Here is a 234,288-nt window from a genome sequence, read left to right on the forward strand (position 1 = left end):
TTTACCATCGACGGCGACCGATGTTGCTTTAGCGATGGCAACTTGTCCTTGTCTTGTGTTCCTCCAGGACGCATCTCAGCCCCTGTTTTGTCCTCGTTGACGCTCTGTCGCCGCCATCCTTGGGACTGTCGTCGGCTCCAGGACAACGGCACATCCTGATGGTGTTATTGAATGAGACGGTTTCTATGATTTTTATTGCCATTCGGTCGTCGCCAACGCTGAGCGGAGATGAAGGAAGTGGGATGTTTAAAATAAACAAAATTATGCCGTAACGTTGTGCGTGTTTGTTTCTGTAAGGGGTACAGGAAGCAGTCATTTAAAAGCTAATACTGCAGCTAAAAGCAGACAACAGTTTTGTTTTTCAGTAAGTGTGTTTGAGGTTTTTGCGTTATTGCAGACACCTCTTTGATTTGGTATGTTAAGAAAGTCCTAGTTCGCAGGTAGGTCTCTGGATGTGGTAATGTTTGTGTTTTGGTTTTTTTCTTCCCAATACCAGCGTATTTATGGCATCTAGCGCAGGGCAGAACCAGACTAGACCTAAATGGATATGCCAATTATGGTGATGATGATGATGGCAGAGTGCTTGGGACTTTTACGATACCGGGAGGGCAAAGAACTTCCAGACGATCATCGAGACGACCCCATGGCCGAGGGATGGAATGACGAAGGATGATAGGAAAATGAAAATATGACCTGAGGGCTTTCGCTTTTGATGCGTGAGTCTATTGCTTAGGAGTGATTAGGACCGCAGATGGGGTGAGGCAGGAAAGTGATATTTAAGTGGTAGATAATTCATATTGTTTTTTAGGGGTTGAGAAGCAATAAATCCATCGTAATTTTCTAGCAAATAACAAACGATGTGGTTAGATTTTCGATGTGATAAAAATTGGGTGCTGGAACCATTTGTTATCGTGATTTCCATTGAATGGTGCTGAGCTTTGAACGGTGTGTAATGATTGGTCAAGTTACGATTGCGTAGAATGGTAACACGTTCTACAAATGTTGATGTAGTTTTGCTTTTGCTTAAAAGAAAAATAAAGATTTTCGAAAGATTTGTTCAATTCTATTCAAATTCTATTTTATTTTTTATGTCTTATTTGTTGCCATGAATATGTCGTCGCGAATCATGTTGGAAATTGTTGTTTGTAATTTGCATAAAAAAAGAAATTGATTTTGAAAATAATTTGAACAGTTTTTATAAAGATCGCTATGAAAAAACACTCATCGGCTTGTCGTGTTGGTTCAGTCATCCAGCTATGTATGTTTGCAGAAAAAAGAAAAACAAGTCAGTTATGGCTTGAAACCCACGATCTGTTGTCTAATTAAGCGACGATTTAAATTCCACATCAATTTTGTGCTGTCAAAACGCGCACTCCAATGGCGGAACTGTGAGACGCGTTGGCTGGTGCGGATTTCTATAGACATTCCGGTGAAGAACCTCATCGAGCGCGACATGTCGTCTACAGTTGAGGAATTTTGAGTGCCGATTCAGCCTGCTTGAAATCACGGGCCTGGAATGGAATGGAAACGTAACATAGAAGAAGACCAGTTTAGCGATGAGAAACGAGTTCTTTAATTTGAAGGCATGAGCAAAAGAAACCTCTGCCTTGATGTCCCTTTTCATCCGACAACTGTGTGATAAAACAAAGAGTTTATTGTATAACATGGTCAGAGGGTTTAAGTTTTGCTTCGTGTAGGATAAGTCAGCAATTTGGTCTTAATGGCTTGAGGAATTAAGAAGGAACTAGACCACCTACGGAGATTAAGACCTGTAGCAGTTCTGAAATGATTTAAAGGGAATTTATTAGATCTAGGTCGCATTTGGTATACTGAAGAAATGAGAATGTATGTGTAACACTTTATGGTCAATATATCCACTCCAGTTCTTTTAAATTATGAAGTCATTAAAATATGTTTTAAATTATATGATAAGTATCTTAGGCGTTGAGTTTATGAGATTTTCAATCACACATTTTACAGCCAAAAATCTCTTTACACTTTCATATCTGTCGATGTCCAGCACCTTGAGGTTACTCAACATCCGATTCTGATTGTGCAGTACGTGAAGCATAATGACAGATTGATCCGGAACTTGTCCATAGGATCACTGGTAGCTGCAGTTTCCGGTAGCAATTTGTTCCATCCGGGTGTTCGTTGAAGTAAGTGCAGGATGTTTGAAGTATTACACACTATCCCGCAAAAGGCTGCTCAAATGATCAATGGGACAAGCGCTTCCGTCGTGACGCTTTTGGATGCGAGCGAGAAAACCTAGACATACGAAATGATAAATGAGTTGCAATGAATCTGCAGCATCACAGGTACTGCACCCGGCAAAAGGAACATTTCAGCTCCTTTTGCATCGTTGGAGAGACTGGCATTCCGTAGTACTCTGTCATTGCCCTGCTGGAAGCATGATTTATGTCCAACGGGGTCTATCGTCTCGTCCATCCTGTGCGAGTGTTCACATTTGAGGACAAGAACGGTTGCACTTGGGTGCTATTGGTGGCTGGCGATTCATTCATTAAACGAGTGATGACCTTCGGTTGGCGGTGTAAAACAATAGGATCAGCAACATTCCGTAAATCGAAGCACGATGGACGCATGTCATCGGGTCGTCAAGAGTTGAGTGCAGATGATTCTGGAGGAATTCGTTGTGGGATGGAATGCTTCGAAACTTTTGCCCCGCGGACTGTGTCCAGAAGAATGTATTCTAAATCGAGTTTGGTTTAAGCGTCGATTGAGGTTTTGAAGGGAAGGGTTGATGTGATGTTGTGTATCGACGATTTAATATTATCTGTTGTACAGAACATTTGCTTAGGGTCCCCTACCGATTATTGTAGATTTCTGATGGAATTGGTTAGATACATGATACAGCTACAACATGAATCCACATGGTTGAAATACCACGAAAAACAAAAATCTGTCCCTATTTCTAGACTTCGTTGAAAATTTCTGGGTGCATTAACGGATCGTTGTCATACTGAAAATATAAACATAAATTTACAGATCATTATGAAAATGGATGGTGTCCTGCGGAGTTCAAGAGACGACAAAAGGGCTGTGGACAGTCATCGAAAACAAGGAATCAGAAACAGACTTAGCGATAGACGTGGTGTAAGGAGTAAGACAAAAGCTAGCAAGTATAGAGGCTTCCGATGGTTGGTGACGGTGACGTAGCTGATTGCGATCGAAAGGGCTTCGATGAGGCACTAGAGGCCATAAAAAATGTTTTACAGGGAAATATGACATGTAAGGGAGGTCTGTGGGTGTTTTTCCGACCCGTTTGCTTCCTTCCAGGCGAGAATAATCGATAAAAGCGTACAAAAAAGAAGGCTTACACCTGCTGTGCTGCATCACACAACCCGCTGTGTTAAGGACAAAAAGAATCGTCCTCATGCATGCTCTGGAACACATGTTGGAGATGGTGGATAGGAAACAAGCGTAGGAGCGCGTGCAGTTTTCGTGTACAAAAGCGTTTAGCCTTAGCGCCTTGTATCTTTTTCAGGCGAAGAATCTTCCCTCGCCATCACGCGCTTTGATCCTTTTGGTTGTGTCCTTTTCTAACCATCGAAGTCCAATACTCACAAGAATACAACAAGGGATTCTACAGCGCCCAACGAGGGTCTCGTTTTCTTGGCTTCGAGCAACAGCAACAGATCCTTTATCAGGCATTCGCCCTGTATTATACCATATCCTGAAATGGAGGTCCTTTGTCCTGGATTTCTTTGAGTGCTTTGTTACCAATTGTTACTGCCGTTCAATGCGGTGTATTCTGTGTAACTGGGTGAGTGGTGGCGTTTGATGGTTGATCGTGATGTAAGATGTCTTGTTATTTGTGGAGTTGTTCTCGTTCGTTCTGTCTTTCTGGATGGTGAAGTAGCCTGCGGGATGCTTTTGTTGTCGAAATTGCTTTCGAACGATTGCGGTTTGGTTTTTCAAATTGGTGTCCAATTGATTCATGCTCTAGCACTTGTCGAAGGACTGGTATTCTTGTGGTATTCGTTCTTACCTGCCTAGAAGTTCAGCAAATATAAAAATAAAGCATATCGGTAAGGTTTCGGGTAAATGTGAACTAAACGCAGCCAAGTTGAACTGCACCCAGGAAGATCATGAATTTGTGGGTCGTAGTTTTCACTCTTAAGATCTGCACACGAGGTTGAATGAACGGAACTGACCGGTCTGGGCAGCTTGATCGAGAGCAACTTTTAACACCCACGTAAGCCAGCGTAGTTGTAGGGACGGCTGCAGTGAACAGCATGCGAGCACCGTCCAACTGAACATCAACACTCCGGACAGAATGGCGACAGAGGAGCAAAAAAGTTGCATGAGCGCCTTTTCTGTGACAAAAACAGTCACCAAAGGCTGCCCAGACGTTTGTGGAGAATGTATCAACGGTGTAGCTCGTAAAGTACTGCCTTTGGATGTGTGTTTTCATTCGAATCACTTCTTAAATCGCTTGAGTCCGCCGGAGCAAGATGAGTTGAAACCAAGAGATCCAAGTTGAAACGGGCACATAAACGTACTAAGTTCACTCACGACTCATCGTAGGCAGTTTGGCGTGTGCAACGGGAACTTCGAAAGGGCTCGCGAAGTTGTTGAAGGTTGAAAATATATTTCTCGATTTATCGTGACGGGAAATCAGTTCCTTCTTATTCCGTCCACTCCAACTCCCATTTGTTCGCAGGTATGTCTGAGTCTAACGGTTGTGTTTTCGTATAGACGTGTGGTTTCGGCATCGGCTAATGGTTGGCGTTGACCGGATACATTGGCATCCGTTTACAAGACACGCGAAAAAGTGTGTCATTTTGTTGGCACAATCAAGAGATATTTTTACCGACTGTTTCCGTACGCAAAACGTTGGAGCAGAATGGATTGGAATAGTGGTACACTGTTTGGGAGGCAATACATGATACACATGCGTCGGAAGGAGAGCGGTGGAATATTTGAGATAATCTGACAGCAGGCCAGAATGAAATCAAGGCGAACTGGTGGAAGCTATCAGAGGGGGTTAGTGGTATGAAAATCGATCTAAGCGTAACCACAACGCATTGACACCGTCAGAACATTCTAGAGTAGAATGAATGTGGTATGAAGGTAACCGTGGTTTGGTTACAATTTTAGTGTCGAATGTATTACAGAAAACCACACTTCGTGCCGAATGTTGGTCAAGGGATACTTCCGATGAAGCGCTTCTCTTTCAAAAAATCTCTGTATCTTCTGCATCTGGTTGTATCAAAACAAAACCCATGGATCTCTTACAAAAGATGGTCCTCTAACGGGTTAAGTTCATACTTCTGAGACGTAACCAATTGTGTATAGTTTCCCACTAGTCTTACAGGAGAATGCCATGATAATTCATGCTGTTTGTTGATTGCGTGGTAATAATGAAGGTTAATAGTAAAAGCAAATTTTGTGACAGTGCACACTTGTTGAGCGTAGGTATGCACCGCACTGGCTTGTGGGCCACGCCTCGGAATGTACCATTGAAACACACGAGTGGGTTCGCCTATGCGTTTTATTTCAATTGATGCAGCAAACATTTACTCATCGGTTTTCATGAGTAAGAGAGAGAGAGTGATGCTGGGCGTAGTACAATAAGCGAACAAAGACGTGAGGAGGGTGCTAAGTGATTCCAGCGTCAAATGACCCGAAATAACTAGCAATGAGACGAAGTATTTCACAAAACTAACTCGTGGATAAACAAAAACGCTAGGGAAGGGTATTCGAAGAGAGTGATTTGTTTTCCAAACTACCTCGAGCGCTTCTTGACGCCAAGCTTTACAAACAAGCGGCCAAATGTGGAGTGGCACTTCGGGAAGGTAATTAGCTTGACCGGTGTTACGAAATCGCGTCAAACCGGGAGACTGTTCGACGTTTGAGGATCGCATGAGATAGGTGATTACAAATAAAAGTTGACCGAATCGAAGAACTGTAAGGAAAGACACGAAATGGAGTTGCACAGATGTCCTCAAAGTCTGGTTGTCGTCATCGCTAATCCAATTGGTACCTTCAAGCGCAACTCGTAGTGCCACCGACCAGTACCGTCACTATCCAACCGTTATCAACGCAATTTATCTATTCATCAGATTAATACATTTTGTGTGTCAACTATCTGTCATCGCTCGTGACGAGAACATGGGCCCGTCAGCCTCTATTTTTGACGGAAGACCTACACGGAACCAGGGCGACAATGGCGGTTGAGTATGGGCTGGAATTATTAAATCAATCAAGTGATCGCGTTCTTCTTGGTCGCTTCGTTTGCTGCCTGGTAGGGATAGTACGATGATCCAGGTTGCCAGTGAATGCCAGGGACCTTCGGAGTAGAGAAAGGGACGGTATGGATGTTGTTTGTCCGCCACTGAAGGAAGGGGCCATTAAGGTGGCCATCAATTTTGAACGTTGCATGAAAGAACTGAGATAACAATCATGATCATCGTTCCGTACCCTCCACGGCGTGATATGCGTGGATGCGTGTGGGGTTTATGTGTCCTCTTGGAACGCTGTATCGCAAGGTGGAAGCTCAGGTTTTATCAACGTTTTTACGCTCGTCGACTCGCTGCCACATCGCAGATTGGTCTTCTTCCGTGTCACATTACCTTAGGCTGCTAACCCGATTTATAACATTCCCCTCCTCGTGATAAACCATAATAAGAGCAAGTGTAAGCCAGAACATGATGGTTGCGGTAAAATAATACCCGAAATGATACATCGTCACTCGTCTATATAACGTCGTTGACATCATAAAAATGGTTTCCCATCAAACTTCATCCAATACGAGCATGTGTGTGTGTGTGGTGTTAGCTCCCGAAGTCGTCGGGGGGACGCGTTTACCTCCAAACGCCAAAACCGTCTGACTGTTGACAACGAGAAGCTGAGGGAAATGGCCCCGATGACAGTTCGTATCGGGTTCCGGCTAACACTGACGGCTGCCTCAGAGCTGGAATGGTCATCTACGGATATTTCATGCGATGATCTGTTTGATAGCATAAATCTCAACCAGTGAAACATAATCTCGATCCCGCAAAAGGGGGCAGAGATGAGATAGCAGAGCGTCGACTGGTGACTCGGAAGAAGCAGTAGCGTGAAAAGATGTATGTCGTTTGATTTGGTAACCAGCCCCTTGTCTTTTGATTTTCAGTTTCGGTCTGGGCAGGGATGTTGTAGCTCCTGTTGGTAAAGCTTCGAATAAGACAATCTTGTATGGGAGGTAATGGTCAATGTGAAAGGTTTTTGAGGTTTGGGAGCTAGGTTCCGAAAGAAGTATCAACATCTCGTGGGATGGATAGAAGAGTACACAAGTGATATAAATCATAAGTTAGCAAACAAAGGTTACGGCACAGTACTGCCTTTCGGGAATGCTTCAGCTCGCTCAGTGTTGGATGTGAAATATGGGAAAGGATGCGAAAAAGTTGCAGTGGTTGGTGTATTATGGAGGCTATTCCAGACAGGAAGGTGTCGAAAGGTTGTGTATTGCGTCGAAGCGTCGACAAAGTTTCGCACCAGGCGATCTCATACCCGTATGAAGGCCAAATGTGTATGGGTGGTTATTGGTGCATTGTTGTTTTCGTTTTCATGGTCAGAAAATCGATCTCGCTCGCACCAATGAAGTATAATATCGAGCATAATCCAAAAATGCTTGGCCAAATGATCTTGGCTCTGTTTGGCTGTATGGATATGTTTCTGTTTTGGCACCACCGCAAACACTGTTCGTAACACTCTCGATATGACTCGCACTCTGCACTGAGAAAATCCCATTCCGCACAAACCGAGCAAGAACAAAGTGGAATAAAAAACCGCGACCGATGATGTTTATGCTCGTAAAAAATGTTGATTCATGTTCGTGTACGGTTGTGGTGGAATTGAAGAAGAGAGCGAAATAGCCAGTCGCAAACGAGTGAAATCGGTAACATTTGGTGTGAACTGCGGATAAAAACGCGACTTGTATCGACGCAATTATCGCAACCGACGGTCGGTTGGTCCATGTTGGTCGTATTGCTTTTTGTGGGAGTTTGCTGAAGGTTAATTTGAGTGATAATATCGGTAGTCGATTGTACGTCACTCAATTGAAGTTAATCAACCCTTGTTGGGTGTATCGATGTTTTTGCTAAAGGTGAATCGTTTTTAAGTCTTGTTGATTCTTTTTAATAATAAAATAGCAGTACATTAAAATTTGTTTTTTTTTCGACAGAATTTTTATGTTTTCATTTTAAATTATAACTTTTAATAGGATTTTGTATGAAATGGTTTTTATTTCCACCTGAACAATTTAGTTTCTGAATTCCTATCATAAAAAAATAACTTCATTGTTTTGGTTCCTGTTGCTTTGGTATACCTTAGTATTATTATTAGTTTTTCTCACATCGATGAACATATAAAAGATTTGTAAAGCTGTTTAAAGCTTTCACAAAATAATCACACGAAAGGTGATGTTAGAAACGGCGATAACTCTATTCAGCTTTATTCGACCATACTTGCATGAATTATGCTTGGTCGAGTTGTTTTTGTAGCAGCACGAATTGTTGGAACTCCGTCTAACATTCTGTTTGTAGAACATCCAGTGCGTCCCTTCAATTGCGGGTATTGGGCGTGATGCTACATCCTGTTCAGCTTAGAGGAACCTTAAAAAGACAGAAAAACAGTTCGTTGAGAATCATTATATTTTTTGCCACGCAGATTAGACCGTTGGTGTAAGTCGGGAATAGCTTTCATCATCGTGAACTATGGTTGTAAGGCCGTCACGGAACAATACGCTGGTGTCGCAATGGCATAACGCTTCGATTCACTTAAAAGCATTTAGTCATCCTGCACAAATTATCTTCTTTTGATGAGATTTAGAAAAAAATGGTGTGGACACGACTTAGACGTGTCCTTTGACAAACAAGTATTGTGTTCGGGCAAATAAAAGTAATGTGCGATAATAAACCGTCTCTTTCATGTTGGATGGAATCTTTCGCACAATTTGGGAATAGAACAAATTGATTTACTTTCAGTATTGTGCATTGTGGTTTTTGTGTTCATGCTGAATTGACTAGTGTTATTGCTTTTTACAAAATAGTAAAGTATCTTATCAATAAAAAATTATTTCGCTTAAAGTTCAAAGCTTTGATAAATGCTCTTTGTGCATTCCTTGATACCTACAATTATATCAAAACTTAATTTTAAAACATTATTTTATTTACAGGTTTGTGCTCTATCCCTATCAAACTCTCTCTAGATGCTTAATTATTCTAACAGTATGCTTTTTTTTTCTTTTATTTCCAGATTCTTCTGTGGGCCATTCCATTAGGTCAATATTTTGACTCAACAGCAAGTCACTTACTACCACTGAAAACATATTCAAAAAAAGCAAAGGATATGTCTCACAAAACGAAAAGAAAGATCCTCGTTTTCTAGATGTTAAATAATTGAAAAAAATAAAAGGAATGTTTCTATTCAAACAAAGTCATAAAAATGTCAGTACAGTTTCCACCGAAAAGGGTATTTCATTGAGAAATTAACGGATATTGTTAAATCACAGATATATTTAAATAAATCTTAGGTATTAAGGTAAGGTAAGTATGTTTTTTTTAGTTCCACAGTTTAAGCTAGACATGATTTGCGTATTGAGGGAATTTTAGCATAATATTATTCTAACTTCCTACCATGCGGTCTTAATGTTAGCTCAAATTCTTCATCATATATTTATGAGATGATAAAATAAGATGATAAAATCTATTTATTTATTAGCTTAATCCTTTGTGTTTTGCGGTTCGTTTTAGTCCATTGCAGTCCAATTACGATTTGTTTTTGATTACTTTTTTGTTCGAAATATGTTTCCATTGCTTTGTAAAGCTTACGAAACGACGATGCTGTGTTCGCATGAATCAACGATGCAGTCATTTTATTTTTAGCTTCTGCTAATGATTGATCTTAGCTATTCACATTTTTTGAATTATATAAATTAAGCCTAAAAGCTTTTACCCTGTTGCTTTGGCTGCTATTCAGTACATTTACTTTCGAACGATTTTATCTTGATGGCCCATTACTCAGCATTACCCGCAAAGTGCACAACGCCTGAAGAAGATTCGAGTGTCAACTTTTTAAATATTTATTAATTTGTTTTTTGCATGTCTGCATTAAGCAGGCTTAGAACAAAGATTTAAGATACAACACTCACACGCGTAATGAATCACGTTCACGAATGATACGCTAATGAGGTTGCGAAATAAATAGTTTCACTTTAACAAAGCGAATAAAAATCAATACACTGCATTTCAAATAACCATACCCACAAATCTACCGCGTTTTAAGCGTAAATGTCCAGACGACAATTTTCGCAAACCCACTTCATCAGCTTACCGTTTGTTTGATTTCGCCGCCCAATGCCAGAAATGTTTCTTCCTTGCTCAATTTTTTTTATCGGTCCATGTTTCGTAATTTCGGCCTTTCGAAAGCATGTTCCATGGTGCGATGGATATGTGACTGGACTTCACAAACATCTCCAGAAAGGGTTAGTTGCGACCGCAAATGATTTTGTAAATGTCAAGAGAAAAATGGCTACAAATGAAGCGTCCACAACAATCAACAATACAATCAACGGGATTTGTGTTCAGAAGCCGGCAAATTTCGTAATCAGCACATGATTCCCCAACATCACATGTCTCCAGGGAAAAAAGAAAGTATGAAACACGAGTAAATGGGTAATGTGGTCGATCGAACGGTAGGGTATTTTGAAACAGGAGTTTTGAAATGATTTGTGTAAGCTAAACAACATTTTAACTTTTGCCAATAGGATATTTTAATGCTATATTTTGGTTTGAATTTTCATTCAGAACTTTTTCTTTCATAATTTAACATACAATCTTGATTCTACGACCGATATGGAGTTTAAATGATAAGGGCTCAAGTTGACATTTTAGCCGGGTTCGACTAAAAGTGATGCAGATGTTAACAATCCCTGGGCAAACGCTTCTTTCGAGTGAAGCAGCACTCAATTTAGAATCTCTTGAACTCGTTGCCACACACCACAACGCAGAACAAATACGAATTAGATTTTCATTCGAGTTCGATACGAAATTGCTTCCACTTGGTAAACCAAATTATTCATTAAATGTACAGCATGCACACGTACAGACAGCATTCCCATTTGAAGGACCGCATCATCGCCATCCAATCGGTTCGATCCGGTTCGTTTCGCTCCATTTGTTCTTCACAATGTACAATGGTTGTTTGAGATCAGAGGTCTGCCCTCGTCCGACGATGTTGCTTCATTCCGTGATATGTGTTTGTGATAACAAATAACCGCTTTCGGAGTGGACAAACACGTTTTCAGGGGCAGGATTTCCAATCAGTTTCGGAACAAAGATTGATGCCGGCAGGTGGGTCCGAAATCTTTCAACCATTTACCAAAACCACTAACGCAAACAATTTGCTCTCTGCCGTTGTAGGAACGATAGGTCATCTTTCAAAATACGCTTGAGCTGCAATCGACAGACAAGTGGACAGACATTTGAAATTGAAGTTATCGTATTAGTTGCGGATGTACAATCCTTTTTTCTGTTTCTAAGATTTTTGCCGTCTGATGAATTTTGATTCATGTAAAGATTAGTTTTCAGATGAGACGATTTATTTTACAGCTATTTTGAGAATTATTTTAAAAGAATGGTAAAGGTAAAAATACTGCTTGCCAAAGTGATTTAGTTGTTTTTTAATTGTATATCGTTGGCCAGAAGGATGAGCTCCGAAAACTTTTGATAGACACCTCGAATCAATGCATTCTATTTCAAATATCTGTTTTGGGTGCTGTGTATCGTCAATCCTCCAATGTTTTTTTTTTTTTTTTTTTTTTTTTTTTTTTTTTTTTTTTTTTTTTTTTTTTTGTTCATAAAGAACGGCCTGGCCGTATTGCTCAATGCTCCTATGTTGACAATTATAAAATTAAAAGTCGTCAATGGATTACCCATTGCACAATTGCTGCATCAGGGATACGTGTGGCGTAAAGCAACCAACGCTGAACATCACTTTTTTTAAAATAATGACCCTTCTCCACGTTGGTCCTACAATCTATCGTCCTATGCATCTCCTTTCTTCAGATCAATGCGTTTGGCAAAAGGGAAAGCTACAGACAATGACCTATGTTGCTGGGTCAACAAAAAGCGGCAGGTCAGCAGTAACAATTAAAGCATTCCGCAAACGTTTGCTGCACCAATTAGCGCCTGGCATGCAGCACCCAATGTGTGCATGATGCGAAATAGCGACGGCTTTTGTGTGTGAAATAACATAATTTATGTTTCGGGTGACAGGCCCGGACAGGTCAAAATATACACACAACTGCAAGAAGCGTTAAATGTGTGCTGCACATGGTCATTGCTACGGGTATGGATGATGCATTTTCTCCTTGTGAAGCTTTTTTCCGTTGCTTTCCACGACCTTTCCGGGCACTTTGTCCTCTCGCAGCCACCCGTGTTTGTTGGTGGTAGCAGCTTCGAAAACGATGGGTGATAAACGGAACCAAGCTGTGACTTTAAAATAACGAAACAATCGTGCCCAACGTGCTGTGAAAATGGACATTTTCCGACTATCTGTATGTGGAACAGAGGCTTTAGTCAACCCTAATGTGAACGAAGAAGAATACCGGCGAATTCAGGGATGATCCTTGTACTACCGTTTTGTCGGATGATCATGGCCTTTTGCTAGAATCCTACTGTATATATTTCCCGAGAATGCATCGAATGAGTCGTCGTTGTTTCCAACATGCAGGTCGTGTAGCACAATGGAGGAAGACGGTAGTGCATCTTCCATAAAAACTAGCAGCAAAAGCTTTCCACTGATGATATAAAAGTTTCCACAACACCAAGGAACATAACGTTCCGTGAGGTTTTCCATTTCCGTACTGGGGCAAGAAGGTTTGATCTTGCGCCATGTCGTGGGCAAGAATAACGAACGACAAGAATGGCTGAACAATAAAATCCAAACCGTGTCCTGTGCCAAAACGATGCTGTGAAGCTGTAGCTGTTGTTTCTCATTTCCACCGCACACATAGAATCCGTTTCGCTTGTTAGTGTGCGGTGTTTTTCTCATAAAGTCAAGCCCTTTCATTTTTGCGCTAGCCACTGATGCCACGCAGTGTCAATTTATAGCCAGCATTATTGTGCTATTATATTAAAACATTGTTGCTTCCCTTCGGGATTCGCTTGCTCGGTAGCAGCGTTTGCTGCTTTATGCTCATATCTGGCAGCCGAATATGGAAGACTCACTGCTGTGCATTACTGTTACGGTTTTTTTCTCGTTGTATTTTGGATGCACAAAAAGAACTGTTGTTATTAAATAAACTGTAGGCATTATTATTTGCCTTTTCCATCGAACGGTAAAAAGCGCTCGGGTCGGTTGTGGTGGATAAAAAACACTGCACCACGTGTTGCAGTAGTGGCATGGGGGCCACCCTGTGGTGAAACTGTTAAACCATTTGCCCACACTGTGGTCCGGAAACCTATGACACCCCGCCGACCAACGGTGTGATGTTGATGTGGCCGCCGTTAAAGCTTTACTCCAGAGCCAACAAATGATGGGTAAACGAGAGCGAAACTGCGGCGAATTCATTGAAGCATTCCCTGCTGTTTGCGCGCCATTGTATGCTGTTCTACGTGCAATGGGAGAAGTTTCCAAGAAGAAGTTGGCGTCATTTTTGTCACACACATTGCCGTGGATGCTGGTGCGTCGTCTCATGGGTGAGACATATTCCTCAGTGAATTGTGTCCTGTGGAGTAATATTTTCAATTCCGGAAGGTGTCGGTGGGATCAACGCCGAATAAACATTTGAAAGTAAATGCGGGAGAACGTCATTTCAGTATTGATAGAAACAGAGCAAGTATGCATCTTTCTTGAAGACGATTTATCAGATTTTGAAAATAATTGAAATCTTGAAGCTTGTGCACAATTAATGCAAATTGAATTATTGGCGATACTGTGATGCCGCCAGGTAATGAATTCAGTTCTGATACAAGCTTATCATGGAGGCAATCAATCATAACTGTTGGACATGATCTGCGAATTTCGTAGCATATGATATTCCAAAAAGTTATTTTCACGCAAGGCTGGCTTCATTCGCAGGAATGAAAGTGACAGTCGCGAGATTGTCATAGCACCACAAACGGTTGCGCAACAGTTAGCACCTGTAGCGATGCTTCTCGCCTGCTTAAAGATAGCTCATTCACGCAACGGTAGGTTGGCTTACGTATGGTTTGCGCAGTGACAGGTTAGAATTATTTATTTACCATTGCAAAGAAGACGAGCTTTTCCGTAAGAGCGCGTGTTGCTTAATGGATAGGTTGGTTTCAGATAGAAGTTACCTCTGCGTACACTCGAAGCAAGCCCGTGGAAGGCACATGACATCAAAAAATGATGTCAGTAATAAGACAAATGGGTATGTGAGGATGAAAACTGCCTCGCATCAGCAAGGAAAAGAAAAGCCGAGACGAAAGTCTTCCTGCATGCCGGCTCAATGTGAAGCTTATTGCTTCATAACGTGGACGAACATGTCGTCTTTAAGGCTTCTTGTGCGCTTGTTCTGTTAATGAATCCTGGGTGAAACACACGCATGATGGAATAATAAGCTCACGGAAAAGACTAATCTAACGCCTCGCCCAATCATTGGCGGAGTTGGGTCACGTTCCAGGACCCAAGCAGCGTGTTTTCCTTTGAGGCACACCTCAACATTGGGACGGCATCAAATGTCGGTGTTGAGCGTGCGTCGTACTTCCAGGTGGAAATCTTATCCAAAGCCCCACGTGTGAAATTGTTTGATCTTGCCCTTGTGCGTCACTTTTTATGCTTTATGTACGCGAAGGTGTCGTGGAAAGGTCTCTGCGGCTTGACAATCTCATCAAAAACGCGTCCGAAGGAAGACGTTTAGCGGCGCTGATTCCCCAATGGTGGCATAAAAGTATGGTACTAAACCTGTCGGATATCAAGGGAGCTGGGAGAAGATGGATCTGGTGACAAGCGGCATGTATCATGTGTCAAATTACTTCCCTAAGTAGATATTCCCTTACGAACGTGCGCGTTCGGTGTAGCAGCAGCTCGGTCGGATGCATGTGTAAACAAAAGTTTTCATTAAAATATGAAGCAAACATCCAACGTCGGCAACAAATTCCCAGATTCTCGCCTTGGTTTCTGGTACTGCCCATCGACCGCATCTTTCGAATGAACGGAACTTCGATACAGCCTGTGAAGCTGTGTGGGGTGACAATTTCTCGTCTTCGTGGAGCGGCGCTCAAACAGGCATCGATGGGAAAGTGAAGAGAAGTTGTTCGTTCTGTCCCAGGAGACTTCCATCGACACGGGCAGGGATTGCAGTAGACTAGCGTTAATGAGCATTGCAAACCGGTCTCAAATTACCGGTCGTTATGGTAAAACTGAAACTCTCCAGGCCTCCAGGTCGAATGATCGGTGGATTCTGTGCTATTGCTGACAAAGCGTAAAGAAAAGGCGACCAAGTTCAACTGCTGCCAATGGTGACGGTGACGGAGATGATGATGATGATGGCGAAAGTGAATGCGTTAAGTTGAACATTTGACGCCCGGGATAGGAACGAAAAGCAGCCAGCTGCCGTCGTGAGAAGTTTTGGAAGGAATGAGCAGTTCTCCCAGCGATTTTACATTATGTTTGTTTACTGGCGAGAAGTGGTGATGGTTCATTGAAGTCAGGGTCGGACGTCTGTTAGCAGTAAATTAGACAACGATTTGATTAGGTGTTTCTGGTTGTACACTTAGTGATAAGCAAAGCAAGAAATCGAATATTGACCGTGCGTTCTGAAATTGCTTGATTGGCTTATACATTTTTTGGATTTGTGTTTCAATCATTTGATTCTTGTTTCATGTTCAAACGTATTCTTATTATATTATCAGATCATTATCTTTTGCATACATTTTCGGTTGTGATACAGCCATTCGGCTCCACCTAAATATAAAACGTCTGACACTTTTTAATGAACCTCTGATGGCAGTTTGGAGAAGAACCGTAGCACACAAGCCATGGGAAGAGAAGCTAACTAGAGGTAAAAGTGAACATAATGGAGTAAAATTATATGAAAAGTATCCCTTCTTCTGCTTGCTTCATGTAAGCATGCAAGAAACGTTGCATCCGTTGCATTCTTTCCGTTTTTGAAGTCAGTGGGGTCTGTCAAACAACCAAAGGGAAAACTTGGGTGAAAAAATAGAAGAAAAGCAAACAAAAAATTCACCCTCCTGCTCCTTCTTTGGCTGATGTAATGTGGAATATGTAAAAGGCATGGGAGTGAAAATTGTGCGCACCAGGCGAAAGTTATTCACAAACTTCTCACAAGGGGAAGCTCAAAGAAGTAGGATGTAAATTTTAACCAAAAGGCTATACGGATTACGGTTTTGGGAGGCACCGAAAACGCGACCATGGTGAAAGAAGTAAATATAAGTAGAAGGTTTTTTTATGTTCGAAAAGCTAGTAAAGTAAGAGCAAAATAAAACCCACTTGAAAATCACCCCTCCGAAGAATTCAAACTTCTTCAAACTGCTTGCCCAGCGAAAGCAAACGAATCGATGACAAGTAGGGGACAGCTATTGCTGACTGAAAGACGACTGCTCTACACATCATCCTTGTGAGTTGGCTTAGAAAGCTGCTTCCGCAAAAACCGATCCAAGAAAATGAAAAGTGAAACTGAAAGATGATAATGGATCTACATCCAAACACAGTGGCCCCATGGGAGCAAGTAAGCTTCGATCGATGGAATTGGGTTTGTCGCATTTTTGCCTTCGTCGATTTCCGTCGAATTTCCAATATGTGTTGCAGCAAGTTGTAAGACCGGCAATATCCCCGTGCAATGAAGCGTCTCGAAGCGGGAAGTATCTGACAATTTCTTTTCGTTTTACAGAGCGTATTTCACTGCACTTCCTTCCGCTAGGTAGTCACTCGGTTTTCAGCCGGATTCTGGTGGATGAATTGTTTTTTTTTTTGTCTGTTAGTCTCGGATAATAACGATTTGTCCATTTTCTTCGGGGATGAATACAGGACAGGTGGATTTATTTGTCAAGACACAATTCGCCAAATAGGGGGACTCATCCGGTTTTTTGCAGTGCTGTTTGCTCGTGCCCTCGGGACCATTCATGCTGAGGACTGAAGCGAGCTTACGACCAAGAAAAGAAATAAGGTTTATTTGCGTATGTGCCTTCCGGTGTAGGCACTTGAGTCAACAAAGGGGCAAGATTATAAATTTGGTAGGCTTTTGTGTGATTTCCCTAGGTACCTGGTAGTTTCACTCGCATGAGTTGGAACATTTTAAAATGTGGTACAGGATAGAATTTCTCAGAGGATGCTTTGGAAGTTACATATTTTCAGCCGCTCAAAGTGCCGAAAACAATGTATCAATGAGAATGTATTTTTGCACGAGAGTTGAAAGCAATTGTTTTCGTCCTGCTGCTGGTCAATTAGGTAAAATGGTGCAAAAAGTAATGGCACGCCTTCTTGCATCGATTGCTCGAACGAATAGTAACATGATATTCGCTCGTTAGTCACGCTTACAGTTGCTCGACCGAGGGCACCCAATCGAACCGGTAGGAATAGCGAGATGCTTCCGTATTGCTCAAGGGAAAAGGGTCAGTTATGCACCTAGGAAAAGCGGAAGTATGAAGCATATCATAATTGAATTAGCATTTTTCTCATGTACCCAAAAATGGATACGGCACGATTTGCTGAAATGCGGAGGGATAGCAAAACATCGATACCAGCGAACTGCATGTGAACTTAAGCTATATCGGAAGATGTCCGATGAAGTGTATCATAATGTGTGTTGTTTCATTGACTCACTCTGCAGTGTAAGAAGAATGTGAGCGAGGCATCAACGTTCTTGCATTCCGTGGATGCAAAATAGATGGATAATGCATGAAAAATATCAGCATCGCTCCACACTAGTAGATAAGCTGAAGATACACTACACGATGAGCATCATTTCTGCCGAGATATGCTGTCTGATGGTCATAGGGGTCGTAAGGTTGGAGCCTGAAGAGCATTTCGCGAGTATGGTTTTTTTTCAGACTGACTGAACTGTACGAATCTCTCTTGTAACTTTCATGTACTCGAAAACTGATGTAGACACGAGCACTGGGTGTGAAAATCTTATTCTGAATCGATGTTGAATGAACCGAATCATTTCACTTTTCCGTAAATGAAAACATGAAGAAGAAGAACTTGTTTCGTGTGAAGATAGAATATGACACGATTAATCAATGAAATGGTTCATGTAAATGGTGGCATCGCAAGACATAGAGACCGACATGACGGTGTAAAAGCGATGCGGAAGAGTTACATACCCTTCAGGCTTGTGATTGATGATGCGTTGCGTAGAGTTTGACGATCATTTATGAAAGTTGCTATATTCATGAGAGGATTCACTGAAACAGACTGCTCTTCGAGTAGAGCTTCTGCACACAACTACATGCAGATACTCAACTAACCAACTCACGTACGGCGTAATGGCATCAGCTCCGGAAATGTTTCACCGCGAAACATTACGAATTGTGAATTTATTAGGTGGTTTGGAACATGTTCTCTTTAACGTGTACATGTTTGAATGTCAAATGTTTTAAGAAGAATCTAAGAAATTGTAGATATCCTGCAAGACATACTCGGTTGTAGAGGGATGGAACTAAAGCAACGATTATTTAGTATGTACTAAAGCGATGTTGTGTACAGGAATGGTCGTTTGATGGTGTTTTTGGTACCTGTAATAAATGCGTTTCAGAGAGTCGTCGAACCATTCTTAATGTAGGCCAGAAAAGTAACATCGAATCGCTATCGTCTGTTCAAAGAAAATGTTGAATACCCCGGGTAAAACCTTCTTGTGGGTTGAACATCCCCGTTGCTGAATTCCTTGAATATTTTGGAGAGACCTAAGCAACTCTTACAACAGGATGTCTTGCTCGGAGTGTCGCCAGACACTTGTGATTCGCATGTTGTGTTTCCGTAGCGATAGAAATGAAAAAATCCCTCGCGCGGCTCGAACACTTTGCCGTAATATCCCTCGCCTCGAAAACGTAGTTCCTGTGTCACGTGTCCTTACATCGCTTCGGTAATGCTCGGTGGAGTGTCGGTCTTATTTTCTGGCGTGTTTCATTGCCCTTTATTTGCAGGGAAAACCCATTTGTCTACCGTGTCTCGAGACACGCGTGTTTCTTATTTGTCGTGGGTTTGTTGGTGGAATACAATCACATGGTGACGTGCACGCGTTCGTTGGTGCGCAATTGGTATGTAGCGTTTTATTGATGATTTCGTTACGCGAGATGAAAATCAATTTAAAAGTTTTCTGTGGTGGAATGTGGATATGGCACCAGGATACGGAAGAATTTTACTCGAAAGAAATGACGCGTTCCTGTTAATGTACTGTCTCATGGACTGATGAGAATTGAGCAAGGAAGACAGAATTCAAAATAGGATACAGTAAATGCTTGGTGATTCCTCGGATGTGAATGATCTAGCTGTTTTTTCAAATGGGATATGGTTATACACCCCTCAGATTGAAGGTCGAATTGATATCGAAAAACGCATAAGTTTGTGGAAAAGTAAATAATATGATTGATTTCATGTGTTTGGGTCGAAAGCAGTTTTGAAAGGGTTGATCGAGTTTCAAAGTTCGTTTTTGAATCGAAAGGCCGAATCGCTAACAATGGCGAATTTTGAAAGCGATATGGTAGTTGTCTGCCAAGTGTTAAAGAGAAAAAGTTGGACGAAACACACCTTCAGCGAATGATTTGTGCGGAACAAACTCTATGCAAATAAATAATAAACCTTGAAATGCATTGTTTTTGATTGATTAACTGTTAGTTTTAAAGGATATTTAATCGAATATGAAGAACGATTTTTTTGTTGAATTAAAATGAAACCCATTGAATCAGCTAGGTCTACCTTAAACAGTCACCTATCGTAAATCTGTGTTTCTTTCGTGCTGGAGTGAACCCATCATGAAAACCATTTTGACTTTTCCATGTGAAGCTCGTCCGAGTGATGATACGCAATTTCTTAGGGCTTCTGAAGGGGAAAAAACAGCATCGACCTTTTGCCGGAAAGGCCTTCGTGTTGAAGAAAAATTCCTCACAATATCCGAACCGATTTACGGCCGCACTAGCATACCTTTCCTAATGGGACTACCTGTGACTACCGTACGTGGCATTGTTTATAGGAGGATATTCCACCAGACATAAATGATCACTTCCTTGGGAAGGAGAGCAAAATAAACTTCAAATGAACTTTGCAAACATTCCATTCTTTTATGGCCTAGCCCATTGCACGGTTGACAGATTGCAGTGATTGCCAGCCATTGTGCCATGCTGATGCTTTTTTGCAACTGGATACGGCGTGGAGATTTCGAGCAAGGACTGTGGAATGAGAGAGACTGGAAAATGAGTAAGGACATTCCGCAGAGTTGAAATCATGTCAGCATTGTGAGAATGGGAAACAAACTTTGTTCTGTCACTTCGCTGATGTTTTCAGTCTGATGTGCTGCTGGCCAGCATGAATTTTAATATTGAATATTGTAGATGAAAGTTTTTCAATAAAACGGACCAACTTTTCGTGTCGTTTGCATAATTGACAGGTGCAAATTTTTATAGCAGCTTGTTGTTTATTTGTCGAGTTCAGATGATTAAGTGCAGATTATGAAATTCTTAAAATTCCCTGTTGATTGTGCATGTGAATGATCAACAAGCCCCTTTCCCTTTAAGTTATGAAAAACGAGTTGAAGATTTGAAATAAAATCAAACAAGTCTTTAAAATGATAAAATGAATGAAGAAGAAATCGGAATATAAATCCATACGATAACTTCTGTTCTTTGCTTTCCTGCGGACAACGACGAGATAACGATTAATTCTTCATGAGCATTCAAATGAGGCCGATTGTACGAAGAGGAAATGCAACCGAATCTTCTCGCCATTGAGCGTACACTTATGCAAATGCTTGCTTGCTGCTAAAAATTACATCAAAGTACAACAATTTACCAACAGTAGTCTTGGTTACAACGTGCCCTTTCGGCGTTAGTATTTTCCACAAAATGAGACTGGTTTCCGTTGCGTAGAATTTTTATGGTGTCATAAAATTGTTGGTGATGTTATCAGCACAGCCTTGGCGCGAATACTTTGCAATTCAGATGAATTTCGGCGGCCATTTGCAGCGTTTGCACGTTCCCTAGGCTCGAAAGAGAATTTACGGCTCTCGGCCCACGACTTTTACCGAAATGCGTGTATCCTTCCAGTACAAGGTGCTGCAAGATTTCCGCAATTAACCTGATTTGTCAGAGATCTGAATAAATCTCCCGAAATGCCGTAGAAACAGAGACACAGATAAACAAACACGTGCTTTAGGTAGGCATTCTTATCTCTGACTCATCTTGTTTCACTCGCCTGGCTCTTTACGGAACAGAAAGCTTATCGGATGCTCTTTTTCTTCTTCTCGTTACAGGTAACTTTACCACAAGCTTGAAGGGAAGGAAACGTTTGTGAACCATCCGTGATACATCTAGCATTGATGAGGGTATATGCATTGGTAGTGAGTGAGGGTTCGCCACATTGGTCTCACTCGGAAGTAAACACTTAAGTCTCAGTTTCCAGCTTAGAGTCTTTAGAGGTGGCCGTGTGCTAGGATTCATGCGTTCCATTGATTGCTGCTTATTCAAATCGTGTGGAAATTTTTATAGCCAAGCTCTTGAAGTACAACACCCGTTGAAGTCGAATAAGTTTTGTCACTAGTAAGTCAAAGGACGTCAGATCATAGGATTGTGAAAGTCATACAACAAAGAATGTGGGGTTGGCTGATTGCAAGATGACTGAATTTATAATTTTGATTCTACTACACGAGCCTCGTCGTAAATTCTTCTGTCTTTTTGTATGAAACCAGAAGGTAAAAATATTGTTGCTGTGGAGGTTTCGTCACATGTTCTTACAGGCAGAGAAAGAAGGCATTTTTGGAGTGTCTGTACTGGTACGCCCATGGGGCTTTTCGCTCATGCTGACTTGATTTGAGGTTGAAGAAGGATGACAGACATTTCGCCGTTTTAACTTTATTAAGATATTCAAATCAGTCCTGCTGAGCACTTGTGTCTCGGGCCGGGACGACTGGTCTGTCGTCGTTTTCTAATCTGAAGGAATGGCCACTTACTGCCGCTCTTACTGTAAGCTCTGATTTAGTCGAGCTGGGTCAAGACAGACAAGCAAAGGCAAGATCAAAAGTATGCTGGGTGCTGGGGCATGGTTCGAGAAGATATCATTTTGGGCATTTCGTGTTGGTTCTGGGTAGAGCAAACTTAGGAGGGTGATTAGATTATGAATTGGTTTGGAGCAAGGAGTTGGCGGTGCTTCAAGGGAGTTATGAGTTACGATTATGCTGAATATGCAATGAAAGCAGTTTGTAATAAACGTTGACAGTGTTGATGCACCACAATAGAGCTAACTAAGTTTACGACTTTGAGTAAAAGTGGCCAAAACGAAAAGATGTCAACTATGTAATATTTTGCAGGAACGTAAATGCAGCGCGTAAACTTTGTTGAAAGAACATGTAATTTGTAGGCATCATTAGAATAAGCAATAAGTACTAAATCTAAATTGCTCAACGCGGGTAAAATGTACATACTTTTACTTGCTGGCTAGAAGTACTAAAACATGTCAACAATGTTTTAGTAAGGAACAGATTCATAAGGAATAGAAACAATGAAAGCGTGAAGATAGTATAAGCTTCCAGAGAAATTTCATGGTAGTATATTTGTGATGAAGATTTCAATGAAGGTCGCCAATTAGGATAGTCTCAATGAACGTTAAATGAACCAAGCTACAGATACGCAGAACGTCAGATTTGGTCGAGGAACGGCTGAGTTTAGAAATACCCCGGAGGATGAGCGGATTAGAAAACAGACTGAAGAGGATTTAGTGACAAGCGTGGTAGTCTTTTCCGTTTCTCCACTCAAGAAGTCTGTTGTAGAAGATGACTATGTACTTTCCGTTGCTGTAGGCTTCGTATTCTCGTCACAAGTGCGCCTGAGGTGCCACAGTGTTGGAGCCTTGAAGCGATGATTTGATTGGGCTTGTTTGAAGTCGGAATGCTGCATGAAAATGAGATTAGCTTCCGAGCCCTTGTGGCAATCGATGGAATACAGTCCATGTGCACGAATCTGTCTTTTCAAAGGAATACGCAGGTTCGATACTTTCTAATTATGTTACAGTCAATTACGTCGGCCAGTACAGGGCGGAGTAATGTGCCTATCTCAGAGAGTTTGTGAAACGTCTGACTACGTTGTATTTTTCGTTCCTTTTCAGTCTGTTTGTGAATATCAGATTAATCGATATTCGTTGTTCTCATAACCTTGATCCATTTGTCAAACTGCTTCTAAGAAAGAAGTTCAATTTTCCGGGCTAGACTGTTGTTTTTCATTCATGAACTTCCAGAGAAGCCATTGAAATCATAACATGTCTTTGCATCAAAAGAAGCAATAATGAATTAGAGCACGGAATGATGTATAAACTTATCAGCAGATGCATTTCAAAAATACGTCATTGAAAGATGTAAGTACTTTATTAAATCATATAACTATTTATTTTTTTCTTAAAATGCTCCATAGCAATACGGCCAGGCCGTTCTTTATGAATAAAAAAAAAAAAAAAAAAAAAAAAAAAAATGCTCCATACATCGCAGTCTGGTGGTTGATAGAAGATAATCTTTGTTTTATTAGTCCTTTGATGAGTTGATTCTCGATTCCTCGTTCTCTGATCCAAACTGGTTGGAAAGATATGGGCTCCCACTTCCACTTGTTCGGTGAGCAATATTAAAAAAAGGAACTCCAGCGCTTTTTGTCATACTATGAGCACGCGTAAGGCCTCCAGCGTCCAAGATCAAACTGTCAGGTTAATTGAATACATGATTAATCGCTTCCCATTATAGAATGCGGCTGTCAATCACGGAGCACATGCAGGATAAGGTCACATAGCTGAGCTGTGCGGTTCGGTCCATATGTGGGTTTGACGTGGGAAAATAAAGATAACTTAGCCAATGTTGATCTGCGGGGAGAAATGCATTGTGATTTTTCTTTGAAAGTAGAAGCAACTCTTGCAAGTTTAAAGGCAAGTGTGCTGCATTTGTGTGAATTATGTTATGATAATTGTTGCTGCTACTCGATACGTGGTGTATCCTTACAAAACGGTATTATTGAACAAATCAGCAATTATGTGGAGCGGTTCCGAAGCTGTCCATCACTTGTGTACTTTTATGTTTGCTTATAAAACCGATGTAACAGTACGCTCCTTAACGGGGATTTTCACAAACAAAATAATTCTCATGAAAGAAGACTGAGATGTATATGAATGAAATACACTGCTTAGCATGTTATGGCTACGTAGTATGAAATCTGAGTTGATTGAAAGGGCCATACAAGGCTACTTTACTTAGCCACTATTTAGAATTCTGGTTAAAAACACAAATATAAGGGATTGGTTTAGTTCTTTGAATTGTGATTGTTGCTTGGTTGAGAGACGTATATATGAATAAAATGTAGTGTAAATGAAACATGATGCAGGCTGTTTTAAAACCGTGAGTTGAATTCTGTTTTCAATTTCTGTTCTTTAGTACTTTTAGATTTTGGCTACGTGATAAACAAATTTATTGATTAAACTGTTCCCTAATCTCATAAAAATTATAACTTTCTAAACAAGGTTGCTGCAGAACCCTTGCTCTGTGATGCCTTTGTGCAGGGTGGAATTGGTACAACTAAATTAATATCGAACTTTTCATGACCCATTTGAACTCGATTATCTGTGTCGTTGCTCAGTTTTGGATCCTTAATCAAATTCAATCAAACTTGTACCATTGACTATTCATGGGATCTGGCTGACCTGAGAATGGTCATAGTAATTTGGTTTTGTCTTCTATTTATCATAACAAGAGTGGATCATTTCATTCATGTGAGTGTTTGTGTAGCAAAATGACTTGATATCTTGCTAGTAGGGAGAAGTCGCGGTAAATTAGATGAAATGTGCAATAAATACACATTTTGTATTAAATTTCGTTAAATAATTATAATTGTGATAAAATGACTTTGTTCTTTAAATCACTTTAATCATGTACAAGTTTCGTTTCCAAATCGCCAACATTTCCAGCCTCCGTCTTAAATTCAGATATAAACGTATACATTAGTTTGTGTGTTGACGGTCCTTTCAAGGATAAAATCAACACGCTGATCTAGCGCCATACGGCCAAAAAGGCGGAGGACTTTGCAACAGCGTCCGGACGGAGATGTTTTACATATTGAATTAGATTAGAATTAATTCAATCAATTCTTGTCCTCGAGGTACGTGTCGGATAGTGACGCAGCTTACCAACGCAGACCACCGTCGGTTGCTGGTAGAATGCGACAGGGTTTTGCAATCATCTCGGGCAATAGCCTCAAGACATTACAATACAGTAGCACCCAGCACTACCTTGCATGTTCGATGGTGGTTTGCATTGGTTTTCTACTCTAGCGTAGCTGTTCTCCTCTTTCATTGGTTGAGCTCTGTTCATCCAGCTTGCCAATGAACTTGTGCGTTGAAGATGATGTTATGAATGAAAACCGTGGTTTCAGACGATCTCAAACACACACACGACATGATCGGCCAAGAACCAAACCACATCTGTCAGTCAGCAGACTACGCATGGAGAAAATACGCATGGAATGAATTGTGTCAGGCCTTAAAGTGTCTCGTTTTCTGCACTGGACAGTTTTCTTCCTTTGGCTCTTGTCGAATCGTTACAGGCCGATGGTAACAAATGGTTCAAGATTAAATTGGATTTGATGCGGATCAATTTGTGCTTATAAATTAGCAACGACCTCCGGCAGGATTATTTCGGACGAGGCATAAGTGCTCTCAGACATCCATTGAACCCAAGTATGTGGATGCTGAAGTGCTTGGTCATTAGTATCGGTAGTAGCTAGCTGCGTGATAGTTTGCTGAGCAGACAAAGCGTTCAGATATTTATCATCGAGCTTAGAACTTTCCAAAATATCTGCTAGGAGTGAATGAGGTGAACTTGTTTGAGAATAACTGTACACGAATTGCGTTTTCTCGTACCGAACGATAAGAGAAATTTCGGACGAGATAAATTGTCCTTAAACACAATCTGTGCTTTGATTCTATTAAATGGAGATAAGATGCAGAACAGCTCGCCACATACGCTGGAGGTTTTATGGATGAAGCAGCTCTCCTTGCAGAAACAAAATAATTTAAAACATTCCAGAAAATTTAAAAAAAAACAATAGAACCGCAATAGAGAGGAATAGATCCGCTCTGTTAAAGAAAGTACGCAAAAAAGCTGTGAAACAAGCTTCAAATCTCTCGATCGAATAAATGATGATTCGTTTGTACTTTGTAGATCTGTGGCCCATATCATCTCGTCGATTTCATTTGTCCCTTTTGTGAGAAGCTTATGAGATGTGTTCCAGTTAGCCATTGTTCGATAACGAAAAATTCATTTTCTTATTTCGACAAGGGTGTGCCGGTGTGTCCCAAAATCGGCTTAAGGATTAGCCGTTGCTCATTTCTGCTTTGACATGATCAATGTTTGACCAATTTCTAAGCCTGCATTTCTTTTGTTTGGTTATCCATGACAGAATGCTAATGAGTATTGTGGGTCTTTTCATTCACATGTTGCATTTTTGCATGCTTGTTTAAAGATCGCCACACAAATGATACCATAAGGATACAAAAGTCTGAATCTAATTGCCTTTTAATTCTGAATTCAAAAGCATATTGATCTTAATCGATGTTTAATGCCCAGTGCCCTTTACAGTTGCAAGCATATCAGCTACAAGTGTCAGGATTTGAATTCTTCTTCTTCTTCTGTGGCACTACAACCTCGAGAGGGTCTCGGCCTGCCATTTCTGGCTTTCTGTGACTTAATTTTACCCGTAGAAAAGTAGTCAGCCTTTCGTACGGGGAGGCGGTCCGGATGGGATTTGAACCCCGGCCCTGCCGTGTGGAGACCGGCGCCGCTGTCGCCCCAATTTGAATTTTGGATTTGAATAATATCTACAAATCCACAGGATTGTCAGGATTTGAATAATATCTACAAATCCACAAATCCAAAGTCTACGGTAAAAAAAAAATCCAACGGAAGAAGCGATTATCGGATTCATCTTCCACAAAACGAGAATGGGATTGAAGTCATGGATTAAAAATGAATCTGTTTAGCAACTCCGTTTGTGTGCTGACAAATCTATTTTTTGCTGGTGACGTTGGGTCGTTGCATGACTGTATGGTCTTTTGTAAATGAACGCACAGTCTTCCAATACATCATGATTGTCAAATTTAACAGATGCAGTTTAAATTAGTTTTTACTTGAAGCCATCTTTTAGCGAGGCTTTAATAAAGGACTATGAAAATTGTTGAACCACTACGGTGCATGATACAAATTCCTATTTATGGAGTTTGTTCAAGACATTGTGATGGTCAGTGGTCGCGGAATATCCATTAGAATAATTGCAACTGGGATGGTAGTGCTGCTCAGTTGTTGCAAAATCCAGAAGCCATTTGCGAAATGAAGCATCTGCCGCTATGACTGTTGACCAGAAGCTTCGTTGACCATTGTGCAACCATCTGGATTGTCAACCGAAACAAACAAGAAGAGAAATTTGCTTCAAAATTCGACCAACCAATCCATGTTTCATGGTCGTACAGCGTCAAGGAATCTTGTGTCACGGTTTGTTTGCAGTTCATTTAGAAATGGAGTTCGGTTGAAACACTTTGCGGAAAGCTTAGTGTAGGGTGGAATGTTTCTTTATTTTAGCATTTTTCAAGACATGAAGTCTTATGGAAAACAAATTTTGATTAGCATAGACGCTTGAAATCGTTTTTTCGTAATTAGGCATATCTCGAGATGGTAAAAATGCTCATTGTTTACGAAATATCGTTTTGTGTGGCCTTTGTTTTGTGGAGCCTTCGTTTCGTGTTCATCGTTAAGCGTCATAATGGAGTTTACCTGTATCTGCTGCAATTAAGTTATTCGTCTGTTTGAAAATGTTCAGTATTCAGAGCAATAAATTTGTAAATTTTTCAATAAGAAGACTTCTGCCTTACGCTGAAGACAAATCAAATCTATCTCCTACAAAATTATAAGAAATGGATGTCATCTTAGCAATTTCAATTATAGCCGACATCAATTGATGTCATTTTCCTTTCCTCTTAATTCTCCATTAATTTTCATCTTCTACCCCGTGAAAGTGTCTTCTCTTATTATTTTGTCAGATATTCAGAAAAATGCTCTTGGATATGAATGGATGCGATAGAAACGGAAATTTGTTTGTGGTTTTATTCTGCGAAGGTGTCCCGACAAATCTCATTGTAAAACGTACACTGTAGAAGACGATGGAAAATGCGGAAGTGAACCACACGAACGAAAACTTACACCTAGAAGATACGCCAATTTTCCTTGGGTAACGGTTTTTTTTTTATATCTTTCCACGACTGGTGAGTGCCGTGAGGCAAAGGCCAGAAGCATTTCCTGCGTTCCGATGATGGCTGAAAGACAGCCAGCCTGCGCTACATTCGTACAGAGTAAGCGATTGTAGCAGAGATTCCCAACCCAACATTCATGCACTAGACACAGTTTCCAGAGCTTTTCCACATGCCTCGGTATGCTTCTTTGTTCTGGTGGAGGAAGAAACCATCAAATCACGACAGGCGAGGTCTCCCACCCTGAAAGGTGTTCAAAAAGGGAAATGTGTTTTGGTGAAAGAGGAAATTAAAATTCGTTTCTAGACGACGCCCCTACGGCGTCGACGGTGACAACAGCATCGCTGATAACGCTGATGACGACAAGGACGATAGTTGGATGGTGATAAGTGGTACCGGGCGTGTGTGGGGTTGCTCTCCCTCGAACTTGTTCGTTCTTTGTGTTTGGTAAGAATGATTCCAATCGATTGTATACGTAAGAAAGCAGTTCTTTCGTTGTGGTTTTCTTGGTAAAACAACTGGGTGAAACCCAAACGAAGAGAGTTGCTCGATGAAGGTAAACACGGTAGCATTCTGCACCATTGTATTATTTTGTGTTTGCAGTCCTGTCGGATGGAAAGAGGAGTCGAGTTACGGGAAAATTTTCATTATCCCGGAGAATAAGGGCCACGAATATCTGGAGGCAATGTTTGAAACTTCATGTAGAAGGAGTTTAACAAGGGTTTAGAGAGTTGGGTGCAGGTGAAAGGGCGAAGACAGTGTTACAGCATAATCATCATAAAATTGATACTCATACCAGCAATTTTTCGGATCTTATTTGCTATCGACTGTGCTACAATTTTGTGGTAAATCTGTGTTCGAAAGCAGAGGTACTGCAGAAAAGAGACTGTGATAATGTGGAAAAAAAACTCACGGGTTATTATTTTCCTGCGCCAGAAACAAACGCAAACAATTTCTGCTTTCACCGAAGAAGAATGAACGGATTGTAGCACTTGAAAGAGTTAGGTTTGGTAGAAGTTGTCTCAGGTCTGTTTTGGATCGGTAGTGCTATTGACTGGTAACAAAATAAGAAAGTCGTATAATCGAACATACAGTATTAGATGTGCTTCCGTGTGTTCTCAGTCACAAAATAATCGAACTGGGAAAAGCGTTTCATGAAGGAGAATTTTGAATGGAAGAAACTTTTTGCCTCTCTAACAAGTAGCGCAAAGATAATTTATATTTAAGTTTTTGCTCATCCTCCTTGTTGTTTTTTTCAAAGTTCTGTGTTGTGGTTTGCATATTGGAAGAACTTTATTCAAACGACATTTGTTGTGTTATACTGTATAACGTGCAACATATTTGTTGTTGATCCAAATTAATAGTTTAGTTTGGTTTTAGAATGAGATAACTTTTTGTTAAAATACAATTTTCCCTTTTTTTATGGGGAAAGCAAAAGATTTCGTTGATGACGTTGTATTCGAGCAACTCAATCATTCTTGCATTCTGCCATAGTTTTGCAATCGTAACTTTGAATTCAAAAAGTTTTGCGGGGCACGAACTGATTGCCAAAAACTTTATCGAATCCGGCACTAGAAGTTTCTTACGGCATGTTTGATGAACTTTGGGAGGTTTCCATTTCCCAATTGGATGATAACTCGCCTATCTTACTTTTCGCTTTCTACGGGCTTAACTCGATCAAATCTCGAACTGCGGAAACTGTTCCGTCACGTGACCACAGTATCTCGATTTATTCTTCTCGGAACGTATTACAATTTAAAAGCCCGCAAGGGATGCTCTAAAGTTACACATTGATGGAATAAACGTACATATCAAGAAAAAGAATCGTTGGCTGAGAAGACGAAATTAATGACCACAAAGGACGTGCGATTCCGACGTGCTTTGATGGTCCGAATGCTCAAAAGGACATATTCTATTTTTAACATGCCATTGCCACAGTGCGTGAAAAGGGTTTCTAAGTCTGCCTCAGTGATGCTACAAAAGTGATCCAAAACAAAATATTGAACCAGATCATTCAATTCTGTACCACTTTAAATTGGTATAATTATCACGCGATCACGGTAGAAATTAAAACTCCCCACCAAGTTCATAGAGAGCGAAAAAATGTCGAAACAGTAGAAGAATGGCGAGAACTCGTGCGGAAAATCTGTGGAAAAGCTACCAAAGGAAATGGCCAATTTAAACCACCGCCAAATGTTATCTATAAATAAGCACTCCCTCTTCCACCGAGCAGAAGAACCACGGGAAATACGTGGTTGTGGTCGAGTTTGTTTTATGAGCTGTGTTGTCTGCAATAAAGATAAAACCGAAATAAATAATAACGTTCACTGCATAAATCACACAAATAACAGCATCAACGCAGTACCGACCTGCGTTCAGGGGGGGAATAATACTATGAAATAGGCCGTAGGAGCGTTTAAAATTTGCGCACTATCAACGAAGCTGAGTCAGGTTGGTTGTTTTGTTGCAGTCCGTGCGAGAGCAATATGTTGCACCAACATGCATACCGATGAGTGTCTGTGGATTGTGACCAGAAGCCAATGGAACAGCTGTGTTTTGGCTCGTTTCGAGACCGACTGCAGTGTCGTTAGGCAAATGTCTGAGAATATTTAACAGTTTGGCTTGGCGAGATGAAACAAACTTGTGAAGGGATTTATACGTACATTCAGACCGAAATGGTAGATAGAGAAGAACGGGCGAGTAATTTTTCACCCCAAATTTATGACCTCTCGTGTTGCTGAATTTCTTCGTGCTTTTGTTTGGGCATTTGTAGAGCAAGGGAAATATTTTTGAGGTCGTAGAACCATCACGGTAGCGGGCAGAGAATTGAGCGAGAAGTGTGATGATGACCATTAGCATTCCAAGTGGAATTTTATTCGTATCTACTTTCACGTGGTGCACAAAAGAAAAAATAGTCGATCACTAAGGGTTTAAAGGGGTATGTGTATGTTTACAATCGTCATTCATTTGAATTTGAGGGAAAGTAGGAGCCGTTCTGTCAAAATGAAATGAAAATTTTCTCATTTGACAAAACCATTACGAGAAGTAGGGTTCTTTGTTATTAAATATCTTATGGTGAATTTTCATTTTAAATAATCAACCATTTCTTTGTTTATCGAAAGTAAACAGTAAATGAAGTAAGACTTTCAGCAAAACTAGTTAAAAGCTGCTTCTTTTCGTGCTCTTTTCTAACGGAAACCTTTCAACGAACATGTCAAATGTCAAGCCAAAATATAAATGATCTCTCAGACATGAGACCGTCAATCCTCAGAAAGCAAAACGGAACTAAAGATGTGTGGATGAATTAATGAATTTTTTAACATTCCTAGATGACGTATCACTTAGGCCGAATAGTTGAAATCTATTTCCTTGGCGAACAAAATCCTTAATGAGAGGGTAAACCACTGTTTCATCACAAAGGGTGAATTTCGGTGGGACCTTCGCAAAAAAGCATCCATTAAGTAGGGGTTAAAATTTAATTGAGTTACCACCGTTGTTCGGGGGTTGTGCATTCTAGGATAAGGGCTCTACCTGGGACACCTCACTAGAAAAGTCATGAAAGGGCGATATGCTCTCAGGAGAAAAAGGGGTTTGGGTTTCGAAATGTGTTGGAAAGAAGAACGACTGAGTATCGCTCTTTAATTCTATGATCAACAAACGGACTGTATGCATCACATTCAGCCGAGTGATGGAAAAAGGATTGGGCACAGCAGTACAGGAAAGTGTGCCTGATGTTTACCTTCTGAAGGGTTCCACGCTCAACCGTGAGATTTTTACAGCTTGAATATGCGTTCAACGTTAAACAGGTCACACATTTTGGTTGAAGTTGCAGACTACTTTACCATTCATTTTAAATGGAAAAAGTATAGAATGTTGTATTCGATGCATTCACCACACATTTTGAACACATATTAAAAACCACTTCCATGTTGAAGCAAGACTTTGCTTTACTGCCCGTTGCGTCCTCGTTTGTCATTTCCAGCGCATGTTAAATTTTAATATATCTGCTTCTCGCTGCTATAAGTTCAGAAGTACTTTTATGCAATGTAGACCATTTCCAATATCCCCTTTAATAAACGAATCGCATTCTTCATGTTGTTGTTTGCTTTTTGAAAATGTGGTAGGTTCGATAACCGCTTTACCACGCATTGAACGCACCATCATGAGCAAGTCCTATAAAAGGCAGAACAAATAAAAAGCCGGTGGCATCATAGCTACTATGCAACACAGCGCTCTTGCAATGTGAAATGAATATGAATATTCTATTCTTCGATCGTAGTTTTAATCTTCAAAATTAATTCAAAACAAATGCGTTTACATTAATAATTCAAGATTTCCGTTAGTCGCTGTTGTTTCCGTAGGGTTGTCATATTGCTACAGAGATGGTCTGAAACACAACTGCTAGAAGGAATGGATAACTACGGAAGGAAAGAAGTTCGTCAAAATGCTCAGAAAATCCAAAGCGGAAACAGACCTCGAAGCGTTTGTACAGTGTTGCGGCAAAAGGCTTATCAAAACGGAAACTGAACTCATCCACAGCTGACTCAACTGATTTGAGCTGGTTTTTATTTTGCTTTCAATTCGAGACCCAAAGGCGAGATGCGTGCTTTTTTGCGACAGAAGAAACTACATTTTTGGTCGTTCGTTTGTGTTGATTTTCCGAGACGGTTTGTTTTCCGCCCACCGGGGGATTGTGTGAGAATCGTAATTTGCTGTTGTTTTGCCGAGTGGGCTTTGCTTTTGAAATGCGTTTTTGTACGATTAGGTCTCATCGTTCCAGTTTCAGTTCAGCTGAGTGATCCATTTGAAGCGTCAGGATGTGGAGCTTGTTGTTGTACGAATAGTCTCTGTGAATTTGGTTCGAAATAATCTAAGATAAGCAAAAGAACGAGTGTTGAGTTTGAATGGTCTGCGCCTAGAAGGATCTTGGAACCTTAGCAAACAGCAATTTTGTGTTAAAAAAGAGATAACTTCCATGCTGCATCTTATTTGGCGAATGTATTCAGTATGTAAAAAAATGTGTACTCCTTGCTTTATTTTTCTTTTTTCAAAGGTTTTTTTCAATAAATTCCTTCTTTTTTTATAATAAACGTTCTCAAGCAATTCCACAAACGCGAAGGCGTAACCATTAAATGCCGTAACATCAAACAACACTCTTAGTTCCCAACTATACCTATGTTCGCGAGTGCATGAAAATCTGTCATATTTCCTGTTATCTTACGATGTTTACACTTCGCATGTGAGCTACACCGTAATATCGAACAGGCTGCCTTAGAAACGTTGCCTCAGCCGTTTAAACACGCAATAGTTCTCCGATTACGTCTTTATCCCCATAATCCACGTATCCTGTGACCAGTGGCAGGTCTTAAGCCTACGCTTGCGGAACCAAAACACGAAACCTTCATAGGGGAAGAAACAAAATCCCGAGTGCTGTAAACAAAGACAAGTGGGGCACGTCAGTTTTGATGTACTTGCCTGACAGGTCGTCAAAGTGGACGGGTTTTTTTTGCATAATGCTTTGGCAAACACATGTTTTTATGCTTTCATCGACATGTAACAAGGAAAATGACGATGCAATACATATACTCGGTACTCTTTACCGGCGGAAGGATTGGATGGAAAACTCCTGTTCGAGGCCCAAGAATGTTGTCCAAAGTTTTGCGAAAGGTTAATGTAAATTTACTCTGCAAAACAATGGCAAATAGACCCAACTTCGGTGAAATTTAGAGGAATTAGCGCGAGGCTGAGCATTGTACGTGGTGTTTATGTACACAGACCCTCATAGTACGGTTTCTGCACACAGAGAGAATTCAGAACAGCGTTGCTGTTTTGGTTGGTTGGACTTCATGCCCGAAAATTAGTGTCTCTCGAGGGACGAGTTTCAGAGAAAGGTTTTAGCGGTTACATGTTGTTTGTCAAATTTACATCTTTAATCAAATGCTTCAGTGAAAAACATGGGTGCTTGTTAGCTACGCCATTACTGAATTACGCGTTATGTTGTTAAACTGTGTGAGGAATATACTTCCATAAAAAATTCAAGAATGAAATCCACCATGAGGAAATCACGCGTCTTCTGTTTGCAGATGCCACGTTGAGCCGCGTGTGCATTCGGTTTGAAATAATATTTTAATAATTAATCCATTACGTTTCCCAAGAACTGCTCCCGAAAACACTTCAACGAACCCTTCCATACTGCCTTGTGGCGTAAAAGAGCGAGCGGCATGGTCTTGTTACTACACAGCTCCCTGCACTACAGCTTGCCTTGCCTGAGGTGAATCCAATTATCTGGTTTATGTTGCATGGGTTCTCTATTTTTACTGGCGTCCAAAGTGATCGAACTGGCCTGCTGGTGTGCCTCTCAAGTTTATCTGGCCGAAATCTGGCCAGAATACCTACCGGGCGGTTCCGCACGATACGTGGAATAGGGTTTCCATGGGTCGGCACTCCCCTGTGTACAAACGGAGCCTGAGCAATCGAGAGTGGCTTTTGAGTGAAGATTCATCCCAATTCAATCATTAGGCAAACACACGACCCTACGGTAGCACGTCACATGTACACGGTGTGGTGAGAAAGAACATGCTTCTGTTCGCTTCGAGCGATGCCAACTGATCTACCGAGGTTGGAGTGGTTCCAAATTTGTGTGCATCCGATTTAATGTCCGTTCGTGATTGTCGGTTCCGTTTGTAAAAGTGGGAAACCGTACAGCGGCGTTCCAAGAGCGCTGCAGTGGGGATTTATTAGAGGGATCTCCGCAAATCATAGGTATCGAAGAATTAATCTGCAACAGTAGCCAGAACAACGGTTCAAATTGCTAGAAACCAAGTGCAACCTTCCGGCAGCGACTCAGGTCAAACCTCCAGAAGGCAGAACTCTTCGCTAGAGAAAGAGAGTTGGCTGCAGTCAGTAGCCATTCCAGTCATCTGTCGGCCGTTCATACCCTTGAAGCTCGTCGGTACGCATCTTCCCTCCGGTAGCATTATGCTGTGCACCTATCGTTCTGAACCGGCATTCTATTGATAGAAGCACGGTGGGAGTAATGCTTTCATAAACATTGAAGGAAATTGTTGTTTAAGCGCTTCGGTACTGGTGTTGGTCACGTTCGCTGTTTAATCTCGTCTCGCAATGCTTATTTAGCCGCGGCTGTGATTTGTGACGGAAAGGTAGAGGCTCACTCGAGGGTATCCCAGGGTGCAGACTTCCAACCGGAATGGTCTTCGACACGTTTAGCCTAGAGCCCAGGACAGTGAATGCCTATCGCGGTGAACTTGCACTTTGATTGTCGATTGCGTCGTATATCGCTTTCGGGAGCTTGAAAGAGGAGAGTAGCATCAGTGTTGTACTGTGCGGTAGCAATACGGTTATGAGGCGGTGTAGTGTATTCTGGTTTGTTTTAATTGTTTGCCTCAGTTTGTAGTTATTAAGGCGAGTTTTAACAACTTAAACAAAAGGATTTTATAGATTTCAAGTTATTGTACTGTACAAGATAAACATGCATAAAATGCGATGATGGCGCTATTGATCTTGGCTACAGTCACACAAGATATCCATTATGAGAAGTGGGATATAGGACGTGGTTTGAATCAGATTATATTGCGAGTCGGCTTCTCAAATTGCATGTCACCCTTGTCACTTGTTCCCTAAGGGCTTGTTGAAATAGTTGTCATGTTGCGAATGAATCAGATGGGATACATTTCTCCCAGAGGGACTTATACCGGATTGCACTTCTCATAATATGTCATTGATGAAGTGTGATAATTTTGATCCATAGTTTGCACGGGAATTGATGGTGCTTCGAATTTTCCAAATTATGTTGAGTTGATGACATAATTGAATAATTTCTGAAATTTCTGCATTAAACAAGGGATCCACACAATAGAAGGAGGTAGAATATCTACTGCATTCAGATGTTGGAAGACTTTTTAAAACATTCCCAAGTCTAATTACATGTACGAAGCCTTGCAGCAGGGTACAAAGAAACAATCTCGACTCAAATCAGTGTCGCAGGCTACGTGGTATCAGCGGCACCTACTTTCTTGTTCTCTTTGATTACCTACCGACATGCGGAAGCATAGCAGCGGGATGCGGCACACATAAGCAAACGCGAGATACGGAGAGATGGTGTTGTATGATAAGAAAATGGTACGCAGGGTCATGATGAAGCAATGCTTTTTCTCAAGATGTTATTCGCAGGGAGGACAGGCTGCATGGCGTCTGATAGGATATGAAGAGCGTAACCACTGAGTGGTACGAAATGGGAAGATTGTATGAGCGGAATCTTTCACGAATGCCGCTGAATGTTGCTTAAAGATCCTTCTTGACACGTACGCATACAGAGGGGAATCTTTCGACACACAACGTTTCGTTTGGGAAAACAACCCTCTGAAGTTCTACCGTCTGTCGATGAAGTGCTTAGAAGAAATTTGTTATGATGGTGTTTTAGATAGAGCTCTGTCCTATCTTTCGATCGTCATTTTGCCTTACAAACATAGAAAATGCAGAAAGAAAGAAACGATTCCTTTCCTATTTTATGAAATCAGCGGGTCGTGGAACTGGATGGGAAATATTCTAACAGTATTGTTTTATGCATCCTGTATCTTTTGAGGATAGAAAAAGATATCATAGTCGACAACACCGAATATCGAATACAAACCAAATCGTCACCCCGCAGGAAGCCAGTCACAGAAGTAAAACAAGCCCTAAATCAAGGAAGTTAAAGTTGGCAGCCCTGTCCAACAAATTCCCAAGGTCAACAAATTAATATATAAGGAACAATAAAATAAGTGTAACTACCCTGGTCAATGATTTACTTGGTCTAAACTGCACAGCGTTGTTACATTAAAAAGCAATTATCATGCGCTTCAATTGAATTTATTTCACATTGAAATTCCTTATATGTATAACAAAAAATACAAAGTGTCGCTACATGGCTAAACTTCAAAACGCTCTCTAAAATCAACGGGCTCAGGTAGGTGCAGCTGACAAATTTTCGTAATTTAATTAGTGCATACAATTTTGTTTCCTACACCCCTGTGCGTCATTACCAATAAAGGTTCACAGATATGCATCGCAAACAGAGCTAAATGCTCGTGTGTGAACAACATTCTGTAAGCGAACAGATGTGTGGCACGGCACCTCACACCTTGACTTTTCTTCCCCAAATGGTCACTGCTTTATGGTAGCATGTGTAGGTAAGAGCAAAAGCGGACTAAGGGCTAGGCACATGTTCAAAAACAAAAAGAACTTTTACAGCAGGCAAATTGGGCTCAGAAAGGATTAGACCATATGTGCTAATGTTTGCCTCGCAGCTAACAGAGTGTGAGTCGAGTATGACCGCGTGGTTGCTGAGCACGGTAAAAGCCTTTTATTGTACACTGCGTGAAGTGCCTTTGTTCGGAGCGCGAAAATGTGCGAATTAAAATTATAATCATCACCATTAATTAATTATCCCTCACAGGTTGGGCATAGTGGTTCAGTAAGCTAAAGCGAGTGAAGAAGAAGAGTGTGAGTGGGTGGTTGCGATTTTAGAATCGGTGTGGAGTGTTCGTTTCCGCTCAGTGTTGAAATCGCAATCTCGAGTGAATGTGATCCCTGGAATTGGTGCAACGGCATGCAAAGCAGTGGTGCTGCATGAAGGAGACCCATACAGTGACGACAATTGCAGCAGCAGCAGCAGCAGCAGCATCAGAAGTGTCTAGGGCAGCATGATGACCATACGTGGGATTTGGTCAGGACCTCAGTTTAAAATGTTAGTGCTGCTGACCGTGACGATGGTGTTGGCGTTGGTTGTGCCATCCAACGAGGAACCGTACGGTGGTGGCGGTGGATATTTTGGAGCAGAAACACAATGTCCGCGACTATGTGCCTGCACGGGCACGACAGTAGATTGTTCGCATCGAGGATTGACCCAGGTGCCGCGGAAGATTCTATCGGAGACCGATAGACTGTAAGTATTGAGCACATTTCATGTACCACGTTTGATCCATTCTACTCAAATCTTCAAACCAGTTTCACTCAGTGTACAGAGTGAAAGTATTTTCATTTGATAACTCAATCTTCAATAATGCTTACAAAATGTGCCAACAAAAAAGAATGTGAGTTGGCAATGGGATACTTGAATTCAGAATTCATCTGATCCGTAAATAAGACATAAAATTGAAGCTTTTACGCCACACACAGTCGTGCTTTCACTGGGTCATGAATATTGTTGTTCGATGTTATTGGCATTATTCAAAGACATGACTCCTTCTCTTCGCATCAGCGCACCATTACGACAACTCGAACGCAAGTATTCGCCGGTTTAACCTCGTTCACCCACGCCAACAATTTCTTATTCCAGGTTTACTTTTTATTTATGGTGTAGATGTTGTTGAAGAAGAATTGAGGAACAAGTTAATAACTCAATTATTGAACACGAGGGACCACCGCTGGATGGCATCGTTTGTATTAAAAAGTATATTGATCGGATTGCTTTTTTGCGGATTGTACAAGTGTCGTGTTATAATCCTCCCTTACGGTTGAAAGAACGTCACACACGTCGTGTTTGTAAGAGATATGTGACGCGACTGGCGGCGGGAGGAGAAGATTTAAATCAAACCGCAAAACCCTGAACCAAATAGTTACACGGTGGATTGGAGATAAATAAAAAACGAATTAAAATGTAAAACATACCACCGTGTCACGTCCACCCACATGTGTTCCAACGGTTGTATATTGACGCTGGGTGGTTGCTGACAGATAGATTCGTTTGAATCTGTAGCAGCTTGTGGTCCTTGGGTGGTTCCTAGAATCGGGGCGGTTGACAGGGATTGTTCGAGTACTGTTTTTCATCGCATCAGTTTTTCGATCAGCCGCCATGAAGCTGTTGAAAGGCGCAATGCATCGGTTGGGATTTATCGCGCTGAGATGTGAAGCGGCATTTGGCTTTACTCGTGCGCTGGTGGTAAATATTTATTCTGGTAAACTAGATCGATTGTTTTGTTTAACGTTGAGCGAGGTAAAATGAAGTGGATGTTGTTTGTCGATTGCAGATTTAACAGTGCTTGAGGTGCTTGTACATTATTGAAGGTCAACCAGCATGGATGAAATGGACGTTTAATTGAATTTGTTAAGTAATGAATTCCTCATTCTGCTGGATACAACATAGTTTCATGTGATTTTTCTTAAAAATGATTGATTAAGGTTTGCATGCTTTTCTTACTTATTACACCAAATTAAATATTTTGAAGCTCTTCGTTTATGTTGAAGCAAATGAAATGGCCTAAGACTTAAAAAAGCTAAAACATGTGTTTAATAGGAAAAAGAATTCATATTTAAAGTGTTATTCTGCATAGCTGTGATCAAAGTTCCGTTAAACCGTGAAAATCTTTCTCCATGCGATGACAAAAACAAACTGTATTATGACAAACGGTAAACTCCGAAGACGTGAGTCGATAAAGTATCGTTTTTGTTGCGCGACGTTTGATTATGTCCCATTACGGTCGATTACCATTTTATGGAAACGGCGTTTTATTGATTTTTTATTCGTTCGCCCCGTGCATCCCACGACGATCAGATACATGGTTTGATTGGAAGACCATGGATGTTGATACCAAATGATCAGGAATGGCTAATCAGCAGGAACACTTAGGGCTAGTTAATTGTGGTGGAAGATTTACCCTAGACGAACAGAGGATATCTCACGGGTCGTCCAAAACGGTTCTTGTAGTAAAAAGAAACAACCCTATCGATAATATTTGCATGTTCATAACTGTACATTCGTCGTTTTGTCTTTTCTTCATTTGCCTCGAAGGTGAAAGGACTTTCGAATTTGTAAATGGTTGATCGTAAATTCGAATTCTCCGGTGGTAACGCAACGAGCATTATGAGGAGGGAATATTAAATGTGTCCGCTTGTTGTTTTGTTTATAGAATTTGATGTTTTTGTAATTTCATGTTTTTAGAAAGGTAAGTCTTCCATAATTGTGTACAAAATAATACTTAATCGTGTTGATTCCTTCGGCAGTTGGACAAGACCCCACACAATGTTTGACTTGTGTGATCAATATCTGTAGTATGGCTTAAATGCATACTAAACCCATACCCCAATGTTCATACTTTACGATACGGTTACGATGAAAAGAACATTTCCTCTTTAACCAGAGGCTTAACAATATACCTCATAAGAAAGGTTGATGCTCATCATTTTTCCCAAGTTATGCTGACAAAGGATGACTTCAGCAATAACAATCAATCGGTTAGCGAAACTGTTTGTGTAAAAGTGTGTTAATAAAATCCTCAATTTGGCTTCTGACAGCTCTAAACAGATGATCTTTGATCATGACGGTGAATGAAAGTAAAAAGGAAGGTTCAATATTCGTTTCGTGCAGGGGCTTTAACTCGTTGTGCATTCTCACGCCAATCGTTATGACCCATCCAATTTGCTGTCTGCACCTTGCTATTAACCAGTAGTCGTGGCGAATCACCGAAAATCAACCCAAACACGAAGCATGACTTAAAACCTCAAAATGATAATTTGGTCGAATAAAAGGTTGTGATGGTTTCTGTTCGCCTGTTTATTGTGCCGATAGGAACTAAATACCTACCGTCAGTCACAATCGACATGAGCCCCTCCTTCGCTGAAGACAATGTCAAAAGTAAAAAGCGATGATGAAGCACCGACATGACACGCAACAAAATGCCTATTCACAAACGGTAGATGAGTTATGGAGAATTTTATTGGTCCCATCGATTAGGGGTGATGTCTCGCGCGCTTACTGATCGCCGATGTTTTATTTTCGCCTGGAACCACCGAACCCATCACAGAATGGATGTCTTTTTTACCGCAGCTCTTTTATGTACGCTTTGGCTGGCTAATGTCTGGGTGGTCTGTGAGACACGAAACATGAACACACGTTAAACACGTTGGTGATGTGAGCCCCAATGAGCATAACATAACACGAAACATTCCTCCGAAGCAACTTGCCATGGGTGTTGAGTCGCAATGGAAATGTCAAGAGAGACATCGAGACGGCTAACAGATTTGCCGCAACAGTTGACATGTTCATCCATGGGGAGTATGTTAAAATAGAAAACAGTAAGAAAAACTCTCGGTTAAACTTTCGGTTTGTCTCGACGATGTTTCATGGGCTATTTTTATATTCGTTTTGTGGGTCTCTTCTATTTCCGAGGGTGTTGGAGTAAAGCTGGGAAATTAATAAACCGCATGAGCATGTTCATTCATTTGATTACACCTCAAGTGGTTTTTCCTCGAGTGGTAGAAAATGTTCTCTCTTGCATCTGGAAGGCCATTGATAAACATTACATACGCTTCAGTCAAAAAGATATGACGACCACGGCGACGATGTTGTCGTATCTCTGCATCGTTCTTCGCCCCACTGTTACTTTCATCGAGTGGCCACCCGGGAGAAGCAAACATCATAATAATATGTTAATATCATAATTACGCTCATGTGTGGAACGTTTCGCTTGCACCGATTTCCACTCATGATGGTGTATGTGCCGGAATCGAGAAGGTTTTGTTTCACGCTGTTTGTTGTACGAGCCGCCAAAAGGAGTCTGCAGTATGTAATTAGGTAAACGAACGATCGTTCTTCATTGCAAGCAAACCGCTACTTGTGCTACTTTTTAGCTCACCTTTGGAATAACCCAAGCTGCCTGCAAGGCTCGATGCTTTTCCTTCATTTTGGCAACGATTTGATCTTTGTGCTGGTGTAATAATTGATATAAATTGATCAATCATTGTGGTGTTCATAGTATATATCTTCGCGATGATGGTGCCTAAGGTGAAAGACTAAAAAGAGGCATGACCTTGACTTGTTTAGCAGGAAGGTTGATGGGAGGACCAATACTTTGTTTGTAAGGTTGCTTCATGGTGTTTTATGTAAAAAAATTAAAGCCATTTTGGGTTAGAATGTTGTTGTCGATGAAACAGACCCCTGACCGGAATTTTCAGACACATAGGAGAACAAACTATAAGAAACAAACTGATACGTATCATACGTATTTCTATCTTAACGGTATAGCTTTGCTTCTGCAAAATCCCTAAACACACACGTACGGTATCTATCATCACCATTATAGTCGTTGTCATCGTTGTCATGATCATCATAATCAACTGGTTTGTTCACATTTTCCAGTGCAGCTATTTGAACTGTAGGGCACAGACTACAAGCCTTGCAATTTGTTTGTTGTGTTGGAAGGTGCATCGGTCGAATGCAGAACCTGTGGTATCTCGTGATGCTATGCACTACGAAAGCTGTAGGAATGGGAAAGGTAAATATGCGACAGTTACTATCAGATCTGTGTGCAAAACAATTCCAACCCAACCAATGAAACAAAACCGAAACAGGATGCTAGAATCTCTCATCTCTGTGGGAGAAGTTTGTTGCGGTTTCGAGTGCTACGGATTGAAAGCGCACGTGGGTTGAAGAATTCAATACAGCCACCGGAACTGAATGCCGAAACAGAAGTGGAAGAAAAAAAAGAAAACTGTAGCTCAGAGCGTAGATTCTTATCCCTTTGGACGATAAGTCTTTCGAAATTCAATTTATACTGTAGCCACCCAGTTAGAGCAGCAGTTTCTGTAACCGGTGCTACATATTTTTTCGAAGTAGGAATCGTTTGTGTAAAGTTTCCCAACGTTCGACTTCACTAACAAGCTGTTCCATGAATGGAGACTTTATGGAGGATGAATGCCCTGGGAATTGAGGCAGGATTTTGCTGAGCTCCAGACACTGCACACGCTGCATTTCAACTGTTGGGCTTGCCGGCCAGCATGTTCGTTCCTATCGCTCTGACTGGCAGACGGATGTCACTGCAGATGTAGCCTCGGACGAGAGCTGTAAGTGTCAGACCGAGCTCTGCGGTATTATGTTTGCTAATTCATGGCGTCAGATCTCTTTTACCTTTTTCCCATTTTCCTCGATGTTCGCATCTGTTATGGGGCGATGCAGCTCGGTTGCGTAGGAAACGATGCATCGTCAGGAGAATCCCTTAAATGGCTCATCCCCAGTGATGCACCAGATACTGCGTAGACTCACCGCTATACTATCTCCGTGAATGTCCGCATTAGAGCACTTTAAAAGTGCACAAACAAGTGCAGCTCTTGAGACCTCGATAGTGTTACCGCACTCGGTGTAAAGTAACACTCATTATGTATCCCATTGGTGAGAGGCTTACTCTTTCTCGTGTTTGCAATGGGACAGTAAATAAGAGGTTAACCACAGTTCAGGACGATAGGACCGGAATAGAGGCGGCTGGAACGAAAACTTGGTCGGCCGACGAATGTTGATACTTAAACTAAGCTGCAGACCTAACCCAACCTGTGGTAATGACGGTCAATTCAACATCCCTCCTTGTTTGTGTCTAAACAGATCCAACCCGTTTGACAAGCAACTCAAAGAGAACGGATTAAGCTTTGGCGAAGTTTAAGTTAACTAGAAAAATAAATACTTGTGAAAAGGGCAAGTAAAAGAAAATTTTCTTCACTCGTTGTTTGAACTGTTCTGCATAATGTAATCAACTTTGCTTTGAATGTTAAAAGTAGATTAAACATTTCCGTGGTAGTTGGCATTGGACAGTAAACGGTAGATTTAATTGAATCAAAAAACGCCGAAGCACGTTTTTAACGAACTATAAACTTTCCGTCACAGCTTCAGCTTACCTGATACGGAGCTCGATAGTTTTTGCATTTCGTGACCAAACCGATGTATCAGAGTCGTCATTTGTGCCTCAAGTCGTTTGGCGAAGTAAATGTAAAGAGCTTTTCTGAGGTTTATAGTTTTTTATTTACTCCATTAATTAGGAGAGGTTAGTTTACAAGGATTTGAATACTGTACTTGCAATCGATTGCAATTAGTGCATAATATTTGCAAGGTGTTCCATTACAATGTGTTTCGTTTTTGTTCAATATTGTTTCCATTATCTGAATTATTAAAGTCATTTTCCTTACTTAGGTGTGTTTGTAGCTTGCCTTCGAAGTTTCCGCCAACGATTTTGTAACAAAATGGATGAAAAACATGGGCAATTCTATCATGGTGTCTGTTGACATTGTTTCTGTCACGTCACGAACGGTCAAGCAGATGGTGTGCCAGACTAGCAGACGTTGAAAAGGGTTGACTGGGCGATTGATGTGTCCAGCAGAAAACCAGCAGTGCATTGTGGCCATTGATTGTAGCTGATGCACTATGTTTTGCGCCGTTTTTTTAACGCAACGGTGCAACCAGCTAGATGATTAACTTGCTTTCCTGTGCAGAACTCGTCAAGTCAGCAACTACGCCCATGCTGCGTGGAGAACGTCAGACACTCGTGGTACGCAAAAAGAGCCAGCAGTCATCAGCGCTGTTTTTGCTCGTCTACGACAACTTGACGGTTCGTATCACGGTAACTGTTAAATTTTCCGGACCACAAAATCACGCTTTTGAACCTGCTATGCACTTGACCTCTGTTCTGATGGTAGGTAAGGGTAGAAAATTCCAACGAACGGTTAGTTCCGATGCTTGGGGCCTTAGATGCCTCAGACTTGTCCTGTGAGACGTGATGATGGCTGGTTTCAGCATAGTCGTGTGCTTATGAGGCAAGCATTTCGATCGATATGATTTTAATTAACAATCTGATACATCCAATTACCATCGCAATGAGCCTACAGTGCTCTAGCGTTTGGTAGTTGTTCTGCAGTAGTTTTCAAATGTATTGTTTCCTTACATTGATGGAGTATTGTATAATGGGTTTAGCGAAAATAAGGGAAATATTTTTAATATCGCTTTTTTTGTATCACCCTTCTTGACGTTTTTAAGAGGATTTTATAACGTTTTTATGCCATTTAATTTTGCATACATTCGGACTTGGTAAGTGAGCTTATGTCACTTGTTTGTTCTAGATGAAAATCGTATCCATCTAAATTACCATCAAACATTCATCAGCAAAGTTTGCATGAGTTTCATGAGTGAATGAGCATGGTTTGTTGTACCTATAGAATCATTCTTGGTTCGTAAATAGTTTGTGAACATCGAGTTCAATCACATGAAAAGCGTTTTTCGCGAAATACTCACTCCTACTGCTGTGTTTGCCAGGTATTTCCAACGCGCCACTTTGATTATTCGTGTGAAGTTCACCTTCAAAATTGGTCACATGTCACTGGCAGACAAAATGAAACGGTAGAAAGGCTAGCTATGATGCAAATGGAAAATGCAACATGGTATTGAAATGATCAAAAGTCAGGATGCAAAAAAGGAATCTCGGCAAAGAGCCACGCTTGCAACGAGTTGTTTGAGCGATGGTGAAATTGGCCTGTTTGAATAGTGAGACTGTGTACCAATGAATGAAATAACAAAACGGAAGCATTCAGGTGATCAAATTGTGTTTCTACTGAAACAGTCACCAAATTCTTTGGACAACCGCGAACTGGTGAAAACGTTCAGTTGAACTCATTTTCTTTTTTTTTTCATTTATGTTTGTCACTGTTCATGGTTCCATTGAAAAATGTGACACATGATTGTTATAATTGTGAAGGCTTGTATTTTTCATTAGATAAGAATCTGCAGTAGGAAATTGTGTTTAACATTAAAATATAAGTTTACTTGACGCACTTCACGTGCAAAACTGTAATTTCGGTAAGGAGTTAATTTTAGTGCCTCGGGTCTTCCAACACGAATATCGCGCGCCCCATAAATCAGAGCATAGTTTTTCCTTACAGCAATTACTGCGGCCAGACGGACATCTTTTCGTGATCACTATCGTGCGTTGCATCGTAAATTTTATCGTGTTCGTTCGTGAAGTCAACTATGCCCTGCGCCCAGAAGTGTTGGTTGAGAACGAAAGGTTGTCGCGTAGTACGAGAAACTTACTGCATTTATTGGCGTCAGTGTACAACTGCATTTCGATAGTATGGAGAGCACGTGGTATGGTTCATATGAAATGCACTGCCGGTGGACATACGCTGCCGTGAAAAGAGTTATTTCAATTTAATTGAGATTATCAAATAGATTTACGATGACATTGGGCAAGGAAATGTGCCACTACGAGAGTGTACTACGAAAACCGGTAAGTGAGTGCACTGGGATGACAAATACTCGTTTTTAAAAAAACCCAAGTAAACTGTGCCCAGGTTTAGTACCAGGAGATTGCAGAAGCATTCAGTCTTGGATATAAAGAAACTTGTAAGTGGGTGAGGTGAACGTGAGAGATCTCGAGCGTGTAATGCAACTGGTTTGTGATGTTTGTATCGGGTTTATTCTCCAATATACTTTGACGGGACAGCTTGCATTTGGACCAGTTTGTAGAGCCACATTTGCATAATCTTAATTAATAGTAATTTGTTGTTTATACAGCTGATCGTTTTCCTTTCAATGCGATGGAATGCACTTAATGTCTGCGATGGGAAAGGTACACAAGATAAATTCGCTGAAAGACACGAAGTTAGATGGATTCTATCGATTCTAGCCTGAACTGAACTGTTCGTCCAGTTCGTACTAACTGAACGTTCGCAGTAATGTTAGGGTGTCACGTCAATGTCTGTTCCGTAAGGCTTAATTAGTTTAGAGAAATGTTCAAGTATAGCATTTTGATATTTAGGCTACAGGACACAAAATAATTCAATGCAAGAACAAACTTGTGTTTAATAAGTGGTCCGTTAAACACCGTAATCCAGCCGGTAAGCCTATGATGCAACAAGAAGATTTCGACAGCTTCAGAAAGGTCGTGTCGTATGTGCCCTTTACCTTGTCCCGAACGAATGACTGTACTTGCACCCATTGCACGGATTATACTCATCACCAAACTCGCATTCACACATATGCCTGCAATTGATTTTAAGCTCTTCATTTGCATTATGGCCCGCCATAAAACTGGGGCTGCCGACTATAATCTTAATCGCTAATTACCATGCGTTCTGCTTAATAATATTCGCCGCATTTTCGCCATCGGTATCTGTTTCTCTTTCCTTTTTCGACGTCCATCTGCCTATTGCCTTTGATTCCTACATTCGTAGCTCACGGGCAGGACGGCAGGTACTGCATATGCTAATAAAGTAATTAAGCAATTGAAACTCCAAGCGCACCCATCGGCGACGTATATTGCTCGTGCTAAGCTGGTTTGTACAGGCACACCGGTTCCATTTTCCACTATCACTCGTATGTCCTGTTCTGTATGTATGTTTCAGCAAGGGAAGGTGTGTGGAAGTGAGTCATGTAATATCGTCATCACTTCATAAACTGAAAGCTCTTCAGGAGTGTACTTGAGGCGTGCTTAGAGGACTTTCGGATGGAAATGTTTTCCGGAGCTGGTTCAACTAAATCCCCTTGCGAGCCTTATGGGTACAGGATGGTTGGGGCAGTCACTCATTAATGCACGGTCACGGGACGATGGACCCATCCGTCCTTTTAAGCAAGCCGGATGGAGTTCTATGAACGAGAATCTCAAACTTACACAAACAAGCCTCACTTAACCACTTGACCATTCGCGATGGGTTGTGGCTTCTGGTGGAAGCGTATGGCTCAATCTGAAGGGTTGTTTTATTTTCCGAGGATGGACAACATCGGACAAAACGTAGTAGTCTAGAGGAATTAAACGCTTGTGATACATGCGACAATATTTTGTTTGAATACATCACAAGTTCTGTTTGACTTTTATGCTTAGCAGCTTAAGGTTGTATGCAACAGGATAAAACGTATCTTTTTACATGAATATGATGTTGAACCATCGATGAAACTTAATTGGTGTAGCAGAACTGAATTCATGCAGGTAGTGCAAGTTGAATGCTGTCGTCATACATTTTGCAATATTTTCCACGAAACGGGAGTTTATCTTTCTTGCAGTTTGTGAAAAAACTATTCTGAAACACGATGTGCCAGTTTCGTTTTACGTGTGTTACATTATTTTCACACGATTAATGATACGATCCGGCTGACCGTCGTTCGCCAAACAGCTGGAAGAAATCATCGTTTATTAAATTAAAGACAAATGAGCAATGCAGCTTGGTTCGCCTACATCGTCAAAACGTGTTAGCGCCAGCAGCTGAAGCCAAATGGAAAAGAGTTGAGGGTTCGCCTGGTTACGGAGCAGAGAAGAGAAGGTTTGTTGTTAATCATCAACGCATTAAGTATGTTCGGTGAAGGTTAATGGGTAGAACGAGACGAAAGGTCGGGATGGAAGTGCAAACACGAGCTGATGGCGTTGTTTGCGAAATTCTTTCCTTTGGGTTGGTGTGTGCTGCGTATGAGCTGGTTGATTTGTGCGTTATTTCTACTTCCTCACTCCGATCTTCTCCGTCTACTCTGCTGGATTCGTTCTTTCCTCTTACAATAATTTGCAACGCGAATATCAGTCGTTCCTCGAAACCGCTTTGATGTGGACGTAGGAATTATGTGGCTCATAAAATGCTCATTTTATGGACAATTAAATTTAGCAGCTAATTTCAGCACCTTTCTTGGCTAGCCTGTTCTGTCGGTTGGGTTGTTAATTTTTGTTTGCTGCTACGCGAGTTTTTCATGACGTAAGAAGTTCCACAGAAAAGAACATTAATCTAGGCGTTAACGATTACAACCTCGTCATTGTTCATCAACTGTATAAATCCTGAAGACTTGTGAAATGATTTGATTGACGAACTTTTTTGATCGATTTGTCAGTGATTAGTCGCGTTTTGTTGAAAGTGTAGTTGAAATTTGTATTATATTTGCAGTTAGAACTTAAATGACTAAACAACCTACTTAAACACAATTTTGTAGCTCAAGATAATTGTTTAATCCTTCAGTTGGTCGTTTTTAAATTCATCAAACGCATCGGGTACTTTTAAAACTCACCTTATGCTACCCGCAGTGACACGGACAAATGTGCTAGTAAACGAACAACAGAGATAAACTGGAGCCCGTTGACAAACGGCACATCGTTGTTTGGGTGTTCTCACCCGAGGCGCATTTGTTTCGTACTCTAAAGAATCGCAATCTGCAGAAAACAGACAACAGCATCACCTCAATCAGCATTCTACCGCTGTTGTTCAGCTGTTCTCTTGGTTGGTAGCATTGGGATGCACGAGAGGACGTACGACTCCGTAAACGAACCCACGGACGAGCTTTTGGGCCCATATCTGCAAACAAGCGTATAAAAGACCGCACTGGTAAATACTGGCGAATTGCATTGGCGTTGTCTTCCAGGTGGTGGGGAGTCTACCGTTTTTTTAACGTTCTATTTACTTGCATTGACAAGGAGAGATGGTGCATGTATCCTGGAGGTGGTGCTCTAGGAAAACCTCCTAACAGACTACCGAGCATGAAGCTGTCGTGTTCTTTTCATGTTGTGAAAATCGTGCAACAACAGGGGTTAAAGAGAGAGCGACTCCACCAAAGCTTCTGACGCGTAAAATGGTCAACATCCAACAGAGCTCCATACGAAGGGGGATGAATGTGTAAGTGAATGGTTAAATTAGCGAATAGTGAGTTCATGCATGTTTTTGTCGAGAGTTCGTGCATACTAAGGGCATGCTTGACGAGTCATTCATTTACAATTGAGATAGTCTTGTGTGAACAGAAGAGAGCTTAGATTTATTCCAGTGAATGAAAGTTTGTTCTGAAGAATAATTGAATGGAAGTTGAACGATCGAAAGGCTTGTTGTATGTTGTGATGCTGTTTATGTGTGTTTTTATGTATTTTTTGTAAGATGTAATGCTACTTAAAGATTTCCAGAACGGTTTCAGTCCGGTATAAGCTATATGGATTTTATATTGTTAGTGCTGTATAATTCATTGCAGATATTATATTAAAAATGAATTCAAAAAGCTATGCGTACTATTTCATTCCAATGACTTGATTTCCATCGAGCCACTTGATTTTCTTTAGTTTTTCTTTAATATTATAAACGAACAAACTAACGCAGTTAGTTGTGCTTCGCGGAAGCAGCATCCAGGCGGTATAATAATGGCTCAGCGTCATCATCATCATCAAGCAGTTCATATAGCTGCAGAAGAAGCAGTCACCAAAGAGGAATCTTGATCGAGTCGTAAAAGTTGACTGAAAGCTTTCGTCAGAACAGTTTTATGGCTACTGCTGTGTTTTTTAATAATGTTGAATAATTTATGCTTAACCTTTGCAGATCTATACAACAAAATGTTTCAAAAGCTATTGTGAAAATCGAATATGTTACTGATTACATAGCTTCTAAACTACTCTTGTTAGTACGACAACTAATGTTCCTTTTCACAATGCTCTGTTGCCGAGGACTGTAGCATTTTACCAGGGCCTTCATATTCTGTGATTAAACTGGTTTTTCTACTTCCAACCGCGCGTCGTTGGCTAGTTCGACGCCTTGCAGAGTTTAGATTGCTTCCACTTCTTAAACGCACATGAATCACGTCATAGGGAATCCGCTCTCAGACGCATTGCGCATTGGCATAATATTCACAGCTGCATCACGTGGAAAGATGTACGCCAATTGCAAACAGCTGAATGCTCTTGAGAAGTGCGCAAAGAGCTTAATCCGATACCACTCGCTGTGATGAGCTCTTCATGTTCTTGTGCAAATGATCTTGGCTCCCAAGTCCTAGTGGTGTTGCTGGAGCACTGCTGGAGTACTCATTGGACCATTTTCAATCAGCTACATGGACCACGGGTAAACCACACTTCTCCGTAAGCCTGAGCATGCTTCGTAAGGCAATGAAATGAAATGATTACCGATAATGATTATTATTTTCTTTCGTGCTCAGCGATCCAATCAACGCACGCGTGTCTGAGTCTGTACCGTTTGGACCATTCGGATGGAATGGTGCATGGCTTTGCCTATGAAGCAGCAGCAGTGAAGGTTCACATATTGCTTAAGATTAATAGGGCTATTAACCATAAATTACTGTTCAGAGATGATTTTGAGCTCCAAGGTGCCTTAGCACAGTTTTGTTTGTGTCTGGGTGACCAGTGTTTTGAACATTCTTAGTCTTTTCCTATATTCTGCTCTAGCTTCTGAACCTAGGGCTGCTTCTGTGTAAGTTGTTTGTGGAATAGTTTTGATTTTTGAATGCATAATTAAATCTTTACGAAAACTGTTATAAGTAATCAAATACGCAATTTTTACATTCATCAAATCTTATTTAAAAATTTAAAAATTGTAAATATTTTCTTTCAGCAGGTTGGATTGTTGCAATATTGATGAAGAATTAATATCAGCATATTAGTACGATTGATGCCTCTGGGCTCAGGGGAAAACATGTGCATAGAAAACTGTATTGCTCTTTAATCATATTATATTGCTTCAAACCCAAAAGTTTTGAACGTTAAAGCATTATTTGGTTTGGAGATATTAGCTTGAAGAGAATGTTTACAAAGATTACATCTCCCTTTTCAGTAAATTCTCTTCATCCAGATGAATTTGTGTCGTACTCAGCCTCTTAAATATTTTTCCATATTTAGGTAAATTTAATTTAAACTTAATTTTTATAAACAAAACAAGCTACATTTAATAAAAGCATTTTACGTATATTGTTTGTAATCATTGACTGTTTTCTTTAATGTGCATTGAAACAAGCACCAAAGGAGAGGTAGCAGAAATATAATTTGTTAGTCGTTGAAAATTATCTTCTGTCTCCCAACGTCGTTTTAACACAACAGTGTGATTTCCAAGGTACGGAGTGAAAAATAAAACACGTATAACGTGTTTTATTTGGACACTGCACTTGTTTGGTCTCGAAGCATATTTTGAGATAGTTCGCCTAGCGACTTCACTGCAGTTTTTCATTTTGCAGTGAAGCAATGCACCGTTTGCGAATGAAACAAAGTGCCTCCTGAGCACTGCAGAGTGCTCCCTCTTAACAACTCACGTAATTCACGGCTTATTTAATTTGCTAAGTTTTAAGAGCTAATTCATGGATACTGGAGAGCCGAATGAGTGTTTTTTTCTGTGTGTTTTGCTTCCGTTTTTAGTGAAAAGAACCGTGAGTGTAAGACGATGTTTTTTTTAGCTGTGCAGATCGTTGTCGTTATGCTTCCACCTTGTACGTGAAGTTTATGCAGTTCCTACTAGTGTTTTGCACCGACTGGTAACTCATACATTTCCACCTTTAATGAATTCTAGTCCTGGAACTTTTTTGTAGATAATATATGTTTTCAAACTTTAAGTGTGATTCATTTCTAATAATTACTTTAAATCAGTACCTGGCTTTTTTTACTTCTATAGGCAGCCGTTACTCTGAACTTTTGAACCGTAACCGGAACTAAACCATAACGAAGTCTGAAGTATTTTCACAAATTTTTCGTTTTAAATTTGAGAGCCTTTATTTGAAATGTTGGAAGCCAAAGAGGCAAAACTTATGATTCAACTTTCTTGTGGTATTCCGTTTATTATTTCTTCAAAGCTGTTTACTGCCTAGCAAATGTGTTTAAGCGCTGAAATAATTATGACGACAACCTAGAAAAAAGCAGTTCCTAATGTTCGCTCTGCCATTCTATCATTGCATAATCATAGTCTCAATGCTTCCAACACTTTTGTGAGGTTCATGATACAGTGTGTTCAAGCATTCTACTAGTCGATGAAGGATTCACTTTTAGCGAGATTTATGTCATTTGTATTTGCTTTTGGAAGACTTTATAATACATTAAACTTCACAAGTAATTATTTCTTTGTTATCTGCTTATTTAAAGAGAAATTCATACTCTGCAACATAACTTTGATTTAATTTTAATATTAATTGCAGTGTCAGCAAACAAAATCCAATCAACTCAATGCAATTTTTTCAAAAAAATTGCATAAATATATTTAACAAAAAGAAAAATTGAAACTTTCGATTGTTATTCAGCATAATCATATTCAGAAATCCTTCATGTGATAACGATTTGTTATTCCTTACAGTAAATGCAACTAAGCAGTGTTTACCGATCGCGACCGCAACGGTTTCAAGTAAACTTTGCCTGGATGTTTTCAAGGAAACCCAGACAAGGGTGTGAGTCAGAAGGCAATGGTTTACACTATAAACGGTAACCACAATGTTTCCTTGTGCGTGCGTGTTATGTCGTGCAGCTCTTGTTGCTACATATTATGTGGAAACCGTTAGAAAGTTCCTTAAATATGTATTTGCCTGTAGCGTCATGGCGCCGTCTCCTTTAACTTAGTCCAATGTGACGCTGGTTAGTCGAGCAAATGGGGTAAAAGTGTTTCGCTTTCGTGCTTGTGGATACAATCAATAACTTCAGTAGCGGAGCTAACATTTTGATCATTTCTTTCTGGACTTGTTGGTACTGATATATCCATTTACGAGGGTTGAATAATCCATACGTCGAATATCCTTCGACCAGCTATTTGGCGATTATTTGATTGATGTTGGTTATAAAAAAAAATCCTTTTGGATCGTTTCTATAAAAGTCCAAACACTTCATGATAAAATATTGCAAACTTCAGCAAGGCTTACAAAACAATGAATGTTTAAGTGGCTTTGAGCAACGATTTACAGCGCATGTTTTATCACACTCGATATTCATTAAACGCAACTTACTATTATGTATTTACCACGCACTTTCCATCTTCCGGTCGATCGTGGAAAGCTAAATTTATCCTTCACTGATCGTTCCACCTTCCAGAACACCGAAAGGCGTTAAATGTGTCACACTGCGGCATAACTTTGCACAACCACACGGCTTCTCACCGACTTTTCCTTTCGACTGACAAACGTCGGCATCGACCACCATCGGCATAAGCCAAGCGAAAATCACGACCTTTTGCGCTTCTCTTCCACGTGGCGTTCAAGCGTAGCACGTCTCTTGCCAGCAGCTACCATGCAGTGTAACTATTCGCATGGTGCCGGCTTCAGACTGTGTAGCCAGACTCATCCGACACTGTGGCAACATAAATTTGCGTTTTATCATGTTGTCAATTATTTCGAGATTAATTAGATCGGTGGCATGGAAGTGGAAATTTATAATCACGAAAAACAAGCGTGCACGTCTTCCCTTGCCGTCTTGCCTCCTTGGTGGTAAACAAAATCAACGCAACGGAAATGTTGTCATCGGTGGACGAGCTCTAGGATATGAGATTCTAAACCTTCCGTTTGGGTTGGTAATGTGGGATCAGAGATGAATTTACTGGTGTGAGATGTTGTTATGAGTAGCTGTGCATTGTAATCGCCAACCCGAGGACTGGGAGGGCTTTAAATTATATCGATGAGATATGTGGTGTCGCTACACTTGTTAGTGAGATTGTTGCGAACATAATTGTTTATTCATGGCGTCGATTCTGTGCAAGCAGTATGGTCTCTCTACTCATGGAATCCGTACAAGGTAGAGACACCATCGGGAAGACGGTTGTTTAGAAATGCAATTGTTCAAATGCTTTCACCCCAGGGTCATTAATATAATAATGAAATGGTGCCATTAAGCGCCTCTCACGGAAAAACGCCATATGAATAAGAAATTGATATGGCGTTGGTTAGAGATTTTGTATTGGTTTGATGACAGGATTGACTATAAACGGAAGCTTTGTCAATTATAAAGGATTAATGCCATTATTCCTTGTACGATGGCAAATAAATCTTTGCCAAACCATCCATAAGAATTAAAAATACCAAAGAGACTTTTCATTGCAAGCATATCGAAGAAACATATCGAAGAAGTGGGCATAATGGGCGAAGGAAATGATCCATGCAATGCAATTATTTTGAACATCCCTTTCAGATGCACCATTTCCACAAATCGTTTACAAAGTGTCTGTAATGAATCTTGCTCACTTTTTGCAGCTTTCGCTCCTTAGACGGTTTGGTTTTCGGTAACCTTACCATGACGTGTAAACCAAGACAGGCTGCATGCTCTAGCATCTAATCGAGGCTAACATCAACAGATTATTCACTTCCGCTTGCGCAACCGTGTCGAACAAAACTCCCAGAGCCTCATGAAAACAATAGTTACTCATCCGTATCCTGAGCAGGGCACTCCAAGTAATCAAACTAGTTCTCGCTTTTCTCGGAGCAAAAGAAACCCATGCTTGATTGATGAACAGACAGGGGAGGCCAAAGATTGATTAGGAAAATGACACTTCTCATGCAATTCCAAGATGTTTATAAAATTATGCCACTGTAGCCGGGACTGATTGTCGGTTGGTGGTCAATGAAGCAATCATGCTCTGCCTCATTCTTCATCTAGTCTGACAGCTTTGGTGGCAGGAAAAGTGTATACCAATTTCAATAATGAGTTGTACTCAACCAAGCACTTTCAAGCTGTTCAAATATAGATGAAACTATCCTACTCCAGGTGTGCAATAGACTTGAGGGTGAATGAAAGCCGGAAGAATGATTGGCTAGCCGCTCTGGAACGAAAGGATTCGTGTAATTACGGGATAAACAAAGCAATTACTGAAGTATTTTTCAACAATCTGTTTCCTTCCTTGCTATTGCATTGCACAAGTGTGCCTGTTGTGGGAAGGAGAAAATTAATTCCTTGAATTACTTCTCACATGAGTATAAAAGTGGTTTGTGGGGGTTTACTGAGTTATAGCTAGATTACGAGTAAACGGAGCGATTAGGCCAAAAGTTTATTTGATGTGATTTGCTTTGCTCGTACATTTAGGTCATTGTTACACTGACTGCAGTTTATATGAGTAAAGGTTATAGCATCATGCAAAACTGAAACCATATTAATAGTGATAAAAATATCGGAATATACAGAAATAGGTTTGATAAAATGTTCGGTTTTGTCTCACTTTTGATACCAATGATGCTATTAAACGATGCTTGTTTCTGTAGAACATCATTAAGTTTTTTATCAAACCTTATGCCCTTACTTCTTTGAACTGAGCCTTTTCAATGACGGGAATTCAAATACAGTTGATTCTTTTTATGAACTGTGCATGTAACATGTTTCATACTTCACTTTTCTTTGAATACCACACCTCACGTTCGACGCAAAAGAAGGTGCTCGTTAGCAGTTTTCTATAATTGAAAGCAATTGAAAGCAAACATATCGCTCGGTGTAAACGTCAAGCGAGCTGCTGCATTTTTTATTATTCAGCTATAATCATAAATCATCGTTCCAGTCGCTCCGCCTTCTGTTCGTTTCAGCTTTGAAGTCTAACAACTGGGTCTGTACGTTCTTTCTCCAGAACATTATGCCATGAAAGAGAGTTTATAGGAGTAAGAAAAAACATACTTTACATGGAAGGAACAACTTTTTCTTCATCACTCATGTATCGTAAGAAGGGACCGCCGGGTTGAATGTCGGCATCTTGCAACCAATCCTTATGGCATAAAGAATACTACAAAGCTTTCGTGAACATTGGTCATTGCATGAGATACTATGTTTACAGGATATTTTTGATACTCTTGTTTGCAGTAACAGTTTATTTGTTCCTGATTGTCTTTTATTTAAAACTCTTGAACTTTAAGAAATAAACTTATGTTTTCGTGCTTGCTGAGTATTTTTATTTCATTTATTATTAAGCAAGATGGCCGAGAAGTTGCATAAAAGTAATGAAAATACCATGAAAAAATCAATGAAATGGAGGCGCCTAGTATTTCATGATAATTTTTTTTTCACATTTAACACAAAACGCTGATTCAAAAGTGAAAATACGTACAATGAAACATTTTGTCTGTGATAGATCAAACCAGAAAAAATAGATTATTGATCATGATTTTATTCGCTGTTCCATCAAATAGAGTAATAAAACGGAGAAATGATTCCTGCAAACCATCAACAACGAGCTCTAGCTTTCACACTTAACACTTAGAACAAAAGCAAAATAAACTTCGAAAAGAGTCGTATCAGTCTACGTGCGGCAAGCACAAGACTTTGCGGAAGGGAAAGTTTACGCAACGGCATTCCATAAGTCCATTAGGCTGGTCGTAAATATTTGGTCTGTGTTTCGTGCTGTCACGCTAGAGTATCCTTTCGATACGAAACCATTCGAGAGGGCCGATACGGCTTTATCACCTTTTACGATGTCACGTTCCTCATTTTCGGTCCTTCGTTGTTCCTTCGCATTTCGTTCCAGAAAGCCGAAGAAGGTAAAATCAAACTTTCACTACCTCTAACTACATCCTATCGATTTTTGTTTGTGTCTCGTCTGAACATTGATGCTTGTGTTTCATCAGGGATATGCAATGGCCTATTGCTCACTTTGTATAGGCGATACAAGCCTTAGTCATGATGATATTGGAATGTTTCATGTCGATTGGACTGAAAAACTATGGCGACTCTTTAATTATAACGCACCAAGATATTATATGGTTGGTGTTTTCGGAAGGTTTCATACCAGTTGCGCCTTTTGTGGCAAAAATGTCTGGCAAAAAAACCCACTTTGCACTTTATCAGCTCACTCAACAATCGTTGCATTAAGTGGAATACGCCTAGATAAACTTTCTCCTGAAAATATTCTTGATGTCTGTAGTGTCGCTGTATTTTTCTAGAAAATACAGGTTTTATACCCTCTTGGTAAAAGGTCCAATATTTTAGCTCTTAATAACTGTGGTAGTGTCAGTTGCAGTGGAAGCGAGTTTTTTTCGGCAATTTCCCGGAAGTTCTTTGTGATAAATGGTGGAACATATTGGGATCTCAATGTCAATGCGTTCGATATCCGCCTAATTGAAAATGTATGCTGAACCACGATTTTCAATTTGACCAACCATTTTTCCCAGAAGATGATGTTTGGTGCTATGTATTGCCAACTTATTTATTTCAAAAGAGGTTTCCGATGTTCAAAAGAGTTGTAACAGTATCATTTCTTCGAATGTCTTCACCTGAAATCTACATTTACTTTTCTGTAAAGCATTCAATTCCGAGCAATTAATGAAATAGTTCGTAGAAAGATTTGTGAAATTTCCCTTTAAGCGACGACTGTTAGGACACATAAGAGCTCACGAGAATTCTGATTTGCTGCCAACACACGTGCACATGCTGTTGGTGGTTGGGTCTTGAATGCAAGTAGAAGAGGGTGACGAGACTGTAAAAAGTTCAGTACAAAAAGCACTTTTTCTAAGGCTTGGATTTTTCTGTGCTGTATGATATTTGCCCCCTTTGCTTTCATGAACTCTTCCCAAGAGGTTCTAGAGTGTCAGTTTGATAGTGGAGCAGAGAATTTGTAGTGGCATTTCATAGTTTTTACTGCTTCCGTTTTCTTATTTTGGAGCTGGTCTGAAACGAGCCAGAGTAAGAAAAGCAGGTGCCAGATTGAACGTGTCGCCGTCGAGGGACGCAATGTCTGGTGAAAACTCTGCAAAGAATCTGCAATCTCATTATTGCCATCCGCCTTGGTCTAGTTCCGGCTGCTGTTGCTGCTGCTTCCTTTTCTATTAAGAAGCTCCCACGAGAGGATGCAACTTTCAGCAATCTTCGGATGCTGCTGCAATCTGTGAATAGATCAACACTTTTCCCCTTTTTATCGTCACTGTAGCTAGCTGTCCCTAGGTGTTTTTTTTTTGTTGCGAGCAATCCTTTTCACTTTTCAACACCGGTGACACGTTTGTATCAGTTTTGAGGAGTAAATTATGAAATATTTTTTGTGTTAAGACGTTCTTAAAAAGCCACCAAATATCACATATGCACGATATGTTTATTATAATACGAAAAATAAAACTATCAACATTCAAATTAAACTTGGGATGAGATTTAACACTGTCAATTTGCTGAATAAATACGATCTTTGAAAGTGGTTCAGTTGACCCCGGCAACTGGATGTTTTGGGGGTCTTATGTTCGGATTTCAAATTGTTTTCCCCTATCACTTTTCCCTTTAACATTACCTGGTGAAAGCAGAGAAGATTATTGATTACGAAGGAAGATAGGTAGACAATGACCCGAACACTTCACCAGTTGAATTCATTCACGCTGACTAAAACAGTTCGTCCGAGAAAAGTTTATGGAATATCGATCAAGAAGAAATCGCAGCACCCGTTTAGACCGTCCAAAAATGGACATCAAACATGGCTGTCGGCACTTGAGACGGTTCTTGGAACTCGACCTCAAAGGCGTTGCGTAGCAGATGTCAATGTAGCACTTTCGTTGACCGACATTCGCTTGCTGTTCGTCCATGGCTTCGAAGACGGAGAAATTGTCTACGACGTGCGAATGACGAAAATGCTTTGCGGACACTTTTAGCCTGCATTTCTTTTTCTGCGTGTGTGGTATACTTGACGCGGTATGTTTCTCGGATCGTTGTCGTTCAGCAACTGACTGAAGCTGCAAGTTAGATTGAGTTTTCTCACGTTTTCCATAAAATATAGAGGTATTGCAAAATGAAATATGCAGTGACTGCATTTCCTGTAACATGCAATCGATGCTTTTATGCGATGCGAACTACTATCGATAATTCGATGCACACATCGACTGAAAATGTTATATCTTTCCTACAATATCCTTTAATATAAAATGTATAATTTGATATTTTGCGAAATCATGATAATATCGTAATCTGCAACTCCTTTGACCTTTCCGTTTGTTAAAAGCAGATCCCTTGATATCGGTTTTTCAAACTTCGAAGTAAGCCTAATTGTCAAGAATTTAATAAAACGAAATAAGTTTTTGAATTCTATTGCCACACACAATCTGGCCGAATATTTTATAGAAATAACCTTTTTCCTTATTTAATATTGTTTTGGGTCAAATGAACAAATAATGCTAGAAGTATCTGTATCCGTATAAAATCTTTTTGAGACGGTCAAAGGCCAAGATAGAGCAATACAGTAGAAATGCAATGCAATGCTTCTTCTGATCGTAGGAATGCGCGGTAAGTACCATTATTGTTGCATTACAGCCAAAAGATTCGTATCTACCCAGCTGATGTTGTCTGATGATGTATCATACGAACGCTTCCATGGGCTGTGGCTATAATTGGGCACCAAAATCGTGCCTCGAATAAAGTAATTGTTCGGTCACAGGCTAGTGTGGCGGAATATATTTCCGGGTGGATAGAATTTCCGGAACGATTTTAAGTTGCACAACTGCTCTTTGTGGTATCGCGATCCTCAATTTTTACCAGACAAAGGCCGCAAATGTCAAATAATAGGAACGACGAAGAGATAGCTTTCGCATACAACACCACCGGAACAACTCATGGTCAAACGTAATATCCCCCCGAATGTTCTCATGTATCCTTGTGATTGTCGAAGAAGGTGCGGTACAGTAGCACGTTGTTCGATACTGAAAGCAAGCGAAATGAAATGTGGAATGCTATTGATTCCTGGTTCTATCTGCAGTATAGTTCTGGAAGGCGCAGTTGTGACTCCAGAGAATCGTGCGGCTAACACTGCAGTAACGAGAAATTTAAACAAATAACAATCCAAAAAGAAGGATTCAATCAACGTTTGTTGGACGACAGTAAACCAAACCGGACTTAACTTTGGCAATTTATTTCATTTGTTATTTCGGACGTGTTTTGTAGAGGTTGTTCCATGAACAAAATTTGCTTTCAGCTGCTCAGTATGTTTCTAGCCAGGAATATATTGAAAGAGTAAAATGGATTGGTTTGTAGAAGTACAACGACACTAATAAACAACAATCGAATTGTAAACGGAACACAATTATTTCGCTGACTACTCGTTCATATTGTCGGCAGCCAGACGTTCTACCATAAACATTGACCGGTTTATGTTTCGGAAGTTGTAAGATCGCAAAAAAATTCTCTGATCAAAGCCATCAAACAAACTTATTACCGAACATCAAACGGAGTCTTGCAGTCTGCTGAAACGAATTGCAAGCCAAAGCGCCAGTTCTGCCTTACACAGACCATTTGATGCACTTTCCGCTACATACGTTGCCATTTCGTGCAATATTAATTTCATTAACAAGACAGCGGCACGAGAAAACCGACAAGCCGTCGTAGTAAACGATTCGTGGCGTTTCCGCAGGTCGAATCTCAAACAACATGCCGCTAGACGTCGGACGTGCTAAGCGCTCGTCAGCAAATGACACGATGAAGCACGATCCATACTGTAACAGTTGAATGGAGCATTGAAAAAGAAGAGAAAAGTCATAATACACGTCCATACATCTTGCATCTTACTCTTGTTACTTTTGCTGCAACGCAGAAGAAGTGAGAAGTAGTTTGAGTGAAAAACATTTATGAGCTAGCGATCCTCTACAAACCGGTCCGTTCATTCTTCCACTTGGAAACGAGGTTTGAGGTCGACTGTTGAAGGAGCTTTGAGGAAAGACACAACAGTCTAGCCGGTGTCTCAGTCGGCATTACGACAAACGAAGCATTCGTCGTCAACAGTACGGGTTTCGGTTAACGCAAAGTAAATAATCAACTTTGGCACCTTTGGCACATTTTCGGCAGCTAAAGACATTTTGGATACACTAATCAACGGACTGCCTGAGGCTAACATTAACTGCGACATCTCTGCGGTACAACAAACCTGAGTAGGATGGAGTGCAAATGATTTACAATTATGGAACCGCTGGGATTCAACCACCTGCAAATGACTAACGACTGTGTGAAGTGTTTCACCATTCAAGTGGAGGAGATTTATCATCTTAACAGTAAAAAGAATTATTCCTACGGTTTCGATGCAAATCATTTTTGTTTTGTTTTAAAAGGATCATGCAATTAGGCTTGAGTTTTAACACCTACTACAGAATCTAAGAAAATGCTTATTGTACGATGTTTAAAAGTTCCTCATTCCATCCACAATAGGAGATAGTTAGTTCAGTCAATATGTTCAGTGGCGGCATTTCGAAAAAGCTTCAGTAAAAAAGCTAAACGATCGCTCAACCACAAGTCTGAAAAAATACCGTTGGTGAACCATAGAAAGCAGCTACTTCAAGCTGCACAAGGAATTTTGATTACATGCAGCGCACGAACTACGTCTACCAGCTTAACAAACCCCTTCAAGAGTAGCTTTAACGAAATAAACACCACCTACCTGTATCGTGGCATTAGCTATCTATCTCGAACAGGAGCATCTCGCATTCCGTGTACCGTGGTTCAAGAGATGGTATCCTTACTTACTATGCTCGTCCATCAGCACGTGCGAATCCATCGAAACCTTTGGGAAGGCTAGCTGAACTCCGGAAGCATGTTGGACGCTTCAACCTGAAGGAAACGTGCGGAATATTTGGTGATTTTTCTAGCCGGGATCGTAGTTCTTCGTGTAACCCAAAATACTACAAAAGGCACGAGGTACATTATTAAAACATCTTTTGACCTGGTTTCTTGTGCCGTTATCGCTACGTACCATTCTACCCTCAGACTGAGGGTAAGTTTGTGTGCATTGTCCAAATTGTTCATTTACGAGGATTTTGTAGCCGGAGACCAGGAGCGCCGAAAGCCAACGGTTTCGTCCAGCAAAGGTTGTTTCGGTACATCGCCCGTAACGTTGGGAATAACCAAACGACCCATATCCCAGTCAAACGTTAAGGTCTCTCTGTTTGTGTTTGTCGTGATGCCAACAACCTTTGCCCGCACTTTGCGTAAAACTAGATCTTTTCGCTACTTGCGTGCATTCTTCAAGCGATGGTGGACGCAAACTGAAATCTCTCTCTACGAAATCTCGTCCAAAACTTTTCGGACGTCAACAATTACGTTACCGGGAGGAGTAGAGAATGGTATCCCCCCAAGGGTTACCACGAAGACGATCCCTTATCAACACCAAACTGAGAAGATTTCTACAACGCCGCAAGGAAGCTTCATCGTTGTGTTTTAACGCATTAAAATCCAGTTTTTTTCGTATGCTTATCCGATTGCTCACTTAAACTTGAAGCAGCTTTAAAAAGACGATGACATAAAAAAAAAAGATCTGAAAATTTAATCGATTGTAAAAGTTTTCAAAAATCTCCACCAAAGAAAATGGAAGAGAAGCACGTAAAGAAAAATAAATTGAGAAAAAGTTGTGGCATGAATGGAGCAAATCGATACCCATGCTCGATGCTTTCGAACTTCCACGTTCTATGAAGTGTTAGTTGAAGGGGCGAACACTCGTTACACTCTCTGGATTACATTTTCTGTTGCAGAGGCTTCATCGTGAATGCTTAAGGCTATTTGGAGTTTTCTTCAACATTCTGTCATGTTTTTCGAATGTAGGGCAATAGACGAAGAAAGCAATATTGATTAATTTTCTTGAGCAAAAAAACGTAATAAAAAGTATTTCATTCGTGTTATTTTACCACTTTGAATGCGATACAGAATACCGTAGTCAGTGGAAGAGTTGAAATTATATTATTAAAATATGCTCAAATAAATTTTGCGATGAATGTTTTTATATTAAAAACCTTAGCTGAAAGAGCCTTAGCCAAGCCATATACAAACTCCTGACAGACGCTTTTTATATGCTTTTAAAGTGCTTAAAGTTTCAACGCCTCGAATATGTATACACGTCTGTTAGTCGTCATTGTAGCGTAATCCTGTTGATACTCTATGCGTCGGAATATCCATCCGGCAATTAGATGCATCGTAAAACTAATATCGAACCACTGTTTCCATTGCTTCCTACGACCTGTGTTGCATACCAGCATCATCAACGCTAAACAAATCTTCCATCCAGGAGGTCACTTCCATTCACAGACAACTCCCAAAGAAAAGCCCTCGGACGATGTGGCCTCCGACATGCTGTTATTGTAGGCCTATTAGTCGGCAAACAGCCAGCTTCCACCGAAGGGCAATTTAAATGAGATCGAATAAAAGCTGCCATCTCATCTCGTAGCCAGAGAATCAGACTTTCCTCCGGCCCACTTCTACTACCCGTACCAAGAGCTGGAGCCGTAAATAACTTGGGTGTGGTGGTAACCAGCGGCTGGAAATCCATTTATCATCGCCAACCATCAAATGCCGGCCGCTTGTGATGCTATTGCTAGACTTCAGCTCCGCAGATCGTTCGATTAGTCTCGAAAGGGGTTCTGGCAGTTGCTTTTGTGGAACGCTAGGCTGGGAACTACAACTCCCGGCCACTTTCAACGGTAGGCCGTACTGCATCATGGTGGAATCACTTCTCTGTCTCTCGCACCTTCAGTTAGCACTAGCATTCAATTCAGTGACAGAGAAATGTGTAGCAAGCAGCATCAGTCGCACACCTCTGCTAGCCCTTAGTACGTCAGACCTACAAACGGGTGGACTTGAATGACCCTGTCCGGGTCAGGCAATCATTGAACACAACCTCCAAGTGGACCGAGCGTAATGGGAAGTTAAGCCAGTACTGTTCCTACTGTGGCACGTCTGACGGCAGTGGATTTTATGTTGCATGTTTCGTTCTTTAGCGATGTCTGATGCGAAGGCTTAGTGAGACTGTTAGGTCAGAATTTTTACTTAAAGTGTTTCTGTGCTTAAGCTACTGTGAATGAAGATTTTGTGGGAGAAAGTAAGATTATCACTCGCAAAACAAACTTCTCAATTAAACGGAAAGAGAAATCGATTCTGAAAGTCATGTTCACGAACAAAAACATCCAAGACCTCACTTCTCCTTAAGCTCTGATCGCCTCTAACAGTTCCGCTGCCAGTCAACATTTGGACCTTTGGGAAAAGATAATCAGCATCATTATCTAGCTTTCACACAGAGTCTATTAAATGGATTCCGTACGTGCCATTGTAGACGACAGCGAGGAAGACCGTCCAATGTTTTTGTTTATGATTGTTTGGCTTCTGTTTGTTGTTTTAGAGCTTGTTCCAACGAAAGTACTGTCTTTTTTGGTTTTGTGTGTTTGGTGGATTGATTCGGATCGAATGTTAAAAAGTTGGCCAACTTCCTTTCATTACAACTTTTCCTTTCAATCATTGCCGTTGGATTAGGGATTCATGTGAAAAATCATTATATCTGATGATGCAGAAGGTTTTCTTTCGTTGTTTGATCGGTACCTGCCCTTGATTGTGGACAAAAAGAAGGGGAATTCGGGAGAAAAGAAGTTTAGTCCTTTCTTTGACGATCTGCATCTGACCTAGATATTTTTGCAGTCTGTGTCCCGTTCGGTCTCAATAATTGTTTAAATTATACGGTTTCATTTTGTCTTAGTTTATTTTTGATTATACTGGAAGGGTGATGATCAGTCCTGCGGACGAATGATAAGACGATACTATGTGAAAATCAGCACCGTCAACGTTTCGTTCACCGGCTTGCTCCCTGTTCCACAATGGTTCGAGCATGAGGTTTAGAATTCACACTTTGCAACCAAAAAAGCGATCCTTTACTAATATGCTAAGCACACCTCATTTGCAGAGTTTAGAGTAAAGTATTGAACAACCACCGTAATCAACTCTTAATTAAATTATCGACCTACTTCTGGTTACGCGCGATTGAACGTAACGGCCAGGCAAGCGATTGACTATATAATTGCTTATAACTGCATTTTCACATCGGAACACAGCAATTCAGCATTCTTTAACTGTACACTGCAGTCCGTGTCGAAGATTGAAGTGGCTCTTTCCCTGGCGAATATGTTTTAGACCGACCGACCGAGACGATGGGTGCAGACCTATCCAACCCTCATGAACCATGCGTTCGTTAGCGTATTCGCATCGTTGAAAATTTACCTTTCAAGGATGTTCGTTAAGTTTCGTTTTATTTGATTCAACAGAAGACGAAAAGACCACATAGCATAGTCTACCCGAACCGGTCCGAATCTGAAAGTACGTCACCTCGCCATGAACCAATGACAGTCACCATTTGTCATTGATCGAAATATGCTACGAGCCGTGACTGCCGAAGTCGCATTCCTCCGTGTGAAAGATGGACACTTCAACGCGTTTGTCAATGAACTTCAGTCCTCTCGATCATCTGTGGGGAATATGGCATCCAACTCTCATGGTACTGCCCGCTGGACACTTTAAACAGTTTGGACCGTGCATGACATCACTTCTAAACGCGAGGTGATAAATAGTCCTGCCGTCCACCTAATTGAGTCCCTAACGATGTGCTGCTGTCGGGCAACACGATTTGTTCACGATCGATGGTGTGCACTATCGCTTGCGTTGTGCAATGAGTCGTGAATGCTTTTTTCTAGATTCTATCATTGGCATCTGCAAACATGCAGTCTCGGTAGCGCAAAGCTCAATCATTTATCTATTCATGACTGCATATTGCACTGTGCTCAGTGGCAGAAGATGTCAGCATGTTTTAAGTGCTATCGATACATTTTGCCTATTTGTTTGTCAGCAGAATTCAATCTAACGAACGCTTAACAGCATTTGAACGGAAGCTCATTTAACATGCGGTACCGTGATAATAAATTATCTGCACTGATGGTTAGCTTTGAGCAATTTCGCGCTGATCAATAGGCATACAACAGTTAAATTATCTTGTTTAGAGCTCTTAGGGCTTGTAGAGCATGGAGTAGACAGTATTTGCGATTGAACATTCTTTTTACAGAAAATGTACCATAAATTATTTGTTAGTTGAGTAATTGAGTATTTTCTTTGCATGAATATTTACTAATGACATTTTCCTTCTTTATTTGCAGGTAAGTGAAGTTTTCGTATTGAACACCGATGAAACAGACCTATGAAAACGCGTAAGAAAAACAATATCTCACTTTGTACAAACATCAAAACATCTGCACGCTGGTATCGTAATACACAGCGCAATCGTGTGATCCGGTTGAGCAAGGTGACTTTGCATAAATTAATCTTCAAAGTAGAATTATCGCAAATTTCAGCTGCGTTTTGAGGATAAAAAGTGATGAAGCTGTTTGTTTATCTTAATCCTCCCCTTCAACTTTATTTCCCTCCATGAGCTTATCCATTCTGGTCAATATGTTTTACTGGTAACGTTCTCCTTGGGCTAACGTGTCCATTTCCCATGTGAAGCTGAGCTCATGATTTACTTGTTTCTGTCGTTTATTTTACGAAACACACGTGAATCGATGGCAAAGGTTCCGCAACAGTGAATTATAATGAGGTCAATCCTATTCATGTCATTGCGTTCGGGTTGTGGGATCCTTTTGGCGAGAAAGAAACATTCGGCTTTTGGGCGTAACTTCGGTATTGGCACATCATCATCAACATCATCAGCTTGGGAATGTTGAACCTTCTCTCCATAGTAATGACTTTTCAGGAAAACGTAAAAAAAACAATTTTCCGCTTTTATAGGACGGCAGCTGTTTGCTTTGGCCGTTAGAACATGTAAATGCAGCCATTGCGATTAGGACTGCTTCTATCAGGTCCAACCCTCAACCTGATCGGAACCGTAGGAAAAGTTTTTAATTCAAAACCATCGACAAAGTTTATCAATTTTGCTGTCATTTCCGTTAGCCTGTGGGCTCCTGCCGCACTACGACTACCGTAGTGAAGTCAGAAGAGTTGGCTCGAACCATGCATAACAATACCTCCCATCGGTGTTCCGGTAAACAATCTGGCGCTTCAAACACGGAGAATACTCGTCCCGATCGGCATCAGTAGGCGGTGGATATTTGCTTTGCGAGTTTTCCATCAAATGCAAATTATTCGCCAAAGTTGTCGAAAATATTAAAAGTCTAATTAGTTCTGCTTCCTGCCATCGCTTGCAGACCGGTTGCTCGGTCCTCGGTCTCGTTTCACGCTCTGCAAGGGGGCAACTGGGGCTAACGACATTCTTTCTTGAAAATCAAAGCAATTCTTATGGCTCGGCGGCACATCATCATCATCTACCACTTCAAACGAAAGAGTTCCTCCCCCGGGAAGAACCTACTCCCTGGGATACAGCAGTGGGAGGCAAATGATATAATAATTTGCAAGCCACAACTTCAATCACACCTTCCTCGTTCTGTACCTTTTTCGTCCAATGATCTTGGATAACTCATCTCCTCCTTTCATGTCGATGCTTTGGAAACCACACAACATGCCTGCTGGTGACGCCAATGCCAGAAAGGGTAGTGATTATAAAGCAATTTGATTCAAAACTTTTCCCGGAAGCTTTCTGATGTGTGTGTGTGCTTGTTGCCCATCTCTTGGGCTTAGGTCAGTAATTTAAAAGCAGTCGCCTTGATGGTTCAATCCAACACGGGCACTCTTGTCATGTGACATCAACTTTCACCAGTAGTCCGGGAGAGAAGTTTGATCCAAAACGTTTCGTGCCATTCCATTTACGGTTGCACATCATATTCCAGGCCTCCAATGATAGTGAGAGTTACGACTGATGGACAGGATACGCGCAGTAATCGTTTTAAAGTCCATAATTTGGTCGCCACGTGGTCAAAGTTTGTCGTGTACTAAGGGCGAAGTGTTTATATCCTCGCACAGCGGTCATGGCCAATTGCAATCTGAAATCAGACCATCAATAAAACACTCGGCGTCACGAAAGTTTTGTCAGTTGATGCACATGTTTTGTCATATCCGAGCCTATATCTAGCACTATATCTAGTGCTACTGGAGCAGTCGTCTTCGATGCTTGGGTACCCCACGTCAACGATAATGTTAGCATACTCCGCCACTCGGACGCCACATTGTTGGTGGGAATGATTGTGCAGGGTTCAAAGTTCGAATTCCAAGTTTTCCCTTGGGTGTTCTCGCTCGTCTTTTATTGGTGCACGTAGCTTGGTAGAGGAGGAAGTCTGTATTTTCTGAATGTTGGTGTTGAGGTGATAGTCTTTAATATCTCCACTCTCACGCTTTCTGGGAAAGTTAGTCCTTCCGCATCCACTCTCACGCTTTCTGGGAAAGTTAGTCCTACAACAACAAGTTGTCGTGGTCTGGCAGAGTTTATTAAATTGGCCCTGTAGATGAATATTTTGTGCGAAACTGTAAATCAAAAGTTAAACAATGACCACAATAGTACTGCCATAAAATGAAACTTTGTATCATTAAGTTGTATTTGCTGAGCGATGCGTAATAAACTCAATTCGAGGAGGTTTTTCATTGCAAAGAAGGAAGATTTTTCAGTAAATGTATTGCTACCAAGACAGTGCTTATCTTCATCCAAGAAACGATAGTAATCTGGATTATGTTGTGTGAAGTATCTTGTTTGGAGTTTTAGTATCCACTGTGATCATAATTTTCATTTTACGATTGTCGAAAGCTGTATTTCATCATGAAATGGTTTCCTAGTAGAAACAGGCTCTTGCACGAGTGGACAATAAACCCCCTACCAACTGTTGGGCAATGCGATCACAGACAATTGTCATTTGTCTCACGGTTGTAAAATTAAACTTTATTTAGCTTAACCACAGGTCAACCTCATCTTTGTCAGGCCGAAACCTGTCGTGCATTTCATTAGAACTTTTCCAATCTGTTCGCTAAATGTCCTGACGGCGAAGCGTACAAAGCAATAAACACGAAAGCGCACAACATAACCTCAAATCACGACAACTGTCAAACTAGGACTATAATTTTTCCTTGTTTTTCTATTATTTCTGTTGCCCAACCCTTGTAGAGTATCGGGGTGTTGAGAGACCTCATGTTTGACCCTGTTGTACTACTTCTGGACCTGAATAGTCTGATGAAACGGGAGTTGCTGAAGTTTACTATCGTTAGTCATTTTCAACTCCACTTTCCATGTTGAGTATTTTTCCTGTTTTCCCACAGACTGATCCATCGAGCATTTGATTTTCGTAGTGTTGGTTCTTGCCCATTTGACACTTCCCGACAAAACACTCTAAAAACTGAACTATGCCAGAGTGCCAGGTCCAGCGACGAGTTTATTGAATGAATTCGTTGAACGGAAAATCGAAATAATCGAAATTTCATTTCCCTGAGTCTGTTTTATGGTATTGGCTGGAAACGTATTTGGCTTAGGATATAGTTGGGTTTTTACTTACTTGTTTAATAGTTTTGAATCGATTCCTGGGTTTGCCTGTCACGTCCAAAACCCGAAGGGCTTTTATATTTCCTCGTGCCAATGGAGTTGTGTTCTGCCTGTCAAGCTCTTGACCCAATGTGCAGCAGCATGAGAGGAAAAAAAGCTTTTCAATTTCTTGCTTTTGTTGCCATATCTGTTTCCGCTGGGCACCAAATTGACCATCGTGAATAGACCGACGTGATGGAATTCGCTAGCTGAATGAATTTGAATACTCTGTGTGGAATGATGTCGCGCATTGAAGTGCACTTTTCAGACAAGCGTCGGAGTGCACTTTTAAGATAAGCGTCTAAAACTAGGGCATTCTGGGATCAATATTTTGCGAATCAGTAGGTTGAGTGTTTAAAATACTACTCACAAATATATTTACATTAAGTAAACAGTTTTCTTCGTCGATTGAAAGTATTTAAATTTAATTTATTTATTAACATGTCACAGCTGGCAGGGTTGAACCGTATCGTCGATCGTTTGATATAAACCGTATTTTGTTACTGGTAGTACAGCAAAATCTTGCAAAAATGGATTTATTCGCTCCGTTTTCAATGGTGGAAGATGACAGTTAAAATATCTTCAATGCATTGAAAGTACGTAAATACTTATTCAATTGCATCAAACGGACCTCCATAGGTCGAATGTAACTTATCTGTAAGATTCCCACGAATATATCGCCCCCTGTTCGGTACAGAATGCCGGAGAATGGTCCTTTGGTAAGATATGAATTGATGACATTTGATACGGAATTGCTTTCTCACGACACTCATCCTCGACACATTCTTCTGCAGCAGAGCGATTTGATTGGAAAAATGTATGCATACACTTGATGATGATCGGTTGAACGGTAGTGTCCATGTTCCACCATTTGTTGAAGACTGTAAAAGGACAAAAAATTTAAGGAAGCTGCATTTTGACACCGATATCTACTATTCGTGCTTCTACCTGTCCCGCAGAACGGAATATACCTGGACCCAAGATGTGTTTGAAAAACGAAAACCCGAACCCAACATATCCCGTCAACATATGTTCAAATATCCGGACACCCCGGAGCGATTCTTGTCCTTTTACCTGCGCTGTTGCACTGCGAATGCGGAAGTAATTTGCCATCGTACGATGTGTTCTCCTGTGGAGGTTTGGTAGAAATGGAACATTTGCTGCTACACATTTCATTTATCATAAATATTTATAAAGGCGAACACGCGTTGGAGAGCACTGATGACTTCTGCCAGCGACAGGTAGCAGCGAACGGTAGTAACGTCACACATCCAAGAACACTCTGATTTCGATTACAAGCAGAGTGACGCATATGGCTACGCTTACCATTCCGTGGTTCACCCTATCATAGTGAGTTTTTTGTGGTAATTTTCTTTTATCGTAAATCACTTCTTTAATTTTCTGTTTCCAACGGCATGGATCTCTCTTTTTTGTTGATTAAGAACCGTCTGGCCATATTGATGTACACCTGACTTTAATTCAAGTAAAAATAGGCATACACAAGAGGAATGAACAAAAAAATTAAGTTTCTGTCTATAATACTGTTGAGATTTACGAAACATAACAGTATTATAGATTTTATTCTAAATCAAGTTGTTGTGAAATTTGTATCGATAAAGCAAATAATAGTTTTGTCAACAACAACTTGTGGAATAATAATCTGTTGACTTTCATAACGCTGACATAATTTTGTTGATGCTTCTACTCCTCTTTCGACTCATATTAAATCATGACTCTACTGAATCTCGTTTCTCTCGAATAGGAAGCGAGAAACATTATTTGTATAATCGGCTCCTTCATTTTTGAAACCTGTGATGGTTCGATACTTCGTTAATTTTGAAGGATGAAGTGAATCCCAAGAAACGAGAGATTAAAGAAGAAGCTTATAAAAAACGAAGCACATAGCTAGAACAGAAAGCCATTTTATTCCACACAATGCATCTAACAGTAGTCGCATAAGTCCAACGCAAACAGAGAGATCCCTTCATCACCTCGGTCGCATCGGCAGCGCTTCAAAACATATTAAGCTCACTCTTTGTAATCATTTGATTCATGATTCGATGCGTATGTGTTCCGCTGCTGTGTGTGTGATGTGTCTCCATTTGATAGCAGTAGATAAGAAGAACAAGAAACCGGTGACAATGTCGATGATGATGATGATGACGAAGCGATTTTCCAAAACCAAGCCACGAACACAAATACCGAAAGCGCGACCACAATGTCAATCGTTCACTGACGAGCTTATTTTCCGTGGCAAGTGCTGGTTTTAGGAGCCACGGTTGTTGGATGAAAAGCCAACAGTGGCTCGTACTCCAGGCAACCTTCCATCCAATGTTTACACGCCAACGGATCGATGACTCGCAGAAAGGGTTGCCTATCTCGTTCTATCTCGCTTGCGGGAAGTTTGTACCCCTCTGTTGGTGAAAGGTGATTTTCTTTCCCCATCGCATTGTTTTCCGACAAGCGTTCGATTTGTCGTCAATTTTGCCACAAAATCCCATGCCATGAATGCCAACAGGGAACTCTCGAAAACGGTTTTTTGATGTTTGCGGTTTTACTTTTTCATCCTCTCCTTCTACCCAGGACCAGAAGCCGAGGAAGATCTCGATATGGGAAATTTATTTCATTACTCCCACACTTCCTGCTTTTGTGCTGCCATTAGTTTCACGTTTCTGCTCCGGTAGATCACCCGTCAATAGATGGTGGAGATGGTTTCACATACCGTGCTTTGTGTTTGTTTGTTGTATAATGATGGATTTATCCTATCGCATTGTTAGGTTTTATTTTCATAACAGCTTTTGTTACCCATTCCTGTCATCGGATGTCGCATGATGATTATCTGTTACTTGTGTGTGATACCCAGGATCATTTAACTAAATACATGATAATTTTAAAGTTGTGTTTTAAGGCCTATAATGTTCCATTTAAATAGAGCATAGGGCTATTCGATCCTCATTATTTTATGTCACTTATAATCAATCAATTTGCATGTCCAAACACGTCCTGTAGGAACAAGAGAGAATTTTTTTTACTATTACTATAATACTAGAAAAAAATCAATCAAAAACTTCAATTTCTTACCACTTTTACGACTCACGATTGTACCATGGTTTATTATAAAAATATCCTCATTTCGCATTTCGCTATTTAAAGTAAAGAGACACACAAAAAACTACCAAATTCTGAAGCATACTAACAGGTGAGCTACGAAAACAAAACAAAAATATACAGAGCTTTCAACTGAGGTGTGCTTCTTTCGTCGCACAAAACAACGTAAGGTGTAAAGTGGAAAAGGTGAGAAACTTTTCCGCTACTACCGCTCATAGACAAATGATGCGGTTCAGCTAGGAAGTGAGAAAGTTTCTCGGGCAAGCGTACGCAACACAGATAACAAGTGGAAAAAGAACACACCACCTTCACTTTAACACTTTATTCCTTTAACACTTTTTCCCTGCGCACTGTAGAACGAACGGAGTAATGGATGACGAAGATTTATTGGACGTTTACACACCCAGTTTCACCTTGTATTACGGTTTTCACTCAAATATTTAACAACAGTAAAGTGTTGTGATAGTACAGTGTTAGCAAGAGATTTTATTTAAAGGGTTTAGAGTATATTTTAGCACTCCGTACAACCGGGCAGTATGAATAATTGTTACTCTTATTTAACACGTCTTAGAATGTGTTCAATTTTTATTGTTTAAGTTTTCTGAGATTGTTTTTACTGCGCACCTAGTCCTGACCGTGTATTGGCATCGCTAAATACGCAACACTTCTTAGTCATCTAAGATTTGCAAAATTAAATTTGGGAAATGGTTAATGCTGCACTAAACTGGAACCAGGATGATAATTTATGAACTTTCCTTGCAGCATCTGTTCTTCATGCGCAATGGTAGGGTTTAACGAGTGGTTGGCACCAGCTAAGATTCAATTGGAAAACTTATTCCTCAACCAATAAGAGGAAAGGGGGAGAGAATACACAAACAAGCTCTCGGCTGCTTCCATTTGCATGTTTTTACTAACGTCTTAGCTGTCACTTAAAGGTTGTTGCCATTTATTGAACAACGTTAACAGGTGGCCTAATAGAAGAGCGAGAGTAATTTAAGTCATCTGCTGTATTTACGGAATCGGTAAAAGAGAAATGACAAAATAATAAATAACGGCCTGCAATCGTCAATAGTAATTTTAATATGAATTGAATTTTTCCTTATAAAATTTATAAATTATAATAAACCGTAGATTGCATAGTTGATCCATTTCCAATCAATGGCGGTTATTCGTTCAGCTCAACATTTGGATAAAAGTCAAGTGATCGCTTTATGATTTCAACCATAATCGTTAATCGATAAAGGTTTTGTTACTTACCGTGCAATTCAGCATCATTGATTTGACCAGTACCCTTTCCTGCCTTCAACCTGTGTTTTGAAATTGAATTGAAACAACCATTCAGGCATACCACGATAACGATACGGATCACTTCAACTACCGGGTTTTATGCAGTGGTAACTCTCTTGAGTGCTATAATAATTCCTTCACGCGTACGATGGGTTCGTTTTCAACACGAAATTATCTGACCAGGCTTTGCAGCATCCACGCCAACATCCGTTTGCAAAATCCCCTTAGCTAGCTAGGGCCGCGGAACAGAGGAGAAGAATTTTAGCTAAATTTTTGATGAACCAAAAACGTCAATAAAATATGCTAGCCTTTTGCCGAAGGTTAAACGGTGCCTCCACGGTGTAGCACTGCGTCCAATCGTCCTCACGTAGCATGCGTGTGATGTTCTTTCGAGCTTGCGAGGTAGCTCCCATTGCATGTTTATTGCAATCTAAGAGGGGATACTGAATTTTTCAAACCATCCGTCCCCCATTGGGCAGTTTAGCTGTGGAGTCTGTACTCAACCGACTGAATGTTACAGCATCCCATGCCTTACGGGTAGTCTGCTGTCCTGTACACGCTTCATCCATCCGACTAGGAAATAGAAGTTCCGTAACAGCATGTTTTGGATCCTTCTCGGGCAGGAGGGAATGTCTCGATGGATGGATCGACATGCGGCAAAGGAAATGCACAAATTATTGTTTGAAAAAGAATGCTACGTGACCGGAATGAGCATCACAGGGAGTAAAGAACACCATGCAAAGTGAAGCTGGTTTTTTTTTCGGGTCGCTTGAAATGAGCATGAGGTTTTTCATCACCTTCTCGTATCCATTTTGTTTACCACTCAGACGGTCTTGGGTGTAAAGGATGGTTTTCCCCCTTTTCTAGCTGGTACCGGTAGCATTTGGGTCCAGGTCTTCCATCCTGGACGAATGGATGCACGCTAAATGAAACGTAACATTCCACGAAAACCAACTCAACTCCACCCCAATCGGCACCCGGAAGCGGACGCTTTGGATCGGTAGGCACCCACCCAAGCTACAAAGATTTTCCACCAGAACACGCAAGTTTACTGGCAAGACGATGGTAAAAACAAATAGAATGATACGAAGCATAACGAATGAACTTTTCCTACTTTTCCTACGGTTTCTCGCTAATAAGGCGTTAATGGGAGTGGAAATTTTCGTGGGTTGTGCTATTCTATTTCGTAGCACCTTTCTCTACAATTTGGGCTTTAATTGTACTTCACTTTGCGCTGGCTGTGAACCGTACCGACGACCCGTCGATGGGTCATGCTTGGTGTGACATCGATGCGGAAGTAACAGCTCGATCCTGATTAATTATTCATTGGGCGTTTTTCACTCTTGCTGTGACCAAGGGAATGGCACTAATGTCGCAGAAGATATTCAGCTTTTTTTTCAACTGTAACTAGAATTTTCAATTTCAAGAGCTGTTCTAAAGCTTCCTAGTTCCTTTGGATTAAAGTTTTTCTCTGGAAGCAGCTCTCGTGAGAAACCTCCCTAGCTGTTTTAATGCGATGTTTATCTAGTCTTATCATAAGCAGCTTAATACTCTCTCCGTTGCTACAGTTTTCTCCGTGTCTCGGTGTACACCGATCCTGGATTGCTTAAGGTAACGCGCACTGCAATATTAATTACGGCCTTTTCGCACTCTGCTACGTTCTACTCGATGCGCAAGTGAAGTAATTTATTCCAATTAATGCTAATTACTCTCCACTTGGCGATACACTAGCTGGACGATCTAATTTTACTTTATCGCAGACACTCCCGTCGCACAGTCACAAGGACGAAGGAAAAGGATCAAGTCAAACGTATTCGTGCTTTTCTCGCTTTCGAACGTACCAGGGTAGCGGAAAGACGCGACATGAAACAGGCACCAAACGCCAAGGTGTTTATTACATACGGCTTCCCGTTTTGGTGTGACATTTAAATTTAAATATTCAAATTATTAACCAAAATATCTCCTTTCCCCTACAAAGAGTTGTCTGTAGACTGTAGATTGGTAGCGTAATGAAGACTTTTAACCATCACACCATTTTAAGAGCTACTTTGAATTTCATAATTAACTCTCCAGTCGCTTTGTGAGTTCAATCAGAATAGTAAATTTTTAGTTTATAAATTACAACATAGATTATACAGCTTTTAAATTTATTCCATTCATTTACATCAATAAATAAATAAATAAATAAATAAAATAAAATAGAATTACGTGTATGATGTTTGTCATCATGTTTAATAAACAAATATTTATAAAACTCACATCCTTTAACCGTGTTTTTGATAATTTTCGTTAGCTTTTGTTTCATTTTTCTGTCTAGCCAGACACAAAGTTTTATTCGTATAAACTAAAGCTTTGTCAAAAAAATTTGCAGGTCGTGTTAAACATCGAATGCAATAGTTACACCATTGCGTTATTTTCAATTTTTTTATCAATAAAATCAGCTTCCTACAAGGTCGAATGTTATGCTTTCGCGCTTATCTTCAACACACTTTAGTGACAAAGTTGGTCGTGCAATAAACGCTCTTGCTGGAGGTAGAGGGCCAGACAAAATATTCATAAACGTAAATTAGATTTTCAATTCTTTACATGCCTTTTCTAGACGCCTCAGGATACTGCTCAAGTCCTTAGAAAAAAGTAAGCGCAAAAGTTTTTTTTCCTTTACAATCCTGCCTTGGTTCCAAGAGTTCACGGGCTGAAGTCTGCCAGCTGGGTCATAAATGGTTGATGAAGTTATCGTTCCATTTTTTTTCGGATGATGTGGTTTTGCAGACAGGGACGTTTTTTAGCCGGAATTTAATTTTGATATTTAATGGACAGCATCTCCTATAACTATTGGTTGTAACTTTGAATTGATTTGAAGCACACTTTTGTAAAGTTGGAAAGTTCACACACCGGAAAAATATAATTATTTGATAGAATTACAAATAAACATAATAAAGAGAAAGAACCAATTTCCATTATTAACATTACCTTGGATCTTTAAGGTGTATGATCCAGCTATTGTTGCTTCTACCAGTTTCTGATTTTAAATGTACCAACAGAACAGGGTAAATTGCGTGCAAACTTTGGAAAACAGTCCTTCAGAGAGTAATGGAACAAATTGTTAAACATTGAAAACCGTCCCTTGATAGCTCTTGTGAGGCTCAACATGTTTAACCAAATTGAAAATGGATTTTCAAACACTGGCAAACTGAATACGAACAAAAAGAAAAGAAAGTCTTCAATGTTTGTTGCACAATAAAACGGTTTCGTTAACGAGCCGAATATGCAAAATAAACATTATACTCTCACCATCGCTTGGAAGAGTGTCTGATATGCAAAGCAAAATAAAACGTTTCGTTTTGGGGTTTACGTATTTCGACGTACCACAACCTATGACCAACTGAATATTGGCGTTTGAAGCCATAAATATTTAAAAGTTGATTTGTATGCCTACTGCCGGATCTAAACAAGAGTATCATGTATTTAAATCATGTATTATTTAAGACAAGTATATGAGATTCTTTATTATACGAATTCAGTGAGCAAATATTTTTACAATTTGATACAAAGAAAGAATACAATGAATCGATGCAAAGAAAACTGTGCAACAATCGCTATGATCCACGTTAAGTATTTTTGTTTCAAGATTTTTTTCCCCTTCGCTTTTTTACCAGTTCTTTACAATGCCAAAATGTGTACATCTCTTGAAGGAAAATTGGGCATTTCCATTTAGTCTATTTTAAATTCTCATTCTTGGCCGTTAGAGTTGAATGGAATGGAAAATATTTCCATTTCACATCCCAGCCCTTGGTAAGGAGTTCGTTTCTCTACTTTCCTTTTATTCCAGGACAATGGACCCTGTGATTAGGAATTTTGCTCTTGGCAACAATTTTCTTAGGTTTTGTTTTGAAAACATCAAGAGACATAAATACTGCAAAGGAAAAGCAATTTAAACGGTCTTAGTGTTGGTCATTCTGACCACTCCTTTCGTAGTTAGTTTAAATTTATTTTGCTACACTAAGAGTAAAATAGACTTTTTCTTGTGCTTCATTACACACTGGTTTGCTAATTAGGGAGTTGTGTTAAATGTTGCAATGCAGGTCTTTTATTAAACTAGATACATTAAAAATGTTTTTTTTACACCGTGTCTATCATTTGATTCTTGCAAGGTATTATTTTAATTTAAAGTACTTGAAATTCATCACAGATGAACTTTTTTATAAATTTGTTCTGCTCCAGATGGTAGAGGATTGTTGTTCTTAGCTTAACTTGGAACAATACAATAAAACTAGTTTGTTATCAGATTCGAATTGGGCTAGGACGTACGGATGCAATCCGATCTACCTTGTTGTTTGGAAGATTTTTCAAGAAAAGATTTATTCAAATATATGCGAGCCTCAATAACTTTCAAGGTGGAATTGATTACTGCAGGTATATGGATCTGCAATAACTAACCCAACGCTAACGCCCCAATCAGACAAAGGCCTCACATTTTCCCCAATGGTGTAGAATATGGCACCTCGGCAAAGTTGTTTTGTTCTCGCTTGCTTTTTTTATTTCACATGCCAGTAAACAGCTTTGCATCTTCCGCATACCAACGGCTAGCCCCCGAGGGACAGGAAAGATTTAGGAAATATTTTAAGCCAACCCGATCCTTTTTCTTTCCGTCGAAAGAAGCAAGTCGAAGCGTCTGTTCGCTATTCAGAACGAAGCGGCATTTTCTAACCTTTCCATTCACAGTCTTCCTGCACGTGAGCATCTATCGTGTCAGGATGAAGTTGTTTTTACTAGCTTCCTCTAACCCACGGCGTTTTTTTTATTCTTCTGTCCTGAAGAGCCTATTGAGGCCACTTCTGTGAAAAGGATGAGAACAGTCTTAAAGATTTTCTTTCAACGTGACAATCCGTAAGTTGCGTCATGGTTCTATGTTTTTTTTGCGAGTTCTACAGTCTTACTCAAAACGGTTTTGTTGTTGACTCCAGCTTGTATAGCTTTAAACACTGTCTTGTTTGGTGTTTTTGTCTACGGAATGTCACGTCTCGTCTAACCTTTTCACTGTTTCGAAAATATCTCAAACAAACACAGAATACTTTAAGATTTCCATTCATGTTTTCGAATGTATACTTCACGACCGCCTTTAATCTGATGCATCCGTTTGAAATAAATTGAGACTTTTGGGACTTGGATAATTCAGATAGGACTCACTTTTAATGATTGCAATATTTTACAAAGTTTGTTTTCCCTTTTTTGGTAGCAGAAAACAATTTGGTTAATGTACGACGTTATTCTATTAATGTACGACGTTCTTGTTTGCTTTTCGATGAACAGTACTTAAAGCACACTGTTCACCATTTCACGTATATATTCGCGAAATCGAACATTGTAAATGGCAGCGGAACCTTCTCGTTTGTTTGTTTTCACGTTCCAGAAGGACAGAGTGTCGAGCATCTCACGCGAACAACAGTCGGCATTTGAAGAATACAACTTGAGAAAATATACGTTCTCCTGCAATAAATAAATTTAAGAACAAATTCTTGAAATCAAAGCTTACGTTCTATCACATTTTTCCACCCACCGTTCTTTGTCTCTGGATCTCGAGTGGAGTGTCTTCACCGCACCAAGTTACGTTTTTGCCTCGTCCACTTTGTTCCTTCATTTATGTAATACATCGGACCAATCTGAACACCAAGGATTTTCTTGATCCCCAACATAAATGGATCTCCTAATTCGCCAATCAAGTCTCTCGATTGCTCCTCTGACACCTTTGCAGCCAATCTTTCCTTCTCACTTCGGAAGATTGGATACATCGAGCATGTTTTATCTGTTGCGAAATTTTTTTTTTCTCGGTTTCATTTCCGATCGATGGAAGAACCTCAAGCTTTTTCTTCGATGTCGACCGGAAATAGGGATTTTGATTTTATCTTGACTTTGGTACGGACATCAATTGCTTGTGTTGGAGTTGGAGTGTTTGCCAAGGATGTCCAGCAGTGCACTGAAGTGCAGGAATTACAAGCGAATAATGTTGGATGTTTCCACAAGACAGTTTATCAATTCCACCACGGTGAATCTAACATACTTTTGAAGCAGCATAGGATAGGAATGTAGTGCTGTTCTTTTATCGATCCCATCACGAAATCGCTTTGATTCAACTTCCAACACCATGACCGTGTCGGAATGGATGATATTTCGTGTATATACCATTAAGGATCGAAAGCAATTTAGTCCTTAATGCCGTCTTTCGAACAGTTTGTAATAACATGTTCAAAGAGCGAATGTGATTTAAATTTTTAAATGAACGGTAGTGAAATTTACTTCAAGACTTTGTCTGAATAAACAGTCATCTTCATATGCGTCATACAACTCAAAGTTCGTCGTTCGATAGTGGTAAATATGCATCATATAATGAAATTTCCAGCCTTCTACACTGTTTATCCTTTTGGGAAGCTCCCTATCCCATTGCCACCCTTTTCCGTCTCATATTTGCTGTTTTCCGCATCGGTAGATAATTATGAACCGATTAGAGTACACCATTATGCATCGACCAAGTGCTGCATCCACAATGATCGCTCATTTCGACTGCTTATCGGGATACAGTCTAACCGCAAATATGATGGCGGTTTTGTGCTCCGTTTAATAGATGCATTCAACCGCACTGGTTTCAAAAACCGATACTGACCCAAAATGTTTGTCCCGTGCCTTTTCCGCTTCCACTGAACATTCCGTAAGGGCGCGAATGTCGACCGATGGTAGCCCAGCATCGTTTAAATTATGGCTACCAATATTTGCTAATCGATGCGCCGGTTGATGGAAAACCACGTGATTCAGTTTGTGTTGAATGCGAAATGCATAATAAACACTGTGCGACAATTTATCATCCATGAGGGTTGGACTTGACTGCGTAAACTGCAAGATAACTGACAGACTGTTAACAGTAATACAATGCAAGTCAACTGAAAGTAACGTTACAGTAATACAAAATATCAACGGTTTTTGGTTGATCCTGTTAAATCCTGTTAATTAAAATATTAATTGTTATAACTACCAAATATAATCAAAGGAAATTATTCTTACAACTTGTTTTTTTCTCTTTTCTCCTTAGGTAAGTGTCACTGAAACTGCTATTTCGATTGCCTTTTGTGAGTATTGAAAGGAAGCAAACAAAAAAATTGCCTTAACCTATTCGCTACTCAAAGCTCAAACGACTTTTCAACAAACACTTCCGGTATTTTAATGTTACATTACTATTGAGTTAATGGCGTAGAGATTTCCATTTTCAACGCAATGGGTTAATCAGCCATCGAATTACAAATAAATTTACATAGTTCGCAAAACAGTTGTGCTCATTGTTTGCTGAAGAGGATAACCATTAATTTGCTTAAAGTATTTTCTTCCTTATCGTCCTACGCTCTGCTCTCACCATAACGACGCACCCAAGGAGGACATCAACCTTAAATTGAACCGATAAGTCACTCTACTGCTTAATCAAGTCAAGTATCATTATCACAGACTGAAGGACTAAAACCATGCCAGCTTATGCTGCCATTGCTGCTGCGTGATTTCACACTGCATAATGTCCGCAGTGTACTCACTCTACCACTCGCATGCAAATTGGAACACGCTAAATGGATGAAACCCTTTAAATGGTACTTTCCACGGGACAATCAACTCGCCCGATCGGCAAAGAAATATACACAGGAGGTATCAGATTTACGATAACATAAACCCATTCTAAAGTTTTATCATGAGGCGATGCTATTGGCTGCAGGAAAGCGTTCACCTTCCATACAGGGTGAACGCAGAGACATACTTATCGTTTTTGCTCCTGGTTTTGTCTTCTAGTGCTGAGTAAATCCTTTAACGCGAGACGTCTGCTGATAGAAGCGAACAATCGATAAAGATTCAACACGGTGATTGGAACGACGACACACCACAGTTAAGCTTCTGCCATAGAGTCATTGAGCCTGGAACAGCATCTTGGAAACATTTTCCTTTTTTTTTCTATCCTGCATCAGAAAACGGCTGAAGAGAGTTTAAACAAAGTGGATCAATTTCATATTCTGCTTGGAATCATTCCCAGCGGGGGTTATAGTGCTGATGGCAATTGCATGATTGAACGATACCCCGCTGTTAGGAAGCTCGCCTTGAAGCTCGATTGGATTAAGACTAGATCCTGGGAAATTGTAACATTTTTAAAACGTTATAGACGCCACCCCACAGAGCAAAGCCATTTCCATACGTTCCAATTTCCGTCTGCTACGCTTTCGCAGTGCGTGGTGCTGGATGACATTATGCTGTTAAATATTCCATGCACGCAAGTATCGGTCGTTCAAGTCGTACACTCCAAAAGACGAGACTCAGTGTCCTGTTGTGTACGTTGTGGTACGATCGATGTAGGAAAGATGCTTTGAAATGATAGATGAACTAATATTTTACCTTCCTGCCAGGAGCCCATCGACTTCAGGAGGTAGTTTTCAAATTCGAATATTCTTGGTTAAGTGTACAGACACAGGAATGAAAATCGTTGTTCTTGAATACATTTCCAGATGCATTACCTCGGCTTTTTGATGCAAAGAAATACAGCAGAAGAACTTCAAGCATTTTTATGCGTAGTTTATGAGTGACGGTATCAAATGACAAGTAAACATCTGTGTAGTAGATTAAGCGTTTTTCCTATCTTTTTGCTTTCAAAATCAGCTGATTGCTCAAGAGAGTGTTGTAAAAATTTGCATTGCGTAAATCACCCATGACAGATGAAATATTGCTGGTATTCAGAAAGGCTCGAGTAAGAAAATAAAAATCAAATATCAGAAGTGTTACCGATGATGTCGCCACCGGAACAATTGTCAACCACTACTGCCAAAAGGTTTGCATCATATTATTCATTGAAGTAATTGGACGATTTCCACCTGCAAACAAAGGATAAGATGCCACGTTCCACTGATTCGATTGATAGCGTTCTGTTTGTTTGGCAAATAGTTGACATCCTCTCGAAAGGTACCTTCGTGTCATCATGTGCCACATGTGAAAAACGTTCCACGAATCCTGGGTTTAGCGAAAATTGAGGAGAAAACATACGACACTAGTCCCACGACATTACGACAAGTGGTTTGCCATTCTAAAGTACCGCATCCGACTATTCATGTCACTTATAGTGATGCTTTGCCAAATCGACGATGATTTGTCATGGTTCTTGAGCTTCGTTCAAGTACGCACATCTCCAACTCGAGCTGAATGTAAGGACTTATAAGACCAAGTGGCATCCGATTTCCTATCACGCAATGAGTTTACGATCATGTTTAATCAGCTTACACCCTTCACCATGCACAGCTGTTCTAGCATCTGCCGCAACCACAGTCATGCAACCTCGATGCGCTTGTTTGTCCCTCGAGGGGTGGTTTTACAGCTTCGGTCCTGAGTGGCCAGTCAACAGAATGGTTGCACAGAAAAGCGGATGAATTGACACTATACCTGTTTAAAGCTTTTTTTCAGCTGGAGCATAAATAGATTCGTTATTGCAGCGAATTTGTATTTTGTGTGAAGTTATGTTGATTATAATTATCAAACTTGGGAATTGATTGTTAACATCAGATACTGAATCTTTTGCATATGCTCTCATTGATGGCTGATTCTGAGCAAAAAGTTGTGTTCGTTGTTTTGTTGCCATATGATCACCGATTTCGTTTTGTTAACCTTGCAACGCAGCGAGTGTTGAACACGAAAGCCTAATTACCTTCTACATCGATCTGATGAATGATCTTCATCCGGTCCACATCTTGTCGTAGACACGCTCACTTCGGCCGAAGCACAAGCGTGATAGTATCATCCGGTACGGTTGTCTATTTCTCGATTAACATCCTACTGAAGCGAAGAGACGCGGCCGTATCCAACGCAAGAGACCTCGTTGCACCACATTGCCACAATGAAACAGGCGGCGGTTTCAAGACTTTTACGACGACGACCCGAGCAGCCTCAAATCAACCACATGGAGCAGAGAACACGTTTCCTTCAACACGTAACGCAATGTGTTGTGAATAAAAACCAACGAAACACGGACGATGAGGCTCGGTGGGAGGTCATCTTTGGCGGTTGGTGGAGATATTTCTTTTCAACTTTCTTGTTTCATTTTTGTTTTCGATCTGTACAATATACTGTTGTTCAAATGTGAAACAATATTGGTAGCTATTTGATTGTCGTCCATAATGCAATTCTCATATTGAATTCCTCTGTTCTACTCACATCCCGCTTTCGTTTGGTTTTAGTTCGTTTGTTGCGTGTCCAATGAAGAAGGTTTAGTAATTAAAAGCCAACTCCCCCGGAATGAAAACAATCGGATGGTATACTCACCAACAAACTACATTTAATGGATGAGTGTGCTCATACCGTTTTTATTGATATTTAATGGGAGCTCCATTTTATCAGCTAATAAAACCCATGCTAGACCACATGTTTGCTGCACACCGAGGAATGGGTTTAATGGTCGCTATTAATTGAAACGATCATAAATTTATGTTTTCGTCTGCTGGAACAGATTATTGAAAATACGCTCTTGCTTCGATATTCTGTTTTATAGTAAAAATTCTTTTTTTTTTCAAATTTGTTTGAATTATTTCATTCGATTGCTTACCATACCCGGAATTTCACAGAATGTAAGAAATCATCTCAGTGAAGCATCGTTTCCACATGCTTTATACTACCTTCATCCATGATTTATGCTGATGGTGAACCGGGATTTAGGTCAACCTTAAGGCGGAACATGACAGTCCCGGATCAATCTTTCAAAGTATCGCCCATCATGCCAAGCATCGATCGTCCATCGTGTCTATGTGAGCATAAAATGTAGCCAATCCGACAGTTATGTGTCGTAGAGCTACCACAACGGCACCAGTGCACACTTGCACCGCTTGAGAACCCTTTCGCTTGGAACGATCGAACCACCCATGAGACACGATCGCCGTAGCCCAGCAAAGAAAATACCTATACCCTTCGAAGCCCAAGCAACGGTCGGTGATGCAGCGAAACCATCCACTGTTTTGGTTTTCTACGCACTGCACACACACGCAGGATGCGAAGAGATCACACGAGTCAGTTAATTATCGGGGAAATATATTTCATTCATAAAATTTAATTAACACAATAAATTAGGGACGAGACGGAACCTGGCGTGGAATATCGCATACCGCAACGAAGCCTCCCATCGTCACGTGTTTGGAAGTGCGCAATGAAAATTATGTTTATTTCACATAAATCTACCGCGCACCGCTTTTGCTTGTCCCGTTGCTTTCTTTTTTACCCCAATTGGACCGATCGTGTCTCCGGGGTTGGGGGAAGTTTCGGTTGGTAGGCGGATGGCTTCTGGTCTTTTTTATTTCTCACAACATTCATGCTCTTCCGCCACATTTATTTTGGATGCAGGCCAAACAAAAGAATGCTTCTCTAAAGCACTCCAATCGGCGACTGCAATTGGATGGATTGTCTCTATTAACTGCATTTTCAAATTTAGGCAGTCGCTGTTGCAACGGTGAGGTGAATTGGTGCTATAAATAAAGGAAGTGTGTTTTAAAGAAAATAAATGCAACAGAGTAATTTAAATGTTTCTTATATGTAATAAATTGTTGAAAAAAATACATCGTCTTATTTCCAAAGCTATTACAATGAAGCTCAAGAGTAATTTTTTTTATCTGTTTCAATTTTTTATCTGTTTGTAAAAGTAAAAGAAACCATTCAAAAAATGTATGGGAAACATGAAATCGGATGTTTTACGGTTCGAGCCGAGTAAAAGCGTTCATGAAGTTGTCATCTTCCTCAACAGTAAGAGTTACACAAAACTGAGACCCAATAGTAAACCCTGCTACCCGGGCATGGTTACATAAAACATCCATCAAAGGCGTTGTAAAATGTAAAGCCTATGTCAAGTTTGCCTCACCTGTCCATTAAAACGACCCCACCAACCTCACCAGGCCGAAAAGCAATAATCGAAACACAACCATCCTGTACTGCCAGTGTCCACAACCACCACATGTGGCCAAAGCAACTCAATTAATCATACATCGCAGCGCGGTTTCTTACATTCGTCGCAATCTATCCATCCATTTGCCTTTGGCTACGTTTAACCGGGATAACGACTCGCCCTTTTCGCCATCGCTCATGCCCTCCCTGGCACAAGTGCTCTCTAGCAAGCGGAGGAAAATAAAACAACACAACACATTCGGAAAGCCATAAACATTATCGAAGATCCCACCGGGATACCAATCGGTCGTTCAATTGCTAGCGACACGATTGCCAGAAGGCGTAAAATGTCGACCATTCGCGCTATTCTGCGACGCAGACACTCCATGACGGCCAGGAAGGATGATGATACATACTCATACTCATGTACGGTGCAGTGTGAGTGTATGGCGCACTATCTCAATCGATCACTTTGACTGCCACGCGATGGCGCAGTCATGACGCCTTAACTTGACACTAAAGCCTGGACGCTCGGGACGCATCTCCATCGATTGTGATGGCGGTTAGTGAGTTCGCGTCCCTTCGGGGTCTTTTCCATTCCGTAGCGAGTGGTAGTGATTTGATAGGCTTCCCTCGAACAGAACCGTGCTTCATCAACGGCTACCGAACTTGTCGCGACACAGACTCAGTGGTTGGCTGTAAATCGGTGCCGCAGGTGATTGTAAATCGATTAGAGTGTGAGCCACTTAATGGCTTCTGTGTTGCACAATAATACTGTGGAAGCCGTACAATGATGAGTTCAGAATGCGGCTTTTGATGCCAACATAACGGTCTTACTACGCGCTTCTTTGTGCTCGTTTTTACCAACGGATGTCAATGTTGTTCAAATAAAAGAAAACAATGTTAACAAAATCAATTAACTTAAAATTATATGCGTTAAATAGATTCCGTATACTTTTTACACAGCAATCGGCTTTTGCATAGTAATGCCAAATTATGGATTAAAGTATTTACCTTATTTCAAATAATACGTACCTTTTACAAAGCAACTCGTCGTTCGTGTTGAGGCCAGACTTGCATAATCCCTGTATATTTGACTAATGTAAATGATATCCAATAATGGAGTGCCATATATGGAGTAATGGTGTAATTTATATTGATGCGATCGATCTACCCAAAACCAGTGTCAAAAAATGACCAAATATTGACTTCTGTAGTAACAAATCGTCAAAAGAGAGTTTTATCCCTTGATCCAAATATGGTCATTATTTTTGTAGTGAACATTGCCATGCTTCTCTACAAAAGACGCATCCTTTTGTGGAGGCATCATCTATCATCCTCATCACTCTAATTCTCCTGTAACAGGCAGAAACCCGCACTGACCTAAAACGCACACCACCCACGGATGTATCTGCGCCCATTATGTAAATTATGCCTCAAACAAATTGCTTCTTCGATGTGTGCATGCTTACTAGGCCTGTCGCCTGTTTGGACATTTATGCGATAAGATTAATGATCTCGATTGATAATTTATGCACAAGGGATGCATCTCGCGGGCCCTCGGTCGCTGAGAGACGATTGCATGGAGTATATCCAAACACTGAGGTTATTTTGAGCGTTGTCAAACATCGGAAATGTTGGTAATTGTCTCTCTAATATATTCAAATCAACGAATGTCCGTCTAGCGTGAGGTAAAAGAGGACATTTTGGGTTGGTTTAGAATGTACCGCCTTGACCCGTCATGCAATGCTCGCTTTCCGTTGGGTCTCTGTGATTGGGGACGCCTGGATTGAATATAAATGTCGAAATTCAACAAATTTATGCTATACGGGTTGTTCACCGTACTCACACAATCAATGGCCACTCATTTCGCTGCGTTCACCGGCGCACCGGAAGATATTAATTAGTCACAGTACGATTACTTTTCTGACCCACACTCGGCGGGAGATTCGGTCCCAGACGCCCTACCTTTAAATTGCACGGAGGATATTTTCCGCTGCGTTGCACACTGATTTTAAGGAATCTGTAGGGAACCATGTTATGGACGCAGACGTAAGTGTGTCAAGTTCTAATGAGACAAAACCTCACGATGAACGAGGGTTTTGGAGAAACTGGGGTTGATGATATGGGATTCTATGTGTGAGTTTCTTCTGGGCTTTGAAAATCATTGAACCGTGTCTTTCGTTACTATTTTCAGCTCCATTAAAGCATTTAATTTATCTTCGAGAGGACGAAATTACTCACTGACGACCAGTTGAAAACGTTGGCACCGAATATAATAGTATTCTGACAATAATTCGTCTTCAGACATCTTTCTGGTCGCATGCTTTCGATTTAGTTTTCTTAAGGTTTAAGTTAAATTATAAAGAATCTCATTTCATACATCACAAAAACTGTAAACCCTCATTTATAAAAGATGACGTCCATGGTTAAGTTTATGAAAATCAACCAAATCTGATCTGTAAGGAAAAATCACAGCGGATGGAATAATGGTTAACCACTTACCACTTATTACAAATTAGTCTGCGAATGCCTCGTCTTGGAACATTTCCTGACAAGACTTCTTTTGCAAGAAAAGAAAACATATTATGCCAGATGTTACCCCAAAATTAAGTATAAACAGCCGCGCTAGGGAAGGAAAACTAGGAGTGTAAGTGCCAAGACAATGGTGTCAAATCTGCCCGTTAAAGATGAATGAAAATGAAAGAGGAATGAGAAGAAAGTAGGACATCACCATGTGACATTTCCTAACCAAGGTGTCAGAGTGTCACGAGCTGGATAATACAGTTACACTTCTACTCGTTTTTACTTATCTCCCTTGCCCCGTATGATTAGGAGCGCATATTCCATGAAAGATGGTTTTTATTGTCACTCTTGCTAGGGTCCCACCTAAACAGTCCCTTTTCTCTCTTGCCCCACGTGTGAGGTGTAAAAAGGGCAAACTGTTTTGTTACATCATTCGCAGATGGTGTTTCATTTAATTTGGGAAGCATTACACACCGCATTATTCGTGTCGTTTTTGCACCGAATATAGGGGTACGCTCCCACATTCTTTCAGAACTCATTTTGATTATAGCATCATCACCTTCACCGAAGCGACCTACAGATTTTCTTGAAGAATGTGCAAAAAAAAATCTTGGCTTTCCCAATAAAAATCCTAAGGGAGAACGAGAAACAAAAGCAATCCCGGTGGAAGAATTTATCCTTCTTGCTTGCTCCCTATGGTACTTTGAATCTCTCAGGAGGCGCACAACAACACACGCGCATTAACTGCGTCCATTCGTTCCCCTAAATTGGAGGTGACACGTTCCGTTACGCCATGTTTGCTGGGTACAGGAAAATCTTTGTTATTTTTCCAACTTTTCCATCGTTAACACTGCTTTTATTGGCAGTATCTTGTCCGGTTAGAACCGAATGTCAGGTTTATATAGTTGAGTTGATCATTTTTGCTGTTAAGTATCCATTTTATTGTATGTTCTTTAAGAACAATGTTGATTTTATTCGACATACTCAATATACATTGATTGGAACCTTTGAATCAGTTTTAATTATCTCAAATGTAACAGTGAGTCATTTCCTAGCTTCACATTACCGTATCATTTATATCGTATTTCTATCAAACGATTCGTTAGCAATTAGCTATTTACCTTCAATATAAAAGGCATAAATTCAGTCACGATTTCATGGTTAAGAATTTGAGCTTCACTGCCAAGAATATCAAAAGAGACGACTTGAAAAAGTAACGCAAGCTCACCATCGTCGATTGCATAGTTTTATAACATAGTGCTGTGCTACAAAGAATTTAGCTGGCTTAAAACTGGTTTCACCGAGTGTAGACATTCTTTTCCGTTCGGCAATTACGGATGAGAACGAAAGATACACGAAAATTGAACCAATGTTTTGACTGGCTTAACCAGAGATGGCGCAGGAACACCGTAAATTGCCTTGTCGATCGTGGTGCATGAGACCTCGCGTTTTATGCTTGACCTGATCAATTGAGCCGAACCGAGACACCGTTGACCTTCCAATAATAATACAGACGATGTTGGTGTTGTTGAAGGTCTGGACACTTACTCATTCGTTCCCGCTAAATCAATCTCTTCTCCTTGAACTGGGAAAAGGTTGATTTCTTTCACCGTCTACAGTCAAACTATTCCCTGACATTCTTGCATAACGAATATGCCGTTATATGCAATGATCCCAGACCTAAACCCGCCCCTAAAATGGGGTATTAATATTTTGTTGTCTTTCGTATGTGCTCTGGGTGAAACCTAGGTGAAACCGACTTATTATACATTTAAATGATTCTGAATAGCAACTCTACCGACCTGGAGTTATCTCCCCTGTCCCATCACAATACCGATCGTGTATCAGATCATTAAAGATCACACACACTCTGCCGATGCGAGGCTTCCAAGGCACTTTTTTAACATCGATTCGACCCATCAACCGCACATTACCGCCCGTGGTTGATACCGGGATATGTGGTCAGATTTTTACGAGCTCCAAATGATGCGTAACGAGATCTTAGGATCGAAAAGATTACAAGGGTCGATTGGACCTTCTTAGTAGGTAGCATGAATTCCATCGGATCTGATTACCATCCAGATTTTGATTAGACCTTACAGACGACTTAGACAAAAGTCAAATAACCCAGTCGATTTTTCAGACCTTGAAACACCTCGGTCTGGGTTCATATCTCGACATAGTTTTGGCTTCCATGCATCAGCCTACCTGTTGTGACAAACTTCTTAAATTTCATAATATCTATTTTTTAATACATTTTTCCGGAAGTGATGGACATATTTTGCTTTATTTTATTAACATTCACGATGAAATAAAATCAGTCTTCTCAAGCTGTTGAACAATTCGTGTCAACCAATTTGTTTAAACTTTCACCCTAATCACATACCTGGCATCACATCGAGCGGTCATACTTTTTCCTATTTCTTTCTCCACGCCGTATACTAACGCTGTGATCACAACGATTCTGATTTGCTTTCGCGATGCCATTTTCAAGCTGTTCGATTGTTTATTGTTCGCTTATGCAGCGATGGCATCGAGTGGGAAAACATGGCCAACTTCAGCCAAACAAACGCGGACCACAAGCATCGTTCATCGACCACCGGGTGTTGGAGAGTTTGGGATACGGTTACCTTACGGTGGACAACTAACCTCAACCTAGCCTAGCTCCTCTAGCCGAAAAGTCCCTCCCGAGTCCAGTAATAGTTCACAATAACGAAACACTCCACTAAGGCGTAAAGATACCATCTTTCACCCAGGGACTCTGTTCACCCTTTTCCCTGGTCCTTTAATAAGGGCTTGCCAGCAAGAAGAGTTCGTACCCAAGTGGTCGTCTGCGTCGTGCCCTTCTTATGGTCAAGCGGGTTCAATTCAGACCCCCAAGACGAATCGAATTGGAACAAAGACACAATCCCACTGTCCAACGAGCTGCAACAAACGCGTCCAGCTAGGTCGTGACTCGTGATTCAGCCCGTTCCCCAACAAAAACAAGTGATAGCGATATCCGATTCCCCAACGGCAACTCCCGCCATTGGAAGCGACCGAGGCGACGGCTGATGGTGGTGGTGATGTTGTTAGCCATTTCTCAAATTTATTGACCAACCTACCCTGGTGCCACCAATAAGCGATAGAGTCGACTCTAGCTTTGCCATTGAGTAAGTACTTCCCTGCTGGACCTCCGATAAGCGTCCATGTTTGGTACCGTGTGGTGTCTGAGAAACGCCAATGCCACTTCATCCTCGCGATCTGCGCGTCATGCAAATAATCGGCGACCGTTGATCGGGTGGAGTGGAAAGTTAAGTTATTTTATTTGAACAGCCTTCTAGGGCACCGTTCGAATGGCTTCGATGCATAGGAGAGGGCGTGAAAGACTCCTCGAAAATGAACAAGGAAGTGGCCATTGTTCGATGCGCGCTATTAGAACGGTTATTATTACCATCATTGCCTTTATTATTATTTTTTTAGCATTGTGCAAGCGATGGTGATTGTTATTACTATTATTACCGCTCACAACCCATTGTGATTGGAGTGCAGGGAAGGAAGAATTATTTATACAAAATTGAGCAGTTTTCCGTCTGCAGAGCTATGGGCTTCCCAGATAGCCCATTGCATTACACTACATTGTGTGTGCTGGACGTACGCTTTGGGATGCACCGTGTGGAACGTATCTTGTGCGTTTTGATGTAAATGCATTGGGCTTTTCATAATTCTCCTTCCAGGTATGAAGAATGGAAGAGATACTTCAATGGAAGAGGTCAAACGCGTATCGATTGCTCTTCTGAAGCTGATAGAAAAAAGATTAAACTATACATCTTCATAGAGGATTTCTGTTTATTCTAAACTAATCTAAGGTTATTTTACTATTTGTTTGGTATTATCATATTTACGACTAGACCGTCTTTTACAAGATACTCACGCCAGCACATAGCATATGATTATTCTTCGCATTATGATATGATTTATGATACATCGATTAATACCTTTCACCTACAACTTGTGCACACCTCTGCCTTGAAAATAACGCTTGGATCCCAGCACGGAAGGCGTGTATTGAAATCAATTTCAGCACAACGTGTGGCAACTGCAGATGAACAACTTGATGCATTACATCCGATGCAATAATTTACAATTACGCGAAACAATTAAAAGCGTGAAATGGGTGGAACGTTCCTGTCTTTCTAGCAGTGTCCTGTCCTGCGTGAATGGTTATGAAACAAAACAAGTTAAATTTGATAAGCTGCGATTAAATTTTCTTCATTCAATGTTCGAGGGTGTGGACCGGAGGTGTTGAAAATCACACGCCTACTGTCCCGACAGTTCACTGAAGATAGTTAATTAATTTTCCGCATTTCGAACCGGCAGCTGCACCATGGGTGAAACGAACCTGACCTTCATCACTGTGGACGGCTGCTACATTCGCGCAAGTAGGCGTGCATTCTGGCGTCTAGCTGGTGGTGTGGAGCATTTAATGTGTTTCCAACGCTATGCACTTAGCATTTTCTGCTCTGCTGCACACCAGCAGAATCCATAGCATCATCATCATCGTCGTCATCGTCGGCGTCACAAGCGTTGATCGTGATGAAATCTGGTTTTCACTCGACCACGCTTTAGTTGTTGGCAGCGCTTACCACGAATCGCATCGCGATCATCTCCACGACTCAAAACAACATAGCAGTGATTGCCGTCGAAAACAGTTGCTCACAGGGTGGACGAGAATCACAGCACTTTGCACTGGCATACGTACAAATACTTAAGACACTGCAAAAACCCCTAGCCGCCGGGGTACGCCAGAGTCAACAGGTTAATTTAAATGTCGTGTATGAATATTTTATAGCATTCAATTAATCTTGCTCTCGTTGGGTCTTTCGCCGTCCGCGAAATGGATGCCATTCTGAGGTCTTATTGCAGAAGAAGATTTTACCCGCAGAGACCGAACGCTTATTCAAGAAACGATTTTGCGGTGTTTATTGCCAGCAGCTCATCGCGCGTTGTGTTGTGGTTTCGTTTGCATAAATCACCATAATAATTTTCCACCAGTCCCAGCCGGCTTCCAGCGGAGCATGAAACCTGCCGGTAGCTTTGTGACTAGAATTTCTATCCCATCGGGTTAGATAGCTTGTTTTCAGTTCGATTTCGTAAATCCAGCGTGCCATCCATAGCCCGACCAACAACCCATCCGACTTCTTCACGGTTATCTACGGGTTGCCTCTGTGCGAGGAATCACTAGCCATCAATCATTTTTCTTCAAAATGTACCTATACGGACTGTGTCGGATTGCCGAAATGAGGGAGTCACGAAAACAGCAGCTTAAACTCGAAGAATCTGCCTAAAGAAATCCACGCTCATACGAGCCTCCATTCAACCTACTTTTACTGTCCGATAGTGTGATTTTCATCGATTTACAGCCAACAGGGTCAGAGGGTTAAAAAAACCGGATAAACGAAACAACCGGAGCTAATCACGAAATTGAAATACTCCTTCACCCCGTCATCCGACTCTCCTGGCCGACCAATGACCATCAATTCGGTGCGAGTAGCCGTCATTTATCCACCAGATCAACGGATAAGCTTTAAAGCGTTAAAACTAATCATCATTATGTTGCCCCACAGTGAAACATTTCGTCTCCAGCCTCCGGTTGGGTTCATTCGGGCGCTGCTGATTTGATCGAGAGCCGGTCACGGTGGATAAATGGCTGACCATTAGCTGTCAAAATTGGTGTTTAATATTTGCTCATTTTTCAGGTCACCATGGTCCTGTTCAAAATACAGTTCCATAATTCGACAGGATAGGTTCAGCTCTGTGTTATGTGTGGTAACTAGACAAGTAGTGTATTAAACGGTGCATCATCCACAACGTACCTCACGAACCGGATTTATTTCGAAAGTACTTTTAAACCCTTTTTTAACCCTTTGTTGTGGTTTTACGTAAGGATATGAAATATTCTGTTACGTAGGAACCACGTAACAAGTATGCTTAGAGTGGAATTTTATCTCACTTGAAGTTAATTTCATATTTCCTACCTGCGCTACTTTTATCTGTGAAATATTATCATCATCCATAGACGAGCGTATATACTTCACGAATTATTGGGGAGCGCCCTCTTAAGCTCAAGTGGTAAAACGTGCGTATATTTAGCATAAGTGGTCATAATACAGTCATCACTGCCATAGGGGCACAGAATGAATCTGTACGCAAAATAAAAATTCTCACGTATGTTTTACAGCGCAAGCTGTTCTCGTTTAATCTGATAAAAAATGGAGTAAGAAATCCTTAGGCTGGCAACACAACATCCGAATGCTCAGTACAAGATTTGCATTTCCGATGAACATTGGTCGGAAGTGATGGTAATGCGATGATGATGATTCTCTCAAAAAGAACGGAGCATAATTGAGTCGTTAAAGTAATGAGGGCACTTAACCTACAATCGAAACCGACCAAAAAACACCGTTGGCTCGAATTCCGGACAAGAATCGATGCAAACTTTCGGTGCGAATGCTCGCCGTTTGGTTATGTACGCTTATCTGAATGTCCGTTATTGCCTGTTTGCTTTGGATAGGAATTTTGTTTTACCAAGAGGCACATCGCAGGCACATTTTCTTCAACGATGTAATGAAGAAAAAGAAGTGATGATGAAATCCACGAAAATCAGAGCAAATGTAATTTTATTTTCTAAAGTTAGCTCCAAACCGCTTGAAAACTGGATGTGAATTAGGGCAACATTTGTTAGAGTTCTAGCTTACTTTAATTTCTTACTGTGATTTCCAAAATCTACAATAATCATCTTTTGTTATAACTCATTGGTATAAAATCCAAACATGGACATACTCCCATGCTGTAAACATCTAAAACGACCAGTAAGGTAGACTCCAAATGCTACTGGAATTCATTGCAAACGTCAACTGTCATGTCCCGCGAGCTTTATAACCAGTTTGAATTAAACACGAAACCAGCAACACCATATAAGGCTCACATTGTAAAAGTTTCTCGATCTTCGCTGTTGCATCTTTCGCGAAAGAACTTGATTCCAAGAGGATGTGGTTAATTAATGCTGTAGCAATTTTTATGTCTCGGCTTCAGCATCAGACGCGCCGTTATCACGCAGACGGGCGCTTGAGGACAGTCGTTTGTTAGAAATGAGTTTAACAAATTTGCTGCCATGAATCTCTTCCACGAGCGGAATTGCAGAAGTACCGAACCGAGGGTAAAGCTGATGTTTATGTGATTTGTGTTAAAAGCAAAATGATAAACTAGATTGATTGAATAGCTTGCCTTTGGGGGTTGTTGCATTTCATGGAGAAAGTAAATTAAGTGGAATTAGTTCATCCTGGCTGACGTTAATGAATGTCTTCCAGACGATTGAGCTTGCATGTTGACTATTTTATGGAAATATTTGACTAATCACACCGTTCAGTTGATGAGCTGCTGACGCCATCTATGCATTGTTAATATCTAATACCTTTTTGCTTTGTGATATTTTTGTGTTCTCACATTTCATCTCAAAGGTTTGTACATCCCTGATTTATATCGATTTATTAGTACAGCACAATTTTTAACCGTTTGAAACTACCCTAGACATAATTATTCGTGACGACAATGTACAGTGAGAAATCTTATATAAAATCAAATGAAAACGCTTAGAAAAAGAAACTTCTCGGAAAGTAAAGAATGGGCTGCACGGAGAAAAAAGTCGAAAGTAAAAACAGAAAGAACTATCTAACAATCAAGTCAAAGATAACAACAACTTCTTATTATCGAGAAACAACGACAACATGCACTTCTGATGTACGAATTCCAGATGCTTATATTGTTCATGATACGCGTACCTAAGGGCAGAGGGATGTCTAAAGATCGCTAAACAAAGATCGTAGAGAGAGGGAACAAACATTAACATCGTTGAATCCATTCATTCCATTCTACCAACGTGTTCAAATGGCACGATCAAATCACATGGGAACATGTTCAGCACAAAAAGAGGAAGCAAAAAACAAAACTAAAATCCAACCTACATGTAGCAACGAATCAAAGGAAATCGTTTCTCTCTTGTGTCTTCCCGCGTTTGGAAACTTATACACCAACCCTCCAACTCCAGCCCAATATTGCATGCAGAATGAAATCGAATTAAAAAAATAACACACACAAAATTATTGCGACCCACGGGAGATCGCTAACGTTGCGACCGCCGGGGTAGATGAAGTAGAACACCCCTGATTCGACTAATGGTACAATGTTCGCGCGTTTGGCTATGCTTCAGAGCATCGGATAACTGTCTACTTCCTCGTAGCACAAAAGCGTCAGCAGCGTAAAAGGGCCCTACTAGCGTTACGACCCAAGAACATCGTCAATTTTGAGACCCCACAGTTTGACTGGATCTACCAATCGGCTGTCGAACAGCAACACCACTCTCCGCTAGTCATTCCGTCAACTGGTGATTCGAACGCCATCGGGAGGAGTATAATTTTCTTTACCTTTGTATGCCAATTGAATAGCTCGATTTGGCGTTTATTTGTAACGGGAAGCAAGCAGGATTGGATACATCATACTGCAGCGGTGTAGACGCTCCTAAGACTTTAAACGATATGACTTCAACAAATCACTGGACTGATGTGCTGTTTTATTATACATATTAGCTTAAGAGGCAGTGTGTAAAACCCCTTAACATTGACATAAGTATAATGTGCTTCGTCTGATTTCCGTTTAAAATATGGGTGACCTTATCAAAGCACTCAATCTACCAAATGTTATGTGCAGGTGACGTGTAATTTAATCCGTCAACAACATCACACAAACACTTATATCCCCACAATGGTAAAATCGCAAATACCTCCAATCCTTCGGTTCAGCATCGGAAACTAACGTATCGATTCAATACAAATTTAACTGATGCACCACAATTCGCGGTTATGGTTTGCATAAATTAACACCAATCGCTCACCGCCAACGTTGGCTGTGGAAATCAAAAAACCAAACCAATAACCATACAAACCAAATTCCCTGAAATGTTTGCATCCATTCTACGCCGTGTGCATCGTTATTGTGCCGAATCATTTCCTTTTTTTGTGCTGACCATTTAAGTTTGTTCTCGCCCACTCACTCGCTTGACCAGCGGACATCAATATGCTCCGGGTAGTAAGTGCAATATTTTTCCTGTTGATGTTTCTTTGGAGTTTTTTTACGATATTGCTTTTTTGCTGAAATTCATTTTCTTTTGCTCTTTGTTGTGTTGTTGCTGCATCCGTTCCTCGATGTTCTTTCCATTTATGATCAATTTCTTTTCTTATTGAATTTGTCTTCAAGGCATAATCTTCAAACGAATCGTCTCTTGAGTTCACTAAATCGAATCCCCTTGAGCCAAAAAAAAAAGAACTGCAGAGGAAGATTAAATCCGCAAAAAAAAACGCATTCTGGGTAATGGAAGATTCGAATAGAACTTCCAATTGCAGTGTTAATTTAATTTATGGTTTGAAGTTCACAGTTCAGTGCAAACCATTTTTAATGATTTCTCTACCATTACTCAACAATTTGCTGCAGAACTACTGTCCAGTAAAGGGGTTTAATAATTTGACAAACTTCTCCAAGCGGAGCGACGATTGACTTTTGGTTTCTCGAGTGGTTTGGATGAAAAATTATCTACTCTTGCTATCCTTAATCCACTGCACTACGCTGAGATGGGTTTTTGGTTGAATTATGAAATCTCTGTTTCAGTTGAGCAAGGGGGGAAAACAACAACAAGGGAGGGGGCGAAGAAGCCTCTTGTGATCCCCGAAAAAAGCCGTTGAAATATCCCTCGGGAAACAACTCAAACCCTATGCGTGCCTTATAAAACAGAACCTGAAACCGGGATGAAGCTCCTGTTGCACTGGAGCTTGTGCAGAAGTAGTAAATTGGCAACGAAATGGACTGTACGCTCCGAAATGCTCCCGGTGGACAACCTTGCGAACCTTTCTCTAATGGATGAACTCAATGCACGGTACGGTGCCACAAAATTGACGCATAACAACGGATTCATAAATCATGTAATGATGTCAAAATTTCATAAAAGTGTAATTAATCATGGTCTGGCGGCGGTGTTTACGTTGTGTTTCCTTTTTTTGTTGTTTTTTCGGGGCTTTGGCTGATGGTTTTTTACGCGTTATTATGGCAAATTTTGATCAACATTTCATTCGGTTTTCCTTTTTGGTCGATGGTGAGGAACTGGTTTGACCTTACAATATCAAACCTGTTTTTGTTCACTGTTGTTTCTGCAAATTGAGTCGTATAATGAGGAAATGGATAGCTTGGTAGATACTGGATAATACTCATAAGATGTGATTGACCGTTTGTAGAATAATACTGCATAATATTGAATCATCAATAAAAGCTTAAATTCGTTCGTAATTTTTTTTACAAATACAGCTTATTAGCTGTATTTTTCATTCAAATAATCACACAAAATTCACATTTTAAAGTTAAAGTAAGAACATCACTCTAATAATAAAAACGTATTGTTCTCAAAACGACTGTTGCTCATATTTGAAGCTTTCAGAACGAAAAGATCAAGGTTCTTACTCACCGCATTAGCCTTCTTTAAGATGTGTCGTTATTTATTAGACCTAAACTCGATGAGACTATCGACGACCGTCGGGACCATTTCGGGTACAGAAAGGTAATAAACAAGGTACATATTATCTTCACTCCATTTTGTCACTGAACCTACAAGAATGGCTTGTTTATTAGCAGTCAACTTTGGTGGTTGGCCAGTGGGAACAGCAAAGGGGATGAAGCAAATTGAAATTTATTACTACACTGAGACAGCGCAAAAGGTTCAATTAGCGGCAGGCTCAAAGAATTCGAGCTACCCGAAAACAAACTATCTCAAATTGGGTACACCATCCGCCGTAACATAAGAAGAGTCCAGAGTCATTTCGGATAACAATGTTTACGGTTGTACCCATATCGGAACACTCTGCCAGCACAGACGATGATGTGGATCCGCATTAATTTAAAGACTGCTCATTTGTTCGGTGGATCATGCACGACGGCACATGTCCTCCGCACCGGAAGGTTGGAATATCCTTAACACATCCACTACCAACAAGAGTAACAAACAGAAGCCTAATAAAAAGTTACGACTCCCCTGGTGGTAGTAGCAGGCTCTGGCAGCTTTAGCTTTCCGGCACAGGTCAACCATCCATAACTCTCCCACTGCTATGTAGCACCTACCGACGGTACATCATAAAAGATCCGGTTGTCTTCTGATTACTCGTGTGTCTGCAACCTCTTACATGACACCGTATAGCCTGTTCGAATAAAAATGTGATACTTCAACCCGAAAACGAGAGCCTCTGGTCGTCATTCTAACGACTAACCCATGCTAAGTATCTCCTTTTTCGTACTTCACTCTCGCAATGGTAAAATTCACCGGAAGCAACAGGACACAATTTGGGAAGGGTTCTGTCATGGTCAATATGTATCAGTGTAGCTACGCATGTGAAGGCGACACATACGTGTTACGATTATTTTTTCCATTATTCTTCGCAACAAATTCATTCTCTACAAATGGTCTCGTTAGATTGAACGGTTGTCCTGATTCAATAAACCTGCCGCGCCGGTTTACATAGCTTTTCACCTTCGTCCCGCAGTACAGTGGCTCGTCTGAAGTTATAAAAGCAGCTAAGTGCTGTCGACGACGAAACGAAACCGGTGAGCTCATAAAGATGATCCTTACAGTCTACGGATGACTCATGTGTTTAATGGTAGAGAAGTAATGGTCGACGCCACGAAACCTTCTCCGAATGGGTATTATACCAGCGAATACTAAAAGGTATGGCACAGAAACAGGAAATGAACATGTGTACCCTAACACATGTACATGTGTACGCTGATGGGGAAGTGTATTAAGACCTGCAAATACATTGTGGCTAGCAAGGGCAAGTAGAAATACTTAATCCTGCTCTGCATGTTGAAAGTTCTTCATTCACAAAAGGTGCTGTAAATCCATGACCACTCGAACGCCATCAACGGTGTGAGAGTTGGTGCAGGGATTAGCCCTGTGTGTGCAACTTTGTACCGTTCTACTGAAGTCTCCCGGGGGACGTATACAATCGGTGCAAAAATGTCAAAGTGGTTTGGCAATAAGGAGGTGTTGAACAGTTTTCGCTATGCTGAATACTGTAAAACAATACGACGTATTATGCATCTCAATCTTTAATGCACAATTGCATTTGAAGTTTTTTTTTATTCGTGTAGTAAGTACGTTTATTACTTACATGAAAAGGTCGAGGTAATAGCAATTCTTTCTATTCGTCGAAGGTTTATTCGATAGAATATTCACTTACAATAAAACGATTTTTTTTTTATTTCACATAACGATGCCTTTTCTGAATCCTTTTTTTTTCTGATTAATCTCACACTGTTAATCGAATTCGAAATCCAGGACTACATAATTCTTCGAAGGCACGACTACTTTCCATCGATATAATGAAATCAATCGGTCGTGCAACATTCAATCAGTGTCAAATCCACTCGGACCATCTATCGAAAGTGCTTGACAATACACCGATTGTCGACCAACATTGTTGCATGAAAAAGAAGAAAAACAAAGGGCGTCCACCGATGCGACGGTGATGACAATTTGGAGTTTAACTTCTCTCATCACACTCGTCACAATGAATAATCGATTGGGACAGAAAACAGATTAATGATCTCGCAGAGCACTCAATGCATCCGTTTTCCACAATACTATTACGAACACCTCAGTACAAAGGCATTATCAAAAGCCATCAATACTTCCACCAGAACAATAATACACGCAATTTGTTTACCGTACGTGAAAACGCATGGCGTGGACGTTAATTAAGTTAAATTATTGGATTTTACTTTTATCTCTTGTCAATAAATTTCCCTTCGATTGGCATCCGCGGACAAAAAAACCCTTTCCAAGGGTTGGAGAAACTCTCCCCGAATGGTTTTTTGCATTTGATTACTGGATCCTGGATTTTTATTTTCGTGTTTCGCATCGCATGAAAGGCGGATTGTGCATAAAAGCTTTTTTGTTGCATGCCAATTTATTCAAGAGGTGTTTGAGAAATTTGTCAAATTAAATAAAACAATCACATATCCCCATTGGCATTGTGACCGTAATGGAGCAAAGAAATGCTTTAAAAGCGTTCAATTAAATTTAAAGCAATTGTACCACTCAATTGGGCTCCCGCTTTGTATCGCATTAAAATAAATAATAATCAAAAGTAATGATAAGGCATACACAATGGCGTGCCGTTAATGCGTTTGTAGGATATAAAATCCATTACTGGCTGGCAAATTCGATTTTTTGTATGCCAAATATTCAGGGGATTGGGTAAATGTGTTGTCCCTGCACACGTTACCTACAGGTACCCCATAAGGACATCTTTACACCATTTTTTACGTATCGTGAGTCGACTGTTGAATTTTTCCGATCCAAAAAAAGGACTAAATAGACACTTCAAAACCAGAAACATGACAATGAATTAAAACAAAAAACAACCACTTAGGCTACATCATGAAGATCACCAAAGAAAACAGTGTCACAGTTATGTGAGTGATTTTCTGTTTATGCAGCAATTAACATTCGGTAACACAAACATAAACATCACAACACATAGCCAGTGAAGCTCTATATTTGATCCATTAAAAGAAGGAGATCGGTCAGAAGAGTTTGATTTCATTTGGAGAACATGCAGTACCGCCCAGCAGTACACAGTCTCACACATCATCCTGGCCCAGCAGGAGCTTGTTCGCAATCAAAATAGCTCCAAACGCCAGAGCTGGTGAATGGATATATGATCTGGCAAATGGGTACCGACTGCACAATGGTAAATGATTCAATTTAGAACATCCAGTCATACCTATCTGAATCATTCAACAAGAAATAGTTTATGCTATCGATTCTGAGGCATGGCTTTGGCTGCGAGACGTTAGCCAGTGAAATCACTCATGATCGAATCATCCTACGCTCGTGTAAATGATAAATTCGAGTGCACTCTACCGTTTCTTTAATAGCAGAACATAAATAATATATCTCACTCCAGCGACGCACATTCGCTGGAGAGTGAACGCCATGAGCTACGGAAGGTGATCGGCCGTAACCAGCGGTAGGAAAAATATTTATTTATACTTGACAAATATATTTTCGATCGGAAATGGATTGGAAAAAGCAAAACTTCTCATCCTAAAGAGAACACCCTTAAGGCAAGAGTACGATAACGAATGTGATTGTCGCAGTGTTGGGCAGATCAACATAAAAAATCCACATTGAAAATAAATAAATTTACAAAAGAAATAAAAACAGACGAAGGATGACAATGACATTCGAAAGCATTGCTTCATCATCCTTCCGTGTGGCAGTAAACGAAACGGAATTGTCCCGCAGGATGTCCACACGGAAGCAGAGCGAAAATATTGACAATAACGACCAAAACAGCAATGCAAAAAACGAGCTTTGCTGTTTCTTCAAGCGTGTGCAGCAGTTGCACATCCGAAGATTTGTATTTCTTTTTACGATTCTAGGCTTCGACTGTCGAAAGGAATTGTTTTCTTAAAAAATCGTCCCAGTGCCGCCCCCGAAACGATGATCCAATTTTGATAGCAGCCCGGAATCAAAATAAAGCAAAGGAAAATCAAGTTTAACAAAATATCAGGATCATGCAACTGAAGACACAAAAAAAGTCTGCCACTAATGCTTCTTGGAAAAGTATGCATCCCGCCTCCTAGGAGGGCGCCTTCATGAGACGGAGAGAATTCTTAGCATTCGAAATTCTTAGCATCCGAAAGCCGCTGTTGGAAGCAAGCGATAGTTTTACAAAGTCGGTTGAATTTTTCAAGCACATAAATTATAAATATTTTTATTTTCATAAAGCCATCCTCCACTAGACGCCAGGAACTATGATCGCCCTTTTTACGTTGCATACCCTAGCGAGGGTTTTGGTTTTGGGTGTTTGGTTCTGAACATGAGCACCGCTCTAAATTATTCATCAACTTACGTTAAGGGCAGAGCAATGATAATCTTTTGTTGCGGTCTTGGGACGTTTCTCCTTATGCTCTCCCTTGAGACTGATTTTTTACGTTTTTTCCAATTCTGACCAATTTTACCACCATGCTCAAAGAAGACGATGCACACTCCAACTCTGTCCTTCGGCCGTGAGGGTGATGCTGCGCTATCGAAGCGGAAAGTCCTTAACGTCTTTATCATAAATCGGACATGGCAGATGCACTGGTCGTCTGTTATCCCTTTCGTTGTTCACGCGAGCTGAACTTGTGGGCTGGTTTTCGTTCCCTTTCTCACAAAGGTAAAGAGATCTGGCAAGAGGCCAAACCTGTTCGATGGAATGTACTCGTCTGTTGGAAAAGCAAACCGTTGGAAACAAACGTTCTGACTCGTTCTGTGTCTGAGATATTCACCCGGCAGAGATTTATTGAAATATCAAATTATGAAAAATGAACCCAAAATCTTCCTCCCAGCAGTAGACCTGAATCATTTGTCCGGCACAATCCGGTCATCAAGAACGTGTTTTCGTTGTTCAAAGAAGAATCAAGATGATCAAGAAAAATTACATACTCCTCCCATTTAGGATCGTGATAAGTTCCGGGACACTAATGAGTAATATATGCGATGTATTATTTGTTTTGCTTCACATTCTTGCCAGTTTTTTCGCCAGTGCTTTCACAAAGAATGTTTGCCTTCGTCTACAGACATGTAATCCGAGGCATTACGTGTTGAGCAAGCTGAAGGATGCACAAATTGAAGATTTATCGCTCATAGCACCAACAAGTCTTGCTGAAAATCACTTTTTTTAAGGCCGAAAGGAGAACCATTGATTCCAGGACTCTGATTCTATACAATATGAATCGCTGGTAATCTCATCTGAGTAAATCTCAAAGTTGAGAAAAAAAGCATAAATGGAAGCTAAATGCACAACCACTTCTTGTTCAAGGCTTTTACCTAAAAGGTACATATGCCTACTTCTGCTGCTGTAGGTTGATCAGAACTTAATAAGCAGATCTCATCCAACTCTTCAATCTGCCCGGGATGCTAATTTTCGGACAAATTAAATTGTTCTTCGCACGTCAATTTATCTCCGTTAGCGTTAGTGTGAAAGAGTTCTTCCACCATTTATAACCGATCGCGTCCATTTTGGAAGCCATGCTTTACAACGTCGTTTGTTTTTACGAATGTCAAACACGGGTTCCCCTACGCTTCCCGTCTCAGTTGCTGTTGGCAGTTAGATAAATGAATGTTTCTGCCGTCGGTGTTTTCTTCCGAACACAGCGTAAGTTAATTTATTGTGAAGAATGGTTCCAATTATGAAGCACCGGCGGTTTGTGCCATCGCTTCGTTCGACTAGGCACTTCGCGTTGCTGCTATTTTGCATAATCAAATCATCTTGTCAGGAACCATTAATTTGACGTATTGTTTCGACCCCGATACATGATTCCCTTTTTATAAGATCCGCTCACTGTGCGGAGGTGGTGTATATGTTTGGCGACTGTCTACATACGGTCAGATTGAAGCGGGAGTAAAAAATTTATGATACCTCTGCGAAGACGTATCGCTGTATAAACAAAGGTATTCGTATTTCTTACAATCACGCTTCACTGCACAAAGCTTATGGCGCGGAAAAGCATCCAAAACGCCAACGCCCACACACGATGCACGCACGCAAACACGAATCTTTTGAACGTCACTAGGAGATTTATGAGTGTCGCAACAATTAACGTCGGATGATATTTGGACCATTCTTCGGTCGCGATCTCTCGTGAACGTCGATAGCCATTCCATGCCAAGTGTGTTAGAATCGATAGGCTTTGGTAAGCTCACGCTATCCCAATCGAGAAAAGATGTCTTCTGGTCGCTTCGATTGATATTCGATGCATCATCTGGGGCTGTGGTGAACAGTCGAACAGTCTGACCTGAATGACGATGACGTAGGTCCCATAAATCACCGAGTTTCGATGGAAAGTCCCAACCACAGGCAAGCACACGCAAACCCATGTCTTCGTTGGCTGGACAAACTAACAAACCGTACGAGTGAAACTGAATTCGTTTCTAAACAATTTATGGCCATAGATTTGACCTTTTTCACCAGACAGTCTCTTTCGCATGCACACGCCTATCGAGTAGGCTCTTTTGGATTAGCGATGTTGACTTTTTTTTTCAAATCCTTATCCCCTTAAACTTTCATTGTCACTAGACATAGGCTTATTCCTGGATTGGTTTACGATTAACGAAGAGTGGTGATATTGAACAACAAAATTGCTACGGAATTCAAAAATCGAAGCAAGGTATTGATTTCTGTTTAAAAATGGAAAAAAAAATCTAAATCAAGTTGGACAGGTAACCTGACGAAATTTTTGAATAACAAACCTGATTTAGAGGGCGAATCTCACGAACAATTATTGAATGCAACAAACTGGAACTGTTTCTTTGGTGGGTAAAATTTGAAGAGTTATTTTTTTCATGAATTGCTTTTTGATTGTCTTCAAATCAAAGAACTTTATCGACTTTTAAACACACTACATTAAACCCAACTTCTTTCTGCTTTTCACGCTAACAAATTCCTTGACAATTGATAGATCAAACGTATTTGAAACAATAACAGAATTAGAAAGAAAGTGCTAGTAGGTTATTTTGTTATCGTATCCGTTACAATGGTCTAAACTCATCTTACATAGAATCTGACTTAACTCATCGCATCGATACAAATCTTTTCATATTACTTTTACTCTGTCCTTCTTCACACCCTTATCTACCCTGCAATAATTTTTCAGTCAATTAGTCCTATTTTTTTCCCTTCTTTCAGGTAAACATCATCATCCTCCACCTTTTTTTTCACATTGTTCGCATAGTGCTACGATGCTGAAGAACTTATTCATTCTGTAACCACTAAAGTGCAATTGCTTACCACGAACATTTTCACTAGTTTGAGCGTGGTGAAGGAACAAAACAGACAGAACAGAATGGTCAACAAAGGTAGCATCCAAAAGTCTCGCTACTGGAAATGCAGCGTTTCACCATCGCACTCGACGATGCTACCCACGGTCACGGTAACGCGACGTGCCTCACCATTCGAGCACGGAAAAACGGAAGATTTTATCGGAAAGCATAAATCAGATTAAGTATTTAACCTCTTTGCCTGAAGTTGAAAATCAATTTGGCTTGAAATTTACTCGTTCAACGCATTTTACGAGCATGCCCAGCCCTCACAAACACACTCCTTGTTCTGCTTGATGGTCTGCCTTTGACGGTAGAACTGCTATCGATCCACTTCCTCTACTATAAGATGTAACTTTTGCATGAACGGGGTGTGAGCATTCCACTCGGATGGTCAATACCCTCCTGAATGGGGCAAATGCATCATTTTTACTTCAGGCCACCGACCAGGAAAAGGGATGAAGTCATAAACTGTGTGTATTTGTGAGTGCTTATCAAAAGTTTGTTGTTTTGGTCCCAGCAAAGCGGAGCTAGCAGTGAAGGTCGATTAGCTACAGCGCGTTAATGTGTCACAGATCCTCCGATAGCTTCCGGTGTGGCTTTGTGGCCTATTAAGCGCCAGTTAAACTCAGGGTGCTGCGCAAATATTTCATATCATTGCCTCATTTTAATAACCGGGCACGCAGCACAACGATGGTCGAATATCTTTACTGCTGTTTATCTGCATCGGTGGCTGTAACTGCCTCTCACCTCATTCTCAGTCTCCTACGGATTGAGAACGTGGTGGAGACCAAATTTACGACGCAACGCTCCATTATCCATTACGATAATCCTGTAGCCCCGGTGACCGCTTTCCTTAAGTGCTCACAGAAACTGTCTCCTTTGCCAGAAGTATTTTGAAATGTGGTCTTAAAATTTCACGATTACTCAATCGGACAGTATAAGCTTTTTACTGTCACAGCATAATCACGAATAAAAAACCATCAATCTGGATGGTTGAGATTTTCAGAAATAGCAGCATAAAGTATTCCTTGTTTATGTTGGCTTTCAAATTTACTGAATTCGATAAAACAAACTGTTTTGATTACTTAATAGGCTTCCAAAAGCTGTAGGTAGTCTGTTTCCGATCATTCATCAAGATATTCAAGATAATCAAGAAGTACTTTCACATCTACGTTTGGCAACACGAAGGTTTTCAATCAAAATGCGATACTCAATATCAAAAACCTACAATCTTTTCATCGATCAGTGGTATGATAATCCAAAATCCACCAGTCATGCTTCAGCCTCGGGTTCGATTCGACATTGACTGGCTTAATGCAATCCCCCAGTCTAGTGAACCGAACAATGCGCTCTAGTCACGTCGTTCACTGTCAGCTTGAGGCTACGTCGTGCCTATATTTGTCAAATCTGTCAAATTTGTTAAGCTTCCGTAAATCCATGGATCGAGTTTTTCCAGTTTCATTCCGTTCTTTTATTTGACTACAAACCGAACATTCTTCCTTGAGTGAGATGTGTTATATTTTTGTCTTGCCTTTGGCAGGCGAACGCCCACAGGAGAAAAAGTTGGAAGACCGCTTTAACACATCTGTCGACATAGCTTTACTACCGCGAAGCTTGTTGAATGAAATAATTAGCCTTCCACAGAACCTTTAGCCGGTTGTACAGGTACAAACAGGCGGCGTCAGATGTTATGAAGCGATTAGTTACAATGTTGGTTAAGATTTTGTTTAGCATTGGTGACTTGTATCTTTTTCTCGGTTGAAAGATAGATGCATCACTAGCTCAAGTTTATCTATATCTGTCATGCCTCTGGTTCTCGAGGGAGAATTCCCCATTTAACTAGACGATTATATTTCGTGCCGTGTACATATCACGATGGAATGGTGTATTTGGTCGTGCTTACTTTTAATGAACCCTTTTGCACAAACAAAAACGGTTGAAGTTTTTTGTCTTTTGCATGTCCACATTGTTACTGGATTCAAACGATCTTAATTAACTGGTAAAATAGGTCTAATTATCACGTTTCTCAGAAAATGAGAGGGCAGATAATCAGTTCTTGTTTGCTGTCAATTGAGAAGGAGTCTTTGGTAAAAAGGTCGACAGTTAAAATTGTGTCCAATACATTATTTTTATGCCTGTCGGTGTACTGAGCGGAGTGCTGATATAAACCTTTAGTTAATTAATTTGAAACTAACGAGAAATCCTTTCCATACTGCGATACGCAAACCTCTTGATACTGTTTTTTTTTTTTCATTTTTCTGTGCGTTCAATCAATTCATAGGTGAATGATAAAATTTTTAAATTAAGTCTTGAAGCTCCTTTTCTGTCTATTGTTTTAGTATTTATCATAAGAAAATGCATGTTGTTGAAACTAAATCATTGAACAAAATCACACGAGTCATCAAAACCCTCAATAAGGAATTATCACGTAGCAATGTTCGGATGGAATGAAACCACAGCGCTGCGGTTTAATTAAATGCTTCAAATATTCTCCAACGTCGACTAAATTACTAATTTGGTCACATACCATAATGTTGCTGAGAAAGGCATGCCGTACCACCGGCTCGTCGGTAGGGTTTCTATAACGTCGGTTTCCTGCTTTTTTGACCTATGCCCTTCATTATCGTATTTCCTCTGCAATCAAACATGTCTGCATTACAAGATTGCTGGCACCGCAAATTGGCAGTTCCACGGGGATATACACACCTACCATTTGGATTTGTGCACATGTCTTATGATATCTGTAAACATACATAATTACATGCTCATCCACACCCATCACGTTCGTATTTCAGCCGTTCAACTGCGAGAAACCAAACCCACAAAGATACTGTATAAATTGCGATGGCTGTAGTATCCTTCGCTTTGAGATTGGCTTTCATGTACACTCACTTCCACTTGAGAATGGAAATGAATGTGCTCCTCATTTCTATCCGGCACGGTGTTCTAACTCTTGTCTGGAAAACAGGAAAGCAGAATGTTCGTTTCTGGAGCACAAATCTGTCTTGGCGTGTTCGGGACGGACCGTAGAAAATGCGGTTGGAATGTTCCTTGGAAGGCGGTGTCGTCCTGAAGACCAGAAGCCCTATAAAGACGGTTTCCCATCGAAGAGAAGAAGTGGAGAATTATATCGAGAGCCCTTCAAGAGGTTGACCAACACTTGTTCGTGGTATGCGGCGAATAAATTTTCCATATTTTTCTCCTGCTGATCCTTCTCATGTTTCACATTTATCGCTCTTGAAGCAACTTCGTAGTTAGTGAAATGATTGTCTGTCTTCTATTACATTGTTATGATCTAACCTTGCTGATGACAACCAAATACAGCAGGTGCATTATTTTTGTAGATCCAATTAAATTTGTTTAGCAAACCAGACACAGTGCAGCTGACAGTTTTTGGAAAAACATTGCAAAACTAAAAGTTTGTATTTTACTCCTTGCCATTCAATTTTCAAAAAAATATTTTGAAAGTTATGCTGTAGTGAATCCTTACATACATCCGCATGTCTTGACCCAAATCTACACTTCAATTTTCAATTTCAGTTAAATACAAATATTCAAAAGGGATACTCAACAGCAGGATCTCTAAAATTTTGATGATGGAAGCGTGTTAATAAGGGCCAAAACGCTACGAGATCAAGGTGTGGTGATTATAAATTCTAATCAGGACGATGCTCTGTGTGCTCGCACTTCGTCAGGATCGATAGCTCAGAAAATGTCATCCGCACTGTATCAATGGCGACGATGACGAAGCGACGATAGACGAACCACAAGAGACCTCTCACGTGCACTCTCCTGCATCCTGTCTTGCTGCTACATGCATACATATTGGCACATAGGGATGGGACATCCAAGCTCATCGCCTACACTGGGTGGCCCCATTTCACCGAGTCCCATTTATTACTCGACATTAGCATCGAAAACCGTGCCAGCGGTGTCACTGAGCACGCTTCACCACAGGCAGTCAACTCCCAGCCGACACCATCGTATGACACACAGGAACACATAAATGCATACAACGAGCGCATACTAACCACGAAGTGTCGGTGAAGCGCGTTATCGGCACATCAAATTCCATTCTCAGTTAATTTATGAACCAATTCAAAACTAACTTCATTGTTGTTTGTAGCATCGCTACGTTTTCGTCGAGCTGGAAGACAAAGCGGTGTGGAGATAGATGATTAGATGTTCATTGTCCCGCTTTTGCTATCTAATATGAATCAAACATGCAAACCCACAACACCTGTCGCAATCGATTTCAAACGCAACGACGTGCTTGACGCATCCATGCAAAAAATGCATTCCATCGATATTGGACGAGTATTTGTGTGTGCCGGGGATGGGAAAAATATGCTAATGTATGTTCAATCCTGTGACAGCATGGAAAAATATCAACACGATAACCGATTCACGACATCCCGCAGCGTACTTCTTGGGTGGGATGTGAAGAAAAATAGATATATAATATAGAAATCAATATTCGAAATGGAAAATCAAAATTCTAACTGTAGACGAAAATATCTCTTTTTTGGCAAAAAAAGAACGCTCAAACAATCTATGCCAGATTAAAGTAATTATCAAACAGCAAACAGATTATAGCAATACTTCAACAAAAAAAGCAAAAGTATAATAAATACAATGAATTCAAGAAACAAATGTTCTTTAAAGAAAGTTTATGTAAGTTAGAAAGTAAAGTAAAGTTTTGTGAAGTTAGAAAGTAAAGTAAGTTTATTATTATGAGCAATGATGTTGAATGTATTCCTCAGATAATTAAATAAAATAAAACACTCGACGTAACCTTTGATATCCTCGAAAGGGCTTTTTCAATGTGCCCAAACGTTTTTCTGGATTAACATTACATATCAATGACTTGAACGAGCTGTTGCTCGACGTCATAGTACTGAAATTCTCATAATCCAACAAAAAGTCTTAAACTCCGCTTAAAAAAACTAAAATATTAAGTGCAAACGAAGCAATTTGCGACAAGCTCAGAAAAGCACACAAAGGAAAAAAATAAAACCATTAATCGGTCACAAAAAGAATCACACTTTCGTTTAAAACAGTTTGCAACTCGGTGCGTCATCATTAACGCCATCAGAAAAAATATGCCGAATGTGCAGGTTAACGGTGACCCAAGCACTTCAATCGGTTTTATAATGTTTGAACCAACACGAAAATCTGCTTACGCTCCCTTAATGTGCGTCAACCATTACTCCATACATGACATTCGCATTATCCTTTTTCCAGTGCCCGATGCTACAGCCGCTCAGTACTTTTGCCAAAAGGAAAACATTGACGGGGTCACTATTGAATTCCTACCCAACCCCTCAGGACACTTGTAACGTTTCTCCGGCAAAACTGTAGAGAATTCAATCACTCTTGGTTTCTGTGTGCCGGGTGCTATTTTTCTCACTTACAATGGGTCCGCTTCTACCCATGGCGAGTGAATTGAATTCAAATGTCTGTAGAAAGGGAAGCTGTGACACTGTGACTGATGTGTAAAGTGTGGGTGAATCAAATCAAACGTTCATATCATTCCTCCCAAAGGGCAGTCAAAATGGTACCATCAACATCATTTCGAGTCAGGAAACCTGCAACTGATTCTCCGTTAGACTTGGTTCCATTTTGTTGCAATATTGTGATGCTGCTTCATCTGCAACCGTTCATCCATCCGTTTCAGTGTGGTACGTAGGTGTTGATGTGACTTGCTTTTGCATCTGGTGTACGTGCACCACATGCCACCAGCAGCTACAAACCGTTCTAATGCAGTTTGCACTATATTTTTTGTTGTTCAAAAATATTTCCCTGGGCATCGCCCGGAACGACCTCCGCATAGAGTGATTGTGGGGCGAGTGAAACATTTTATTTATTTTATGCACCCACTCGTCATCCATTCATACCACACAAAACGTGTGCAGTCACCGAATGCTACTGTGGACTGCTGCACACAATGCAGTAGCGGCAGCATCAGCAGCTGAACAATTTCGGGTTCTAAACGAAGATTCATCGCCGTGGGTCACATCTCACCTTGCAGACTGGGAGATATGCATCGAGCGAATCCATCCGTCCATTTGGATCTTCCACGCATGAATTTCCCTTTCATCTGCTTGCTTTCACTCTTCGCCCAGCGCAAACACTCGTAAATCCGTTGTGTAAACATCGTCGCCCAGATGCAAACGGACGTACGTCTTCATACGAGGGAAGCAAACAGAGTACATGTTTTCGAAAAATGTGAGGAAGCGTAAATTCGTAGCAAAATGTGTCATGAATATTAACAGCTGGCGAAAGATGTGCGACAATGCGAGCTAGAATTTCCGTTACAATTTTTTGCCAAAAGTGCGCATTTAGCTATTTTTGTTCAATCTGACATGCGACATGTGTCTAGAGGTGCTGTGCCTGTGTTGAACAGTATTTGATCTGTAATGCTATCTAAATGGCCATTTTTGCGCTTCATCTCGGCCAAGTTTGGTCGTGTGGAAGAACATCGCAGCACGTGTTCGTTTATCAACACAGAAACTTAAAGATTTGAAATGTGTTAAAGAAGCAAAGATCATTCATAGGTCAATTAATGCATGAAAATATGAAGTGCCGAACCATACAGAAGCTCATGTCTGCTTGCTCATTTAAAGGCTTCCTTTTAAGTGATCATAGGACAACTTCTCTCAAAGAAAACTATTAGCTTCGAATAGTGTTATTAAATCATTTCACCTAATTCAATAACGATACACTCCCATCACCAGTAGATCAAAGTACAACCATCTCTGATTGCCTCTCCTTACACTTAATTGACTTCGTTCGTTGTTTCGTTCCTCTTTCAGGGATCTACAAGGCAATAACATCAGTGTCATCTACGAGTCCGACTTGCAAGGATTGGTGGAGCTGCGAATACTGTAAGTAAAGTTTTCTTTGCCCATCTTCTATGCCTCTGCTTCTCTCCACACACCCTTGTCACGCAAAATCGTTCACGTAGTACCAATACGCCATGAACGTAGTGAACCGAACTGAAAGTATTGAAGTAAAAAGCTAAGATGTTTAAACGATAAAACAAGAGCAGTCGGTCGCCATCTTCCTCCTATGTGCTGGGCGTCTTGCAGTAATTAAATGAAATCCGAAAATTCCCCTTCTGTGAAACTGTGTGAACTATTCGCAGCACGGTAAGTGGTGGTATGTGCCCTTTAGACCACATCATTGACTCGAACCGGTAAAGCATGGCCTCGTAGTTCCGGACGTCGTATGGAAAGTGAGCGAACGACTCTTTTTAAACTAATTACACCACAACCGTGAACAGCCACGGCGACAAGTGAAAACCACCGATAGAATGTCCTGCGGAACCGTTGCTCCCTTGGCTGCAACATCCGCTAGATGGTGGATGGTTTTAATAGTGTTACGCGAAGTGCTTTCCAAATTACCCCTGGCCCCGGTGGCGCCTGGAACCGTCTAGCGTTTACGATCAACACAGACTTCCGGTGGAAACGTGGCGGAAATGAAGTTAGCCTACATGAAGTAAAACTTGTCCATTGGACAACTGTGTTATACTAGAGACGTATGCTTTTTTCAAGCTTGGCGATGCTCCCAGCTTTTTTAAGCTGTAATGATAGATGGGAAGGAAGGTCTAAATTCAACGAAATAAAAAGCATAAGAGACTCCGAAAATGGTATCTTCAATATTTTACGTGAAACACATTTTGTATTTCGATTTGTTCCAAAATTCCGATACATCCGGGATTGATATATGCGTTCGTTGCGAGCACACCGATAGTGTTGACATCATTAGCAGCGTTTGTTAATCAATGCAAACCGTGCAGGACAAGATGACGCTCCGGAGACCAATGAATAGAAACATGAACCAGGCGCCGTAGTCCAGACGTGCCGAAATGACACTGTTTAGTGTCACCATAAAAATGTATTCCACCACTCGCGCCCCAAAGTTCCCCAAGATTTACGCTTATGAACTCACACATGCAGTTCATGGAAGACATCGAAGCTTGGGTCCCGCCACAGCAGCAGCAGTATCAGCAACTCATTATTCAAATGTGGGGTACCCTTGCGAGAGAGGACGAAGATTTACCGATTCAAATCCCATTTCCTTCCCATCGCCCTTCTCTGGGCTAAGCTCCATTTATTTATCATTTTAATCGATTCCCAATCACATTTCCCTAACTTTCATCGATTTAATCAGACTGACACGGTGGTGGTGATGTATTTTACTGGTTGTCTGACCAGTGTCCCTGCTGGAAGGTTTATAACCCCGGAGAGAACCAGTTGGACATCAGCCAAAGCATTGCAACTTTGGAACAATGTCCCACTTTCACTGGTCGTAGGGAATCGGATCTGAGCTTGGGCATTGTGTTTGTGCGGTTCATTAATTTACATAAGTGGAATATGAGATATTTCTCATCGTGCTTGTAGGATTCCTTCACAACCAAACACCTCTTGCCAATGAAATGTATATTTTTCTGTTTTAATGTCCCACTGCGAGGCTCATAAGTTTTAAGTAATTACTCTGGTCTCTAAAAAATGCGACCCATGGACATAGGGCTTCCCGACTGGTCGACCGACCCATAGACATGGTTTGGAGTTGTTCCCATAGCATCATTACTGGATTTACCTTTTGTGAAGTAAATGACAAAAAAATCATTCATTTCGAGCCATGCAAGCCCAAGCACGTGACTCTCGTGAACACACTCGTTTGGAATGGAATCATGGCTTTGTGTCTTCTTTTGCCGAGTTTGGAATAATTTTATGTGCCGACCATCGATTAGGTATAGTGTTACATCGATGTGAGGCTTTTATTCAGTCACCGGAAATGGCCTGATACCTTTCACGCCGTCTAAAGGCCACAAAACGAAATGGAATTGAAATTGACACAGTCACTTAAATGATAACTTCTTCCTGTTGCGGTGCTCTCTCCTGCCGGTTTTTTTTTCGTACGCTAACATGCATTGAACGACGCTGGGAATGAATTCAGTTGCAATTAATTAAACATTTAAATACGAAATGGTCTGCCAATCGCTTCCTGAAAGCGGTGGAATATGCGGCAGCTTTATTTGAGAACTGAGCGCTGTTTTAATTAGTCAACACATTCGCTATTTTGAATTTTACTGATGGATTTTTGCATGAAAGTGAAGCTTCTATCAAATAAGCTATTCAATTGAAATCTGAGAAACAGTATGAATCATTTAATGAGTAGCAGAGTGTTTCAACACTAAACGTAATAATATTCCCAATCCATAGCTGCTTCCAAAAAAATCGATATTTCGTACTGCCGAAAGCGTATGCTAATTCTGCAGCCAAATAAATATTTATAAGTACGAGAATTCTTTTGAAATTTCCGCACCAGATAACTCTTGCTCAATCGTAGGGCTGTCAGATTAGCGTATTCATAACAGCTTAATTTGCTTGAGGCAAATACGAAGGATTTTTTATAGTTATCGGTAGCATTAATCAATATTTATGGCATAATTTGGGACATAAATAACATCTTCCTACGATATTTCTATCGACTATCGATTATCGACTATAATTTAATGTTTTTTTTTTTATTAGCTTTACCTCGCATAATATTCTGTTTCATACAGTGTTTGCAGGCAACTGACGGACAACCATATCCACAACATTGAAAAGGGCGCCTTCCAATATCTGATATCGCTGGAAAGATTGTAACTTACGATTGTAACGATTTTGTGGCTATCTGTGGCTTCTGAACTGAAGTCACTCTGACTGCCACAATACTTTTGCAATAACTTATCACCACTAGTCACCAGACACAGCCGGTTGAACAATTTGCGTCACCTGACGGCTACGTGAATACTTCCTGTCGTCGTCAATCAGTCAACTTTATGCAATGGTTTGCACACTCTTGTGGTTTTGGTGAATTCGACATGTGCGTGATCCACCCTCTAGTGATGGAAATACTGTGTCATTCGATGTTGTTATTCGTATTCAATACTTTGTTTCGTTTATTGGATGTTAAACTCTTTATTTAAGAAAAATAAATTCTGAAATTAATAGAAAAAATCTGCAAATATTCAGCAAATAGTTAAAAACATTTTTCGTTTAAATAACAGAGGAACAGAACTGGAACCATCACTTTTTAGCGACGATCACTTCTGACTGTTTCTTTTTTGTCTGTTTTTGTTGTCTACGTGTGTTCACAGAGCCAGACAAATTTATTAGTAATTTATGCTCCATTCGCTGTGGCTGAATTGACATTATTTACCTCTATTTTATGTCAAAAGAAGGCACAAGACATATAAAACTCAATAAGTTATTAGAGCCGCCCTGCTTGGCATGGAATCTTTTAGCAATATTTTTATAGGATTGAGGATGACTTCTACGCTTGCTTTAAACATGGTGATCGCTGTCGATCGCATCGAAGGCTCATTGAACTCGGAAATTCATAGCACATGTTCTATTGGCAATGTTAAAAATTTTGTTAAAGAAGTTGAAGGGCTAAAACATGGAAAATTGTTTATTGAGCTGAAAATTGTTTATTGAGAATTGTTAATTGAGTTGATTTTTTGCGATCGAAAATCGATTTCCGTTAATAATCGGAAGCTGTTAATATTCATGTCACACACATTTGACTACAGCAGCTACACACTCACACACACACATTTTCTTTTTTTCTTTTATTGTAGAAAACTTCGTAGTGATCGCATAAAAGCAATGCCAAATTAATTCCTATCCAGTGTAATCTATTTCGATGTGTTTGCTTTTGTATGACCCAATTATCATAAATCACTCCAGCAATGTGGTAAAATCATTAAAACGACGACTGTTTGTGTTTTTCCAAAATAGATCGATTCTAATTTGTTGTGGTCATCTCGTGTGCTAAAGCAGATGGTTTTTAATTTAGTTGCGCCTTGGAATTTGAATGGTTTTTTTTGCTTTTGGTGATTTTTCATTTGCATGGAACACCATTATTCACATTTTTGTGTGCTTAAGTTAACATCTTCCAAGGTACGCATCATCAAGATAGTCGTAAATTTCGATGAAACCAAAATGTTCAATATGTTGTTTTTAAAATTACTTACTTACTTACTGCTGTACCAGAGCGTGTATTCAAGGGAGTGCCAGCCCTACGAACTCACTAAAATTTCTCCCATTTTCTAATTTTCAGTACTCTACCAGGTTTTCCGGAATGCCACACCTTTCAGAAAGTACATTTGCATCCGATTGTCAACTTTCCTGGTTGGCCTATGCCACACCGTACACTCGATGTCGTTTGCTCGGACAGCACGTGGCGGATCTGCTTGAATGTTAGTTAGGATGAGCACCGTTCTCACCAAACGGCCGGGTTCTGCCGACGACGTGTGTCCGGTCCACTGGATTTCAGCCACATAATTGTTGTATGCTCCAAACGAGTGAATAGAGGACCTAGTTACACAACCACATTGATCACACGCAACGGCTTTGTTCTGTCTGTCCATCGTCCTTTGAGAATAAAACATTGTATGGGTTTGGCATAGGATACTCCTATCGATGACAGAGCCCTCAATGTTTGTCCTGGAGTTTGGCACGAAGATCCACTGAATTACGTACATCCAATCAACCTCACAAAGGAAATGCGGTTACTCATACACCAGAGAAAGTAACTCGAAGGCCGACTGCTTGCCTTCATGAATAATTCCCATCGATTGTGTTGGGCAACACTTCTTGGAGTCACATCAATTTGCTACACTTAATGCTGTACAGTATGTGCATGCTTTGTGCAATTCTACGGTCATTAAAGTATACACGACACGAACCATAAGCTGCACGGGCAAATGTACAGTAGTCGCCGTGGAACCCGCATTGACTCACGTTCTTATAAAAATTTGCCACCATAAACTAATTTCCCTCTTCATTATGCGACACACGCAAACGTGTTATGAACTTTTTTTTTATTTTGCTACCTTCTCCCATGTTCATCATAATTATGGAAGCGCAGTGCAACGGGCCGGTAGCACCCAAACACGTCCAACACTTGGCGCGAAACCATATCAAACGTGATAGGACACTAATTTATTTTCCCCAGCATTCTAATGAAGTTTCCAGCAGCAGCGGCCACGGTACGGTGGTTTCCATTTTGCCTTGTTTTCCGTTCACAATAAAATGCAAATTGCATTCAAACATAATCTCATCCGTGGTGGCTCACGTGGCGGATAAAAACGGCAGCTTCCGGCAGATGAAGCTTACCGAGCAGAAACGAAAATAAAAATCCTGCTAGTAGATTTAAACCAATCAAATCCACCACAAAATGGCTCTGATCCAATGGTACTCCGGCCCGGCGTACTCTATCAGCCCGAACGCACGCTTTGTAATTGCACGCATTTGAAAGGAGGTCAAACGGTGGATTTGGTTGAACGCTACTCAACTGTGCCACACGATTGGAGCGACGAATTTTTGCTGCAAATGGGACCATCCATTTTTCCACGTTCGTGCTCCGTGTCCCGTGCACTTCTCGTGCATTTCCTGCCGCAGGGTAACAAACTCATAAACCTCACGCTCACTTGCCGTGTCGTCTATCATCATCATCAACACCGTCACCCGAATGGTTGGTGACGTTGTAAGAACCGCGAAAACCAGAAGCAATCTCGGCACCACACACCTGTACACAGCAACATACCCCGAGGACCCTGCACCAGGATCGCTCGCCCTCCGCACGCTCAGGATTCATTTTCCGAGCCACAACTGCATACGTGACACTCATGAATATGTAAATGTTAATTTATGCCACCTCCGTGTGTGTTCATCATGGACAATTTGTGTGTTTGTGAGCGTCCTGCATGGATTTTCGATAAAGCAGTCCAGTGTGACGAGGATTGGGTTTGCGAATTTCACACTTCGTGCAGTGTGTGTAACAGATGAACGACTGACTACCGGTTAGAAAAAGTGGAAAATGGACACCAGGCCCATGCAGCACTCTTGTGTTTGGATCAATGCAATCAAATTACTAAACGGACCGGTCCAAAATGTTCCAACGCAGTTCGGCAACGTGTCTAGACCAGTGGCAATGGTTTGTGTGTGTCGTGTATTATTTTGTGTTCTTTTTACACCGTTTTCAATATCAACTATGTGATGGGTAGTCCTTTTGAGTTCGATGCATTTCCGTTAACAATATCTTAACAAAGATAGACTTGTCAAATAAGAATATTTTGCGAGTCTTCTACGATATCATCAATAGACTAGCGCCCTTAACATTTCTATGCGAATAAAAGCAATGGAGCCCAGAAGGGGTCCGCTCAGCAGCGTGGGTACCAAAGCCAGGGAGGAATAAAATATTTAACACAACCCGTAATCTTAGTTGCAGCTAAACAGGACGTAAAATTCTTATCATAAGTGAACAGAGCAACGGTTTCCATCCTTGATCCATACAACCTAAAAAAACTCTACGTTGAATCCCCTTTTTACGCCAAGGATAACTCCTTTGCATAATTTTAACAAACTGGAACCTAGAGTGTTTTTTTTGGCAAAATTATCGTAATAAAATTAAGAGTTTACCGACTGGCGTTTTCAAAGGATTGATCTAACCCTGCTGCTGCTGCAATGAACGCTAACGAAATAAGTTGAGTGTGTAAAAACGTATGAAGGATCGGCGCAGTCAATCTAACCTGTTGTCAATATGCAGATAATTTTATCCTCGACTTTGAGTAATCAATCCACTTCTATCGTACATGATGCGTCATGACTATAATTTAATTAATCATTTTTGGTTTGACAGACTCGCTCAAGACCATAACTTAAATAATAAGTAATCGTAGTTTTGAGAGATGAAAATGTATTTATCTATTTGGGCTTTTCTTAAATTGATACATACCTGATTATATCATAATTGCGAATGAATCCTCGAATGAACAATATCTACTGTTCCTTGCGTACCAACCCATTCATTCCCATACTTACAGAAGCACTCCTGTTATTTGTGGTAACATCTCAATTCCATCCGATCCTAGTTTTGAAGCACCGCACTTGAAACTCTCCAATCGAAATCCCCTTGACGCAAGAATATTTCGGAAACCTCAAAGCAGTATGGTGAGCTATGGGACTCGGAAGGGAACCGAAGACTCATAACCATTTTCTCATTTATTTCAGACATTTGTGTTTGTGACCTTTGCTCACTAATTAATGCTCATTTATTTGCGCTTGTTCACTTAAACGTCTTAGTTTGGCAGCTTGGAGCATGAATGCAGAGCCAAGTCAAACCATTTGACAATGATTCTCAAAATTAATTTGGAGCGAAAGTATGGTTCGCGTGCTAAAATTCTCTTGTTAGCTCGTGTTTTACTGCGAGCGGACAATAATTTAATTAGATTAAAGATCTAAGATTGCACGTTGTCTACTGGTAATTTTTTTAGCTTGAGTGCTTTGGTATGCACCCATCATTGGGTGCTCTCTTCGTTTAAAGTCATTGTCTAATACCTACAAAGTCTAATGATCTCATCAATAATATTTCGTTGAATTTGAACTTTAATTAATAAAGTAAAGATATTACACACATTAAACACATTGACCTCAAGCATTTAACATAGGGTGGAGATAGTTAAAACATTTTATATTTTATGACCCACAGTTATACCTGGCTTTGCCGTAGTAATATAAATAAAAAATTTCATCTGGAAACCTTTAATAATGAGTTAATACTGGATTTGTTATTAATAGGAACTAAAATGCGTTTGGAGGAAAAGTAAAACGTGTACATTAAAAAAATTTACCAACCGCAATTATCCCCCTACATTTCAAATTTGAAATGGTTCTAAAACCGATTTAAATCAATTCCGACAAATTGTACTAAAACTTGCGACACAGTACGAAAACGCTTTAACTGTTTTAGAACTTTTTTCCTGCTTTGTGTACAAATTATAGAGTTTCTGCTTGATAGGCGTTATTTATCACTGTTCAACAGCATAAAATTTGGTCAATTTCTTCAAAATGTTAAAAAGTCAACAGTTTTTGTTAGAAGAAAAAATATTGATGTCGGATATATTTGAGAGACCACGTTCTCTTCAGTTTGACGTATGTGGTGTCTCTTTCTATCAAAGCATTCGCTCTTTTTCGCTGCCATTTGACAGCTCAAGAGAAACGTAAACAAATTGTATTGATATTTTTGCAAAACCGCGTGCTGACCGGAATCCGAAAGTGTGTTTACTGCGGCATCATTTTACAATCAAACAATGAAAGAAAAAACCAACATTAGGGAATTGTTTAGCTCAGCGGCTGAACGAAACACATATCTTAAGATTTGTGCACCGATGGTAAGATACAGCAAGTACGAATCTTCACCTTAAATTCATAATTCCTTTCTATTTTGTTGTGCAGGCAGTAATGTTGAGTTGAATCGTTCTCTTCCATCACAGATTAGAGTTTCGCAGTTTGGTTCGCACGTACGGAACAGATTTAGCATTTACCAGCATGATCATGGCTGATTCGTTCTGTAAAAGCGAAAAAGCCCGTCTAAATGAGTTCACAACTCACAAAGGTAAGGACGTTTATGAGTGTTGCCAATAATTGTTACTCAATGCCTTGTTTTTATTCAGACGACACGCCGCTGGTTGCCCAGTTTGCCGCTAATAATACGATTGATTTTCTGTCCGCCAGCGAAATGGTTTTCCCGTAAGTTGCATTTAACGTATTTGTAATGAGCTATTCTTACAATTTTTTTGTGTGTGTTTCAGCTATGTCGATGGTGTCGACCTGAACTGCGGATGCCCACAGCGCTGGGCAATGGCTGAAGGGTACGGAAGTGCATTGTTAAACACGCCCGAACTTATAGCCGATATGCTGGGCACGGTGCGCCGCAACATGCCAAGCTCGTTCAGCGTTTCGGTAAAGGTACGGTTGCTTTCAAGCACTAATCAAAAACGCACAATCGACATGTGCCGCCAGCTGGAGGCCACCGGTATTACATTCCTGACCGTGCACGGCCGTACGGCGCCCGAGATGACGAAGGTACCGGTGCACAGGGAAGCACTGCAGGAAATAAAACAATCCATTGCAATCCCCATGGTTGCCAATGGTGATATCTTCACGCTGGACGATGCCGAACAAATGTATTCACAAACAAAGTGTGACGGTAAGTATCCAAGCAACTACACCTAGTGTATGGCGAAAGAGATGGGTAAAGCGGGACAATTTATTGCCATGAAGAATTTGTATTGTTAACACTTTGCTTAATTTAAATTCATGTCTGCCAATCTATTCGAAAGCGATGTTAGCGATGACGATCCGGGCTGGTTAGTGGCATGTTCGCCGAATGTGTTGATGTCCTGGTTGAGCTCGATGATCGATTGCTGGTGACTGGTAATTTTGTTTATACCTTCCGAGAGATCACGAATTACTTTGAACAATGCGTTCAACTCCGGGGTATCCTGAACGACTTTGGTACGCTGTGTGTCTTTTCTAACGACATTCAGTTGCTCGAGTGATTTCGTTACATCGAGTCGATTGTTAGCATCATGGACGAGCGTAATTTCGCGTGATGTTTCCATTGCAGCTGCTGACGTTGCTGTGTGGGGATCTGAATCAGCCAAGCTGTTCGTGCTCATACGTTCGCTCAGGTTTTCGAACGATATGGATGAAAGAGTTTCCTGCGCGTTAACGAATATGTTATACGTGTCATCCAACTCCATCCGAATGTTGTTGATTCGCTGCTGAATGAGATCTTCGTTGGAATGGTGCAATTCCGCCAAGGCAATGGCGGAAGTACCCGGCTGCAGCTCGCGCGCGTTTTCCATTTTAGGTTGTATTTTTGAAATGTATTTGTTTCTTCGTCCTTAATGGATTTTGTGGTTTTTCACGAGAAAAACTCGCCTTTTTAAGGGAATGGATGGAGCGATTTCCCAACACAACTAGCAAAAGACACCACAGTAGTACGGTCAGCAATTGTTCGACATATAGGAAAATAACTAGCCGGTTGCCATGGGTAACCAAAGCACACCAATATTGGAATGTAGTTGGTAAGCAGCAACGATGGTTTGTTTGGTTTGTGTTATCTGAATTTTGTTTTTTGTTTGACACCATGCTACGACGAAGCTAAATATTTTAATGATTTTATAGTTTTAGTTCTACGGTTTCATAATGTCAAATCACTGTCCCGCTTGAATCATTATGCCGCAAGTCAATGGTGTTATTCTAGAACAATAAGGTCACTCTATATATTCCAGGCATAATGGCAGCTCGTGGCATACTTTCCAATCCGGCCCTATTTTCGGGTCACAAAAGCACCCCGGTGGAGTGTGTAAAACGATGGTTAAACATTTGCCAGCAAGCTGATACCGACATCACGTACCAATGCATGCACCATCACTTTTCGTTCATGACCGAATCGCTGCTTACAAAACGACTACGCTTGGAGCTGAACAATTTGTCCAAAGAGAAGCAAAATGTGTTCGAGTTCATTCGAGCGCACTTGCCAATCGATAGTGTTGTTGACGATGTATCCTTGCAAGATTACCCCGAAAAGTTAAGCTGTTCGTACAACGATCAAATCTATCGCCAACGGGCTGCTGAACAAGGTGCAAAGAACGGTAGTACTGTGGCAGATGGTTGTGCATACGATCCGGAAGCGTCGGATGGTAATTTCTTTCGGAGCAAACGGGCGGAACTGGACGACGATGTAGCGGAAGATGTCGATGGAGTCGCGTTTATGGACGGTGGAAGCCTTTTGTTTGACGAGTGAAAATTACAATAAATGAATAATTTTTCGACATATCGACGGTATTCTTAGGCTACCACTTATATCCGATGTAATTTTAAAGTAATGAATTGTTCTAAATATTCTTCTGCGTGGACGGCAAATTGAACCTGACGGCGAATCGCAAAGCGGTAGCTTGTAATCCTCATCAACAGATGGCGCTACATATTACATTTTGAGCTACATTTTTGTTGCAACGTGTTTGTTGATAGAATCAAAAAATTTCTAAGCTAAAAATTTAAAAGAAACATAAATAAATTGAAAAAAAAATATAAGAAGAAAATAAAAGCTCAACTCCACCGATGCAAGAACTAATAATAATGTTCCACTAACATCCGGTTGCTTCATCTTCACTCTGCTGACAAAAGCATACGCAGTGGAGTTCTTCCTGCACAAAATGATGCACCATTTATATAGATACCTCGTTTTTATAGTACTTTTTATTTAAACATTGTTTTTCCATCTTTTTACTGCTGTTTTTCATACATACATCGTCAACACACGCCACACTCGTTAACACATAGGATGTTGTGATATTGTGTTTATCTGTTCTGTTTGCTGTTGATTTGCTTTAGCCTGCTTCATTTAACTCTATGCTTGCATTTGTTTTTCTTTTTCTTCTCTCCGATGATCATTTCGCCCTACCATCATGGCTGTACCACACTCCCGTTTGAGCTTTGCTTGTGACGCGTTACTGTGGCTGTGTGTGTGAAGGTGTGTGACTAGATTTAAAAGGGCCTGGTCTTTATTTTAAACTGCTGTTTGAATGCCCCCCCGTTTCGGGGGGAGTGCTAACTTAACCAAAACCATCAGAACGTCGGTCTAGTTCTAGTGTGCTCATCGGAATCTTTGTGTTTGGAATCGAAATCATGTCTTGGGTTTTCTCCCACGGGAGTGTACTTTCTGTACGCGGGTGTCTTTGTGTGTGTATGTTTCTGTTAGTGTGCCTTTGATTTCTACTAGTACTTTCTTTCGGTTTTGTTTGTTTTTTATCAAAATTGGAATCTTTAGTACTCGCCCATCTAGTAGCTTATCGTAACCTTACCGCTCATGCACCGGGTGAGTAGGAAGGTCAGCATCGTAACAACAGTATAGCATCAAAAAACTGGGAAATGTTAGTAATCAACCCATACACGGAGAAACGAAAACACAAGCGGAATATTTTGATTTAGCACGTGGTACGTACCTTGCATTAAACATTGTTGATTTTTCGAGTATAGACTTGGGTGTGTGTGTGTGTGTGTGTGTGTGTGTGTGACGTTTTTTTATTTTTTGTTTGCTCTGGCTTGTAGTTATATGTTCAGTGTTTAAAGTGTTCGATCGGTACTGTTATTTGCTGGATTATTATTGACTGCTGGACAAACTAACAAGCAATTTGTTTGCGCTGCATATTTACCTTTTCGTACATCTGCTCCATTTATCGTACCATGGTAATACTATGCAGCCGGGTTGGTTTTTGGGTATCCACTTTTCATTAAGTACTTCATTTTCTATTCTTTTTTTTTGCATTCTTCTCATTGGACTCGAAATTCCACGTGTTCCGAACAACTAGCGACACGCGATTGTATCTCTTGACAATAGAAGGCTTGGAAGGTTTTCTTCACTACAACACGGATCGTAAGTCGTGTACAGATGTGCCATCGAATTTCTAGACATTGTGAGCGAAAAGGTTGCCAATGTTCTAGTGCAGCTCACCGAGATAAACCGCTTGACAGCCAGTACAAGTGCTGCCTGGGAACACACCAAAAAAGCATAAATACATCAGAGAAGAAGCTGTCCATGACGAGCTTTCGGAAAAGTGCTCTACCAACTAACCCACCAATGCGCCTTACACATCGTTTCTCATCTTGTCTGTTCCGATTTTCACCAAATAGGAAATGGGAGGTTCCCCTGCTTTCTTGCGTGTACGAGTGCGTATGCTCGCCATACTGTTTGCATCATCTGTCCGCTTGGTTATAGAAGGGTTTTGCTGTTGTTAAGTGTAATTACACCAATAGCACGCGTTTACATCCCTTTACCTTCCCTGTCCATTCTTTCCATTGTGTATGATCACCTATTAAAACTAATCTGTAAATGTTTACATCATTACACTTATATGTGTGTTGTATATAAATATATTCATACTTATACATGATATATAATCTATTCTATGCATTCATTCTGGGCAGTCCCACCGCTTACATGGTTCGCTACAGTTTGCCTTTACCAGCTCATGATCTCTTTCCTGTCCGCTGTTAACCTCCTTGCTCTCGTAACGCATCGTTCGCTTTATTATTGTTTTGCCTTCTTGCTTATAGTGTTGTTGCCGTAGATGTTTAGTACTAGTTTTTTGTTTACGTTTTTCCCATCTTTTTTTTTCCTATTCTTTATACATAGATTATATATATGCTGTGTGTGTTTTTGTGTGTGTGTCTGCTGTTTTATTACGGTTCTTCGCTTCATTTAGTATGCTTTCTTTTACTGCTGTTTATTATGCTGCATTTTGAGTCATGTTTGTTTTATATTTTAAAAATTTCATTTAATCTGTTTACGAGCCAGTTCATCGAAATGTATAGGTATAGTAGGTAGACCAGTGGGGATCACTGACACCCATCAACCAAACCAATTGAAACTAGGTAAAGTAGGGTTAGATACTGTTAGTAAATAGTTAGTGACGGTAAAGTATGGTAGGAGGCTCTAGCTAGAAGCCTATGGTGACCACTGCCCGCTCTCGGGAACAGCTTACCGTAAAAGCAGGGACAGGTAAAAAATGATAGAAAACTCAAGGAAATGGTGTGTGTGTTTTTCTCGTATTTTCTCGTAGAACACACTGCCATCCTCAAGGTGAAAACACGTATATGAATAGGGCAACGCGATTAGCGATAATGTAACGGAAAACCAATAGTAGTGCATGATGATGCTTTTAAGCCTTATATAGAGTCCACTGGCAATCAGTGACTAGAAGCGTCTGGGGATAAGATTGTTCAGCGCTGCTCCAGCGAAAAGTTCTATACTAATTTCGCTCCGCACCGTTCACCCAACAGCAGTGGTAGCAGAGGAAGCAATGTTGATGAATAGTTTGCGCTTCTCAGTCGCACGACCAGACATCATGCCAGCTTTATGTTTGTGTAGAGATTCAGCAAGCGTTTTACAGTGCTGTGCAGAGCACTCATATTCTACCAGCAGCTTTTGCTGCTTCATTAGGAGTTCATTTATAGATATCAACTCTGCTCCCCTGCTTGGCGTACTAAGCAGGACGATCAGACCGAAGATAAGGGTGAGTGGGGAGGGAAGGGAAATGTGGGCGTAAGGGGGAGGGTGGTTTGGGAAATGGGAGACTTAATGACACACTATCGATAAGATTTGTTTTGTTTTGTTTCACTTGTCTCTAACACCTATGTTTAACGCGCGTCGCAAAATCCTACAAAAATGGACGAATTTTCTTTGCCTAGGATGCAATTTTCCGACTGTAATCTCTTCTGAGTGATTGGATTGTGTTGCGAGTTGTTTTGTTTTTGTTTTTCTTAATTTCCCCTTTGTGCAGCTGCTGCCTGCCTGCCTGCCTGCCTGCCTGCCTGTCTGGCCTTCCTAAGCTACCAATCATCTTTTCCCAAACCTCCCGTTTGTATGTATGTTGTGTATGTGTGTGAGGTTTTTTTTTATCCTGGAGAATGGTCGCTAAAGAACTTTTGTCAAGCCACAGCATCCGTTTCAACGTTGGGCGTTTGCACCGAGGGGGAAAAAGCGTTTGGCGTAGCAGCCCTTGATGGGAGGTTCGGGTGGCCGTGCATACAAAACATGCCTGCATGTGGACTGCACAATGCACTCGGAATGCATTGGTGAATGTCTCGGAATGCTGCGTGTGTCTACCATTTGTTTCTTGTTCATTTTGTGTTGGTTTGTTTGCTACAAATCGGAAGAAGCTCTCGTATTGTTTCTCTTGTCAGTTTTACGTTTGTCTTTATTTGGTTTGTAAATTATTGTTGATACACATCCGCATGTGCGCGATGACAGTGGAAATTGGGCTTCGCAATGCGTTCTGAATCACATTCGCTCACACACTCACACACACATACACACACAGCTACACTGCAACTGCACCACGATCAATAGTTCGAAAGCGTGTTCGATTAGAGAGAATATTGGCGAGCTCTACCGAGGCTTTAGCGGATCCAATGCTGGGTAACGAGGTGTGTGTTTCTTGGTGAAAATAAAATCAAATCTGGTATTGGATAGTTTATTGCGCTTATGTTTCTGAAACCATCCTTGTTGCCTTTTTTGTCTTTTTTTGTTTATTCATTTATAGTTGAAAAATAATGGCCTGATTATGGAATGCAGAATATGTGCAGTGTGTGCAGTGTGTGCAGTGTGTGTGTGTGTGTGTGTGTGTGTGTGTGTGTGTGTGTGTGTGTGTGTGTGTGTGTGGTGTGTGTGTGTGTGTGTGTGTGTGTGTGTGTGTGTGTGTGTGTGTGTGTGTGTGTGTGTGTGTGTGTGTGTGTGTGTGTGTGTGTGTGTGTGTGTGTGTGTGTGTGTGTGTGTGTGTGTGTGTGTGTGTGTGTGTGTGTGTGTGTGTGTGTGTGTGTGTGTGTGTGTGTGTGTGTGTGTGTGTGTGTGTGTGTGTGTGTGTGTGTGTGTGTGTGTGTGTGTGTGTGTGTGTGTGTGTGTGTGTGTGTGTGTGTGTGTGTGTGTGTGTGTGTGTGTGTGTGTGTGTGTGTGTGTGTGTGTGTGTGTGTGTGTGTGTGTGTGTGTGTGTGTGTGTGTGTGTGTGTGTGTGTGTGTGTGTGTGTGTGTGTGTGTGTGTGTGTGTGTGTGTGTGTGTGTGTGTGTGTGTTTGTGTGTGTGTGTGTGTGTGTGTGTGTGTGTGTGTGTGTGTGTGTGTATGTGTGTTTGCCTGTACGTAGAACTAAGTCCTGTTTTTGTTCGTGTTGCCTTTCTAGCGCAATCGTAGCTATTGTTTCGGGGATCCTTTTGCTAATACTTTCGATCCTGTAATGCTTGTTTGTAACGCTTTTGTTCTGTTCACTTGTAAATATATATATATAGCAGACGCGTTTGCCACTTACTTTGCTTTGTTTGTTATTGTTTGTTTGTTTGTTTGTTTGTTTGTTAAGGTAGTATAAATATGAAATTTCAAAGCGTATAGCAGGTGTGTATTACAAAAAATATATGTATATACTTCAATAGCTGTTCGATACGTACGCGTACATACTGTTCTTAGGTAGTTTGTCGCCTTCTGCAGACAGTTATGCTTGGATTGAATGTATGCTCTGTAGTGTGAGTGTTGTTGGGTGCACACGCGTTCGCTTTCATGCGAAACTTGCTTATTGTGAGTGGTGCGCGTTCCACCAACGGCAAAGCACCCTGTTTCGCGCTTCGTTGGTGGAATGCGTGTGCTGCCTGGCCGCCAAAAACCGTGAAGCGAATATATATATATATATAGATCTAATGCAATTTGTTGTATAATGTACGTTTATTTATGCATGTATATTCTTACAAGCTTATCAAATGAGAAGTTCGAGTGTGTGTGTGTGTGTGTGTGTGTGTGTGTACTGTGTGAGTTGGCGCATTCTAGTTGTGGCACCGTCCGCTCACCACCCAACACCCGGCTATGGACTTTGAAGCATGTAGTTTTTTTTGTTTTGAGAAGGGATTAGGGGTGTCCGGTGAATGTGTGTTGAGTGCCGGCAAACCTGAGCTGCAATAACCGATCGGTTGTAGAAAATTAATAACTAATTAGCTACTTAGCTATCTAACTATCCTGCGCCTAAATGGGGAGGGAAATCGGTGTCTTTCTGGTTCTGGCTTGGCAGATCGCGCACCGTGACAACAGCGGGCAACATCGGCTGTGTCTGCCACTGGTTTGCGGTTTGGTTATTGTTCCTTCGGAGCTATGTGGATGTGTGTTGCGATTAATGCACATTTCGAGCGCCGTTCAACCATTGCGAACCATCTCGTACGATACATGTCTCTAAGAGGCGCAGCAAGAGCTTCAACTATAATTAGTGACTGTGTTTTCTATTCTTTGGTAGCGTCGTGCTCTACGTCTGGTCTCGTACAGTCGAGAGTGATAAAGAGGCGTATAGGTTGTGTAAGATAGGTGAAAGTATAAAAAAGGGCTTAAAACACCAAACCAAAGTTGCAGAACGTTTTGTTTTCTTTTTTTCATTTTGTTTCTTGCTTTGCGATCACACGCACAATCGCTCGCTAGTAGTAACTCAGCTCGGTTGTTGTTGTTTGTTTGCATTTGAATAGTTTGCATTTGTAAGCTAGTTTAGATGTTCAAATTTTCCCCTTTTTTCTACATGCAAAAGGACACTCCGTGAGTTGGCTTTTTGTTACAATCACCCCAAAAAAAAACTTTCTTTTTAGTTAGTTTTTTTTTCGCTTCCTTTTCATAAATTTAAGATTGTTCTTTATTGCAGCGAATTGGATGGTACGGTTTAGCACGCTTTGGCCTACACGTACCACCACGCATACACACACACATTCCGAGGGGATCTTTTGCTTCCACTTAAAGACGAGTTTTATACGCACGATGTACTGCGGTTCATTATGCCTCCTCCAGAGGATAGGACTAGAACGAGTGTATTAACAAAGAGTATTGACCAGTATCGACAGAGAAAAAAAAAACAAATCCTACAACTTTTGTGTGTGTGTGCGCTTGTCACGCGTTTGCTCAGTTTAATGGTTTTAGTTTTTACATGTTTCTTTTTTAGAAGAAAACAAAAATACGACAAAACTACGCATTCGCATAACCGTGCTCAGTTACGCGATGGTATAGCTGGTAGATAGAGTTCAGTTTCAAGTACACTGTCGTTGGTGGCGTGTATTTTGTGTAACGGGTTTGTTTGGTTGTTCTGCTTCATTGTGTGTGTGTGTGTGTGTATTTTTTTTACGTGTGTCACATTTTCAACTACCATGTTTTGTTTGTTTGTTTACCACAAATATCGATTTTCCACCCTTTTCACTCGCTGTTGACAGACTTCCCTTTTGTTTCATGTGACATTAACCGTACCGCTCAAGGATCTTGACTCTGGAGTACGTAAGGTGTTTCTCGCTTTCAACTCCGGCCAACAATAAGACCAATGGGGTGGTATTATGGCCCAGGCCGGAGATGATGATGATGATGTTTACCAGCCCTTGGAACTTATTCCTTGATCTCGAAATACTTGTATGTTGGGTTCTCGTACCCATTGATCTGCATGTTGGCCACATGTCGTTCCTCTGGGGTGACTGGAGCACCGACCGCCTGGAAGTACGAATAACAATGCGTTAGCTGGATGGCCACTGTTTTGCGCGCTTAACGCAAAACATACCTGATCGACCTCGACGAATCCTTGAGCATGAGGTGATCGGGAAGCTTTCCATTTGGCTACAGCGACACCAACGAATACCGCAGCCATGAGGGCAACTCCGGCGAATCCTACCGTGAAGTATACGTTCTTGCTGTCGCGTCCACTGGAGCTGTAGACTTCGCGCCGAACTGAGTAGCTCTGTAGCGAGGATAAAAACGAATAAATCTTTTATTTAAATTTGTACCGAAAAAAAAAACAAATTGCTATAGTACGTTTACGGATTTGTCTATGCTATAGATGCTTTTATTACAACACTTGAATTGCTTCAGGAGTCCCATAGCATGTTTTTAAGCAGACTTTAATTGCTACAAATGGCCAGCAGGCGCAACACTGCTAATTGAAACAATTCTACTGGCAAACGGAAGTTTGTCCCGTTTCCTGAAACTACACTACACCGTCCGTCACTTACCGGTTCACCGTGGCCAATGTCGTGGGCCAGAACGTGTTGCATCTTCGGTTCGGCTTCCTGATGGGCGACGGCCGCAGCCACCTCCTCAACGGCGCGCTGTACCGCATCGTCGTCCACGGTCGGCAGAGCCGTCGGCTGTGGGCTCCTGCAGCACAAACCGGAAACGAAACAAAGTTGACACAACGCAACACCCGAATGATTAATTAAGCGAGAAACGGGAAGTTAGCAAAGGAAGTCAATCTGGCTAATTACGGCCCATCATGACCTCTCATCTTTCGCATGCCTAGGGACGAGAAAACGTTGGTTTTATATGTGTGATGTACTTACGTCACGGCCGCTTCCTCAGAGTAATCCTTCGTGGTGTCGGTTTCCTTTTGAGTTTCCATGTCCGGCTGCTGTTTCTGGGTTTGTGGCTGGTCCGAGAGCGTCGGTTGTTGGGTTTGCATCGATTGTTGCTGTTGCGATGCGGCGAAGGTGGCAGCAATCATTTGAGCTTGCTGTTGTTGTTGTTGCTGCTGCTGCTGCTGCTGCTGTTGCTGCTGTTGTTGCTGTTGAGCCTGCTGTTGCTTTTGCTGTTGCTGCTGTTGTTGCTGCTGTTGCTGTTGCTTGTAAGCGGCTTCCATCTTCTTAGCCTCTAGACGCAGCTTCTCTTCGCGAATCTTCTCGCGCTCTTGCGCTCGCTGCTCCTTCCGTTGCTTTTCGGCCAATCGCTGACGCTCCTTTTCGCTGACCTTGCGCTCAATCTCCATGCGATACTTGTCGAGGATGGCCGCTTCTGCTTCCTCCGTCATGGCCAGCATCGAGCCGGGCGTTTCGTCCTTGGAGCGCAGCGCCTGAATGTAATCATCCATCAGCTGGGACAGCTTTACCGATAGTTCGGGGTAGCGCTTGAGCATGGCCATCGATTGATTCACGGCCCGGTCAATGTCGACCAGACGCTCCAGCGTGCGGGGTCGCTCGGATGCGGCTGCTTCCAGTCCACCGGTGCCACCCGAACCGAGCAGATGCCGATAGTGTGATAAAGCATGGGCACGATCCTTGTGAAGAGCACGTAGCAGCTTCTGCAAACACTTTTCCACCCGATGAGACTGGTTTGGGAAATGGGCAGAAGAAAACAGGGATAAAAAATTATGTGGCGCGTGGCAATATAGAACAATGTTGAATGAGTTTTCCGACCTTAAGCCAACACGTTGGACGTAGTGGCGATAAGTTTAATTACAGTTTACAAAACGAATCAGCTCAGAATGTTCGTAAACATGCTTGTGACGGGTCGAATGTAGGTCACGGAGCCACACAGAGCAAACATATTTTCTGCGTTGTTCCCTTACGCCATTTCTCCCACGAGAAAATGACTTGTATCCCGTCACGTTTCTACACATCACGTACGGCAAAATTCGAACAAATTCGATCCAAAACACAACCACACAACTCATCAGTTTTTGCACCCGAAAAACAAAGTTCATTAAAATTGTGGAATAAACCGGATTTCCAGCCATGTTCGGTACATGGTGCGGAACGTGCCTGACTCTGCATGGCATAACGAGCACGTACACGCACCCGGACGACATCCGACGACGCTGTTGCGATGCATCGACCACGAACCCAAATACAGCGGAACCGATGGCCATTAGTTAGCAGGCGTTCGAATTTCTCCCCTTGTGGCGGATATTCTCGCCCGAAACAACGCGGAAATGGACATCCGCACAAAAATTTCACAAAGGGGGATAGAAAAAAGGAACCCACGTTTGCCCAGCTACATGCAGCTTAACATTGGGAACTTATGACGCGGACAACTTACGCTCGGTGGTTGCTCCGTGAGGGCTTGGGTGTAGCACGTCATGGCCTCTCGTTTGCGCTGGTTGATGTGGGCGAGGACCCGCTGCTGATGCATGGCCGCCAGCTGATGCTTCTCGGAGTTGCCTTCCTCTTCCAGTGCCTGCACAGAAGTCTAAAATATTACACGAACGAACGGGGGTGGCCATGTTGGGTGGCCAGATTTTAGTTACGAACGAGACCGTTAAACTCATGTCACCATTTTGAAGGATTTGTGGCTTCTGCTATTGTGTTTTGTTTTTTTGATACGCAAGAATTAACTACGAGCAAATCAAACTCCAAAAATCCGGCTCTAAACGGGCGCAACGAACAAGCGAACGAGTGCTAGTGCAAAACCGGAGTGCATACGGTGCATGTACGCATGTGACAGGGTTGATATTGGCGTGGCAATAATCGTTAGGTTTCAGGATAGAGAAGAAGAAAGAACAGACCAATGGTCCTCGGAAATAGGGCAATTGTATCATGTGGGAAGGTTTCGACTTTAGTTAGGGACCGTTTATGGACGGTCATTTTATTGCTTTTGTGGAGATCTGGTCATGCACTCTAAAGCAAGGAAACAAAAACTAGGGAAACAAAACCTTTTTTTCTCTGGTAAAACGCATCATGTCGCTGCAGTCGACAGCTAATCTATATTGCACTCGTTTGGTTGTTTGAAGGGCCGGAATAGTCTCTACCTACACTAGTGCGCTAAAATGTTACTACATGGTCGCGGTAACCATTATTATCACCATCATCAGTAAGCAGTAAAACTCACAACCGCAACCGGGCTGCCAAAACCGAACGACTTTTGAACGGGCTTGAAGGGAAAGTGCGGCAAGAAACTCGATTTCATACCAAACGCGATTCAAATGTTCGGCTCAAAACAGGACATGATTTTACTGTCAGCTAAACGTTTGTGATAGGAATGAAGAAGCGTATACTGAGGAGGGCATGCATGCAATAGTGTTTGTGACCACTAAACAAGAAGTAACGAAAGAGCTATGGATGAACAAACGAAAGCGTCGAAGGTGATCGGGGTGTCGGCTTACCTGGAACCGGGCCGTCATTCGCTGCTTGAACGTTTGCGCCGACTTGGGATCGGCCAGCCGCATGTCCTGGTACTTTTCCTCCAGATCGGACCAGTCCTTCATGACGCGCGTCACCTTCTCGCGGTGGCTCTCCTCGAGCCGCTGCTGGGCTTCCTGAAATTCGGCGTGCAAATTCTACGAACAGTATATACAAACATCAATTTCGTGGCTCGTACATACCTTGAAGCTCTGGTGCTCGTTGCGCGGGTCAAAGTGCGTAAAGTACGGGTCCGGTGTCGGGATGGCAGTGATCGGCGTGGTGACCAGATCGATGGTACCCGATTTTTCCGTCGAGCTGGCGGCGTATCCACCCGCGTACAGCATACCGCCGATGGGGCCTCCGATGTCTGCCTGCTGCTTTTTGAGCGCATCCTTGGCAACCGTTGCCGGTGGCGGTGTAGTGAAGCTGTCCCATGCGGCCGAACCAGTGTCGATCGAATCTGCGCCAGACGGTTTGTCGCTGCCGGAATCGAAATCTTCGTCCGAATCGTATTCGTCGTCATCGCTTTCGATTGGTTCGTCTCCCAGCATCTCTTCGTCCTCCTCATCGTCCATGTCGTCATCGTCCTCGTCGTCCTCGGAGTTGTTGTCCGATACGCCATCCGAACCATCGTCCAGAGCTGGCAGCATGTCCGTGTCCTGTGGCAACACTGGCAGATCAGTTTTCTTCACCTTCATCGGAACGGCTAGAGGGAAGGAAAGAGAGAACAAACAAAATGGCGGTTCATTAAAGCAATTCACAAACAGTGGTCCCTTTCAAAGTTTTGGTTTGACAAAGGTTTCAAGTGCCCCGAATGTTTCGCCATAAAGAAAATCCTCCAAAACGATAATGATGATACGATTCGATTAAGCGGTAAAGTGTTGCCCATTAATCAGCGAGACGCAACCATTAATACGGCCTTTGGCTAATGCTTGACGATGGTTCGCTGTGCCATCACCATCGATCGGCATCATCTGGAGAATCCTTACGCCCCTGGGTTTGGGTGCCATCGAACGTAAAACGAAACCCAACGCTAAAAGTCAATGTCGCTGTTGTTTATCTGCATCGCAGCTTTGGTGCTTTCGCTTGTTGGACACTTAAAAACTCGCTAAGGAAGTGCACCGTGGGAGCTTATGTGCCTGGGTATTGATGTGCCAGTGTAAAAGCAGATTGGATGAGGACAACATTGAGCTCGCAAAAGATAGAAAGACTCGCGAGGCACAGCGACGTTTTTTTTCCCAATGTTGTACTTTTCAAAAGAATAGAGCATACACGAATACTGGCAAAATTGCGCCACTTGCAGACGGTCAGAGGATATACTAAAAAAACTGCTCGGAAAGCAAAATAAAAACGAACTGTCAAAGCCCATTAATCGTTCGCACCCTCGCAGCCCGTTTCGTCAGGGTACAAAATCACTGGTCCGGAAGCTATCGAACCAATATCGGGGAACGGATTTTTTTCTCTTCTTGCCCAAATGATTCGTTCTCGGTACAATAATCGAATCGATTCATCAGCCTCAGCTTTATGCAGAGTGTGAATCTTGTCGTGTGCGAACGACAAACAGTAACCCTGGCATCCTGGGTGACAGATGACGATGCAGGGAAGGGTGGTCCATGACAAAATCTGTCCTTAGTTATAGCTCCATACATGGGTACCGCGAAACCAAATGGTTGTTTGTTTGGAATTTTCCGCAATGATGGTGGGTGTCCTTTCTGTTTTCCTGCACGGATGGACACCCTTCCGTTCTGAGAACCTGCGTCTCGTCAAAGCCACTCCAGCCGGTGAAGGAAAGTGAACATTTATTATTATCACCTTTTATATGCCGGATACTGCAATTTTCCGGTTGTGGAGTGGAGCGACATGGTTCGTGGTTTGATATCGAACAGTTTTACGATCGTGAAGGGACGTTCGATGATGTGTGAAGAAAAGCAGACGAAACAGAGCGAGAGAACCCGAAACACATACACGGAGAGCGATAAAGCACAACAGCAGCTGAGCGAATGTAGTAGAAGTGAATGTCCTAACGGATGCAGACCACCTTCTTTTTCGCTCACCCATCCCTCGTTTGCCAATTTTTCGGACTTTCGCGATTTTTTTCCTGGCTACCATAGAAAATCGGCCCTTGTATATATAGTACCAGAAAGAAGGATTCGTTCGGTTTCTCGAATCGATCGTTTCATATTTTGTGCTGCCTTTCTGCCGTTGTTGTGTGTGTGTTTTGTATTTTTCACGTATTTTTATAGCTGATCGTCTCGTACCCTTCGTAGGGTGGCGTTTTTCCTTTTTTTTATAGATTCATTGGTTTGAGACTGTACATTTACCTTCAGGAAAGAAGCTATCCCACGTTTGTGTATGTGTGCAGATGCAGTGATGGAAGGGGTGATGGCAAGATGATAATGACCTAACCCACAGACGGACGGGATACTCGAACCCGAAGCTTTCCTAACACCCATCACTAACGATGCCCACGGGCCGGATGTTATACGAAGGAAACCAGCTGCCACCTCTGTCTCTTCGTCCATTGCACGAACGAATGTCAAAGTTTTATAACCAAAGGATATCAATGGTTGTCATTAGTGGGGCTGGTGTTGGTAGCGTTTTTATTATCATTACACCACACTGGCGATCGATGTCGGGTGCAGGAGAACACAAATGGCGTGTTCGTCCCGGTTCTCCGACCGATCATTATGGTTCCCGTTATAGGTTAGCACTGGTTTTGATTGTGTTAGTTTGACTGATAAGCCGGTTATGCTTTCGTTTATGAGCGAATGTTTTCTGTGACTGAACACTATCATGTGCGCTTAACAGGCAATCTTCATACGGGAATTTACTTTTTATCTCATTAGCGCAGTATAGCGCATATCGACACCATAAAAATTAAACTTTTGTTGTCTGAAGTTCAACTGAACTTCTTTAACTCATATATTTTTTGCAATTAAGATTTGCTGTTAAGAAAGTACTGAAATAAAGTTTTCAAACGAATCACTTTAGTGTGAAATTTTAACGTTCGCATGTATTAGCGGGTTGGGGGTACTCCCCTTGAAATGTGATTATCCATCCATCCGTAGAGTTTTACAGCTAGTGTGCATTACAGAAAACTTAAATTTTTTATACAATCATCAATCGTATCAGTGGTACCGATTCATACATGTGTCGGTTACATTTGCAAGTCCATTGTCCAAGTAGGACAACTTCATTTCACGCCCTTGGTGTTTGTGTATACTTTATTCGTCAAACTACTCTTATATTTGCAATTGAAATGATATCCATGCACAATCCAGTTACCAACCGTTGTTAAATTTGTAACGATCGAATCGCTTGACGGCACAAGACGGCTGTTCAAAACATTACCGCGAGAATAAACAAGATTATTTTGTTTAAATTTCAGATTATTGATCTTTCTACCTTTCTTAGACTTTCAATGCTCCAGAACCCCGTTTTAGTGACGAAAGCACGTAGAAAGTTAAAAATTACCTTGGGATATTTTGATAACATATTACTGATAACTTCAAAAGATGCCATATTATAATAGCTAAGCATAATTTGACCTTATATTTTAATAATGTACGTCATTAGTGTGTTCTGTTCCACTAAAAAACCCTTATCCATCTTACAAGAATAGGAAAAGAGAAGGTTCTAGTGCTTTATCTGAGATATCTTTAAATATAATGAAATTGGACGGTACATGCATAAAATTCAAAGGCTGTTTCACATCTTTATCGCTTGCCAATATCTTTTAGACTAATAAAATGCTTTCAAGACTGACCCGATTTATAAAAAAAGGTAACCACTATGTACCTGTGTGTAGTGATTCTTGGAAAGCTCCGCAAAAATGGCTGGGATAGAGTGTAGAGCGTACGTGAAACGAATCAAATCCGAACCGGGTAGAAGCATCCCATTTTCCCCAGTAACGAATACTATCTCTCCGGGTTCCCGGTGGTCTTTTGATGGGTATTACGAGATACACGGAACATGCTCTGCACCATCATCATCTCATTTCCGGCTCGAAGATTTCTGCTGCCCTTCTCTCCATTCCGTCTCCGTCTGTTCGACCTCTGTCTAGGGTACGATGACGATGAGCGTCCGTGGGGAAAAAGGAAGCTAACATCCAGCAAACCGGAAACGGCCATGAAAATCGTCTGCGCATCAGGAACGATGACGCTTCTCTACCACACCAACGCCCAGCTTCCCTTGCCAGGTACGATCGGCGTTCGAGTTAGGTTACTTCCGAAGCAGCGAACGTGCGACAGTGACGGCACACGATACAACAGTGCGTTATGAAAGTTGAAGTTTAAATGCTTCAATGCCTCGTCGGAAGCAATGACCGGGAAGTACGACTCACGTGGAGTGGCGTTCGGTTGAGCACTGGGAAGAGTGTGGGTATCGTATGAAATAATCCCCCGAGCTCTTTAGGGGTTGATTCATTGCATGGAGCATTATGCGCTCCAAGAGCATCGTTGTGGACCCGCTCCTTGTGTGTGCGTTTGCGTGTAATTTAAAAGATGCGCATTTTGAACAAGGTTAAGAATATTAAAGAAATTCTACCACCGTCAGCTAACCGGTTGGTCGGAGCGATTTCCCGGTACGGCCGGTACGAACGATGCAAGGGACAGAGCGACACAGATACGTTCCATCGTTCTATAAAATATACTTGAGCTTACCGGGCATAAGATTAGCCCGGCTTGGACTTCATTTCGACGTCCTTCCGTCGCTTTGTTCGCTTTTTTTTGTGCAAAACAGAAAATAAGAACTTGGCGTCCACAATGTTCCAGCTCACCTGGTGCTACTGCTGCTTCGAGGCTCACCGTTCCGTTTGAGCTGTGATTTATGGAGAAAACTTTAAAAACTTTCCATATATTGCGAGTCCGCGTGCTCGCTAGCAAGCATCGCTACGGGAAACGTTTTAGCCCTCGAGTATGAGCATATTTTTTCCGAAAAACTTTCTTCCAGCTTTGTTGTAGTAACTTTGATTTGCCTCACAACTCCGCTGCACGGTGTTGAAACGCTTCTGTCAAACAAGGTTTTAGCCCCCAAGACAGGGCGGAAGCTGTCGATGTTCGAAGTTCGCTCGCCTCGGTTGCACTGCAGTGCAGGAAGAGTTTGGCGCAAACAAATCAACTGTGAGTTACTTGGCAACAAAACTTTGGCACATTTATTTTACACCCTCACTGCGTCTCAACGCGCTCAAGTGCCGGGCACAATGCGGTAGCGTAAGTGCTTTTGCATTGGATCTGCGTACTTTTAGATTGATTTTCAATATTGATTTTGCTCCCAGTTTTGCCTAACAACATGACTTTCTTGGTGCTAGTTTTGCTAGTAGAAGCGTTATCACGAGGCAACAATAATTTATGACTGTTGAGATTGTTTAACTTTCATGGCAGATGTTTATGTAGAGGCTGCTGTGTATGTTCGTGTTGGGTCAAGCTCATCGTTAAAATGGTGATTAAACGCTTTGCTTTGCAGGGTGTATCTTTACAAAGTCAGCATTATTGAAGGGTTAAGCTAACGGGGAGCGCATCACTAATTCAATATGTATCCATCATAAGTTGCTAATTGAAATAGAAATTGATTTATTCCATAGTACACTATTTACGAACGCTAACCATTATTGATCTTTTTAAATTTTTATACCTTTGGTTTAATAATAAATTAGTTTTTATTAAGTGTTTTTTTTTTAATGTAATAAAATGAAAACGGTTCAACGGTTTCAGTTGAATGAGTAATTCAACCCTAAGAAATGAGAAATATTATTCATCAGCTTTTCCGTGAGGTATAAACTCAATGAAAAGAGATTTTTTTCGTGTCAGCAATTTTTGAGAGGTTAGTAAGACGTACATAAAAACTTCCGCCCCAGCAAAGCAATGTTTCGACTAGCGTCTTAAATGCCAGTTCCGTCGGTTCATTTGTTGGAAAGGCCACATACTCATTGAGTTCTTTGCAGTATATTCTTCTTGAACTACGTTCTCTTTTTTCCATCCCTACTCATTGAAAGTTCTGACAGATATTCACTGTGATAGAAATGTGTTCCGTTTCGGCTCGATAGATCGATTTTTGTGGGCACAAATACTGTTGCAGTGAATGGTTGAAGGACACACCGCTTACACGAATGCGCTAGCTTGTGGTTGGTGGTCTTGTGCGAAAGGTTGTGTGTAAGGTATACAATCGAAGTGGAGCAGCAACTAGGTTTCGTGAAGAACACAGACCACCGGATACAGGTCGTGCATCAGAAACAGGTTTTGATCGATTTTTTGCCTGCTTTACTGGTTGCTAGTTTCGGAAGGTTCCAATTCATAATTCATGATGTGTTTGATTTCAACTTGCTCGTCTCGTATCGCAAAGATGGAAAAGTGGTAGTCTGACAGTTTCCTAAATTGCTTTCAAATCGATTTTTATAAGTTCGTTGAAGATATTTTCAACACAGGCAATTGAGTTGTTGCCTTCCATTGGCTTCTCATTATTTATGTCCATCGAAAAGCAGCATTTTTATTCGAAATTTTACTCACTGGACAATAAAAAAAACTCGCGATAAGCATTATATTTAACTTAACGTGACGTAGCTAGACAAGTGTATTCGCTCGTAAATTTAAAAAGGAGGCGCCTGGTAGTTCATGAATGTAAATTAAAGAAGAGGATACTCTTCGGATAATAATTCCATCTGCTTGGCAATACGGTGATGATCGGTAAAAACGAATCATAAAAGCATAATTTCATCTATTTAAACCAATGGTGTGATTTCATGTACGCTCAACATGCTCAACGATTTTAAAAATAAAAAGCCAATAATACCATATCAATTTATTAATAGGTTATTTTTCGCTACGCACTGTGTACCCCAGGGTGTTACATTAAAAATGCAATAAAGCAAATGCAGAATAATGTACATCATCCTATTGGTGTGCTTCTTCCGTTCACGCCTGTAAATGTAATAGTATCGCTGATACTGTCCACCAACAGCATAACAAAAAAACCAACGGTAAAGCGGTAATTAAAATCGGTTTAATGTCGACGGTTTGGGGAGGATGGTTAGGTATAACAATACACAGCACAGTTTCTTTTAAAACGAAAACTCTTCTATTGTATATACCAGGGCCTGCCTGCCAGTAAATCGAAGGTCGGTGACAATAACGGCTGGCAGAAGGTAGTACGCTCGGCGCGGAGCGGCGATACGCTCGATCCAAGCAGCTGGTGGACAGAACGGCACACTTTATATGTATTTTTAGTCCTTGTAGCTTTGTGACTTTCAGCAAATGGATATTTTTTTAAAACCGTGTGCTTTACATTAACATCCCCACATGAACATGCATAGCCGGGCGCAATTCGCTGGCTTAACCAAGCGCATTATAATTCTTCGCAAATGGGATTCGAATGAACCATTCAGCAGCTGGGCAAAAGCAAAAAAAAACAAACTAAAAAATTGCAATTGAACAACAGCTACACGAAAAACGGAAATACATGTAACCATTTCGTTCGCTAATGTCCATCCACCTTTTGCATACCTTCGCATGCCCAGGACCTTTCCGAGGGTCCGTTTCACAATACAGCACCATTTAAGCCGACTGTATGGTGGATTTTGTCACGTTTAAAAAGGGTCATATATTTGTGCGTGTGTTTGCTTAACGAGCCTTTGCTCGGGTAATGGGTTCGTTTCAAACAGTTTCGGCAAAGAGTGAAAAGCAAAAATTAATCACATAGCAGCAGCGCCGAGAGCAAACAATTAATGTGGGAAACAAATGAAAGCATTCTCCAACTTTGGCAAGCTGCATAACCAAGCCGAACGTTTCGCATCTGTGCAAAGAGTGATTTAACATACATTGGAACCGTTTTGCAGTGTGTGTACCCGTACTCGGTACAAACTTACAATTGAAGCACCGATCGTACATCTTCAATGTTCGGTTGTTTTTGGCAAGGGAAACCTAAGTCTTGCACTTTATGCTGGATTTTTGATAGGCCGTAAGAATAAATTGAGTTGTTTAACCTACATTACATTACATTACAAGAGTGGTATAACATGTGTAACCGAGCATATGCATGCAGTGGCATTTGCCTATTCGTTCTACATTAACAGACTAATTCGGGTGGCCTGTTGAAGTCCGTGCGAAATAATGGCAGCTTTCACATGCTCACTGACCATCTCAATGTAACTCGTCGTTACAAACAAATCCACCTACTGGAAGATTGTTAGTGGAAGCCCTTTTTTGTTTGTTTGTTAGCTTTTAGATTGTTCTTTTTCTGTTCTATTTTCTGTTAGGTGGCAGCCGAACGAATAATGTGTCCCCGGGGAGAAACGGAAACTCCTCCTGGCAGGAAATGCCAGCGCGAATAACAGATGTGCACCAAACAATGAACAAATGGTTCGCTGGTCACCGCTATCCCTCGCACGAACGGTGCACCATTTGTTCGAAGGAATAAACATAGGATTCATATAGAAAAAAAACAGGGAAAACAAGCGAAAGCGGAGTAAAAACCGTGCAAAGAAGCCCGACTCGTTCACTGATGATATGCTCGTGGAAATATGGAGGACCAAAACAAACGAATAAAAGAAAAATCACTTTTTACCCCGGCACGTAAAACCAGTTCGCTGTTACGAACACAGAACGAACCGGCTGGCGAGAACTTAAAATTCAAATAGCATTGAACGTGCAGAAGAGAGCACGTCAAAGATGACTACAGCGCGTTGGTGGTGCGTGTGCTTTTTTTTTTTTGTTCCATTTTTCTTTTCATCTCCTCCGAGCCTTTTCACACGGATGGTGGCGATCTGTCGACAATGTCTGTTCGGGACAGCCGCGCCCTGAACGAACGAGTGTCCGGGTGTCGGTCACTACCTCGGTTGACCGTTTCCGGTGTGCGGCGTCCCTTCCCGGGGGCAATGTTTGCTGATGACACATTCAATGTGCAATTATGTTCCATTTTGCATTCGTATTAATCATTCCACGTCAACTGATGGCGACAGTAGCCCGACTGAAACATAGAACCTGGACCGATCTCGGCGGTTTCGGGGAGAGAGAGCGTGCGAGAAGGGTTGGTTTTGGGCGGAACGGAACCGATCCGTCGTCGGTGTCCGTGTTCAGCTCAGATGCGGGCAGGTCAAGCTTTGCCGCTGTGCCTGGTACAGCTGTTGACGAACAAAACACGGCGCACTATCTGTTCTCGTACATTCGCAAAATGGAGGGGCTGGTTGTCAGTCGGACCTCCCAAAACCACCGACTTCGAGGATGATGTGGACGGCTGCTGCACATGTGTTGCCCTCTGGTGCAGTGCATCAGTGTATCAACCGCGTGCGAACGAACTGCACAGTTTATAGTGAAGTGGAGACCTGGTGGCGACCGGCTTTGTCCTGCCTCGACGAGATGACCTCATTCCGGTTCACCGAGAACATGATCGGATGGTAGCGTCGGTGCGTTATGAGAAGCTGTGCGCTGGTTGGTGTATGCCGATGAAAGCCGCTTCCCCAAAACCTGACATCCCGGTGATCACATGCAACGCTTTCCCTTTGGTCCCACGCATTGTCGCTATCCGTCTCTCAGTATTCATCCCCTCTGGATGGTAGCGGGAGAGTGATTGATGCTATTTATGCCTTCAACGGCAGCAGCACAATTGGGAAGGAACAAGGACACACTGTTAAGCCTCACTGAGCCAAAATGTCCTTCGTTTCAATGATACAGCTCGTTTAGCGCTGTGCTGACCGAGTTGCCTGAGTTGATGTCACTACGATGACATCTTCGTGGATATGTGTCCATTCGATGGTGCTATTTTTTATCGCCTCTCAGATGGATGTGTGCATGGTGCATCGCACACGTTTCTGTGCTGCATTGCGATGCAGTTATAGGTAAGCACCATCTCGGACACTCGGTTTGCAGCAAGATGGACGTAATTTATATCATTAATTCATGCCAAACGATTAGTCGGTGGAAGAACACTTTAGCTCTTCTGGGAAAGAGGAGTTTTAACCACTTTGTGTGAAGGATTGAGTATGATTGAGGCTTAAAATCTCAACGCTTTTTGGTTAAATTGTGTTCAAAAATAAATAGAATGTTTTTTTTTCTAATTCATTGACTGAAATTTTCCATTTTATTAAAGAATTTATTATTCTAGCACAACATGTGTCTCCCTATTGTACAGGATCGCTTGATATTAAACAAATTTTGCTATCGGCCTTTCAAGCCTAAAACTTACTCAAATATTGAAGGGTGTTGAAAACAGTTAGCATTTTTTAATTCTTTGTCAAGAAATAATTTATCTTCGGATTGTTGCGAAGAAAATAGTCTATTAAGGTACAGAAATCTTTACTAAAGTTTTACCTACGACCAGATCGTTGTGTTTTAAGAACAGTCCTAATGCTCTTGCTACTGCAGATTTATTAATTTTTCGACAGTAAATAAGAGCTTCTTTTGAATGCACAAGATATGGTAACTCGAAAACACGAACAAAACACCATGCAAATGATACAATTATACGCTCTTTCATCGGCATTTCCACAGCCAGTCATTCGGCCATACCATATCGTAAGGAGCACCCGTCTCATAAAGGATCTTTTTATAGCTCGCATATCTTGCCTGCCTGGGAAAGATCGTCAAGCTGATGGTTTTCTTCTCGTGGGATGTCGCTTGAAATGCTGTTCCTTGCTTTCCCGGACAACACACACACTGCTAGGCTGACGTCGATGACGACGCCTGTTTCGTAACTTCGTCGGAAGCAATTTGTGCAAAATGATTTCATCAAAATGGCGCTTTTATTCCACCATTACCATAGACAACGGGCTACTTACATTCGCACGCGCTCGCGGCAAACATCCATCCGCGGAAGTTAATTCAATAGTTAAAAAGTGACGTTTCTTCCGGCGTCTTCGTCGGTGGCTTCACGTCGCGGCAGCGCGGAAAACCACGATATCCTGGCGTTGCTACCGTCGCCAGCTCCGTCGTTAAGGCGGTGGCTTACTTTCATCTTTCGCAGCGTCGGCTGCCGAACGCAAACCGCCACTTTCTCGCTGCAGGAAACCGTTGGGCGGATTCCCGTTGGGATGAGGTTTTTGGTGCCTTTTTTGGATGGCGTCTGTCTAATTAAGCGTAGCTCACCTCCCGTTTCTTTCGGGCGGATCATTCTCTCCGCCTTGGGGACGCTCGGCACGGAAGGAAAGGAAAATTTGCTTCCGAACCCGACCCACCGTGTACATGGCACGATGGAGAGCTTCATCATTAACAATATTAACTTTGCTTCCTACGTTTGCCCACTTTTCCTGCGTTTCAGATGCTAAACGCTATGTGCTTTGTTGGTAAAACAAAAATGGAACCTTCCCATACCATTTCGCAAACGCCTGCCTTTCAGCTTTGGTTACTTTCCCTTACGGTTACTTCCTCCCCATTATACTGCTCAACGCAAAACCAACGAAACAAAACGGTCGGCAGTTAGTGAGCCGGGCTTTATAGTGAGGAGGTTAGCTTTCCTTTCGTCAGTCAGCCATTTTGTTGTCGGTTCAACTTTTCCACGCAGGAAAGATCTTTACCGAGTGGAAATGGATTGATAGGGTGCAGTGAAAACGTTTTACATTGAATATTTGAGCGGTTTTAGCCACAATATGAAAACCATTGACTGGTAAGGATAGATTTTGGATGATGAAAAAATGTTAATGATTTGGAAGACCAGCTTTGCGTACTTTAACCGGAGGAGGTATACTACGATGTGTAAATAACTTTTTTTCAAAGGTACGAAGGTACGAGGTTAACTCAATGAGGCAGCAAAAGTAGCAAGTCATTCAAAACACTCTACAGTGTACATGAGCAAGCCGTTAAATGCGCAGTGCAAGTCACTCATAGGAATCGTTGACTTCAAATGGCTTGAATGTTTTTCATGCACACATATTGGCTATTATTGATGAACAAGTTTGTAAAACTCAAAATAAAATTCTTTTCAATATTTGAAACATTCACAACCTACCAATTTGCGTTTTTAAAGCAACAAGGTGAAATGTTGTAGTATGTGAAAACTTTTTGAATCAATTAATTTTTTTAACAATTTATTAAAAAACTGCAGATTTATAAATAAATTTATTTTCCATAAACTAAATTATATTTAGTGAGAACTCTTTTCAATAATCGGTTTTGTTTTACAAATTGTTAATTTAGTTATTTAAAGGGCATCAGCTGAAGTGTCTAAAATCTATTCATGTTTCCTTTCTTCTGGCTTCAAGAAAGTTAAAACGTAAGTAAAAACATTTCCAAAAATTGTAGCAAGAAATTTGAAACATCCGCTCTTCATGCTTCCAAGAAAATAAATTTTGCAATCCCATGCTCTCAACAAACCGCCGAGAAACATAAACATGCATTAAAGAACGCTCGAACGGCAAGGATAAGTTTTACTTTCTCGAGCTGATTAATAGTGCTGGCGGGTTTTTGCGCCCTTGTGTAATAATTTGTGTAAGAGCAGTAAAACTTGGTAAAAATAACTTTTACTCAAATTAGCAAAGGCTCAAAGCCCGCTTTTCGTTATGTCTCGCTTTTTAGCTTCATATAAGCGGCACCAATGGGGTAACGTAAACAGCAAGTTTAATGAACATTAATTTCCTTTAAAACTTCTAATTAAGAGATTTATGAATTTTTCTTTCAGTTTTTAAACTTCAAGCTTCTAGGCTCGGCTATTCACAGTCATATTTGTTGGTATATTTTTCGGTTATGCATAACAAGTTTAGCATTACCTAGTATCAAGTTGTTTAACTTTTTTCTATAAAGATCTGTTTTGTTGAGTTAGGGGTTGCTTTTGGCGGTTTAATGGTAGCTATGGCAGTTGCTATCTCCCATGGGTTGGCATCAAATCTTTACCAGACCGCCTTCCTGATGTCCTTTGGTGATAGTTTCCTATATTCGATCTTTTTCGAGTTAAAAATAGACACAAATACAACGGACGTATCACGAGGAAACAAATAACCTTTATCAAAATTTACCAAAAACAGTACTGATAAATGCGTCCCATTTTATCGCAGATACATATAATAAAAATGGTTTGAAAAGCATCTGGTCGGTACAAAGCCGACCGGAACACAAAAACAAAACGCACGAGTTGTTCCATGTTTTCTCTCCATTGTTTTAAACATAGACTTGATTGAGGCGTTTACCCCGTTACCCTCCGGTACAGTTATCACGTTTAAAGGGCTAAGCTTTAACAGCCAGGCAACGGGTCTTGAGTTAGGATTTGATCTCAGATGGGCCGGTACGATAATACCCATTTCTCCATTTTATCAAATTCTTTCTGCAGCTGATGTAATACAGCACGGTTTGATTGAAAACACTCTTAAAAGTTCTTCACATTTCACCAGTGAAGCGAGGTTGTCTTTTCAATCGCTGCTGTATAGAACATAAGCCCTTCCCGAGTGGTGGCGGGGTTTATGGTGTTGGTAGGCCGCATTCGAGCTGTAGCGTGTGTGTGTGTGTGTGTGTGTGTGTGTGTGTGTGTGTGTGTGTGTGTGTATGCGTGTATTTGTAAATCTAACCCATTTCAATTTGAACTTGTGGCTTTGGGAAACCTGAAGAATGAAGCGGGAATTGCTGACAGCCATCACACTCGTGCTGCTTCGACATGTGGCACTGATTGTCGTGTCAGTGTGAGTTGAGACGCCAAAGAGCCGGGCGTTGAGGTTTCTCTGGGATGGAATCAATGAAACTCTATTTTATTATCTGACATTTAAAGGACAAAAGCGTGTTCGTCAAAGGCGACTTGTCTGACTGTTGTAATCGAGGCAAAAGTCATGGGACTGATTTGCTGTAATGATTAATGATACAATCCTACTGCTATAGGACGTTGATCTATTCCTATCGTAGTTTTGTAACTAACGTAATACTTGCTGCTTTTTATAAAGTATTATTGAGCTATGGATACAAATAAGGTATTTTAATCTCTTTTCATTGGACGGCAATGAACACTGAGATAATCTGAGTCAACTATTTTATATTAAATTTTCAATATATAAACAACATGTTATTATATCATGTATATTATATATTTTTCTTTTGTAATATATTATATTATATAATCATATTTTCAACTAGTGACATATGACATATTTAACATTTTCTGTAACTATTCAACAATCGTTCTCCTTGTTTGGTATAAAGTTTTTCGTTACTTAAGCAGTATTCTATACTGCCTCATTGTCACGTGACATGTCATGGAGGCGCCTGGTTGCTAACTCCATAAGCATATGTTGTCATGGTTCAAGTGTGAGTTTTTGTGTCAAAATTGCCAAGAGTTTCAAAGCTGTTGCCATCACTTATGCTATCCTGCTCGTAAAATGTTCTCCTCTAGGATAAAACCGGCCATGAAGCACGTCGTATGCTTTCTCTTAAGTCATGAGAACATTAGATGAATTAGATTGCACCAACATCACAGTTTGACAAGTTTTCATAGAAACTTTGCCATCATCATACAAAGCGTACGTCATAGCCTTTAACAAATACGTTTCAAGGGGTTTGTTCTTTATCTCAGAATAAAGCTATATGGAGCTATGGATAGCTATGGACACATTTTCAATTTGTAAATGGAGATCGTTTACGGTCCAAAAACTGTCCATCCGTCTTTGTTGCTAAAACAATCACCGTACTATTATGAATTCCATTTTCTTCTGGTATCGTGACAACAATTGACCTTTTTGTAGCTGTATAGCATTGATTTGCTTCGAACGTACAATTTTTCCAAACATTATGCATGCAGATTCTCAGCTTTCACGGAATTAAGCATGATGTAATGTGATGAACATATGAAATATGCATTCGGCTTGATGTTACCTCTTTCGCGGTGAGGTTGGAGCCTTCAGTTGGTTTGAAAATAGTGGGTTCAAGTGTCATATAACTTTTAAAAGTACGCTAAATCATTTCTACCCCATGTCTAGTCTAAACCCATGTACAGCACCTGAGTGTGTTTGTGAGGTTGACTTTATTTTGTATAAAGTAAAAGTCTAGCTATTTCTGTATTATCGATTACGGAAACCGGCATGATAATGAATCAGTGAGCGTCAATAACAATGCACTGCAATGACACTAAATGATAAATGATTAAGCTATGTCTGGTTTTGATGCTTGAAATGTTGGGCCTCATCAATGATCTTTCGAGCAGCAGTTTGGAAAAGTTATCCTGTGTTGTATTCCTCCCCTTTTGTAGATATTTCTATTTTTTCTACTCGTTTGCAACAACCGACCGGCCAGCTACTAATGATTGCATCGTTTTGTTTCACAGCAAAAAGGCTGGGTGTGTAAATCTCGGTCACCCTCAGCAAACACCGCAAGACCCCTGATGCAACGTCCTGATTTCGTTGGTCATCAACTTCATCATCTCTTGCCCTTGCATTATGCTAGCGAAACGGTTATATACCTTGCATTGGACAGTGGACCTGATGTCCGAGAGTGTACACACATCGGGTGGTGGGGAAATTGCTGTCAGCCAGAATTAATTGCTCAGCGGGACGCTGGCAGCTACGACTGCTACTACTACTACCACGGGCACAATTTATCGCTGTTCGCTGCTAAGTCGGCGAGCATGCGACAGGAGTGTTGTAGCAGCAGGGCACACCACATCGTACAGCGGAAGAGCTTGTTGGGGTGCCACCGCGTGCATATGACATTGGCTTCTGGGGAGCGTTCGAAACTCTCAAGGGAATCAACCGAAACGAATCCTGGACCGATTGCTTTCGCAGTGAAACCCCCGAAAACTGTCGGCGTGCAGAATGTCGCTCCCTCGTCTAGTTCGGATATTACCAGCCTCGATAAGAAACTGCGGCGAAGGGAAACAATGGAAAGAAAACAGATTTCCGATAAAATTAATGATGCTTTCGATTCGAAAATTACGAGCAATTAAACAGTGGCATCTGCCCTCCAGTTTTTGGTTTCTGTGGTTCTTTCAATGGTCTCCGGTCTGGTGAAGGAAAGCAGCGCAGGGAAAATTATCGACTGATGCCAATGGCAAAGAGCAAACTATGACTCACACGCCCACATTTGCAATATTGCGGAAAGTGATCGGTTAGCTAGCTTTCATGCCTTAATTTTACGACGATAGCGAAATGAAAAGTTTGTTCTTTGGCACTGAGCAGCTTTTCTAATTTTTCTCAAAACCTATCTGTTCAATTTAGCAGCTTTATACGAATTTTCATTCAGCATTTAACATCCTTCTGCCGTCGCCATAGTGCTATTATGACGCCATGCTTTCGTTACTGGTTTGAACGAAATTTAATCATCCAACTATTTACTGACGTTCCGACCAGCAAGGTTAATGAAAGGAAGCGCCAAGATATACACGAACCAAGCAATGTACAGCTATTTCGCTGCCGAAGATACTAAATCTTGAACCGCACGATATAATTCCACTCGAATCCAGCCAAAGGACGAACGCGTCGAGTTACACGGCGAGTTAATGAGATTTTGAATGGGCTATTACTTATCCTTTTGCAGGGAGAGCAAATTTAGGGAGATGTACCGTAAAGGCGTGTTAATATTGAAGCCCGCAGGGCGAACGGTTATCTCGGTAAGTTATTTGTTGTATGTGCCTGGACAACTTAAATGTTTTAAAAAAACGTTGCGTAAGTCATGTTTATCGATCTTCATCGGGCAGAGAATTAAATAGGGAAGAGTTATTCATTTCATTGTCCTCCATGCTCTTGCTGGTCCTGCAATGTTTTCTACTTTAATGGTATGACTGGCTTTATTGCATTCGTGCAGCATTTAACTCTTCAACTCAAATACAACAGAAAGAGGGTAAATCGGCTCGCCAACAGCCAGTTGTCGGTACAACTTTTAACGCGCGGATTAAACAACCGTCATCGCATGCAACCGTCCAGCTATCACATTCTGTGAAATTAGATCGTTTCGGCCCACAAACATGTTCCGCTAAGGATAGAAAACAAATTTCACCCATCCCAGGACTCTGTGGATAATCAACTCAATAATCTGGAAGCTTGCCGTCAGATCCGGTTCCGAACCGGAAGCTCTTCGCCGACAGGAGTTCAGTGTAGACCCGTCGCTGCAGGGTCACATCGCAGTAAGAAAGGGCATGATCTTAAGGGTGGAGTGTGTGATTAACACTGCTTAAACTCGTTTGAACCCTGCTCACAATGCACGACCCACGCCCAAAAGTGGTCCCGTGTCTGACGGGTACTGCCTAAGCAAATGGCCCCAAATGTTCGGGCCCCGAGAAGCTACCGCCAACGGTTGCACCAGTTTGTGCAGCAAGCAAGCCCGAGCAGAGAAACAGATTTTCCGGAGATTTATTTGCATAATAATAACATTTAAATTGTACCCAGCACCGACCGTCTAACCAAAACCCAGGGTCGAACTTACCGGTACGGGCAAACATCATCCAAACAGCTATTTTGCATCGTTTGTGTGCGTAATCGTTTTTGTTCCGGTTCATGTGGCTGTGTGTGTGTGAATGAGAGGGGTGAACATAAAAAAGGGAAGAATTTTCATCCTTTTTTCCATTCAAACATTCGGGCTGGTTAAAAGTAGAAGAACTGGGGTAAAAGCCCTGAAACCAGAGAGATGTTGGAAGCATCGTGACAGTTTACTCGCGTCAGCATCAACGTGCATTTTTGCATGTCTTCATTGTAAAGAGGGGTGGGCATGGTAAATGTGTCTGTGTGTCGGTGTGGTTTCGGAAAAGCTTTTCTCACGCCCGTACAGAATAGGACATCACATCAAGGCAGGCTTCATCCAACCAACTGTCCGTACATTCACATGTCCCTTTCACCTCCGAAAAGCGAAATGCCTTGTGCCATCGGGGTTGAAAGGTTGCGTTGAATGAACCACACCCATTTTGTTCCGAGTTCTACCGTTCTACCGTACGTTCTACCATGGTTACCGAGTGAAGATTGAAAAATGACGCGAAGCGAGGGTAATATTATGCAAATTTGATGCACTAGGAAAACTTTTAAAAGACAATCCAGCGTTCCAGGATCCGGGTGAAGATTTTTGTTTTTTTTGTTTGGCGTCCTTTACCTCCCTCTAATGGAAGGAAATGTACCTCACGGGTGGGCTCTAGGTAGAGGTCATGCGATAAAGTTTGACCGTTTTGTTTGTTATTCGTGGCCCAGCCATGAATTCAACGGTGTGTGGGATTGGTTCATTTTTGCTTACTTTAAGTGTCTATTTCAGTGCTTTCTCGAAGTTGTGTCATTATTATGGTAGGGTTTTATTTTTCTCTTCCATGTTTTCCACAATTTTGACACTGCGTTGGCTTGGAAGCTATTTTTCACACCGGACGTTGGTAACTGCACCGTTGTTAGCAAGCTTTCCAAAGCAAAAAAGAGCCATTTGTTTTCCGTTCGCGCAGCTATGCAGGTGATATTGCTTCGCTCGTAATATAGCAGCTTTTGTGCAATTCTCTCGTATTGTTGTGCTTGTTTTATGTGGGCGTGCGTATGTTAGTGTTTGAGTGTGGATTCATATAATTCATAATTTCGCCCCAACCACGCGACCCAAACATTCAAAATTTTCTGGAAAAACGTTTCCTTCCGACGAACGCCAACAAGTACTATTTTTCATTAGCATTCGTCCCTTTGCCATTCAGGGAATCGCTCGAAAAAAAGTTTTTTTATGTTGTCCTCCGATAACACAAGAACGGAACGAAATCGATGGTTCCAGAAAATGCCCGTACAATTTTTGTGATAGCGCAGTCCCGGAACGTGTTGGCAAATGTCCTGCGGAAATAATTCAGATATGCGTGTACACGGTTCGCGAAAAGCTTTCGAGCATTCGCATTGTGCGTGTTCGTTTTGTTATCACATAAACTCTACGGGTCAGTGTTATCAATTGGCACACGGGTTTGCTTTATCGCACACAGCTACGAAACAATCAAATCAGCGGGCGATCCTTTTTAAACGATAGCATTTTTCTATTGTCCCACTTTTCTCTGTCATTGGTGATTGGTTTCGCACTGTTACCACCGTGAAGTAAAGAGACACTCTCCGGGAGCCCATCGTGATTGAAGGTAGTGAAAAATGACCGGTCACTTAAAGTGGGCAACGCCATTCGAACGCGGCGTGCGTAAAGTGAATGCGAGTTGAAAAGATTGATATATTCATCGCCACCTACCTTTGAAGTGTTTCGGACAGCAGACGAACTCCACGCCGGAGAAAAGCGAAATGCCGCAGGGCAGCAGCATGGCAAAGCTACGCATCTGCATGTTGCGATCCTGGCAGGCGGCAGCTCCAGTCTGATTCCACCTGACGAAAGGCCAGCAGCGCGACGCGTTGTGAATGTGATCGAACAGGCATCCTTCCGGTACGAGCAGCGCATCCGACTGGAAAGGTCCCTCTGTGGAAATGTGTCACGGAGGGAAACAAAGGAAGAGAGAAAAATTAATACCTTTATCTGAACGTGTGATGGAACGACAGTCTCTCCTTTAATGTAGGTCAACCAGTTTAATTAAAAGGTTCGTAGAAAACCCTGGGTAACGGTGCTTCGAAAATGAGTATTTTGTATTTATGCACAAGTCATATCGAACATGGGCACCATGAAATTACGAACACTCAATTACTTTCAATAAAATGAAAAACAGAAAACAAAATAGTACAAAAAAATATAAACTGGAAGAGAACAGATACAAGGTTCACGCAAAGCTCAAACAGTTGATCTGGATTGGAACAGGATCAAGCACTCTACAACTGTATTTTCTACGACGTGCAACAATCGACATGGCATGATACTTTCATGTTGATTCATTATCCACCATGAAATCCAAACCGTCGGGACAGTTCACTGTGAATGGAGCACACTCATTTCAAAGTTCCGCATGTCCAAAGCGAAAGAATCACATCAGCTTGCTCGTCGTTAGCTTTCGACCGTCAGCTTCAAAGGACAACAATCACGGCTAGTCCACCGTCCGTTGACACTGCGGATCAATCTCTCTATCACCATCATGCTTCTAACAAGTTCCCAATCTATCCGATGCACCGTCAGAGGTGAAAAAGTGGCTGCATACAGTGGCTGCACGGGGATCCGAATTCAAGTTAAGGTTTGAACTGTATTGCCACTATTCCAGGACACGACAAATGATCAATCAAGGATTTCTACGGTTTTAGTGGATGTCGTATGTCTTATTCATGTGGGAATGAGTGCCTGTGAATAGGGACCACAACGCTCACGAAGAAGGTGAGTGACGCTAGGGAGTATAAATAAGCAGGACATCGAGCCAAAAAGGGAGTCGCTCCTAATTATCCATCGGGTCAAGACACAGCGTACATTCCAATAAAGAATAAATAAAACTTAGAACTATCTCTTTCTTACATGGGGGCTCGTCCGGGAAGGAGTACAGTTCTTAAGTAACTATTGTGCTGCGTGCGCTAGTTGCACTGTGTGTGCGAATGAGTATTGTGCTGTGTGCGCGAGTTGTACTGTGTGTGCGAAATACTATTGTGCTGTGTGCGCAAGCTGCACTGTGTGTGCAAAGAAGTGTTGCACTGTGTGTGCGAAGCGACTTGTGCGCTGTGTGTGTGTAACCGAAAAAGGATTTTATACTGTGCATCGAGTTGCGTTCTGTGTGGGGAGCCGACTGTGACAAGGATTGTGCTGTGTGCGAACAACAACATTGTGCTGTGTGCAGAAGACGGTGAAAAACCATGGAACAACTGGTTGAAGAATTCACACGTACTGGTTTGGTACGAAAGTGTGAAATGGCCGGATTGCCAACTACTGGCACAAAGGAGGATTTAGCCATGCGCTTAGTGGAAGCGCAAGCGAACGAACAGGTTGACATGCACGCTCATGATAACGACGTTACGGGTGTGAGTGGGTTTCATGATGCGGAGGGGTCGGTTTCAGGAAATGCACCGAAATCCGAACCAGCAAGTGTGGCCTACATGCAACCATATTCGTTTCGTGATGTGGAGGACTCGATCGAACCATACGGCGAAGATGTACATCGCGACATCAAAATGTGGTTTAAGGAGTTCGAAGGCGTTGCCACCATGGCAAGGTGGACGGATGAACAAAAGTTCATAATGACGCGTCGAAAAATGGTCGGCGTGGCCCGGAGTTTCCTATCAACGCTTAAGGATGTTGCGTCATATGCGGTTTTGCGTGCGGCATTAGTGAAGGAGTTCGGGCATATCATCCGCGCTAGCGATGTGCACCGGCGACTCGTTACTCGGCACAAGAAGCGCAGTGAATCGGTATTAGAGTACCTGTACGAAATGCAACGCATAGCGAGCAATGTGGAGATTGACGAGAGCAGTCTCGTGGAATATATTGCCGATGGCATAACAGCAGAGGCTCGAACCAGAGCCACTTTGTATAGGGCAAGAACGATCATGGAACTAAAGGAAGAACTATTGTTCCTCGAGCGGGCCGAAAAGAAAGACCAAGAGAGACGGGAAAAAACTTCTCGGAACGTCGTCGAGCCAAGCTGTAGAAGAAAGTGTTACAGTTGCGGTGGCTTTGGACACGAGTCTAATAAGTGCGCTAAAGCAGGACGCAGGCTTACGTGTTTTAAGTGTGGCGAGGCGGGGCATATTGCCCGTAACTGTGTGCCACGAAACGGCAGAGAAGAAAGAACATCGGGAAATGTAAATGTGGTGGAACACACAAAGGTGTTGACGAAAAAAGTGCTCCTTGGAACTAAGGAGTGTGAGGCTCTCGTGGACACTGGCAGTGAAGTGTCGTTGGTCAGGCAAGATTTTATTGGTGAAAAGACGATGAAGCCATCGTGTCGAGTGATTCGTGGAATCGGAGGCGTGTACAGTAGCGTGTGTGGGGAAATCGAAACAACGATCACAATCGAAGAACAGGATTACCCCATCTCGGTTTTAGTGGTAACAGCGGACACAATTCGTCAACCAATGATTGTTGGCATGGATTTTCTGCAGAAGGTGCCGTACTGCATTTTGAACGGTGATATAAGTTTTGGCTCAAGAGTGAAAGTGATGCCGGAGAACTGGATTTTCAACATCAATGTGGAATCACAAGAAGTCGACGCACCAGTTAAACACAAAGACGATATTGCGAAAATGATTCGGGATTACGTGCCAGCAAATAGCTCTTGTAGTGACAGCGAATTGCACATTCGATTATACGACAACGTCCCAGTGCGCGCGTACCCAAGGCGTCTTGCACCATTGGAACGAACGGCGGTAAAAGCGCAAGTGGAAGAGTGGTTGTGTGATGGTGTTGTGCGTTCATCAAATAGTCCTTATGCTAGTGCGATCGTCGTTGTGCCGAAAAAAGATGGAACGCGGAGAGTGTGCGTGGACTATCGAGAAATAAACAAGAAAATCATTCGTGACTCGTTTCCTATGCCGGTAGTAGAAGATCAAATTGACCAGTTGGAAAGTGCTCGTGTTTATTCGACATTGGACTTAAAAAATTCGTACTTTCACGTGCCGATTGCTGAAGAAAGTCGTAAGTATACATCCTTTGTGACGCAAGAAGGACAGTATGAGTTTTGTCGTGCGCCGTTTGGATTGTGCCTTAGTGGTAGTGCGTTTAACAGGTTCATAAATTCGGTATTGCGTGAGTTGATTAATGATGGAATAGTGTTAACATTTGTAGACGATATAATAATTCCATCAAAGGACGAACAGCAAGGTATGGAATTGTTGAAACGTTTGTTGAAAGTGGCGGAAAAAGCAGGATTACGATTTAATTGGAAAAAGTGTTCGTTTTTGCAAAGGCGTATCGAGTATCTAGGATACACGATATATGAAGGACGTATAGAACCGTCGCCGTTAAAGGTAGAAAAAGTGAAGGGTTTTCCGTTACCGTGTACTGTGAAACAAATGCAACGATTTTATGGATTGGCTAGTTATTTCCGGAAGTTTGTGGCTAATTTTGCTGAAATAATGCGTCCGATGTCAATGTTATTACGGAAGCAGGAGAAATTTGAAGTGAACGATGAAGTGCGACAAGCGTTTATTCATATTAAAACGGTTTTGAGTCAGTACCCAGTGCTACGGATTTTCAAATCAGGACTTGAAACGGAGGTTCACACTGACGCAAGTAAGGAAGCGTTGGCTGGCATTTTAATGCAGCGTGCGGAAGACGATGGGAAGTTCCATCCCTGCTACTATTATAGCCGGCTGACGAATCAAGCAGAAAAGAATTACCATTCTTTTGATTTGGAATCGCTGGCTGTTGTCGAGTCAGTGAAAAAGTTTCGGTGTTATCTGCTGGGACAACGGTTCAAGTTAGTGACAGATTGCGTCGCCTTCACGCAATCCGTGGCAAAGAAAAATCCGAGTGCCCGAACCAGTAGATGGCTGAACGTGTTGGCTGAATTCGAGTATGAAGTGGAGCATCGATCGGCGGACAGGATGCGACACGTTGATGCCTTATCCCGAGCAAATGTGATGACGATAACATCAGCTGTATGTGCGCGAATAGCGGCTGCGCAGCGTGCTGATCCGCCGACATCTGAGATAATACGTCGAATCGAGCAGGACGGAAATTTCGACGAATTCACGATGATGGGCGGTGTTCTCTACAAGGGCAGCATGGGAGCAGAAAGATTGTACGTACCGTCCAGCATGCAAGGTGAGATCGTTAGAAGTGCGCATGAACAGGGGCATTTCGGGGTGAAAAAGACAAAAGAACGCATAAGATCTGATTACTTTATTCCTAATGTGGATGGGAAGATAGAAGAATGTATTGCATCATGCGTGAGATGCATAGTAGGGGAAAGAAAGCGAGGTAAATGTGAAGGGGTACTCCACCCAATCCCAAAAGGATGTGTTCCTCTGGATACGTTTCATGTAGATTTTTTGGGGCCCATGCCGTCGACTAGAAAAATGTATAATTACATTTTCACAATTGTCGATGCGTTCACCAAATTTGTTTGGTTATTCCCGGTGAAATCCACAACAGCAGAAGAAGCGATAAGAAGAATGCAAATAGTAGCGAATACGTTCGGGCATCCGCGAAGAATTATATGCGATAGAGGTACGGCGTTCACGTCTGGTGCATTTGAAAAGTATTGTGCGGAAAATAATATCGAATTGCATAAAATTGTAACAGGAGTTCCGCGGGGAAACGGACAAGTGGAAAGGATACATGGGATAATAATTCCAGTTCTAACGAAATTGTCAGTAGAAAAACCAGATGAGTGGTTTAAGCATGTCGATAAAGTTCAAACCACCATAAACAATAGCTGGCAAAAGGCGATTGGAATGACTCCTTTTGAGTTATTTATTGGAGTGAAAATGAAAACAAAGGACGATGTTATTCTTGCACAGATATTAAGAGAAGAAATGCAAACGGTGTTTAATGAAGGTCGGGAGGAATTGCGTCTGAATGCGCGAGACAGCATTGGTAGGATTCAGTTGGAAAATAGAAAGTATTACAATCTTCGCCGCAAGAAAGCTAAAAAATACGAAGTTGGAGATGTGGTAGCACTTCCCTTTACCCAGTTTGGGACAGGTAGAAAGGTGAAAAGAAGATTTTTGGGACCGTATATCGTTCAAAAAGTGTTGCCAAACGACCGGTATGAAGTTCGTAAATTAGATGAGGGAGAAGAGGGACCATGTCGAACGACCACGGCAGGAGACATGTTAAAGGATTGGTCTCATTCACATTGAGTAACATCAGGAAAGGCCGTGTGGGAATGAGTGCCTGTGAATAGGGACCACAACGCTCACGAAGAAGGTGAGTGACGCTAGGGAGTATAAATAAGCAGGACATCGAGCCAAAAAGGGAGTCGCTCCTAATTATCCATCGGGTCAAGACACAGCGTACATTCCAATAAAGAATAAATAAAACTTAGAACTATCTCTTTCTTACATTCATATGATGCGTTTAAAATCCAATTACGCATTCGGTCCAGTTTAGATACGTGAAATGTGTTGAATGCTTTGTAGCTGGGTGATTTTCAGAGGAATTTATTACAGCCATTGACTCATTAAAGTTTAAAAAAAAAACTACAATAACTACTCACACACCCATCGCAAATTTCATAACATCGACTAACGAGCAAGTGCTTTATCGCCTATCGGTCATTTCGGTCGAGCGATAGACTTTTTTTTACAACCGTCAAACTGTGCTCAAATTAACTCACTAATGCGTTTATAGGGCACAGTTTATGATTTCCAATTAGTGTACTACCCACCGAACAATGGGTTGCTGTCGGTTGTGTTTACTTATTTTTTTGTTCGTTTCATTTGTGTGCATGCTTCCGTGGAAAGCTGTATTCTTGCACACCCGTAGTCAATGACCCGACAACGCTGACGCGGCTGACAGTTGGAGGCAACGATGATGGGAGTCACCATTGCATAAACCGTTTGGCAGCCGAGGTGTCAATAAATGGATTGTCAATGGAAAGTAATTCAATTACGGATGATACGAGTTCAGCTTCTGCGATGCTTTTATTAAAATGTAAATTGGTTTTTGTTCGCGATTAGATCATTGATTGGTGATAAATTCAATTAGAGCTACCAGGCAGACGGAGTAAACGTTTTGTGTGGAAAATGAAGCGACAACAAAAAAATATAACTAAACCGGTATCTTAGCTTGAGCACGCACACTTACAGCATAATTTGCCAGAGAACAGACTGGTAGAAAATTATCTCCGAAGCTCATCGTTAGCAGTGCGTCGACGCTAGGGATTAATGTTTGAAGCATGTAAATTTTGTGCACAGCCTTTGGCGGAGCTTAAAGAGCACGCTCGATAGGAAATAAAATATTCACACTTATCGTGAGAAGCGCGCCACGCTGTCATAAAACACAGGAACGGGTCCATTTTTGCTCACATCACTAATTTAATATTCTGCTCTCCATATTTTTACACTTGCTTTACGTCGGTTCGTAATTTGCGTTTTTAACGACCAAAGACAGCGAACATTAAATTTGGTATCTATTTCCCTTCCCTTAGACAAATCGAGCTGTGTTTTGTCATGTTGGAACGATGTAGCCCATTGGTACCGAAGCGCACGGTGACATGTTAAAAATAATGTTCCGAAGTCCCGCGCTTCGCCGTTACCGCTATGCGTCCACCTTGGGGCCCATTTTCCAGCAGACAATACCGGAAGCGTCTGAGGAAACATCTTTTGGAGTTTAAAGCACTTTTTCGGTGTCTTTCGATAACATCATTACCAGCATTGCTTCACTGCAGCAGGGTAAACGCGAGAACGTTGAAATAGAGGGTAAACCATTTGGGTTTAGTCATTGAGAAAACTGTGTGCACCGTTGTACACAAACCCCATTTTTCCGCACACGGTTCAACGCGCTACGGCACTAATGATAAAAGCTAGTATCTCGTTGCAAATTATGGTGCGATAAGAAATGGGAAAACATCTTCCCGGTCGGTGTAGAAATTAAACTGCTGAGTGAGAAAGGAAGTCGAAGCAGGAAAAATAATGTACCAGTTTTCTAGAGTTTTTTTTTTTCGTCTCTATACCCTGATTATCAGTCAGTGCGATAAATTCAATTTGATGTTAGTCGCGTGTATTAGTGAAAACAGTAACAGGAAAAAGGCACAACTCACCACGACTATGGTATGGAAGGAATAAAAGCCAAAGAGTAACTAAAGATAAACCTGCGTTTATCTACTTAAATCAGCATTAGGCGAACGCAGGACTGGTGCGTTCTCCCGTTACGTGCGGTAAGTAATGTCTGCATCTGGGTGTAAACACCGTTCGCTGTGGATGATCGAAGGTTGGCAAAACTACTTACCGAGACACCGGAACGGTTTAATCCACCGCTGAGCTCCTTTGCACTTGGCTGCATTCAGGGCACCCTGGCGGCACCATCCACCGATCTTTTGGTAGTGCGAAGACTCCACAATGTTTGTTATGTCTCGTCCCGGGTACACCTGGAAACAGAAGCGAAGGAAGAAACCACAATCAATCGATGGACGTATATAATAGATAACCATCGGAAGTGGTTGATTAATTTCTATCCTGATGCTAGAAGCGCTCTTGGTACGTGTTGAGGCAGAAAGGATTGAAAAGCAATTACAGTTTTCATCCCACCGAATAGAATAATCTTATTGTAGGACGTTGGAAAACATTACATACTTGATAAACCATGCACGATCTAGAAATGGGTTTTCTATGTTGTATAAATATCTGATCTGATTACTTTTGAAACATATTTTCTACGAATATCTAGTAAAAGCACTGCTGGCATTAAATAAAGAAAATGCCTTTTTCATCAAAACCACCAAACAATAATTTTCATCGAAAAAATCTGTTCTTCATTACTCAACGTTCATAGCACATTCATTTGATTGTTCTTCAAACAATGTCCATCCAACTTCATGGTTTGTTGTGTAAGCTTTGTGACGGTATGATTGTGATGGTTCACACCATTTTTCACTCGAACTCAAATTAAATCAACGCTGACATTATTTTGCGAAAAAGCATACCGAGCGACCCATAACTAAGGGATGCAGCCATTTTCTGTCCATGGTTATTCCCTTCCCTATCATCCCTGTCCGTCCTGTACCAACACCATCTTTACTCGGCTTATCTCCAGCAACTTTCGTTCGTAGGGCTGCAATCGTTTCCCTCTTTTGCGTCAAGTTTATGGCGTTTGTGACTGTTGATAGTACGATTGTGCGACAGGACCGTTGGTTGGTCTAGTCTGCTTACTTATCGTTACATGTCACTCGTTTTCCTGTGTATCTCAACGCGGTTCGCGAACGAAGAAAAACTCGTCCGTGGTTTTGCATTTCGCGGCTGCGATATCGCTCAGCAACAGAAGCTCATGTCTCACGGCCATACTTGCGCCGTGCCCGCAGAGAAGGAAACAGGCCCAGCAGGAGAAAGCAATTTAACGAATCCTGTTTCAGGTCTATGTGCGCTTCACCACCAGCAAGCTCTGACATCCGCACAGATTCACACTGTCACGCCACAACCACACGACCATCAACTCGAAACTCGGAAGCTCATCTTTATCTGACTAGCAGGCGTGAAATTAAATGATTTTATTCCCACCGGGGCTAATGTGGGGTGCGATAGCTTCGGGGTTGAGCTGGGACGGATGTTAGGCGTTTTCGTGTTTGCTACCTCTCTAGAATTAGCAGCAAATATCTAAAAAGTCAGATTACGTACTAGCAACACGCATCAGTCAACGATGAGCGCATTAGGATTTTTTATGGCTTAAACTTTGCAGCATTACAATTTCCTGTCCCAAGCCTTAAGCATATAATCAGTGGTGACAGTATGAGTCCTGTTTAAAAAATTCGCCAGAAGACATACATACAGTATTGTGTTTACATATTCGTGAGTGATTTTGGCCAAAGCCACATCTGTTTTAGAAGTAAACTGTACACATTAAAGAATAAAGCCTAAAAACTGCAGTAGTTAGAGAAGTTTTCTTTATCGTAACTAAAATGAAACTGAATGGCTTACTTTGAAAACTGGAGCTTTTGTAGAAAAACAATGCAGTCAATATGGCTAACAATAGTTTTCGAATTCGATTACTAAAAGTTGTAAAAACCCTTGGAATTCCCTTTCATTCAAACCATCATCTTCTGGCCTTTGAAGAAAAGTTTGGTTAGATAATTGAGACTTTGAGTCTCAATTCTACATTCGTCTCTTCGCTTTAGAGAAAGTTTTGATAGGGTTCGTGGTAACACAATGCAAATCACGCTTCTTTCCGCTTTGCATCATGTAAATAATGAGGATCGAATAATGAAGGTTTTAATTCAATCATACTTATTTGTTTAACGCTTTATTTTATTAAAAAAAAATCTGTTACCAGACATTTTCATTTCTACGCTACGACAATTGGGGGTTCCATTAAAAAAAACACTCGAGAGTTTTTAATTAATTACAACTCTCAATTATATTCCATATTCCAGATATGCTACGAAGGATCGTCTTCATTACTAAGGATTCATATTTTGTGGAATACACAAACATGGCGTACGTTATTATAACGAATTCGTTCACACATGAACGAATGTGAACATAAAACGTACCGAATACCCATCGGATATTGATTCTGGGAACGTTATAAATAAACACACGCCTTCGTTAATCAACATTTCTGCAACTTTGATTCGCTATTCCAGCGCAAAGCTAGAACTTCCTGCAGGAAGCAGAATCATGGAGCAGGATGCTACACGTGTCGTAACAAATCTAGCGTAGCTCGGAATGCTTGCAGAGCGGTAGTCGTAGTGAATGAGTTGTAATTCCGCACGATATACCAGCGTTCGGAGATGGTAATTGAAAGCACCGTTGATCATTCGCCGCATCTTGTAATGAAGTGTACGCTTTCGATCGATAAAATGCGCATGATGCAATCACGCCTAATTGTGTGAGAAAAAACTTCCAACATCGAAATTGAAGTTGAACCAAACAAGAGAGAGAGAAAGAGAGAAGAAATCTATCTCAATTTGCAATGAAGGAATTTGTGGATGTGCCGATAGGTAGACACCTTTAGACATTTGCTGATGATGTAACAGATGATTAATTTGCCCGATTAAAGCTACTGCAACCCGCAGTTCTTTGAATATATTTTAGTTTACTCCAGTAGAATCTTTTTTCAGCTGAACATTTTTATTACAGACATCCAAATCAGAATGCATGTAAACATATTTACTTCCTCATACTTTTCAGACAAGAAGTGAAATGAGCTCTGGTGGAGGTATCTACTTCGACGTCGTCGTTCAACATTGCTAAAGCAGCTATGGGCGTAGGAAGTCTTGTTCGCATCGGATGATGTCTTTAAGAGTATCTTCAACGCTATCAGCCTCGTTTGTTGCACTCTCCCGCACTCCAAACGGATCGTTCGTTTGCTTTTTAGAATCCAGTTAGTTCGAACGTGTAGCGTAGACCAAAGTGGAACTACAAAGACATGGCGAACGTATCGTACGATGGTACGATTTTCTCCCTGTATCGCTAGACCAGCAGGATTACGTGAAAGAGTTACGAAAGAGTTGTTGTTGCAGCCAGCAAATGGGCATCTCATCTGTAGCGAATGATAGCCCCATTGCAGACTGCCCGGACGAATGGTATCATGTGTCGAATTTAGGGCAATTGGGGCCACTTTGGATGGGATTGGGGTCTTTTATTCGCACACGAGACCATCTTGCAATAGTTCCGAGCCATTTTCTAAGTTTAGTGTATTTGTGCCATCCCCCCGATCGTCCTCCCGGGACTCGTATATCCCAAACACGCAACCCATTCGGTGGTGCTACCATTTGGTGTCCGGTGCCGTTTTGTTGTGTTTTGCGTCAATTTCCCGCACAATAATTTGTTCCTTCTGCCAGATCACGCAACGGAGTATGAAAGCCTTTAAAGCCATAAATCCGACAGAATCTGATTAATTTATTGCTTTATGATAAACAGCACAACGGTCATTCTTCCCCCCTATTGAACCCTAGCCATCTTCGCACGCCTTCCTGATTGTTTCGCCCGGCACCAAAACACCACTGGGGCTGGGCAGAGTTTTCGGGCACACTGCCGCACGAGTTGTTGGTTTATCGTATTAAAAACCAATAGTGTGGGTGCCCGGCAAACATTTTCATTCCGGTTTGCTGACCGACAGCCAGTGCGGGGTCCCACCGTTCGTTGAACGGTTTACATAACCATTAGCACGGTTCGTGGGCTTTCGTGTCCATATGTGCAAGGCCTGCTGCCTATGGGCAATCATGCGGTCAGTAGTCGGAAGTTTTGATCCAATTTTGCTGCACACTGAAACCCGATTTGCACCCGTGCAAATTGAGGCGCAAACCGAGAATATCGGTTAACTATTTTCGCTTCATTTAGTTTAGGACCAATCATAAATGAATGCCGGCCCGGTCCGTTGGTTGGTTGGTTGGTTAAAGCACTGCAGCTGTAAAACAGAGCACTTCAACACTGCAGGTGGTAAATGGTAGAATAAATCTGGCGCAATTTTCGAGCGCCTGAGCAGCACCACATATTACCATTGATATTGGTAAACAAGTCTGAGTCGTAACCAGTAAATAATATGCGTTATAACTCATATCAATGGGACGGTTTAAAGGTTTGTGAATCAGAAACGGTGACAATTGCCGACGTTTTAAACAATGTTAATTAAAAAATCCTCTTTCGCTTGAAGGATGTGATCCAACAAATATTTGATTCGTAAACTGTGTGAGAGACATAAAATTTCGAAACTCTACTTCTAGGCTAGGCTGATGTTGTTTTGCCATTTTGTATAACTTAATAATGAATAAGAATAATTCTATTGTTGCTCTTATTCAGATTATCTTCACACGTTATCATAAGTAACCTATAAAGCAATCAATGACCAAGCGTCAGTTCAATCTCATTGTAGATAGAAATTGCTATGGGTATACATGAAAATTCGCTTCTGATTACTTTCCCAAATTCTCATCAGCCATAGTCATTTTCAACTGTCTACTTGATTATTCTAAAATTATCATAACGGTACCAGAAGCCGAAACCGGCTCACATATTTTCGGCCTCCGTCTCAACGGAAAGCAACTGTTCACGAATGTTGCAAAGCGGTCGGTAATAAATAGTGAAATTAAATCAATCCACCCGAAATCGAAACCCTTTTGCGCAGGTGAAAGGCGAAAAGCTCCCGTGCACACGACCGAACGCACTCGGAAATATTTGTTTGCCCGCGGTCGGATCAAACGATCAGTGGCCATCGTTGGGGTTTGTTGGAGCATAAATTTTAAACGCTAGGTAGCATAAATTATGCCAAAAACATCAGTCGTTCTACTTTATCGTTTCGTTTACTCCTCCAACCGGTCGTCCAGCCATGCATCGGTTTCCACTTTGGCTATTTCGAAGCATTCCAAACACTGTTGGGGTGTACCAGTCATACCGGTAGGCATGTAGAAACGTAAGTGGCAACGGAACCGAATGTCGAGTGTAAGTTTATTAGAATCCTGCAATGATTTATTCACCCACATTTCCCGTACTGCAATCGGGGACGATTGCGTGGCTTTCGCTGGCCAGAGAGTGAAGTACTGAGCAGATGGGCGTGCAGATTATTCGACTGCCGACGCGTGTACATAGCGTTTATTTTGTGGAAAGCGTCCCTTTCTTGCCTTCCATACAGACAACCCGACAGACCGTAGGCAACGGATGTGGTAGCAATCGGGCGTGTGAGTTAGCTCGGTTTATTTATGTTTCACACTTTGATGTTTTCCTGCCATTTTCCGCGGGCCATTCGAATGTGTTGCTCCCTGTTCCGCTGTCGGCGTACGCGGTACCATCTCTCGTACCTGTACGAGTGTTGAGAAATTTAATAACAACCAAACCATAATGATGTGAGTAACAATGCCTCGAAGCATCGCGCGTTCAAATGATAAGTAATAAATCATTAAACAGACTCGTTGTTGTTGCTGATATGTCCGGCCATTCAGTGGTTACAATCGGCAGACCGATTCTTCTACATGCTTCTTATGAATTTCCTATACCGATACGAAAGCATTAGGTTGGCTACGGTCCGGTGAAGACTAGAGCCCAAATGCAGTGGCTATTCAATCTTCTCCGATAATCAGTTGCTGATTGTATGGTAGCTTCTACAGGAAAGGGGGCAGTGGGAGTGACGTGCAGGTCGTATTATTGGCCAGTGCAGGAAGTTCGTCCGACCACTTGGGAACCACAACCGGTTCATCCGGAACCGATGGGCGGTGCGCAAGTGTATCAATTTCTGCTAAGCACAGCTTATCATATCCCAACACAGCTCGTGCCTAGGCTACCTTCGCTCGGTCAAGCAAGCGATGGCACGTTTCGTTTGTGGGTAAACTGGTTGCAGAATATATGGTTGCCTCAGCCTGAGGATCAATCGGATTGGGCTCGGTCGAAGATTTATGTGCGTGCTGTTATCCTGTTGATGTGTATTGCGTCAAAATGCCGTAATACCAGAAGATACATGGCCTTCTTCCGTGCGGTCGTCGAACACTAGGGCGAATCTTTAGCACGTGTGTACACATTTTCATTTCACAGTTCTGAACACACATCTGGGCCGGCACACGGATCAGAGGAGAAAATAATTGAAGGTAGTGTACTGCGTTTCCTGTCAAAATGAAACCGGCGCGAACGTCCGGTCCTTATTCGTCTGATACTCAGATGAATATATTGCATATATAGGGCAAGAATATGTTTGTGAGTGTATGTGTTTTAGAGAGAGAGAGAGAAAAGAGAGGGAAACGACGAGTGCGATGAAAGCAGGGGGAAACATCTGCCCGATAGTATTATTAATTTTCATGAAGTTTCACCCATGCACAGAGGGAATTGCACCTGAAATTATCTGTCATCGTTTAAAGGTCTCTCCAGAGCAGAATAGTAATTGATTGTGTCCACCATTTCTCCCATTCAGAGATGAAAGTTTTATGAAATTCGTATGCTGCCAGTGTGAAGTCCCAGAAGAGTGTTTGTGACTGTTTAGTGAAATTTTAAATGTAGTAACAGTTAACAAATTTCTGCTTAAACACATGGCTTATGGATGAATCTCATTTGATCAAACAATTAAATTCAAAATCTGTACAGTGATATTTGAGCGATATTGGTAAGGGTCATAAAGTAACGCTGTCAAAACTTTTGCCTATTAAGTAAATTTAATTATAATTGCTGGAAACTCACATTGTGCTCATCTCGATCACCCATGATATCATTCGCAATGCACATTGTATTCATATCATCACCGAAACGCCATGGTCTGTCGATCAACTAACCATGTTTTAAAACACAACTGGTCAAGTTGTACGGTCACTGGTCAGACATTTCTGACTCGGTTCGAATACTAATGAACCACCGAATTATTTACAAACCACTATCGAAGCACTCTGTACAGTTGGTTTCCCATTACTAAGCGCTGATACTGCCGGGGAATGAAGTACAGCAGTTGAAAAAAAAATACTCAAACGAACTTACCACCGCTCAGCAGAATAACACACACGCATTCTAATCATATTCGCGCCAGCATGCCTATAATTGTATGCAAATTGGCACCATTCATCTACTGCCGACGAACAAATGAACGAACGACTACAAACGAGTACGTAGGAGCCGCTATCGACACGCGGACAGTCTCGTGCCCCACTAGCATTCGCACTGTTCGGTGACGGAGGTTGAACCACAAGAACTTATTTGAAATTCATACAGCACAGCAGAATGTGCTTGTATGGTCCCTGGGTGTGTTTCTGTGTAGTGGCGAACTATACAAGTCAGACATTGATTATCGACATAACAAAACGAGAGTACCAGAAGAAAGCACGCCAATGTCATATGCAGAGGATGTGCCGTTCAAAGTTATGAGGAACTCGTTAAACCACAGCTCGTCATGAAAACTCAACAATATTTGCTGCGTAATATAGTCCAACAAACAACATTTAAACAATGTTTAAAATATGTCTTAAAAGAAATAAAACAAAAAACTGAAAATGTTTTTCTCCTAACGTTTAAATTTTTAAAGGGATCTTTTGGTAAGCACATAGCTTTTTCCATTCTATTATAAATCAAACTATTTAACTATCCAACTGCGCATCTGTTGATGTATTTGGTTTCATCCGTTCACACAACTGCACTCATACAGTACTCATACAGTTTCTAGATTAATTACAGGGTATTGATCCATCGCAAACCACTAGCAGATTTGGTCGCGTGTAAAATGCTGAGTTATTAAATTTTGATCATGCAGAATGTATGGTGAACTGTTCTCACATCGTGCCTGGTAATCTAATTTACCTCCCACCAACCATTCTTTGGCTTTAAAGGGATGAGCGGGCGTAGCTGTCGTACGGAACGTCAATTCTAATGCATAATTGATTGCTTCCTATCATTCGTACTCGAAGTGGTGGCACTATTAACATCGAAGCCTACAACACCTGCTAGCTTTTACGGCCGCATAAGAGACACTAATTGAATTTTAATGTGCAGATGATTTTTAATGACCATTTGAACGGAGTCAAATAGTTTCGGACAAATTTATCTATGATGTGTTTATGGCGCACATTGTGATTTTTTGTGTTGTTTTTTAGAAAACGGCTTTTAAAATGGTTCTCTGAGGCGCATTGCATGTCACTACATAACCAATATTGGGCAGAGTTTTTGTACCATTAATTTCGCGATTTTCGAGGTTTGATTTTTATTACATTTTTTTATTATTTCACTTTAATTTCAATTTTCACTTTAAACATATCGTTCCGGTAAGTGAACTAGTTTCATTTTAAACATTATTTCATACTTCCTGCAAACTGATCGCTACCATCGTTTTAAGGATATTATTCTTCGACAAAGTCCTTGAACGTTTTTTTTCGTTCTCTCCACTTGCTGTCAAGCTCGCACTAAAATCAGCATCACATTATTCAGCTCTATGAGTGAGCAATGGCGCGACAGTGAGTACATGTGACACTTGGACATGAGTGCTCTTACATTCTGTACCGGACAGTTCCAGCCTGTCATTCCACTTCATCGCGATCCATGTGATTTGAAAAACGGGACGATAATAAAACTGTTGAAGTGATCATCAAGCACACGAAAAGAAGTTTGTGAACATATTAGATCGCACTCGGGCCAACCCTGCAAAAAAGGCAGCGCAATACAGTGCCAGCAAAAGTTGAAGGAAGGCTCTTGTAATCTGATTTTCCCGTGCAACCTCCATCGAGAAACAACAGCATTGGCAGTAGAAACGGCAGTTGTACGAAGGACACGAAACAGGGGTACAACGAACGGTATTGCTACGGCAGGTGTAACCGAGAGTGAAACAACTGCTGACTCTATCGTGCCGGTGTGAATACGGTACGAATGTTACCGTATTCTGCCATGTAATGGATTTAATGGAGAAGCTTCTAGCTGTCCACCCAGTGCCACGCCAAGAGCTGGTCGCAGATCGACCAGGGTAAAACTTTCACCTATTTCCACCAAACCTAACGTGAACACGTGATACACCGTCATCTCGGTGGACGATGCCCACCTCACCAAGTTTTGGAACGGCGTAGAGCACGTGTCAAGCCTACCCATGGACAGTGCCCATGTCTGTTTCCATTATCGCGATCGCGATGAAACTCTACCCTGCTCTGCATGGCCACTTGAACAGGAGAGCCGTAGCCGTTGCTAGGGACTTAGTGGAAATAAATTGAGTTTGACAAAATTTCATTAAACGCGTACTACACTCGACTTCCCTGTCTCAGTCGCGCTACCAATCTGCTATAAATACTTTCGCTTCCTTTAGTACGGACGGCTGTGCTTTGGTGTGGTGCTATGGTCCGACAGGTCCTGTGCGTATTGCCAACTTGGAGTAAGCGTAGTCAATAATGAACAGCCAATTAGCTTGAACAAGGGCTTGAACGATCAATGGTTGATTGATAATATTGGATAAAATTGAAAGGACATATTCAGCCACACTGTTCTCCAGGAAAATGTACTGTGGTGCGGGTTAATGTGGAAAACAAAGAGGTTAGCACTGGTTTATGAAACGAACTAATCGTTTGAAATTAGCAACGTTATTACTTAGTCTGGTGCAGATATTCTCATTTTAATATTTACTCCATGTGGATTCGAAGAGGTACAAAAGTGAACAAATATGTTGTATGATACTGATTGACACAGTACTGTGGTTACACTGCAAACCCACACATATTTCAGTGGCTTACAGACTTAAAGGAGGTTTTTTCTTGTAGCAAACTAACCTGAAGAGACTGTCTTGTTTACCTTATTGTCTGGCTTGCGGTGATTATCCGACAGATATGCAAATATTGACGCCCCATTGAAACCCTAAACCGTCGCTAAGAATCACCAACTGGCAAAGCGACCAACGATGGTGCCATTGAGTGTTGCTACACTGCCACATGCTTGGCACTTTTGTTTGGTCACGATGATGAACTTGGATGGTGTTTGTTGATAGCAAAGAGTGAAAAAGGGTATATGAAAACAGAATCACTAATGGGGAAGAAGAATTGACATCAGTTGAACGAGGCTTCTTTGAACTTGGAAGCATTTTCCGTTCTATAACTAATGCTCGGATATTTTTATCTGTCGTCAGACCATAGACTTCCTGATTAATGTTCTTTTCGTACATCACAACAATATTTTTTTAAAAATTTTAAATCCCAAATTCATATCAAACTTAATATTTAATATAGAATTTAGGTTGTACTGGACCATCTTAAAGAAATATAACATAATACAAAAGCTTTACCGTTATATACACATATCCAGGTAGGTATTACATAAAAGTAGAACCAACAATCCGTATCAATCCCGGAAATAGATGCATCGAACCACGCTCGATAGAGCGCTTTTGCCGCTTTCGTTAGTCGTATTGCAAAAAACATATACAAAAAAACAGGTTGGCCAATTTGTGCAATGAAATTGAAACAGTTTTCCAATTTCCTGACAACCATTTCCATGCATTTACCATTAGTGAATTCGTTGCCGAGTGTCCGGCCGGGAGTGTTTGGGCCTGCCCAAACTACCCGAAAAGCTCCATGATAACCTGCAAGCTGAGCACAATTTCATTTCACGCTGCGTCAATCAGATGCCACGAGGAGTTGGATGGAAAACAACACAGCGCACAAAAAGCCCTCAGGCATGCCCTACGGCTAGTGCAAAAGTCAAAAAGATGGAAAAAGGGGATACCTTTCTGACAGTGCACTGAAACCATGACCCCAAGATGACGATGATGATGATTGTAGCTTAATACATCGACTAGCAATGGTTCTTCCACAAACGAACATCCTGAAAGTGTGCCTACAGCAATTGTGCACCGATATTCGGAACGTTTCGGTGACGTTTCGAAGATACAATATCCTTACCATCGTAGCACAAATCTCATACACATGAAGCTATTATTTACTAGGATGTACGTTTTGAACATTCGCAAACAGTTCGCTCCCGGCCCAAAGAACCAAGAGGGGATCGTTTTTGTAATGGACAAACTCTGTTGATCATGGCAACTTCTTCAGCAAACTAAAATGTGATGCAAACTACCACTCAAACACATAAACCATCCTACATAAGCAAACACTCATTTGAAATGCAAAATTCGACCGTATGATGTGTTAATTTACATCACCTCCGGAATCACTAGCTCTGAGCGAACTGAGAACTGGACCAATCCGAAGGAAAATGATTTTTGGGCGAGATGCACAGCGAGCAATCGTTGTTCTCACACACTGACACGTTTTATGTGGCAGTTCTTCAACTGGGATGAAATTCGCAAAATTGGTATCATTTCCTTGCTCTAGAACAACTGTATACGTCCTGTAGTGTGGTGGGCGTTGAAGCGACCGAGTTGAGATATTCAATTAAAATCTCGTTACATAGCGGATGCTCGCTTGTTTCACTTGCAATGCTCATGAAATGGGTAATATCTGGCTTTAGCAGCTTGGAAGGGAGTTATTGCTGGATTATATAGGGTGCATAAAACCCATGCAAATTTGCATAAACTTAAAGAGAGACATCCTGTTGCTTCTGTTTAGCACTCATTTCTGTACTTTGCGAATTATGGAATTTTGAGCAATATGGTCAAGCAAAAATAAAAAAAAACTTTTTTAATAGATAACAATAATTTAAAGAATGTTTATCTTCTTTGAACTAACAATTTTATCATTAAAATTAGAAATAGTTTCACTAAAAGTATACTAAACAATTGGATATTCTACTTTTCTTTCCCAATCTAAGCGAGCACAGGGCCTTCAACAATTTCACAATTCATCATCAATACATTTTATGATAAAACAAATAACTTTTTACTTGCTTCATTGCAGACCACTCTGAAAACCTTCCTTCATTAAAACGAACAACAAAAGCCAACGGCACGGTAATTCACGTGGAAGCGCGATAAGCGTTTTATAACGAGGGTAAACGCCATCGTCAATCTCGATGGTAGCGTTCTCGTGCAGCCAACCAACCAATCCCGATCCACCAAAAGAGCGCAGTTTTATTGTTGTGGGACTTGCGTTATGCTCGCACGTCTCATTTGCCGCATCTCACTGTTATTGTCTTCACCTCCCGTTATCTGCAAAAGCAACACAGTGACTAAGAGGGCACCAAGCCAAAGGGTGCTGCAGAATTTGTATAAAGAACGGACAGTAACCCACCAGTGATCGGAGAGTCCTTCGGTGCAACAGTCCGGTCACACACGCACGCTTTCAAAACGAACCCTTAGGCGTACTGCTGAAGTATGGCAATATTTTGCCACTCGATTGTCATCGTGATCCTTAAGCACCAGAAATTATGTATCTTCATAACCAAAACCACCGTGTGCACCGGGGGCATGTTGCACAGTTTATTTACGAGCACCAAAGATATATGATACTCGACCACACAGGCAGGATACTCATTTTGTAACTACGTAACGATGCAGTCTTTCACCAGAAGTTGTGGTGAGTGCGCACCAAGGAGCCCAAAAGCCGTGAGTATGAATTTGTAAACTATCTGAAACTGCATAGACTACATACTCAAGTCTTTAGCTTTAGTTGGATAACAAAAAGAACGCCCTGTAGGCGCTGTCATTAGCCTGCTTAGAAACACACAAATTTGCTTTTATAACGTATCCGTTGTAAGTATCGCAACGCACTGTCTGCATATCTTCAGGACGACCTGCAAATAAAACAATAGCTGTAAAAAATAATGACAACGGCTAACAAACCGTTAATCGCAACAGCGTTTGCCGTTCGTACGAAAGAAAGCTGTGGAGGAATCGCAATCGCTCACCCATGCAGTGTTCTCGGACGTACGCTGATTTAACTCAATTCGCATTCTGCTTCAATCCCTACCTACCCTAGCGAACCCTTAAGGATTTATACCCAAAATATCGTCATGCAATTAAGCAGCATTCTTTTACGCCAGCATTTCATTGCCGAGCACTAACCCTAGACCGCCATTGGACTTTCGGCAAACCTTGACAAACATCAACCACTGGCGACGTGAGCTTTTTCTTACCCTACACTCTGGTGCTCTGGTGTTGAGTTATTATTATGCATGCCAAAATTGGTGGGGTTTCGGTTTCCGCACTGTACACTCGTTTGCCAGCGCTCGAGTCTCGATGAGGCCGAAAGTATAATGGCGTTTTGTCGCATGATTCATACTGTCCTGGGGTTGGGACCCAAACAACCCCCGGGGTTCGCGCGAACAACAGCACGAAGCACGAAGGTTTCGGTCAGATGGAAATGGTGCTTCGTAATGAAAATTCAATGCACAGGCACCGACCGACACGAGGCGCAGCGAACCAATTTATCCGCAGTTTATTTTTGTGCAAATATACCAGAACAACCAGCTCGCCGCTCCTGGTACCGTTTGCAGGGTGGAGCCGAGTCCTTGGAGATTCGGCCTGCGATTGCGGGGATGAAGTCGTCTGTGGATCTCGGCGGTCCTGCAGATCGCTGCGGCCGGATAAACTGCGGACTAGCAGGACAGCAAAGCAAATAATGGCCGGGTTGTTTGCATGCTGTGTGCTTTATGTTGTTCCATAATTTAGTCCTTTCGGCGGTGAAAGTAGCCACACAGCCTCTGCAAAGTTGCGTCGATTTTGAGAAGGATGAAGCGATTTGAAGATTTTTATTGTTCCACTTCTTACCACGGAGTAAAGTGGGCATTATCGTGTGCCGTAACCCCACAGACAGAAGCGATATGACGGGACAGTTTACCGGCAAGTGATACTCGAACTCGATCCCCTTCTAGATGGCAATCGTATCCCAAGCCCTAAATACATTGTTTCCCATCGGAGTGCGCTAGGTTGTAATTTATTACATTGCTGCGTTCGGACGGTCATGTGGATGTCTCCTGCATCTCGTTCCAAAAGCGAACTGCAGTATTATTAGTATTGCGGGTTTCCTCGAGAACAAAAATAATCCAATCCCTGGATAGACAGTTCAACTAAAACTACCACCGCTAATGGCCAACTCACATACCCATCCTGCTATGTGTGTGTGTATGCTAAACGTAAAGTGAAAATGAACTATTTCTCATTTACATCCTTTCAACGCTCGAATGGTGCAAGGTGAAATGAGCCCATCGTTTCTATTGCTCCCATGGGTTTTCATCCCCGTCCTACGTTCACCGCATCACATCTCAATCAATAAATCCTTAACCTCAAAGGACCTTGGATCAGCGCTCTCGTTTTGCCGGCATGAAGTTGAATGTCTGAGGTAACGTTGGAGGCTCTTACACGATTGCTTCGTTACCTTTTACACTCAAAGCGGTACTTCAACTCCAAGGCAACAAAGCACAATCACCAGGAACAGAACCCGGATCAATTTGGAGGCGCGGATATGAAAAACCTGTGCTGAATAAAGGCACACTATCGATCGGGTACGATTGAAAAAGAGTCGTCAGTATTGAGATTTCTCGTCGATGCGTAGATTTTTTGTATCACAACAATCGAGAACAATGCGCTTCGTAGAAGAGCTCTTCCGTGGTAGTGTGTAGAATAAAACTGTATCACCCCATTGCTTCGATCGCTTTTCTATCTATACACTCGCCGAGTATCGCTTCATCTACACCATGCAGCACTGTAACCCTCATCGTCATCACCATCATAACCATGATTTCTTCCCGGAAAATTCGAAGCTTGTACCGCCGCAAAGCTCCCGGAGTTCAATTCCTTCGCTCGACACGCACTCGGCAAAAGCGTAGAGCATTTTAGATTTGTGATAATAAAAATCTACATATTTTTATGCTGATTTCATCATCAAATCAAATGGTCTACCGGTTTGCGGATAGCAACAGCAGCCTATCACTAAGCAACCGTACGAAAGCAGTGACTGTATCTGGTAGCAAGATATTGCTGCCTTGTTTGCTTGTTGCCGTTCGATGTCTTTCTGGTAATGTTTGCTTTTGTACACTTTTGCTATGATGGTTTAAAATTCCAATTTCACAAAAAGGCGTGACTCGTTTAGTTTTCTGTTAAAGAACAGCGCGAGTATAGAGCTCTCCTGGGGACGGGCGTCTTATCGCAGGCATCATACCAAACCAAACACTTTGTATGCTTTATTTAAGAATGATCATACATAACTGCAACAAAAGTTTCAATCGAATCCGATACTGTCTGCTGTGAATTGTTTTTGCTGTGCTGGTGAAGAAATTAATTACTACTATTGAAAAGTTTTACCGACACTAATCTTAACCCGGCTGCCATAGCATTCCATATATTCTCATATGGTTAGTCTCACACCACTTGGTGGGAGCCCTCATTGCTCTCTTTCATAGCAAAAGTTTCACCCATTACGAGATACGTAAACACGACGAAACGATGATCCAAGCATGTGTTGCCCTGGTTGTTTCCTGTGCCGTGTGCTTGTGTCTATAACATCCGACATCGTCTGAAGTTACGCGTTGGCAGAAGTAAACTAGTGGTTCGAGAGAGCGCGATGCTCAAGAATGTGGTCCAACAGTTCACACCAATTCCTTGCATGAGCATTAAGGTACTGGTACGCTCACATTAATTTCGTGTATCCTTCACCGTGGTAGCTACTTCCCAAATACTACCAACTACTCCCGATGCCTCCGGTTGCGAATATTTCAGCGCGTTTGTTAGAGAATGTTCCCCATTTTTGCCCAAACGATCCCTTATTTGCCTCCGGGTCTTCTCCGAGTACATCTTAAGATGATGGTGTGAATTTGAATGTGTTTTCCTTTTGCTTCAGTGGCTTCGAATAGCTCGGGTGGAAAATGAACTCCCCACCTCGCAGCGCTGCGTGTATGCATGCAACGGGTTACCTCCAACTCTTCGCATTCTTTTATGTGCAACGGGTCACAAGGACACAAACGCTACCAGCAGCAAAGACGGAGGGACACACCCTACAGTAGATGCTGTGCTGCTTCGAAGGACGCATTTTGCTCGTTCTGCTGGTAAAACTACTGGTACGTGCTCTTTCCACCTCGTGTGTTGGCGCTCCCGTTTGTTTATGGGAGATTTTCCCGAGGTACTCGGCAGCTGGCACTACTCTTTGACGTTGCTTTCCACTGGTTTGTGCTGGTGCAAAGGCGTTAGCGTAAGCATTCGGATCTTTCTTGGAAATGAAACAAACAGCGTACTATGCTTCCCGAGATTTGTGCTACCGATGTGATTGTTTGCTTCAAGCAATTGCAGCAGGATCTTTCGTAGCCCTTCCAAGACGATGCTATCCGATTCATTGCTGCCGGTGGCAGAGGTCCTAGACCAACTGCATTTGTGGCGAAAGAAAGCACGAAAAAAAATTATCGTCAGGTAAAATAGTTCCTTTTTCGTGTACATCGACCCGAAACGTCTATACTCCAACCACATGGCAACAACCAGAGAAACAAACCAAACAAAACCTCCATACCGGTTGCAAAGTTCTTCAGATTGTACAAATGGCAACACCAGAAGCTACAGTAAAGGCCAGCCATGGCCGTAATACGTGATGGCACACTGCATTTCACCAAAATCCGTAACCGCAAAAGAATACTTCAGCATGTGTGTTCTACGCTGAACGCTTGGAGCGCCTGACACAATGTACGCTGTATACGTTTGCTTGAATCCTTAACCACAACCTCCTACATCACCAACTCGAATTTTGAACGGGATTGTTACGGAAAAAAGAATGCATCAACCGCGTCATTGACGCATTGTGTCCTGCAACTTGGGTACATTTTCTGGTGCCTCATTTTTCCGTACCGAAGATTCGTGCTGAAAACGAAATGCTAGAAAAATCAACAACAGGATGCACCGCTGTCTTCAATTGAGATGTGTCGAATGTCACCAGCGTGACATCTGTATTCGTCAGCAATCAAAGGGAAAGATGAACCTGCCTCTGTGATTGTGAGCCAGCACTGCTTCCATGCACTTCTTTATGTGTTCAACCATTGCAACACAATTGCAACACTGCATTCATCTTATAACAAACGGTGACCCGAAACAGAAGCATAAAAGTCGAAGCTAAGATTTCTCAGGTCACCAGATGGTGTTTGAATTCAATTCTTCAGCAATTTCCATCCCACCGAGTGAGCAAATGCAAAACCCATGCTCTTTAAACACACCGAAGAGAAAATACCGAGAGCAGTCGGAAATAGTGGAAAAAATCACATCCTTTCTAGCCGGTAGCAGAACCCACGGAACCGGAAAAGAAAACCCCCGAAAGCATTATACATTACCATTCGCTCTCCGTACATTGCAACGATGCTGCTCGTGGTTGCATCGTTTGGCATTTTCGCACGCCTTCACGCTGTGGGGCGTTTGGGTACTTCCTTGCAACGACGCCAGCAGTCATTACGCTTATGCTGTGTACAATTCGCCGTTTGCTCGCACGGATAGTACCGTGCGGTGGAAAAAATAAAATGTATTGCAAATAGTACTTTCATCGCAAAATGCTCAGCAAATACTCGAAAACTTGACGCCGGATAGCGTTAGCGAAATAGTAAGGCAGCAAGGGAAAAGCGCGAGAGTGAGATTGAAAATACCTTTTTCCAAACGTGCTTTGCGAATGAATTTGCTTCGGTGCCGCTTTTTTAATGAAGCAAACAAAGCGGAGAAAAAGAAGAACACCAACAACACGCAGATCTTATCAAGGCTGTGGGGCAACACTGGAGGTGTTATTCGGTGGTTTGCGCACCACAGCAATCATGGTGAAGTATTGCCGAACAATCAGAACACTACTGGCGGAGTTATTCCCCGTGGCAACCATTCGGCGGTGGAGAGGTGTTATTTTGCTCTTAATTTATTTGAATTCTTCAGCACGGAACAGTTGAAAACCCGAAAGCAATTAAGAGACACTCCAGAGACCGTGACCACCAGCAGTCCCGAAACATTCACACCCCGGGAGAGCGAAAGGCTAGAATGAATACGCAAATGAATCGTTCGATCGGTTTATCAAGTTGCAACTGGGCACCTTCAAAGACTTTACGCTCCCCCCCGGTGAGAACGGCCCGAGGCGATATTATTTGTTTGATTGCTCAATTGAGTTTTCCGTATTATTTGATGTGATTTGTATGAGTTAATTCCTACGCTATGGAACAGCCAGTCATTTCTGAGAATGAGAATAAATTATACGCTCAAACTGAACTTCCAATATTCAAGTAGATTAAGAATAGATAAGAAATGATCTAAAAGTTTGGTTTGATACTGATTTAACACGGTCCCATTAAAGTAGGTAAATTATTGTTAGCAAATACGGGATATTCATGGTTTCCACTCCTGTAATACATTTATCATAAGCTTTGTGCAACGAGGATTAGAAAGGAACACTACAATTTCAGTGAATATACCGATCGATTATCATTTCTATGTGTAACCACTCAATGCAAAATAATTGACATTTATGACATCTGCATCATGTAATTCATTACGAGGAATTGCTGCACACTAGGCAGCATTACAACCGTGCCAGCGAACGGCCGTTGGGATGGGTCGAATGCAGTACGATGCATACGCTTTTACAGTCCCACAAACAGTACGGAGGACAATGCAGAGAGATAAATAGAGCACAGAAATGGGACAGAAATTACAGCCTTATCCCAAAGGGATGGATCGAGTACTCTGAAACTGAATCGCACGCTATTGAAGCCTGGTTGTTCGATTTCAAGATTTTCCATCATGATCGATATACAAGTATCGGTACCAAGAACGTCCGGATGCAAAACGCACCAGAAATGAATGGGCAACCGTTTCCAACCGGCACTTGGTACGAAAGCGAGAATTGCTTTTCATTGGCTCGTCGCTTAAACCTAATAATCAAGGTGCAAGGTGCAGCGAGACATTCCAGCGCGTACCGGCACCATACCCTCCAGCGCCGTTGGAACCCGTAGCAGTTGAATGGTAAATTGAAAAATCTAATTACTCCCCTTGCTGTAAAGCTATTTTGTCTACCGTTATCAGAGATGGTATGAAAGCTAAGGGATGATCGAACGGGTGGGGTAGAATGAGTGTTTGCGGGATGGGATACGGGTTGTGGATGCTTGCAGGTAATGGAACCCAGCGGTATTTATAGCCCACGGCTTCACATCTTCAAAGTTGGAACGCTGGCACGCTCATGGAAACTTCAAACATGGTCCGTTTCTAAAGCTCAGCGCTAACAGGTATGTTCCCGTGGTGAAACGACTACCATCTGCATAGCTTTGCCCGATTCCCAGAGGGCTTTTTGTACGCGTTTTGGCATCGTTGACATTAGTAAACAATCGACAATCGAAAATCGACATATTTATGCCTGCAAAGATTCTACCGAAAACCTCTACGATACATTGCGTCAGTTTAAGTTGATGCTTACAGCAGTTACGAGAAACTTTTTACAAATTTGTTTCTTCAGACTGTTCTAAAGCAGCACTCCTGTAAAAATAACGAATAAGAGTTTGTTTCCAGGTTTCTTTTTCCTAATTATGTCGTTTGTTTTATGTTTTCTGTTGATCTTTTATTTTGATTGTATTACATAGTTCGCTAACACTGTAAAAGGCGATTACACTATACAAAGGAAAATATTTAATGGTTCGATTGTTACCACCAACTGAATCCTTTATGTGGATGCATCGTTCCAACCATCGTTGAATATTCCAATGCTTACATTATGTTAAAAATATCTTCCACTTTCATCCGGCATGTCTATTAATCATCCACTTACCTTCTTGCAGTAGTCCAGAAGATCCATCTTGTCACGGAGACATGTCGTGCCAGGGACTTTGATGCTCAGGTCCGTTGTCCATCGACCTTCCTCCGACAAGAACTGCGGATGGTACGTCTGTCCGGCCTCGCACAGCACCGAAATCTGTGGTTCCCATCGCGGTGAGGCAGCCTGGTAGAATGAGAGGCAAACAAGTAACGAAGAACATGAGATGAAATGAAAATTTCAGAGCAATGTGAGGCTGCAAATCAGTAAGATGGGGCGCTCTAATCCTCAGGCCCAGGGTCGAAGATTTTCCAAAACCCGTAATATGCTAATGCGGATGCGGGATTCATTAAACATTCAAGAAGCACAAAGCATTCGTTAGACATTCTCGTGACCGTTCGTTACAGGTGCTGCAGTGGCCTATTAGAGCCTCGAAGATCAAGGATTAATTGAAAACAAATATTGACCCGAAGGGGGAGGTGGAAAAGAGAAAGAGGGCAGTGGGAAAAGGAAGGGGGTTTCCACCGTGATCCTTTTCACTAATCGCTATACGATCGCTTTGGAAGCAGCTTAACTTTCATGGTAAATAACGTTTTGACTAAACTGTTGGTGCGCTACTAATTTGAGTTTCAGTCTCATTAGACGGATGAAGATGTCATTCTAGGCGCTATAGTGATCCATCGTGATAGGAACCGTTTGGCATTAGCGTAATCAACCATTATGTCTTAATACCTTTTAGTGGCAGAGCTTGTTAAGCTGTAGCACATGAAAATAAATCAATCATTCTCATTCGCTAAAAAGTACTACGACGTTTGTTTGCTTTGTTTTTCAGTAATCTGTTCCGATTAATTATCGCTAATCTCTTGTCTGATGATTCGTCAAGGGACACAAATCATACTTTCAACCTTTTCTTGTTTTATTTCTCAGCTCTTAAAATGAACGCTAAAGATCTTTCGAAGACGTCTAGATTTTTTGCAAACTAAAGACATTAAAGAACTATTGGGCAAAAAACGCTTCTCTATTTTTAGCGGGACAGCATTTCTTGTTATCCTTTCCCATGCACTCATAACTCATTACTGCTTCACAACTAATCATTTTGAGTGTGAAAGCACCAACAGCCAAAAAAAAGCAACCCAACAATGCTATGTGCCAGCTGTGCTTCACTGTCCGCAGGATGGCTTTTAATTCAGTAATGGCATTTTTGCATGTTTCTGTTTTTGGCATTATTTGTGATGTTGATGTCGCGGAGCCATGAACATCTTCTCACCAGGGACAACAGCCAAGTTGTCATCTATTTTTTGTCTGTTTTTTTTATCTCGAGCACTGCTCCGAAATATTCTGTTTTGTTGACTAAAAGTAACACGAGCAGCATTTGTCCATTACTCCCGTCTAAACGTTACAACGACGTTGATGCCAGATGGCCTTGATAGTAATTATTCAAGGAGCGTTGTGACATTTGTTTCTTGGTCACACATTTGTAATGCTTAAATATACTTTAACATGACAGAAGATAGCATGCTGTTGCGTTGAAAATAATACTTAGTAATAATAATAGGCTCAGCACGGAGTTCGAACAGTTCGAATGGGATTTGAACTCCAGTCCTGCTATTGGTAGTCCGGCGATGCTGTCGCCCTAACATCGAACCGCTCTTACCGTTATAAATAATTAGAGTAATAAAAATGCTTTTTATTGCATACTTATAGCAACATTGAAATTTTGTATGTATTTAGCAATTATTTTTGTCATTCTATATTAACGCTATAATGGCATGACATAGTACGAACCAACTTCGGATAACAGACATTTTTGTCAAAGTTGAACTGTAAGGCAAATTGCAACAAAAAAACAGTCGAGAGCAATTATTACAAGCAGGTACAGCTACCAGCCAGCTTTGCCAAGAAAAACAGAAACTCTAACGCAGATAAGATACCGGTGAACAAATCCTTTTCGGCAGCGTTGGCATGTTTTAATTAAAAACTCGTCCATCTTTGAACCAACCAGGCGAAGCAATCCATTGCCAACGTGAAATTGCTGAGAGTGTCCTGCGAGAATTAACTTTCCATTGGCATGAGCAGCGAGCACGTCTCGAATCTTTTCATCGGCTATCCCTTTCTTGCCATCACTTACCACACCTTTTCCACCCGCTAGAATGCTTAGCCGCCTTAAAGGTTTTCAACCGTAACGAAACCACAGTAAAGCAACAGAAATCGTGTTGAAATTGAAATCGAAAGACTTAAAATGAAAGAAAAAAGCGATATAAACCGACTACCCTTTCCGTAGCTTTCTGAAGTTTAGGCAAAAACTCAAGACAGCGTATTGCAAATGGAGGTGACACCGATTGGCAACGATGCATAGTAAAATGTTTAAAAGTTTTCGTTTAAGTTCGTAGAGCTTATGTAAGAATGATGAAAATCGATAAATTAGCCTTACATTCAACAATCAGATCTCACCCAGCCTGGGAATGGAACCTTACCCAACCTTACACTATGAAAGCCTTTTGTCATTTCTTTACTACTACTCTATTACCAGTATCCCTAGGCGATTTTTGTTAGCAAATGTCGTAACTTTATTGAAAAAAAAAACCATCTCATTCACCCAGCAGGATATACACGATAAGCCCAGTGGACCCAGCATCATGGTGAGCCCAGCTGATGGTTGAAGGTGTCTAAGAAGATAAAAAAAATCACATCCCTCACCTAGATAGGTGTACACCTGATAATAAAAAAACACGCATACAGATAAAAATGAGAAAGAAAGTAAAAATAAATCGTTGACGTGTAAAAAATGGGCCTCCATAATAAGCTCCAGAAAAAGCTTTTCCTTCACGATGCTAAAGGAAATGGATGAAGATGAAAGGATTCCGCGTCGTTCGGAAAACGTTTTATCTTCCCATGGTAACGATGTGCGATACCTACCTACTGAGTGGCACGATTTCCCACCCACACTACCCAATGAGACGGCCGCACACGTGTCACACATGCACAAGTACGCGTCACCGCTCACACGCCGGTGAAATCCTATAACGCTCTTCAGTCATCGTTCATTCTCACTCTCCAAAGCGTTTCGCGTTGGCTTCGTCCTTTCACGGGCGGAAATTGCGCCGTGGCAAGGATGGCGGACCTGATGCGTGGAAAAGCGATCATTTTCTGCTCAGCTGAGCCAAGGTTTCAGAACGTTCCCGTGCCGACGATGGTGGCTGAACGAGCGAACGAACGAAAGAGTGGCCCAAATCCGCTCTCCGTTTCACTGCCTTGCTCATTGCTGCAACCCTTTGCCGTGGGGCTAGCGAAAGCTCCTTAGCTTACGGAAAAACACGGAAAAAGCCACTTTAGGGAATTCTAGCGATACGCGTTTCGCAAACATACGCAGTACGCGCGGCGAATTGTAAAGCACTTGATGGCGAATAAGGGACAATAGGGGAAGGGCAAAGGGGAGCAGCATTAGAGTGGAGATCGATGGTGCTCTTCCGGTGCGGGCATATCGAAACGATGGGGACAAGGGTGAATGACGATGTGGGTCGTAAACTTTGTGGCTTTTTAAGCCTCCCGCCCAGTGTGAAGGATGAATGTGAGATGGCTGTTTTTTTGGCAGGTGAAAGTTAGTTTAAAGATTTTATCATCGCCTACACGTGTGTGGTGGGCGGAAGTATTGTTCACTTTTTATTTTTTGTAATGCTACGCAAAGGCGATTTTCCGCTATCGATGTCAACTGTTTGTCAAGTCTGCAAACAATTACAAAGCTTACCGAGAGCGCCGTGGAGCTCTGTTGAGGTTTTTCTTAAATTTTAAATTATTCTTAAGTTCCATTTACCTCTTCAAATGAATACACCGTTGGCAATAGCAGAGTTGTCCATACTGGAATAAATTGTCTTCCAAAGTAAATGTTTATAAAACATTACACACTTCGCAACAGCCTCTCATCACGTAAAGTTGTACCTCCCAAGACGAGTTCGCTTGTTTTCATTCCGAAAGGCAGGAAGCACGATTAATGTGTTTGCAGATTCATGGTGCAAATATCGATTATCGGAACCATTAAATCCACATCATTTCGTTTCGATGGCTCACGGCGCTAGCGGCTAGGTTATGGCAATCGTAATGAGCACCCGGCAAGTACCGGAGATTTTGCTCGAGAGCTCGATTAGAACGCTCGGTGGCGTCCGTTTGGCGTTACCACTCAGCCGTAAAGTTGCTGCCTTATGCTTTTGGCACGACACCTAGCTTTTCCGTCTCCATTTTCATCGCCACAGCCTGTAACCGCCAGCATCTCCTTTCCCCGGGAGGTAATCAGTTCCAGATATCCATTTTGAAAAATTAGCTTCTGTCGCCACACGAAACTCAAGTCGTTTTTTTGTGCCCCCTTAGCCTGTCATTGTGCTCGGTTAATGGTTCGTGAACAGGGCACGAAAAACATCACATCGCTCAAACGGAGACCTGCTGCAGATAAACACTAATGGCCGTTTGGCCAGTGGCCATGGCTGTTCCAAAAGGGCACCGTTTGCAGCGACGGTGGCCCTCTTCCATTTTGTGCGGCCGTGCTTAATTTCCAAACTGCCATCTCAAAAGAAGTGACCGGAGTGTAAGATCGATCGATTGCAGGTTCGTGTGAATTGCCGGTCAAACCGTACTCTGGAACAGGATATTAATTGAATCGTTGACATCGAGCTGTCAGAGGCTAGATGTCAGTTGTCTGTGGGACTGTGGGATATAAAAAACTTAATGCAGCTTTCATTTCCAGTGTCCCTGCGGCAGGGCACGAACGGCCCGGAAAAGCTTCAGCAGCAGCTCGTACGGAAACTACACCATTCGATGTTCCGTACCCGTGTCTCATTTTACACTGGGTGAAGGGCTCTTATGTAAAAAAAAGAAAGAAATACAATTCCCCGAAGTACACTACAGCAACTGCTGTTTCATTTTGCCCGATTGACATCGTGCGCCGGATGTGGCCGTGTTTAATTTAGTTCTTTGAACTTTTTACCACTGCACGGAGCTATTGTTCCGCTCTGAGGAGAGAACTGGGAGGTTCACTGCAAAGAATCCTCGGAAGTACCTTAAATTTCATCTTCGACGTTCACATCCAACCTCGGCGCAGGGTGAATGCCTGTTGTCGTCGAGAATCACTTTACGGCTGTACCATAGAACAGATTATAAAGCAAGTTATTGTTTGAGTTTGCTTAGTTCTTGACTCGCAATTTGTTTTTCGGTTTTGAGTGTGTTTGCTGAGGCTGGGTCTGTTCGCCTCGTGGTTCTGGTAGCGCGCGTTAAGGGATTCGCGCGCTAGGCCGCTGGTAAAGCCAAACGGCGAGCAAGACCATCAACGTAGAGCCGGGGGCTGAATTAATATAACCAGAGCTGAATTGGATGCGAGCGACGAAATCGAGGAACATCACATGAAAGCTGCAAATGGGATTCATTACGTACGCCCAACTTGGAGAAAGTCGTCAGTTAGGCTGGTTGGTGTCGACGTCGTTGCCTATCGCGAAACAACAAGCCCCAGCTAAACAAGAGAGACGTCCCAAGACATCCAACGATCGATGCGAGTAAATTCGGATGAAAATGTCCCACCGTCGGCGTTGTATCCGCGTTCATGAGCCAGCTTAGCATAGGCACATACAGGCTGTATGGTTGATGTAGGTGTGCCACAGTCGCATATTGGCGGGGTTTTGAAATATACCACTTGCTGTTATGCAAATATTTTGCTCACACGGAGTGTGCGAGCCAGCTTTACGACCAATCGGCATTGAAACGAGTAAGTGTCAGAAATGAGTACAAACGCCCTATGCTTTTGCTTACCTCCCAAGACATCATTCGGTGGACGTGCCTTGAACCTTTTTCCCAGGCACTGCAGACGACTTGCCAGTGGTTAAGATGCGCCGAGAAGGTAATTTCATTTCGTCGTAATACGAAATGGTACCTCTACATTAAGTACCAAGAGTTTTCGTCGTTTTCTTCCGCTTGCCATGCCCATTTCACCCAAATCCGTTCGCTTATTCCAAGCGATTCAGCTATGGGTTCCTTATCTCCCGCAAGTCAAATATGGCACAGAAAATGGCATAATGGTTTCATATAATAAAGGAAATTCACAGGCCTACTCACTTACTCGCGTTCCCGAAGGATAAAGACCATTCCAAGGATATAGTTTTAGTCAAAACGCGTCGGTTACGCTTTAACACAGTCCCTTCGAAGTATGCTTCTTCTACATTAACCCGGCCTAATGGGATTCCCGTTTTTGTTTCTTCAACATCGTCCCTGACAATAGGACAGTAGGTTAAAGAAACGGGACTGAGAGAAGAATTTCGTGGCAAAATATTAGAAAATTTTCGCTTCCCTCAAGACAGAATAGGTATATACAACCCTGAATCTGATGAACACGTGAAACTAAACTCATTATAGTAGGGGAGGTTCTTGACTGAAAATAGTTTTAAGACATTCTTAAGTTTGTTGATAACAAAACTTTCGGTAAAAATACATTATCACTCCAATCCTGTAGGTTCGTGTCTGCTAAACATTTTATGTCATGTGACTAATGAAGCGTTACTTTCTTAATTAACAGTCTTATTCAAACGTCATCAAACGTCTTGGAAACACTGCCAGTCGAATCATATTTTTGGAAAATTGAAAATGGATACATTATTTGATCAGCCACCTTCGGGTCTTTGCAGATTGAAAAATGAATTGAACACTTTTTGTCGTAAAGAAAAAGGAGACGGGTACATTTCAACAGCTTCAAACATTGCGTACGCAAAAGAGCACCCTAATAAACCAATTTTCAATTAACGGAAAACATATTCCTGTACGATTCAGGGAAAATTCATGAATTTCGTTTAACAATAATACTATTCTCGTTACAGATTTTCTACGAACCCCGAAAAGTTTTTGGCTTTCTAAACATGTTTTTTGTACTCAGAAAATCATTTCAGGAAAGCGTGTTTGTGTGCGTATTACCGGAAACACATGATTGATTTCTATCCTACAATTACATGAATTGCAATAAATGCCTCAAAGGACTTTAACGCTTAAGCAAACCTTATACTTAAAGTAACTAGAGTCAAAATTGCCATGCAAGTAATAGAGTCTTTTTGCCCTTTCCTGTTCCCGAAATAGCTTTAGATATGGTACATCCAGAAAGGTCACAACGAGTTAATGAACTGGGACTTTCTAGAACTTTTTGACTGTGTTCAGAAAATGCTGGAACAACCGTCCAGTGGCTATTTATATTTTCATTTCACCTTCGACACACCGTCATCGATCGATGTGCTTGGACCAACAGTGAGCTAAATTTGCTCTGGTGAGTGTATACACACCTAGCACTACAGTGTCCAAGAGGATGAAGTGACCGACGTTTTTTTTTTTACTGTCTAACTCTGCCTTTCATTTCACAGGTTTTTTTTTTTGTTGGTTGTGTTACCAAAGCCCTTAAGGAAAATGTCATATAGTCCTACCTACCCCAAAGAAATATGGACAGTTTTATTAAAGGAGGTCACTTAAAGAAAGCTGCCACATTAAAAGGCTGCCCCGTTCCTTGGAACAATAAAAAATGGAATGAGATGCGCTACAAAGCATCCCAAGGTAATGTGAGAGTGTGTTTTTCAAGAAAAACAAAGGCAAACTTGTAACGGTTTATAGTATCGTGCTTTAACTAAATTATAAAGATCTCTGAAACCGAACCCAGCTTTTTACATTTCTTTCTCGCTACTCTAGCAAACACCAGAACTTCCCTTTTGTTTTAGCATGCGCCACCGGTCACAGGTTACACGGTGTCCTGCTGAAGCTAGCGATGTCGAACCTTTTCCTCGGCACCGGAGCCCGCGAGCTATTTGCTGCTACTTTCGCCCTAGCTTGTTTTTTTTTTTCAACTCCAGCGAAACTCGGTACGAAGCTTCCTCGCTTTCACGAATATCACGTGACAGATTTTAATTTATTCAAAGGGACAGTTTTGTTCCGATAAAATTAGGGTTGAAAATGGTGATGAAGCACTCGTACGCACGCTTTCTCGGTGGCGCTTCACTATAGCACGTTCATTTGCTTTTTTTGCTTCTTCGTCGCATTTTTCTTTATTATCGCGCAATATTAACGGTCTAAAGGAGCCTCCCTAAACTGCTTTCTAAGAAACCCATACACAGTCGCTCGCGTATAAGCCGTTGGTCTGCGCATTTACAAACTGGATGCAATAAGTAGTATTGGTAAAAGCTGCTAGTGAAACAAAGAAAAAGCGAATTCAAGTGCACCGGGTGGTCACCGGGAATGAAGCTAGTCTTATCGGAAAGTCGAGAAAAGTTCTAGAATCTGCTGTATCATAATATTCCTTTTTTTCGTCCTCGTTCACCTCCCCCATCCACGTCGGCGTCGTTGTCAAATGACTTCCGCTTTACAAACGGCCGAAACGTGAGAAGGACCTAAATTGAGGGTGATACTTCTTAGGGATGCTTCTGGCGAATTAGAAAAGGACGTTCTTATTAGGTTTTTTTTCTTGTTGTTTTTGCTGCTGTCGATATCTTTCGGCATTTTAGCAATGGGTTTTAATGATTTCTTAAATGGGCACAAAAAGGTCAACGATGAGTTTTTTTTTGTATTTTGATACTCCCAAACCTAATCACTTAGCAAGCTTTTTTCTTTCTAGATTCAATATTTCCCCAATTTCCGATACCTTGTTGTCGCTTTTGTTTCAACGCCGGGCTGAACAAAAGCTGCTTTACCTTCATTTATAAGAATTCATAACATATATCATGTTTATATGATTATCTAAACCGAACTTACATAAGTCAAATAGCCTAACAGAATGTTCCAATGTTTTCTTAACTTATTTACACTCCACAAAAATCAAACGGGGTTGGCTCAGTCCACTGTGTCATTTGACGCCAGAATCATCGAACAAAATATTCCGAAGGGACCCTTTTTCTATTGGTATTTTGCTTCGTCTTAACGGACTGTGGGTGGAGTTTGTCTAATCAGTTTCTTAAATCAATTTTAAGCCATTTGTTCCGTCGTCCTCCGCAGTTCTATTAGTGTATACCGAAGATCGTTGTCATAGTGTAATGCTCGTACTGCGTTTTTCTAGGAATATATCTTTTCTCTTTTAATGCCATCTTACACAACTTATTGGTTATTCTTTTTTTTTTTGTTTTTTGTTTTTGTTTCCAGAATAACAAAAATCAAGAAAGTTTAAGAAAATATCTAGTTAAAATCAAAAAACCCAACCCATTTTCAGTTGCTTGAGTGCCGTACAAGCACATTCTAAGCACTTAGGATGCGAGTTAACTGTTAGTAGCAGTCGCTCGCTTTGTTCTGAAAACAGGACTACGATGCTTAACGCTCCGTAGCTACACACGGTACGAACTGTAATGCCACGCGCACGCCACTGTCATGACTCATGCTGCATATTAAAATCCTTCGTCACTTCGAAATGAAGGCAACACATTCGACTTTCCTCACACCTTCCTAACCAACGCGCCTGGACGTTGGATGTTAGAAGCACGGGAAGACTAAACAATTCTACGGCGAACCGTTCCCACCGTTGGTTTTTCCAAGCTGAACCGTGGGATGTCCTGTCAGAGTTTGTGACATTCACAGCAACGTGTACGTACCCAAGTGTCGAACAGCTGCCTTATTCACCACGGCGTAATACGGGAGGTACCAGTAAGACACAGCGGAACATACCAGCCAGTCCAATTCCGAAATTCTTTTTGCGCAGGACAATCGGTTTGGTGGGGCGGCAAACGTGTACCGCCTTGCCATCGTATCGGATTTGCCTTACCATGGTAGTAGTAGTAAAAGTAGTGGTATTAGTGGCGTGAAATGTGGAACCTTTACCGGTGTGCTGGTTGTGTAAGTACCAGTTAGTTTTTTTTGTTTGCCCTTTTTTGCTAGAATACCCGATTCGACAGTGGGAAGACCTCCTAAAGAATAAACAACGAACGGAAAGCGAACGAAACACCCTCGGTTTTCCACTTGGTGAAACTTAAAATCGCATGTAAACATACACCCACATTCTTCCTACGAGCCGTTAGTTACTACACAGGAAAACCCCTACGGCTGAAGTCGTATAGCAAGAGGTGACCTAAACACACGTGTAGAAAATGTTGCTCCATTATCGATTTTTTCCCCTTTTATGTTGGGAAAAGTTTCTATCGACGTCCCAACTGTCAGGAGGGAGCTTAGCGCTGAACGTTCTCCCATTACTTACCTCGAAACGAGTGTAAGTGCTACTAGCATTGGGTATGGCCTACGTCAGAATGAAACTGTTATAAAAAATCAGAAAAAATATGCTTTCTGTGCCAAGATATATGTAATCAAAAAGCAATAGCAGCATTTGCAACATACCACATAACACATTGTAGGACCTTTTCATAATATATTTCTTTGCTAATTGTTTCTGTAGCAATTATTCGTAACGACATTCTCCGAACTTTTTTTTTGCGATTCCGGTCTGTCCTGGCTAGGTACTTGTCGAAAGCAACTACAAAGGTTTCCTGTTGGTAATCTTATCCCTTTAAGTATCGTTAACGTCCATTATTATACCTGCGTTCAAGTTAAATCTAATTTCCTGACCGCGTGCACCTTGCCGCAGGTGGAAACAAGTTTCGCCAGCCTTCGTGGACCCTTCCGGTCAAGTTTGAGAAGGAAAAAATACAAAATGCAATCAAGAATGCATTTAAAAAGAGCCATAAGTTGACATTTCAACCCTATCTCATTCGGACGAAACACGAAACGCCAGAGGGCCAATGTTGCAAGTAAAAAGGGTTCTTTGTTTCGGGTTGCGTGCAGTCCTTCCGAGTTCAAGGTGTCCGTGTTCTGCCACCAATAGCGTACTGCCAAGTCAAAGGATATAGCCTTGACAAAGGTGACCAAGTCGTTGCTTTATCCGAATGAAATCGATACCTGGTGTGATGTACCGACCGATGGCGACGACGAGGATTGTGTTATGAAAATTCGACACCACACAAAGCCATACGCTATCTATTGCTAGGTTTTTTCATACGGTTCGGGTTCGAGTAGAGTTTTTTTTTCCAATTCATACTGTAAAGACGATAACTCAATGTTTTCTTAGATTGGTACAAACTCCGTTAGAGAGATTAGCTCAAAGCTATAGTGGACTTAAGCCTATCTTCCACTGTTCTGAAGACTTACCTGACTCGGACACGACGAGCACAGTACTACCAGGACCAATCCCAACACGGCCGGCCACACAGACGACATCATATTAGCTCTGCTGTTTTATTTACGTTGAAACGGCAGGAACTACGACACTTTCAATCTCAACAGAGGTCTCTACCTTCTATATTTAGAGAAGCCGATCTTGCTTCTACAACGTATAGTTTGTGTTTTGTATGTTTAATTATACACTCTGTTTTTCACTTTCCACTAGTAATGTCACTACAATTTTAATGTCACAGCAAAAGAAAAATATTTGCACACTTTTAATTTTCACGTCGGCTGAGCGCTGCACAATCGGAACTGTGTGCAGCTAATGCACGACGCACTAGGACGGTACGAACGAGCAACTTTTAGCTCACTGGTTTATACTTTTACCTGGAATCATAACAAGTTAGGAAAATCAGAAGCACTCGGGAAAACGAATTTAGTTTTGATTCTGAGCGGGTTTTTGCAAAAAAAAAAATGTACAAATACTGCAAGCCGACTGTAATGATGTTACAATTGCGAACACTTTACTTAACAAAATTTTACAACGCTCATTAGTATCCACTCCATTTTTTACACTTTTTCTGTTCACATTGGAGCCTGCCGCTATAAAATCATTCATCTCTAGCATTCGATCGTTCTAATCAACTTCAAACAGGACTGAGATAAGGAAAAGCTTTGCAACCCCATCACAATAACGTATGTAATCGGATGTCCTAACCCCCTGCACGGGCATTATAGTTCCAATCGCATCGGCTCTGGCCTGCACAACCACCGCTCGGAGAGTTGCGTCTCTGGAAATAAAAATCCTTCCCGGTAGTTCACTTTGATATTGGTTCCGTTTTTCCCTCATCCATGTGTCAATCGATAAAAATTACATCGAACCTAGGGATACAAATGGCCAACGGTGCGAGCCAGTGCTCAAAAACAATCCCAAATCGAGAACTCGATTTTCAGCCCGATTTGGGTCGAACGTTAGTAAATCCTTTTGTGCGATGGGCAATCCTTGGATATCGCCTTCACAGGTCTATGGTTTTTAGTATCCTTCGCACCAAACAGAGCAATTGTATCCGCTTCTACCCCACACAGACTCACACACACACACACATGCACAGTGGTTCACTTTTATTTCTTTTTTTCTTCCCACGCTATTCTACTTTTTCCTTCTTATCACACATACACGCAACGTTTCGTTCTCTCTCGCTTGATTTGGTACGTACACCTAAAGCTCATACACACGCTTGTTCGTTGTGTTCGCTCAGCTGCGCAATATCCCCCTCGTCCATCATATACGTACACACACAGACAGACACACACACACACACACACACACACACACACACACACACACACACACATTCATACATGCTTGCTGTGAAAAAGAGTTTTCCTTTCCACACATTTGCGCACGCACGCCAATCGCGCACACTACACCTTGGGTGTGCTAATACACATTCGCACACAAGCGCGGTTGTGCGCGCACACACATACAAGCACATTCGTTCACTGCTTCGCTCGATGGTTTTCACACAATGGCGCAATGTTCAGAGCAGGGTACAATTTCCCGACGGATGATTCATACTGCCGATCGATTGATTCTTGTGTACACTGCGACCTTTGGCCCACACGGCACCCAACTGCACTGCACGAGTATGCTTCAAAATTTTACATCACACTCACACACCCACATGCACACTCGCAAACACATATATACACACGTACTGCGGAAAACTGTCATGGAAATTCGTTTAGTGCATTGCCCACCACAACCTTTGCAGGCAAACGAATGGGAGCTCGTGGTAGGCTTGAAAGTGGCTAAGCATTCGGGCAAGGATATGTTTTTGCGCACGGACCACTACGATTCAGCCTGCCTTTAGCTTGATGTTACTTTCTATGGAGATTTCATAGATCGTTTATTTCCTGTAACCCACATTTCCGAAGGATAGTTTATATGACACATTTTAGTAAATACCATACATAATCCAATTAACTTAAACCTTATTCAAATTAAACATGTATTTTTTCTAGATCACTTCAGACGCCACTAATGCACATGATTGTGGAGATGCTCCAAACCCTCATTGCCTCGCTAGTTTCACCGGTTAATAAACTCTCATTGCCCAAGTGCACTGTATCCGCAACATAACCTGTAGGCAGTCCGAATCGATCGACAATAGCCTCACGTATGTATGCCTATGCATTCCATGCACCGTTGCAAAACAAGAAGAAAAACACACACACACATCACACTTAGCACTGAAATGCACCCGTACCGTAGGAAGAGAAAGCTCTGCTGCTTCTGCTGAATGGCGGTGCCAGCCGACCTGTACCGGTACCTGCGCTACGAACAACTGGGAAAGCTATTTCCGATGTGACTCCGTACGGTACAATATCCAAACTGTCGCCGCACGAGAACGGATCACCTTCGGTTCGGACCACCCTTTGGAATCGGATACTCCCCGCACGGAGCAGCAGATGAGAGGCCGAGCTAATAGGCTGAGCGGGAGCGAACCATTACAAAGCAAGAAGCTCCCAAATCATACGCAGAGAACGCAAAGTTCCCTTCCATGCTCTGACAATATATAAAAGCAAGCGAAGAAACTTGGGGATACGAAGGGACAAGCGACAAAGACATTTCAGTACTTGACTCAGGAAGCAGAATGAACGGGTTTATGCTGTGGTCGACGCACTGCCATCGATTGCGACACTATGGAGACGGGGTTGAAAGAGGCCATCGGTAGAGCTACACACGACACTCGCGTTAGCATAACAAATGTGTAATCATTGATCCGCTGCAGGAAATCCGAGTGGATCGAATCTTCCTCACTCTCGGAGAGCGCATCGGTTATGGTGTCTATCGTTTAAGGAAAGGGACTAACATTTTTATTTACGAACAATTTGCTGTTCCGATAAAGCTTTTGGTTCTTCATGATGTCCCAGTTAGTAGCAAAACTATCTAGGAAAATATCTATCCGATAAACAGACCTGCTCATGACTCATCATGGGAATTAGGAAAGCAACGCTGTAGGAGAAAATTAAAATGAGATGTCCTGGCCGGAGCAAAGCATCGAGAGCGCTGGTGAGAAGAGAATTCTTCACCCTGCACATGCGCAGTGTCTGCGGTTCCATGTTTCCTTCAGTCTTCGTGTTCTGTTCTTCTCGCTACTCTGATTTTCTTTTCGGTATTTTCTTATCCGCCTGTCCGTGCTCTACAGCATGGCTGCTATGCTACCGAACACTGTCAGCCATAGGGTCAGCAAAACGAAGCCAAATACAATCATCATTTGAACGGAGGCTACTGCACGCGAAAGGGACAATCTGGCAGGACACGGTTTATGCTGTCTTTGCGCGAGTTAAAACTTTTCTTTCTGAATAGATAGAAAGAGTCTTTTACAGTTCGGTGTCTTGAAATTAACTATTTTATTGAATTCAGCCGATTCCGTTATCGGCCCATAAACGGCCCAGCAGCGATCGCCGCATCAGCATAACTCGTCGCGTTGGATACAACACGACACTCCCAATGCTGATTTAGCGATTACCGACGCTCGTTGCTAACTCGCCCCCCCTCAGATGTGAACGTCCACGATTCACTGTGTTTGTTTAGGAAATGTGACGTAGTCGGGTGTCTGATTTGGTGACGAATTATGTACTGTGACTACCGTTTGCGTGTTTTTGCACCTCTTTGTAAACCAGTAAAGCAATGCTACTCCCAGTATAATGAGAGGAAAGATGATACCTCCGAAAATGTTTATCGTTGGCCAGGTTATTTGAAAAGAGTTGTTTTGTAAGCGAATGTGCTCCAATTCTTTACGTGTCTCGATGTGCAGATTATGTAAATCTTCCAGACTTATGTTCGAAATTTCCAGCTGTCTTTTAATAAACACTCCGTCGAGTGGATATAAGTTCAACGTTCCAACTAGATCGGTGAGTTTGGATGAGTATCTCACGTCGTTTATGTAAATATCGCATGTGTTGAAGCTTATTACGAACGATCCCTGAAGTGTTCTGTTGCTTATACCACAGTTGGAGACGAGTGTAAATTTCTCTACAGAGTTAATCAATATGGCGTGATTATTAATCTGTAATATTTCAGTTTTGGCTGGACTCTTCGTAAAGTTACATTCTGCTTCTCGACCTTCCATTAATCTTGGAATGCAATCTGATTCATCCAACTCTATTTCATTGATTTTATAGATTTTCGGGGTTAGAGTGCTAACACGGTATCTGATTGCTTCGTGAGTTATGAATCTGTCATACTGGAGGTGAATCTTGCCGTCGTGGTACAGGATTGGATAAATTTTTATCTTACGGAACGTTCTTGGGTCGAGTTTGGGTGTTTTTATGAGCAGCATTATTTCTTGGCGGTTGGTGGCGATAGAGGCGTCGGCGTAGGAAAGCGCTTCTAGAGTTGTGTCGAACGGAATGTTTTCTGCTGCCAGGTTTTTTTCCAAACAATTGATTTCATATTTTGACAATATTTTTTCGTTTAAAATATTCGCTTTCGTCATAACTATACTATCAACTATTTCCTGCAGTGTGTCTATCATCTTTTTTAGGTGGAGATAAATATTGATGGAATGAATTTCTAATGATTCTGATCTGAATTGAGTTATTACGTTACGAGTTTTTTCTGTTATTTCTTTAATCTGGTTGTTAATATTCCTATTGATTGTAACTTGTGCATTATTGTCATCGATGAGATTATTAATTGTTTTGTTAATAACACGAAGATCGTTTGCATCTGGTGTTCCTGCAATAAACTTCCAAATTGTTCCTATGGAATCCCAACGTTTGAATCTTTTAGTGGGAAGCATTCTTTTCAATATGGTATTCAGTTCTTCGAATTGGTTTTGGATAATACTGGAAAATTGATTATTGCTCATTTTTTCGAAATCGTCCTTAATTGCTTGAATATAACCCTTATACGCAGTTAAATTGTAATGGTGTATGTAAATATGGCTATCTATCCTTATTCTTGCCCAACCTTCGTCCATTGCAACTATAGGTTGGTTGTCTACCTTCAGAATAGAGATCCTCGGCTCAGCTAGGGTACATACTACAAATAGAAAACTGTAAGAAGAGAACAATGATGTTAGAATGACGGTATTGTTAGCTATCTTATTTTTATATCGTTTTTATGAATTTTTCGTGAATCATTTGTGTTTATAGTGCTTTTGTTTACTTTGTTAATCTTGATTTTCTTGTATCTCGGCTTGTGTTTTAATCTGGCTCTGGTTTTTTCATAAACTGTCATATCCTCTTTTATATTTATTTCCTTTTTTCTCTTATTGTAATATGAAATATCTTTCTCCTGTTTCTTTGTTAAATTTTTGTAAACATTTTCACAAATATCTGATGAACGGACAGACGGTAAAATTATCTCATAAGGAGTATATTTAGTAGTCGAATGAATGGATGAATTATATTTGTGAAGTGAAAGCTCGATTAGATCAGAAATAGTTAAATTGTTGTTCTCAAATTTCGTTATTCGATAAATTTCTAATATGGTAGAATGGAACCTTTCTATTACTCCATTCATTTCACTTCGACCTGTAGCTGTTAAATATATTTGGATTTGGTGAGTTTTATAAAAATCTATTAGATCTTGTGTACCAAAAGATTTTTCGCCGTCCATTACTAATATTTTAGGAGGATGGTATTTTGTAATTATTTCTTTAACTGCCGGAACAATATCTAAGGCGGCTCGCGATTGAATTTCTTTAATTTGAGCGAATTTTGAAAATTTATCGATGTAAGTTAAAAAATAATGTTTTTCGAGAAACATTATATCAATGTGTGCAATTTGGAAAGGGTGTACGGGGATTGGAGTTTGTTGTTGAGGATACCGGATAGGGTTTCGGTCATATTTGTTTTCATTGCAGATACAGCAATTGGAAACAATTTTTTTTATCTTGGCTAGCAGCTTTGGAAAATAGTATTTACGTAAAATTTGCGACTTATTTTCCTGGGCTCCACGATGTGCCCTATTGTGCTCTGCCGTGATTATTTCTCGTTGTTGATCTTCGTCTGTAATGTCTTCCAGAAGATTTTGAGTAAATCGAATCTTAAGGAGCTTCTGACTTCCAAAATACTTCCTATAAACCTCTTGAAATTTTCCCATTATGTCTTCACTCGTGAAAAGTCCGTTTACTTTTGATATTGTGAAATGATCCTTTAGAATCTGTAAAAGAGATGATTCGGTTATTATTTCGGAGTAAATTGTTGTACGTTTAAAATTTTGGAATGGATATTCAATTACTGTGTTTGGTTTCCCTTTTTTCAACACGATCTGGTTGTGAAAAGCATTAAGTGGTGCTTCTGTAGAGATAATGTAAAAATCGTCACTAGTTTGTGATGAATGTTGCGTACCAGTCATAGAGAAAACTATTCTGCTGAGGGCATCTGCTACAACATTGCCTTTGCCTGGTTTATACAAAATCTCGTGGTCATGCTCCTCTAAATATGCTTTCCAACGTTTTAATTTTGCGTTAGTATTTTTTTGGGAGAGGGCAAAAGTAAGTGGTTGATGATCAGTTAATATTTTGAGTTTAGCTCCATACAAATAATTGCGGAAAGTTTGTAGTGACCAGAAAATTGCAAGCATTTCTTTCTCAGGGGTGGAATATTTCTCTTCAGTTTTAGATAGTGTTCTTGATGCGAAGTGAATTGGTTTATCTTTGCCTAATTCACCTTGAGAAAGAACGGATCCAATTGCATAATCTGAAGCATCGGTTGTCAAAATAAATGGTTTGTTAAAATCTGGATAGATGAGAATATCGCTCGATGATAGTATTTGCTTCATTTTATTGAAACATTCGATTTCTTGTTGATTTAATGTAATTTTCTTTTTGGATGTGTCAGATCCCTTTCCCCTTAAAATGTTTGTCAAAGGTTTAGCAATTTTGGCAAAGTCTTTGACAAATCGTCGATAGTAGCCCATTAATCCTAGGAAGGCACGCAAATCTTTAATGGTTTTGGGCACAGGGTATTTATTTATAACTTCTATTTTTTTATGGTTGGGTTTTATTCCCTCTGTGCAAATAATGAAACCAAGAAATTCAACTTCTTGGCGAAGGAATTCTGATTTGTCTAATTGAATTTTTAGTCCTGCATTATTTAATGTTGTCAAAATTGTGTCCAAATTTTTCAAATGATTTTCTAAATCATCGCCAAAAACTATTACGTCGTCTATATAAACGTAACATATTTTTCCAATAAAATTTCGAAGTACATCATCGATAGCCCTTTGAAATATAGCCGGTGCGTTTTTTAAACCAAACGGCATCCTAGTAAATTCGTATTTACCGTTATTGATAGCAAAAGCCGTTTTTTCAATATCTGATGCTTTCATCTTAATTTGATGGAATCCCGAAGCTAAATCTAAAGTCGAGAAATATTTTTTTCCTTTTAATTGGTCTATCACATAATTTATCTCGGGCATTGGATATTTTTCGGAGATGGTTTTAGCATTTAACATTCGATAATCGATAACCATTCTAAATTTCTTTTGTCCTGATGCATCCGGTTTTTTTGGCACAATCCATACCGGTGAAGTCCAAGCTGAGCGAGACGGTCTGATTATTCCATCCGCTAATAGCTTGTCAACTTGCTTATTTACTTCGTCAGCATATGCTGCAGGATATGGATACACTCTTTGATGGATAGGTGTATCGTCTGAAGTGTGTATTGCACATTCCACTTTGGTTGTACATGTTAGTTTACTGTCTGGTTTGTAAAATGCATCTCTGTTTTTATCTAAAACCTGGTTTAGTTTTTCTAGCTCTAATTTGGATAGATGAGATGTTCGGATCAAATTGTGGGATGACCGATTATGTGGAGAATAGTATGAGATTGGGATGACGAATCTTTTAGAGTTTCTACTCAATGTGATTTGGTCATTTTCTAGATCAATTTTAGCTTTCAATGTTTTCAACATGCTATTTCCAATGATTCCATAAAAAAAATTGTGAAATTTGTGTAACAAAAAGCGATCTTCAAAATCAATTTTGGGATGGAAAAAATTTATATTAATTGCACTAGTAGGAGCAAATGTACTATTTGCACAACTTATTTGACCTACTGAAAATTCGTACGGTTTACTGATTTCATATGCACGTGCCAATTGTGGATGTATTAAATTAATATTAGCACCTGTGTCTATTAAAAACGGAAAGTTTCCAATGGTAGTTTTAAGATAAATAAAAGGAAGGCTGGGAACTACCAACTCATCTTCCACTCTAAAAAATGGTTCTGACCATCGCGACTTGATCCCTCCAACGGATCATGCTCGTGTTGCAAATTTATGTTTTGTAATTTGTCAACAAGATTGTTTTGCTCTGTGAGCTCAAATTCATTTATTGTTTGTCCGTGACAATACCTTGCGTCGTTGGCATTTTTATTCATTTGATGAGCATATAATGGGTGAGCTTGCCTCTTTACCCACGCTTCTTGACTTGATGGTGGTCTTGGTCTTTTTTCGCCATATGTGGGTCTGTTACCATAGTCAATATGACGTGAATTTATACTTCTATCTACCTCCATTGGCTCGGGCTGTTGCCTCTGTGGGGTATATTGCTGATTAGGCAGGTAATGGGAATTGTATCGTGGAGCTGGACGAGGCGCTGCTCTAGGAGGGGGTACTGGTTGATAAACAATTTTTCTGGGTGCTACCCTAGGGGGTTGAGGCTCGAAGCCTAAATCTCTTGGCTTGGGAATATTAAGAGAATTTTGATTTCCATATTGATTTTTAAAAGGTGCTGATCGAACGTCCATATTAAAGTAATCAATGCAAAATTGATATGCTTTGCTAAGGGTCTTCGGGTCAGCAGTTTTTAATAAAGTGGATAATGGTTTTTCTAAACCTCTAATAAACGAATCCAAAGCTTTCTCTCTGAAATAGTTTATGTGGACATTTGCATGCAGAGAGTACTTACTGTCAGTTTGAACTTGTGCTATTATAGCGGCTAACAATTGGTTAACCCTGCTATAATATCCGGCGAGGCTTTCCGAATTACCCTTACGAATACACGTCAATTCATAATCCAGGGTCTTCACGTCACGCTTATCTTTATAGTAAAGCATTAGGATAGATTTTATCTGATGCCAACTACATGTTGCATTATTTGCATTTAACACATCGGAAGCTTCTCCACGGACTTTCCTTCTGATTGTTCGTTCGATCAGATGGAACTGCACAGAGTCGTCAGGAAGATCTCTATACATGATAAAAACATCTTCCACATCCGAAATCCAATTCATCAACTCATTTGGGTTTCCATCAAAAATAGGAACATCCCTCAAAAAGTCAGGGGTTTTTCCCATCTCCACGAAAGATCGTAGAACCATTTCAGTGTTGGGATTGGTCATTTTTGTGTTTTAAATGCTCACTTCACTTAACACTTGTCACGATCACGATTCACCACTAACAAATTACAGCAGAAGCTATTTAATTAAACACCAAAATTTCACTGATTTCGGATTTTTTAGGTTTTTACTTACAGTATGGTTGAGTTAATTTCCATGGGCATCTGACTTCTTTTTCTTCGGGGGAAAATTGGGCAGCTACAGCAAGATGTTCCTTTTTATCCTTCTGATGACTGGGGGCTCGCTGGCAGCAATCGGGAATTAACCACGGTGTCCCAAAGTTCGCTTCGTTATTATGATGGCTCCTTCAACCACGAGATTAGCCACAATTTTTAAATGGCTAACTTTATAGGATTTTTTTTTAACTTATACACTTCCCGCTGATTTTTTTGTCAGGTCCCTATTCGGGCGCCAGTTAAAACTTTTCTTTCTGAATAGATAGAAAGAGTCTTTTACAGTTCGGTGTCTTGAAATTAACTATTTTATTGAATTCAGCCGATTCCGTTATCGGCCCATAAACGGCCCAGCAGCGATCGCCGCATCAGCATAACTCGTCGCGTTGGATACAACACGACACTCCCAATGCTGATTTAGCGATTACCGACGCTCGTTGCTAACTCGCGTGGCTGCCCCACGCTGCCATGCAGTCACCAAAGATCGATTTAGCTACTGTAAGAATCCATTGCTGGTTCGTTGCAAGTTTCTCCAACCTTTACGGAAAAAATGCACGCAAACATTAACAACTGTAAAGCAATACACGATTCTGCTGCCAGACTTCCTGTGGGCATACGGGCACATAACGGCAACACTAAAAAACAGAATGTTTCGAGACTATCGAAGGAATATCGATATAACATCACACTAGTTCTGCTCCCGCCGGTTGTTGGTGGAGGTCGCCATTGTCGCTCGTCGCTCGTGGATAGAATAGCGAATAACGTTAAGCTCAGATCGCTGGTAGAACTGTCTGCAAAACTCGTTTAGGGCACGCCAACGAATGCCACACAGAGGATTAGGAAACATGGATGGGTAGGAAAAGGATTTAGCAGGAAATTGAATTCGTGTAGGAACGACGTCACTATTATCGGTTTTTATTTTTGTTTTTACACGCGAATAAACGACATTGTAGAATTAGTAATGCTCACTTTTTGCGAACCTACACTGCTGACCTTAAAGTCGATTACATTATTTTTTGTGCAATAAAAAAGCGAATTCACTCGAGGACAAAACAACACTATCAGTACAAAATCACAAAAAAAAACGTAGCAGAAGGTAAAACGTTAAACAGCGTTTAAATCTATAAAAGCGTCACGCACTGTGATGGGAACGAACATGAAACGAATACTTAAAACGTTCAACAAGCATATTATCGTAAAGATGAAATAGCAAACTGAACAATTTATTCATTTGCTGTTACATTCCTTAAATACAAAAAAAAATCCGTTACAGTTGAACCACCAAATGGAACATAACCAACACAACAAATCGGATGGAATCTAGTATGAACTCAGAATTACTGTATGCTGCAGTGAATCGAAACTTTATCCTTATTCGTCTTACCAGGTGCTGTATTTGCGTTTAAAATGAAAAAAAATCAACCCTCATTGATACGAACTTAGCTCTGCTTATACCTTTAACCTCAGCCCTTTGCGAGAGCGTTTTTCGTCTCAAGTACTTAAGCAGAGAATATTTAGATTTGCTCGGTAAGCCTGCAAGTTTATGTATATAAAACAACCGTTTTTAAAAATTATACTCTCTTCAATCTCTTTTCACCTTTTAAGCTTAAAGCTTCGTTTATCGTTTGGGATTTTGTTAGTAAACAATAAATGAACAAACCGTAATTATCACATTTTATATTTTCATGTTCAGTGTTGTATAAGGAAACCTTAAAAAACAATAAAATTATGACATGCTACTCTACGGACGTTTGTCACCCTTGAACACATTTTTTACAATAAATTATCAACCATCGTTGTTCCTTCAAATAACATTATATCACTATTTAATCGGGAAAGCATGCAAGGAGTTTGGACGATATCGACGTCATTTGGAGTGCAGTAACAACGTGACAATTTTTTTATTTATTTCTCATAGCGTGACTTTTTTAAACTATTTCAATCAATTTACCTGGGCTAATAAAATAACGCAATTCAACAAAACTATAAATAACGTAAACATTGTTTTCCTTTGTTTGTTGCGCAAAACAATCCCTCGTTTGCGTACACGTACTTTCATCTAGCAGCAGCCTTTCATTTGTCGATCAATTGTTGAAAACACTGTTAGGCTAGAAAACTTTTACAATAACCTTTACCTGTGTGTTTACCTGGACTGCTTGATGAGAAGTGAATATAAGTTATGTATATTTGATCTATTACATAAAACGGCATTTTACAAGTAGGTGCATGTCTTCAAGAAGATGCTCAAAGCTCTGTTTATTGGACTTATGAACAATAATCGAGCCTTGAAACAATTGTTGGAAAAAAAAACAGATGAATAATATTTGAATTTATTTGCTTCTAGATTCGTTTTGCTCTGCACCTATTTTTCCTGAGTGCAGAATCTCAACTGGAAAAAAAGTTTTAATTATGTTTATTGACCTACTCTGTATTTTCACCCAGCACGACCACTAAACTTTATGCCTCCGTACGTACGGGCCACCATTTACCGCCAGCCTAATCAACTAAAACCAGTACTCCAGAAAGCTTCCCGGAACCGAGACGGATCCATTTGCAGCTTATGTCGTTTGGTGTATAAGTTTTTGTGAGTGCGTCTGTTTGTTTTTTTTTTACAACAAATCATGAAATGCACTGTTTACCATAGCCAAGTTAAACAGGAAATCCAATGGGAATGGAAAACAACAAGTCTCTGGACATGGCTTTGGAATGTGGTGCATAATTCATAGTACAGCCGACATTTTGTTTGTCACAGCGAAGCACACACTGTTACAGTGGCCTTTCACGAGATGGTAAATGTTTCACATTACGGCTAAAGCTACGGTAAGACGATTTTTGTTTTCTTCTAGGATTTCATACTGGTATGCATGGCATGCAATGATAGGCTAAAGCGTAGTTTATGCTTTTTAAAGGTTGTTTAGTTTGTTTATCACTTTAAAGAGATTTTCTAAGGATTCGACCAACCCGACCAAACTAAGGATATACTGTTGCAATAAAAATGTTTGCTATCTATCTTTTGCACGAAGATGTTTATATCATGAAAAACACTTCTTCTTTTTTGCACAAGTACCACAAATCTCAAGGGTCACTTGCATCCGGAGTTTTCTACCGCCGCTAGCTACTCATAATACCACCCAGTTCTTGTTCGCTTCGATTATATGAGTCATTGGCCTGACCCATTCCCATTGAAAGGCACACATACGCATACACACCGGATGCAAGACTTCCAACGATTCAGTGCCACTTGTGACAAACGTGAAAAGATAGCTATCTTCACCATCATGGTACAACCATATTTCATCTAGCGCCACAAGTAAAATGTCTTCGAGCGTGTACATCCTTCTCATTGCCCAACTAACGCAGACCATTGCTGGGAATAAAACACTCTTTCGCAATGTCGGTTTGTTGGCAGTAGGTTTCTTTCGTTTTGTTTTCTCCAATCACATGTGATGTCATTTCTTTCAGTTGAACGCCAAATAACGAGCCAAACAGATCGGCGAAATGGTTTCATGAAGAGAAAAAAGTAATCTAACATATTCTATAGTCAACTGCCCGATGTTAGCTGGCCTACAGAATGGGACCGTTTTCACACTGCATTTTCCCTCCGATCAAGAGGACACAAAATGACCACTCACATCTACCGGATCCTTGACGCTCGTCTTATGCACCTCGAGGAAGAATCCAACCAGGCTGCATTACGGCCCCTGTACAGGACGTTGACCGGATGGACAACGGCTAGGAAGAAGAACAAAACCGTATTGGTGACGAAGCTTTCTGGGATGATCGCACACAATATACGGCGCGCAATAATGGACACACAAGTAGGAGAACACTCGCGTCACATCCTAATTGCTGCTGTGATACGTGCTGGCATTTCGGCCTTATTTCATTTCCAGACGCCTCCAGTGGACGCCTGTACATGGTTCAGCGAACTGCAACTTCCTTGCAGACACTGACAGGAATAAAGGAGCACTCGGGTCAGGATCGGGGGTCTATTCGATTTGCCAGTCCATTTGGTGAGTGTCTGGTTTTGTTTGCAGCCCCATCGTTGTTGTCGTTGTTACCGCTTCTCGCGTGCTGATCCAACCCCCAGACCAAGGAATAAAAATCATGCTTACGAGTACCGATCACCAGCTATCGCACCGTCCTTTCGCCTGCTGTATCTACAGAAAAAGCGAGGGGAGGATCCAGGATCCATTTGGTGTGTTTCAGATTTTTAATTCAATTTTCTAATGGAAATCCAACCTCCAGCGGGTATGAGATCTGGTTCTTTGTGTGACCTGGTTGTTGGGATGTGTAGTACGAAGCGAAGCCTGCGGACGGCTCGATAAATGCAGGCTGTAGATGCTGCTGTGAATCAAATGCGGCCACCAGGCTACGCCCGCAACTGGAATGGCTTTGATATAGGTGATTGGAATTTTTTATCATACTCCTAGGGATGGTTTACTGGGGTTCTTTTTTAAATTTTATTAATTCCATGATGGCATGTGACACAAAATCAATCGTTTGTTTAAGCCACAGGAAAACATTCCAGCAATACTGCAGAGCTAATTGTCACAAAATTTCACCCCACATTTCATACACAACATGTGCATTTTCTCTTTTCAACCATTTTCCAACATAGGTTCATATTAAAAAAGTATCGTATTCAATATACTTTTATCTTTCTATTTTCTTACATCTTGAATTATTTGTGTTTTTTTATTTGCATTTAATCTTATGATGCAGCAATAACTAGGAACAGTACTTATTATATGCGTAGTAACTGATATCTATCCAGTTATCAAGCTGTTGATCAATGTTTATCTACTATACGCAACGTACACTCAATTCAAGCGACAACTTCACTAAGGCCCAGTACTAAACAAAAAGTCCCATGATGGAGATGATGAGGTTCCTAGACGGCGTGGCTCCTGGACAACAGGGTTCCGTTTCGTTCAGGCCACTTGACAGACAAGGCATCTGCATACGCAAACTTCGCCCATCATTCTTCAAAATATGACAAATGCCTCAGGGTGCTGTACCAATATCTTCTACCAAAGCCCATAAAACTAACTCTCCCGATGTTTCAAAGCCATGTACTTTAAATATATATAAAACATATGCAAAAATTAAACCGCAAAGATTTAATTAGCCATAACCGTTTTTTCTTCTTCTTTTTCTTCTTCCTTGGCACTACAACTACGAGAGGTCTCGGCCTGCCATTTCTGGCTTTCTGTGACTTAATTTTACCCGTAGCAAAGTAGCAAAGTGGGGCGGTCCGGTGGCCGAGGCGATAACGACGCCGGTCTTCACACGGCAGGACCGGGATTCAAATCCCCTCCAGACCGCCTCCCCGTACGCAAGGCTGTCTACTTTACTACGGGTAAAATTAAGTCATCGAAAGCCAGAAATGGTAGGCCAAGACCTCTCGAGGTTGTTGTGCCAAGGAAGCAGAAGAAAGTAACAAAGTAGCATGCGTACGGGGAGGTGCGGTCTGGAGGAACTCCGGTCCTGCCGTGTGAAGACCGGCACCGCTGTCGCCTCGGCCACCGGACCGCCACAGCTATAAACGTTTACTTGACAAATAAATAATAAAGCTATAAACGTTAACTTCATATTAATTTGTTCATCGATTTCATCGATGAGCTCAAAGTTGAATGTACTCTAGATACTTTCAGTCAGTGCCGTCAGTGCCGGCAGAAGCGGCTGCTTCAGAACTCAGGCGGATGATACTGCAGATAAACCGCGTTTCGGAATTATTTATAGATTTCGGCCGCTCATATCGAAAAAAGAATGAACATTCATACAAAGGTGCTCTCATTGTTAGTACAAATGTTTCCCTACATGGACCAGAAACATTGAAGACATTTGAGTAAAGCATATGGTACAGATTTCCTCATGACTCGTGTGTTTTAGAATAAATAAAATGCAGGAATTTGTGCAAATTTCTGTACAGGTAAACAAAGTGTGATAACAGTGCCCTAAGCAACAGATTATTGTTTGGCACGTTACAATCGTTCTTTGGGAAGGCTCAAATCAACATAGGTCAATGACTTTTTCTCAATGTTATTAATTTTAATAAAATAAGCTGTAAGGAAAACCGAGCCGAAATGAGCACTAACATAGAAAAAAAAATCTCTGCCGAAACATATTTCAGGACGCAAGCAAACTGTTTTGTTATTAGAACAGATGCATTTTTACCTTGAAAGTCTTTTACCAAAACCTTTTTTTGCAAACGTAGGTAAGTTCAACTATATATGTATTGAAAAATTAATCAGGCATTACCAATTCTTAACACATATGCAAAAATGATGAAAAGAAACAGCTGGCGTGAAACAGAATTGATGATGGATTTTGGGGGTTTAAATACCGAGAAGAATTTTATCATCACCACAGTTGTATCAAACGAACGATGAAGCAAGTAATTAGTCTAGTGCTTTTGGGTCTGTTCTGCAGCAACGGAGTGCTGGCAGGAAAGGCAAATGAAACTAAAGCGAATGGAGCATCACAATCTGGACGTGTTATCAACGGCTATGAAGTGAACATCGCCAACTACAGATATCCATTGATTCTCATGATAGACGAAAGATATTCGTGCGGTGCTAGTATTATTACGGCGTCACACGCGTTGACCGCAGCTCATTGTGTAAATGATTTTGTGTACAGTCCTTGGAGGGTGAGTTGAGTCGCTTTTGTTGGCACTATATAAATCGAATAGACGATCGCATAGTCATTTTTTTAATTTGTAGGTAACATTGTACGGAGGTAGCTCATACGTTAATCGCCCAGTTGTCCGGATCTCAGTGGGTAGAATAGCTGTTCATCCCTACTACAATACTAACAATTTCAATTACGACGCAGCTGTTTTAACGGTACCTTCGAACGCCTTCGCAGGAAATTCGAATATGGCTGGGATTGCACTTCAGAACACTGAAGTACCAGATGGTACAAGGTGTTTCGTAGTTGGGTGGGGTAGATATGACATTAACAGACAAGAAACTTCTAACAGCTTACGTTACACTAACTTATATATTGTGTCGAATTATGAATGTTCTGCAACATTCGGCACTATTTCGCCTGAGTAAGTTTGCCTATCGATGAATTCTTACCGTCTACCACCAACATTGATCATCGCATTGATTTCTTCTTTTCCACAGTCAAGTGTGCTCCAAGAACTATTTTAACATGGAGACTTGCAGTGGAGACAGCGGTAGTGCCCTCGTCTGCAACGGAAGACTGACAGGAATCGTTTCATTTGGTGTTGGCGATAACAGACAATGCACCAGTGAGGCCCCAACAGTATTTGCGAAAGTTTTTGGACCCACCGTTCGTGAATTCATTCGACGACAAACGGGAATCTAAACTGGTAGAAAATAAAAAAAAAGAATCTACTTTGTTTTTGGAACTATATTAGTTACCTTCTTACTTTGGTCGTACAACCTTGATACTGTAGGTCTTGGCTTGGCATTTCTGGCTTCGTTAAACTGATTCAATTCTCGACGTTATTGTATAATGTATGTACAATCTATCCTTGACGCAGCTGAATAGTCACTCCAGCGTACGGGGAAACGGTTCGGACGGGTTTCGATATCCTATTATTCAATGCCCTGTCAAAAACTGGCACCGCTACCGCTTATTTTAACCGAGCCATCCGTTTGTTAATAAAATAGAGTAATTTGTTCAGGAGGAGAAACATTAATTCAAATCCTAAATCAATCAACATTAAATCGATCTAGATGCAGATGCCCATGCTCGCGTTTCCAAAAATGTTTCAAATAGTCTTGTATAAACGGCTTCGGAAAGACCAAGATATCTTGGTATGGAATGTCTTTTATAGTTTAAGGATGGCCTCATACGGAACGCCCCTTAGACGACCTGGGGCGATTCTGCACGCATCATCTACCATAGTTTATAAATATACCCTCTCAGCATCAAAGCTTGTCAGATAAAAACCCCTTCATGGTGCATTGTTTTTGCAAAAGTTTTTATTTGGAATTGGTATCTTACTATAAGCAAGGAATTGTTAGAAAATATGTTTAAACAATCAAATTGTATTAGCTTCTATCAACTGTTGTTTGTTTTTGTTTTCTGCTAAGTGCATAACATTTTTACATATCCTAGCTTATAATGTTGCGCGCCACTTCTGCTACTACTTCCGCACTGATCTGCGCCTTGTCCGTGATGAAGATGATGATGAACGATTGATTATGATAATCGCGATATAATGTCGCATGGCTGACGAGGGTGTATGTGTGCTATTGTGATACATTAGTTTTCCTCTGTTACAACTATGATTACTTCTTATACGCTTCGCAGCGGACACTATGTGTGTCTGGTATGTTTTCGTTTGTTTGTTTGTTTGTTTGTTTGTTTGTTTTATTTGTCCTATATGCAATATGTATGTGCTCTGTAGGCAGGTAGGTTGGGTGTGTTTTGCTGGAAGGTAGATGGGGTATATATGCAGGTAGGCAGGATAGGTAGGTAGGTTCGTATGCGTATGTATGATATTTGTATGATATTTATATAGGTGTACATGGATGATGCTGCCGATTACGACCGCACGGTGTCCTATAACGTTTCGATACCTTGTGGGCCACTTACTGTTTACTGTACCGTATGTATATTCTGCCTCGTTTGTTTAACACACAAACTTGTCAGCCTTTTTCCGATCGGTGCTACCTTCTTCCTACTGGTTTCTGTGCGCATAAATAAAAAATAACGAATCTTTTGAAATGGTTTAGTTGATGTTCTTCCTCATTCCGTTTTGCTTGTTAGTTTTTTGGTTTAGCAAATTTAAATTCAACTCATCATTGATGATTTGTTTTTCCCATTGCTTTTTTGTTTGTAGCTTGTAGCTGTAGCTTTTTTTTAAACTTCGTCAACATCAGATGGAAAACTTAATACTTTACGGGTGATTTGCTTAAACTGTTTCTGATTGTTTTTTTTTATTCGTTATCCGTCTTTCGATTCTGTTATTTGGCTTGTCGCTTACAACACTACGGCTGACCAATCTGCCCTATTATAGCTCTACGTTGATCCGGAACGGAACGAACGATCTTACTATTTTCAAAATGGAACCAATAACATCAGAACGTAGAAGAGGAATAACATCAGATATATTCAGAGTTAGGAAGTTGGATATGGGGAGCGTATTGAAATGCTCCCGAACATCGATTGTTTCATGGTTGCACGTGTGATAGTAGTAGACGGGAAGTGGGGCCATACTGGGGCAGAATTTTCTAACCGAAAACGGAACGGACGGAACCTCCGTCGGTCCGGAAGCCAACGCCCTGCCCTCCTAAAGACACCCCCATAGACGACGAGTTATCATTTTTGTATAACTATGACGACAATACAATTTGCAATTGAGATATACACACACACACACACACACATACACACAGTGATGGTACGATCGTAGGAATAGAAATATAGTCGAGAGTTAAAGATTAGTTAAGTGTATAGTTTTACTGCTGATCTAACATCTCTCTCGCTTTGCGTTCTCTATGTCACTGTCGTATTTCTTCATCACTTTACCGATGCATTCGGCATGTAGAGCCGTTTGCATTCCGTTACTCATCCATCTAACTCCCTTGATAGCTACGGTGTCTTGCTTCTCTTACACGTCTTATACTTCGCTTGATAGGATCTAGGTTGATGTAAGTGGAATAACTTTTGTGTGTGTGTTCTTTTTTTTGTTTTTTTCCATTTCTTTTTTGTCTTATATCCACGAATAGTAAATAACGAATTATTATGTTTTCGGTCCACGCAACACTGACATATTTGTTTAACTTTTGCCTTTTAGCCCTGAGCTGCAATCTCCTGCCGTGCTTCCGACTTAAGCTTAACGAATTCTTTCGCAATTTCGTCATTATTACGCTGCGACAGGATGCGCAGGATGGTCCAGCCAGTCTCGTCCATATGGATGCGCTTCTGCAGCGGTAGCCAGCAGGCGAAGGAACTTTGCTGTAAGTGTTGCGATGATTAGTGTTAAAAAAAACGAGAGTGTTAGCGTTTCCTTTTTTATATGTGCTCAAGCTTTATGTGAATATAAAGCATGGCAGAGAAATATGAATATTTGTTCAATCCCGACCCAAATACACGCTCAACTTGAAGCACACAATCCCATTCGCACATACACACAAGCACGCACATTCACACAAGAAGAACTATTCGCTTGCTGAAATGTAATTAATTCGTTAGAAAGAGGAAAATATTACTGAAATGCAGGGCTGCTGCATGGCTGGCGATAAAGAATCGAATCGAATCGAATATTCAACAGCTAAACTACTTCCCTTGCTCCAAAGCGTCCGCTGTTGACCTTCATATCCGTGGCGTCAAACAATTCTCCCTGCTCAACATGCGAGAAAGCGTTCTCTTACACAAGTTCTGAAACAGAAATCCAACCTGTTCCATAAATACCCCTATCAATTAGCAATATTGTTTGGATTTTACATTTTAACCTTATTCTATACCTTCAAATCTATCTGAAAGAAACTTTCCGAGTGGAAAAATCACTTCGCGGTAAGCCTTTGAATCTGTACCACACTGCGACCGCACTGCAAACGATTTGCAATGGGGAGCTTGGTGGAGTCATCGAAAAAATCGATCGGTGTTGCTCCATGTTCATGCGCAGTCTCAACGAAAATTGGATATTATTCAAAATGCTGACGGGCGCTCGAAAAACACGTTGAATTAAAAAAAACATCATCTATTTTATCTGTAATTATACTTACGACTTGAGAATCTTCAAATAGAGCCTTTTTACAATAATTTGAAAAAAAGTTACAAGTTCATAGTCTATAAATATAACAATAATAAAAATGGTAAAAAGTTAATTTTCATAGGATCAGATAAAAAGGTCAAAGATTTTCGATGCCATGCTTTTCAGTCACAAATCGGCAAAGGCAAAGTGTGTGCCCTTGAGTGGGGGTCTTTATTCAGACTTTAGCCATTACTTTTAATTTTAGTTTATATTTAATAAGTGCTTGTATTTTATTACAAACGAACAATAGATGACCACAACATCATTCGACATATTGTTCAAGCGCCATCTGACGTAAGTTTTTGGCTTCATCCATTTTACCCAGTTTTTGTTACTTGGGAAGCGAACTTTTTTTTTCTATTTTGCGATCTGTCAAACTGTCATATGATTGGTAACAACATTTCTGTATAGACAAATCTCGAAAAACAACGAAAATTACATAAGTTTCTAAAGTAAGCACAGTTTTCTGTTAATATCTCGCGTATTATTGAACATATTTCCACTTTTAGATCCACTGTTGGCGATGTTCCGCTCGGTGAGCACAAAAGTAACCCCGGTGGTGCTTGGCGCAGTGGCCGTAAATGCCAACGCCGGTGCGGAGAAACCGAAACCGAAGGAAGAGCCAAACAAAATGGTCTGTAAACCTTCCGAACTACCACTCTACCGACCGCTGAACCAGAAGATTGATTGTGAATGCCATCATCACAAAAAGGAATCGACCGGACCTGCGTCCGCACTTGAAGAAGGGTTCAGAGCTATCCGGGTCCAGGTGCAGGAAGTGTCCAAACTGGTCGAGGATCAAAAGAAGCAAGTGGTTGATCTGTACGAAGAAGGAAAGAAGCAAACAAAGTGTAAGTGTCCGCATATCATTATATCCGATTAGAATGCTGCGCAACAGAGCCTTCTATGTTTTGCGTATTTTGCAGTTATCAACGACTACTTGCATCAGGAAGACAACACGATGCCACGTGTTGGAGCAATTGCGATCGGTGGCTTGGCTGGTCTAATCTTCGGTCTGCGAGGAGGCTTCTTCAAGCGTGTCATCTACACCTCGATCGGTTCCGGTGGTGTTGCGTCCATCTGCTACCCACAGGAAGCGGAAATGTACGCACAGCACGGGTTGGTTGAAGCGAAAAAGTATGCCACGATCGGGTACAACTTCGTGTACGGTGTAAAGCCTGGTGACAAGCAGCTGGAATTGCCAACGATCCCGTCGAATCTGGGCGAACTGAAAGACAGCGTATCGGGGTTGGCCAAATCGGCTTACGACGCAGTATTCCCAGAGAAGAAATGAACCGGAATGGTCGACTGTGCGTGTACGTTTTCCTTTCCTTGTGATTCGTGATTCTGATTGGTGTAGAAAATTGATACCGTGTCGTACATGTTAGTGGTGCAAATAAACCACATAAAAACTTGGGTGACGTGTTTCATTTCATTGTTTTACGCGATAGTAGTACAAGACAGGGTGAAGGAACACACATTGCAAGGTTGATCATTCTGCAAGGGTTGTTGCTAATTTCGTTGCCAAACACCAGCATCCGCATTCTTCTTCCTTGGCACTACAACCTCGACATATCTCGGCCTGCCATTTCTGGCTTTCTGTGTTTACACGTAGCTGGATAATCTCAGGCCTGCGTATAGGGTGGCGGTTTGGGATAGGATTTAAATTCTAGTTCAGTAGTCTATAATATTTAGAGTTGCTTTTCAATGGTCCATATACACTATTTTCGTTATGCTACTGGCTTCTTTTGAGTGTACCCATCCCACCCGTCATGGAGGAACTGTTAAGAGCCTCTGTAACTGTTCCAGTTTGATTAAGTCCACCAAGAGCGTTTTAATTGCCATGTCAACTAAACATAAAAATTTTGCTGCTATAATCGACCCTGGTAAAAATCGCATGAGTGAGTGAATGTGTGCTTTCATCTTCACCGAATTATTCGTATCTGTTCAGTCAGTCCAGGAGTAAGTAACACGAAATCACAAGTTATGAACGAAAAGACAAACAGCGAAGCAAGAATGGGTGGAGTTTTCCTGCCATTCTTCACCTAACACGAAACAATGTGAAAAAAGCTGATGCTGAACAACCAGGCGTCTGCATTAATGATTAGAGTTAGGCTTTTTCTTTCTAAAATAAACGTTCAGAATGTTGGAAAGATCAAGTGTTGCAGGAGTAGATAATTATTAGGAAACAATTGCAATTACGCTACAAAAAATGATGGGGGAACCGATGCTTTCACGCAGCTAGAATGCACATCAAATTTCGTTGGACTGTCTATTAAGTTATGAGTAAAATCTAGTGAAGGAAGCTATAATCGGTAGTCTTCGACCGACCTCATAAGAGCAGTCCAAAACTTCGATTAAATATGAAATGAATGCAAATGTGATAAGATGAGGCCAAGTGCAAAAACCGAATTCTTTCGATCTTCTTGGATTCCATTAATAATTATAATACAAAGAATGAAGGATGAAAAAAAAACGGTTCGCCGGTATCGATCGCTGTCGCACTAGTTTAATGAGAAATAATATTTATTTACACTTCAAAAACGTCATCAAATTATTTATGTTTGAAATATGAAGCAATCTTAGTATCTTTGAAAATAAATTTCAAATTTTTATATTAACTTTTAAATTGCTACAAACTCTAAAAAACGGTACATTTTTCGCGAGCAGCAACAAACGACAGCGCCTAATAATCATGCTATTTGCATTACTTGCCTATAATGCAGGCGCAAAAATTATGCTACTAGATTCGCAACTATCGCCAACTAGATGACGCTTTAAGCAAAGAGGTCTTTGTGTTCGTGTCTACGCTAAACTTTTCCTACTCCCGTATAGATGGCTCTTTTGATACTTTTGGGTCTTTGGGGTAGATGGCGCTTACGCTGTTTCCAGGTTTGTGGTTTAGATAGCGCTCTCTGTATGTTTTCAAACTGTCGTATAGATGGCACTTTCGTTAGGTTCATGACTTTACTGCAGTAATTTATTTATTAATGTTTAAAATATTGCCATTGCTATCGTTTAGGTGAAAAATTGGGAAAAAGATAATTTCAAATGTAATTAATAAGCAACCATGTTTCATTAATCATGCAAGCTATGAAATTCCTGGTCACTTTCATTGTAAATATGAACCAGTTTCAAATAGCCTTAATTTCAAAATACCCTTTTTTCTGAAAGAAACCGTTGTGTCTGGATTGGTAATTTTATTGTATAAATCATACTTTTTGTAGAAAACAGAATAAGACACCCTCATTGGCACCACTGCTTGAGCCTTCCATCTTACAAGGAAACTCACCTTCTTTACATGTTGAAATCAGTCTACTTCTTCCACCCATCGCGATTACTCGCTTCACATAAGGTCCTGGTAAGGCTTAAAAACGATCGCCCACAGCATGGACTTGGTTTGTCGAGACTTGATCGCTTCTAGCACCCAATAATAACACAAAGTTCTTAAAAGATAAGTCTACTTTGATTGAAAATGAATACTATCGTCACACCATGGGATCACACAATCGTAGAAGGCGTGTTTTAGGGATAAGTATTTTGGATTTTGAACGTTGGTCAAATCTCCGAATCGAATTCCGTGCTGATTGTGAGTTTTTTTTTTGTATTTACCCAAACAACTGGAACTTCTGGAACTAGGTTCTGAAACTAGGCTCTATCACGTGTAGTTTTTTCGCACCTCAAGATTCTTACCTCCGAAAACTAATAAATTCCATCCCATTCACTTGTAGCATGATACTCTTGGTCATGTGACTGGGAAACGATAGTCTCAGCGATGTCCCAGACATGCCACTAGCTCTGCAGGCCACGAAGACGGTTCACGTGCATTATCATAACGAGTGCATTTTCTTTTCTCTTCAGCTTGACCCATTGTGTACCGTTTGGTTGGACAGCCTGCGAATTGTGGCGCCTCTTGATGATCGTTTCGTTGGGTATTACATTCATTGCACATTGCATGAAAGAAATGGCCACAAAGTGTTGATGCATTTACGGAAACCCAGAAGCAGAGTCGTCAGACACTTCCGAGCTTAGGTAGCAAGTGACGTGCATCGAAAGAAGACGCCGATTAACGCTTATCTTCATGAACCCGTCTTACTGTTTTATAACGACGCCACCAGAGGCAACGATTAATAATGGGTGATGGGCGTTTATAATTCGGTTACTTTTCATCTGCAGTCACACTTTCCCTCGTATTGAGCCAATTTCCTTTGGTGAGTTTTTCTCCTCTGACGCTTATCAGCTGTGAGTAGCGCTCTGTGATTAATTCAAAGTTAATGCAGTCGGATGCGGTGCTTCAGGAGACACTTTATCCACACATAGCTTCGACTTGCAATTAGATTTCCAAAATTGATTATATCTACCAGCAACTACCCGCTATCAGCTTAGTGTGCAAGTTATGGGAGGTAGAACCGTGTCGGCTCATGTGTCGTTGCTGTTCCTTTCACTTTCGCCAGCCCAGCTTCTAAATACTTCTAAATGAAACACTAACACACGGCACGGAAACAGGCAGCCCTGGTAACCACAAATACTTGATCACCAACAGCAGTGCGTAAAGTTTAGTTTCATGTCCTGCGGCACCAAATAACACCCAAAACTGGTTGCTTTTTCCAACCTGGCGCTGGTTTTACTTTCCGTCGGCAGCGCATGCTCCATCCAACAGTGTTTGGTTTAATCGTGCCGTGGCGTTGAAAATTTAGAGAGCAAGTGTGGTCCTAACCGAACAAAACAAGAGCCAGGGCACACCTTGGTGAACGGTCTTGGGATTGTGTCCTGCTTTTGCGCCAAAGAGATCGAAGGCATCTAAAACAAACCGAAACCTCGAAAACGGCTACCACGGTCAAGCACATAAGTTTGAGGCCGTTTGAAGGAGATTAGGTGACACATCTTCGCCCCAAAAGCTTTCCGAAGTAGCTGGCAAGGCGGTAGTGGAAAGCGAAAGGGTATTAATGGATGGAATGGAGGTAGGGAAACAAGTATGAAGAGAAATTAGTAAGCCAGAGGAAAGGATCATTGAATGGGGCTGCAACCCGACTAAGAGAAAGGTGTAAGACGCGGCACGGAAGAAACGTAAACATGGTTGAATGACAAAATCGTACCCGCTCTTCACTAATCATCCAGAAACCGGCCCACGGGCGTTCGACTCGCAGGCTCGGTATCATACGGTTGCAGTAGAGCCGATCAACGACACTGTTGCATGCCGACCGGGAAAAGTGTGCCTTTGCGACGAGTACAAGTACCAGTCAAGGCCGAACAGGATCGATCTGCAGGAGTAATCGTTGTAAGGGGGTTAATAAACGAGTGGAAGTAATTCACCTCTTTTGCTGTAAAATATTGCAGAAATTGTTGGCCGTGAGTATACTATCTTTGAATAGCAATGTCAATAAAACTACCGAGATGTCTCAATACATGAAGTAAAGCACGAATCCTACCTTCAACAAATATCCTAAGCGCCTTAATATGAACCTTGGACATGGTGGAGTCAAACATACTTTTTCGCATTTTTATCTTTAAATTCTATCTGAGTCTTAGCCTTTAACTGATTCTTTGTGGTGGAAATACCTTTCAGGAAACAGAATGATCGGATAAGGCCCTCGAACGAATGGTTTCCCTACAAAATGTACTGGTTGCTTCTGAGATCTGTTGAAAGTCACTTCTATCAGCGATGTGCCAATCGCCGTAAAGCCATTTTATCAAACGCTGTCAGTTCCCTTGTTTGCCTGCAATCTATTTTCATCTATCTCTAGAAGTGAAAAGGTGTTGTAAACCTGGAAGTAATTGAAATTAAACATCGAGACGAGCTTTACAAATTCTTCACTTAGTGATAGCACTCACAAAGCTTCATGTGCAATTCCTTGATGGTTTTGATCAATTACACGTCGCTTGAGACAATAAAAGATCATAAAATACAATAAGAAACAAAGTACATCTCTAACACGTAGGATCATTTCATGAAACATCTTTAAAATAAGACTTTTTATTAATACATTCGATATTGCGCCTTTTGGTAGGCAACACGCACTGCATAACCGGATAAACTTGCTGGTTTGGTGATAGACTACGATGTCCGGTGATGTTTACGGCAGATAATAAATTAAATCTTAATAGCATAAGACACCTTGGTCAGTAAACTGGTAAAGCAATCGCATGCAAAGTAATATCTGAACCATTATCACACCACGCTCAACAAAAGCAGTGGTTTGTTTTATGTGACAAATAAAATCATTACAAACGAATCATGATACAACAAACACTCTATATAAACAGTCGCTAACAATTTTTGTGTCTTAAGAGAAGATTACTCTTAAACAGCGCGAAAGAGCCACCAGGTGCGTGGGCTTGTAGTCAGGAAAGTGGGCTATCGATAGATGAAGACAGGAGATGGTATGTTACACGCAGCAGCACCCATACCCGGTAAGTGACTACTTTCGTTCGGCTTTAAATCGGGTTTTTGAAATGAACGGGTGGTCAAGGCCAGTCTTCGGATTCCAGCCGCTCGTACCGTTTTCAGGTGGTGGGCTGCTAGAAAGCCTTTCTCAGCGCAGATTTTCGTCTCCTCGTTATGGGAAAGGAAATGGAGACAGTGAGGAGGACCGGTGTCTGGAACCAAGGTGTTGCGTTTGTTGACCTGTAGCTGTCCTTTTCTTCGTACGCAGCAACATTGGATGGAAGATGTTGGAATTTGGTTTTGATTTACGTTTGTGGTTTAGCACTTACACATTATTAGGTTTATGTGAGGCTTACGAGCAGTTCGTGATGCTTTGTTGCATCAGTATTCAAATGAGGGTATGATATATTTTCATTTTAACACTGCCTTGTTATGAGAACTCGTTTATGCTTTTTCTATGGTTCACCAGATGACCTAGCCAGGTTATGACCTAGTAGGAGAATGGTCTCACTAAAAATCACGTCACTCACCTTCAAAAAGGTTCTTCTCTTCGGTTTATATTTTATACATCAGTCGATCGTAGGTACGAGGGTCGCAAAAAACCTCTTCCCAAATATGTTTACCTTGTCAACAAATATGCTGACTATAATGATCTTCGGTTACTCTGGACCCAGAAAGGGGAAGAAAGATATGCCTCTTTCGACGAAGGAATGAATGCAAATCTGGACTGTTTCTACAAATTTTCCACCAAACGTGCTTCGAAAGTGATCAATTTTCGGTGGAGAAAGGTGCCTCAGCAAAACAGCGTAGGGAAGCATGGTGAATTGGTGGTGAAAACAAAACGATTTAATTTTATGACCACTGATAACAAGGCAACTTTGTACCGCGGGGGAGCTGATCGGCCGTAAAGGCCGCCACTACTAATTCAGCTCTCGGGAAAGATAGAGCAACATATGATGGGGTTCCCTTTAATCTGCACTGCAGGCAAATTATACCCGGAACGGGATGAAAACGATTGGACGTTAGTTGGTGGGTAATTTAATTTAATTTGAATTCTTTCTCTTTTTGGATGCGATGAGGAAAAAGTTAAGCTTTTTATTAATGCGAAAAGGGGGATATTAGAAAATATTGATAATGTTTTCCATAAACGATCAAATGGTATATTTAATTTAAAATTACTTTCAAAAACGCCTGACAGTATGCAATCATATTCAGTATGTTCGCTTTTAATCTGAGTTCTCTATGGTGAGGATTAAAAGTCTTCAAGCTTTAATGGAAAAGTAGGAGTTAGTTGGATTACACGGCATACTTTCAGGCGCACAGAACCAATATAGAAACAAGCGTAAAGTCAGTAAAAAGATAACACCAAATGTCGCTAGCATTCAGCATCCCTCAATTCAATTCCATAATAGTAAATGATGGCAACTTTACTTTCTAAAACAATTTACAAGCTGTTGGCTCTACAAAAATCGTCGCAAAATAAAGTGAAACTGTTAGGTCCTGGAATGTTCCTGTACACGCCCAAATGCACTCACTGTCCCAGACATTCGATCGATAATTTCTTTCGCAATTACCGTTCTCGTCGACTTATTTGAATATGGGGACGAATTTAGCATGCGGTACCGTATGGGCCGAACGCACATGAAAGTGTGACCTCCTTCCTTACCGTCGCTTCCCGACGCACACACAAACAGCAAAAAACAGACGACAATTCGCATCTGGCAATATCATCACACCATACCGGGTGGCCGGTGATCATCTTTCGCAATGACATCAGCGCATCACTGCGTGAACAGTGAATGTCGGTCAACGAAAGGAAGAGTCCATTCTAGAGGAACAATTTCCCTCGCACAGGCTGTGTCACAGTGACCCCGTGACAAATTCCGCTTCGCAACGCCGAATGTCTTCTTGCAAAGTGTGTGTTACGTCTGACGCGTCGTTTGAAAATAGAAACAGTAAATTTTTGCTTCCTACCGTCATGTCTTCAAACTCTTTCCATAAAAACAACCCTCCAGCCGCCATACGCCTGCAGGGAGCGTGATGTTAGGTCAGCGAACTAAAGTGAAATCGTACGCACCGAACGCTGTACATCCGGATGTACACGGACGGTGTTTATGGCGATGATCGATTTCGATTGATTATTACATTTGGGAGGCTGCTTATTTCTCGAAGAACCAATCACGAGACGGAGGTACGGAGAAACATTGCAACAAGCTAAACAAGAGAATCCAATCGAACCGGAACGTAATCGCTGTAAGGAAACTCATACGACTGCTCGGGAGAAGGGCTGTTCATTTTTCGATTAAAAGAGATTTGTTGTATTGCGTTACGTGGCGGACCCTATTGGTTGTTCGGACCCTGTTATAGTGTCCGGTGAGGCTGTACACGTAACGCTTTTTAATTAAATTTTAATTTCTCAGTTTTGCCTTCATTGAGTTGTTATTATTACAAATTACTTTTCCTACATAAAACACAACTCTTCCACAATAATTAAGAAAGTACTTTCTAGCGGCCTAAGCCCAATGGATGCATACTATATCCGACCAGCCAAATGTCTAACGAAATAACACCTTTATCTACGCGGGAACTCCAAGGCAGCTTGACAGCTGAAATGCGTTCCATTTGTTTTGCTTAAAATGTGCAACAACGGCTTATCTCACACCTTCCGTCCACGATAGGAATCGGTTCGCCTACGGTTTTCTTGGGCAGGAACTTTTTTCCCCCCAATCTTGTGGGCTTTGCCCACTGTTTGGGTGTCACGAAGACATTTACTTTCACCGGTTGGGAGTGAACATAAGCAGCATTAGGAAGGTACTGTAAAAAATCCAGCAAACAATAACTGTTGAGGAAGTGCCAGATAGCGTTTGTTGGCCATTGTTACATTTTCTATTTCATGAATTGTTTGCGCTTGTCACACTATCGCTTAATCGAGATAGTTTGATTTAGTTAAACATGTTTTTATCGTTTCGTTTGGTTGCCATTATTTATTCTACACTGGGTTTCTTATACAATTATCACGTGTTTGCTCTGCACTGAAAGTGTAGGAATTGCACTAAACCATTTCCGCCATTGTATTCAATGATTTTCCTTCCGCAAAGTTGCGTGTCTTCGTAATCTGTCAAACATTCTCTGTTGACAATTGTAGCCATCCTCGCTGATATGGCTTGTCGGTTACGTTTTATTTACCACACAAACCACATTGTACTTTATAGTCATAAGCTAGATTGTGGGGTTGCGCTACCGCGATTTCTGCTCTTCTTGCATCCAAGGATAGCTTAGCAATGTGTGTTACGAAACTAGATACCCCAAGCAGGAAACAATATGGGATCGGGGCGTTCGGAGCATGAAAAGATCTCATTCGAATCGCGTAACTCCTGCACTGGACGCGCTTCTTCGTGGACCATACAGACAAATTGCTTGGCATTGTACGATTTTTTCGTTGTGTGGCTTACTGCAGGATGCATTGCCCAGGTGAGTGAATCGAAAGGGGTGGTATAATTTGAGCACAAAATCTAACGAGATATCGATTAACCAATTTTATGATTACTTGGTCAAGCCTTGCTTGCTTTGTTTTAGACGTTGATAATACCCATCAGCCTTGTATCGTGCGTGTTGAATAACGAAAGAAATTGATGCTATTGCATTGAGCGATCGAGCTTACTGTACCGAGTATTGAGCATAATTTGATATCCATACCGTCGACTGTATAAATCGTCGACCGTATAGATATAATTTGACTGCACGTTAAAAGCAATGGATTTACTCGCATGTTTGGTAAATTTATCAATCATTAAGGTACAAATAATTATTCACGTAAGACGGTGAAATGCTAATCTATCTTTTTCTTGTTGCATTATGTTTGAAAAGTTAGTTAAATAACTACCTCATTTATTTTACACCATGTAACATGGCAATAGTTTCAGATATTATATCAAGAAACTGACTGTATCTTTGAAAAACAACAACTTTTAGCCAAAACTTTTACCCAATTATAATAAATTAATTGAGCAAACTAAAAACAGACCTAACGTATGTACAAAGCACACAATATCATCTCGTCGCCTTTTAAAATTGCTTCCCCAAACAGAACGGTCCATTGCACGAGCAAACAAGGATCCGCGTTATGAGGCACGTAAATCCCACCACGAACGATGGCGTGCCGGCTCAAGACGACACCGTTTAGCACGCCGTGCGCCTTGTGCCGAGAAAAGGCGTCGAAAGCGTCAGCATACTGACCTTGATCGGCACCTGCAACACCGTACGCCGGTAGTATGTGGTAGCATAAAACATAGCACCAGCCAACGCCCCACTGGAGCGAACACTGCTCGCTTGCATGCCAATGTTTGCTGTTTATACATGCACCTCATACGGATCCGGGCGCTTGTGCAGGCCAGCATAACTCGTAAGTGCAGTGCGATGCATCGACGTACTACCGCTCACAGGCTTCGTGTCGCCGTTCCTCGGTTCGGTTAGCAATTGGTGCCTCTGTTACGAGCTGGCGAAGGGGCTATCCTACCATGCGGACTAATCGATTGTTTGATTAACACAGTACCCCCCTTAGGCAGGCAAGTGTGATATGGTTTGTAGCTTGCTCGCGATGTACCGCGACTTACCTAGATTCTTTCTATACGAGTCCGGAACCAATTAGCCAAATTTGTGCGGTTAAGTACGCTTAAAGTTCTCGAAAAAGATCTACATTATTTTATGCCGGTAGAGATTACGCAAAAACCTGCTACGCCAATTGACAAGAGGTTCTGCACAATGTTCCATCGAACCACAGATTGCAAGTGGGACATGCATTGTCGCACGAACGACCAGAGTAAATTGGTAAATAAAACAACCCCAACACAGCCAAACACACCGATGGATCTGTCCACAGCTATTGGGAAGTATTTGTGCATATGTGTCCATGATCCCATTTTCCGTTGGTACGATCGGTGCAGCTGAAGCAGCAAAAAACGCATACGAAAGTAGCGAAAGTGGGCCTATGCATCGTGTTGCCTACCATTGTGGGTGAAGGTATTTTATCAGCTTGGTTGGTTGGAATAATTAGTTCATCTGAAGCTCATGATAATTAAAATTGTAGAATTGAACGAAGATTAACCTAATGCGGACGTAACTGGGTAATTATGAACATCGTCTGCGGCTGTGCATCTTTATTTACTTTTATCTTCTTGTTGTAGACATATACCTTACTTACTTTATTTTCTACATTCATCTTGCAAGCTCAAAAACATCATCATCATATATATTTGATACATTTCGATCTTATGAATCGTAGAAGCGAATTTCGTCTGCTGAATGCATCTCATTCAGAAGTTTGAACTTATTAAATGCAACCGAAAGGTGAATGAAAACAGGATAAAACCCAAAAGTCATAAACGTTTATCGTGAGAATCGAGACGCTGTTCCATTTCTTTAAAATTCACAGCATTAGTCGGTATCTGCATAAGCGTAAACTGCACTTTGCCAGTGTTTTCTCGTCACGCCAGCTAAAAGTAACGCTTTTCCCGTTTGGGGAAGGATTATTAATGAAACGCATTTTGATAGCCGATTCCCCCTGGTGTGCATAACCACCCTGCACTAGTGTGGACGTGGTGTGTGAAAAGCTTCACACTCAAACATTGCACATTGAGGAGATTTGGGACGGAGTTACATTTCACCCAGGGGTTCACACCGAGAGCAAAACCGGGTGCGTTTCTTGGCGTCATAATTGGGTTTATAGCTGGAGTGGCGTGTCATGCTGGAGCCGGATACAGCAAGGCTCTTTCACTTTGTTCAAGAATGTCACGGGCTTCACAGCAAGATTCAAAATATAGGATTAATGTCTCTATTACTAAATATATTTTGGTAATTTTAGATCCAAAGATTTCCTCTCCAAAACATTCGACGAAATTACGGTGAACAATATCTGGAAGATAGAGAATGTATGACCGATTCGAACGCAAATACACACATTTCATTCACATACTTCATGCGTAATAAAAACTGTCTGAGAGCTAATTTTGGTACACGAAAATTAAATCTCTTCCGACGTTTGCATACCAGACAGGTATGCGAGATATCACAATCCACACCCAGCCCAATGTTCGAATTTTCATTGCATAGCTGCAGCTGCAGACGTCATCAATCTTGTCTTGTTCGTGCTCTTGCTTTCCCTCGATGCATTAGTGTTTGCCGTCGGTGAGATTAGCGGCCACCAACGATTGACCTCAAAAGCTAACCTCCTGCAAGGTGTGCAACTGCTCAATTTAAAAACGGTCGTGATGACGGTAACTGACTGGCTGGCAAGCAGAGGGAATATGTAACATGTTTTGATTTTCCATTGCTGGGTCAAACGAGACGACTACAATGGAACATACATTAATCATTTGAGCGTACGAATTCGTCGAGATGCACGAGCGGAATCGAATTGTTCGACTGCATGCATTATGATTGGTTTTCTCAAACACCAGTGGACAATCTCCCGTGTCCGTTCGGAATGTCGTTCGGACAACAGACGATAAACACGTGCTCCCACATAGCTTAGCAGTTCAAGGAAGTTCAATAACAGCACATTCCACTGTCCGTCGCTTTCCGCTTCCGATTCGATCGATTCAATAGAAGAAAAAAGCAAAACAAATGAAACTAAAAACAACCAAAAACGGCTTGGCTGGCACGGGAAAAGCGACATATTGACGGAGGATAGATGGAGAATCAGTTGATGTGGTAGCCTCCGGCAGCGGTGGTCCAAACATTTGCTCGCTTTCGGTTTCACTCCTCGTTAGCAACGACGAGCCTCATTTCCCACCCATTACTACAACTCATGCGCTTGCCTCGGGGTTCTCAAATCCCAAATACCCCGACATCCCGTAATGGGGCGTTAGGTGAAGGTACAAAAATTGTGACCCGATACAGCGTTGGGGCATGCGTGTATGCATGCATGCCTGTAAGCACGAGATCGTTATCGGGTGCGGCCCTCGGGGACTACGATTCCAAGCACGCCAAACTCCAGCAGATCGGGGAGTGAAATGAAAGTGAGTTTCCTTTATCGGAGGAACAATTGTTGCGGCAAGGCGACTCTATGCCGACGCTGCGTACGTGCGTCTTTGATGCTGGGAATTGTAACCGATTAGGGGTTTGCGTTTTTAAGGTGCTCGAGAGATAAATTAGTTCACCAAAACTTCAAACCATAGGTAGGAGAAATCGCTGGATAATGAAATTTGGGATAAAAAAATTAGCTTGATATCGTTTTAAATCATTTAAAAAATATTTAACTATCCTTATTGCAGTTTTTTTTTCTCTACTACTGCTATTTAATAAATTTTAGCAGTTCATTTTACTATTCAATAATATTGTTAGACAAACCAAGCAAAATACAAAATGAAAGACAGTCAAGCTTAAAAAGAGAAAAAGAATTAGGTACTTATTTAACATTCATTTCAAAAAACGCCACCCTTACCGCATGCTGCACGTGGACAGTGAATGTGCAATAAACACTTCTGCATCAGTGTTCTGCACCGTTGATTTCCCTTTCGTTGATGTTAAATGATAAATGATAATATGATGATTATTCCACACAGTCTCCTCAATCGCCTAGGAGGACGAAGGTGACGTTAAGGGTCACCGATTCTTCGGGGTGATCACAGTGACCACCAACACAAATGGCAGAGCATATTTTCGTTCGAGATTGTTGCAATTATCAGCTTCAGCCGGTATTTGGTGTGTGACCACTGGTTGTGCTCCCCATTAGCTACCATCCGTGGCGTTTGGATGTGATGTTGGACGTGCATTTTGTTGTTGTTTCTTTTCGTTTGCTCATTTCAGTTTTATTTCGGGGGAAAGTACGATCTCTTTTACCCTTTTTGGTTGGGTAATTAGAAATGAGGCATCGTCATGGCGTCTGGAGTTGTGGTTGTGCGTTTTTCTTTAGTTGACTTTCCACCAAAATAACAACACCAAACTGGTGCGAAAGAGAGGTTGAAGGCAGTGAACTAGCAGCCAAATTTTCCAACTTGCACAACTTCAAGCGTCTGTACAGAAGCAACTCTCCTTCCCGCAATAAGTGCGATTAATTTACCTGTCCCAATCGAGACTCCTTATCACAAACCGGGCATGATAGGCCGCCGAATACACATATGTGCAAACGCAAACGAGGTAAGGGCGGGTGGGGCAGAGGGTGAAGAGGTGAAGCAGGCATGGCAGCATGATGTATGATCGAGAGGTAAAGCAGAGAGGCTCCGTGATCACAATTGCTCTTGCATTCGGTGGAAATGAAGCGAGAGGTTCGTCGCCTGATTTCGTTGAAGTCTTTCGAGAGAGTTAATTAGAGGAACGAGGAAAGCGTTTGCCGGCAAACGTGGTACTGCCGCAAACAGGGCCGATGATGTGTCAATGTTTACCACCCCGAGGCATACATACGCGACCTTACGCGCATACACACGCTCACGCACACGGCTAGAAAGCTTCATAAGCCTACCATTATAAGCCAAAACGATAACGCGACAACGTTGGGACCTCGGTACAACGGTTCGACAAGTGCCGTTGGGCAGCTTATCATTGATGTTTCACTTTCTACCAACACCCGACCGCGCAGCCGGTGACACGAGAGGCTAGCTATCACTTTCAACCTGCACGACAAACCCACTAACCGCAGCAAGAGTTGGTACGCGTTTAAGGGTCACCTCTTAGTAGGTAGGCACGCGAGCATAAAATATGTTCATAAAGCGTCTTAAAATGGTCACGATTGTTTTTTTTTGTTTTTTTTTTTAATGCACGCAATGTTTTTTTCCGATGGGTTGGTTGCATTTGATGCGACACTCCTCCTTTCAGCTGGTGGGAAGTGATGAAATGGACGTTATTGACAGGCGTAACGAGAAATTTTGAGCTATAATTTATCGAGTAGAGTAGAAAAGTAATTAAAAATACACATAAATGAATTGAACGTCAATAACGCTTAAATGCTACAAATTATTGATCCATACCAAACCCACAGCATGCACAACTTTTCATCTTTCATTTCACGAAAACTACGAGCAACATTCCTGCTTCCTTGTGCCCAGTTGCCTGCAGCTCTCCGGAAACCGTCGTCTGTAAACAGCTCAAGGGAAAACACTCCGTTCGTGGAAAGAAAGGCACCCACATCGAACTGTAGTGCTTTGCTACAGCGTGCAACATCTTCTCAAACGGCAGCCCGGACGGTAGTAAAACGGTGTGTTATCAACACCACTTAATGATGGGGGTTGTTGCCCTTTGCCTCGCCGTTTGCGAATAGGAAGAGCCTACTTGGCCGATCGTTTTCAGCGGTACACTAGTGCCGCACAAAGTGTTGTGGTTTGTATGCTGCAGAATGCTAGAAAACCGCATCGAGGAACACATGGGTGGTGTTGGTTCGATGCGGTGTGACCGGCTGTATTTGTTTTGAGCGGTACCTTGAGTAATGATCATTCAGCTTTTAACGACCTATCTTTGATTTACGATCGTGTGTACTTTTCCCTTTTAGTATCATGGGTTTCGTTCTTCCATTGCATGTGTGCAGGGCGCATATCTTATCAATTGACGGATGGAGTTTTGTATTGTGCATCGTAAAGATTGCTCTAGCGTTTGGTGAAATGATGTTGTTTTCCCATGCATGTCAATGACAAATATTTTATTTGTGGTATGCAAAGTAAAACAATCAGTTTGTCAAATTTAAAATAGAAATTACAATTCAACTGGCAATTTTTAGAATGGTCCTGCATGGTCAATTGACTGGCAAAATGTTAATGTGCTTTACTTTAGTTCACTAGCGTAATCTTAAAGTGTTCGATTTTCTACTAAGCAAAATTATTTAATCTACACTGCAAAAAGCTATAGCATTTTCACCTTTTACAGACAAGGAAATAGCCAATCAAAACCAAATCAAATTTACCCTTTTTACATAACACCATCCGGTATCACACTTGATACACAACGTTTTGGAAACGACAGAAAGAAAAAGAAAACTCCTTCCGTTTTCCACTTTCGTTTGCTTTCACTGCCAAGAGTTGAACCAACAGGAAAGGTCTAGTGCGTCGTTCGTTAGTTCGATTTGATTTGATTTCCAAAAAACCACCATTCTGCGGTACACCTTTCGTTTGATAATTGAATTTCGATCAATTTCCGTACGATGGTTTTCCGCCTTGCTGCCGTTCCATTCTTTCCAGCGGCAACAAACACACTGCGTTCCAGCGCTTGCCAGTGTCCTTCAGCCCGGGCAAGGGCGCACGACAACGGCCAATTCGTAACGTCAGTCTGTGTGCGGTGTGCAGAAAGCCCCCTGGAGCACGTGTTTTCGACAGTGAAAATGGAGTAGCAAATTCGTGGCAAAGCCAGCACTTTGAAAAGTTTTCCTTCGCTCCGGTGGTGCGCCGGTCTTCAACGAGATAAGCGGCACGCCGTGTGATGAAACTAATTTCACTTTCTTGTAGCCACTTTCGGAAGTGGAAAGATTCAAATTCAAGTTTTTGGTCCCGGTTTGCCATTTTCACTGCTTGCCGTCGGAACGATCGCGATGCAAAAAGCGATGGAAAATTGGAAACTGCGGTTCTACGGAACGGACACTCCGGACCGACAGACAATAGGCGAAAAACGAATGCACCTGGACAGTGAATGACTATGCAACAAGCACACCGCTACGGGTAACAAGTTAGAAAAGTGAAATTTTAATAAAATTTCGTCACCCGACTCTGACGGATGAGAGCTCTCCGGACCATTTTAAACCGTACCGCATTGTGCTTCGTATTGAGCGAGTAGAAATAAAATGACTCACAGCCACTTCAGCATTGAGGCTGTGGATGTGAAACAAAATGAATTTTATTCATAATTTACGGTAGACAGTTTTACCACCACTGGTCGGTTGATGGCAAAATGGCGACGATCATACGTCAACCGATGACGTCAACCATTCGGTGGTATGAAAATGGTGTGAAAGTATTTTATTTGATATTCATTTCCGGGTCATTGGAGGATTTGATTGGAAAAGTTAAAAATTGACACACGATCATTATGGCCTACATCAAAATGTTAAATAAACCATCTGTAGTACGAAGAAAGCAGATTTCAGACGGGTTCAAGGATACTCTCCGAATCTAATAGTACAAAATCCGGAACAGGGTATGTGAAGGTACGTTTTCTTTTCTCATTTTTACTATATCATACAACCAAACGTCATGTACTAATGGTCACGGCTGTAAATCAAGCTCTTCCGCCAGGACTAGACAACATTTATCACAGTTCCCATCGTCTTTACCGACATCGTCACTGCAATGGAAAATGTCTTGCATTCGGTTTGCCCATTTGCGATGCATTCACTCTCAACCCATTCATTCCATACGCCAGCCACACAGTGCAATGATCTTTATCACGTACAGATCTAAACGATGCAGTACAGTTTTTCTTCTCCCCCGTAGAGTGCAGGAAAGGAAAAGCGCGTTTCTTACGAAACGGGAGCAGAATCGATAAATCTGCACGTCACATCAAGCGACGAACCCAAGGAGTAAGATAGAAGTACACATTTTGATTTATTTCTTCGGTGTTGCAAATTGAGATGAGCTTAAGCACGTGGGTAAAATAAGCGCTCAAGTAAATTAACAAACACACATGTGTACTTTTATATGGATAGCAGGTTCCTTTGGCAAAATTATTTATCTCATTTACTCGCGTCAGGGTTTAAGTTGTTCTGCAAGAAAAACACTCGTAACCCATCATCACCCCGTCTCGTACATTAACACGTCGGATGCCATTTTAACATTGCGACACGTTCCCATGGTCATTGACATGGTACGATCGCACTTATTTTTCTTCCCTGTTTCGTCTGCCAAGGAATACGCGATGATCCAAGCGTATGGAATTGAATGAACAAATAAGATTCGAACTCAGAGATGAAAGAGAAACAGGCAGGCTGTAAAAACAAAATCAAAAACTATGCCAATGAACTGTGCCGACGATCGGTGGTCCGGTGCATGTGCATCGCGATTGCATTTGGCTTACTGCTTCAGTTCGATCCATCTCCCGTTACCGTTTCGCTTTCGTGCGAACGGTTTTAGCGATCGGCTGTGATTCCGAGCCGAAACGAATTGGCCAACGTCCAGTGCATTAGTTTCAGATGCGTTGGATGTTTTCCTCCCCCTGCTTGGGCAACTCGCGTCTCTCGCAGTTGTCTTTAGGTCCAATGCTTTCCTGCATTTCTGCTGCGGTTGTGAATTGTGGGGAGCTTTGGCAGGTTTTCGAAGAGAGAAGAGAATAGGATGGAAAAGATATTTATATTTCTTTTCTGGAGCTGACCACCGCCTGAAGCTGCACTGTCTGGCCGGTACATGAACTGGTGCATCACTAACAAACCTTGGTGCGATTTTTTTTTCTTTATTTTCCTTCATTTCAGTTGGCCGACGCCACGGTAGGTAGTTGGTGAAATGAGGATTTGAAAAATAATAACCGTTTGAGACACTTTCTCCGTTTTCGCGTCGGTGGTTTTATTGGTACTAGCACTACCACCACTACTACCAGCACCATCGGACGGAATTTATCTCGTTCCTTTTTGCCACCATCGATTTGCAGATCACATCGAGCACTCCAATCTCTGGCACACACCGCAAGACAGGATTTTCCCTAAAAAGCTTAAGCGCGAAAATTTGCCTGTCCTCGGTAAGTAAGATTGGATTGGGGAAGAAGTGTTAACGATTCAAACGACTCAGCTAAATAGTCGTCGCCGTCCTGTTAGTGTGGTGCCTCCAACGATCCGTATTTTATTACGTTGTTTGCCGGTGGAGTGGATCAATAAAATGAGGACAACAAGTTCTATTAGTTTAGAAGATTATAATTATAAATCGATGTGCTGTGTGACATTTAAGATTTGCTGGTCTGGTATTGCTGAGAAGACATAATCAATTAAGAAGTTAATATATAAAATACGCTTTCCATCGTGATTTTTGCAGCTGAAACACCTAATCGTTTTATAAGTATTTTTTTTCTTCTTCTCATACCCTCGCATTAAAACCTGGAAAGGGGGTAAACCAATAGGGAGACGGTTTGAATGAGATTTGTTCCTCGGTCCTGCCGTGTGACAACCGGCGCCGCTATCTCCTCGACCGACGGACCGCACCGTATTTTATTTTATCTTCTATTATTTTGATACTTTTTCCTTAACTACTTCGAAACCCGTTTTCATTACGAGCGATAACAAGCGCTCACAAGGCAGTTTTAACTGCACGCATTCCGTGCTATCGATACTGCGCTCCCCGTTTATTTACAGCTGGTGGGAAAACTGTGCTCGAAATAAAAAATGGACTAGCTCAATGCGCCAACGAAACTTTCCATAACGTTTTATGAGTCTCCGATGCATGTACGCAGTATCCATTGCTCTTCTTCCTTTTTTTCTTCCGTCATTTGGATTGGATTTTTGTGAACATTTATTTTTTGTCCCCATGCTTGACTGTATAAAAATAATAATAATAATAACTGTGGCATCCCGTCGATGCATCGGTAAACGGGTAACCGGTTCATTAACGTACACTATCGGCCATCGACCACCGATGTGACCGGAATTGGCAGTGGTGTATGCCAACGCACTTGCACTTATGGAGCGATAAGCAGTTTATGCTGAGCTGTGTAATGCTGCCTGGGTGTAAAAGAAGGGTGGTGTTTCATGGGCTCATAAGCCAATGCCGTGCTTGATTTCATTTTCTCTGTCAGCTTATATTTTGAACCGATGTCGCGGACTGATAAATGAAATGGAACAAGATGTCACATACAGCTAAATGCACCTCATTTATGATTTAGTAACCTGAAATATCAACCCAATTTGAAATAAGAAACACGCATAATTTTACTCTCTAGATAAAACTCCAATACTTCATAATCATCTTCATAATACCTTATGACAGACCACACAAGAACAGGAAGTGCTTTTTTACTGCTTTATATAGGCGCAAAAAAAATTTAAATGGAAAACAATAATGTAAACCGTATTTTTAAATGTCCATCGATCATGTACGCTATCTTCGCTTCTGGTTGACGTTGAATAATCTGTGAAAAGCGTCCATCAGTCTCCAGCGTTTCTCTGTAATTTCCCTTTATTTCGGTCTTTCCCTTTGCTCAGAACATCCTTCCCGTTTCGTCAATTCAATCCAAAAAGCTAAACCATCTTACCGCAAGGATGTCCATCGATAGCAACTCACAACAGCATGTAATTGGTCTACTGTCTCGGTTCGGTTCGGACACGGGTTGATTGCGTCTTCCTGCTGCGAAACTTCAATCGAAAGCGAAAAACAAAACAGTATAGATTGGCACTGCTATGCAAAATTCACTTGCGGCAAACGACAGTGAACGAAAACAAATATGCAAATGAATTCTGCACCCTTTGTGGCCCCACAGTCGGTCCCTCCTTTGATCGAGCACTACGGTAGCCGAATGGGATGCGTAGTACCGGGAACCAGAATTGGGTCATCACTTTCATTTTGCGGCTTGTTTGAAGAAAAACGGGTGAAAAAGAGAATGTGGAAGTTTGTATGGTTGGTGAAAAACGGATCTTTTCACACTTTTTTTGTGTTTAACATGATAAACCACCCATTTGTATCGTTTTATATACTTCATACGTTCAAGTTCACTGGGTTTTGTGCGTACCTCCGTATGTAATATTAAATAACTAGCTATACTTTATTAAATTAAATTGAATTAAATTATTAAATCACGAAAGCTAGTGGCCCAAAAACTCGCAAGTTGGTAGCAAGTGATACTAGTTTATCAGATTACTGTAGTACAATTTATTACTTCATTAGAAGAGTTGTGATGCTTTATAAACATCAGAAGGGTATCGAATAATAAAGTACAAATTACTATGGTGATTAAATTGACGCTGGTCTAAAAACACATCATTCCGAAATTTTCCTCGAACTTAAACACTGCT

At 41.4% G+C, this 234,288-nt stretch overlaps 4 protein-coding genes and 2 long non-coding RNA genes across 14 annotated transcripts in view; 4 read left to right on the forward strand and 2 right to left on the reverse strand.

Moving 5' to 3' along the window:
• LOC118504309 overlaps positions 1 to 9,441 on the forward strand; it is a 16,877-nt gene extending 7,436 nt beyond the window's left edge. Inside the window, exon 2 of the long non-coding RNA XR_004905289.1 lies at positions 9,262 to 9,441. This is a non-coding gene — a long non-coding RNA (uncharacterized LOC118504309). The remainder of the gene's footprint in view (positions 1 to 9,261) is intronic.
• A 28,390-nt stretch (positions 9,442 to 37,831) lies between these two features.
• Positions 37,832 to 121,537, forward strand: LOC118504307 (protein slit-like). The gene is made up of 3 exons (XM_036038611.1): positions 37,832 to 38,410; positions 113,704 to 113,775; positions 118,007 to 121,537. Exons 1-3 carry the CDS (start codon positions 38,169 to 38,171, stop codon positions 118,152 to 118,154), a joined length of 462 nt encoding a protein of 153 aa, XP_035894504.1. The 5' UTR covers positions 37,832 to 38,168; the 3' UTR covers positions 118,155 to 121,537.
• A 413-nt stretch (positions 121,538 to 121,950) lies between these two features.
• Positions 121,951 to 124,575, forward strand: LOC118504306 (tRNA-dihydrouridine(20a/20b) synthase [NAD(P)+]-like). 3 transcript variants are annotated; one of them, XM_036038607.1, is made up of 5 exons: positions 121,951 to 122,134; positions 122,223 to 122,344; positions 122,403 to 122,478; positions 122,541 to 122,938; positions 124,029 to 124,575. In XM_036038607.1, the coding sequence occupies exons 1-5, from the start codon at positions 122,040 to 122,042 to the stop codon at positions 124,541 to 124,543; spliced, it is 1,206 nt and encodes a 401-aa protein (XP_035894500.1). In that variant the 5' UTR covers positions 121,951 to 122,039; the 3' UTR covers positions 124,544 to 124,575. The 3 variants fall into 3 exon arrangements, with proteins under 3 accessions (XP_035894500.1, XP_035894502.1, XP_035894501.1); XM_036038609.1 differs by having other exon boundaries at positions 121,961 to 122,120; positions 122,185 to 122,344; XM_036038608.1 differs by having other exon boundaries at positions 121,961 to 122,120.
• Positions 124,576 to 124,980: 405 nt separating this feature from the next.
• LOC118504304 (amyloid-beta-like protein) lies at positions 124,981 to 195,138 on the reverse strand. 7 transcript variants are annotated; one of them, XM_036038606.1, is made up of 12 exons: positions 194,995 to 195,138; positions 192,710 to 193,111; positions 181,601 to 181,771; positions 161,809 to 161,947; positions 154,246 to 154,467; positions 135,382 to 135,887; positions 135,163 to 135,315; positions 134,100 to 134,237; positions 132,629 to 133,389; positions 132,302 to 132,446; positions 131,854 to 132,030; positions 124,981 to 131,786 (listed from the first exon to the last, which is right to left on the reverse strand). In XM_036038606.1, the coding sequence occupies exons 2-12, from the start codon at positions 192,779 to 192,781 to the stop codon at positions 131,685 to 131,687; spliced, it is 2,586 nt and encodes an 861-aa protein (XP_035894499.1). In that variant the 5' UTR covers positions 192,782 to 193,111; positions 194,995 to 195,138; the 3' UTR covers positions 124,981 to 131,684. The 7 variants fall into 7 exon arrangements, with proteins under 7 accessions (XP_035894499.1, XP_035894498.1, XP_035894497.1 ...); XM_036038605.1 differs by having other exon boundaries at positions 134,100 to 134,249; XM_036038604.1 differs by having other exon boundaries at positions 135,163 to 135,336.
• A 15,065-nt stretch (positions 195,139 to 210,203) lies between these two features.
• On the reverse strand, positions 210,204 to 212,838 carry LOC118504308. The gene is made up of 2 exons (XR_004905288.1): positions 212,712 to 212,838; positions 210,204 to 212,643 (listed from the first exon to the last, which is right to left on the reverse strand). It is a non-coding gene; the product is annotated as an uncharacterized LOC118504308 (long non-coding RNA).
• Positions 212,839 to 213,337: 499 nt separating this feature from the next.
• Positions 213,338 to 214,417, forward strand: LOC118504310 (MICOS complex subunit MIC27). Its single transcript, XM_036038612.1, has 3 exons — positions 213,338 to 213,453; positions 213,511 to 213,852; positions 213,928 to 214,417. The coding sequence occupies exons 2-3, from the start codon at positions 213,525 to 213,527 to the stop codon at positions 214,293 to 214,295; spliced, it is 696 nt and encodes a 231-aa protein (XP_035894505.1). The 5' UTR covers positions 213,338 to 213,453; positions 213,511 to 213,524; the 3' UTR covers positions 214,296 to 214,417.
• The last annotated feature ends 19,871 nt before the right edge of the window (positions 214,418 to 234,288 follow it).

The sequence above is a fragment of the Anopheles stephensi genome, chromosome 2, assembly GCF_013141755.1.
Source record: "Anopheles stephensi strain Indian chromosome 2, UCI_ANSTEP_V1.0, whole genome shotgun sequence".
In the NCBI taxonomy this organism is placed as follows: domain Eukaryota; kingdom Metazoa; phylum Arthropoda; class Insecta; order Diptera; family Culicidae; genus Anopheles; species Anopheles stephensi.

What these genes read in the sequence shown, in the direction of transcription:
- LOC118504307 (XM_036038611.1), top strand. Translation starts at nt 38,169, where the DNA reads ATGATGACCATACGTGGGATTTGGTCAGGACCTCAGTTTAAAATGTTA. An exon ending in CTATCGGAGACCGATAGACT is followed by an intron (nt 38,411 to 113,703) that starts GTAAGTATTGAG and finishes TTCCTCTTTCAG; the next exon opens with GGATCTACAAGGCAATAACA. An exon ending in TTGGTGGAGCTGCGAATACT is followed by an intron (nt 113,776 to 118,006) that starts GTAAGTAAAGTT and finishes TCTAATTTTCAG; the next exon opens with TACTCTACCAGGTTTTCCGG.
- LOC118504306 (XM_036038607.1), top strand. Translation starts at nt 122,040, where the DNA reads ATGAAAGAAAAAACCAACATTAGGGAATTGTTTAGCTCAGCGGCTGAA. An exon ending in CCGATGGTAAGATACAGCAA is followed by an intron (nt 122,135 to 122,222) that starts GTACGAATCTTC and finishes CTTCCATCACAG; the next exon opens with ATTAGAGTTTCGCAGTTTGG. An exon ending in TTCACAAACAAAGTGTGACG is followed by an intron (nt 122,939 to 124,028) that starts GTAAGTATCCAA and finishes TATATATTCCAG; the next exon opens with GCATAATGGCAGCTCGTGGC.
- LOC118504304 (XM_036038600.1), bottom strand. Translation starts at nt 192,781, where the DNA reads ATGATGTCGTCTGTGTGGCCGGCCGTGTTGGGATTGGTCCTGGTAGTA. An exon ending in GAATGACGGCCCGGTTCCAG is followed by an intron (nt 134,250 to 135,162) that starts GTAAGCCGACAC and finishes GTAATATTTTAG; the next exon opens with ACTTCTGTGCAGGCACTGGA. An exon ending in TCTGAGGAAGCGGCCGTGAC is followed by an intron (nt 132,447 to 132,628) that starts GTAAGTACATCA and finishes TTTGTGCTGCAG; the next exon opens with GAGCCCACAGCCGACGGCTC.
- LOC118504310 (XM_036038612.1), top strand. Translation starts at nt 213,525, where the DNA reads ATGTTCCGCTCGGTGAGCACAAAAGTAACCCCGGTGGTGCTTGGCGCA. An exon ending in AGGAAAGAAGCAAACAAAGT is followed by an intron (nt 213,853 to 213,927) that starts GTAAGTGTCCGC and finishes CGTATTTTGCAG; the next exon opens with TTATCAACGACTACTTGCAT.